Source organism: Mobula birostris, chromosome 1 (assembly GCF_030028105.1).
Source record: "Mobula birostris isolate sMobBir1 chromosome 1, sMobBir1.hap1, whole genome shotgun sequence".
Lineage (NCBI taxonomy): Eukaryota > Metazoa > Chordata > Chondrichthyes > Myliobatiformes > Myliobatidae > Mobula > Mobula birostris.
In genome coordinates, this window is record NC_092370.1 from 233,358,792 (window position 1) to 233,616,227 (window position 257,436).

Below are 257,436 nucleotides of genomic sequence, written 5' to 3' on the forward strand. Positions count from 1 at the left end.
TATTTTTCTTGTAGCTTTAACTTCACAATGCTTGCTTATACTCTTATATAATCGCCTGTTTATGTGTATTTTTCTAGAAGCTTCTTAGCTTTTCCTATAGCAGCTGCCATACCACTTGCATTTGGCTATTACACAGATTAATTGTTATCATTGGAACGTGGCTACCTTTTCAGTCGGAACTTGTTTTTCTGTATGAGATTGACCTGACTTCTTTGTTCTCGGCTTTTTTTTGTTCGATCTTTTGTTCTTGTAGCCCTTAATAAAATGGTTGAGAGCAACAAGCCTTATACCTGTATCCTTGACTTCCGAACCTCCGGATCAAAAACACCCATGTCCAGCAATAGCAACGATAGTGATGATGAATTGTCCACGTCGCAAACTGGAGAAACTCTGCAAATGCTGGAGATCCGCGCAACACACGCAAAATGCTGGAGGAACTCAGCAAGCCAGGCGGTATCTATGGAAAAGATTACAGTGGATGTTGTGGGTCTCTGCCCGAAACATCGACTGCAGTTTTTTCCATAGATGCTGCCTGACCTGCTGAATTGTCCACATCAATCTCTTCGGACAGCACAGTGGCACAAGCAGTACAGCTGCACTGTCCCAGGTTCGATACTAATGTTGGGTGTTGGCTCGGTGGATTTTGCACTTTCTCCCCGTGACTGCATGGGCTTCCTCCAGGTGCTCCCATTTCCTCCCACATCCCAGAGACATGTGGTTGATTGATTTAACTGGCCTCTGTAACTTGTTGCAGAATCACATGCACAAAAGTCACTGTTGATAACGTGGGATTGGGCAGAATTAGTGTAAAACAGATGGGTGCCAAGGTCAGCCTGGAATCACTTGGCTAAAGGGCCAGTAGCTATCCATGACTCGACGGAGAGGAACATGGACACTGATTGTCTTTGTTTTGTGTCTCCTGCCTTTTCATAAAGGCAGGGACTGGCCAAGCTTTGAAAGGGAAGGGATGGCGATTGGCAAACATTCAAACATAGTGCACATAGTGCTCCTGTCCCACATACACGTCACAAAATGGGTATTAGGTTTCTATGTCTAAATATTGTTTAGTGGAAAGAATGAGAGGGAGGGGGGAGATCAAGGGAGAAGGCAGAGACGGAGGAGGGGAGACTAGGGAGCAGAGAGGTTGGGAGAGGGGGGGATGGAGAGAGGAAGAGAAGGAGGGGAGAGACTGGGTGCAGAGAGGGAGAACAGGGCAGAGATGGAGGGGTAGATTGGGGCAGAGTTAGAGAGTGTGCAAGGGAGAAATAGAGGGAAGAGGAAAGAGTAAAGTGGAAAAAATAGAGGGAAAAGGGTAGAAAAAGTCAAGGAGAGGAGAAAAGATAGATGACAGCAGTCAAAAATAAAGAGGTGATTTTACTTGCCAAAGCAAACCCTTAGTCACAAATTCACACAAGTTACTTTAAGATACAGCTGAGATTAGAACTCTAATAAATGGAATTTGAAGCTCCTCACGAGCCATGAACTAAAACGAAAGGAAGAGCCTGCAACATTTTCCATAGAGTGTACTGTTAAGGTCCAGCAAACAGAACAAGCAGATGCTGTGTGTGACCAGAGTCACAAAGGAATAGTTTGTCTGAACCAAAGTCAGTGTCAGCAATTAGAAATAAATCCCAGCGGGGTGGGAGAACCATAAAACACTGAAAGCAGAGGACAGGGAGGACTCAAATTGTAGGGCTGAAAGAGAATCTGCCAGCAATCCCAATTGAAGGATATTATTGGGGAAAGAGGCAGAGATGTGAAAGGAAGCAAAGACGACAAATGGGAAAGGGCAGGGCAGGATCCATCACAATCAATTTCATTTCCCAAAGGACGGCTGCTTGTGGTTGGCCCACTCCACTGGCGTCCTTGCCGGGTGATACTGATACTGCTGTAGCTGTGACTCCAGCTGCCCTCCGCCCCTGTTCTCTGCCGCTCCCCATTCAGTGTCAGCTGCTCAGGGTCAGGAGGAAGGGCATCAACGTTGAACCCTCGGGCTCACCCCCTGACCCCTGTATCTCTCTGCTGGGGTAAGCGCATGACCACTGAAGCAAAGTGCCTGCTACTGTGGAGAGGGGAGGGGTGGGGTATGTGTCTACCAATCACCATGGCAACTTGACAAACGTCAGTGCTATGGCTTGGCCTGCAACAAAACCTATTTTCAAAAAATAAACTAATTATCTCCTAAACACGACCAAACAACAAACTGGAGTACTCAAAGGCCATTTGGCCCTTCAACTCTGTTCCATCATATGGCGGGATCATGACTGACATTGCACTTCAAAGCTATTTTACTTCACTGCTGCTATTCTCTTGATCTCCCAAATACCCAATCTCTGCTTTGAATGAACCCAATAACTCGATCTCCATAGCTCTCAGGAATAGAGAATTCCAGTAATTCAGCCTGGATTGAGAGGAGTACTTCCTCCTCATATCAATCTAAAATAGCTGAAGGCTTTTAGGTGTCGCTGCCAAGCTGTTGAGTTCCATCAGAAGGCTGCAAGTTTCAATGAAATCTCCTTCTTTCTCCTAGAGAATACAGGCCGAGCCATCCCCATCTCCCTGCACTCAGCGCCCCGCCTGCAGGGGTAAGGAAATCAAAGCAGTACACAATTCTCCAGGCATGGTCTCTCCAAAGCTGCATGTAATTGCAGCAAGAAATCTTTACTCTTGCAATCAAACCTTCTTGTAATAAAAAAAATGTACCATTTTTCATGATTGATAGTGGCAGAAATATAGAACATAGAATGGTACAGGCCATTCAGTCCACAATGTTGTGCTAACCTTTTAACCTACGCTAAGATATTTAAGATCATTTTTAAGCAGTTTTTTTGATAACAGCGCTCTGTTCAAAGAGTAATTGGGAATATGCTTAATATTAACTTTCACAGGTAAATGCATAGGTCCTTCAGTAGAGCTTTACATAGAACAATATAAAGCAAAGTGCTGGAGAGGAAGGAAGTTGATAGGAGTGGAGAGTGGACAATAGGAGAAAGGGTTGGAGGAGGGGACTGTGGTAAACCATGTATATAGGTTGTAACTGGGTTACCTGTCTGGACACGCCCCTCTGCTGACTGCTCCTGTGGCTCCTCCCATAGACCCCTGAATAAAGGCAATTGTGCCACTGCTCCTCCCTCAGTCCAGGGGCAGATACTCAGCATGGACGTGTGTCCATTTACTGCTAATAGAAGCCTTTCAATATTTACTCGACTTCCAGTCTCTTGGAGTGATTGATAGTGCATCAGGGACCCAGGGGGAAGTAATAGGCGGGTGAGAAGTAAAAGGTTAGAGTGAGGAATAGAGGATGGTGGGGTGGGGGGGGAGGAGAGGGGCAGGAGAAATTATAGCACAGGAACAGGCTGTTTGACCCTCAGTATCTGTGCGGACCATAATCCCGATTTAAACTACACCCATTTACCTGCACGCGGTCTCTATCCCTCTAAGTGTGTCAGACATTACTAACATTACTGCTTCCATCACTGGCCCCGGCAGTGTGTTCCAGGCACCTAGACCACTGTGCAAAAATACTTGCCTTGTAAATCTCTTTTCAGCCAGACGGTGGTGAATCTGTGGAATTCATTGCCACAGATGACTGTGGAGGCCAAGTCACTGGGTTGATAAGCACAGGTTGATTAGTTCTTGGTTAGAAAGGGCCAAATTGTGGCAGTGGGGTCCAAGCCCCAGAGCGAGCAGCGACCTGATGTTTGAACAATTTAAGCACCGGGCCAGATTGAAAAGGCCAGGGTGTCGGGACCAGAGGCAAGGCGAGGACAGCTCTATGCTGAACTGTAGTACTGGCTAGAGTGATGTCTGACTTCACACCTGTGGACTTATAACATTTGCTTGGATTTCCCGATGGATTGTGGCTGTTGGTCAGTGATGTCTGGCTTTTTGTCTTTCGCAAACGTTCAGTTCTGAAGCCATTTGCTTACTTCTATTGTTTGCACAATTTGTTCTTTTCCTCTCTCTCTGCGCATTGGATGTTTGATGGTCTTTTTGTTTTATGGGTTCTTTTGGGGTTTCTTTGTTCTGTGGCTGCCTGTAAGGAGATGAATCACAAGGTTGTTTAATGTATACATACTCGATAATAAATGCACTTTCAACTTTGAAGCGTTACAGGGAGGAGGCAGGAGAATGGGGTTGAGAGTTAAAGAAATCAGCCATGATGGAATGGCGGAACCACCTTGATGGGCCAAATGGCCTAATTCTTCTCCTATGCCTTATGGTTGAAACTTCCCTTTTCTCACCTTAAAGCTATACTCTTGAGGGAAAGAGGGGAAAGCATGAAGAAAGTGAGAGCTAGTACAGATAGGGTCAACTCTCCTGGGCCATACAACATTAATTTTAGGAAGGTCAAATCAGAAATTTGACCTTTTTCCTCATGGAAAGTTCATCCTTAAGAGATGTTGAATCAATTTCTCTCTTAATTGATCGAACATCTCCCAGCAATAGCAAAACACCAAAAATTTTGCAGGACATGAAATAGGAATATGTAATAGATTCCAAGAAACAGAATCAGAGATACAAAATGATAACAAATAGGTAATACAATTCGCTGCTACATCAACCTCTGTCTCAACATCTAGTCACATTCCACATAGAGTGAAATAAAAATCCTCAGCTCAAACTGTAATGGCAAAATTCTTGATTTCAGACAAGCCCCCGCCTCAGTTTAGAAGCTTTAGTCAAAAACAACTTCCTCTCCGAGCCCACCCTGCCAATTCCCTCAAGAGCTGGTTTCACAGTGGGGTTGTGCCTCATTCATCTACACTCAAGTATTCATTTATAGTTATTCATTATATGCTCTTGTCCTGATTGGTATTTCTTGTCCATGGCTTAGTGCCCTTGAACTGAAGGTATTTCCCATTTCAGAGGTGGCTCAGAGGAAGTCACATTAAACTGGGCCAGAGAAAAATGGCAGAAGAATATTCCTCATGTAGCTCCTGGTTCACCTTTAGTGAAGTTATAACTTAAACCAGAATACTTTTAATTAATTAGATCCAACTGTGCACAGCTAAAGACGATGGGATTTTAACTTGCATCTCTTACCTAAACTCTATTAAATCCTCTGAAGTCAATCCAGAGATTATGGGAATGCGGGAGCAGGAAATGCAGGGAATCCTGAAGACACATTGCAGAGATTAGGAAGAATTCTGCAAACCTACAAAGACCAGTAATGCAGCAAGGCTTTACATCGCCAATCAGGGTTCAATTCCCACAGCTGCCTGTAAAGTGTATATATGTTCTCCCCATGAGTGCGTGAGTTTCCTCCGGGTGCTCTGGTTCGCATGGTGACATTTGCACATCCTTGAATTGTGTTGGTCTTTGACACAAAAGGGATGCACTTCAATTGTATGTTTCGATGCATGTGACAAATAAAGCTAATCTCTGACCTCTTAATTACCTTAACCAAAATTGAGGGTGCAGTAGAGGTGATGAACAATCAATGTCAAATTGCCTCAACTGAACCTCGTTATCTCCAGGCACAAGATGTTTTATCCTCTCCATTTTTGTACTAAAATATCCAGGCAGTATGGTCTTCGAAATGGAAGCCAGGATTAGATTGCTGACGAGACTACAGAGCAGGTCACAATACTCAACTCCCATGTACTCCAGTAGGTAGAATGAGCACTACCAGAGGTTTTTGCTAATTCCAGGTTTGGGTGAGGCAGTGCCTGTGGCAGAATCTGGCCCGGCTTTGATCTCTTCAGACCGACAAGCCCTCTGAGACAGCACAGACTGTTCTAATTTAAGAGCATCAGAACAGTTCTGGTTCCCCCACCCCCTCCTTCCAGCACCATTGCTTGTCAGAGGAACAAACAATATCTGCTATAAGCAAAGTGCTGCTTTTTATTAGCACTGCATTGGCCCTCGGTGACCCTCGGCAGACTTCTATCCTCTCCAAGAAGAGAGCGTGCTTTTGATTAGGCTGTGGGTTGAAGTTCAAGGCAGGGTTTGCACACACATTCTCTAGGCAGACTGCTGACTACTACAGGTCTTGTCTCGTGGGATGAGACATTGCAAAAATTTTTCCCCAGCAGTTTGGTATTGTTGTCTGGTTGGGACATTAAAAACAAATTCCATCTGTTTGAGAGAATATTCATATGAAAGATAAGGATCCCATTACATATTTTGGAGAGGAGAGAGCTCTTACCTTACACAAAACATCTTCCTTGGTTTCAAACCAATTCACTTTATGATGTGATAAGGTCCAGCTGAAAGTATTGATATTTACAAGTGAAATCTTACGTGATCACTCTGAACATACAAATTTTATTCAGAGTTGCTATTAGAGAATTTTTAAAAAAGTTAAAGTCTGTCCCGAGCCTTGTGGCCCATCAGGCCAGTGCTTATGCCGGTTTCTGTGGCGTGAAGCGACTGAGAGTACGAGACTCCCCCCCCCCCCACCCCCCCCCCAGATAGGATGCCAGTCTGTCGCGAGGTTAACCCCCAGCATTTGCCAGTACCCATTTTCAGCTGGGTGGACTGGAGCAGCGTGTGGTTAAGTGCCTTGCTCAAAGACACAACACACTGCCTTGGCCGAGACTCGAACCCATGACCTTCAGATACGAGCCCAACGCCCTAACCACTTGGCCACGCACCACTCTATTAGAAAATGGAGGGGTGAAAATAAGAACGTGACTAAACCGCAATCAGCCAGCAGAAAAGGACTGTTGGTCAAATTTCTGGAACAAACTCTGCTCAGTTTTGTAGGTTGTCATCAGAGGTGATAGCATAAATGTAGGTATATGATAAAATGCAGCTTTATCGTTTGGGGAAGGGGCTCTAAAGTACAGGGCATCTTTGCTGGCCTGCTTGATTAGATCCTCCTCAAAGTTTGGCCTGTCTGGAACAAGTTTATTTTTATCCAGGAAGGCCATGGGGAAGGACTGTTAGGGCATATCCTGGAGTTACAGAAGACAGCAGATACTAATTTCAACAGCAACCAGGCTTCAGATCTGAATATGGACTGTAGATTGAGTTTAAAAAATGCAGCTCTGAAACATGGTGTTCCCAGAGCTGCAGACTGGGGTTGATTGTAAACCAGGAAACACATTATTCACCTGAGATATCTGCTTATGCATCAATGCAGCTCTGAGACAGCAGTGATTAACACTCATTTTGGGTGAGTTGGTGTGAAAACTGGGTGTTTAAAATTATGTGCGATTCAAAGGAAGCATCATGAATGCATTGTAACTATAGAAATTTACCTTTGTTCTTTAATATATACAATGAGAATTAATATTGCGATTTAAAAAAATTATTTGCTTTGCACCATTTTTAACTATTCAATATACATATTGTTGGCACGTGGCCAAGTAGTTAAGGCGTTGGTCTAGAGATCTGAAGGTCACTAGTTCGAGCCTCAGCTGAGGCAGCATGTGGTGTCCTTGAGCAAGGCACTTAACCACACATTGCTCTGCGATGACACCGGTGCCAAGCTGTATCAACTCTAGTGCCCTTCCCTTGGACAACATCGGTGGCGTGGAGAGGGGAGACTTGCAGCATGGGCAACTGCCGGTCTTCCATATAATTGCCCAGGCCTGCGCCCTGGAAACCTTCCAAAGCGCAAATCCATGGTCTCACGAGACTAATGGATACCTATAATATACATATATACCTACTGTAATTGACTTATTTTTTTTTCTGTATTATCATGACATATGCTGGTGATATTAAACCTGATTCTGATTCTAATATTGGGTCACGAGGCTACTTCTTCCAAGAGTGTCTCCAGTATGATGCCTGCTTGTTCTGCTCAATAGACTTCTATTATCCGCCAACTTCAGTGTCTTTCTGGTGACTTCGATCACAGTCACAACACTGAGAAACACACAAAGCATACTAATCCTACATTCACACCTTTCTCTCTAAGTTTTCTAAACCCCACCAGATTCATATCCTTGGACCAACTACAGTGGCTGATTAACCTATCCCCCCTCACAACTTTGCCATGTGGGAGGAAACCAGACAAAACAACAGTCATGGGGAGAATGTGCAAACTCCACACAGAAATCAGGTTCCAGCTTGTGTCTCTCGCTCTGTGAAGTGCAGCTCTTGCAAGTGCACCACTGTCTATTTCTTGCAATTATTTTGCTCTAGCTTTAAAGTGCAGGTGATCATTTCCTGTTCTATTCCCACCATCAGGGAATTTATCACCCACTTCACGGAACAATTCACCCTTACGCAGGATTACGTTCCCCATCAGATTTCCGGCACTGAAGGACTGCAGGGTGTCCTGATGAAAACACACTCCATGCACGTTTGGAACAGGAGGGAATTGGAATGCCACAACTGTACTGTTAACCTTCAATGTACCGAAACCCGCAGTAATCATCGTTGCACACATGAAATAAGTCTCCCTGAGAGTTAAAACCATGGAGGCAACTGGCCTGGATGGAGTTAGACTGTAAGACGTAGGAGCAGAATCAGACCATTCAACCCATCGAGTCTGCTCCGCTAATCCATCATGGCTGATCCCAGATCCCACTCAACTCCATAAAGGGCACCATATCCTTTGATGTCCTGACCAATCAGATCAACTTCCACCTTAACTATACCCACGGACTTTGCCTCCACCACAGTCTGTGGCAGAGCATCCAACAGATTCACCATTCTGGCTAAAACAAATTCTTCCTTACCTGTGTTCTAAAAGGCCATCCCTCAATTTTGAGGCCGTGGCCTCTAGTTCTGGATACCCCCACCATAGGAAACATACTTTCCACATTCAGTAGACTTCAATGAGATCCCCCCCCCCCAACATTCTTCTAAATTCCGGTGAGTACAGGCCCAAAGCTGCCAAACGCTCCGCATGTTAATCCCATCACTCGTGGAATCATCCTTGTGAACCTCCTCTGGACTCTCTCCAATGACAACAAATCCTTTCTGAGATATGAGGCCCAAAACTATTAACAACACTCCAAGTGTGGCCTGCCTGGTGTCTTATAAAGCCTCAGCAATATCCCCTTGCTTTCATATTCTATTCCCCTTGAAATAAATGCCAACATTGCATTTGCCTTCTTTACCACAGACTCGACCTGTAAATTAACCTTCTGGGAGTCTTGCATGAGGACTCCCAAGACCCTCTGGCACCTCTGATATTTGAACCTTCTCCCCATTTTTTGACCATTCTTCCAATTTGTCTACATCCTGCTGCAATTGCATTGCTTTTTCAGCACTACCTACCCCTCCAACTATCTTCATATCATCCACAAACGTTGCCACAAAGCCATTAACTCCATTATCCAAATCATTAACAAACAATATGAAAAGTAGTGGTCCCAATACTGACCCCTGAAGAACACCACTCGTCACAGGCAGCCAACCAGAAAAGGACCCCTTCATTCCCATTCACTGTCAGCTATTCCTCTATCCACACCAGTATCTTTCCTGTAACACCAGGATTTCATCTTGTTAGCACCCTCATGTGTGACATCTTATCAAACACCTTCTGAAATTCCAAGTAAATAACATCCACTGCCTCTCCTTTGTCTACCCTGCTTGTTGCTTCCTTGAAGAACTCTAACAGGTTTGTCAAGCAACATTTCCCTTGACAGAAACCATGCTGACTTTGACTTATTTTATCATTGGTGTCCATGTAACCCAAAGCTTCATCCTTAATAAAACTCCAAAACTTTCCCAACCACTGATGTTAACCTAACTGGCCTATAATTTCTTTTGCCTTCCTCCCTTCTCAAAGAGTGGAGTGACATTTGCAATCTTCCAGTCCTCCAGGACCATGCCAGAATCAAGTGATTCTTGAAAGATCACTGCCAATCCATCTGTTATCTCTTCAGCAACCTCTCTCAGAACTCTGGGATGTATTTCATTTGGTCCAGGTGACTTATCCACCTCAAAATCTTTGAGTTTGCCTGCACTTTTTCTTTTGTAATAGCAATGTCACTCATTCCTGCTCCTTGACACCCACAGATCTCTGGCACACTGCTGGTGTCTTCCACTGTGAAGACTGATGCAAAGTACCCATTAAGTTCATCTGCCATTTCTTTGTCCCCCCATTACTACCTCACCAGCACCATTTTCCAGGGGTCTAATATCAACTCTCACCTCACTATTACTCTATACAACTGAAAAAAAAAACTAGTATCCTGCTTTATATTATTGGCTAGTTTGCCTGCATATTTAATCTTTTCCCTTTTTATCACTTTTTTGCCTTTTAAAACCTTCCCAATCATCCAACTTCTCACACACCTTTGCTACCTTGTTTGCCCTTTCCTTGGCTTTTATACAGTCCTTAACTTTCTTTGTCAGCTACGGTTGCCCATGTCCTGCATTTGAGAACTACTACTTCTGTGGAACGTATCTAGCCTGCAACTTGTGAACTATTCCCAAAAACTTCAGCCATCTTTGCTCTGCTGTCATCCCTGCCAGTATCCTCCTCCAATCCACCTGGACACACTCCTCTCTCATGTCTCTGTAATTCCCTTTATTCCATTGCAATACTGATCATAGTCATGGACATACTTTATTGATCCCAGGGGAAATTGGTTTTCATACATGCCAGTTATGCTTCTCCCTTTCATATTATGATCACTGCCTCCTAAGGATTCTTTTACATTAAGCTCTCTAATAAGATCTGGGTTATAACACAAAACCCAGTCTAAGATAGCCTTTCCCCGAGTAGGCTCAAGCACAAGCTGCTCTAAACAGCCATCTCATAGGCATTCAACAAACTCCTTCTCTTGCGATCTGACACCAACCTGATTTTCCCAATCCCCTTGCATATTGAACTCCCCCATTACAATTGTGACATTACCCTTATTACATACCTTTTCTAGCTCCCTTTGCAATCTCAACCCCACATCCTGGCTATTATTTGCAGGCCTATATGTTTCCCAGAATGTTTTTATTTTACCCTTGCAGTTTTTTAACTCCTCCCACAAAGATTCAACATTCTCTGACCCTATGTCACCTCTTTCTAAAGATGTGATTCCATCTCTTACCAACAGAGCTACACCACCACTTATGCCTTCCTGCCTGTCCTTTTGATACAAAGTATATCCTTTGATGTTAAGCTCCCAATTATGGCCTTCTTTCAGCCACGACTGTGATGCCCACAATGTCATACTGACCAATCTCTAATTGCGCCATGATTTCGTCCACTTATATTCCAAATACTACGTGCATTTAAATACAGCCCCTTCAGTCCTCCATTCTTGGCCGTGTCCTCAGATCCTGCACGGGAGTATTTGCAGTTATTTTTAATCTCTACTTTGATCTGTGGTTCCCATCTGCTCCAAAATGACCATTATTCCAGTACCTAAAGTAATGTGCCTTAATGACTACTGTCCAATGGTTCTGACATCCACTTTCATGAAGTGCTTCAATAGGCTGGTTATGGCATATATCTCCAGTCTCCCAGATGTCAACCCATTGCTATTGGCCTACCACCCCAACAGGTTCCCAAGCTGACATCCAGCTCTATTGCCCTACACTCTGGACATCTGGTTGACAATAAACAATAGACAGGCATTGATGTCTTTACTAGAACTCCAAGAAAACTCATCTCCAAAATCCTAGACCTAGGCCTAGGGTTTAACACCAACCTTTGCAACTGAATCCTTGACTTCTTGACCATCAGACTGCAATCAGTAAGGATAAGTAGCTTCACTTCCACCACACACAATTGCACGGCCAGATTCTGCCCTAATGCCATCTAGAAATTTGCAGATGACACTGGATACTAAACTTAATTTTAAATAAGGAGACAAAGAGTACAGGAAGGAGATAAGGAGCCCAGTGACATGATGTCATGACAACAGCCCCACCCTCAATGTCAGCAAAAGACTTCATTGACTTCAGGTAGGGGATGGTGCACATGCTCCTGTTTACATCAGTGATGCTGAGGTCAAGAACTTCAAGTTTCTATAAGTGAATATACTAATAGCCTGTTCTGATCCAACTACACAGACACCATGGCCAAGAAAGTGTACCAGGGCCTCTACTCCTCAGGATGCTAAAGAAGTTTAGAAGAATGAGGGGAGACCTCATAGAAACATTTCGAATGTTAAAAGGCATGAACTGAGTGGATGTGGCAAAGTTGTTTCCCATGATGGGGGAGTCTAGTACGAGAGGGCATGACTTAAGGATTGAAGGGCGCCCATTCAGAACAGAAATGCGAAGAAATTTTTTTAGTCAGAGGGTGGTGAATCTATGGAATTTGTTGCCACGGGCAGCAGTGGAGGCCAAGTCATTGGGTGTATTTAAGGCAGAGATTGATGGGTATCTGAGCAGCCAGGGCGTCAAGGGTTACGGTGAGAAGGCGGGGGAGTGGGACTAAATAGGAGAATGGATCGGCTCATGATAAAATGGTGGAGCAGACTCAATGGGCCGAATGGCCTGCTTCTGCTCCTTTGTCTTATGGTCTAAGTTTGGCATGTCCCCTCGACTCTCATTTAATTTTTATCTTACCCCAGTATATGAAACAATAATAAACCAATATGTCAAAATCAACAGAACTGCTAGTTCCAATACATTGGCAATAACTCCTTGTCCATTGCAATATGTCAGGTAACTTGCCTGAAAAGTTGAGTTAGAGGAAGGGCACAAGAGATCATTATCATCTCCTGGTGCCATGCCCAGTTTGAGCTTTGACTGCCATGGCCCACCCACTCCTGTTTCGGGTCAAGTGGATCAATTGACTGGTATTCATTTCCAGTTCTCTGGCTGCTGTCTCCATCATCGTTTGTCTTTCCCATAATTACCGTGCATTCTAACTCATCTTTCCTAATCACATCCAATGAAGTCACGTTGCCTTTTCATGATCTTATACATTATTTCTTTTTGTGCTTGCTCTGTTCATGACATCCTTATTAGATATTCGTTTCATCCATGATATTCTTTGCATCCTCCTCAAAAACTACACCTCTGCTGCTTCCATCCATTTCCTCATGTTACTAGATATTGTCCAACATTCTGAGCCATATAACATTTCCGTGCTCTGAGGTGGTTTGTCATGCCTAGTTTAGTGTTGTTCATTATACTCTTCATTCTCGTAAGGTGACTTTTGCCATCCCTATTCTTCTTTTGATGTCCATGTTGCACTTGCCATCTGATGTCACCCAGCTTCCTAAGTAGCAAAAGTTCTGTACTTGTTTTATGTCTTCCCCGTTTATTCTCAGCCTGCAGATAGGATTCTCCTTCTTTTTGGATAGCACCATACATTCTGTCTTTTTGCAAATGATAGATAGACCCATTGTTGCACTTTCTTCAACAACTATATCAATGAAGTTTTGTAGTTCTTCCTCTGTACTTGCAATTAACACAGTGTCATCCACATATCTAAAATTATTGGTTTTCGCTGCCAACTTTGATTCCCAAGTTGTCTCTTATTTTTTGTAATATTGTTTCACTGTATGCATTAAACAAATCAGGGGAGAAAACACACCCTTGTCTAATGCTTCTTTTGATTTTCGTAAACTGACACTTCTCCATCTATTCTTACAGTGGCAATTTGTTCCCAGTGCAGATTTCTGTTTAGGCGGAGGTCTTTCAAATCTAGATCTAGAGTTTCTGTAATATTTTGAATAAATTATTGTGCTTCACTTTATCAAATGCTTTTGTGTAGTCGATAAAACAAATAAATCTTTTTGCACTTGAATAGCTCGTTCTGATAGCATCCTTAACATCAATATTGAGTTTCTTGTACCTTTGTCTTTCACAAAACCACATTGTTCTTTACCTATTTCAGCTTGTATCTTACTTTTAGCTTGTCATCAAAATTCTTATAAGTATCTTAGTGAAACGACTCATTAAACTTATTGTCCTATGTAATTCACATTCTATTGCTCCAGGTTTCTTAGGAAGTGATAAATACTGATTTTTTCATGTCTTCTGGTATTATTCCACAAGAGATGGTGAGATATAATTGGCTGATGTCCATGTTGTTGGTGGAGCTTGGACTTCATCTGGTGCACTTGTAATTAGCAAGTAAAGGGAAACACAGCTAAAATAATGTACCCAGAAAAGAAGACAGCTGGACTGGGGTCAGTGAAAAAGAAAGTTAAGAGTAAAGACTGGGTCAGGAACAGGCTGTCCCGATGACAAGATGGACAAATGCGATATGTTTTCAACTGTGAGCTCCAAAACAGAGAATGATCAGAGAACGTACTTGCAGAGGAACCTGTACAGTTCTGCAGTGACCTGAAGCACCATATAGTTATACTTCAAAACACATTTGAATTGTAGTGCGTACTGCAAAGAACATTGCACACCAAGTTCCATAGCACATTAGTTTAATATAGAAGACAGTTCATGGCACTGAAGCATCAGCCTACATTTGGAGCTACAAGGGTCTGCAAATGCTGCAATTTGCAGCAATGAACCAAAATGCTAGAGAAACCCAAGTAGTAAGGCAGCATCTATCGAAAGCAACAGCCAGTCAATGTTTCCAGTTAAGACCCTTCATCTGAACTTTTGTCCAGATGGAGTGGCGCAACAAGAAATGTCAGCTGACCATTTCCCCCCATGGAAGCTACCTGACCTGCTGAGTTCCTCCGGGGTTTAGTGTTTAACCTACATTTTGAGCATGATTCTGGAATAAATCTCAAACTCACATCCTGTAGACTTTTGAGTCACAGCCAAGCCAAAACCCGAGCACTTCACTCAAAGAACTCACACGTCACTTAATTCTGTGCTGCATTTTTATTTTTTATTTTAAATGAAGAAATACATCTCTATACAAAATAGCTTCTGAAAATTACTAGTGTACAGACACTATGAAAAAGAAACAGAACTCCATCTGTGAGCCGCAGAGTACAGCTTGCGAAAGCAACAGTTAAACTGTGAGGAAGGAAAAACTATGACAAGTTCACCAACAATGAAAAAAGTTAGTTTTAGCACTCTTCTTGGCAGAACACGAGGTGCATTCACATGAAAGCTTTTAAAGTTCTTGCTTGTCCACAAATAGCCCACCCAACCACAACCCAGTATTACTTCACATTCAGGCAGATGAACAGAAACATTCTGATTCCTGAAAATGACTGTTGCAACATGTTTTTTTTCCAATTCTGTAAAAGCCAGTTATCAATCACCCTGCTAAATGAGAACAGGTCAATACAGCACCATTTTATATTTGAATAAAAAAAAAATGCTGGCTTACAATTATCTTCAGCTGCAGTTAATGTGCTTTAACTGTCATGCATGCGCTCCCACAGGGAAAACCAGCAGCTTAGCACACAATGGCATTCAAAAAAGTAACACGGTTAAAGATCTTAATATAGATGGCTCAAACAGATTGAAAACAGAACACTGGTGAAAGGCCCAAGCAGATGTTGCACCTAACATCGAGCTGCTGCTGCCACCATGTTAAAATGACCAAGTCTTATTCAATTTCCCACCTGGTCACTGAAGGAAAGTCCAAAGATGGGGAAATGGGTCAACCATGATGGGTATGAACAACCTGTATGATTATCTTTCTAGGAATGTTTGGAATTATGGCAAAATTTGATTTCTGTATTGGTGGTGGTGGTGGTGGTTGTGGGCTGTTAGGAAGAGAATCTTATTTTGTTTATTGCAAATGCACCTGAATAGGAAGTAAGCTTAAGGGCTCATCAGCCCGGCATTCATCAATGCCATGCACTTGTGCGTATGAACCCTGACATTCCTGAGACCTTCACACAACCACTGCAAATCCACACTTATAAGTGCATCTCATATTGCAATTCAAATGGCACAATGGATATATGCCAAAAAGTCATCCCTGCTATACACTTCGGTTTTCTGCATGTCAAGATTTCTTCTCAATCCAATTTCTTAGGATATTAATAATAAAATTAAGAGGATCCCTGATGATGTTAGCTATAGGTCTCTTCAAAAAAACAACTGTCTTTTTGCACAAAAAAATTCCTCAGACATTACAATATGCAATAGGCTACAATGCAAGCACTTTCTTGGTTAGTCAGCATTCATTTCATTACTCCTACATAAAATTAATTGAGCAACTCTCTTCCTACTACGGACATGCAATTAGCCTGGGTAGCTCTTTGGCACGCAAAGATCAGGCTACCCAGGCTTTTTTTTCAATGCTCTGAATACAGAATCTGCTGCATTTAAAAGATGTGGCCCTTTATCAGCAATAGCTAATGTAGACCTTCATTCAGAAAATGCATGTTCCTAACCCATTTTCTTACATTCTTAATCAATTTTTTTTTTTCCTTTTCCTATAACTTTGAATCTCTCTGGCCCACCACAGTCCAGCACACTACAGGAAAGCAGAGGATGGAAGGAGCTGACTGCATGTCTGCCGGAGGAAATCACAATGAAGAACTCTTAATTCAATGGCTGTCTAGCTGTAAGAGCACAATCATAGCTGCTTCTATCTTCATTATACAACCACTTATTCTCACCAAAAGGAGCTGCCGTCAGACAGAAAGCAAACCTAAACAGATGTTTCTAAATACCACTAGAGTTGCTAGTGGCAGAAACACCGATTTCAGTATAAATCATTAACCACCATTTATTAAATAAACTGGTAGAGACGAGTCAGTCAGAATAAAAGGAAGGCTCTATTTCTTGCCGAGACTGCATTGGTCAATTACCAGAAGATTTCAAACGGCTCCTTTCATTGGAACAGCGTTCTCTCCCTACCACCCTTGTTTAAACAAAAATCTTGGCAGTCCACCATGCATATAAAAACATGGAATAATTTACAAAATATTACAGTTTAGTAAATTACCTGATGATTTTTTAAAGCCCATTTGAATTATCGTACATCCAAAGCTTAAAAAATTGGGAAAAAAACTAAAAAATTAATAAACTTGGAACATAGGCAACTGAGTTATATAATAAATAACTTTGCAAAGATAGATAACTCAGCTCTGCCAGAGTGAGTCAACCATTTCACAATCAGAGATTGCTCCAGTATCAGAAGCCAAGAGAGAAGTGCACGCATACATGTCCAACATCAGGAATACCAAGTTTCATTTCAGCTTGTTGCTCCTTTCCAATTCCAACTGATCACATGGAAGAACTCCAACTGCCCACACTTCAAGTTTAATGAGGTTTGCAAATATATTTCCTTTTTATTTAGCAGTAAAGTCTCACTCTTAGGGTCTCTGCATGGGATAGAGATATGATGCGAAAAGGGTGGTCCTCATGTTTATAAATTAAAATAGGATCAAAACTATAAAATGTTAGTACTTTCAAAAGCACTTCTCAGACAAAAGTTTACAATATTGCAACTCTCACTCTTGTTTTTAATAAACTGATGAATAATAGTTTCAAGTACTAAAGTCAATGAAAACACGAAGGATTCGATTCATGGAGGAAATCCTCCATCAACTCATTAAAAACTTGAGCACTGGAGTTTTACAATGGAGAACCAGAGGTAATGTCACCAAGCTGTCCGCAGATAATGTACCCAGGCTGACAATGAGTGAAATAGTTTAGACTGAGCTAACAACCAACCGGTTCATATCAAACAACTCAAATTCAGGCGTGGCTAAGCATGAATTGCATGCGCTATTATTTTGCAATTAAAAAAAATTAAATCCATGTGTGACTGGCTTACAGAATTCCCTTTTCTATAACTTTATTTTGCAAGTGCAAGCCAGTCACCAAAAAAAATGAATCTTAATAGTAGCTGTAACGTTACTGTGCTGTATTGATGCATTAAATTTGAGGAAGAGTCTGTTTTCCTGACATGCTGCCATACGTATCTGAATGCTGACATAATACATCCTGGATCATAGAAGTACAGACTTTGATTTACTTGACATCACATGCCTACAGAACATTCACCCCCACACACTTTGCCTTGGAGATTTTAAAAAAGTAAGCTTTGGAGGTCAAACAAGAATTTTTTTTTGTTGTACCAATCCAAAGAAAGTCTTAAAAAAATATAACATTTCTCATGGTAGTTTTAAGGAAAAGAAAGAATTGCTGGCACGCTAGGGATATGCATTGGAACTGTCCATGGTCAAATGGATCAAGGTAAACAACTCTATTTCAAAACAGCAGATTCCTAGCTGAAAAAGGTGAATCCTAAATCCAGTTTGGCATGCTTCATGGATGCATTTGGGCCATGCAGTTTGCAGAACCATGTACCATGCAGAAGCACAAAGTTTACTTTTTACAAGCAGGTAAATTTCACCCAAGAGTTTCAATGTCAAATATAACTGCATTCAATCAATGTCAAATATGGATGAGTTTTACACTAGATTGAAAATTGGCTGGGAAGTGATTTAATGTTGGTCAAGCGGTTATTCATCCTAGTGGCAGTAGATCTCAAATTCTATCCATTTAGGTATGATCTGAAACCAGCTTCAAATGGAAATGTTCAGTATCTTAACATGACACCTTCCAGTCACGAACCAACCAACAAGAATTTAATTTTGAGACAACCCATTCCTGACGGAGGCACAAACTAGAAGTCAAATCAATATCTAACTCCACAAAAATCAGCATACGAAGAATAAAAACAACTGAGGAATAGCAGCAGCCTTTGTCTCCTTTCCTGGTGCAAGGTGCACCAGGAACAAAGCTCTGATTTCAGGTTTTTGCTTGAATGAATCAACTGGATCAAAGAAGATTAGTGCTCTGATATCAATAATGGGATGTCCCAGTATAAGGGTCCTTCCATACTGAATCTCCCTCAACACCACCACTAACCTAAATTCACAAGTAATGCCCATATGATAAACAATTGGTCAACAAAAACAATTTTAAAAAACCTTTACACAATTGCAGGTAGTTTAAGAGCAAAAGTAATGGAAAGTGGGAGAGGGGGGAGAAGAGAGGGGGGAAAGGTTCTTGGAAAAAACTGTTTCAACTAACATAACTGTTGCCAACACATCAGCAGTACTCCGCCAAGATGCACTCGCTGCATGACCAGTCAGTCCGCAGTGCATCCTATCACTGGTCGAGTTCTACCAGACTCCAGATTCGACAATGATCAAGTCTTTGAGGACATGTTTTTAAAAAAAATCTACAGCCTTTATCGTCCAACTTCACCATTTACCACCATCACCTTTGTCCAAAGAACATTTTAAAAAGTTTCCATGGAGAAATCTGCAGCCAGCAAACAGATGATGACTCTTCCCATAGGTGTTTCATTCTGTGCACGTGCTTGCACGTCTTTCATGTTCTATGGCCCCAGGAGTGGTAACAATTTTACCGATTCAGCCTCAGCTTTATTGAATTTTTAACTACTGGAATAGGGTTTACAGGAAGGGAGGAGACATCAGAAAGTTCTGTGCTTGTTGGCTCCTGTGTACAAAAAGAAAATATGTAGTTCATACATCAGTGCAATAATGATGCTCTTAAGCTGAACATTTGAAAGTGTTCAATATAGACAACATATACTAAAACATGATTGATGTAGACCACATGACAGTCCCTATCAACAGATTTTATTGCAACTATCAAACACTTTACTAAAACTCTTTACACTATACATCTCCACCATGTTGCTGGACAGTGTATGCCATGCATTAAAAGGTAAAGCACCTATATTGCTGGTTCACTTTTTCTCTGATCTTGAAGGTGCTGGATTAATGCTTGTATAATTTATTAGGTATATTTAGAATATAAAACAGTATAGCAGAGCCTTCGGCCTATGATGTTGGGCATTGTAAACTTTAATAATAATAGGCATCCGTTAGTCTCATGAGACCATGGATTTGCGCCTTGGAAGGTTTCCAGGGCGCAGGCCTGGGTAAGGTTGTATGGAAGACCAGTAGTTGCCCATGCTGCAAGTCTCCCCTCTCCACGCCACCAATGTTCTCCAAGGGAAGGGCAGTAGGACCCATACAGCTTGGCACCAGTGTCGTTGCAGAGCAATGTGTGGTTAAGTGCCTTGTTCAAGGACACAACACGCTGCCTCACTTGATTTATCTGTAATCTCTATTCAACTTTCAAGCATAACATGAGGGAAACACAAGCCAGTATTGTGATCTGTTGTGTAGTGAAGCAAGGTGAATTAGCGGCCAAAAGCTGCCAGGTATCAGCAACTTGCTGGCAGCAGTTAGAATATCAAGATGAGAATGGCATATAGTTACTAAGGAAACAAAAAATAGCTTGGTTAGTTCAGACAAACAATGGTTAATTAGGAACTATACAGAGGCTACAGTTTTGATTTAGTATAATTTGTTTTAGGACTGCTAAAGGAAAGTAAATAATTAAGTCTGCTGTTTCCAATTGAGAGTGAAGAATTAAAAGAGTCATGGTTGCTAACTCTAGCCAATGTTTCTAGTTATAGTTATTGCATCATAGAGACGACAGCACAGAAGCAGCCCTCTTGGCTCATCTAGTCTGTGCTGAACTGTTATTCTTCCTAGTCCTATCGACCTGCACCTGGACTATATCCCTCCATGTCCTTATCCAAACTTCTCTTAAGTGTTGCAGGCGAATCCGCATCCACCACTTCACACTTGCATCACCCTCTGAAGGAAGAAGTTCCCTCAGGTTCCTCTTAAACATTTCACCTTTAATCCATGACCCCTAGTTCTAGTCTCAACCAACCTCAGTGGTTGGTTTTTCGCCTGCTTGCATTTACCCTCATCTGTACCCTTAATAATTGTGTTTACCTCTATCAAATTTCCCCTCACTCTCCAGCACTGCAGGGAATAAAGTCCTAACCTTCAACCTTGCCCAAAAACATAGTTAGGTTATGCATGTGCTTGTACTCTCCAGCACACGTCCTCATTGTTACAACGCCCACCAAAACCCATTGTGTTCACACAAATGAAAAACTGCCATTTAACCAATACTGGCCAAGCTTGCTTTGGGGAAATACAGTCCTAACAGGAATTGGTGCTTTCAGAAAGAACATCAACATTTGTCCCCATTTAGTTGCAAGGTTAGCAACGTTAGCAAAGTATCTAATAATTAAATTCCAATGAACATCCTTAATTACTTGCCTGTGAGACAGAAGCCTTGGATTGGGTTGGCAGCATCTTTTCTTCAGACTCAATATCCTGCACCAAATAAAATGCAAATTATGGATCACTCATCCAAAATATATGGATGCTTTCTCATAAGACTGCATTTCATTTGTTCTTTTCATAATTTGTGGAAAGTGGTTTCCTATCTAACTATCGCACAGTCAAGAAATTAAAATTCAACGATAAGCATTCTACTGGAAATTGCATCTTACCTTCACATTTTCATCAATTTTTTTCTCACGAATAGGACTTGTTGAACAGTCACCATACTCCTTCACAGAGACAGATCCCTAGCAAATATGAAACATCCATACAAAGATGACTGATTGTTTTTATAATTTGTATCTTAATTTAGACTAATTAAAAATGACTTCTCTGGAGACTAAAAAATTTCATGTCCGTTCTTTGACTAAAAAAATTTACATCTGTACCACCGTCTGCACAAAGACTGGTGAGCAAATCAAATGCATGACTGACAAGATAAAGACTCATTGCAAGGGACAAAGATAGCAAATGGGATTACTTAGACAGTATAAATAGATAGTTTTTCTCCTTGGAAAGACATGTCAGGAGGAATAAAGTATGAAGTTAGATAAAATAAAAGCAAATATTTAATAACCCACAGAGAATCAGTCACTTACATCCAACTTTTTTCTCTTTGGTGAGCCTTCAGTTATCTGTGTAGATGCTCTCTTCAAGCCTTTTGATAGATTCTGATCCACTGGTACCCCATTTGTTGCAGGTTCCTAAAGAATAAACGTAAGAGAGGTTAGTTGGCTGATCATTGCTTCTCCTTCAAGAGTCATCATTTGTAAAACTACTCTTTTAAAACAAATAAAACAACACACTGCCTGGAGTTAAAAAACCATATCTTCCTGGTCCATATATTTCTCTTGTGTCAGTTATCTATACATTTACATGGTGACATAAAATAAGAGAAATTAGGAACGTTACTAACATATGGTGGTTTTAAAATCTGCGTAATGGAAACAGTATTTGAAAAGATTCATTAAGGTAAAGTTAAAAATTGGAAGCTTCAATGTACAAAAGTATTTCTATCTTAACCATTGGACCAATCATATTTCCTAATTAACATTTATATAATTCTCAATTAATTAACCTTGAATTTATGTGCAACATCAATTTAGCAGATTTATACCATTTTATTGCCCTATTGTAAGTAAAAGTTAGTAGAAAATAACCTCCAACTTAAAACAAGTTATGATATTGAGGTAACAATAGCAGTGACAAATTGAGTCTATGATGAGAGCTCTAATACACTTTGGAGTTTTTATTCTGTTAACCTTGCACATTCATTGAAAATGTATGGTTTTATCAGTCTAATTGCATCTCCTTAGAAGTCTTTGTTTGAAAGTAATAATTTCAAATTCCTGTATTTGCTTTAGTAAATCAAGTGGTGCACTTTTAAATAAGCATTAATCATTTTCAATGAATGTGATGTAGTTTGGTCTGTGCAAGATGAAAATAAGCAGCTAGGTAACAGTTTAACAAGGAGCGAAACAATAACATTCTGTGAGGTATAAAGACATTACCATTTATAAATAAAAATCTTTATCACCCATTCCTCTCCCCCCAAAAATTCAGATATTGTCTTTCCCCCTGTGAAGGAAATTATAATACAAACTTTCTGATTACTGAGCAAAAGCACTAAGGAAATAATTGAAAAGTACTTTAGACTCTTAAACTGTGGTTGAAAATGAACACAACTACAAATGCAGAAACCTCAGTCTTTGCAGAATCATTTGCAGCAGGTGACGTTGGTCTCTTCCCTGCAGAGGTGGTGGGAATGAATGTCTTTGTCGTTGAACTTGCAGGCTGACTGCTGACATACGTGGATGAAATCAGGCTAACTGCTGATTTTGGCTGCTCAGCAGAAGCCGATACAGGAGAGGCATGAGGAATGTGGTCACTGGATGATGCAGCCGCGTCTAGAAGCCAGAAACAAAGTTATTTATCTATTCATTTAAAAATGATGACATTATTTATGCAGAAGCTGTATTCCAGAACTAAATTATTTTATTGTCAGCGCAACACACCAAATGCTGGAAGGTAATAGGTGAAGCCAGGTGAGCGGGGGAGGGAGGAATGAAGTAAGCTGACAGGTGATAGTACCATGGGAGAAAGGGAAGGATAAGGGGTATCATGGGGAGATGATAGGCAGGTGAGGAGAAAAGGAGAGGTAAAAGAGGAGCCAGAGCGGGGAATTGAAGATGGAAGTTGGTGGAGGGAAAAAAAAATCACCAGAAGTCAGTTAAATCAATGTTCATGCCATCAGGTTGGAGGTTATCTAGATGGAATACAAGGTGTTGTTTCTCTAACATGAGAATGGCCTCAGCGTGGCAGTTGAGGAGGCCGTGGACCGATATTTTGGAATAGGAATGGGGAATGGAATTAAAATGGTTGGCCACCAGGAAATCCAGCTTCTTGGTATGGAGCTTGACAAAGCAGTCCCCCCAGTCTACATCAGGTATCATCAATGTACAGGAAGCCACATCGGGAGCACTGGATATAATTGGCAACCCCAAAAGATTCACAGGTAAAGTGTTGCCTCACCTGGAAGGACTGTTTGGGACTGTAAGTGGAGGTGAGGGAAGAGATGAATGGGCAGACGCAGCTCTTCTTTCACTTGCAAGCGTAAGTGCCAGATGGGAGAATAGTGGTGAGGGACAAATGGGCAATAGTCACAAAGGTAGCAATCCTTGCAGAAAGCGGAGTGTAGGGTGGTGGTGGAGGGGGAAGGTAAAGATGTGTTGGCTGGTAGGATTCCAATGAAGATGGCTGACGTTGCGCAGAACCATGTGCTGGCTCATGGGGTGGGAGGTGAGGACAAGCGGAACTCTCTCCCTGTTAAGGTGGCGGGAAGATGGGGTGAGGGTGGATATTCAGAAAATGGGAAAGATGTGGGTGAGGGCAGCATCAACATTGGAGGCAAGAAAACATCACGCTTTATTGTCATATACAGCAGGATGCAAATACGCTCATTTGCACGAAGCTCACAGTATATATAGTAATAATAAATACAACAGGCATAAAAGATAAAAATGAGTAAAGATTGCAGTGCTAAAAGAAACACTGAAGTGGCAATGACCAAGTGAAACAGAATAAGGGTCAGAGATTGTGGCACCACCAGGGAAAGGGTGTGAAAGAGCCTGATAGCTGCTGCAAAGAGCTGTTGTTAACCCTGCACATCCAAGTTGGAGTAAAGCAGAAACTGTCATAACACCATAATGATAGTGTGAATTGGACAGCAACCTTAGCCAACTGCAAAGATGCAGTTAAACAAGGAAAATTAAAAATCATTGAGAACAATGCCATGTATTTTCTGTGCTATATGAAACATTTACTTTACTTTATTGTCGCCAAACAATTGAAACTAGAGCGTACAATCATCACAGCGATATTTGATTTTGCGCTTCGCACTCCCTGGAGTACAAATCAATAGTAAACAGTAAAAATTTAAATTATAATTCATAAATAGAAAATAGAAAAGGTAAAGTAAGGTAGTGCAAAAAACCGAGAGTCAGGTCCGGATATTTGGAGGGTACGGCCCAGATCCGGGTCAGGATCCGTTCAGCAGTCTTATCACAGTTGGAAAGAAGCTGTTCCCAAATCTGGCCGTACAAGTCTTCAAGCTCCTGAGCCTTCTCCCGGAAGGAAGAGGGACGAAAAGTGTGTTGGCTGGGTGGGTCGTGTCTTTGATTATCCGGGCAGCACTGCTCCGACAGTGTGCGGTGTAAAGTGAGTTCAAGGACGGAAGATTGGTTTGTGTGATGTGCTGCGCCATGTTCACGATCTTCTGCAGCTTCTTCCGGTCTTGGACAGGACAACTTCCATACCAGGTTCTGATGCACCCCAGAAGAAAGCTTTCTATGGTGCATGTATAAAAATTAGTGAGGGTTTTAGTCATAGTCATACTTTATTGATCCCGAGGGAAATTGGTTTTCGTTACAGTTGCACCATAAATGATTAAATAGTAATAAAACCATAAATAGTTAAATAGTAATATGTAAATTATGCCAGGAAATAAGTCCAGGACCAGCCTATTGGCTCAGGGTGTCTGACCCTCCAAGGGACGAGTTGTAAAGTTTGATGGCCACAGGCAGGAATGACTTCCTATGACGCTCTGTGTTTAGGAGACAGGCCAAATTTCTTTAGTTTTCTCAGGAAGTAAAAGCGCTGGTGGGCCTTCTTGGCAGTGGACTCTGCTTGGTTGGACCAAGTTAGGTCATTTGTGATACTGACCCCGAGAAACTTAAAGCTTTTGACCTGTTCCACTTGCGCACCATCGATGTAAATGGGGTCGTGCGGTCTGCTACTCCTTCTGAAGTCAACAACCAATTCCTTCGTCTTGCCGATGTTGAAGGATAGCTTATTGTCTTCGTACCATGCCACCAGGTTCTTAATTTCCTCTCTGTACTCAAACTCATCATTACTTGAGATACGCCTACAATTGTGGTGTCATCAGCAAACTTAAAAATATATTGAGTTCAGTGGAAACTTGGCTACACAATCATGGGTGTACAGAGAGTACAGCAGGGGGCTGAGTACACAGCCTTGTGGAGCACCGGTGCTCAGAGTGATTGTAGAGGAGAGCTTGTCCCCTATTTTTACAGCCTGGGTCCTGTCTGTGAGGAAGTTGAAGATCCAGCTGCAGATCTGAGTGCTAAGGCCCAGGTTCCGGAGCTTAGGAATCAATTTATTTGGAATGATGGTATTAAAGGCAGAGCTGTAGTTAATGAAAAGGAGCCTTACGTATGCGTCTTTATTCTTCAGGTGTTCTAAGGAGGAATGTAGGGCCAGAGAGATGGCATCTGCCGTTGACCTGTTGCTCCGGTAGGCGAATTGCAAAGCATCGAGGTTGACTGGTAGGCTGTGGTTGATGTGTGCCATAACCAATCGCTCGAAGCACTTCATAGCAATTGATGTCAGAGCCACAGGTTGATAGTCATTCAGGCATGCCACCTTGCTCTTCTTCGGCACCGGGATTATCGTTGACTTCTTAAAACACAAGGGGATCTTAGACTGAAGCAAGGAGCAGTTGAAGATGACAGCAAACACTCCAGCTAGCTAGCTTGCACAGGCCCGGAGAACCCGTCCCGGGACGCCACCCTGGGCCCGTCACCTTCCTTGGATTTATCTTCAGGAAGGCCCACCTAACATCCTCCTCGGTGACGATGAATTTCGGTGCCACCAGGACCAGTTCATCCCGAGGGAGCGGGATGCTCCTCTTCTTTTCGAATCTTGTGTACAATACGTTAAGTTCGTCAGGAAGAGAAGCGCCACAGTTATTGATATTCCCAGCCTTTTCTTTGTGCCCAGTGATCTCATTTAGACCCTGCCAGAGTCTACCGGCATCCCTCTGGTTAGCCTGGGCTTCCAACTTGGCTCCCTTAATGGCTTTCCGGAGTTCACGCCTGGATTCCGTGTAGTGACTGATATCCCCGGACCTAAAAGTCACAGCTCTAGCCTTCAAGAGGAACTTGACCTCATAATTCATCCAAGGTTTCCGGTTAGGGAATACCCAGATCGTCTTGCGAGACACACAGTCCTCTGTGCATTTCCAGATAAAGTCCATGACAGCTGAGGCATACTCGTCGAGGTTAGCTGCCGAGTCCTTGAATACTACAGTCCACTGATTCAAAGCAGTCACGGAGGACCTCATCCGTTTTCTCTGTCCAACGTGACACCACTTTTGACACCGTGACCTCCCGTTTCAGCTTCTGTTTGTAAGCCGGGAGGAGTACGGCCTGATGGTCCGATTTTCCAAAGTGAGGTCGTGGGACGGAACAGTAGGCATCCTTGACTGCTGTGCAGCAGTGGTCAAGTATATTCGGGCCTCTAGTGGGGCAGGAGACATGTTGGTATAACTTTGGCAGCGCCTTTCTGAGATTGGCCTGGTTAAAGTCCCTGGCTGTAATGAGCATGCCTCCGGATAGCTGGTCTCAAGTTCACTGATGTTGGCATACAGTATGTTCAGAGCACACTCCATGTCCGCCTGGGGGGGAATGTAGACCACTGTCAGTATGACTGAAGTGAATTCCCATGGCAGATAGTAGGGACGACACTTCACCGACAGGTGTTCCAGGTCCGGGCTGCAGGAGCTTGTCAGTGCCACTGTGTCTGAGCATCACGCAGTGTTGATCAGTAGGCAGACACCACCTCCCCTCATCTTGCCCGAAGACGCCGTGCGATCCATCCGATGGATCGAAAATCTCTCTGGTCGGATGGCACAGTCGGGGGTAGCAGGGGAGAGCCAGGTCTCAGTGAAACAGAATACACAGCAGTTCTGCATCTCCCTTTAAGCTCATCCACCTTGTTCTCTATGCTTTGCACATTAGCTAGTAGGATGGTGAGCACAGGGACCCTAAAGCCCCTCAAGCTTCAATCTGACCAGCAGCCCAGCTCTTTTCCCATGCTTCCTTAGTAAATAGTGCATCTTTCCAGGTTTCCATCGATGCAGTGTGTTGTTGGCAGCTCTTTGAGGTTGGTGGATGCGTCCCGCGGGAATTGATCGGCAGGTCACGTCGTCCGGCGCTCCGGGTCGGGCCAAGTGACGGGGGAGGCTCCGCTGCCACTTCCAGCTGCCAGGGGCCCGGGCTGTCGATTGGGTCAGGCCCCGAAGCTGACACTTAATCCCGGAGGGCGGGCTCCTGGCTGAAACAAGTCCGTGAGTTGAGTCACGGTTGCGGAGACCTCCGCTCCAGCCGGGCCTCGGGTTCAATTTCCAAGGTCGGCGGTGGAGGTCTCGCTTCCGGCAGTTGTGGATGGCCACCAACGGTGGTTGCTCCGGGGAAGCATCTGGGGCACCTTGAGGTCTCCGACGTCACTTCTGTGTGGTTGTCTGTTCCGGAGAGGTGCTGCTCCGAATGGGCCGCATCTCCAAGCGCTCCTGCACGGTAGCAGACTGCGGGTCTCCAGGAATGTGGTGGGCCTTGGACCAGGCCTCACTGGTCGGGTCCAGGTGCAGTCCGGAATTGAAGAAGCAAATCTGGCACGTCGGTAATCTCCAGCTGGGTCAGTAGCTTCGCCAGGGTGTCGTTGATCTTGCCAGATGTAGCAGATTGGAGGTTTAGAAGGGTTTCTCCGGTATAGGATAGTGTAGAGGGCAGTTTGCTTGGGAGAGCACGCGCAGAGTCACCAGATACTGGCGCCATCTTGAAACTTTTATGTAACGTGCTGTAAGGGTTCACTGCTATGTAATGGTTTTTTTGTAACGTTCATTGCTGAAGTAATGGCTTCTCTGTAGCAGCAATATTTGGGTTATGGGGGAGATAACCCGACTGTTGATGCATGTTAGCCAGTCAGGATTTTGTTGCCGTCTTGAGATTCTGGAAGCAGTTGTTTTCGCGGGCTTTTGCACAAAGGCAAAGGAGAGATGAAGAGAGAAGACACGAATGGAGAAATATGATAGATCGCCGGTTGGGGTGGACTCCAAGTGGGGGATCTGAAGGAGAAGATCGATGGGGGAAGACAGACTACTGAAACAGCATGAGCTTTCAGTAGTTTGATAACATTGGTGCCCTTTTCCTTTTATATTTTGTTTCTCTACTAACCATATAGTCAAAGTAAGAGTTATAAAGCTTAATCATTTAATCACATATTGTGTACTGTTTGTTATTTCGTGGTACTGATTTGTAACAGGGTACGGACACATCGCGCAGCATCCACCCAAATGAGATTTCTTAAGTTTGGCCAGGCTGGGGGGGGGGGTTATCACCCCCTAGATTAAGCCGCTAGAAGAAGCAAGTGTTACATTTGGTTCCCTCATGGTCTTCCAATATGACATTTCCTTTCTCCAAGACTGCTCATAAGCTAAAATGTTATTTCAGACAAAAGTCAAATTCTCCAGTGCAAGTGTAATTCCCCAACATAATCAAAGTAAACAGATTGATTGAATAACATTAGTTTCCAGACCGGAGATAAAGACTTGGCATTTTGTATTTAGGTTCATGGTTTGAAGTTATCCCAAATCCCCAAATAAATTCCTTCACTCAAATTGTTCCCATTAAATAAATTGAATGAGCTGCTGCTTACCCTCTGAGTTGGAAATGGAATTTCCTTTGGAAAAAATGGCTTCCAATTCCACTTGGGATACAAAATTCGGAACACTGATCACATTCACTGTTGATGCAGCAGTAACAGGACTGCTAAAGGTGAGAAGAGAGAAAAATTGAAGAACATTTAGTGTGGCTAAGAAGATAGGGAAAAACTCAGAAATTATCTTTGCAATTTTTCCTCCAATCCTCATCAGTTTTACTTTAAATTTTCAATACAAGCCAACCCTGGGTAAAAAAAAGGGCTCCAATTTCTTCAGACGGCCACAAGTCAACTTTGTCCTTAAGCCGAAAAGTACAGAAAAATCACTTCATATGTAACCATACCTCCAAAGTATTGTAATGAATGTCATTAAAACCCACAAAATTGATAGGAAAGTGGAGAGGGGAAAACTAGTCTTGCTGTTGTTCATAGGAAAGAACACACATATGCATGACAGATTTTTGAATACAATATTACGGGTGCTTGTTTATATGCAAAGATGTTCTTAAGTCAAGCATTTGAAACATGGGGACGTTCTAAATATCAATGTCCACAACACCAACAAGCAACTTTTAAGGCAGGGGTTCCCAACCTGGAGTCCATGGAACCCTCATTTAATTGTAGTAGTCCATGGCATAAAAAAGGTTGGGAACCCCTGCTTTAAGGACTAAAAATGGAAGTTTGCAACTTGTGCCTCAAACTTAAAATCACCCAGTGTTCTTTGAAAATTTCTGTTTCAAATGAATGATTTGAAATATTCTTCTATTAGTAAGAAGAATCCTCTCCTACCAGATCATGTCACCTTAGCCAACATGTCAGCAACTCTGCACAACTGTGCCCCTTCAATCCCAGTTAATTTGCATCAGTTTTGTAAATGGAGTTTGTATTAAATTTCCAAAATGATATTCTGGATGTATTTACAAAGAGAACATTACTAATTGTTTTGGGAAGAAAAAGTAACATCAGTGTTACCTCTGTGGACTGTTGGCATTCTGTAACGGACTAGAAGGCACTAGCAGGCTATGATCACTGTCCAGTGAGGCCTCCATGCTATTTTCATCTTCACAGTTGGCTTTGTTCCCCTCCAGTGAATGCTTAGGGTGAAAAATAAATTTAAAAATTAATTGTTCAATAGAGGATCTGAATTTGTTGATACATTCTCCATCAGCAGTTTGTATAGCAATAAATCAGAGCGGGATCCACTAACCATTTGACAAGGGTCATGGTAATTTTCCTCTCAGGATGTGGTCAAGAGTCTCCTCATTAGTATTTCCTCTGAGGACACAGGATAGTTACAAGTTTAGCCCCAAACATGACCAGAATTATTCTGAACACTAGGGACTCTCTAGATGCTGAAAATTCAGAGTAGCACACATAGAATGCTGGAGGGACTCAGTAGTCAGGCAGCATCTGTGGAGAGGAATAAGTAGCCGACATTTTGGGCTGAGACCCTTTATCAGAACTCATTCTGAAACACTCTTTCACTTCTCAACAAAAACTGCTGCATTGAAAAAGTATAAATTTCTGTTTCCCTAGAAATTTATTCAAATGACTATCAAAATACTTGCTGTCATCAGGTAGTCCCTTTGGGACAGAGGCTCATGCCACAATCTTTCACTTTGACCAGAGTTCTATAATGGGGGAGAAGAAATCAAACCCACACGTTCCACAGGGAGGACGTACACACTTTTTATAGATGGAGTAGGAAACGAACTCTGATACCCTGGGCTGTAATTGTGTCACGCTAACTGCTATAATTCTGCTCCTGTATCTTATGATCATTAATGGGACAACTGTCTACTAAACATCAGTTATAACAGAATATCCAAAGGTAGCAATTACCTTTGGGCATTACTAACCTGTAAGTATAACTTTTACAATCATTTTTATGAAGTAAAAGTTCTTCATATTTATAGTCTTGCAATGCAAACACTTCAGTTATGAGACAATAATAACTTTACCCAAAGATTTACATTGATCAGTTATATATTGCAAGTATGTGTACAAGCTTCTTGTAATATACCCAGCCAAAAGTTTTCTATTTTATTTACAAGTGTTCACTTGAAAACAAGATACCAGGAAGATATTATTCATGTTGCAGATCTGAATGTAATGCTAGATCACAAGACCAAGAGACGTAGGAGCAGAATTAGGTCATTCGGCCCAATGAGTCTGCTCTGCCAGTCCAATAATATTACCTTTTTCTTTTTTTGCTGAACATAACTAGGTAGGAGGAGATGGAGCTGTTTCCTTTTCACATGCATTGCTGCTATCCTCATATCCGTTTCAAACATTTTGCTGTTCATTGCTTGTCTGTAAACTGTAAAGGCAGGGAAGTTATTGCCACTCGTTTACATATCAATCAACTCTCCTTTCCTTCATCAAAGGCTTCCAATTTTTCTTTATACAAGCTTCCTGAACATGGAAGAAGTACCAAACCTTCAAACAGCAATAGCAAAGGTGTGGAAGTACATTACTGCAAAATGTTTCAGGTTCAAATGAGTTGAGATTGAAACCACAGTTACTCGCATGAAAATGAATCTTAAAGTAGTATGTGGTGACATATATATACTTTGATAATAAATCTACTTAGAACTTAGAAGGAAACATTCAAAAATCAAAAGGATCAGTGTCAAACCCAAAGGTTTGAGGATTCAGAAAGAGACACATCTGGTCCTGGTGAACAATAAATGCAACAAATCAACCATGGGCAAGCATGACCGTGAATATGACATTCAAAACCGGCTTTGCAGCATAACTATAAACCTTACCGTGAGACTTAAAAAACATGACAGTTTTTGGCAAGTGGGACAATAAACTTCTATTTTGACTGAAGCACAGCCAGATCAAAACACAGCCCAATGGAACAATGGCCCCTATTAAATGTAGACACCCTTGTCTCCAAAGTCAGTTTAATGCAGTAAGTTTTCGACAGGGCCATTATTTCATGCTAAAATGCATAGAATCTGCAGTTAAAGTACTGCAGGCAAACAAATAAAATTGTACTGAAGCATCAATGAAGCAAAGCAATTCTCGTACCTCTTCTCCAAAAACAATATTAAAAATACTGAATTCACTTTGTATCAGTAGTCAGAGTACTCTCCCAAAAAAGCAAACGTTCTTACCAGTATCTGTGAATGACTGAATGTCATATGTCAGGTCAACACTCAGGTTCTCACTGTTTTCCACTTTCTTAAAGACTATCCCAATGACCCACATGGTACTGAATTCATCTCTGAGGGAGAAAAAGGGTACACTGCAGTGGGATACATGAGCGTTTGTAAATAAAAGAGCAAAGATAATGAATTTTCCCCCTCAAACTTTTAGCACTGCTCGAGGCTCATTTTGCTTTTTTCTCTGGTTCATTGACCACTTGAAACAAAACCAAATTACAATCCTAAAAGTAAAATTGCAAACAGATGAAGTTACTCACTTCTCAGGGTTGTCCTTTGGAGCTGGGAATGATTGTGGATTAACATGAGCCAGAGTAATAAATTCATTCTTTTCTAAGCTGCTAATTAGAATTCGGATTTTAGACTCCACCAATCCCACCCTAAAATCAAGAAAAAGTTAATAAATGAAGATTTCCAGAAAACTATATAAGGTAGTACACTTCGGCAAGGTTTGAAAGAAGTAAAACCAGGCTGCTTACAAAGAGGGGACATCCATGGACTGAGACCTATACAGGAACTAAATATGAGAGGAATCAAATAAAAAGCTTGCATTTATGCTGCATAATACCATGCCTCAGAAGCTAAATATGTCTAAATAGAACCATGGGGCAGCACGGTAGAATCGGTTAGTTTAACACATTACAGTGCCAGCAACCCTGGTTCAATTCCCACCATCGTCTATAAGGTGTTTGTACACTCTCCCTATGACAAAGTGGGTTTCTTCTGGGTGCTCAGATTTCCTCCCAAATACCAAAGACATATGGGTTAGTAGCTTAATTGGTCACATGGTTGTAACTGAACAACGCAGGTGGGCTCATTGGGCTGGAAGAGCCTGTTATTGTGTGGTTTCTATAAAGAAATATGATATTGGCAATTTTAATACCACTGTTGTACCTAAACTCTGAAAGAAATGTAATGGAACAAAAAAATTGGCTAATGGTCCTCCACTCCCATCATAGAACGATAATACCCGACATCACTATACCCACAGTCTCCATGACTTACCATTCTAAGTGCTGTTTTTCCGTTGGGGCGCTCGCCAGTAGAACAATATAATGCCTTTGAAATGGAGAGGACAAAATTATTTTATGTATTTAATTTTTTTTTAATTAAGTATTTCAGCCATGGTGTGAAATACTCACCAATCTTCAATTTACTTTATGCATTTTATAGTTTATTTCAGCTCCATTTTGAATACCTTTGGTGGATTTATAGTAATACATGGTTGAAACATGTTTAATTCTGGGTTACACGTGGACTGCAGTTCCTTTGGGAACATCATGATTTTGTAATCTCTTGCATCTGAATTCCACTTACTATAGATAACTGTCAAGATACTAAAAGAACTAGTTTTGGTAAAAGGGACTTTACAGAAAGGGGGCTCAGAGCTCAGTGAAACCAGAGATTTCTTCAACAAGGACATCAAACAACCATGTTGATGGTGCTTCATCCTGATCCACTTGGCGGGATTGGCGCACCATTTACATCTCACATCACAGGAGGTCAAGTCTGTAGAAGAACTTTACATCTCATCACAATTTCTCATCATCCCCTCAAGGCACTAGCGTGGGGTCCCTCTAAACAATTTTGTCTGTTAATATATTTGTAAAATGAAAAGAAAATTAAAATAAGCTGCCTAAATCGTCTTTAACACAACTAGTTGCACAGGGTCATGCAACTTTTCTCTTATACCCATTAGTCAACAATTGTTTGTATAGAAAGTGTCCATCACCAGCAACAAAAATGAAATGTAGCAATGACAAACTGAATGAGTCACATCCAACAGTTAAAGACTAGTCATTTATTTTTAAAAGATAAGCCATATACAATGCATCATTACTGATCATCAAGCTAAGAAATTTAGGAAACATTATGAATCAAAATTAATGACCCTTCCACCTGTGAGTTCTTATCCTTCCAACAATATGTACACTGTTTAGCCTGTCACGTCTGGGTTTGATCATTTTTAGCTCGTTTATGGCAGGGATGGGAAAACATCTGAGGTTGACGCACCAGAAGCCGAAACCTTCAAGAAATTAGACCAACACAACTTTGTCCAAAAAAATTGCTAACTGGCTGCAAGCGTAACAGAAAGAACATCTTAGCAGCAAGCACCAGTTCAGCAGAACACATAGCGATCACCACCTAGTGCAAAGTTGTACAATCTTTCTTTCAGCAAAGTTCAGTTTTCCGCCATTAACTTATCTGACAACATCAAGTTTTGTGTCCAGTTATGAAAGGTGCTTTGACTTCAAAGGAATTGGAGAGAATGCATCCTTGTTTTCCACCCAAAGAATGGGCACCCAGTTGGAGCCACTTATGAGAGGCTGGGTATTTCTTTTGATTATTTTGATTGGTCAACCTCAACAAGACGGCAGTTGCCCCTTTCAGAAATTGTTGTTGCTGTTCTCGTAGTGCTGGTCTGTTATTTTCACTGTTATATATTAGATAACCAAACTGAGCAAAGCAATACAAAATAAACACCGATGCTCACACATTGACACTACAAGCAAACAGAAATTTTTAACTATATAGTCATAAGCTACTTTATTATAACTATTGACATCATAAATAGAATACTTGGTTCTGGCTATTAGCAGCAGTAAGTTTCAAATTTGAGACATGACACATGGACAACATTTTGGACCTTATAAAGCAAATAGTATTGTGGAGGATCCACTTAAGGAAAATACCCATACTCGCTCCAACGTGCAGATTATTTTCTCTGTCACGTTAAATGAACACAAAATAGGATCAATTTCACCAGTATTATTCTGTATTATGAATACTGCTACCAAAGTGAAAAAGAAATCCAACTAACTGAATTAAAATGGCTGAAATCAGTCCCAGCCTTCAACTTCAAAGCAGTAGTAGAGGTAAGACAGTTAAATCGTTTTTGCTGTTTCACTGGCATATAATCAAAGCTAACAAAATATCATTGGACACAACTGCCAAAAAATCAAAGTATGAAATAAACAAAACAGAGGATGAACATCTGTGAATAACTACTCTCACGTTATTGCTGCTGACTTTTTCCCCCCACATTGTTCCTAAAAAAATGTCATCTCCTCACACAAGTGTTGTTAATGATTAGTTTTCTATAAAAATGATGAAAAACATTTGGGTTTTTAAATGGTTAGATCCAGACACAGGTTGATTTGGAATTTCACTGTATTTCCAGTAGAAAAGATAGAGGGAAAATAAGTATACAAACCAATCTGGGAGTTAAATTAGAGAATTGTAGGATATAATACCAAGTAACCATATTTCAAAACACATTTCAGAGAACATTTCACTAATTGAGATACAAAACAAATAACCATAAAAAACTGTAATGACAGTTGTTCATAAAATTCAAAAGAAGCCATAACTAAAAATCAGGGAAACAAATATAAAAGTGATTCAATTCTGCCTTGTTTGGTTTTGCCATGGTAAATTCACTGCTCTAAAATACAAGCAGGATGGGTCCAAAGTCACTGCTCTTTAGAGAAGTGATATTATTGAAAAAGCTTCTGAGGGTAGATGCTGAATAACAACTTCATGTATCGCTGGGGCCATTTAAGGCTGAAATTTACTGAGAGTTGTGAATCATCCTCAGAATTGCAATGACCTCGTATAAACAAGGTTGACATCCAATAGATAGGGGACACTGAAAGGATCACAGTTGAGTCGCCATGATCTTACCAAATAGTGAGAAAGAGTTAATGGGGCCACCTGCCCTGGGTTCTTTCCTAAATTTTGACTGAAACCTACAGCAATTACATAAAATAGTGAAAAATAATGGAAGATTGATTAACTATCTTCATCTTACTTTCTTTATAGATGTTCCCCAGAGTGAATATACCCATTTTCCAATATTTCATTTTATTGTCCACTATAGAGAAAGAGATATAAAGATAACCATACCCTCTTAAATACTCCACAAGAACACATAGAAAGAAATCCAATTCTGAAAAGAGGCCTCAGTGACTGTGACAACAAACACAAAATGTGGAAACAGTGAACATCAGAAACAGGCTTGAGAAAATCTGCAGATGCTGGAAATCCAAAGCAACGGATACAAATGCTGGAGGAACTTAGCTGGCCAGGCAACATTTATGAAAAAGAGTAAACAGTTGACGTTTCAGTCAGAGACCATTCATCATGTGATCATGGCTGGTATGATTTTTTTTACCATTTCGCTTTATGTCCACTGATGTTGATTGATTTTGGCAGTTCACTGAATTTAGTACACTATTCATGTCAAATCTAACATTTAGAACAGTTACAAAGCTATTCTCAACACATTCAAGGTTTACTTGATTTTTTCTACATAACTTTGTCCACTTATCACAATCTGCATGCAAACTAGGGTCAATCATTTGTCTTGCCACACATGTTAAATTGAGGGCTATGGGTAACCTTAGGTAATTTCTAAGCAAGTACATGTTCGGCACGGCATTGTGGGCAGAAGGGCCTGTATCGTGCTGTAGGTTTTCTATGTTTCTACATTATACCGCATGGGCAAATGATACTGGTAGTCAACAGATAACCCATGCTAATGTCTTAACTCTGCCCATGATATTTTAATCTACTCACTTACCTCTCCTTGTAGGCTCTTAACTGATGTGATTCCATTTTAATCACCAGAATTTTCACATAGCCATCCCCACCACCAGATTCCCTTATTAAAAAGAAGGGAATCTTTAATCTCCATATATATAGTATATTGATCAAATTAAACTATTGAAGGCAGTTTTTGAGGATAAGTTCTTGGAATTAATTTGTTACAGTTGACTACTGTTTGTGTAAAAAGGCAGTTAATTAAGGAAAAATATAAAACTGATAGAGGCAAAGCCCAGTGTTACAACTGTTTGAGGTAGATATTTACCCTTACAGAATTCACAAATCACTACCCAAAGGTTTTAGATACAGAGTAAAATATTGTATGTAATGTGTGTGGAAAAAATAAAAATCACAATTTTTTTCAACTTGCATTTGTTGACATGGGCAGATGACATGGCTTCGTGATAAATGAAATCATGATATGACACATTTACTGGGAAAGAACCCCTCCCACCTTTCCCCATGACATGGAGATGTCCTGTATCAGGTTGGCGAGCAACAGCTGATGGATGTTACACTTTTAAATTTAAACTGTTTGGATATGAAGCTGGTCTGTCAGTAGTTATACAAAGGGAGGGCATTTAATATAATATTCCATAACTCAGCAAAATAAATTTCACTGAGAAATAAAATCTCCATTGGAAAATTAATCCATCCAAGACCAACTTACTTGATTTAGAATTATATTAAATAAGACAATGCTGACAAGAGTAAACCAAAAGACAGTGTTTCACAAATCTACAAATAAGGAAAAAGATAGAAAATGAGTAACATGGCAAGTAGATTGCAAGAGCCTATAAAATTGAAGACTTAACACAAGAAAGCAGAAGAAATGCTTACAGGGCACTTGGAAGTAATTGAAGCAATAAACTTTTTTATATACAAGACACAATAAACTTACCTGAAAAACACAGAGCATCTAATGAAAAGTGAATAATAGTAATAAATAGAAACTTGAGAAATTAGCGGACTTAAAGCTGACAGACCCCTGTGAACTACTGACATACAAATGTTGGTCCTAAAAGTGCTTGCTACAAAGGTTATGAATGCACTGGAGGTGATCTTGAAAAATTCCTGGTAAACTTGTATACTCTCAATGGATTGGAATGTGGCAAATGTCACACGCCTATTCAAGAAAGGAGTTGGAGAAAATAGTTAACTACTTGTCCACCCAAGTTGTCAGAAAAATTCCAAAATCTTCATTAAAGGGTATGGTAATGGGTATGTCACATGCCTGCAATTCAGTCCTCTTCTTGTACTCTACTTTCATGCATGTGCTTACTTTGGCTACATAACAACCACTCTTACATACTCGCTAATTTTTCCCTACAGATTTAATTATTTTATTTTTAGTTTACTGTTCAACTGCTCTAATTTCGCTTATTTTTCACAATGTTATTCATCTGGAATACATATTAACTCTTTATCTTAAGAGCTTCCACCCAGTCCAATTCGTAAAGAACCTGGGACAGATCCTTTTCTCAGCTCCCTACTATGTTCATCCCTATACCAGTGTGGACACGGTTCAAAAGATTATACCTTATTAGTATTTTATAAGAAGTTCCTAGCACACATTACACAGGATCAGTTGTCTAATGCTGTCAGCTCCAAACACAGAATGTTCCTGTTTCCTCCAACATCACTCTCAGTCTGCTTTGAGATCTTGTTTCTGCCACATCAGTAAGGATTCCTATTCAGGCTTTTTACCACGATTAAAAAGGTATTTCTCAAAGTGCAAATTCCCGTAACTTGTACGTAGCCTTCTTTCCTCCTCTTTTTTCAAGCAATCCATGCTCAAGGGATAGTCTTTACTCATATTCTCACCTCTAGCAAGTACATTATACTGGTCGGATCAGATTCTATGCATTCTCATTTTCTATGTTCATTTGGAGTCCTTTGCTTTACAAGAAGCCACAATGCCACATTGGAAGTGACACTAAGGCCTGCAGCAAACTATCCAGTGCAACACTAACTTGTACTCCAGCCTGACGATTCCAATCTGGAGATGTGTTTGGGAAATTTTCAGTGTGCAATACTCTCGCATACTGCAGTCTCATTTCAGCTTACTCTGTTGCACCTCAGAAATTAGGATGAAAATCGGCGTTAAAGACTAACTCGTTTGGAACTAAGAATGTACATGGAAAATTTAGAGTATCACTCGTTAAACCAAAGCCTACAATCACAGGTGTAAAATAGGAATTCATGGCACAGGAATATATACTGTGTGCGATATTAACAAAACCCATGACAGATGGCCCATCAAATTTTTTTTGCATTTTAAAGTGCCTTGAAAAAGTATTCAGCCCCAAATCCTTTGTTCACATGGAGTATTTCAACCAGGAATTTTGATTAATTTAACTGAGAATTTTAATTGGTGAATCACATGCTCCATTTTTCACTGTAGAGCCACAAAACAGGGAAAATTGCAAACTATGGAAAACTGAAATGTCAGCAGTTCAAGAGTATTCATCCCCCTTTGCTCAATACTTTGTTGAACCACCTCTCACAGCTATTAGTCAGAAGTCTTTTTGGATAAATCTGTATCAACTTTGCATAACATGATGGGGTAAGATTTGCTCATTCCTCCTTGCAAAACTGCTCAAGCTGTGGCAGGTTAGTTGGGGAGCTGTGGGTGGATGACAATCTTGAGGTCTTGTCAGAGACGTTCAGTCAGGTCAGGACTCAGACTGGACCACTCAAAGACATCACTTTCCTTCATTTGAAGCCTCTTCATAGTTGCTCTGGCAGTGTGCTTTGGGTCATTGCCTGCTGAAAGATGAATCTTTTCCCCCAGTTTAAGATTTCTGACAGAGGCTAGCAGGTGTTTTGTTTTAAATCCAGAATCTCGCTATACATATCAGCATTCATTTTCCCATCAATCCTGACCAGATTTCCAGTACCTGCTGCTGAAAAGCCATCCCCATAGCACGATTCTAACTCCACCATACTTTGCAGTAGGGATGGTGTTACCTGGCTAATGCACAGTATTAGATTTACGCCACACGTACCACTAAAAAAAGCATATCCTTACCTGTAAAGACTTTGCAATGCATCACTTAGAAGATACTATAAAGATGTGGAACAAGGTCTCATGGTTTGGATGAGACTAAAGTGGAACTTATTGGCCTCAACACTAAGTGGTATGTGTGGTGTAAATGTTTAATTTTTCATGCTTTACCATTTTCCTTGTTTTCTGGGCTCTAAAGTGAGAAAGGAGCACGTGATTTACAAATAAAAATTCTCAGTTAAATTGATCAAACTTTTTGGTTGCAATACTCATTTATGTGAACAAAGTGTTGGGGGTTGAATGCTTTTTTTCCAAGGCAAGTAATTATGGGAAGAATATCTCTAGTTCTAGCAAATCTGTTCAATGTTCCCCTCAGGCTTATTCCAAAGGGGACTGAATGACTGAAAGGAAACTTTATTTCTGGTAATTATGAAATTCACTAAATTACATCTAGTTTCAACACAGGTTGCATTATGTATTGGAAAAAGAGAAAAAAGTAACATTATTCACAAACTAAACTTAGTGCAAGTGATTTAACCTGACAAACATCCTCTAGCTGTGATTGGTGAATATTAAGCCTTTGGTGGTGGTACACATACAAAATGGTGGAGGAACTCAGGTCAGGTAACACCTATGGAAAGGAATTAACAGTCGACGTTTCAGGTTGAGAACATTCACTATCCTGATGAAAGGTCTCATCCCGAAATGTCAACTGTTTATTCCTTCCCATAGATGCTGCCTGACCCACTGAGTTCCTCCAGCATTTTATGTGTTACTCTGGATTTCCAGCATCTGCAGAGTCTCTTGTGTTTATGGCAGTGATACGGAGGGCTGGGCAGGGTGAAGCAGAAAGAAAGGGTCTGTGTTGGGTGGAAGATGATGGGTGCCTAGATCAATACCCTCATCTTATGACAATGCATAAGATTTGGATTCAGATCTACAGCATTTGCAGTATTTGGCTTTTAGGTAGCATTAACATCAAGTTATAATCATCCAGGGAATGAAAGCAAGGTACAAAATTAGAAGTTCATTATTTTGAGTAGCTTTAATTTCCTGTTTTCCATCATCTTTAATCTTACATTACTATAAATCTGAAATGAAAACAGACACCACATTGAATGACTCTATTTACTGTAATTCAATAAATATGATCCAAGACAACAAATCCACCCAAACCACTTAACTATATAGTTATTAAACAATCTCATGCAGGATTTACGTTTACCTCTGCTCCAATTTTAACTACAGTCCAAATATAATACCCTCAAGTCTGAACACATTTCCACTAGGGGTCATATGTCAGAGCTAGGCAAGTTAGGTTTATACCCTGAGAATGTAAAACTCATAACTTATTTTAGTAGTTAAGTTTCAAGCACTTTCTGCTAATAACATTCTGAATTTCTTGATTTCAGCTGTTAACAGACAGACATTCAACCATTTTGCTAGGAAAAGTGTCTTTATTAGGAAAATGGATACACTTAACACAATGTTAGCAATATTACAAATTAACCCACAGTTTATTGTTGGACTACATTTAGGATGTGCCAAATTATTTTGGAGAACATGTATTATTCAGATTCTAAACACCAAGTCTCACTTCGAATACAATATTCTGAAAGAAACCAATCTTAATATTGTATTTTTCAGTAAGCACATAATCTTTCAAGTCAATAATTGATTTATTATGGCACCAGTATTCTGTCAAATAATTTACCTATACAAATATAATGCTGTATATAGCTAAATCAAAAGTAAATTATATTATACGAGATTAAGCTCCCCATAATCTGTTGTTTCTGCTGTAAAAGCGATTTCCCATATAGTAAGGGCAAGCAACTTTTGGTTTTGATACAAGACTTTCTTCACTGATTACATCCCCAATCTACAAAGGGGCCAGAGACTGCCGAAGTCCTAAACCACGAACTATAACTGGTTAAGCATTTTAGTTGAAAAGATGCCGAAATTAACTAATAATTTGTTCAAAGCACCAACTATTTGTGTCACTTACATTGTTCAATGCTAATTATTGATAGTTTAAATTCAAAAGTGAATTGAAGTTATCAAAAAGATAAACTTTATATAGATGTATATTTTCATCATTCCAGTCAGCCAAAAGTCAAGTAATAAATCATACTGCATCTACCCCAGTGAAAGGACACGCTAGATTTATAAAGTCTGGTACCTTCCCTCTATTTATAAAGGCATCTATGTTTGTTAACTGAATGATAAAGCAGATTCACAATCTATTGATGTTCAAAATTAATTACTTCAGTCAGAAACACTGCAAATTTATTTTGTTGGCATTTAGCCTACTAAAAGTAGTATAATTTAAATATCTAAATCCCCGAATTGTGAAGCAAATATCTCAGTGTGAGGAATTCATTAAGTGCAAAATCAATAGTCAGTTTGTCTATGATTCCTTACTAATGTAGAGTTAAAGGGGGCTGCTACCTAAATAACACCTTAATAAAAGAAAGTAACCTAGTTTTACACTAGTATATGCATGCCATACTACATCAGATAACAAAGTAAAGCACAATTCTAGTCTCAAGTGCCCACCTGAAGCATTCAATGCACCTATTCTTCCTGAATAAGATGTACCAATTGGTAAGTTTATTGATCACTATATATTGTCCCCGATTAGACTAGGATTAAATCGGAGGATTTGCTGGGTGGCACGGCACGACTCGACTCAAAGGGCAGGAAGGGCCTATTTTGTGCTGTATCACAATAAGTAAACAAACAAACAAATAATGGCCAGGTTGGCCTTCCCTATTTAAGGTAAATGTAATATTTCTACACATTTTGAGATCAGATAAGACCTGAACAGAAATGAGATCACATTAAAAGCCTTCATTGCCCTGATGGCTCTGTGGGTGAAGAAAGTCATCCGGAGAAGAAAGTGTTCATTTCAAAGTTTATGACTCTTACCTACTGGGTCTTAAAATAGTTTGCTGTATTTCATGATTTTCAAAAAATATATAGATATAACTGATTCCTAGAATGACTGCAGTGTAGAAAAACTCAAAAAGACACAGTACATTAAAAATTAACATTTTTAATGCATTTAAAAATAGATAACAATCATGTAGAGTATGCATTACAAGCAGTCTCATGCAGCAGTTGGAAGGTGCAATACGCCATCCAGTGGCAAATTCAGAAAAAGGTCTTGATAAATAAATGTTTCCAGCTACTAAATTTTGGCATTAGATGTGAAAAATAAAATAAATATCTGGGGAGAAGTGAAAAGATATTCAAAATTTTCAATTAATTCACAAGTCAAGTGAACTTCCAGAGTTCAAGTACAATAATATCACAGTCTGTCACACTTCAAAGTTAGCATTCTTATTGTGATCATAGTGAACACAGGTCACTAATAACCCAGTTGAAAGGGAACATTTCGTAGCACAATCAACATTAGTCATTAACTGAAGATTGCTACTTATTTGAAATATTATTACTTGGCTGCTCTCAGCTTTGGATTGAATCACAAATGCTTGGAGCGTTTACTTCTTTTTTCCTCTTGGGAACAGGAAGAGAAGCTGCTTCAGGTTTCCTGAATTGCAAGCAAAATAGAAGCTACCCCTCACAATGTACTTCCTACTCAAAAAGGTAATTGAATACATACTTGTACTTTTGAAAGAAGTTTGGAGCTTCAAAGAGTTTGGACCATTCCATTTTACCCATTAAAATTTCATCTGTGATCGAAAGACCTATGGGGACAAAAGGGATTGCTTAACTGTATTTATAATCAATATGTCAGAACAATTGAGAGAAATCTCATGAAAACCTTAGGAAAATTTTAATACAGGATAAAACCTTCTAAAAAAAATTCAAATTACTTGCCTTGCTTGAACTCTTCCATCATTACAGCCCGGGTAGATGCAGAGACATTGTACGTTGAGTTTTGTTGTGGGTAGGCTGGTGTAATAATTGGCATGAGGTGGTATCTGTCACTTGGGTTAACCTACACACAAGATAATAATCCACTGCTGTTACACACGAGTATACAAAGACTAAATAGAATTCAAATATTATTTGTATTTAAGGTAATTTAAATGATTGAAGTAACCTTTAATATACATAGTAAATTTTAAAAATTTCTAGTGATGTCATTTTTGAATTCTGGAGGCATATTACATAATTTAAAGCAGACAGAACTGAACGAACTCTCTATAAGCCTCTCCCTCATACAGATCTAGGTTCTTTAAGTGCAACTGGGTCAAAGCATATTATTTAAAGCATCCAAGAATAATTATCATAAAAGTTAAATATGCTTTGAAAGTTATAACTGATGTAAAGATAGAAACTAACTCCTATCTGGAAAACAAAGATTTATCACAATATGTTAATAGTCAATACCCATATTTTTTATTTTCCTATCATATTTGTGTCTAGTTTCCATAAAACACATCCATCCTCAGAACAGATCTTATTATCTTATTGCCAGTCATTAAGTATGACACAGCATCTTCAACTGGAAAATATGAACCAATGCCACCATACTCAAAGCTGTTCGCACACTATAAACCTACCCGTGGATCCCATACTGGCAGATTGAGATTGCAGTCCTCAGGCTGTTTTAATAAAACAGGATTTGGCCATTCCCTGCCAAAAAAGAAACAACACTCATTGAATGTTCATGAATTCCATCCCAAGCTTCTAACTGACAAAAGCACATTTTTGGTAGTTTTCTTTCTCAGTAACTGACATTATGTTTTATATCAGTGCTTACATTAATTATATGTGTACGGATTAAATAGGTCTTTTCACAGATGCAGGCAATTGGGAGCATTAGCCTACCTAGTAGTAAAAATATTTCTTGTGCCTCGTATCAGACAGAAGAAATCTCAAAACCATATTAATAAGGAAAGCTTTTTCTATCCTCTTCGTCATTTTTGGTTCATCGTCTTGCCCAACCAAGGATTTGTTTTATATTATTGGCAAATGCAATATTTTAAGACTGATTAAATTTAATTCTATTCAGATTTGGGCACTTAATCTGTCTTCTGCATTGTACTAACTTGACAGTTAGTACAACAGTGCATGATGATGGCAACAAATATTTCAGCACAGTGAATAGAGATTTCATACTGCCAATTTTAACTGATTAAAAATAAGATCACAATCAGTTATAAAATAGAATAAACTATTTAAACTTGAAGAGCTTTTAGGAAAACTATTGCACTCCAGTCAATATTGAAGGGACTTTTCCCAATCAGAGGATTGAAAATCGAGATGTACTGTTGCAACTTTGGTAGAATACTTGAGATTTAGTAGATATTAACATAACATGCAAATTATTTACTGAATAAGGAATTACACAAAATGATAGAGGAATTACTGAATTTCTCTACCATTTTGTGTGCGCTGTTCTAGATTTCCAGCAGCTGCAGAATCTCTTGTACGTTGCCAAAATTTAGTTAGGATAGTTTACATTTAAACAAATATACATTAAGAAATTCTAAACTAGTAGAAACAAGACACTGATATACATCATGGTCAGTAGCTTTCACAAGGGCATCTACATTCCATAGGAAAGGCAGCAAGCTACAAATGTGGGATATCAGTTTGCACATGAACAATTAAAAATTATTTTTTCCATTAACTTTCATCCTTCTCCTTTAGTCCTTAAAGTATATGCTTATCAAGAATAATTTGCATCTCAACTCCATACACTAAACTCAATCCATTAAGTTAAAAATATATCAACCATTAGCATTACATTTTAATTTATACACATCTAGGCGAGATGGTTGCACATTTAATTTACCTTATTTGTGACAAACTGTTTTCTGATTTCAGCCGTGCATTAACTATCTCAATTTTTTTAAGATTTTGCCGCCTTGTTCTGAAAGGAAATAGTTTGTCAGCCACAAACCTGTCAGATCCCTTTATCATTTTAAACACCTTACTTACATCAATCATTTAAACAAAATGTTTACACATACAACCAAAAAAAAAATCAGTATAACAAGGGCTAACAAGTACATCTGGTGAAATCACTTTGCAATCAGATTCACTGAAATCAACACTCACCATTTTGAAAAAACCAAGAAGAACTTGTGTACTAGGGTTGATGCAACAGCATTGGGGTACAGTTGGCATGTCCTTGCCACCAACATGGCCCATGAAACACCACCCAGAAAGCCTAGTATGTTAGAATAAATGTTGTGACCTGTAAAAACAGATTTCTTTTAAACACTGGTGATGAAAGTGTTCTATATTCATTACAATATTTGTCACAATTTAAAATATTCCAGGCCACTACTCCAACTTCTTGAACCTATGTCAATGGTTTCCCAGCTACAGATTATACATTAAATGCAAGAGGGGCCCAAAGCAAGCTATGCAGAGGATGTGGAGATTCTGTAGAGAGAGAGAGATAGACTTAAGCTAGTAGGCAAGCATATGGCAAACGGAGTACAATGTTGGTAAATGTGAGGGCATACACTTTAGAAGTGAAAATAGAAGATCAGATTATTTAAATGGTAAAAGATTGCAACATGCTGTTGTGCAGAGGAACTCAGGAGATATCAGAAAAAGTTGGTTTACAAGTTCAAATGGTTATCAAGACGACAAATGAAATATTGGCCTTCACTGTTAAAAGAAACAATTTAAGTGCAGAGAGGTTATGCTGCAGATGTACAGAATACTGGTGAGGCTGGAGTACTATGTGCAGTTCTGGTCTGCCTTTTGAGATGGTGCAAAGGATGCTCACCAGATTAATTTTGGAGACAAGGGGATTAACCTATGAGAAGAGATCAAGTCATTGTAATTTAGCAGAGTGAGAGGGGATCATACAGAAACTTAAAATTATGAAAGGGAAAAGTAAGATAGACACAAAGAAGTTGCTTCTGGTGGTAAGTAAAATTAGAAGTAGGGGACATAGCCTCAAGATTCAGAGGAATACATTTAGGGCTGAGATTAGAAGAATTTGCTTTTCCCAGGAAGTAATGAATTTGCAAAACACTACCTAAGGAAGCAGTAGAGACTACCTCATAAGAATATTTAATATACAGATAAATTTTTGCATAGCAGGGGAATTAACATTAATGGGAGAGGGAAAGGCAGGTATGTGGAGCCTTATACACAGCTATGATTTTATTGAATGGCGAAGCAGACTCAATGGACCAGATCCTGCTCCTATTTCTTTTTCTTATGTGAGTACATATCCTGTCAAGCAGGATTCAGAAGACAACCCAACATTTGAACAGTCTTACCATGTGACAATCCATATAATGAAAACCAAAGTGGTCATGGAGGATGAAGTGATTGATCACAGAAAACAAGAGAGGAGACAGATGAAGATGATTCAAGCCTTTCAGGTATTTACAGTACGTGGATCTCAATGTAATATATATTGGGATCTCATTACTTGGCTGAAAAAGGGTCCAGCTACAGTCCTACACGAATCAAGGTTGAACAACGTGAACCAGGAACCAGTTTCCAACAAATAGTATTACTTTAAACCGCCACTAGGTAATTCACACTGGAGAAGGGACAAATTGCAGGTCAGAAAATTGAGTCAACGCTGTTCTGTTATTCCCAAGGAAAGGTTATGTGAAAAAAGTTGATGCCAATAATCTGTAAAAGTTTCATTTTGTTTGTTTTGAGGAGGCCCTCCACTGGCCGGGGTCAACCATGGATGTTGCATCATAACTGTCTACATTTATGCAACTCAGTGCACAGTCAGGACAGTATGATATAGAGAGCAGGCTGTTGCCCATGCAGCAGGCTCCCCTTCTCCAAGCAGCTGATGAATCCAAAGGAACTGCAGAGACCAATTCAGTTTTGCACCAGCAGTGTCGCAGGAGTTGGCAGTCAGTATTGAACTTAACTTAGGACTGCTTTAAGGACCCCAGCTCCAAATTTTTCCTTGAGTTTAATCCTGAAGCAGTCCCCCAAGAACTGGTACAGCCGCAAGACCGCAGAGATTTGAGATCAGAGTTTTCTTTCTCCTAGATGAGCTGCCAACCACAGATGAGAAGCCCACCTTCCTGAAGTGTCTGGTTTTAAGGCACCTGTAACCGATGTTTGCCCCTTCTCGTGCAGGTAAAAATGGTTCCACCTGGCTTAGTAGCTAAGACACACGTGAAGGCCAAAAGTTGGACTTGGTTGTCAGAAGCTATTTGAGACGCACATCATTGGGTGCATTTAATAGGCAATGGGAGCTTATCCCCACTACACCCCTCCCCTCACCCTGGCCATGCCAACCAGTTGTTTTTATATTTTATTTACTGTAAAAAAAAAATTATTTCACAGGTGATAAATTTACAATAAACACTCAAATAATCTACCCTGACTCATCCATGTTTACCTTGATTCTTGCTTTAGTCAAGGACAGCTGCCCTGTTGGCTGCTTCCTCTAAATGGTCAATGTTCTTCGTTGAAACGTTGCAAGCTTAAAATGATTTTATCTGACCAAAATAATCATATTATGTGTCCCCAGCTGCATGAATGATTCAAATAGCACTGTTTAGTCCAAGTTGTTTTTCCCTTTAATGCCTAGCGTCAATGAAGCATTCGACTGCTTGCATCACAGAAAAGTCCACAAAAACATTTTTGACAAGAATTGAGAATATATCACCAGAGGTGAGATCTGTGATTGGCTTCCATGACCTTTGGTGAACTTACTTCAGTACTGACTAAAGACTCTAATCTTAGCTCAATTCCACGTGGGGTAGTGCATTTACAGTGAGAAACTGGAGATTAAACCAATTACCAGCATCCTTAATAGACTAATCCATAGAAGTTGACAACAGTCCTATAAGAAACAGAATCTTAAGGGAAAAAGGCCACTTAGCCTGACATCAAAAAAGGTTTTCCGGGGTTTAGTCAAGATGGAAACTAGCCAAGAAAAATCATTACTTAGAAGTAAATAAAAATTTACTTACGCTTTGCCCATAATTTAATTGCTCTCAGTGTCAGCCTAAAATTTTCAATATTTGGTACTAAATGTAATATCTCATCAGTGACCCTGCAACCTGTCAACAGAAAAATAAAATAAAAAGGTTTGGCACAATTTACTTTGTTTTGATATCAAGGATTTAAAAAAAAAATAAAACCTTAACTACCCATCTTTCAGTAACGCAAAACAAAAAACAAGCTGCTAAAGGAAGTCGGCAGGTCAGGAAACATTTGATGTGGGAAATGGGGTAGTCAACGCTTGTTGATAGCCTTTACCTGGAGTCTAGATGAAGGTTAACTGTTAACTGTCCGTTTCCTTTCCACAGATGCTGCCCGACCCATCGACTACCCCAGCAGCTTGCGTTTTTTTGTTCCAATTTCCAGTATCTTCAGCCTATTGTGTCTCCCTCAGTGACTCAATCCAAAAGTTACAAAAATATTTTAAGCACTGCCAGCTTTAGAAACCCAAGTGCTACTTACACCATCTTACAGATCATGCCAAGAGGCGGAAAGTAATGAAATCAACTGCTTATTTTACATCCCTTAAGAAAAAGGACACTTTTCTTCAAATTGGCAGTTTCCATTTTACCAAAATGTTAATTTTTAAAATATAAATTCTTTATTAATAAATGTGAACAGACTGCAATCACACCCTTGTGAAAGACTTATTTTGCATGATTTTCTGCTTCTCTAACCCATTTTCACTCTCAGAGAATAGCAAGAGAACAGCCTCTTACCATTAAGACTTCTAATACACCTCAAGTCCAGGTTTTTAAGTAGCACATCATCTCTAAGATCCAGATCTTCAGGGATTGTCTGAAGAGCCAATCTTGCAAACAATATATCAATCTAAGACAGAAAAATGTATCATTTCCAACTGGCTGGTTGCCAAAATTAGAATATGATTTATATATTTAAAAATTGCCTCAAAATACATTTAACTAAAACACATGCATTCAATTAGATTTATATCACTCTTTAATAATGCAGGAAAACTCAATTGTACAAGGACAGAACATTTATCAAGCTTTCAAACATCTATTAACTTACACCAATATTTCAGTAACAATCACAAGTATGGAAGTTAAGCACCACAGAAGTGTATGAACTTATGACTATTAGAAGATTACTTCCAAAATGAATGACCTTAAATAAAATACCACAAATCTAACTGAAGCATGAAGTCAGTTATTATTTAATAAAATACCTCTATACCATCAAAGGATAGTTTAATGACTGGTACAAATGCCTCTTCAACAGCCTGCAAAATAAATAGACGGCTGTCAATAGTGACCCAATGCAACAATTATCAGACATACCATCAGCACAGTATTCACCGTACCCACCCGTAAATTTTTTACTTCATCTTGCTGCTTCAGCTTGTCACAGAAGGAGGAGAAGAAGTCAACTCTTTCAATATGACGAGGTGCAACGCATAATGCATCAATATCAGCACCTAAGAGAATAAAGATCCACGTTTTACTGTGTAGATCCAGTGTTAATTATCTAACTTCTCTTAAGCCATGCGTTTTCTGATACATCGATTTTGTCACTTAAGTAGTCCCTCTCCTTTCTCTTAAAGTCTGAACATGTATACTCTAACTAGTGTATAACTCCACAGGTATATAAAGATTTCCAGTAATTGCACTAAGTTTGGATAGCAAGACTCAAGTAAACTATGTAACCACAGAGGAAACACACAGGGGCCCAATCCTAATGTTCCAGCAGCAAAAACAGCAAAAGCAACTGCAGGCTAGAGACGATGGGGCTGAGCTATATTGGAAACAATATCTTTATCTCCTTAAAAATGAACTTGATCTAATCCACAGGGAAAATATACAAGTAAACAGATTAAGAAAAAGCAAACTTAAAACTGGTCCCAAAGGGAAACCAGGTGTTTTGAGTAAAAGAATGCCAACCACTACTTTGATCTACTTCTCTCATGAACACCCCTACACACACACACAGATTATGTTGCTTTAATGGGTAAAATGAATCTCTGCCATCCAGGAAAGTCACTCGTAGGTGAGGTCTTAAAACTATGGCTCATCAATAGGTGCAGAGATCATAAACATAACTGACTGATACTAGAAGGCCACCTACTGATTATATAGTTTATGAGAGAATAAAACACAATGCAGCTAGAGGGGATCAGAAACAAATCACGCTCAACTTAACTCTTCATAGGGCAGGGTATAAAATAATGCATGGTCATAAAGACTTTGGCAGATATATAAATCCACCAATCACATCCAACACAACCTCACAAAACTTCTAATTCTATCACTTTCACTATTGATGCTTCAACCATCAATATCATATTGGAATTACTACTACTGAATGATTTGTTTAATTGAAGCAGGCCACCACGGTTATTAGAGCAGGACAGAGTGGGCACTTAAACACCTCAAGTCTTTCTACTGTCTAAAATGGTTTAGGGAATGTGAGAGAATATACAACCACTCAACTGAAAGAACTGCAAAATAAAAAGTTAACATTCCTCCCACTGCTATCATTTGAATGTACTGCAAGGAAGCAATGCACAAAGCATCAGCTTTCTCAGCAAAACAATCCAGCAATATGGTCACAACCTCCAGGTTTTGCTTCAAAAAGCATAGTTTGTTACTACAGACTTATGTCACTGATCTATCGTAGTCATTGACTTAATATCCTGAAACTCCCTTTTGAATAGACCATTACGACCATGGAACCAAATCCCACGTGATCTTCCTTCTATTGTTACCTGAATTCAGAATAAACCAAACTACACTTTATAGGAGCAAAAGCGAGAAGGATTTAAAAGAGCAAGTCTGGTCACTGGTGAGTTTCACTTTACAGGATCGAGAGTGAGGACAGAAAAGATTTAATAGAGCAAGTCTCACTGATTAGCTAATTGGTTAATTACATAGCAGCTACATACTCAAAAAGGTAGGTCAAGTGGAACAGCCATTCTAAAGGCTTTGTTAAGAGTGGGACTTCGAGGTTTTAGCTCAAGAGGCTTTGGAGTGCAGAGCTACGTGCCTCTGGCAGCATGAGGGAAGCACGGAGTCCTCCAAAGTCCATGGTAACTAAAACTGCAAGAAGAGTGTCTGTAGGGCTGCAGTTCTTTACAGACCATGTTTGGGAGCTGGAGCTAGAGCTGAAAGAACTCCATATCGCTCAGGAGGCTGAAGGGTTGATAAACAGGAGTTATAGGAAGGCAGTCACACTCAGCATGTAACAGGTGAGGGAAAGGGAATAGGCAGTCAGCGCAGGATACTCCTGTGACTGCACCTGGATTTGAGAAGGATTAATGTCTATGTGGGCACCTTTACTGCAGCTGTTGGGGAAAGTTTACATTAGGTTGGCAGGGATGAACCAGTGTGTCAGGTCACATGTTGGAGCAGTTGGTGAAACGATAGCTGCAATGTGCAAAGTCTGTAAGGAAGAATAAGCAGTGGTAGGGCATAAATGCAGTCAGATGGATGGACTTGAACTTGTTTACGTTAATGAGAAAAGTATTTAGAACAAGAGCAGTAAACTCAAGAGCATGGATCAGTACATGGAATTATGATGCTGTGGCAAGAGCAGGATTGGTTGCTTGATGTTCCGAGGTTTAGATGTTTCAAAAGGGATGGGGAAGAAGATAAAAGAGTGGTGGGGGGGGTGGAGTGTCATTGTTAATGGCACAAGCTGCAGGAAGGAAAGACTGTGGAGGTATCATCTATTGAGTCAGTATGAGTGGAAGTCAAAAAACAAAAAGGAAGCAATCACTCTGTTGGGAGTATTCTGGAGACCCCCCCCCCCCCCCCCAATAGCAACATGGATGCTGAGGAGCAAAATTAGAAGGCAGATTTTGGAAAGGTGAAAGGCCGTTGTCATGGGTGACTTCAATTTCTGAAATACTGATTGGCATCTCCTTCATGCAAAAGTTTTAGATAGGGCAGAATCTGTTAGATGTATCTAGGCTGACTAGAGGAGAGGCCATACTAGATCTGGTACTAAGCAATGAACCTGCTCTTGGAACATTTTGGAGATAGCGACCACAAGTCCCTGCTCTTTAGCATGGCCACAGACTAATACAGGAGCAGATGGTATGGAAAGGTATTTAACTGGAGGACAGCTAATTACAATGGCATTAGGCAAGAACTTGGTAGCATAAAGTGGGAACAGATGCCTTCAACAAAATGCACATTAGAAACGTGAAGAATGTTTAGGGACAACTTGCACAGGGTTCTAGATATGTACATTCGTGCCATAGAGGCAGAAAAAGGATGTTAAGGTGAAAAAACCATGGTTGACAAAGAGGTGGAACACGAAGTCAAAAGGATGAAAGAGACATACTTAACAAAAGCAAAAATTATAAAGTATACAGGAAGGAGCTTAAGAAGAGACTTAGGAGAACTAGAAGACATGAGAAGGCCTTGGGGAGTAGGATTAAGGAAAACTTCAAGGTACTCTACACATATGTGAAGAACAGGAGAACAAGGATAGACCTGACATTTAATCCTAGAAAACATTCCCTGTCTTAGATCAGTTAGGATCACACTCTTTACACATGACTGCACCCCCATTTACACCGTCAACTCCATAATTTAATTTGCGGACGATACCACAGTGGTTGGCCTGACCTCGGACGAGGATGAAACAGCCTACAGGCTTGAGGTGGATCATCTGATGGAGTGGTGTAAGGACAACAACCTGGTCTTTAACACTTCTAAAACAAAAGAGATGATCATTGACTTCAGGAGATCAAAGGACAGAGTACATACCCCCCTCCATATACATGGAGAGGCAGTGGAAAGTGTGGAAAACCTAAAGTTCCTTGGAGTTATGTTGTCAAAACAGCTGACATGGACAACCAACACCTCGTTGCTTGTAAAAAAGGCACAACAAAGACTCTTCTTCCTCAGAAAGCTGGAACAGGCCAAACTCCCACAAAAGCTGTTGCTTAACTTCTACAGAAGCACAACTGAAACCACCCTGACCAACAGCACCACTGTGGTATGCCAGCTGCACAGCTGCTGAGCGACAAGACCTGCATTGCGTGGTGAAGGCGGCCCAGAGAATTGTCAGGATGGAGCTCCCAGGACTGAACACCATCTATTCCAGCAGACTCAGGAGGAAAGCAATCAGCACAATCAGAGACACCACACACCCCGGCCACTCCCTGTTTGACCCACTGCCGTCCAGCAAAAGGTTTAGGACACTAAAAGCCAGAACAAATAGACTGAGGATCAGCTTCTATCCCAGAGCTGTGGCCTCCATCACACCACTCCCACAGAACAATGACTGAAACTGTGAGCACACACATGGACTCAAATACTTGCACTGACGGCACTTTGTGCATTACTGTGATAATCTGGTGCTGCTGCAACTTATTTTCTGCTACTTATCTATTTAATACCGTTTTTCTATTACTGTCTTGTTTTTAATCTGCTACTTTATTTAATTGCCTAAGAGGAAGCCAAACAAGGGTTTCTTTATACCTATGTATAACGACAATAAAGATCATTCAAATGCAAGTTTATTTTAAGAATGTGAAATGTCAGAATAATAGTAGAGAGAATGATTTATTTCAGCTTTTATTTCTTTCATCACTTTCCCAGTGGCTCAGAAGTTTACATACACTTTGTTAGCATTTGGTAGCATTGCCTTTAAATTGTTTAACTTGGGTCAAACATTTTGGGTTGCCTTCCACAAGCTTCTCACAATAAGTTGCTGGAATTTTGTTCCATTCCTCCAGACAGAACTGGTGTAACTGAGTCAGGTTTGTAGGCCTCCTTGCTTGCACACGCTTTTTCAGTTCTGCCCTCATATTTTCTATCGGATTGAGGTCAGTACTTTGTGATGGCCACTCCAATTGTTGTCCTTAAGCAATTTTGCCACAACTTTGGAGGTATGCTTGGGGTCATCGTCCATTTGGAAGACCCATTTGCAACCAAGCTTTAACTTCCTGGCTGATATCTTGAGATGTTGCTTTAATATATCCACATAATTTTCCTTCCTCATGATGCCATCTATTTTGTGAAGTGCACCAGTCCCTCCTGCAGCAAAGCACCCCCACAACTGTGAGAAGCTTATGGAAGGCTACCCAAAACGTTTGACCTAAGTTAAACCAAAGGCAATGCTACCAAATACTAACAAAGTGTATGTAAACTTCTGACCCACTGGGAAAGTGAAAGAAATAAAAGCTGAAATAAATCATTCTCTCTATTATTATTCTGACATTTCACATTCGTAAAATAGTGACCCTAACTCACCTAAGACAGGGAATGTTTTCTAGGATTACATGTCAGGAATTGTGAAAAACTGAATTTAAATGTATTTGGCTAGGGTGTATGTAAACTTCTGACTCCAGCTGTATATAATGGGAACTAATCAACAGGTTGGATCTTTACTCAGTAGTAACACAGTGACTTTACCTGCAAAGAGTGACGATGACGCAGACTGGATTAGCAGTTCTACATAAATATATACATATACACACACACATAAGACTTTGGCACAGTACACTAGTAATTTTAAGTATTGCACTGTACTGCTGCTGCAAAAAAACAACAAATTTCATGACATACGTGAGTAATGATAAACCTGATTCTGATATGGGCAGAGTATGGGAAGGGGGAAGGGAGAGAGGAACCATGGTTGGGAAAAGGGGAAGGGAGAGCGAAGGGAGTGGTAAGCACCAGAGAGTCATTCTGCAGTGACCAATAAACCAATTGTTTGGAATCAAATTACCTTGCCTGGTGTCTCAGAGGTGGATGCTTTTGCATCCCCACCACCCCATCTCTCCTCTGCCACCTGTCCATACCCTATATACTTTTGCACAGTACTGTAAGGATAGGAATTCAAGAATATATTTTGTGCAACATACCTTTTGTATGCACTCCTAATCTGTATGAACCAAACGTAAATATTTTGCCACCAACATTGTCTATTACGGATGGAGGAAGGTTCTGTAAAAGAATTTAATTGATTTGGTAAAAGTATATTGATTTATATGTTCTTCCATCAAGGAAGAATCAGCATGTTTAAAGCTCCTTAACTTTCTCATAATATCTCAAATGTTCTGTATAGCTTCAAGCAAAGTGACCACCACAGCAAATGACAGAAGTTCAATCAGCTCATATTACGGAAACATACTGGTTAGGATGCCAAAACAAAATCTCAATGTTCTTCATTTAGTGCAAAGGAAATTATGAATCCTATCTTAACATGAAGACAGAGTCTGAAGTTAATGTCCCATATATTGTTGCATCACATGCTAGTTTAAATTAGGTGTTCGGTCCTGGAGGGCTACTGCTATGAGTGAACATATTCATTTCCCACTTTCTCTTGAAGAAAAAGTGGAAAATATATAAAGAAGTGATAAAGCTGGAGTTATTCGTCATTCTAAGGTTGAAGCCATACAATCTCAATATATCTCTGTTGATGTCCACTCAGATGCCACTTTATCAGGTACAGGAGTGGATCCAGGTGTGGTTTTCTGCTGCTGTAAGCCATCCCACTTCAAAGTTCAATGTGTTGTGCATTCAGAGATGCTCTTCTGCACACCGCTGTTACGCACAGTTACTTGAATTACTGTCATCTCCTTACAGCTTGGAGCAATCTGGTTATTCTCCAATGACCACTCATCAACAAGCCATTTTTGTTGACAGAACTACTGCTCACAGGATTTTTTTGCGTTTTTTTTTTTGCACCATTCTCTGTAAACTCTAGACAGAGATTGCTGTGCGTGAAAATCCCAAGAGGTCAGTAGTTTCTGAGATACTCAGACCACCCCGGCACCAACAACCATTCCACAGTCGAAGCCACTTAGATCACATTTCTTCCCCGTTATGATGTTTGGTCTGAACAACAAATGAACCTCCTGACCCTATCTGCATGCTTTTATGGATTGAATTATTTCATTTATTTAGAGATAGAGCGTGGAACAGGCCCTTCTGGTCCAAAGAGGCGCAATGCACAGCAACCCACCTATTTAACCTTAGCTGAATCACAGGTCAATTTACAATAACTAATTAATTGGATTGAGAGGGGAAACTGGAGCACCAGGAGGAAACCCATGCGATACGGGAAGAATGTACAAACTTTCTTATAGAGGATGCCAGAATTGCACTCTGTTGTCTCTAGCTGTTATAGCATCGCACTAACAGCTATGTTACCGTGGTGTGGTTACCACATAATTGGCTGTCTAGATATTTGCATTAATAAGGTGTACATGTGTAACTAATAAAGTGACCACTGGGTGTATATACTCTGCTTCTTTGCTGAATTGTAACTTAAGATAATGCATGCCATGTTGCTTGCAGCAGCACGTCATGCCAGCACACCACAGCAAATTCATAAAGTTGATCATCATATGGAAATCTTCTAAATCTATTCAGTTAAATGTATAATGGGCTTCAAATATCCTTGCAGCTATTAACAAGTTTTCCCAAACCCTTGCATGATTTTTTACTTTACAGAATGGTTATGCAGCCTCTACTTTCCATTAGGAAAGTTTCTTCTTGAAACATAGTAACAAGCCTACATTCTCCAGCACAGAAATGAATGCCCAAGGTGAGATATTAAGGCAGCTAAAAGTAGCATGCAAATATGTGTTCCCTTATTAGCTGGACAGTCATCAGGGAGATCATGCCATAACGAATACAACACCAATTAGACCATAACTCAACTCCTAAATATCATAGGAAAGATATGACTGTACTGAATTAAGTTTTACAAAGACATAACCAAATTTGAAATATTTTAGTTGAGGAATGGAATAAGCTAATGTGGAACAGATGTGACCAAGGGGAAAATCAATGTGACACTAGAGCTAAGGGGGACCTAGATAAGTGAACACAGAAAAGTTATTTTCCTTAGCAACAGGGTCAATAGCCAGGAGTTACAGATTTCACGTGATAGACAGTTTAGAAGAGAGATGGCAAAAAAATATTTTGGCCAGTAGTTGATAGGGGCTTGCAACTTCTTGCGAGAAAGACTACTGGAGACAAAATCTCTCATCACATTTGCAAAGTACTAGGGATACATTGTTGAAGAGCTATGACCAGCAGAAGACCAGAGCTGGAAGGTGGCATCAGACAGAGTGACATAGGCCATACGCTTTCTATATTCCAAATGGCAACTTAAAACATTCATTCAGAATTTCGATTGAGCATTACCTTAACTTCACTGATATCACGGATCCACTCTTTCACTAGGCTGTTTAGCTTTCCAAGAATTGCAATTCTGCAAGAGGAGGCAAATTAAAATATCATCACAGCAGGAAGTTAAAACTAGTATTCCTTTTCCTGTGGTTAGTGATTTATAACGTGTATAAATAAAGCTGAACCTACAGTGTGGTCAAGGGAGTTCCACAACTTAGAGCCTTGGCAGCTGAAGGTACTACCGCTAATGAAGCAATTAAATTCAGAGATTCAGAGGAGACCATAAGTAAAGGAGTGCAAATATTTTGGTGAGTTATAGAACTGCATAAAATACCAGCAAGAAGAGAGGGCATGAAATAAATGAGAACCCTGAAAGTGAGCACCAGAAAATATTGAACCTGTAGCTGGATACAGACTTTGCAAAAGGATGAAGACAATGGGCTTTGTCTTTCTCATATTTGCTTTAATTAAGTTTCTGACTATTCAGTACGGGATGCTGGACAGCCACTTTAAATTTAAAGGCAGTGTGAGGTTGGGTGATCAAAATCTGTAATCGTGCTTTTTGCTATCAGAAAACACATATCATACCAACTAAATTTCATGATCAAGTAGTTAAAATAATGGAGTATCAATCTAACTAGTGTGGGAGTTTTCAATGCACAGACTTTAAATAGTTCAAAAAAATTAGCTCATAACCATTTGAGACCATTGTCTTGTTAACAACATCAACTTCAAGATTAGAAAAATACATGCTAACCCAGTTATGAGAAATGTTTAACCTCATCAAACAATGACAAACATTTCCAGGGGATCAGAGATGACCTTAAGTTCACTATGTGTGCCAAGTGCACTCTAACACTGGGAACATAACACAATTTGCAAATGTAAACAAAAGGCAAATTTCACAGGTTTCACTTCAATGGAGGAGAATAGATGGAAAGACTTGGCAATTAGCTCATTCGGATTTTTCATTGATTTTAAGCACAAAAACTTTCATAGTTTAATCTTCTTTGGACTACACAAATAACATGACATGGCCAGTTGATGAATTCCTTTTACAGCTTTGTAACCAAGGCTTCTTCCTCATCACTCCATTCCTACATCATATCCTAGAATATCGAAAGTAGTAGAACTAGAAGACTCAACCACTTTAGCCAGCTTTGCCATTTGTTTACAACATGGTAGATCTGACAGTAACACTCCATAGTAACCTTTTTGTGCCCAGTTTATCAAGGTGAATTAATCTCTACCTTAAAATGACTCAACTGAGGAGAAAAGCTCCATAGACAGGTCTCATCTGGTCTTAAAATGGGTGATCCCCTTACTCTTAAACACTAATCCCTAGATCAAAATATCCCACAAAACATTTGCTCCATACCCAAGAGCTCTTGGGTCTAGTGTGCTCTAATTATCTTCTCGCTTTCTTCTAAGTTAAAGCCCAATCTTTTCCCTCAAGGTAATTCACACATTCCAGACATTAGCCTGGTAAACTTTCTCTGAAATACTTCAAGTCACAGTGCAAAAGGCTGTGTCACCACATGGGATAAATGCATGTTGATGGCCAAGTCAGTTAACACACAGGTTTCCAATCATTGTAACCCATCCTTAGACATAAGCCATGGATTCTACACATGAAGACATGTAGATGCTTCACAATGAATGTGCATCATTCTACTTCGTACAACCCAATAGATCTGGATACCTTACGTTAAGAAACAAAGCTTTAATTCACAAGTTAAAGGTTGCAGAAATCGAACATCCTTTTCCTGGCAAAGTCAAGCTATTAAAGCAATCCAAGTGGAGTTTCAAAAACCTGACAAGTGATCAAAACAACCAGTTCCCTTCCACAACAGAAGCCAAAGTAAATTAACCTTTAAAAAAAAACTTCTCATTTCAACATTTTAAATTCATTAGTAATTCCAATGTTTATTATCCACTCAGAACTAATCTCAGGAGTATTTTGAGGAACTGCACTCTTTATGGTGAAGATATCCCCTCTGTAATTTTTGACCCAATGAAGGAAAAGCAAATATCCAGGTCAGGACTATGTGTGACTTGGCAGCAGTGCTGCCTTCAGCCTTCCAGCTGATAAATTTAAAAAGTACATTTACAGACTTGGCAAGTTATGCAGTATATCATGTCTATAGTTAACATTCTAGTCACAATGTGTCTGTATTGGAATGAATGGTTAATGTTCTCCAAGATTTAGTTCTGGAAATACCAGGGAAGACCACTGACACAGTTTTGATGAACTATACAAAACTGGATGCGTTGTTCCAAGAAGAGATTGAGAATGCAACAGAGGATACATTGGACGAAACAGTTGTTATGCATGTGAAGAAAATAATAATTTGCTATGCAAAGATTCGCAGCTAGGGTAAATTCGTGCTCATGGCAGGAAAAAAAACATAATCAACACAGTATCTTCCAAATAAACAATTTGGGACAAAGCAGGAAATCCTCCAAGTAACTGTATGCAATTCAACTCTTCTCCACATAATGCCCAAATCTCAGAATAGATAATTATTATGCCTGTGAGCAGACATAAGATTACATAATCTGGCACATTTCTGGGAAGGAAGATTTGGATGTGATCTGTACAAAATAAAATATGTATCAGCAAAAACAATCTAATGATTAAATTAAATGAAAGCATCACTGATAATCAACACTTCTGGGAAAGTAAAGACTCCATGAAAAAGAAAAATGTGGATACGACTGCTTTAACTGAAGATAATACCTGTGCTGCAACTCTTCCTCCTCTTCAAAAACTCCATAAGGTTTTAGTGCCTCAATAAGTTTCTGGGTAAGCACATAATCATTTTCTTTTGGCAACGCCAAGCTAATTGAAGACGTAATACCATAGTGCTTTTGGGTTTGGGGCTGAAGAGATCCTTGATTTGCAGAAGGGCTGTGGAGCAAAACAATGCAAGTTAACAATTGATTACTTACTGCTTGCAGTTTCAGGTTGGAACAGCATACTATATTTAGACACAAGAAATTCTGTAGATGCTGCAGATCTTGAGCACATACTAAGTATTGGAGGAACTCAGCAGATCAGACAGAAGTGTCTCGGCCAGAAACTTCAACTGGTTATTCCCTTCCAAGTATGCTGCCTGACTTGCCGAGTTCCTCCAGCTCTGTGTGCATGTGTGTGCGCGCGCACGCGCGCTCATGTTATAAATACTCCATTGGAACATCAATACTACTTAATTTGTTCAATGAATGATAACTCTTATTTAAGCATTGAATGAGATCACTTCACAATTAAATTGACCCAAGAACATTCATCATCTGGTATGGATACTATTACCATGAAGAATAAAGCAAAATATCACTGCCTCCAGAGAGAAACACCTTACAAGGTGTTACATACCTCAAGGAGATCTGTGATTTTTTTTTCGGAGAATGATGTAATGGTCTTTTGGAGGTCACCTGATGTAATTTTCCCGCTGATGTGAGGTCACGTGATGACGTGCAGCGCGGGTATATAAGGGAAGACCCAGATGACACAGTTAGTTTTTAGTTTTTAGATTTCCAGCTAGAATGTACTGTGTCTCCGTTTCTGTTGTGTATTTGTTTTTATGATGCAACTTCATTTTTAAAACGGTTGTTACATTCTGTTGCAAGGTACAATAGTGCTGAATTGGCAATTTTTGCTAGATGTGTTGATGTACCTTATTCTAGCAGTAGTACGGGAGAGTGAAGACTTTATCGAAGTACAGAACCCAAAGGATTGAGAGGAGTCGGTATCGTTCGGCAGTTTAACAAAGGATCGACCTTATTGAGTCTTCGTTGAAGGAGTAGTGACCTGCATGGAAGATAACTCTTGCCAGAAGAGCAAAGAGTTCATGCAAGGTTTGCTCTCTAGAATTTAAGGTCAGTTGTTCTAAACTGTTTATTTCCTGCAACGTGAATCCTTTGAACAGAACCAATGGGAAAGTTGCGTCTATGAAGAAATCTTTCTCCAGAGAAGTCTCTCCCAATTGAACGTATAAATCTGTTGGACTTTCGAATTCACCATTTTAAGAACTTTATCTGACTTTACTGCTTTAAAAACTGTTTTCGCATTTAACGCTTTAGAACCAGTGTCGAGTGACGATTTGTTGAACGGCGGCATACTGGTTAACTTCCGGTTAAGGTTTTCTTTCTTTTTTTTATTAATAAATGTTTGGTTGTTTTTATATAACCTGTCTCAATTGATATTCATTGTTGCTGGTTATGTAACAAAGGCCATAGTCGCCGAGAATTGATGGTTAAAGGAGAGGATGCTGAAACTGCCTTGAATTATTTGAAGAACAAGGGTTTCTGAATTTTTACCTCAGCATACTCTCCAACCCACAAAACCATGTCACCTCCGTAATTCTGCCATTTCTGCATGCAGCTCTTTCACCATAAACTTCATGTGTGACTGAAATGATCTATCCGTCATGAGTTAAAAATACAGGTATGTTTTTTGGAGTCTATTACAGTCATTGTAGAACTGTATTTATGGGAAGCAACTTACAAATTTGTAAGACTAAAATGGTGGTTTGAAAAAAGTAACTTGCCCTAAAAAATTGGCTTAACTAAGTGTTCTGATAAGTGCAATAAGCACTGGAAGTTTCATGTGTAAGGCACGGTAAACAATGTCCAAAACATTGTTCTTAATCCTTTTTATGCTATAGACCCTCTTTGGAAGTCTGGTGGACCCCTTCTCAGAATAATTTAAATATACAAAATAAAGTACATAGGATTACAGAAGAAACCAACTATATTGAAATATAGTCATCAAAATATTAAAAAAAAACAAATTTGTGATATAGTAATATATATGCTTCATTATTACCACATTAAATCACAAGACTACATTTAATATATATGGAAGTTAAGTGAAGGCTACTGGTGCTTAGTTTGATAAGAACATTAAACTGTGGGGTGGTCTTTGACAAAGCAACACGTCATGTGGGTGGTCTTTGACAAAGCAACACGTCATGTTGGACATCTAATTGCAGGGCAGCCTGATAGCTGGACAGCTATCGCCTGAGCTTCACGAATGTCCGCATACAGGAAGACTGTGATCATATTTGATCCAGCAGCAGGTCTAATAACTACTGTAATTTTGAAAGTGATGTGGGCTGTAAATGACATTTTGAGATATTTGTAACAACTGTTATGTGAGATGAAAATATCTGTGATTTCTACTGGTGAAAGTCACAGGTACTGCTAATACTACCGTGGTTTGTTACCTACATTCATAATTGAAGGAAATGCTATATTTTAGTTCGAGGTTAGCAAAAATAAAGATGTAACTTCTTTTCCTCATCTGAGTTCACGGACTCCTGAGGGGTCCATGGACCCTAGGTTAAGAACCCCTGGTCTAAGAGTTTCAATACTTGCCTATTACAAAAAAGGGAGTACATTATCTAATGATCACTTTTGGTTAAAACACAAGTATGCCAACAACAATAGGAAACTTTGAGCAAAATATTGCAAATGCAGTGAATGATGCAAGTACAATTAGAAATGAGTTGTTGAATCGTCACAAACAGGGCTCAGACTACTGACTTGCAACATAAAATTAGTTATCTTTATTAAAGCTTGACTACATTTTAGCCACATTTTTAAAGGGATAGTATTTTAGCTGGAGTTAAACACACAGCTATACCTTTGTGGTGATCACATTCCAGCATTTGAAAAACTATTGAGACAGTTTCTATGTTACCTAGTCAACTCAGAATGAAATCAAAACCACACAAGGGAGAACAGCAGCACAATTATATGAAATAAAATCAGAAAAATAATGAAAATGCCGATTCTTGATGAAAGACTACAGAACTGAAACAAAGTTTCTCTTTCCAGAGATGTTGCCTGAGTATTTCTAGAACTCTGATTCCCAATAAATGCATTTAACAAAATCACAATAACTTCTAGCATTGTATATGAAAACAAAAGGTTAAGTTCTACCATGAACCACACAATATATAATGAATTTATCATTCATCTTCCTGATGAAGCATTCAGCACAGTCATTTTCTGATGACAAACTGAAGACTAAACACAGGAAAACATCATGTAGTCGTCTACAGAAAGTACAATTTTAATTTGTGTCACAGGACAACAGTGATTCATAGCTCAGACAGTAGCTAATCCCAACAAACTATAGTACTGTTCTTGGTTAGATTTTGCCACTGCTTCAAAAGTCCAATCAACACAGCATCAAAACTTATTTGGTAACAATATATTTAAATATCTGATTTCTTACTAAAATTTTTTGCCCAGATCCATCAGATTGTCATTGCTTTGGTCTAAAGAAAATTAAATTGACTCTGGTTTGTCTTTGTAAACTCACACAATTATCTTTCATCCTGGTTTTATTTCAGTTGAAGCGTATTAAATATTTGTGTACACTAATCACAAAAATGGAAACGATTCCTAAAATGTTAAATTATCTTTAGGTTTTACTTCACACTAGATTAGTGGTTTCACAATGACAGAAAACTCTCATTGAACAGTATATAAATTACACACCTATCATTGTCAGATCACTATGGGATACTCTGTTTTATTACTAGCTTTGAGATTCTGATATGTATTCTTCCAACTTTCTATTTTATTAGCAATTATTTTATCAATAAGGTTTCCATTCTTTCCACTTCAGAGTCTTCTTTCGCTTTCACCTCATCCAATCCAATGCCACCATGCCCACAAAAGATAAAAGGAGATAACTGCTAAAAAAACCTAAACAAAAACTAGAAATATTGAGGGGTTCTAATATTGCACAGCTAATTTAAAAGTTCTTTCACTAGTAATTTCATGCTACGTGTTACTTTCAGAGATCTCCATTTGTCCATTTTTAATATGCATGCCAACTCACACATTTTGAATGCTCAACCCATGGACACCCCACATACAAGCTCTCTTAGTATTAAGACAGAGACACAGGTGGTGCTGATATCAATGTTTTAGATTGAGACCCTTCATTGGAACCAATAATATTAAATTCAAAAGTCTAACATATGTACACACATTTGTTCCTACAGTCAGAACTAGATTCTCCTCTCTCCACTTTTAGTCATCAGTCTAATGTGCTTTTGATATACCATTTATTACAAAAGTGTGGAGCTGTGGTCACTGTATCAGTGCATTTTCTGATTGAAGGATAAAATATAGATGTGTGCAAGGACAGAACCCACTTATAACCCAGAGATGGCCTGCATCCTTTCTTCATTTGCTTTTTTTCTTTTGACCTCTCTTTTTAATCCAAGGTAACAAATTTTCCAACTTTAAATTCTTTTTTAAAAATCACCATTTCTTGGATTATATTCCTTCCCTCATTAAACCATGCACAAAGGCTCCAAGGTTTTAGATGAGACAAAATTATTCAGGTGCCTATTCATTTCCTATGCCACTCTTAATAGGCTTTAGCAACTAAAATTACTCCACAAGTCGTACTACAGTAATTTAATTCCACAAAATGAAAGTTACTTCTCTGAACCAAACAGCATAGAGTCAATCTGTACTGCAGGTCAATATCATATGCAGTAGTCACGCCTCAGTTAAATCATTCACCTAACCGTGTTAGACAACTCAGATTACAATTAACAGCTTCAACAGAGTAAGGTAAAAGCAGAAACATGCTAACACTTTACTATTTTAATCACACAAATAACACAGCTACCAGTGTGATAAGCTGCAAGAAAACACAACCTTTCCCTTAAAGCCATGTTTCATGCTTAGATGCTCACTATCATTATTCAAATGAAAACAGAAAGCAAGGACTCTCTAAGAACAAATACAATCTTTGGAGTTGGGGTGCAATCTTAGTTCCTTTAACGCAGAGTTGATATGTAAGAGAATCAGATGAGCAAAAATTATCTTCCAGATATTCCCTTGGCTAAAAATGTCAACATTTTCCATGTCTGCAGGGATTCTGCTCACTGATCCATACATGTGGCATTTCACGGAGAGCAAATTATAACTTTATTCCAAGACTAAAATATTCAGAAGTACAGATAGCCCTTGTTTAAAAGGCCAGAATTACTCCTTCATTCCATCTTTCATAACTATCACAATGCAATGTTTTCTGAAGCATAGCCACTATTTTGATGGAAAAGGAACTAATTTGAAAAAGAACAAACACCAAAAAAAACAGCACTAACAGCCCTGATAATTAATTTATTTACTAATTAGGATTCAAACCTGAAGCTTTCCTGGCATGGCTGAGCTATAAACTTTCATCAGGATATAACAAGCAATGTGTAACATAGGCTTTGACAGCTTTATATAAAGGACTTGGATGAAGGAATCAAGGGTACAGTTGCTAAATCTGCCAATGGCAAAAAAAACAGGAAGGAAAATTGTGAAGGCACAAAGAGATTACAAAGGGATGTAGATAGTTTAAGTCTATGAGAAAGGATCTGATAAATAGCATACAATTGGGAAACATTCCATTTTGGTCGAGAAACATAACACATTTAGACTTTTTCCACTGGACCTTCTCTCTTCTCCCCTCTCCCATTGGACAGAAGGTACAAAAGCCTGAAAGCATGTACCACCAGGCTCAAGGACAATTTGTATCCCATTTTTATCAAACTCGTGAATAGACCTCTTACACAATAAAATGGACTCTTGGCCACACAATCCACCAAATTATGATCTTACACTATCATTTACTTGTAACTTCCCTTTTTCGGAAGCCTTAACAATTTATTCTACATTGTTATTGTGTTACCTTATTCTAGCTCAATGCACTGTGTAATCATTTGATCCGTACAAACAGTATGCAATAAAAGTTTTTCATAGTCTCTTGGTACATGTCACACTAATAAACCAATACCAATATTGGTATAATCTCTAAATGGTGAGAACTTACAAAGCTAGGAATCTAGGCATCCATGTGAATGATTTGCAAAAGGCTAATGTGCAGGTACAGTTTATAATCAGGAAAGCTAAAGGAATTTTAAATTTTACTGCTAGAAGAATTGAACAGAAAAGGATGTTGATTCTTCAATTGTGTCAGGAATTGGTAAGATCACCACAGGGGTACAGGCCTCCATTCTCACGGAAGAATTCAAATGTAATTCAGAGGTTTACTAGACTAATCAAGAATGAAAGGGTTACCATATGAGGAATGTCTGGCAGCTCTTGGGTTGTATTCCCTGGAGTTCAGGAGAACGATGGGGGATCTCACAGAAACATTTCAAATGTTAAAAGGCCTGAACAGATTAGATATGACAAAGTTATTTCCCATGGTAGGGGAGTCTAGGACAAGAGGGCACAACTTCAGAATTGAAGGACGTCCATTTAGAACAGAGATGCGAAGAAATTACTTTAGTCAGAGGGTAGTAAATCTGTGGAATTTGTTGCCACGAAGGCCGTGGAGGCCAAGTCATTGGGTGTATTTAAGGCAGAGATAGATAGATTCTTGATTAGCTGGAGCATCAAAGGGTATGAGGAGTTGGGATGACTGGAAAAATTGGATCAGCCATGATTGAACGGCGGAGCAGACTCGATGGGCCGAATGGCCTACTTCTGCCCCCTATATCTTATGGTCTTATAATCACCAGTTATTGGACTGCTTTACAACATCTGCTAGTTTTCTTCATTTTCATTCACTAGATAAATACTTGAGAAGTGCATGTTGCCTTATGAGGAAATGTTGGACAGGCTAGGCTTATGAGAGGCGGCTTGAATGAAGCACTTTAGATCCTATGAGACATAATAGATATGGAAGGTGTTGGCTCTTGTGGAAAAATCTAAAATGGGGTCACTGTTTAAAAAAATAGGCAATTAAGATAAAAATGTAAAATTCCTTTTCAGTGAGTCATGAACCCTCAAAAGGCAGGGGAAAAAGTCTTTGACTATTTTTAAGGTAGAGGAAGTTAAATACTTGATAAGCAAGGTGCTGAAATATTACTGATTATGCAGTCATATCAGACATGATCTTATAAAAAATAAACAGCAAAGCAAACTTGAGTGGCTGAGTGGCAAACAACCAACTTTCATGCTTGTATGTCATTGAGCAATATGCTGATCCAGAATCAAATGTTATGAAAGGGCACTGTGACTTCTTTCTCTCTACCTGCTAGCAACCCACTTCATCACAAATGAAGCAGCCAATTTCCTGCTATTCCAGTATACACACACACACACACACACACACATATATATATAAAAATATTCTCCAAACCCTTTCCCTTCTCCCCTCTCTCACTGGGCAGAAGATACAAAAGCCTGAAACCACGTACCAGCAGGCTCAAGGCAAAGAGAATCAAAAGAAAACAAGATAGAACAGTGAATGTGGAACAAGAACTTCCCATTAAAGTGGTGCAGGCAGCAGTCTCTGTCGAGGTTGAGGTTGTGGTTCAAACTGTTGTTTTTTTATGTTCATCAGGATGATTCTGAGGGCAGCATGGGAAGTTAGGGGGGAGATTTGGATTTCAGGACAGGAATGAGGGAAGTTAGAGGTTAAGGGCAGTAAATAGAGCATCAAGGACAGGAGCTGGAATCAAAAGTCAGAGCACTCCAAGGTAGAAGCCCAGTGATCCCCATGGAATGATGACCAATGGGCATGTGCTGAGAATTTCAGTGAACTACGTGGTCAATGACTGAAGTCGGTGGGCCCCATAGACAAAGGCAGGTGACCCCTCAAGTTACTGAGTCCTGGAGTCAGAGGTCCGTGCAAGCCCAGAGTTCGAAGCCCAGAATTCAAATTTCTGTGATTGGTGAGTCCTCGGGTCAATACCAAGTTCAAAGACTTTAGCTTTTGAGTCCACAAGTCAAAGCCCTTGAGTTTCGGAAGTCAAAAACCAGATGTCTGTGAGTCTGGACCAGGAACTGGATGTTGGAGGCTCAAAGGCAACCTCTCCTGTGTTTGGAGGTGGGTAGGTAGGTGTGTGTGAATGCAAGAGTGAGATAAAGGGAGGAAGAGAGGGTGGGAGAAAAGGTTTGTTTTGTTGTTCTGCAAAACATTATATGCCTGCTATATTGACACCAGAATGAGCAGTGACATTTGCAACCTGCACCCCCCCCCCCCCAGCATATCCTTAGGTTGTGCTGGTCCTTACATAAACAACGTATTTCACTGCATGTTTCAATGTACGTGATGAATGAATCTGAACAATCAAGCTAACCTTTCTCAATGGCCAACATTAAGGTTGATAAATAGCCTTGATGAGCACAAAGCCATACACATTTCACATCATATGAAAGTGATAATAATTCTAATTCTGATTCCCAACCCATGGCCATGGTTACCTTTTCTTCCCTACAAAGTTGATTCAATCTAGATCAGAAATCAAATTTGGGTCCTTCTTATTTCTCAGAAATTTAGTGAAAAAACTATCCAGGACTTCAAAAATTACATGCATGCTTTCACCAACTTCAATAAGCTTCATCAAGAAAATCACCGACTACAAAGCCTTTCATCTAAGGCACTGAGTTTTGGATTCACAGAAAAGCCAAGTACTACTTTAAGAGGCAACTCAAAAAGATGTTTCTTGAGGGTTGCATATATCTAATTCAACAGCATCGCATCCCACAACATTTTAGAATATTAAAGAAAAATTATGTGATCTTCATTATAACTATATAATTCCCAACTGAAACCTCAAAACACAGCTTCAGGTAATGCTTTCTACCAAACAAATCACAACTTTCCTGCAAGAGACATGCAGAGCATAATCAGTTACTGGGAATGAATTAAGTGTCCTGGTCTGTTAAACAACTGTCCTACAAACAGTAGCACATTTAATGGGAAATGGCACATGAGAAAAGTCTGCTGGAAAAGGTAACAGATTAAAGTCATCTAGAAAACAATTCTGATGTACTTTTTGAGTTCACAGAAGCATTTCAGTTCACCAAATGCCTCTGGAATCAACAGATAGAAATTTGGAGTTTTTGAACAAAATATCCATTTTCCTCACCCAAAGAGATGAATTATAGGATGACTTACATGTTAAAACTTTAAATTTAAGCTGGCTACCACTGCAAGGATTGATAGTAAAGGTCTTACTCAAATAAAATTGACCCTTGTTAGACAACACCTGGCCTATTGTGCAAGTCTGATCACTTTACCCACAGGAAGATAAAATATTGATTGGGGGGTCGGGGGGAGGGAAGTACAACAAAGATTCACCAGATTGACTCGCAGAATCAGGCCGTCAACATGAGATCAAGTATACTGGGCCAATATTCTCAGTATATGAGAAATGAGGGGCAGTATATTTGAAAAAGAATTCTTACCAGCAAATTGCGGGGATAACTCTTCCCATTCCTGTGGTTTTCAAGAGGAGGCTGGGAAGTGGTTTTTCTTTATTTATTTATCGAGATACAGCGTGGAATAGGCCCTTCAAGCAATGCCCCTCAGCAATCCCCGATTTAATCCCAACCTAATCATGGTACAACTTACAATGATCAATCGGCCTACCAAATGGCATGTCTTTAGACTGTGGGAAGAAACCAGAGCACCCGAAGGAAATCCAGGCGGTCACAGGCTAGTAGCACAATCTCAAAATAATAGTCAGCCATTCAGGACTGAATTCCTTCATGCAAAGGATTCTGATTTTTTTGGAATTCTTTTGCCAGAAGGGTGCTCGATAATCACAATATTTTCAAGTATATGAATAAAGGTATCTAGAATAGGAAAGTGGTGCTGAGGTAAAAAGTCAGCCACAAACTTTTAACAGGGAGTTAATTTGGTGAATTCCAAATTGACTCAAGAGCTAGGTAGTAGAAATGCTGGTTGAAGGTTTTTGGAAATGGAGCCTGATGACTCAATTCATTATGTATGCAAATGGTTTGGATGTCAATGCATAAAGCCTGGTTTATACTTCTGTGTCAACTGGACGCCGTAACCTACGCAAGTGGCCTACGCACGTTGTGAGCATTTATACTTGTGTATTGGTGTGTCTGCATCGCTCGACAATTCGCGCACGTCACGCACGCGCACTCACCTGCCCGTGCAAGGCTTCATGGTCATGGTAGTCTCAGGGTAAACAAGACGCGAGTGTCTTTTTTCGTGTGAAATGTGTCCTCCATAATTTCGGAGGTCTGTAAAGCTTTTTGGAAAGCATTGCAGCCAGAGTTCCTTCCCTGTCCTTCAGTCACCCAATGGGAAGCGACTGCAGCATAGGATGACATGCGATGCTACCAAGCGGACCAATCACAGTTGTTGCGTTCTGCGTTGTCGCAACGCATGGTTACATTTTGGGAGAGGTGCATGTCACAGCAACGCAAGCTCTCGCGTAGGGTTCTGCATTGGCTTTGCGTAGGGTTTGCGGCGACGCAGACCTTACGGCCACGCGTTGACGCAGAAGTATAAACCAGGCTTAAGGCTTGATCAGTAAGTTTGCAACGACACAACATTAGGAATGTTGACAGTGAAGGATATCACAGATAATGAGAGATTTTGGAAGTGGGCTGGGGATGGGGGGAGGTGGTGCAAATAAATTCAATACAGATAACTGCGAGGTGATGCATTTTGGAAAGTCAAAACTATGACCGATTGGGCACCAGGGAATGTAACAGAACAGAGGGACCTAGCAGTACAAGTACATAGTTCATTGAAAGTGGCATCACAGTTAGATGGTGTAAAAGGTGCTCAGCATGCTGGGTAAACAGTCATCAGTGAGGGCACTGAGTTGAAACATTATGCTGCAGTTGTGCAAGTCGTTGGTGAGGCTGCACTTGAAGTACAGGTGTCCCCCGCTTTTTGAACGTTCGCTTTACCAAACATCACTGTTACGAAAGACCTACATTAGTATTCTGTTTTTGCTAACAGAAGGTTTTTTCACTGTTACGAAAAAAGCAACGTGCGAAAAAAATGGCGGCGTGCGAAAAAAAAAGCAGCGCGCGCCCCGGGCAGCCAAGCTCTTTCTCCAGAACTGCATTCTAGCCGCCACTGCTGAAACACGTGCTTTATCTGTTACTGTTGGTTCTGCTCGTAGCAAAGTGGTCTCTCTTAGTCGGCATCCAGTAATGGATAAAATGGAAAGTCTATTGCTTGAGTGGATTGATGGGTGTACAAAATGTGTTGTTCCTTTAAGTTATCTTATACTTAAGGAGAAATCAGTCAGTCTTTTTAATAAGCTGAAACAGAAAACACTGGCCGATGGTGTTGAAAGTATTGCGAAAGTGGAATTTAAAGGTAGTCACGGGTGGCTTGATCAGTTTCTGAGGCGAGGGCAGCTTCATAGTTTATCGTTTACTGGAGAGAGTGCTTCGGCTGATAACTGAAGCTGCTGAAAGATTCCCAGCAGAACTGAAGAAAATAATTACAGAAGGTGGTTATTCGTATAAGCAAGTGTTTAACTGTGACGAAACTGCAATTTATTGGAAAAAATTGCCGAGTAAGACATTTATTTCGAAAGAAGAAAAGCAGGCTAAGGGACACAAGGCATCGAAGGACAGGTTTACCCTAATGCCTATTATTAACGCCACTAAGCCTCTACTAGTGTACCATTCAGAAAATCCGAGGGCACTTAAAGGTGTTGATAAGAAAACACTTCCCGTTGTGTTCCGTTCACACCCAAGTGCTTTTTTCTGAGTACATGAGCAGATACGTTAGTCCTTTTGTTGAAAAATACTGTAGAGAAGATAACCTCGATAATAGGTGTCTTGTGATTGTCGATAATTGTGCTGCTCATCCGCTTGCCATTACCGAATATGGCAGTAACATTCGTGTTGTGTTCTTACCGCCGGATACGACATCATTGCTGCAGCCGTGTGACCAAGGCCTAATAGCCACAATTAAGGCTTACTATACGCAAAATGTGATGCGTTTTATTGTAAGTGCTATTGACAGAGAGGGCAACTCCAAAGCATCTTTGCGAGAGATCTCGAAAGACTACAATATAAAACTGGCAATCGCCAACATTGGAGATGCTCTCGATAGGCTAACAGTCTCGATGAGAAATGGCGTTTGGAGGAAACTATGTCCCGAAGCAGTGAACGATTTTAAAGGCTTCGAACCATCAACAATAAATACGACAGTAGTGAGCTTGGCTAAGGAGGCTGGGTTTGTGGAAGTTGACGAAGATGGTGTTGAAGAGGTTTTGGCATCCCATGACCAAGAATTGACAGATGAAGAGCTGATGCAATTGCAAGAGGAAAGGATAACAATCGAAACCGAACGCAGTAGCGAAAATGAAGTCGTCCAGGGACTGAACGTGAAGCAGTTGCATGAGATTTTCGCTGCGGTTGACAGTGCTGCAATGATTGCAGAAAAGTATGACTTTAATTTTGAAAGGGCACGTAGGTTTAGGGCAGGTTTGCAGGATGATTTGAGTGCTTACAAAGAACTCTATGATCTAAAAATGCGCGAGGCTCAGTCAAGTATACTGTTATTTTTCAAGCCTTGCACATCAGCCACAGCAGACGACGAACCTCGACCTTCGACATCGAGGCAGGCAGACATAGAAGATGATGACCTGGCTGCCCTATTGGAAACAGACTACGATGAGATGACACCCCAGTCTCCTCTACCTCCCACCATCCCAATTTCCAACGACTCAGCCTAACACACCATCCCGATTCCCGTAAGTGAAATTACACTGTACATACATTATTTCTGCTTTATATAAGTTGTGTATTTTTGTGTTATTTGGTATGATTTGTCAGCCTCATAGCTTAAAGGTTACTGGAGAGAGTGCTTCCACCGACAGTGCCTGCGCCGACAGTGCTTCCGCTGAGAGCGCATGCGTGAGATTTTCACTGCGCTAGACCGTGCTTCAATGATTGCAAAAAGTATTTCTACTTTATATGGGCTGTGTATTTTTGTGTTATTTAGTATGATTTGTTATTTGGTACGATTTGGCAGCCTCATAGCTTAAAGGTTACTGGAGAGAGTGCTTCTGCCAAGAGCACATGCGTGAGATTTTCGCTGCGCTAGACAGTAGTTCAATGATTGCAAAAAGTATTTCTACTTTATATAGGCTGTGTATTTATCATATCATTCCTGCTTTTACTATATGTTACTGTTATTTTAGGTTTTATGTGTTGTTTGGCATGATTTGGTAGGTTATTTTTTGGGTCTGGAAACGCTCAAAAATTTTTCCCATATAAATAAATGGTAATTGCTTCTTCACTTTACGACATTTCGGCTTACGAACCGTTTCATTGGAACGTTCTACCGTCGGATGGCAGGGGAAACCTGTACTATGTACAGTCTTGGTTGCTCTATTATAGAAAAGACATGGTTAATCCGAAACGAATGTATAGAACTTATCCAAAGTGTATGAGAGGTTGACCAGTCTAGGTCTTTATTTTTGGGAATATAAGAGAATGAGGGGCAACTTTATATAGAAATGCTTAACATTATAAAAGATATAGATAAGGTGGATGGTAACAGTCTCTCCCCCAAGATAGGGGCATAGGTTTAGGGTGAGACAGGAAAGATTTAAAGAGCGCCAACTTTTTCCAAGGAGAGGATGGTGAGAATATGGCATGAGGTGCTGGAGGAAGTGGTTGAGGCAGATACAACCGTATTGTTTAAGTAGTAGTTGGATAGGTACGTGGAAGGTCGGGGCTTGGAGGGATGTGGGCCAAATACAGGAAATTGGGAGTAGCTGGATCGGCACGGCAACTGGCGTGGAGTATTTGGGCCTGCATCTGTGCTATAAAGCTCTATGATTAATTTTGTATGGAATGGCCCATTCCTTCGACTTCATCAAGCACCTAACTTGATAATGAAAGTCATGGATAAAAATCATTGATTCTGGTACAGATAGCCTTGAAGATCTCATAACAATGTCAAGGAAGGAATGGCAATCTCCAACAAATGACCATCTTCCACTGAGTAATGCCAGTGGAATATTTTTCTATTTTATTTCCACTTTCTGTTCATCACAACTCATTAATTGCAGTTCTCCAAAATACACAATCTGGAAATAGAAGTAGGAATTCAGCCCCTCCAGCCTGCTCTGCCATTCAAAGTTGTGCTGATCTTTGCTCAGCATCAACTCTTCCTTTATGCTAAATCCCTATATAACCTGTCAAAAAAATTATCTTGCTTCACTTTAAATGCTACTAATGATCCAACCGCTGCATTTCTCTCAAGTACAAAATTCCAGAGATTCAGCTTGAAAAGAAACTTCTGCACACCAGGGTTTTAACCAATTGGCCACTTCTTCAAACTAAATCCCATCATCTGAGATTCTCCTACTAGTGAAAATATCTCAGCATCTACCCTATCACACTCTACTGGGTTCTTACAATTTCCTGTAACATCACCCTCATTTTTCTAAACTCCAAATACAAATCGACTCCTTTCCGCCTTGCTTGATAGAACAATCTTTTCCTGTAAGAATTCAGCCTGCTGAATCTTTCTTGGACTGCCTACAATGTTATTACTTATCTGCATACGTAAGGCTACTAAAATTACGTGCAGTACTCCAGGTTTTGTATCACAAATACCCTGTGCAGCCACAACAAAGCTATCCTATTCCCAGCCTCAAATCTCATCTAAAATTTTGATGCCTTTTTCAAAATCAATAACATAAGCTCGCCCAGATTTAAAATACAGTAACTTCACCTTATGTCAAAATACTTTCATGGCATTAACAGCAACAAATTCTGTAAGCTTCAAGACTAAGGTTTTCTTTAAAGTATAATACTTGTGATCAGGAACAATATACATTGTTTACTCAGTTTACTGTGGCTTTGAATAGGTAGACACAGCAGTGAAGTTACTATCAGAACTGCACCAACAGTGTCAGAGAATTATACAGGAGGGAGGGAGGCTATTCTGCTCATCATGCCTGGATGAGGCTCCAATGGGACAATACGACAGTGAATATCCACAGCAGAACAAATGTCTTTTCCAACGAATCCATTCCAAATCATCAAAAATTAGTATAGCATCTGCATCCAGCAACCTTTAAAACTCTGTACTTTAGAATATAATTTGCTTATAGAAATATTTCCTCATGTCACCTCTAGTTCTTCCAATTACCATTATCTGCATTAACATTTAATTGACCTCTGCCACGAGGTCAATTAAATCATCCTAGGTACTGTGTTAGTACCTCTACATGTTCTCACAGGCCTGATATTCTCCCTAACATGTGGTAATCACAACAATAATCAATACTCCAGCAGAAGCTTAACCACAGACTCAGCACAAATCTATCTACAGTTCCATTAATGAATTCAAAGATCCCAAGCCAAATTTAAAAAAGTAATCTTGCACTTTCCTATCCAGAAGATGTGTACATATTCCTCAGATGTTTCAATCCCCACCTCACTTTAAAACTATTTCCACCACATTCGTTTCCCCTGTCGAAGTGTACCACTTCACCCTACACTACGTGGACTGTCATTTGCCATTCCTGCCCATCTCAGCAGTCAGTTTCTGTCCACCTGAAGTCTGCAGTCACTCACCTATTTACTGCAATTTCCAAGCTTCCTGTCAATTTTTCAAAATTGAAAATAAAAAAAAATCAACCGCAAATGCTGGAAATCTGAAATAAGAGCAGAAAGTTCTGGAATGACTCACCAGATCAAATGATGAAATGATGTCTAGAGTTCCAAAGTCCAGCTTAATCATAGACCAATGAGAACAGTGTTCCCACTAACAATCCCCGAGAGCAACACTCCAGTCCAAAAAGCCACAGTTCACAACTGGTCTTGCTTTATTAGCCAATTTCTGATCTATGTTGTTACCTTAATCTTACCATCCTAATTTAATTGTAAATAGGATTTTACATTCAAAGAATGCTGAGCTGCATTTTCCTTTTATTGATGTAGACTGACCTGCTGTGCATTCTGCATATTTTTCCAGCATTTGCAGATGAAAGTGTATGCCTTCATAGTATACAATTACTTGAAGAGCTTCACTTGTTTCTTACAGGCCCTTCTGCCCACCATGTTGTACTGATCACTTAACCTATTCCAACCACAAAGCCGTCCATTTTTCTTTCATCCACATGTCTATCCAAGAGTCTCTAAAATGTCTCTCATCTACCATTACCCTGGTAGGGCATTCTAAGCACTCACCACTGTGTAAGAAGCTTACCGTAACAACCTTCCTATATCTTCCTTCAATCTCGCATTTGCCACTTCCACCCTAGAAAATATTCTCTGGCTGTCCATTCAAACCAATGCTTATCATGTAAACCTCTCGTCTTCTGCTTCAAAGAGAAAAGCTTGAGCTCGCTCAACCCATCTTCATAAGACACACTATCTAATTCAGGCACCATCCTGATAAATCTCCTCTGCACCCCCTCTAAAGCTTCCATATCCTTTCTATAGTGAGGCAACCAGAACTGAACACAATACTTCAAGAGTGGTCTAACTCGGGTTTTATAGAGCTGCAACATTACCTCACAGCTCATTCCCCCGACTAATGAAGACCAGCACAACATACACCACCTTCAAAACCCCATTAGCTTACACAGATCCCCAAAATCCCTCTGTTCCTCCACACTGATTAAGAATCCTGGCATTATCCCTGTACTCTGTATTCAAAAGCCAACCTTCCAAAGTGAATCACTTCAAAGTTGCTGGTAAATGCAGCAGGCCAGGCAGCATCTCTAGGAAGAGGTGCAGTCGACGTTTCAGGCCGAGACCCTTCGTCAGGACTAACTGAAGGAAGAGTGAGTAAGGGATTTGAAAGTTGGAGGGGGAGGGGGAGATCCAAAATGATAGGAGAAGACAGGAGGGGGAGGGATGGAGCCAAGAGCTGGACAGGTGATTGGCAAAAGGGGATACGAGAAGATCATGGGACAGGAGGTCCGGGAAGAAAGACAAGGGGGGGGGGACCCAGAGGATGGGCAAGAGGTATATTCAGAGGGACAGAGGGAGAAAAAGGAGAGTGAGAGAAAGAATGTGTGCATAAAAATAAGTAACAGATGGGGTACGAGGGGGAGGTGGGGCCTAGCGGAAGTTAGAGAAGTCGATGTTCATGCCATCAGGTTGGAGGCTACCCAGACGGAATATAAGGTGTTGTTCCTCCAACCTGAGTGTGGCTTCATCTTTACAGTAGAGGAGGCCGTGGATAGACATGTCAGAATGGGAATGGGATGTGGAATTAAAATGCGTGGCCACTGGGAGATCCTGCTTTCTCTGGTGGACAGAGCGTAGATGTTCAGCAAAGCAGTCTCCCAGTCTGCTTCGGGTCTCGCCAATATATAAAAGGCCACATCGGGAGCACCGGACGCAGTATATCACCCCAGTCGACTCACAGGTGAAGTGTTGCCTCACCTGGAAGGACTGTTTGGGGCCCTGAATGGTGGTAAGGGAGGAAGTGTAAGGGCATGTGTAGCACTTGTTCCACTTACACAGATAAGTGCCAGGAGGGAGATCAGTGGGGAGGGATGGGGGGGGACGAATGGACAAGGGAGTTGTGTAGGGAGCGATCCCTGCGGAATGCGGGGGGGGGGGGGGGAGGGAAAGATGTGCTTAGTGGTGGGATCCCGTTGGAGGTGGCGGAAGTTACAGAGAATAATATGTTGGACCCGGAGGCTGGTGGGGTGGTAGGTGAGGACCAGGGGAACCCTATTCCTAGTGGGGTGGCGGGAGGATGGAGTGAGAGCATATTATTCTCCGTAACTTCCGCCACCTCCAACGGGATCCCACCACTAAGCACATCTTTCCCTCCCCCCTCTCTCTGCATTCCGCAGGGATCGCTCCCTACACAACTCCCTTGTCCATTCGTCCCCCCCCATCCCTCCCCACTGATCTCCCTCCTGGCACTTATCCGTGTAAGCGGAACAAGTGCTACACATGCCCTTACACTTCCTCCCTTACCACCATTCAGGGCCCCAAACAGTCCTTCCAGGTGAGGCAACACTTCACCTGTGAGTCGACTGGGGTGATATACCTCGTCCGGTGCTCCCGATGTGGCCTTTTATATATTGGCGAGACCCAACGCAGACTGGGAGACCGCTTTGCTGAACATCTACGCTCTGTCCGCCAGAGAAAGCAGGATCTCCCAGTGGCCACACATTTTAATTCCACATCCCATTCCCATTCTGACATGTCTGTCCACGGCGTCCTCTACTGTAAAGATGAAGCCACACTCAGGTTGGAGGAACAACACCTTATATTCCGTCTGGGTAGCCTCCAACCTGATGGCACGAACATCGACTTCTCTAACTTCCGCTAGGCCCCACCTCCCCCTCGTACCCCATCTGTTACTTATTTTTATGCACACATTCTTTCTCTCACTCTCCTTTTTCTCCCTCTGTCCCTCTGAATATACCTCTTGCCCATCCTCTGGGTCCCCCCCCTTGTCTTTCTTCCCGGACCTCCTGTCCCATGATCCTCTCGTATCCCCTTTTGCCAATCACCTGTCCAGCTCTTGGCTCCATCCTTCCCCCTCCTGTCTTCTCCTATCATTTTGGATCTCCCTCTCCCCCTCCAACTTTCAAATCCCTTACTCACTCTTCCTTCAGTTAGTCCTGACGAAGGGTCTCGGCCTGAAACGTCGACTGCACCTCTTCCTAGAGATGCTGCCTGGCCTGCTGCGTTCACCAGCAACTTTGATGTGTGTTGCTTGAATTTCCAGCATCTGCAGAATTCTTGTTGTTTAAAGTGAATCACTTCACGCTTTTCCAGACTGAACTCCATCTGCCACTTCTCAGTCCAGCTTTGCAACCTATCAATGTCCTGTTGCAATCTACGACAAACTTCTAGCCTATCCAGCAACACCGACGTCAACTTAATGGAAAGTTAATGCTGCCTTTTCCCATACACCAAACTATGTTACAGCACATGGATGTTTAAGAACACAAATCTGTTGCTTTGCTACTTTTACTCACAGGGTGAAAGGTAACAGTTTACCACCCAGAAGCTAGTTTAAAAGAAGAGCTTTCACACCACCACCAAAAGGTGTGTTTTCAAAATGGTTTTAAGTTAGTTGCGTTCTGACAGCACCAGAAAGTGTGGTTTCAAATAAAGTTACTAGCCAAGGTCATTTGAGTTACAGTTAAGAACTCGCAATAACATCAACATTTCTCACATTTCATGAGGAAGACATTTTATTCTTTAAAGTATCAAAGTGAGTGTATCTGCATGAATGTGGAAGATAGATGGGATTTCAACAGGTATCATTTTGGATACAAATTTTTCAAGCGACATTTCAGGCTGGGTAGGATTCAAAACCACGGAAATAATAACAAAAAAAGACCTGTTAAGATTCCCCACAAGCCCAGATTCATTAAAAATAGCTTATATAATAGGAGGCCGCCGCCGCCGCCAGGGGTAGGCCACGGAACAGGAGGTTGTGCTCCTAAGCTGGTTCAGAAAATAAAACCCTGACAAAAATAAGAAACATTGTAAATAAATACATAAAGTGCATGCTGATGGGGCCGGAGGGAGGGGGTGGGCAGGAGGCCGAGTGGGCCAACCGGCCAGCATGGTGCCGACCTTGTACCAGCATCGGCCGCCAAGCCTGCGGCTGGAGTAGTAAACCCCCTCCACCCCCGCCCGTACTTACTATGGCATGGCTTGGCGCAGCTCCGGTCCACTCCCGGTCCCCTAACGGTCTCCCAGCTTCACTCTCATCTTGAGCCCGCCACCTGCTGTAATCGCTCTCTTTCCTTTTTTTTAATTCCCCCTGCCTCAGCGAACAGCTCCTACCGAGGTGCGCTACTCCGGCGCCCGCTCCCTCCCTCCGCCTCTACAACAAAGCGCACCGTCCCAACATGGCGGAGGCCCGGGCACAAACAACAACCCCGCCGCAGCCAGCGCAAGCCGGCTCGACGTTACGTCGGCCCTCCTCTCCTACGTCACCCCGGCGCGGGAACGTGGGCGCGAGCTCCCGTTCGTGCGTGCGTGCGTGCTCGCGCATGACCCCGCCGCCACCTTCAGCTCCGCCTGCGACCCCGTCTGCTGCTTAACGCCCGGCAACACGGTTAAACCTGCCTAACTCCGTGCATTTGCTGAGTTCGTGTGTTGGTTCCCGGAAAAGATCATCGGGATCTCCCTATCCATAAGCATACATTGTCAGTGATTCTTCCCCTCTGCCCAACAAGCTCTCTGACCCCCTATCATCAGGCAGGAGGTACCGTACCATTAGGACAAAAACTGTTTGGGATGGAAACAGCCTCCCCCCCGCCGGGCCGTGAGCCTACTGAACTCCTTCCACCACCCAGTCTCATCATGTATGGAGCGCCCGCCAGTAGCGTTATACTGTTTACTTTTTAACTTGGGTCGTAAATGCACTTCATGATTTCAAAGACAAAAGTTAATTTATAATCAAAGTACATATATGTCACCATATATAGGCATCCGTTAGTCCCATGAGACCATGGATTTGCGCCTTAGAAAGTTTCCAGGCACAGGCCTGGGCAAGTTTGTATGGAAGACCAGCAGTTGCCCATGCTGCAAGTCTCCCCTCTCCATGCCACCGATGTTGTCCAAGGGAGGGACACTAGGGCTGATACAGCTTGGCATCGGTGTCATCGCAGAGCAATGTGTGGTTAAGTGCCTTGCTCAAGGACACACACGCTGCCTCAGGCAAGGCTCGAATTAACAACCTTCAGATCACTAGACCAATGCCTTAACCACTTGGCCACGTGTCACCATATACAACTCTGGATTAATTTCCTTGCAGACGTACTCAATAAATCCAAATGACCTGATATAATGATACATCTTGCGATGCCCTCAGAGACAGCATCAGTGATGTAACCCAGGGTCAAACGGTGTTTCAGGTCCTTCAACATCAGCCTCACTCGCCCCGGTGATCCAGCCGGGGTTGATCAGAAGTATTGTGCCACGGATCACTCTTCCTCATCCACAGCCATCTCCAGGCTTGCTCTGCTGCCTCTATGATGTCTTTCCCCTTCTGGGCTCCCGCGGTGCTCATGCAGCTGTGGGCTCTGTAAGGGGGGGGGATTGACCAGCAAACTCTCTGCAGCCTGCCTCTGTGGGCATACAGTGTGCCCACCACCTCTCGCTTCTGCACTCCTCCAGTACTTTGTCTTTTTCCTTCCATGGGCCGCCTCTGTCCGATCTTCCCAGGAACCAGTCAGCTCCAACGTGACTGCCTGCCTGCTGACTCATGGTCCCGCCAGCACTATGTCTGGCCAAAGCATTGTCAAGAAGATGTGCTCAGGGATCTGAGGTTGGCTTTCGATTCCCAGTCCTTTGCTCTTCCGAAAAGGCCGGCATTCTCCTTGCACTGGGTTTGAGCCTTCTTCTCCTGCCTTGATAAAAGCAATTGCCTGCTTTGCTGGGCGATGGTGTTTGGCCTGGGTGACAGCTGTGCACAAGGTGTCGGCCACTATCTTCAGCACCTGGTCGTGGCGCCAACAATAACATCCCTCCCCCAGGGCTCACAGGCAGCAGCTGAGGATGCGCTCTCATGTCCCCTTCACCCGGCACAAGGAGCATGCTGGTATTTCAGCCTTGCCACAGCAGTAGAGGTTTGCTGCGTTTGGCAGGGCATCACAGACTGACTGGATCAGGAACTTGATGTGGTGGGGTCCAGCACGCCAAATTTCCCCCCACGAAATGTTACCTTGTCCCATCTTGTCCACGCGCCTTGTTGCCGCACTCCAACAGTCTTGCTGGCACATGGCTCCAACAGCACAACTCACACCTCCTCACAACACGCTGGAGGAACTCAGCAGGTCAGGCAGCATCCGTGGAAAAGATCGGTCGACGTTTTGGGCCAGAACCCTTCGTCAGGACTGTAGAGGGAAGGGCCAGAGGCCCTAAAAAAAGGTGGGGGGAGGGTGGGAAGGAGAAGGTTGGTAGGTTCCAGGTGAAAAACCAGTAAGGGGAAAGATAAAGTTGTGGGGGAGGGGAAGCAAAGAGGGGACAGGCAGGAAAGGTGAAGAAGGAATAGGGAAAAACACAATGGGTAGTAGAAGGAGGCGGAACCATGAGGGAGGTGATAGGCAGCTGGGGGAGGAGGCAGAGTGACATAGGGACAGGGGGAGGGAATTACCGGAAGTTGGAGAATTCTATGTTCATACCAAGGGGCTGGAGACTACCTAGACGGTATATGAGGTGTTGCTTCTCCAACCTGAGTTTAGCCTCATCATGGCAGTAGAGGAGGCCATGTATGGACATATCTGAATGGGAGTGGGAAGCAGAGTTGAAGTGGGTGGCTACTGGGAGATCCTGTCTGTTTTGGCGGACGGAGCAGAGGTGCTCGACAAAGCGGTCCCCCAATCTGCGTCAGGTTTCACCGATGTAGAGGAGGCCGCACCGGGAGCACCGGATGCAATAGATAACCCCAACAGACTCACAAGTGAAGTGTTGCCTCACCTGGAAGGACTGTTTGGGGCCCTGAATGGTGGCAAGAGAGGAGGTGTAGGGACAGGTGTAGCACTTGCGCTTACAGGGATAAGTGCCAGGTGGGAGATCCGTGGGGAGGGATGTGTGGACTAAGGAGTCGTGGAGGGACTGATCCCTGTGGAAAGCGGAGAGGGGTGGAGAGGGAAAGATGTGCTTAGTGGTGGGGTCCTGTTGAAGGTGGCGGAAGTTGCGGAGGATAATGTGCTGGATCCGGAGGCTGGTGGGGTGGTAGGTGAGGACAAGGGGAACTCTGTCCCTGTTGTGGTGGCAGGAGGATGGGGTGAGAGCCGAAGTGTGGGAAATGGAGGAAATGCGGGTGAGGGCATCATTGATGACAGCAGATGGGAAACCACAATCCTTAAAGAAAGAGGACATTTGAGATGTCCTGGAACGCAAAACCTCATCTTCGGAGCAGATGCGGCGTAGATGGAGGAACTGGGAATAGGGAATGGCATTTTTGCATGTGGCGGGGTGGGAAGAGGTATAGTTGAGGTAGTTATGAGAGTCAGTGGGATATGTCCATACATGGCCTCCTCTACTGCCATGATGAGGCTAAGCTCAGGTTGGAGGAGCAACACCTCATGTACCATCTAAGTAGTCTCCAGCCCCTTGGTATGAACGTTGAATTCTCCAACTTCCAGTAATTCCCTCCCCCTCCCTTCAACCATCCCAGTTTCACTCTGCCCCCTCCTCCAGCTACTTACTACCTCCCTCATGGTTCCGCCTTCTTCTACCCATTATGTTTTCCCCTATTCCTTCTTCATCTTTCCTGCCTATCCCCTCCCCCATCCCTTAATCTTTCCCCTTACTGGTTTTTCACCTGGAACCTACCAGCCTTCTCCTTCCCTCCCTCCCCCCACCTTCTTTATAGGGCCTCTGCCCCTTCCCTCTTCAGTCCTGTCGAAGGGTTCCGGCCCGAAACGTTGACTGTTCATTTCCACGGATGCTGCCCGACCTGCTGAGTTCCTCCAGCGCGTTGTGAGTGTTGCTTTGACCCCAGCATCTGCAGATTATTTTGTGTTTACAACTCACACTTCCTGCTGGACCAACTGGTGCCTCGCTCTTCCTTGCACCTTACTGTAGCGGACTGTTGGGAAGCAACCCAAGCCTGCCCTCCCCGATGCCATTGGGCCCACCAGCACCCTGTGGCACAGCCATGCTTCGACTTGTTCAACTGCATCCTGTGCCCTCCACCTCCTGCTCGTCCTCACCTCAATGCCAGCGTGTGGGACCTTCGGGTCGCTGGATTCTCTGAATTGCAACATTGTTCTTGCACGGTGACCACAAACTCCTCGCTCACACTGCCGATGGGGGACTTTGTCTGTTTTTCTTCCCATACAAGGCGATGCTGTTTAGGCTCCTGGGCAGGCCCTGCCACCTCCGTGGGTGCTGGTTGATTTCTCTCTCAAAGGTCTCAGCTGTTGGCAGTGGGACATCAGAGGCTAGCAGAGGCCACAGGATTCAGGGGAGAATTTACCCGGCAGCCCTGACTTGTCCACAGCTGTCAACCGTTGCTGCAATTCTATCCCGGCTGCTTTGGTGGATATTGTGTCCTTCAGTGAGCCAAGGCTCTTCTCCAGCTTCTCCAAGAGGCATGGAATTTGGGTGCCTTCCAGTTGAAAGAGGAATTTGTTCACCACCTTTCTTCTCTTAAGTACCAATGATCTGGATTTCTTAGCTCAAGCAGTGAGCTTCTCTGACCCTGGAAGATCCATCTGCATCCTGGCACTGACATTGTTACAGTCAGGTCATCCACTGACAAAGGGCCTCTGCACTCTACCTCTGCAGACTTTGCCAAGGAGAGGATGATCACAGACACTGTACATCCTGCTCCAATCCCCTTCTCAAGACGATGCAAATCAGATGTGACTGTCCCAAAGATGACTCAGACTGAAGTTACTGCAGTAGTCCAGAATGAGTTTCCTGGTCCTCATTGGGACATGGTGGCGCTTGAGGGCAACCTTAACAGAACCAATGAAAGACCACGTCATCGGGGCAGACAACCGGTGTGTAAAAGACAAAAAAAACTGTGCTAATACAATAAGAAAACTTTAAAGTAATAAATAAATAAGCAATAAATATTGCAAATATGAGATAAAGAGTCCTTGAAAGTGAGTCAACAGGTTGTGGGACTCCTGGGGCAAGCGAAGTTGAGTTGAGTTATCCCCCGTGGTTCAAGAACCTGATGGTTGAGGGGTAATAACTGTTCCTGAATCTGGTTAATTTACTTATGGCAGTATTACTGTGTGAGTTATATGTACTGTATTGTGCACCTTGGTCCAGAGGAACCTTGTTTCATTTGGCAGTATATGTGAGTATGGTTGAAAGCCAAAAAGCAGAACTTGAACTGTCCATGCCATTTGGTGGAAGTTGATGGGACAATACCAGATGTCAGGGTACTAAGAGCTATTTAAGTTGATTTCTTTGCTAAGTCATGGGGGAGTGGGGAATTACCACTGAACAGAACCTCAGCTGGATAAAATACATAAACACCACACAGTCACTGGAGTCTGGAATCTGGAGCAACACGCCGAATGCTGGAGGAACTCAGTGAGTAACATTTATGTTGCGAAATGTACGGCTGACAAACAACCAGTGTACAAAGAAAGACAAACTATGGAAATATAAAAAAAAATACTGAACTCAAAAGGTCAAATGCTTATTTCCCGCCATACATGCTGCTTGACTTGCTGAGTTCCGCCGGCACCTTCGTGGGTTTATCTGAGTATCGTGAAGACTTTTTTCAAAACTTTATTTTGGACTTTGTTCAAATTGTGTTATTTCATGGGAAAAATGATGCATAATTTATGTTTTTGATTTTCTTGGGAATGTTGCGATGCTGCCATAATTAAGTTTTTCATTGAACCTGTGCACACATTTATGTATGTATATGACAATAAACTCAACTTTGATTTAGACACAAAAGACTTAAGAAGCTGGAATCTGCAACAACACAGGAAATTCTGGAGAAACTCAGCAGGTCAGGCAGCATCTGTGGAGGAAAATGTAGAGTTGACATAATTGGGTTAAACGGCTTCAACTGGGTTCAAGGGGCTTGATCCACCCCCTTCCCTCCGTCTTTTCATACTGCCTATTTCCCCTCTGTCATTCAGTCCGTAAGAAAGGTCTGGACCCAAAACTCTGACTGTCCCTTTCTCTCTATAGATGCTCCCGGACCCACTGAGCTTTTCCAGCATCTTGTGTATTGCTACATAAGTATTATGACCACAAGAGCAGGTCAGATGCCGGGTATCCTATGGTGACCAACTACTGACATCCAAAGTTTCTCCACTACCTAAAAGACTGTAGCCAGGGACATGATGGAATATGCAAGACACTGCAGATGCTGGATTCTGGAGCCACATACAACCAGGTGGAGGAACTCAGTGAGAGGAAAAAGAACTGGTAACATTTCAGGGCAAAATGGACAGTCCGAATACCTGCTTGGCTGACTGCAGCTCTCACAATGCTCAAGAAGCACACATAAAGATGACGTAATGGAAGTGCAGCTGTCTCACAGCAACACAAGTCCAATCCTGCTGTCTGTGCAGGCTTTACACTTTCTACCTATGACTAGCTTTCCCCCAGGCCCTGTGTCCAAGAGAACACCAGCAAAAATTTTGTTGGCATGCAGCGTACAGTGCCACTCAATTCTTTAAACCCTACCCTTAATAAAAAGATACATAACCATCTTTCTTGCCAACTGAAGCAGCAAATGATTATTTCTACAAGCCGAAAGCAGTGAGATATTTTCACAGGAAACACCTCGCACCGGTTTGGTGCCAGCTAGATGGATATGAGAACACGTGTCATTGGATAATACAATTTGAAATCATCACAGACCTGAAGTTGACATCAGTATCTGGGTCACAAATGTTTGGGCCTGTTGGCATTGGCATGCTCTGCTTATATTCTTCACACAGGGAGTGGTGAATCTGTGGAATTCTCTGCCACAGGAAACAGTTGAGGCCAGTTCATTGGCTATATTTAAGAGGGAGTTAGATATGGCTCTTGTGGCTAAAGGGATCAGGGGGTATGGAGGGAAGGCTGGTACAGGGTTCTGAGTTGGATGATCAGCCATGATCATACTGAATGGCGGTGCAGGCTCGAAGGGCCAAATGGCCTACTCCTGCACCTATTTTCTATGTTTCTATGTTTCTATTTTTTCTTTTGTTGTTTATGAGTGAATACTGGATATTCACCGGCAATAACAGTAGATAATGTATTTACTTAGCACCTCAATGAATATTTTTCACAATAATCAAAATTATATTAGTAAAACTGTGTTATCTAAGTTAACAATGAGATATTTTTAAGTCAGCAAAGAAACAAAAATGTTCAAATGATGGGGGGAGAAGAAGCAGAGATTTTCAAGAGTAGTGAGGAGAAAGATTTGGCATGATTAAAAAGGATAATAAAGCTTTATGCATCTTATGGTAAAATACTAAATTAATACTAATGTTAATAGTAAAACAATGAATACATGTAAATAGGCAGCACAACTCATTCTTTTTATTTACCAACATTCATATTTTTTGTTACTAATTCATTAATCAATGATAAAAAGATTACCTTGGCATGTGAGAGAATTTTTTTCAGAGGATTTTTGCCAATTTGGGGGCACAGTCTCAAAAAGGCTTGCTAGCCCTGGTTAGAACTATGTGTGCCCCTCAGTTTCATATACTGTACATCACTATTGTCACATCTTAGCCTCCTTCACTCCAGGGAAAACAATCCCAGTTTATCCAATTCTCCAGTTCAGGCAATGTTCTGGTGAACCTTTTCGCATTCTTACTATTTTGATTACATCTTTCATATAGCATGACAACCATGATTGCAGACAATATTCTTAAATGCCACCTAACCAATGACTTATACACTTGCAACTTGAAGTCCCAACTCCAATACTCAACGCTGTTTGAGACTGCTCAGCTGGAGGAAACCTCCAGCCTGTTTATCCCCGTCTGTTTTCAACATTTCAATGAGTTCTCCTCTTATTCTTCCAAAGATGTATGGGTTAGTAGGTTAGTTGGTCACATGGGTGTAATTGTGCAGTATGGGCTTGTGGGCCTGAAGGGTGCTGTATCTCTAAATTAAAAACTAATTAAAATCTGCCGTCTCTTGCATCTCCACGTTTAGAAGGTCAGGTCTGCTTCTCTTGGAGTTGTGCCTGACATATTACGCTTTAACCAACAATCAAATATCATTATCACTTTGCTGTTTATAGGGGTTTGCTGTGCTAAATTTGGCTGTTCCTATTGCATAAGAGTGACTATTAAAAGTCCTCAAATTTCTGTGAAGTTCTGAAAGGTGCTGCTTCTTTTTTATAGAGTACAGGTTATCTACATAAATATTTACACATCTCCACAGAAAATTGCATTGTGAGCCTGGTTGATTGGATGAACAGAAGGAAATACAGGGTTTATATCACTTTCATATACATCCTTGAATAAAAAACAACTAGAGGTAAAGTTGCCAGTGCCACTTTTATCTTTTCCACCCAACACCTTCCAGCTTCTGACTTCATCCCTCTCCCCACCCCCACCCATCTTTGCCCTCACCTAGCTTTACCTATTACCTGCCAGTTTGTACTCCATCCCTCCTCCCTCCAGCCACCTTCTTATTTTGACTTCTTCCCCAACCCCTTTCTTTCCAGTCCTACCGAAGAGTCTCAGCCCAAAGAGTTGACTGTTTATTTCCCTTCTGGATGTTGACTGACCCGCTAAGTTCTTCCAGCAGGTGTGTGTGTTATCCTGGATTTCCAACATGTGCAAAATATCTTGTGTTTAAAAGTTGTTAGAAAGTAAAAAACTTTATGAAATGCCTGGCTATTTGAAACTTGATTTGGGAGAATGGGCAATACATGTGCTCCGAGGCATTGCAGCAATGATCTGACCCCTCTGCTTCCACCCAGATATCTGCATCCAGTTCTGTACTTATGGCAGATTAAACATCACCACAGACGAGGCCTTGGGAGTGGGTCTGAATCCTGGCACTTCAGACCTGGCTGCAGTTTCTCTCCATTATAAAGTACTTGTTCATGGTGTAATGAACTTTATCCTGATATTTTGGAAACTGGAAATAGTTTAAGAAAGAAGTAAGTGCACAAGCATAGCTTTTTTGACAAATAAATAAATCTGCCTAAACCACCTTCCTCATCTTGAAGTACCTAATGAAATATGAGAACAGAACCTTTTATCTACATGGGAATTGCAGAGTTGCAGTTCAGTTTATGTAGAATCATAATTTTCTCTGCCGGAGTTTCTGTTGGTTTGGGAAACATTTAAAAAAGCAGAAGTTGTTTCCCGAAACTGATATCCAGTGCCTTTAACTTAGTCTTTAATGTTTAACCTCGGGTATTTCAGTTGGTTTCAATTTTAACACATTCAGCACATTGCTAATGTTCTCTTGAAGCAAAGAAATTAAAAGGTGGACTTTTTATACAGGTATATTGTTGTAACAATGTGTGCTTTCTTTGTTAATGTTACTTTAAAACACATTTATTGCACACATATCTTAGTTAGGACTTAAATTTAGGTAAACATTTGTTGAGCTGGTGTTACGCATACAAGGATACTGTTGAATAACATATCATCAACAGTATGACTCCAAAATGTGTAGAGGCAAAAGCTGGTACACTGGCCAACCAGTGATCACTCCATTTATGTACTGCCTCCTCAAATCAAATTTCTAGCTGCTTTAATGTTGTCCAATATGGCACACTTAGGAATAGAAGAAATAGTTTCCAATTCTGTAGATCTGTTAACAAACTTAAACAAATGTATGAACAATACAAAACCTGAATGAAAAATTGCTGAGTTTGGTGTTTTATTTCTTTGGCTGAACACAAGCAGGGAATCAAAGTGGCAGAGGGTAGGGATTAACAGACTGATTGTTGTGAGAGTTTCTTTGTCACCTTTTCATCAAGTTGGATAGAAACATTTGCTATGTGCATTCTCTGCACTATAGCCACAAAACAACAAATTTCCCAAAATATGTCAGTGACAATAAACCTGAATGAGGAAGAATGTAACTTGTATTATAAAAATTACAAACAAATTGAATAATGAAAAATAACTGCTTGGGTTAACGCTGTAAAGTTCCTAAGCACTTTGAAAAAGACAAAATAGACATAAGTTGAATAAAGAAAAAATTGTTAGGATGAGGAACTACACAAACATTTCTTTTAAAAAGGTAACTTTTAAGCAGGAACGATGGAAGGAGAAATACTGAAATTTATGGAGGGAATACCAAAGTTTAGTTTGGTGAAGATGTGGCTGCTTTAGGAGTGCAGTTAACACATAGTTTAAAGTCTCACTCCTGTGAGGGGTGAGAAAGTCTCATAGTGCTGGTCTGAGGAGACAGATGACCTTCCACAGAACTTCTTTGAGTCAGCAGACTGGTTGATGTTCAAATCATCTTAGAATAAAAGCCACCATATCACTAATCTTCGTAATCCCTTGCTGTACCTACATGCTCATTTTCAGTGATTCATGTACATGGATGCACAGGTCCCTCTGAATTCCAGCATGTTCTAAGTTGTAGAAAAGGGGGATTGGGTGAAGAGAGAGTGAAGGAAATGTCTTAAATGTTCTTCTGCAGGGAAGAACAAATGAATGGGATATTATTTAAATGGTTTTGGGGTCCTTGCACATGAAACATAGAAAGCTGCTTGTAGCAGCCATGCATCTGTTCTCTATCTGCATTGCATTCTGTGTTCCGCATTTATTATGTTTATTATGGTAACTGGTCACATGAGTGGGGCCATGGTAAAAGCAAAGGGAATAAGTCACAAAGTCGTGCTTTGTTTGTCACAGTTTGTAGCTTGGGGGCTGGCAGATACCAGATCTTTTGATGACTGCTCAATTGCACTTAGCTTACACTTGGGTACGTTGAAGATTCATCACTTCAATATTTTATATTTGCTAATTGCTAATAAATGATTGAATACGTATCCTCGACATTTGGAGCAATCATTATTGGAACAGGGGCACGTCATGCAAGTATAAGAAATCGGTAGGGTCATCAGCAGCGGCAATTGTTTTGGTTTTGGTTTGGTTTAGCTACTACACTGGTACTCAAGTGCAGGCAGTAATAGGGAATGCTAATAGGATATTGGCTCTAACTTCAACGGAGCATAAAAGTACTGAAGTCTTATTCCAATCGTGTAAGGCTTTAGTGAAGCCAAACCTAATATAGTGTTGGTATTATTTTATTGAAGGTTTTTAAGAGTGATCACCAGGATGATCCCCTCCATGGAGGGATTGTCATATGAGGAAACGTTGGGATCTTACTCGCTGGAGATTAAAAGACTAGGAAGCTATCTTACTGAAACATATAAGATTACTAGGGAGTTAACCAGGTTGAATGTCAAGGGAAAGCATAGATAGTGGAGTTTAGGAAAGTCAGATCAGCTGTGATCTGAATGAGAGAGTAGGCTTGAATGCAGAATGCCCTACTCCTGCTTATACTTTTGGCCTGTGGTCCAATGGTCCCAGAACGGTCAGTACTGGAACCAGGCAGAAACTGTAGGATACAGAATACACCAGTCTGGAAATTTACAATAAATATGGATCAAGCAATATGTGTGGAGAGCAAAAACAATGAGTTTTTAACAGGTTGTTGACTTACTTAGAACTGTCCAGTTTTCACACCTACACAAAAAGGCTGGCTATCTGAAAGATTTCATTTATTAAACCTGACATTCTCCTGTTAAAGAGAATCCATTTACTTTAAAACTAAAAATACAATTGTTTCACATTACTTATTTGCTCTAAATTTCACATGAATCAAAGTCTAACGAACAAATGGTGTACTTTTTAGATTTTTTCCTAAATAGCAAAAGGACATTGCATTGTAGAAATACAAATAGATGAGTTCTCCATATTTGAATATATTAGAAGGATTTAATATCGCAGATAATATTTCTACTACAATTGATTTTACTAAAGTACAATTGATAAAGAAACATTGTTCCAACAATTGTGTTAAGTGAATTAACTCTATCAATTGTATTCCATCAAAGCTTATCTTCATGTTTGCTTGATGTCTTTCTTCATTCAATTTGTGGATTGTTCTTGAACAAGTACTCAGCCTTAAAAAAAAGTATACAAGTATAGTGGATGTTACAAAGGTTTGTCAATTCAGCTTGTGTCCATTAGAGGTGTTTTAAGGAGATGTAATTAAAGACAGCAATGATGTTTTAAACTCACCTAATCAGTGTTTTTGAGGAAACATTGAATTGAAAACTAAAGTTACTGTAACTAGCTGCTTTTTCTATGTCGGTAAACCATACTTTTAACAAGTAGGGAAAAAATGGAAGTAAACTTTAAAAACTGCAGATTTGTGAATCTGATATGCTATCTGAACTCAGTGATGGAGAAGAGAAACTGTAGTTTGCTTCAAATGTTGAATTACAATTTTTGCCAGTGGCCATTGCCTAAAGGTAGGAAACTTAACAGCTATCCAATGCATCTGCTTTAGTTTCCAAAATGTGGATTCTGAAAGATTCGTTGGATATGTACAAATTGTCTGCATTTTTTTTCCTGAGAAACATTAGAAGAATTCTGCAGGCATCTATGAAAAAGATCAAAATGCTCTCATGTTACAAGTTAAGTTTATGTTTTTTGGAGATATATTTGAAAATTAAAAGGTCATGACTGAAGATGCAGGAACATTGGTTCAATCCCCACCACAGCAGCTGTGGAATCTAAATGCAATTAAATAATTAAATCTTGAATAACGGCATAGAAAATAGAAAATAGCAGAAGAAGCCACTCCTCAAGCTTGACTAGTCTTCAGTCAATAAGATCATGAATAATCTGGTCTTTGGTTTCAATTCAATTTCCAGCCTGGTTCCCAACATCCTTTGGTTCCCCAGAAGTCCAAAAACTCACATCCACAACTCAGAGAATTACTAAACCATGAAGGTCAGCGATGAAACCATCAGATTGATATCAAAACCCATCAGGTGTAGTAATGTCCCTTAGGAAGTGAATTTCCCAGCAGGTCTGACCTAAGTGCTACACAACATGGCTGACTCTTAGTTCCACTTCAAGTTGACTTGCAAGCCATTTGATGCAAGGGGAATTACAGATGGGCAATATATGGTGGCAATCCCCACTTCTTATGAATGAATAAGAAACATAGAGGGAATAACAATGCTGGCAATAAATCAAAGCCTGGCTCATTTTGTGGAATCTATTCCCTCGACAGTGGGTGAGTCAATCATAGCTGTCAATGGACTATTCCCAAGAATGGGAATTTGGCTGCATCATCCCCACACAGACTGATCTGAACCTGTACTGATTCACACAATGTTCTCTTGCATAGAGAAGAGAACCTACTAGACAGATTCATTGGGACAGATGGAGCAAAGTCCTTACCAAAAAGTCCACTGGGTCTTCAGGTCTGATTTTGCAGCACTCAATCAGACCCTGGGTCAGGGTAGGCATAACATTCTGCATTAAATAATTTCGCAGTGGGATGGAATGTGCTTCAAGAAATTCCTGTTCTTGTTTCTTTACCTCTTCCAGTCGCTTATTCTACATAAAAGCAAACCGAAAGTTTTGCTATGAGTTTGAATCGCACTACAGCAGAAGGACAACTTAAGTTCAAGTAATTACATAATAGAGTGAGTAATGTAGAAACTCTGAAACTATTTGGATGGTGTAGAAATCCATCTGGTTCATGAAAACTTTACTGGAAAAGAAAAGTACTGTCCTTACATGGCCTGCTGTGTGACACCAGACTGAACAATGCCATTGATTCTTAACTGCCCACGGAAATGACCTCGCTAGCCACTAAACTCAAGCACAAATAGGGAGTAATAGTTAATGCTAGTGACCACTTTCTGTTTGTGAATATAAAAGTTCAAATACATTTATTTATAAATTCAGCTTGGTCATAAGTGTCAAATATACACGTGGCAATGGAATAGTGCAGCTCAACAATACTATTGTGTGTTGTAGACTAACAGACAAAGACAAATTTCTTCCTCCCCCAGTGCATGTTTGATCACAGATTGAAGATGTATAAAACTGGAATATTTAAAAATAAACTTAATTATGCAGAAAAGGCAAACAAAAGAGAAAATATCATGCACTGGAAATCCAGAAAAAAGCAAATAAGCAGCCTCAGTCCCTGTAATGAGTACAAACAGACCTTCATCTTCTGCCCCCTACTTTTCCCCAAAATAAATTACTTAAAAATATGGTCTACTTTAAATTAGGACCAATATCTTTGCTCTTATTAGTGAAGTACTGACATGGCAGATGCCCATATGGGCACTGAGTAGATGTGATCCAGTACTCATGTGTCAAGCAATAAATATATTGGGAAATTGTAGTGCGCAGATTATAAAAGAAATGAAATAATGTTTTCAGATCATGAAAACTGAGTTGAACTTTTCAAGGTAAAATCTGCAAGGAAATAATTGGTATATTTTTCATCAGGACCAGCTGAAGTAACAGAGCTGGTAATTTGAAGGTTGCTGATTATCCATGTTATTAACCAACAGGATTCTGATGGAAAGAGAACCACAAAAGGGAGAATCTTTATGAATTTTAGCTGGGGAGTTATTAGAAGATCAGAATAAAGACACAAAACCTTTACAGTAATATAACATCATCATCATGTACCATGTCGTATGACATGGTCACATGACAATGATTGTTCTTGGCAAATTTACAGAAGTCGTTTGCCATTGACTTCTACTGGTCGGTGTCTTTACAAGACAGGAGTCCCCAGACATTATCAATACTCTTCAGAGATTGCCTGCATGGTGTTAGTAGTTGCATAACCAGGACTTGTAATGTGCACCAGCTGCTCATACGACCATCCAACACATCATGGCCATGATCATGGGGCTAAGCAGGTGCTACACCTTACCAAAGGGTGACTTGCAGGCTAGCAGAGGGATGGATTGCCTGACTCCTCTTCTGGTGGAGACATACCTCCATCGCTAACTAACATGCACAGCATGTTGGAGGAACTCAGCAGGTCGGGCAGCATCCATGGAAACGAACAGTCAACGTTTCAGGCTGAGACCCTTCGTCAGGACTGAAGAGGGAGGGGGCAGGGGCCCTATAAAGAAGGTGGGGGGAGGGTGGGAAGGAGAAGGCTGGTAGGTTCCAGGTGATAAACCAGTAAGAGGAAAGATAAAGGAGTGGGGGAGGGGAAGCAAAGAGGGGACAGGCAGGAAAGGTGAAGAAGGAATAGGGGAAAGCACAATGAGTAGAAGGAGGTGGAACTATGAGGGAGGTGATGGGCAGCTGGGGGAGGGGGCAGAGTGAAACTGGGATGGGGGAAGGGAGGGGGAGGGAATTACTGGAAGTTGGAGAATTCAATGTTCATGCCAAGGGGCTGGAGACTACCTAGACGGTATATGAGGTGTTGCTCCTCCAACCTGAGTTTGGCCTCATCATGGCTAGAGGAGGCCATGTATGGACATATCCGAATGGGAATGTGAAGCAGAGTCGAAGTGGGTGGCAACCAGGAGATCCTGTCTGTTGTGGCGGACGGAGCAGAGGTGCTCGACAAAGCGGTCCCCCAATCTGCGTCGGGTTTCACCGATGTAGAGGAGGCCGCACCGGGAGCACCGGATGCAATAGATGACCCCAACAGACTCACAAGTGAAGTGTTGCCTCACCTGGAAGGACTGTTTGGGGCCCTGAATGGTGGCAAGAGAGGAGGTGTAGGGACAGGTGTAGCACTTACGCTTACAGGGATAAGTGCCGGGTGGGAGATTCGTGGGGAGGGACGTATGGACCAGGGAGTCGCGGAGGGAATGATCCCTGCGGAAAGCGGAGAGGGGTAGAGAGGGAAAGATGTGCTTAGTGGTGGGGTACATCAATGATGCCCTCACCCACATCTCCTCCATTTCCCGTACTTCGGCCCTCACCCCATCCTCCCATCACCACAACAGGGACAGAGTTCTCCTTGTCCTCACCTACCACCCCACCAGCCTCCGGATCCAGCACATTATCCTCCGCAACTTCCGCCACCTTCAACAGGACCCCACCACTAAGCATATCTTTCCCTCTCTACCCCTCTCCGCTTTCCACAGGGGTCATTGGAGAACCGCTTCGTCGAGCACCTCCGCTCCGTCCGCACAACAGACAGGATCTCCCGGTTGCCACCCACTTCAACTCTGCTTCACATTCCCATTAAGATATGTCCATACATAGCCTCCTCTACTGCCATGATGAGGCCAGACTCAGGTTGGAGGAGCAACACCTCATATACTGTCTGGGTAGTCTCCAGCCCCCTTGGCATGAATATTCAATTCTCCAACTTCCGGTAATTTCCTCCCCATCCCAGTTTCACTCTGTCCCCTCCCCCAGCTGCCTACTACTTCCCTCATGGTTCCGCCTCCTTCTACTACCCATTGTGCTTACCCCTGTTCCTTCTTCACCTTTCCTGCCTATCCCCTCCCCCACCCCTTAATCTTTACCCTTACTGGTTTTTCACCTGGCACCTACCAGCCTTCTCCTTCCCACCCTCCCCCCACCTTCTTTATAGGGCTCCTGACCCTTCCCTCTTCAGTCCTGACAAAGGGTCTCGGCCCGAAACGTTGACTGTTCGTTTCCACTGATGCTGCCCGACCTGCTGAGTTCCTCCAGCATGCTGAGCATGTTGCTTTGACCCCAGCATCTGCAGAGTATTTTGTGTTTCTATCCCTAACTAAGCCTGTCAAATATACAGGGAGACTCTGGTGTACCATACTTTATACTTTATTGTCGCCAAACAATTGATACTAGAACGTACAATCATCACAGCGATATTTGATTCTGCGCTTCCCTCTCCCTTGATTACAAATATTAAATATTAAAAATAGTAAAAATTAGTAAACATTAAAAATTTAAATTATAAATCATAAATAGAAAATAGAAAAATGGAAAGTAAGGCAGTGCAAAAAAACCGAGAGGCAGGTCTGGATATTTGGAGGGTACGGCCCAGGTCCAGGTCAGGATCCGTTCAGCAGTCTTATCACAGTTGGAAAGAAGCTGTTCCCAAATCTGGCTGTACGAGTCTTCAAGCTCCTGAGTCTTCTCCCGGAGGGAAGAGGGACGAAAAGTGTGTTGGCTGGGTGGGTCGTGTCCTTGATTATCCTGGCAGCACTGCTCTGACAGCGTGCGGTGTAAAGTGAGTCCACGGACGGAAGATTGGTTTGTGTGATGTTCTGCGCTGTGTTCACGACCTTCTGTTGCTTCTTTCAGTCTTGGACAGGACAACTTCCATACCAGGTTGTGATGCACCCTAGAAGAATGCTTTCTACTATGCATCTATAAAAATTAGTGAGGGTTTTAGGGGACAGGCCAAATTTCTTTAGTTTTCTCAGGAAGTAAAGGCGCTGGTGGGCTTTCTTGGCAGTGAACTCTGCTTGGTTGGACCAAGTCAGGTCATTTGTGATATTGACCCCGAGGAACTTAAAGCTTTTGACCTGTTCCACTTGCGCACCACTGATATAAATTGGGTTGTGCGGTCTGCTACTCCTTCTGAAGCCAACAACCAATTCCTTCGTCTTGCTGACGTTGAGGGATAGGTTATTGTCTTCGCACCATGCCACCAGGTTCTTAATTTCCTCTCTGCACTCAAACTCATCATTACCCGAGATATGGCCTACAATTGTTGTGTCATCAGCAAACTTAATATATTGAGTTTGATGGAAACTTTGCTAAACAATCATGGGTATATCAGTTCCACATCAATCACTTTATGGAGCAAAGAGCAAACTGCTGGACAACCTCAACAAGTTAGACAGCACCTGTGAAGGGAAATGTGCAGCTGACATTTCAGGTCCAGACCCTTCATCTGGAATCTAAGACCCACCCCAGATAAAGGGCCTCAACCCAAAATGTCAACAGTCCATTTTCTCCACAGATGCTGCCAAAGCCTCCGAGTTCCTCTAGCAGTTTGTTGCTTGCTCCAGGTTGCAGCATGTGCAGTCTTTTGTGCCTCCATGTTATATTTATGGTCAGATAAAGCAATTAATTAAAACAAGTTATTAAAGATTAGATTAGAAACAATCAACATATTTAGGGTTGCTAAAGTTGTTAGGAACAGGATCATCTATCATCTTCAATCATTTTTTCCACAAGTACTTTTTAGATACAACAGCATCTGGTAATTCAAAGATGGCCAAATATCCATGAAGGTTGTAAGTCACATGAGTGTAATATTTTACCTTCCTTCACTTACCCACTCCTCCCACCGTGCTAATTTTTCTGCAGCTTCCTCTGCCTCCTTGCATTCCTTCTCGGCTTGTTCTGCAGCTTCTTTAGCTAGACGCTCATCTGCTTCTTTGCGCTGCAGTTCTTTCAGTTCTTCAGGTGTGGGTCCATAGTTTTTGGGCTTTCCCACAACTTGAATAATATCTTGGACCACAGGGGTGTTTTCAGCATCATTGTCTTGTGAAACATCTGACAGCAACAGGTAGAAATAATAGATTTTCTTTCAAAGCTTAATTATGTAGCAGTTAACTCAACAGCGGACCAACATTAATGCCTTAGGAGACTGTTAGAGAGCTAGAAATTGATAGTCTTAGAAGAGGTTGTGAAAATCAGCTTAGTAAAGTATGATTCCAAAGTTGCTAGGTCTGGTTCAGATTCAGACCACTGCTAGATAAAATCAATGATAAAGTTCAAAGTAAGTTTATTACCGAAGTACATATATGCCAACGTATACAACACTGAGATTAACTTTCTTGCGGGCATACTAAATAAATCCATAACAGAATTAGATTAGATTATGAAGACACGCAGTCCTCTTTTATTGTCATTTAGTAATGCATGCATTAAGAAATGATACAATATTTCCTCCGGTGTGATATCACAAAACACAGGTCAGATCAAGACTGAAAAACAAACAAAAACCACATAATTATAACATATAGTTACAACAGTGCAACAATACCATAACTTGATGAAGAACAGTCCATGGCACAGTAAAAAGTTCAAAGTCTCTCAAATGTCCCACATCTCACGCAGACGGGAGAGGGAAGAAAAACCTGCCATGCCTGACCACAGTCCGACTCTGAGTTGTCCGAAAACTTCAAGCCTCTGATCAGCCTCCGACACCGAGTACCATGCAGCATCTCTATCCGAATGATTCAACCTCAATCTCGGTCACCAGCAGCAGGCAAAGCTGGGGATTTTGGGGCCTTCCCTCGGAAGATTCTTGATCGCCCAGTAACAGCGGCAGCGAACCTGCATTTCAGAAATTTCTCCAGATGTTCCTCTGTGCTTTCACGTCTGTCTCCATCAAATCAGAATTGTCCACGGCCCCTATTTAACGGATACGATATTATTTTCACTGGAGAGCTGCGCACGTGCGGCGTGCTGCTATCTCCTCCTCCCACTGATTACCATAATAGAATCAATGAAGGACTGCATCAACTTGGGCGTTCAACCAGTATGCAAAAGACAACAAACTATGCAAATACAAAAGAAATGATAATAGTTAATAAATAAGCAACAAATATTGAGAACATTAGATGAAGAGGCCTTGAAAGTGAGTCCAGAGGTTGTGGGAACATTTCAATGATGGGGCAAGAGAAGTTGAGTGAAGTTATCGCCTTTGGTTCAAGAGTCCGATTGTTGATGGGCAATAGCTGTTAAAATGCTTCGAGTAGACGTGCACAATGGTGGGGAGGGCTTTACCCATGATGGACTGGACCGTATCCACCAGTTTTTGTAGGATTTTTCATTCAAGGACATTGGTGTTTCCATACCAGGCTGTGATGCAGCCAGTCAATATACTCTCCACCACACATCAACAGAAGTTTGTCAATGCTTTAGATGTCATATCAAACCTCTGCATACTCCTAAGAAAGAAGAGGTGCTGCCATGCTTTCTTCATAGTTCCATTTATGTGCCGGGCCCAGGACAGGCCCTCCAAAATAATAACATTGAGGAATTTAAAGTTGCTGACACTCTCCACCTCTGATCCTCTGATGAGGACTGGCTCATGGATCTCTGGTTTCCTCCTTTGGAAGTCAATAATTACTGCTTTAGGTACTGTTGAAGGGGACAACCTACCAGAGAGAGACACAGTGACTGGATGTCTGGCACCGAGCCTGGTGCTGTGGCTCTGAGGAGCAGAGAGTTGAAGAGGACTGCAGTGTTGACAGGGGACTCTATAGTCAGAGTAACAGAGCTGGGATTCTGTGGGTGCAATAGGGTCAGCGATGTCTCAGATCGGGTACATGGCATTCTCAAGGGGTAAGATAAGCAGCTAGAAGTCTTGGTTCATATTGGCACCAGTGACTTAGGTAGACAAGGTGAGAAGGTCCTGAAGAGAGATTTTAGGGAGCTAGGTAGAAAGCTGAAAAAGAGGACCTCCAGGGAAGTAATCTCCAGACTGCTGCCTGTGCCATGCACCAGTGAGGGTAAGAATAGGATGATTGGGTAGGTGAATGCGTGGCTGCTGAACTGGTGCAGGGGGCAGGGGTTCAGATTTATGGATCATTGGGACCTCTGCTGGGGAAGGTATGACCTGTACAAAGGGGATAGTTTACACCTGAACACAAGGTGGGGGGGGGATCAATATCTTTGTGGACAGGGTTGCTAGAGTTGTTCGGGAAGGGGGATAGTGCTGAGGATGAAGTAGCTAGTTTACAGGCAGAGGCAGTGTGTAGTAAGACTCTGAACAAGGAGAGGTTGATGACAGGGCAAAATTGCAGTCAACAGGATGAGTTGCAATGTAAAAGGCAGCCAAAACCAAAAAGGGTGAAAAGAGGACTGAATTTCTTATATATGAACGCATGCAGTATACGGTAGATGAACTTGCAGGCAGTTACAGATTGGCATGTATGATGTTGAGGGCATCACTGGATCGTGGCTGAAAGATTATAGCTGGGAGCTTAATGTGCAAGGATACACATTGTATCAGAAGGACAGGCAGGTAGGCAGAGGGGGTGGCGTGGCTCTGTTAGTAAAAAATGAAATCAAATCTTTAGAAAGATGTGACGTAGGGTTGGAAGATGTTGATCATTGTGGGTAGAGCTAAGGAACCGCAAGGGTAAAAAGACCCTGATGAGAATCATATACAGACCCTCAAACTGTTGTAACGATGTGGTCTACAAATTACAATTGGAGATGAAAATGCATGCCAAAAGGGCAATGTTACAATAGTGATAGGGAATTTCAATATGCAGGTTGATTTCCCTAGAGGGGGAATTTCTAAAATGCCTACGAGATGGCTTTTTAGAGCAGTTCGTGATTGAGCCCACTAGGGGATCATCTATTCTGGATTGATGTTGTGCGATGAACCAGAATTGATTAGAGAGCTTAAGGTAAAAGAAAGTGATCATAATATGATTGAATTCACTCTGAAATTTGAGAAGGAGAAGTTAAAGTCAGATGTATCAGTATTACAGTGGAGTAAAAGGAACTACAGAGGCATGAGAGAGGAGTTAGGCAGACTTGACTGAAAAAGAACACTGGCAGGGATGATGGAAGACTAGCAATGGCTGGAACTCCTGGAAGCAATTCAGAAGGCACAGAATATATACATCCCAAAGGAGAACAAGTATTCTAAGGGCAAGATGACACGACCGTGGCTTTCAAGAGAAGTCGAAGCCAACATAAAAGCCAAAGAGAGGACATGTATCAGAGCAAAAAGTTAGAGGATCGGGAAGCTTTTAAAAACAAACAGGTCAACTAAAAAAGTCATTAAGGAAAAGATGGAATATGAAAGTAAGCTAGCCAATAATGTTAAAGAGGATACCAAAAGTTTCTTTAGATACATAAAGAGTAAAAGAGAGATGAGAGAGAGTATCAGACTGTTGGAAAATGACGCAGGAGAGGTAGTAATGGGGGGCCAAAGAAATAGTGGAAGAACTAACTAAGTATTTTGTATCAGCCATCACAGTGGAAGACACTAACAGTGTGCTGGAAGTTCCAGAATGTCAGGGATCAGAAGTGTGTGAAGTTGACGTAACTAGGGAGAAGGTTCTTGGGAAGCTGAAAGGTCTGAAGGTAGATAAGTCACCTGGATCAGATTGTGTACATCCCAGGGTTCTGAAAGAGGTGGCTGAAGAGATTGTGTAGCATTAGTAATGATCTTCCAAGAATCACTAGATTCTAGAATGGTTTCAGAAGATTGGAAAATTGCAAATGTCACTCCACTCTTCAAGAAGGGAGAGAGGCAGAAGAAAGGAAATCATAAGCCAGTTAGTCTGACCTCAGTGGTTGGGAAGATGTTGGAGTCAATTGTTAAGAATGTGGTTTTGGGGTACATGATAAAAAAAAAGGCTGTAGTCTGCATGGTTTCCTTAAGGGGAAATCTTGCCTGACAAATCTGTTGGAATTATTTGAAGAAATAACAAACAGGATGGACAAAGGAGCATCAGTGGATGTTGAATCCTTGGATTTTCAGAAGTCGTTTGACAAGGTGCAACAGATGAGGCTGCTTAGCAAGTTAAGATGGCATTACAGGAAAGATATTAGCATGGATAAAGCAGTGGCTGATTGGCAGGAGGCAAAGAATGGGAATAAAGGGAGCCTTTTTTGGTTAGCTGCCGGTGACTAATGGTTTTCCTCAGGGGCCTATGTTGGGACCGCTTCTTTTTACATAATATGTCAATGACTGGGATGACAGAATTGATGGCTTTGTTGCAAAGTTTGCAGACATTAGGAAGATAGGTGAAGGGGCAGGTAGTTTTGAGGAAGTAGAGAGGCTGCTGAAGGACTTATATTAGGAGGATGGGCAAAGTAGTGGCAGATGGAAGACAGCGTAAGGAAGTGTATCATCATGCACTTTGGTTGTAGAAATAAGAGGGTAGACTATTTTCCAAATGGAGAGAAATTTCAAAAGTCTGAGGCACAAAGGGACTTGGGAGTCCTTGTGCAGGATTCATAAAGGTTAATTTAAGGTGAGGAAGGTAAATGCAATGTTAGCATTCATTTCAAGAGGACTAGAATATAAAAGCAAGGATGTAATGCTGAGGCTTTATAAAGCACTGGTAAGGCCTCACTTGGAGTATTGTGAGCAGTTTTGAGTCCCTTATCTTAGAAAGGATGTGCTGACACTGGAGAGGGTTCAAAGGATGTTCACGAAAATAAATCTAGGATTGAATGGTCTGTCATACGAAGAGCATTTGATGACTCTAGGCCTCTACCCACCAGAATTCAGAAGAATGAGGGGTGACCTAATTGAAACTTAATGAATGCTGAAAGGCCGCAATAGAGTGGATGTGGTGAGAATGTTTCCAATGGTGGGAAAGACTAGGACCAGAGGACACAGCCTCAAAATGGAAATAAACAGAAATTTCTTTAGTCAAAGAGTGGTGAATCTGTGGAATTCATTGCCATAGGCAGCCGTGAGGCCAAGTCCCTTTCCGTTTATTTAAGGCAGAGGTTGATAGATTCTTGATTGGTCAGGGCATGAATGGATACAGGGAGAAGTCAGGATACTGGAGCTGAAAGGGAAAATGCTGAAATGGCGGAGTAGACTCAATGGGCCAAATGGCCTAATTCTGTTCCTACATCTTATGGTCTCCTTTGTCTTACTGATACCACTCAGCCGGATTTACAAGCTCCCTCCTATATGCTGATTTGGCACCACCGGTCTATGTCAGTGGTGTCGTCACCACACTTGAAAATGGCATTGGAGCTGTGCTTAGCTACACAGTCATAAGTGTAAAGCGAGTAGAGCAAGGAGCTAAGCACACGGCTTTTTGTGCTCCTGTGCTGACGGAGGTCATGGAGGAGGTGTTCAAATAACAAGATGTCGTCAGTTTCATCACAGGATCCAGTGACCTTGATAACCACGAAGCAACACTGGCCCACGAGACTTTTCTTTCTGGCTCACCCCATTGCCATTGGCACAGTCTTGAAGACCAGGTATATGCATGGCTTCCCATCAAGTTATTGCAGAATTTTGATCCTCCAGGCTAACTACCACTACATAGTTAGCCAACTCGATCCAATATAAAGACACAGCCTTCTTGCAATCACTGCAATGCCATTTGCAAGCTTCTGGAAAGATGGAGATGTGTTTGCAGTGGGCTCTCCAGGAGCAACCAAAGATGTTTTTGACTTTTCTAAAAAGTAACTTTTATGATCACAGACAATGCTGGACATTAAGAACCTACTGAAGGTCTACCCCATCAGCGAGCTGTTTGTTGGTGGACTTGGTGTGGACCGTGTTACTGCCTGCTGCAGAGAGGCAGCAGAGTTGGTGCGCAAAGGAGTGTTTAGTCTAAGAGTGAATGATTGTCTTGGATGTTTCTCTTGCGATGACAAGACCCGTTGGACATTGGTAATGTAAAACATTGAAAGTCCATTTCCCTTGTTTATTGAAGAGACAGATGGTGAGGGAGCTGCGTGGCCCTGGTTTTAGTGAGGACTATGCCTTAAGCCAAGGGCTTGCCTGTTGCTGCAGTCCCGGAGACAGTGTAGTGCAGCATCCTGTCTGGGTTAGAGGCTGGTCCCTCCCATCAGTGCTGCTCTCCAGTGTTCGCTCGGTGGAAGACAGGCGGGATTGCATGCGAGGGTTCGTCTGTGGAATGCTGAGAACTGTTTGCTCTTGCTGATAACGTCCATGCACCTTCAATTTACAGGCCATGCCATTCAGCGACTTGGACTATATATATATTTTTTGTGTAAATATTAGCATACTGCTACCTTATATGTGCTAAATGTGCCTTGCGCTGTGTATGACTGTTGGTACTGTTTTTTACACCTTGGTCCTGGAGGCACACTGTTTTGTTTGGCTGTATTCATGGGGAGTAAGCATGTACGGTTGAATGATAGTAAAACTTGAACTTGAAAATAAGGGTTCAGTGAATCATGCAAGTAGAAATATGATTTCTTTTAATCACTTGATTTGGAAACAGCAAAAATGATGATGTTCTTGATCTAGACCTAGATGTCATAGTGTTGGCTTTGGTGTTATTTTGGTCTGGGCTGGAGAGAAGGAAAGGTGTGGATAGTAGGGAAAAGGAACTGTTAGGAATTGAATCAGCCCACCAGAACTGTGCTGAAATCCCACAACTGGAACATAGTTCATTGGGTAGATTGGTTGCAATTACACTGAAGTTAACAGCTGTCATTTAGTTTGATCTCTAGGCAGCTCTGGGAGTGAATGGTATGAGTTGAGATATAATTACAACTTATAAGGCAAGGAGTATTTAACTTGAATTATGAGATGTAGTTGAATCAAAATTCAAAGATATTACTGGGACTCCAGAGTCTAAAGGTTTTAAAAACATTTCAAGTAAATTAAATTGTCAAGCGTACAATACATCAGGAATAATACCTTGCATTTTAAACAAGAAATACAATAGACAGAGGACGCTGAAACCTGGAGAAAGAAAGACAAACCACTGGAAGAACTCAGTGAGTCAGGCAGAAATGGGGAAATGGACAGTCACAATTCAACTGGACTTTAAACTCTTCCTTCACTATCACCACAAGTGACAAACAAGTGAAAAAGTAAAGGAGGAATATTCAGGCCGCACGACATTATTGAGCCTTCACCGAGCCTCAAAATTTTTCAGATAAACAAAAACAAAGGAGCGCCTAGTAAATTTCATGGGAATTCCTCTCTGACCCTCTGAATCAAATGAACAAAGTTATTGAAGGTGCATAATTAGGGTAATTAGCAGCTTCGACCCTACTCCAGGTTTAAAATTGAGAGGGCGCTGGGAAAAGGAATTGGCTGAGGCTTTGAGTCTGTTCAGCAAGATCACAGGTGCTCTGCCAAGTAATTCCCTATCCCTCATTTTTCCCATAATCCTTTATCTTATTTGGTTAACAACAATCCACCAATCTCGGACTTAATATTAATAGCCAATTATTTTTGTATTTAGTGATTTTTGTGCAAGTGAGCACCAAATCTGAGTTTGATAACTTCATGATTGAAAGGACTGGATTTAACTATTAATCTATCTAATAGTAGAATTCCAAACTAGCAGGAATAGTTTCTTCAGCAACAAATAATCTGCTGGAAGAACCCAGTCCAGATGTAGGGTTTCAACCCAAAATGTTGGCAATTCCTTGTCCCCTACAGATGCTGCATGATCCACTGAGTTCCTCCAGCAAATTGTTTGTTGCTCCATTTCACAGCATCTGCAGGCTGTTGTGTAATGGAAGCTGTTTCTCTGTCTTTGCTAATGGTTCCTGTCAATATCTTGAAACATTTGATCAAGTAATTTAAACATCTAGATTCCAGTGATTTAACCCAGTTTTTGTAACTCCTCCTCATAATATTATCGCTTGGAATCCAGAATTCACTCTACTAAACACACACTGCTGTTCTCCAATATAAACTCTCTTAAGTGTTTAGAACCATTCATGGCACTCCAAGTGGGACTAATAGTGACTTAGTATAACTGTAGCCTATCTTATGAGGATGATTCCAGAAATGAAAGGGTTAATATACAATGAGTGTTTAATGGCTAAGGTGGGGGAGGGGTGGTGGAAATGCATTGAAACTTACAGAATATTGAGAAGTATAGAAAGAGTGGGTGTGGAGTGGATGTTTCCTCGTGTGGCTGAATCTAGGACAAGAGGACAGAGCCTCAGAATAGAAGCATATCTCATTAGAACAGAGATGAAGAGGAATTCCTGTACTGGGTGTCAGATGTGGGAAGTCCGGGAGACTCCCAGCCTCCTGGAAGGCCACATCTGCACTAGGTGCGTCGAGCTGCAGGGACCTGGAGCTGCAGCTCAGTAACCTTTGTCTGGTCAGGGAAAGTGAGGAGCTATAGGCAAGTAGTCACACTGGGGCTTCGGGAGACAGATAAGTGGGTCACAGTCAGGAGACGGAAGGGCAGGAGTCAAATACTAGAGAGTACTTCTGTAGCTGTCCCTCTTAACAATAAGTACTCCTGTTTGAGTACTGTTGTGGGGGGGGGGGGGACAGCCTACCTGGGAGAAGCAACAGTGGCTGCGCCTCTGGCACAGAGTCTGGCCCTGTGGCTCAGGAGGGTAGGAAAAGGAAGAGGACAGCAGTAATAGGGAACTCTATAGTTAGGGGGGTCAGACAGACAATTCTGTGGACGCAGGAAAGAAATGCGGATGGTTGTTTGCCTCCCAGATGCCAGGGTCTGGGATGTTTCTGATCGCATCCACGATATCATGAAGTGGGAAGGTAAACAGCCAGAGGTTGAGGTACATATTGGTATCAATGACATATGGAGGAAAAGGGAGGAGGTCCTGAAACTAGACTACAGGGAGTGAGGAAGGAAGTTGAGAAGCAGGACCTCAAAGGTAGTAATCATGGGATTTCTGTCTGTGCCACGCAACAGTAAGTATAGGAATAGAGTGAGGTGGAGGATAAAAGTGTGGCTGAGGGATTGGAGCAGGGGGCAGGGATTCAGATTTCTGGATCATTGAAACCTCTTTTTGGGGCAGGCGTGACCTGTACAAAAAGGATGGGTTGCATTTGAATCCGAGGGGGACCAATATCCTGGCAGGGTGGTTTGCTAAGGTTATTGGCGAGAGCTTAAACTAGAATTTCTGTGGGGCGGGAACCGAGCTGAAGAGATGGAGGAAGGAGCTGTTGGCTCACAAATAGAGAGGGCTTGGAGACAGTGTGAGAGGGAGGATAGGCAGGTGATAGAGAAGGGACGCGCGCAGACTGATGGTTTGAGATGTGTCTATTTTGATGCAAGCAGTATCATGAACAAAGTGGATGAGGTTAGAGCGTGGATCAGTACTTGAAGCTACGTTGTTGTGGCCATTACAGAGACTTGGATGGCTCAGGGGCAGGAATGGTTACTTAGAGTGCCAGGCTTTAGATGTTTCAGAAGGGACCAGTGTGTTGTCAGGGGAGTCAGGATATCTGCTGTGGGCCTGAAGACCCGGGATCTTTGCGATCTTCGAGCACAAAGCACGAAAAAAGTGATGTAATGGACTTTTTAAACATTGTAAACCAGCAAGCTGTTTGTTATGTCTCCCCACTGACAGGGAAAATGGAGACACCCTTTTCCTCTCTTATTAGGGAGAGAGAGTATCTGCGGTATGTCGAATGCCGGGGGTAACTGCAAGTCTGTGCCTTTGCTGTTGCTTTACTCACGCTGAGTGCTTGGTGATGGTGCCAATGCTTGCTTTTTTTTGCTGATTAGGGGAGGGGTGAATTGTTGCTCGCTGCCGCTTACATGCAGGAGGGGGGAGCTCGGGGGGGGGACTTTGGGGCACTTCTCTGTTTTTGTGGATGTTTGCGAAGAAAAAGCATTTCAGGATGTATATTGTATACATTTCTCTGACATTAAATTGGACCTTTGAACCTTTGGACAGGAAGGGAGGCAAAAGAGGTGGGGACGTGGCACTGCTGATCAGAGATAGTGTCACGGCTGCAGAAAAGGAGGAAGTCATAGAGGGATTGTCTACGGAGTCTCTGTGGGTGGAAACTAGAAACAGGAAGGGGTCAATAACTCCTCTGGCTGTTTTTTTTTTATATATAGACCACCCAATAGTAACAGGGACATTGAGGAGCAGATAGGGAGACAGATTCTGGAAAGGTGAAATGATAACAGGATTGTCATGGTGGAAGATTTTAATTTCCCAAATATTGATTGGGATCTCCCTAGAGCAAGGAGTTTAGATGGGATGGAGTTTATTAGGTGTGTTCAGGAAGGTTTCCTGACACAATACGTAGATAAGCCTACAAGAGGAGAGGCTGTACTTGATCGGGTATTGGGAAATGAACCTAGTCAGGTGTCAGGTCTCTCAGTGGGAGAACACTTTGGAGATAGTGATCACAATTCTATCTCCTTTACCATAGCAATGAAGAGGGATAGGAACAGACAAGTTAGGAAATCATTTAATTGAAGTAAAGGGAAATATGAAGCTATTGGGCTAGAATTTGGAAGTGTAAACTGAGAACAGATGTTCTCAGGGTAATGTGCAGCAGAAATGTGGCAAAGGTTCAGGGGATATTTCTGTGGCGTTCTGCGTAGGTACATTCCAATGAGACAGGGAAAGGATGGTAGGGTACAGGGAGTGTGGTGTACAAAGGCTGTTGAAGATCTAGTCAAGAAGAAAAGCTTATGAAAGGTTCAAAAAGCTATGTAACGATAGAGATTTAGAAGATCATAAGGCTAGCAGGAAGGAGCTTAAGAATGAAATTAGGAGAGCCAGAAGGGGCCATTGAGAAGGCCTTGGCGAGTAGGATTAAGGAAAACCCCAAAGAATTCTACAAGTATGTGAAGAGCAAGAGGATAACACGTGAGAGAATAGGACCAATCAAGTGTGATAGTGGAAAAGTGTGTATGGAACCGGAGGAGATAGCGGAGATACTTAAATGAAAACTTTGCTTCAGTATTCACTACGGAAAAGGATCTTGGCGACTGTAGAGATGACGTACAGTGGATTGAAAAGCTTGAGCATATAGACATTAAGAAAGAGGATGTGCTGAAGCTTTTGGAAAGCATCAAGTTGGATAAGACTCCGGGACTGGATGAGATGTACCCCAGGCTACTGTGGGAGGCAAGGGAGGAGACTACCGATCCTTTGACAATGATCTTTGCATCATCAATGGGGACGGGAGAGGTTCTGGAGGATTGGAGGGTTGCAGATGTTGTTCCCTTATTCAAGAAAGGAGTAGAAATAGCCCAGGAAATTCTGGACCAGTGAATTTTACTTCAGTGGTTAGTAAGTTGGTAGAAAAGATCCTGAGAGGCAGGATTTATGAACATTTGGAGAGACATAATATGATTAGGAATAGTCAGCATGGCTTTGTCAGCAGGTCGTGCCTTATGAGCCTAATTGAATTTTTTGAGGATGTGACTAAACACATTGATGAAGATAGAGCAGTAGATGTAGTGTATATGGATTTCAGCAAGGCATTTGATAAGGTACCCCATGCAAGGCTTATTGAGAAAGTAAGGAGGCATGGGATCCAAGGGGACATTGCTTTGTGGATTGCTCACAGAAGGCAAAGAGTGGTTGTAGACAGGTCATATTCTGTATGGAGGTCGGTGCCTCAGGCATCTGTTCTAGGACCCCTTCTCTTCGTGATTTTTATAAGTGACTTGGATGAGGATGTGGAGGGATGGGTTAGTAAATTTGCTGATGACACAAAGGTTGGGGGTGTTGTGGATAGTGTCAGAGTTTACAGCAAGACATCGATAGGATGCAAAACTGGGCTGAGAAGTGGCAGATGGCGTTCAACCCAGATAAGTGTGAGGTGGTTCATTTTGGTAGATCAAATTTGATGGCAGAATATAGTATTAATGGTAAGACTCTTGGCAGTGTGGAGGATCAGCACTGGGGTCCAAGTCCATAGGACACTCAAAGCTGCTGAGCAGGTTGACTCTGTGATTAAGAAGGCATATGGTACATTGGCCTTCATCAACTGTGGGATTGAGTTGTTACAGCTATATAGACCCTGGTCAGACCCCACTTGGAGTACCGTGCTCAGTTCTGGTCACCTCACTACAGGAAGGATATGGAAACCATAGAAAGATTGCAGATGAGATTTACAAGGACGTTGCCTGGATTGGGGAGCATGCCTTACGAGAAAAGGTTGAGTGAACTTGGCCTTTTCTCCTTGAAGCGGCGGAGGTTGAAAAGTGACCTGATAGAGGTGTACAAGATAATGAGTGGCATTGATCGTGTGGATAATCAGAGGCTTTTTTCAAGAGCTGAAATGGCTAACATGAAAGGGTACAGTTTTAAAGTGCTTGGAAGCAGGTACAGAGGAGATGTCAGGGGTAAGTTTTTTTTTTACACAGAGAGTGGTGAGTGCATATGGAGTGCCAGTGACGGTGGTGGAGGTGGATACGATAGGGTCTTTTAAGATACTCTTGGATAGGTACATGGAGCTTAGAAAGGTAGAGGGCTATGGGTAATTTCTAAAGTAAGTACATGTTCTGCACAGCATTGTGTGCCGAAGGGCCTGTATTGTGCTGTAGGTTTTCTATGTTTTTCTATGAATTTCTTTAACCAGAGGATGGTGATTCTGTAGAATTCATTGTCACAGTCGGGTATAGTTAAAGCGGAGGTTTATAGATTCTTGATTAGTAAGGGCGTCAAAGGTACAGGGAGAAAGCTGGAGAATAGGGTTGAGAGGAAAAATAAATCAGGCAGGGTGGAATGGCAGAGCAGACTTGATGATAAAAATAGCCTGATTCCACTTCTACATTTTTTGGAAATTTGTTGCTATGTGGCAGCAATATAGTTGAAGCCATTAAAAATTACTTTAAGTTACAATACATAAGTAAATAGTGCAGAAGAATCCATTATATTGTAATGGTCACAGACCACTAAATATCTGCTATTTATTATTTAGATCTGCTATTTCTAGCTATCCAGCGTCAAGAAAATACTGGAAAAGGGCATTTTCTATAGCTCCTGTTATTGTAGCCCTGTGCTATACAGTACAAATATTCTCTCAAACTCAAAACTGAATAGGTAAAAACTGTAAATGCAATATTGATTATTCTCAGTTCAAGCAAGTGTAATAGTAAAGTAGTGCACGACTATCTTGAATACATCCATTTCATTCAAATTAACAAAGCTTACCTATATGAACTGGATGAATCTCAATCTCATCAAAGTAGTTCAGAAGAGTCTCATCTTCCGCGTTCTGTTCCCTATAATGGGCCAGATAACGCAAGAACCTTTCTTGTGTATAGTGAGTCCCAACAACATCACTCTCCGGCAGATTTAAGACACGTTGCTTCAGGAACTCATCAGGAGCTTCCAAAGCAAAGATGTATTCTACAGAGAAAAAGTATACAGGGTTTGAATTGTAAGCAGCGTTTGGGACAGGTGAAGGCTCAGTTGCATTTTAGAAATTAATTAGTGAGTTACTTTAAAAGGTTAGGTGATGTTGATGATAAGTGATGCACAGTATTGTTCGGAGGCACCTTCACCATCATCTCAAACAACAGGAATTCTGCAGATGCTGGAAATTCAAGCAACACACATCAAAGTTGCTAGTGAACGCAGCAGGCCAGGCAGCATCTCTAGGAAGAGGTACAGTTGACATTTCAGGCCGAGACCCTTTGTCAGGATGGCGAAGTCCTGACGAAGGGTCTCGGCCTGAAACGTCGACTGTACCTCTTCCTAGAGATGCTGCCTGGCCTGCTGCGTTCACCAGTAACTTTGATGTGTGTTGCTTCACCATCATCTGTAGCTCAACAGAAAGCATTACGTCAGAAGTCAGATTCAGATTCATTTATTTATCATATGTATAATGAAATGCATCATTTGCATTAACAACCAACAAAACCCAAGGATGTGCTGAGGGCAGCCCACAAGTGTCGCCACACATTCTATTGCCAACATATCATGTCCACAATGCTTGGTAGAATAACACAGAACACAACAGTCAACAAAACAACTACAGCAAAACAAACCTGTTTCCAAACACCCACCCACTTGGACAGTTCTCCAACCCTTTTCCAGTTTGTCTACTGCTCAAACCAGTCCACTGATGATGCCATAGTCTCGGCCCTCGACTCCATCCTGTCCCACCTCAAAAATGATGTATCATATGCCAGAATGTTGTTCATCAACTTCAGCTCAGTGCTTAACATGATCATCCCACAGGGGGGTGGCAAACAGTCCTCACTGGGACTCAACACCCTTCTCTATAACTGGATCTTGGACTTCTTGATGGAAAGACCCCAGTCAGTCCAATTCGGCAGCAAAATCTCAAGCTCCAACATGCTGAGCTTTGCTGTCCCCCCACCCTCACCACCGCCGCCCAGTGTTGTGTGCTCACCCTGCTGCTGTTCACACAGATGACTGGTGACTGTACCACCCGACTGAGCTCAATCTACATCATCAAATTCGCTGATGATACTACAGTGGGTGGTCTCATCAGCAACAATGATGAGTCGGCATACAGAGGAGTCTCCAACAATGTCTCAACTTGGACACGGCACATTTTGGTTTATGTGTTGCATCTGGTATGTTTTGTGGGTCCACCGTGGTCCGGAAAAACATTGTTTTGTTTTGTTATATCTGTATAGTATGATAATAATAAACTTGAACTTGAACTTGACAGACCTCCTGTATCCAGACTTCAGCTCTTGGGCTTCAACTTCCAATCGACCTTTGGGCTTTGAATTTTGGTATAGACCCCTGGACTAGTCAATGACAGGACTACAAACTCCAGGCTCTCTATCTCACTGGCAAAGTTGAAGATTCTAATCCCACATGAGAAGGCTGACCACAAAAAAACTAGGCTGACACTTCAGTGCAGTAGTTTCATGCTGAGATGCTACTTTTGGATAAACCAACATCTGCTCATGCTTGTGGACATAAAACATCCAGTGGCACAAGTTCAAAGACAACAGGATGAGTTATCCATGGAGTCCTGAGCTTTCTCCCTTAAATAACATCACCAAAACAGATCACCCTGACACTGCTCCAAATAAAGATTCATCCTGCTGCCAGTCCTGCTTATAGTTACCTGGGCTGGGCTGCTGCACTCAAGAGGCCTCATGGTAACTAGGCCACACGCTCTAACGGTTTGGAGCCCAACCCCAAAATATCTTGAAAGTCTTTAACAGCAAATGAAGCTGGCCAAGGAACCTCACCTCCTGTCAATGTTGGGAGGTACTTTGATCAGTTTCTATATTTACATGATGATCAGAGAAGTTTAAAAATTATTAACATCTCTGAAAATGACTCAATGACTACAGACTGGTGGCATTGACCTCCCACATAATGAAGACCCTGGAGAGACTTGTTCTGGAGCTGCTCCGGCCTATGGTCAGGCCACACTTAGATCCCCTCCAGTTCGCCTACCAGCCCCGACTAGGAGTTGAGGATGCCATCATCTACCTGCTGAACCGTCCCTACACCCACCTGGACAAGTCAGTGAGCACTGTGAGGGTCATGTTTTTTGACTTCTCCAGTGCGTTCAACACCATCCGCCCTGCTCTGCTGGGGAAGAAGCTGACAGCAATGCAGGTGGATGCTTTCCTGGTGTCATGGATTCTTGATTACCTGACTGGCAGACCACAGTACGTGTGCTTACAACACTGTGTGTCCGACAGAGTGATCAGCAGCACTGGGGCTCCACAGGGCACTGTCTTGTCTCCCTTTCTCTTCACCATTTACACCTCAGACTTCAACTACTGCACGGAGTCTTGTCATCTTCAGAAGTTTTCTAATGACTCTGCCATAGTTGTATGCATCAGCAAGGGAGATGAGGCTGAGCACAGGGCTACGGTAGGAAACTTTGTCACATGGTGTGAGCAGAATTATCTGCAGCTTAATGTGAAAAAGATTAAGGAACTAGTGGTGGACCTGAGGAGATCTGAGGTACCGGCGACCCCTGTTTCCATCCAGGGGGTCAGTGTGGACATGGTGGAGGATTACAAATACCTGGGGATACGAATTGACAATAAACTGGACTGGTCAAAGAACATTGAGGCTGTCTACAAGAAGGGTCAGAGCCGTCTCTACTTCCTGAGGAGACTGAGGTCCTTTAACATCTGCTGGACGACGCTGAGGATGTTCTACGAGTCTGTGGTGGCCAGTGCGATCATGTTTGCTGTTGTGTGCTGGGGCAGCAAGCTGAGGATAGCAGACACCAACAGAATCAACAAACTCATTCGTAAGGCCAGTGATGTTGTGGGGATGGAACTGGACTCTCTCACGGTGGTGTCTGAAAAGAGGATGCTGTCCAAGTTGCATGCCATCTTGGACGATGTCTCCCATCCACTACATAATGTGCTGGTTGGGCACAGGAGTACATTCAGCCAGAGACTCATTCCACCGAGATGCAGCACTGAGCGTCATAGGAAGTCATTCCTGCCTGTGGCCATCAAACCTTACAACTCCTCCCTTGGAGGGTCAGACACCCTGAGCCAATAGGCTGGTCCTGGACTTATTTCCTGGCATAATTTACATATTACTATTTAACTATTTTATGGTTTTATTACTATTTAATTATTTACTGTGCAACTGTAATGAAAACCAATTTCCCCCGGGAGCAATAAAGTATGATTATGACTATGACGATGACTAAGCACTGAGAATAATTTAAAACATTAAGTGAAACAAAGTAAGTAAAAGTAAATATTCCTCCTAAATCTCAGTTGTAAGCCCCCATTCAATTAATGAGAATTTTAATCCTACGTCAGATTTGTCTGGTGAAATCAGGTTCCCCAGTGTAGGACTGGAGAATCCCATCACTGTTGGGCTTCAAATGGTGTTCAGTAGGAGAGGTAGATACTTTATTGATCCCAGGGAAAGTTACAGTGTCACAGTATCATTACAAGTAAAGGCATCCATTAGTCTTGCGAGACCATGGATCTGTGCCTGGAAAGTCTTCACTCGCCAGGGCGCAAGCCTGGGCAAGGTTGTATGGAAGACCAGCAGTTGCCCATGCTGCAAGTCTCCCCCCTCTACGACACCAATGTTGTCCAAGGGAAGGCCATTAGGACCCATACAGCTTGGCACCAGTGTCATCGCAGAACAATGTGTGATTAAGTGCCTTGCTCAAGGACACAACACGTTCCCTCGGCTGGGGCTCGAACTCATGACCTTCAGGTTAAGTCCAATGCCTTAACCACTCACACCACAAGTGCACAGATATAAATATTAGAAGAGAAGCAGAAAGAATAAAAAATGATTTACCACAAACAGTCTAACAGGAGGAGGCCATCACTTCCCTGGCTATAGGTTGGCTCATTACTGAGTCTAATGGCCAAGTGGTAAGACATGACCCCATATATCGCTCTTTAAAGCAGTACAGTTGTCTCAGACTATTAGTAAAAGTGCTCCTCTGTTCAGCCAAGGTGGCATGCAGAGGGTGAGAAACATTGTCCAGAATTGCCCGGATTTTCCTTCGGGTCCTTTGCAGGGTCATATATGCATCAGCACATCTCAGATTCTTGGCCAGCTAGTGTACATGTGACGTTATGCTGGAGGTTGCCTTTGGAACTATTTGCAACAGTCAACATGGTCCGGATTATTATTTACAAAAAGTGATCGCAGAAGTTGACTGTGTTCTGATTAGCTGCTGTGGTTCCTACATCACAATGGTGATTACTCTTTTAAGGAACTTAATTGGCTGTGAGGCACATGATAACGTGAAAGGAGGTATATAAGTGAAGTATTGAGAGAACAAGATAATAAGGTGTGATATATAGGGGTTTAAGAGGCTTGAACAGTGGGTTAGATGACGACAGGTAGCTGGAGAAAAGGTGATAACAAAAGGAAATCCTAGTAATAGTCAATAGGTGCAGCAGTATCTGCAAGGAGGGAAAAAGCGATTACATTTAAGGTTGATGATCTTTGGGGGTATAAAAGAATAAAGTGTTTTTGACATTACTGAGATAATTTTACAAATTATAAATACAATAAAACATTACCAACCTGGAGTAATTGCTTTGTCATACTGTGGTAGCTTGTTCATGCCACCTTCTTCCTCCTCCTCCTCTTGAGCTGTATTGTAAGGCAAAGATAAAAGTGAAGGAGAGTCTAGACATGGATGTCTAAAGACCACTGCTGTGTCTCTGCTGCTTGGATCATATGTGAAAAACAACATTTTGGGATAAAATAAACAGGCACGTTAGATGAAAATAATATACAAGGCAATCCACATGATCTTATTTTGGTTTATTTTTAAGCTGCATGAGGAAGTTAAATATGTAAGACACTGTTAATCTTATCCTTGTGTGGAAATTCCAATGAGCTAGCGTCTAGTGACGCCAGAGTTCAAGCAAGATGTGTGATGGCATGAACTGTGAGCAACGTCCAGTCTGTGGGCCAGCATATAGGCTATGGGTCAGGAGTGCGATCAGGGCTGAAGTTTGGACTGTGAACCAAAGCCCAGATTGTGGGCTAAGTGTGTGGCTGCAGTAGGGGTCACAGTGGCAACACTGGAGCATGGCCAGGCCCGGGATGTTTTGATAAGTGGAAAGATATAACTTTAAGCAAACAACATGAAACATTTAAGGATAATTTTATGTACATGAAAGAACATACATATCACCAGAAACGTTACCCTTCTATATTCTATATTTCCAAAACACCTATCTCAGAATAAAATAGATAATTTATCTGTAACATCAGTCACAGTCATAAGTAAAGTTTGCATTTTCTTGTACTCCGTTTTCTCCAACTTTCTACTTCTTTATACTTTTGTTCCTGCATTTTTTCTTTTTATCACTAGTTGCTACTTCTCCCCATTTCTGTTTACTTTTTTTGCCACAAATTCTCTCCTTCTCCCATCCTTCATTATGGCCCCTCTCCTTCTCTCCTCTCCCTTGTTGACTGCCATGAATGAAAACCAGGGTAAGATGGTAAAATTGGCAGTCATTGTGGACAGTGCCAAGATACTTTGAAGCCATGGAGGAAAGGACATGACTCTATTGTACCTCAGTGAAAACTTTGGCCATTCTCACCATTACTGATTTAACCCCAATTTACTTGATCAACCAAATTCAAATTTTCCCACTGTCAAGGTGAGATATGAACTGCTAGCATGGGCTTCAGATCACAAATAGGATTAACAAAATCATTATAGTCTTGCTTCTAGTTGCATATCCTTCCCCAATTCTCATCAGACTCAGTCCTTTGGACAAGGCTATCAGAGTGCATGGAGGACAACATAACTTACCAGCAAAGATGATTTTCGTTTGTAAATAGGTCTTGGGAAATCCATCAAGAATAAAACCCTGGTTCTGACAAGGCATAGATAACAGTTTCTTCTTCATAAACCTGGTGACATAGGTGTCATCCAAGCGACCTACAGAATCCAAATTGTCCAACTGTTAGAATTCAGAAGGAAGCTTACTGACCTCTCAACATACATATTTAAGGTACCCAGAATTCTGCAAAGTGAGAGAATGTAAACCATAAGACGTAGTAGCAGAATTCAGCTCTTCAACCCATCAAGTATGATCATGGCTGATTTATTTTCCCTCTCAACCCCATTCTTCTGACTTCTCCTTTGATGCCCTCAGGAACCTAACAGCCTCTACTTTAAACATACCCAATGTCTTGGCTCGAAGGCCAATGAATTCCACAGATTCACCACCTTCTGGTTAAATAAATGCCTCCTTATCTCTGTTTGAAAGGGACATCCTTGTATTTTGAAGCTGCATTCTCTAGTCCTAGACTCTCCCACTGTTGGAAACATCCCTTCCACATTCACTCTATCTGGCCTTTCAATATTTGATCGGTTTCCATAAGATCCCTCTCACCACCCTCTCCCCCTTCATTCTAGTGAGTACAAGCTCAGAGCCATTAAACGCTTCTCATACGTTAAGCCTTTCTTTACCAAGGTCACCTTTATGAACCTCCTCTGGAATGGTGGCACACCCTTTCTTAGATAAGGCGCTCAAAACTACTGATAGTACTCCAACTGTGGTCTGATCTACAATTTTTTTTAAATAAAGATTAGCTTTACCACACGTACATCAAAATCTTGAAATTTACAGTGAAATATGTCATTTGTGTCAACAACCAATGCCTTCTGAGGATGTGCTAAGGGCAGCCTGCAAGCTTCTGATTCTAACATAGCATGTACACAATTTACTAATCCTAACTCATAAGTCTTTGGAATGTGGGAGGAAAGTGGAGCACCTAGAAGAAACCCACTTGGTCACAGGGAGAATGCACAAGCTCCTTATAGACCGCAGTGAGAACTGAACCCCGATTGCTGGTGTTGCAAAGCATTACACTAGCCGATGCACTACTGTGCCATCCTGAAGAACGCCTTGAAGATGGACTGCAGGTAATTGGGTCAGAGTTTATTCTAAAAATGGCAGTGGACTCTTGGCGGCCCTTGTTCAAGTATATCATTAGCTTCAGGAGAAAGATAAAATGTACAGCCAAGCTCAGATATCTAGTCTGTTGTTTCACTATTGAACTTATATTGAGTTCCATAAGCTTGCTCTATTTATGCAGTGAAGTCCAAATCAAATGAAAATAAAGCCCGGTTCACTTTGACCAAAGTTCCATCAATGGAGGGAAAAAGGGACTCAGTCTTAGGAGGGTTGGGTATTAAGAATGCCAAATAGGAGGGAAAATGAGGACAGAGTTTAGTGAGAAGGAAAACAGTAATTGGTAGGAAATGGAAGAGTGGATATTGATAATGGATGAAGTGAGAAACCAATGGAATGCACAGATAACACATATCAGAAAGTAAGCAAATGACCAAATCTTAGAGAACTTGAACATAAGAAATAGTTAATTTGACTTCCGTGTCTGCTCTACAATTCAATTGCTTATATTTTACTTTAGCATCACTTTCCTGCCTTGACTCTGTATCACTTGATTCTCCTCTCTGAAATATTATTGACTTGCTTTGAAATTCCGAGGTGATTTGAAGCGGTAGATGCTGAGGGAAAGTTTCCACTTGTGGGAAAATGTAGAATTAAAATGCATACTTTTAAAATAAGGGGTCATCCACAAAACTGAGATGAGTAGAAATTCATTCTACCCTTGCCAAGTGTCAGGCAGCTCTTACCGTCTTCTCATCGCTACCATCAGGGAGGAGGTACAGGAGCCTGAAGGCACACATTCAACGATTCAGCGGCAGCTCCTTCCCATGTACCATCAGATTTCTGAATGAATATTGAATCCATGAACATTACCTCACTACTTTTTTTTCCTCTCCTCTTTTGGCACTACATATTTAACTTGTATATATTATACTTTATACTGTAACTCACAGCTTTTGTTATGTATTGCAATGTACTGCTGCTGCATAACAACAAATTTCATGACATATGCCGGTGATATTAAACCTGATTCTGATTAAATCCTCTACCCCAGAGCACAGTGGAGTTTGCATCATAGAATGTATCAATGCTGAGACTAACAGATTTTTAGACTATGGCAGAATCAACACGAGAGGAAACAGACAAGAAAATGGAGTTGAAGTCAGATTAGCCATGAACCTGTTGAAAGACAGAGCAGACACATGGGACTATATGGCCAAGTCCTGCTTTTCATTTTGGTCTTATATTCTTATGAAAGGTCAGCCTAATTGGTGCAAGAACAGCTCCTTGTATTATGTCACCTCTGGCATTTTAACTATATCCCCACAGAACTCTTGAGCTGCAGAATAGAGAAGGAATTAAAGCAAACAAGGCAAATAATGTAACTGGAGTTCAGGACATTTGCGGATTTTGGGGAACCACTAAATTTCATACTTCCATGTGGTACATAAAGAGGTATTTGCTCCATTGAGCCTCTGCTAGTTGTCACAGCGATCTCATTTCCCCCATTTATTTCTTTGTAACTTATTCTCACACACGTCCAATTATTACTTCCTCCTTCTCTCATTAGCCACCTACACTAAGGGCAATTTAAGGTACCCAATTAACTTAACAACCGGCTCATCTATAGAGTGTGGGAGGGAACCAGAGCACTCAGGGGAAACCTTTCCTGTTGTAAGGAAAACATGAAAACTCTTGCACAATGTACCAGAGGTAACAGCCAAATGAAAGTACCTGGAACAGTGAGGCATCTGTTTTGAGGCAACTCTACTGTGTCTCACCCCATGCATTCCATTCATCTGGTCAGACTCTGGCCTTACGATTTGATGGAGGTAATTGTTACCTCTTACATTTACACTCTTGATACATTTTAATCATGAACAAAAATAAATGCTATTAAAATCTAACTATCGTTTACCACCAGACTGCTCCATATTTTCTCTGACTTGGTCGAGGAGTTCCTGGGGATCTTCACCATCAGCTCCTGCAGCTTCTTCTTCCTCACTTTCTTCAGCTGCCTCAGCTTCAGGCTGTGAGCTCCTTAATTCCTGTGGTGACAAACACACAGCATTATACAAAGCTGTAAAAATGAAACCATTCTAGTTTGGAAAAAAGAATTCAGCCTGTTCAAGGTGCTGATACTTCCAAGGATCAGTTTTGGGAAGGTTCCCTTAGTACAGAAGATGTTCTGTTATGATTGGAAACACATGATTCTAGATTATAGTGCTTGTAGCTTTTCCCACTTACCAGCCTCCAGGCACTATCTTCACCCTCTCCCTCTCCACCTGCCTATTTTTCCCTTTCCTGCCCCCACCTGTCATTCACCTACCTGTCTCCCAAGTCCAATCCACCCTCTCTATATGTCCATCATCCCTTACTCCTCCTCTGTTCACTAATCACCCTCAGCCTGTGTCGCACCCTCTCAGTTCTTAGTCATGATACAGAGTCTCAGCTCAAACCGCCCTTTCTCCTCCACACTTGTTGCTCAGCCTGATGAGTTCCTCCAGTACATTGCTTTCTGTATTCTGACATGATTGCCTGGCCGTACTTTGCCACAGGTTTCACAGTGGAGGAGGAACCTGTTGGGAATCTGCAGTATGTATGCTGGGGAATGAATCTACTCTTGGATTCAGCCCCAAGTTTAACCAGGTACAGGATTGTTTAACAGCCCATGAAGTATTTTCAGTAATATTTTTTAAACTTATTTTACAGATATGAAAACAGGCCCTTCGGCCCATCTTGTTCATGCTGAACTATGAATTTGCCTCGTTCCGTCAGCCTGCACATGGAACATAGCCTCCATACTCCTCCCATTCATGTACTTATCCAAATTTCTATTAAATGTTGAAATCGAACCCACATCCACCACTTCCACCAGCGGCTCATTCCACACTCACACCACCTGTTGAGAGAAGATGATCCCCCTCCTCATATTTCCTTTAAACATTTCACCTTTCACTCTTAGCCCATGACCTCTAGTTCTAGTCTCACCCAACCTCAGTGAAAAAGCCTGCTTACATTTAGCCCGCCTATACTCCTCATACTTTTGTATATCTCTATCAAATCTATCCTCAATCATCTACGCTCTAGGAAGTAAATTCCTAACCTAATCAACCTTTCCTTAAGACTCAAGTCCTCAAGTCCTGGCAACATTTTCTCTGTACTACTTCAATCTTACTTACATCTTTCCTGAAGGTAGACGACCAGAACTGCACACAATACTCCAAAATAGGCCTCACCAACGTCTTATACAACTTCAACATAACATCCCAACTCCTGTACTCAATACTTCAATTTATGAAGGTCAATGTGCTAAAAGCTCCCTTAATGACCCTTTCTACCTGATATGCAGGAGAAAAAATTACCAATGGAAAGTAATCTCATAAAGAGGTACTTTATGAGATTGTGAGATCTTCATGAGATCAGTCTACTTATAATAATAGCAGATAGAAAATGCAGGATATATGCAAAAGATCAGGCAGCATCTGTGGAAACACAAACAGAGTAAACATTTCAAGCAAAGATATTTGTTACCTCACTCAACTAACATATGTTGGATAAATGACCAAATTAATCTTAATTAATTCAAAAATACTTTATTGTATCAATGTAAATGTTCATGTAAAGTTGTTATAATCAATATTATATAGTATTAGTAATTCAAGTTCCTGATGCTATTGTTCCTCTTTATACCAGCAGTCACAATTATGTTGACTTCTGGTCAACTAACACATAACACCAAATTAGGGAATCTCCCAAAGGTCAAACGATTGATTCTTCTCTCTGCCCCAGGCATGGAGAGGGGATCTTCCTTACAATAGTTGGTTTCTGAATTTTTCCCTACTTTACCTCAGAAATCCTTCATACTTATTCTTTTTCCTCATCAGTTCTACCGTTAAACTTTGATTCTATTTGTTCTGACTTATCAAGCTAGTCTGTGTCGATCTTTCATTAGCTACAGGTCAAGGCTACAGGTCGCATTACCTCATTGCTCTTCTCCTAAATAAAGATACACATCTCCTGTTGTTCCTTTGCTTTCTCCCAAATCTGACTATTTCAAACCAGTTACAGCTGGTTCAAGTAAGACACTGGGCTCAAGTTATTTCAGTTCACAGACACAGACTCTTCTTATAACCATATAACAATTACAGCACGGAAACAGGCCATCTCGGCCCTTCTAGTCCGTGCTGAACTCTTACTCTCACCTAGTCCCACCGACCTGCACTCAACCCATAACCCTCAATTCCTTTCCTGTCCATATATCTATCCAATTTAACTTTAAATGACAACATTGAACCTGCCTCAACCACTTCTGCTGGAAGCTCGTTCCACACAGCTACCACTCTCTGAGTAAAGAAGTTCCCCCTCATGTTACCCCTAAACTTTTGTCCTTTAACTCTCAACTCATGTCCTCTTATTTGAATCTTCCCCACTCTCAATGGAAAAAGCCTATCCACATCAACTCTATCAATCCCCCTCATAATTTTAAACACCTCTATCAAGTCCCCCTCAACTTTCTACACTCCAAAAAATAAAGACCTAAAAAACATGCATTTAATCTCACTGGCCTAATTCTGCTCCTATGTCTTATGGTCTTCTTATCAAAGAGCATCCCATTAAAAAATCTTTTTATTTGGAAATGATTTCTTATTTAGCAGATTATCAATAGGACCTTCATCATATACTCTTTTGATTACTTTAATACATCTAATATTAGTCCAGAAAACTAGTTTATAAAATGAAGGTCACAAGATCAGTCTCACAATAGGCAACCTACAATTCTTCCACCACATGAGGTGTATAGATTGGGCAAATGCAAGCAGGTTTTTTTTCCATTGAGGTCAGGTGAGACTAGAACTGGAGGTCACAGGTTAACAGTGAAAGGTGAAATATTTAAGGACAGCCTGGGTGGGGTTGGGAACTTCTTCACTCAGCGTGTGAGTGTGGAAGTAGTGGACGTGGGTTCAATTGCAACAGTTAAGAGAAATTTGGGTTAAGTACATGGATGGAAGGGGTCCAGGTGTGGTTGATGGGACTAGGCAGAATAACAGTTCAGCATGGATTAGGTGGGCTGAACTCTATGAGCTATGCTCTTTCTCTGCTCTATGGCTCTATGACATGACACAAACAAAGACATTTCTTCTGTTTACTTGTCTATTGTCCTTGATGTGTTCTTGCTGGCTGTTCGGCAGATTTTTAATTTCTTGAGGCCAACACCTTTCATCAGAACTCTTGCCTCTCCTTCTATAGTTGAATCAGAATCAGGTTTTATTATCATTGCCACATATGATGTTTTATTTTTGTTTTATGGCAGCAGTTTAGTGCAAAGACATAAAATTACTATACATTGCAAAATTAAATAAATAGTACAATGAAAAGGGGAACGTGAGAGTGTTCATTCAGAAATACGATGAAAGAAGGGAAGAAGCTATTGTTAAATTGCTGAGTGTAGGTCTTGGGCTCCAATGCCTCTTTCCTTCCTGATTATCATAATAAGAAGAGGGAACTTCCCAGAGGGTGAGGGTTCTTAATGATGGGTTCCACCTTCTTGACAGACTGCCTCTTGAAGAGGTTGTCAATGGTTGGGAGGGTTGTGTCCGTAATGGAGCTGGCAGAGTCTACAACCCTTGCGATCTGTACAATGGAGATGAGAGACTCTGTACCAAGCTGTGAGGCAACCAGTCAGAAAGCTCTCCATCATACACCAGTAGAAATTTATGAGTCTTTTGTAAAATATCAAATCTCCTTCAACTTTTAATGAAATAGAGCCACTGGTGAGCCTTCTTCATGATTGCATCAATGTGTTGAGCCCAGGATAGATCATCTGAGATGTTCATACCCAGGAAGTTGAAGCTGCTCACCTTTCCACTGCTGGCCCCTCAGTGAGGACTGCTGTGTGTTCTCCTCACCTCCCCTTCCAGAAGTCCACAATCAATTCCTTGGTCTTGCTGACAATGAGTGTGTGATGGTTATTTCACTCAGTCAGTCTCACTCCTGTTGATGCTGCCCGCCCTGCTAAGTGTTTCTATTATTTTCTGTTCTTATTTCAGATCTCCAGCTTCTGCAGGTTTTTGATGTTCATTTCTACTTAGGATTCTTTGTCTGGCTTGCATTTATTTATAACTCTGACATCTTAGTAGACCATCCCAAAGCACTGCTTAACTAATGAAGGGTTTTCAAAATCATACATAGTGGTAATGAATGAAAATGTAACAGCTGGTGTGTGTCTAGCAAGTTGACAAAAGCGGTAATGTTAATAGCCAGTTAACCTGCTTTACTGATATCGATTAAGGGATAAATAGTAGACAGAGCAATCAAGTCCTTGTCAAATGCAGCAGAAGAAAGCAGCAATTGGATTTGGATTAAAAGGAAAGACAACAACTGGGCTGTAATGGAGGGTATGGAACTGAGGGGGGTGTATCTGGGACACCAGGTAGCACCGTTGAGCCCTCTGGAGACGTCGTGGGCTTATCAACGAAACGTCAAAGAAGGAGGGTGCCCACCTGATGACCCTGATGACGTACCTACCCTCCTTCCTTGTCACCACTCCAAACCCACCGCCAACATCGAGAGTGCCAATTTACCAAAGGGATTGAAACATCAAGTCCTAGTAGCTCTACACTGTTCTTGTTTAAATAAGTCCCATGGTATTATTTGCATTCACTTAGAAAAAAAAGGTTGGCATCTCATCTGAAAGCCAATGCTTCTGACATTACTTCAGTGGAATGTCAGATAAGATTTTCACGCTCAAAACTCTGGAGTGGGATTTGAACCCAGAATCTACTGATACAAGAGGCATAAGTGCAACTAAATGAGTCACAGGAAAAAAATGCAAAGCAGTGAAGTCTTCATAAAGGTACCTGACTGAAGGACCATAACACTGATCCCCGAGTGGAAGAGAACACACTATTGGGAAACACTGGAGAAACTTATTCTTTATAAACTTAGACAATTATTAAATTGGATCACATAGCAGCACATGAAGTTTTAAATACAACTGTAAATATTTAAAAGCACCTCAAAGTAACCAGGAAAACTGAAGAGATAATCAGAAATCAGTACGTTTTAAATCTAGTTCAAGAATAAAATTTTTTACTTGGCTCTGGAATAACCTGCCTAGCTGGACAGAAGAAGGAGAATTACTGGACAGAAGAAGAAGAATTACTGGGATTGGAAGATCAGATTTGAGGACTGGAGAAGGCTCGGGCAGTTCAAGTGGCCTTTCCTTCTTTGTGACTTCTTTCATGCTCAGTTGGTGTAAACGTACCAGATCTGCTATAGCCTCTGTAATGACATCTTTTATTTTGATGTGGTGCAGCTTGTAGTGCTTGGCCAACTTCTCCGCCACTGAGCTTTTCCCCACAGCTGGTGGTCCAAAAATGACAATTTTTAATGGCTGTGAAAAATAAAGTAATTCATTTGTCAAAACTACAAAATATTCCACATGGTTTTCAGCAAAATATCATTAATCTTTTGGATGGAATCAAAAACAACCATAGTTGCAGCAGGAAATGAAGGAGACAGCTCCCAGCCCCTAGCATGGAAAATGTGAGTAGAGGTCCTCGGGGTGGGGTGGAGTGTGGAGAGTGAGGGGCATTTCAAGTGGGCCTAGTTGGAAGGAAAGGCAGGAGGATACCATTAAGGGCAGGGAAGGTTATTGTTTCTTTGTAGGGCTAGTGTAGCCTTCTTGGATTTTTTTAAATTATCCATTTTTCTGGAGCTTGGGAATACCAAGGAAGGCCAGTGTTTATTGTCCATCCCAATTTGCCCTTGAGAATATGGCGGTGAGCAATCTTTTTGTAGATCTTTAGCGAAACAGTTAGAGTAATGCTATTCCAGCCCCAGCGATCCAGGTTCAATTCCCATCGTTGTCGGTAAGGAGTGGGTACATTCTCCCTATGATCACGTGGACTCCCTCCAGGTGCTCTGGTTTCCTCCCAGATTCCAAAGACATATGGGTTAGTAGATTAATTGGTCACACTGGACAATGTGGGCTTGTTGGGCTAGAAGGCCCTTGTTACCATGGTAGATCGATGGATAAATGGACAGATAGATAGCTCCACTGTATTGCTTTAGGATCTTTGAGTATGAAGGAATAGCAATAAATTTCCAAGGCAGGGTGGTGTATGACATGCTACTGATGTTCAAATTTGAGGTTATCTAACAAGAAGACAAACACTAATCCTAACCTTTTCAAACCTTCAGTTACACAATATTCAAACAGGGTAAACCAGAAATACGAAGTTAAATATGGTTTGAGTTACTCTGAAGATCAAGCTAGCGACACTTGGGATCTATGTGGAGCTCTCAATTTGGCTCACCTCATGAATAAAGGTCTTTGGGCAAGATAATAATAAAGCAAACCCACAACAGCACAGTCTGGATGGGGTCTTCAAAACATGGCATGGTAAAATGGGAGGGAGAAAGACTGTTAAATGTTCTTCCAATGTTCAATATGTACAGAAAAAAATCCAATAATCCACTATCTCATTGTTTGGAAATCCTGATGGTTTAGCTTCTGGATCACCAGATATTTATTGCCGTAGCCTTTGTAACAGATCAAGCACTTGTTGGCACACTCCCTTCGCTACGCTAGAGCCCCAGTTCTCACAATCTCTCCTATGGACTGGTTCCTGCAATTCCAATGACTAACCAGGGCCCCAGTTCTCATGTTCCCTTTAATTCACTGGAGCCCCGTTCCCCAGGCTCCATTTAACTCGTAGGAGCATTGAAATCTGTTTCTATTTCTCTTGCTCCTGTGAAACCTATTTGGGCTATTGTTACCCTGCATTCCCTTCAAACACGGTATGCCCTGTAACTTGTATTATTCCAATGTATAATATCAAAAAAGAGGTGAATTAAAGCATGTTTGAGTAGAACATCTAATTATCTGGAAAATCCGTTAATTCAGCACCTCCGAAGTACTGAGCATGTCAGATTAACAGAGCTTTACTGTAAAGTAAAAGTAAATTTGCACTGTCAACTATGGCGGGGGGGGGGGTGGGGGCGGGGGTGGAGGAATGAACACTCCAAAGGTCCACAATCCCATGCTCACCTCTTGGTTCATTCTGTCTCTATGTAAAGGAATAGAAAATGATATTTCTACAAGAAATTATCAGTTATTGAAATAATTAACAGCTGTACCACGAGTCCACGAGATTGCTTGAATTCTTGGAAAAGGTTCTGGATGTTTTCTACAATGCCAGCTTCAGCGACCCAGCGGATATTGAAGTTTTCCTTGATGAAGAAAGCCTCCATTGTCAGGTTCACCAGCAGGTGATCATAGTCTGATTGCTGTTAAAATAGAAAGCAAGTTCAAACATTGAAACTTGATATTCTGAAAGGTAAGATTTAATCAAGTAAACAGTTCATGGTGTGCCTTAAACCTGAAGCATCCCTTTATGCAGTCCTCTTCATGCTGAGTTGTTTCAAGAAGCTTAATAATATCGTCAAGGCTGCCCGCTACTCTGGCCATTCACTTTTTTTCTCTTCTACCTTTGGGAAAAGTTACAGGAGCTTGACAAGCCCAGATGACTAGACTCAAGAACAGCTTCTTCCACACAAGCCTGATTTTACTTATCATTTCAAAGTTGCTGGTGAACGCTGCAGGCCAGGCAGCATCTCTCAGCCCTGATGAAGGGTCTCGGCCCGAAACGTCGACTGTACCTCTTCCTAGAGATGCTGCCTGGCCTGTTGTGTTCACCAGCAACTTTGATGTGTGTTGCTTGAAATTCCAGCATCTGCAGAATTCCTCGTGTTTGCGTTTACTTATCATTAGCCAGCTTGTACTGCCTCCCCTCCCTCCAACTTCTCATTCTGAAATCTGCTCCTGTCCTTTCCAGTCCTGTTGAAGGGTCTCAGCCCAAAACGTTGACTGTTCATTTCCCTCCACAGATGCTCCAGCATTTTGTGTGAGCATTTGTAATGCATATTACTTGAAATAACTGTATAGAATATGATGCTTCCTCTTCATTTCCTCCCCAATCAATGTACACTACATGCTTGGCAGAAATTCCTGTTCCAAGCCTTCTCTTCCAATAACCTCAAACTAGTGTAACTTGTGTAGGACTCTAATTTTTCTCTGAATCTCCCTGAACATTTTCTTCAGCTTCATTTCCTAATTTCAGCCTACATTTTCATTCCAGCATTTTCACCTTCTTGCTCTCCTCCCTCCCACACTGTTTGCAGCCCAGTCCCTTCCCACTGGTGGTTTCTAATCAACCCGGTGCAGCATGCCAAGAATCTAAAGTTCAATGGAACAAAATCATCTTTTGGAAAGAAACACAAGTCAATCAAATAAGATCTGACAATTTGAATATTACAGAAAAAGGTACTCTCAACAACAACAATATTTGAGAACAAACAGTTTGCTTTTATTTTGGTTATCACATATGAGCAACATTGGCATTGTTGGGAGCTGGGTGCTAGGAGCAAGACATGGTATGCACTGGCCATATAAAACCACTTATTTTTAGACTGAATATTCTTCTGTTTAATGAAATGAAACATTATTAAAGCAGCTGAGTCACAACTCTTTTAAAAGAAGTGGCACCTGTAGCTGTCTATAAACAACAGCTGACATGGAGTACTTTCCTGGGAAAGTTCATAACTATATCCACATACACTACTCTGGCACAAGAACCAAATGATTTAAGCCAATTTGAATACATTTACAAGGGGCACTGCCACAGCAAAGCAGTATCCATCATCCAGGGCATGCTAGTAGGATGCACTAGTAGTGCCATCACTCAGGTTGAGTATGATGCTCTCTTATGTAGTTGTTAGTAGATTCCCTTAAAGGGGAATACCTGTACGTGACTTTGTTTAATGTGGGGAGGCTGAAGCATGGGCAGCCACCAGATAGATTGGGGTCAGTGTCTAGTGACACGGAATGCAAAATGACTGGAGACCCTTCACTGTTGCTGCTTTCCTCTGTCTTCACTGCCATTGTGATGTGTCATCATCCTCCGCTAGCTCCACCGTTGAGTTCTTGGTTGGCTTGTTCTTTGCCTGGAACCTCCCTGTTGACTTTACTGCCATGGGTGACCCTATCAGGAGCTAAACGCCAGATGGCTAAACTCCAAATGGCATCACTCTCCGGATCGCAGGAACTCACGAGCCTCTCCACCAGGACAAGGTGACGGTCCTCAAAGAAGCTTCTTCTCACTACTTTCATTGAGCAGGAGGTACAGAAGCCATAGGTCCCATACCACCAGATTCAGGAACAACTATCAGGCTCCTGAACTGGCATGAATGACTTAATTCACCACTACTATAATGCAGCAGAGAATTCTTTACTGATCAACACTGAGTTCACAACACATACGTGTAATGGCCATCACTGCCGCAGGTTGTAAATGCAGAGTATGAGAACACTTTATTGTTATGTGCCAATGCTAAACTGCTACTTACCCAAGTTACCAACTTTGGAGTGCACTCAAGAGCTTGAGTGAGCCTTGTCCAGGGCAATAACGACAAGATCTACATTAGTGAGACAATGCACAGACCAAGCAACCATCTTCTGGAGCACCTCTGGTCTGTCCTCAACAGCCTTCCTAAGCTTCCATTTCAAAGTTCAAAGTAAATTTAATATCAAAGTATATATACATCACCATATACAACCCTGGCATTTGTTTACTTGCAGACATACACAGTAAATCTGAGAAACGCAACAGAATCAATGAGAGACTGCACCCAACAGGATGGACAAATAACCAACATGCAAAAGACTACAAACCGTGCAAATAAAAAAGAGAGGAAAAATAATAAATAAATAAATAAATAAATAAATAGATAGATAGATAGATAGATAGATAAATAAGCAACATATATTGAGAACACAAGATGAAGAGTTGTTGAAAGTGAGTCCATAGGTTGTGGGAACAGTTCAGTGATATGGCGCGTGAAGTTATCTCCTCTGGTTCAACAGCTTGATGGTTGAGCGGTAATAACTATTCCTGAACCTGGTGGTGCGGGTTCTGAGGTTTTTGAACCTTCTTCCTGATGGCTTGGGTGGTGGGGGCCCTTTACGATGGATTCTGCCTTCCTGTGATGGCACTCTGTGTAGATGTGCTCAATGGTGAGGAATGCTATAGCCACAATGTCCATATCCATATCCAATGTCCAATGTGGGCCATATCCACTACTTTTTGTAGGATTTTCCATTCAAGGGCATTGGTGTTTCCACACCACGCGGTGATGCAACCCATCAATATACTCTCCACTACACATCTATAGAAGTTAGTCAAACTTTCAGATGTCATGCTGAATTTTTGCAAACTTCTAAGGAAATAGAGGTGCTGCCATGCTTCTTTCATAATTACACTTTTGTGCTGGGCCCAGGACAGATCCACTGAACAAAATAACACTGAGGAACTTAAAGTTGCTGACCTTCTCCACCTCTGTTCCCTAATAAGGACTGGCTCATGGAATGCTGGTATTCTCCTCCTGAAGTCAATAATCAGATTCTGACGATGAGTGAGAGATTGCTGTTGTGGCACCACTCAGCCATATTTTCAATCTCCCTCCTAAATATAGACAGTTGTGTCAATTGCCTTTCCCCATTCCCACACCAATGTGTCTGTCCTCAACATTCATCCCCTGCCATTCACAAACCAGAAGAACAACACTTCATATTTCACTGGAGTTGCTTATAAGCCAAAGGTACAAAAATACTGAATTTTTCAATTTCAGGTAATCCACCCACAGCATTTCTTTCTCATTTCCGGCAGTCCATCTAGCATCCCTCCCTTTGTTCACCTTTTCCATCTCTCCTCCATTCACCCCATACCTAGACTAACCACTCTCCCAAACCTGGTTCCATCTGCCCATCACCCACTTATCTACCTACCTGGGTTTATTATCCCTTTCCTAACCCCTCTCACATATGTTTCCATCTACAAATCGTCCCTTCATTATGTTGTTCCACTCAACACCAACCTTCTGCCCCCTTCTTTCCTACATGGCCCATCTGCCTGATTTTTTTTCCACTTCTTATATTCCGTCTGGGTACCCTCCAACCTGGCAGCATGAGTATCAAATTCTCCTTCCAGTAAACAAATTCCCCACCACTTCCTCTATCTGCACTCTGAACTTTTTCTCACCTGCCTATTTCTTCCCCCTGGGTCCCCACCTCCTTCCCTTTCTCCTATGGTCCACTCTCCTCTCCTATCAGGTTCTCTCTTCTCCAGCCCTTGACCTTTCCCACCAACTTGGCTTCTATCACCTTCCATCGAGCCTCTTTGCCCTCCCCTGCCTTTTTTTATTCAGGTATCATTCCCCTTCCTTCTCAGTCCTGAAGAATGGTCTCAGCCCAAAACGTCGACTGTTTGTTCTTTTCCATAGATGTTGCCTAACCTGCTGAGTTCCTCCAGTGTTTTGTGTGTATCTCTTCTTATACTTTCACCCACCAGCCTCTGTCTCAACACTTTCTTCTCCCCCTCCAGCAAATGGCTTCATTTGACCATCATGCTCCTCTTACCTGCTACAGGTCGACCTTCACTAATCCGGCACCACTGGGACCTGAGGAGTGCCGGATTAGTGAAAATGACGAATTACAGAAGGATCACATTAAGCACAATCACTGTCGGATTATCCAAGGAACCGGATTACAGGTAGTCAGATTAGTGAAGGTCGACCTGTACCAACTTTCACCTGCTAATCTCTGTCTCAGACCTCCCTTTCAATTCAATATTCTGATGATTCCCTCAACAACCCTTAGTCCTGCTGTAAAGTTTCAATCCAAAACATTAACATCCCTTGAGCTCCACAGATACTGCTTGAGCAGCTGAGTTCTTCCAAGTTTGTTTTATATCTCCAGATTCCAGCATCTGCTGTCTGTTATGTCTCCATAATGACTTGAATGATGTACAAAGCATCATTCCCATTGCCAAACAAGAACTGACTTTTTGATGAATGGGCAAATGGAAAAGGAATAATCTCCAGACAGCTATCTGATTGGAATACACTAGAAGTACCAGTTTCTAAAAAAAATGGCCAAAATTAGGGGGAAACCCAAGTCAGCAAAGGTAATTGAATTGAAATTCTGTCTATTTCCTACAGCATATGTCCTGCTGAATAAGACTTTACAGTAGTGAACATGGTCTGATCACCTGAAAAGTCTCCTCTCAGTGTTTCATCAATTAAGACCATTTCATTTGTGTGGAGGAAGTTCTGAAATTGACTACATACACCTCTAATGAGAAACCGTTGAAAGAGAAATGAACCTTATAAAAGCTTGCTTCAAAAGAAAACCACAATTCATAGAAAGCATTGCATAATGAGGTGAACCTCTCAAGAGCACTGGTTGCATAAATATATTTATTACCATATTTTGCTTTACTTATTAATGTTGTAAAGTATTGTAATAATTAGCGTAAAGAGATTCTGCAGTTGCCGGAAATCCAAAGTAACACACAAAATGCTGGAGAAACTCAACTGGTACATAGCATCTATGGAGAGGAATAAACAGTCGACAATTTAAGCCAAGACCCTTAATCTTTAGCAGAATTCTTTTTGTGTTGATGCTTTATTCTTGGATAAAAGGTTTGTATTTTACTGAAGGCAGACAGGGAGAGTGACACTGGAGGTTGAGTGTTCATATGGTGTACTCCTTCCCATTTGGAAGTTGGTGTCCCAAGTGAGAAAATGGCACTCTGCTTGTTTGATACTCAGCTGAATAACATCAAAACAATGGAAACCAAAGAAGAAGAGCTTACTGTCAATTCACTATACAGCAGGGCATCTTCTTGTGGGACATGCTGGATCTTGCCTGGTCCAAGTTTACTGATGGCCTGTAAGAATAATCACAATATCAACTATGCCTCTTATAACAATATTTTTAGATTCTAGGTTAACGTGTATGTTTTTTAGATCCTGCAAATGCTTTGTCATTGAAGGCACTGTCTAATGTAGAATTATGCACTAAAGAAATTATTGTGATTTCTACATTGATATAGTAATGCAAATTAAGAGGAAATATCTGTATAGCAAGATAAGTTTAAATTTCTCAAAGCCCTTTATTAAATTAATAAAGGAGGAATACATATATATTCCTGCTATTAAATGGTGACAGGCTTTGATAGAGTGGATGTGGAGAGGATGTTTCCTATGGTGGGAGTGTCAAAGACCAGAGGACACAACCTGAGAATGAGAGGAGTCCTTTCAGAATGGAGATGAGGAGGAATTTCTTTAGCCAGAGAGTGATGAATCTGTGGAACTCTTTGCCACAGGCAGCTGCGGAGGAATGGGCTGCCAGAGAAAGTGGTTGAAGTGGGTACAACTGTAACACTTAAGAGGGGATTTGGACATGGAGGATAGGAGCTTGGAGAGTTATGGGCTGAATGCACCCAAATGGACAAACTGGGGAAATGCTGTGGCTGCCATGAACCAGTGGGGCAGAAGGGCCTGCTTCTGTGCTATATTACCCTATGACTATAAACAGAAATTAAGTAAATGATCAGGTAATCTGGATTACAGGTTGTGGGACTATTGTAGATAAGAATATATTTTTATTCTTTGAAAGTTACTGAAAGAACCAGAAAATGGTGGCTGTTCGTCACACGATGAGCCAACAGTGCTTTAGTCTCTCATTTCATCATAAGGCAGCATTCTGAATTCAAATTTATTATCTCTCACTTGGTCTTGAATGTATTTCTTAAAACAAGCCAAGAAATAGGTTGGAATCATCTATAAAGGCTGCACAACTGCTTTAGCATCCAAGCATAACAAATTTTACTCTGAACTAGAATTTCCCCCTTAAATATACCCCGCCCTCTGTGATGACTAGTTTACTATCCCTGCCCAAAGTTTAATGAAAGTAGAAAGGGCAAATGGGGTTAGCATAGATAGTCATGACAGCATAGACAAGTTGGGCTGAATGGCCTGTTTCCATGCAGTATAACTTAATATGTGAAAATATAACCCAGGTTTGATGCACCACATTCCTTCATGGATCTCCCACACACCCGACATGCATTTTCACAGTATCTAGAATAATGTCACTTTTAAAAGCAAGAAACTGATGTCCAAAAGTTTTAAATTGGATCAAATTCTTAAAACTGCTATTACTACCAGAACGTTCTGATTATTAAATTTAGTTCTCAACATAGGGCTAATTTCACTTTACTTAAGAACATAGGAATAGAATGCCTTAGGGTTTTTTAAGCCTGTTGCACCATTGAATAATGACATTGTTCATTTTGTGCTTCAAGCCCAGTTTCCAAACCGATCCCCATCTAAATTCCTTTGGTGTCCACAAATATACCCATCTCAGCCTTGAAAAATCCACAGCCCTCCAAGGTAGAGAATTACATTCAGATAAAATCCCCTGCATAAAATATGTTCTCCTTATCACTCAAGCATTTACTGTGCAAACTGGCTCAAAGCACGTGAAAAACTATTTCAAGTTTAAAGCTGAGCAGCCTGGGCCTCCAGAACCAGGTAATGAACAATAGTCTCATAAGCATGTAGGATGTATAACTCTGTTTGGTCTAGTCCCAGCTATAGAATCAAATTTACACAGCCAACTAGTTTCCTTTCTTTTGATCTTAAGTCATTTGAAATTAAGCCTTTGGGTGCGATGCTTAGGCAAATAGCTATATATTAAATATATTTTTTAATAAAGTATAAAAATTGCCAACTTTGATGGTATCAGAAATGATCTGGCAAGTGTGGAATAGGATAGGTTGTTTTCTGGCAAAGGTGTACATGGTATGTGGGGTGCCTTCAAAAGTAAAATTTTGATAGCACAGAGTTTGTATGTTCCTATCAAAATAAAAGGCAATGATAACAGGTGTAGGAAACCTTGATTTTTGAGAGACATTGAGGCCCTGATTAAGAAAAGGAAGGAGGTACCTAACAGGTATAGTCAGACAGGAACAAATGTGGTACTTGAGGAGGAAAAGAAATGCAAGAGAACACTTAATGAAATCAGGAGTGCTAAAAGAAGGCATGAGGTTGCTCTGGCTGATAGGGTGAAAGAGAATCCTTGAGGCTTTTCTACAGATATATTAAGAGCAAGAGGATAGCAAGGGACAAAATTGGTCATCTGGAAGGTCAGAGTGGTAATCCATGTGTGGAGCTGAAAGAGATGGGGGGAGGTCTTAAATGAATTTTTGTATCTGTGTTTACCCAGGAGATGGACACAGAGTTTAGGCAATGTAGTAGCAAGGTCATGGACCCTATACAGATCACAGCAGAGGAGGTGTTTGCTAACTTGATGCAAATTAGTGCGGATAAATCCCCAGGACCTGATGATATGTCCTCTCGGACCTTGTGGGAGGCAAGTGCAGAAATTACAGGGACCCGAGCAGAGATATTCAAAACGTCCTTAGCGATGGGTGAAGTGCCAGAGGATTGAAGGATAAATAATGTTGTTCTGTAGCTTAAGAAAGGCTCGAAGAATAAGCCAGGAAATTATTGCCCAGTGTGCCTGACAACAGTCGTGGGAAAGTTATTGGAAGGAATCCTAAGGGGCTAGATGTATAAGTATTTGAATAGACAGGGACTGAGGATTGTCAATATGACTTTGTACATGGTAAGTCATGTCCAACCAATCTTAATACAGTTTTTTTGAGGAAGTTGCCAGGAAAATTGATGAAAGTAGGGTAGTGGATGTTGTCCAGGTGGACTGTAGCAAATACTTCAACAAGATCCCACATGGGAGGTTGGTCAAGGAGGTTCAGTTGCTTGGCATTCAAGATGAGGTAGTAAATTGAATTGGATATTGGCTTTGCATAAGAAGCCAGAGATTGGGTGTAGATGTTGTCTCTCTGCTTGGAGGCCTGTGACTAGTGCTGTTCCACATTGATCAGTGCTGAGTCCATTGTTGTTTGTCATCCATATCAACGATCTGGATGATAATATGGTAAACTGGATAAGCAAATTTGTGGATGACAACAAGATTGAAGAGTGTAGTGGACAGTGAGGAAGACTATCAAAGTTTGCAGTGGGATCTGGACCAGCTGGTAAAATGACTGAAAAATGGCAGATGGAATTTAATGCAGCCAGGTGAGAGGTGTTGCACTTTGGGAGGACCAACCAGAGTACATCTTACATGGGGACCAGTAGGGCACTGAGGAGTGCAGTGGGAATACAGACTCACAATTCCTTGAAAGTGGTGTCACAGTTAGATCGGATCATAAAGACAGCTTTTGGCATATTGCTCATCATAAATGTACTGGGTACATGAGTTGGAATATTATGTGAAATTGTATAAGACATTGGCGAGGCTTAATTTGGAGTATTGTGTCCAGTTCTGATAACCTACCTCAGGAAAGATGTCAAAAAGATTAAAAGAGTGCAGGGAAAATTTACAAGGATATTGCCAGCTCTTGACTACCTGAGTAACAGGGAAAGATTGAATAGGTTAGGAGTTTATTCCCCAGAATGTAGAAGATTGAGGGGAGATTTGATAGAGGTATCCAAAATTATGAAGGGTATAGAAAGGGTAAATGCAAACAGGCTTTTTCCACTGAGGTTGCGTGAGACTACAACTATATGTCATGGCTTAAGGGTGAAAGGTGAAATGTTTAAAGGGGAACATGAGGGGGAACTTCTTCACTCAGAGGTTTGTGAGAGCGTGTATCGAGATGCCAATGCTAGTGATTGGTGTGGGAGTCAATTTCAACACTTAACAGAAATTTTGATAGGTACATGGATGGGAAGGGTATGGAGGGCTCTGGCCCATGCATTCGATGAGACTAGGCAGATTAATGGACTAGATGAGCCAAAGGACTTGTTTTTGTGTTGCAGTTTTCCATGATTCTAAAATAAGCCATACCTCTCATAAGAAAAAAAGACTTGAGTGGAGATCTAAATTAGCCAAATATCCCTACCATATCCTAACAAACACCAGAGAAAACCATTGATACAGAAAGGTGAAGTTGACATAGGAATAAAATCTAAGGATTTCTTTGAAGAAAAAAAGTGAATGAGTTTAAGGCTGTTCATTGGCAATTTTCACCCAGCTTGCTTTTGGTGCAGATGGATGGAGATGTCGTTTAAACACTTCATAATACAGTGCCTATAAAAAGTATTCACCCACCTTGGAAATTTTTCATGTTTTATTGTTTTGCAATATTGAATCACAGTGGATTTAATTTAGCTTTTTTTTGACACTGATCAACAGAAAAAGACTTTTCGTGTCAAAGTGAAAACAGATCTCTACAAAGTGATCTAAATTAAATACAAATATAAAACACAAAATAATTAATTGTATAAGTATTCACTCCCCCCTTTAATATGACATACCAAATCATCACCGGTGCACCCAATTGGTTTTAGAAGTCACAGAATTAGTTAAATGGAGATCTGTTTATGGAGACCTGTGTGCAGTCAAGGTGCTTCTATTGATTGTAGTAGAAATATACCTGTATCTGCAAGATCCAACTGCTGGTGAGTCAGTATCCTGGCAAAAACTACACCACGAAGACAAAAGAACACTCCAAGCAACTCCATGAATTGAAAAACACAAGTCAGGAGATGGATACAAGACAATATCCAAGTCACTGAATATCCCTTGGAGTACAGTTAAGTCAATCAACAAAAAATGGAAAGCATTCGGCAGAGCTGTAAATCTGCCTACAGCAGGCTGTCCTCAAAAACTGAGTGACCGTGCAAGAAGGGGACTAGTGAGGGAGGCCACCAAGAGACTATGACATCGCTGGAGGAGTTACAAGCTTCAGTGGCTGAGATGAGAGAGACTGCGCACACTGTTGCCCAGGTGCTTCACCAGTCGCAACCTCATGGAAGAGTGGCAAAGAAAGAGCCACTGTTGAAAAAAACTCACATGAAGTATCGGCTAGAGGTTGCCAGAAGGCATGTGGGAGACTCTGAAGACAGCTGGAAGAAGTTTCTCTGGTCTGATGAAACCAAAATTGAGCTTTTTGGCCATCAAACTAAATGCTATGTTTGACGTAAGCCAAACACTGCACATCATCAAAAACACATCATCTGTACCATGAAGCATGGTGGTTGCATCATGCTGTGGGGATGCTTCACTGCAGCAGGCTCTGGAAGGCTTGTGAGGGTAGAGGGTAAAATGAATGCAGCAAAACACAGGGAAATCCTGAAGTAAACCCTGATGCAGTCTGCAAGAGAATTGTGACTTGGGGGAAGATTTATTTTCTAGTAAGACAATGACCCCAAGCATAAAGCCAAAACTACACAGGAATGGCTTAAAAACAACAAAGTTAGTGTCGTGGAGTGGCCAGTTCAGAGTCCAGACATCAATCCAATTGAAAATTTGTGGCTGGACTTGAAAATGGCTGTTCATCCACGATCCCCATATCATCTGACAGTGCTTGAGCATTTTTGTAAAGAAGAATGGGGACAAATTGCAGTGTCCAGATTGGCAAAGCTAATAGAGAACTATCCACACAGGTTCATGGCTGTAATTGCTGCCAAACATTATCTACTAAAAACTGACTTGAAGGAGGTGAGTAATTATGCAATCGATTATTTTGTGTTTAATAACTGCGATAAATTTAGACCTATTTGTAGAAATTTGTTTTCATTTTGACATGAAAGAGCCTTTTCTATTGATCAGTGTCAAAAAAGCCAGATTAAATCCACTGTGATTCAATGTTGTAAAACAATAAAACATGAAAACTTCCAAGGTAGATGAATACTTTTTATAGGCACTGTATCAAAATCAAGTCAAGAGGTCCCTCTCTGGAAGATCTGTATTTTAGATTTTGATTTTATATTACTTCATAAGATCACATCGCACTGTCAAAAAGCCATATGGAAATATTCTGAGCAACGATCTCTAGGCATTTACCTTAACCAACTCTTTCAATGTGTGCTTTGACTCATCCAACGCAAGTATGTAGTACGTTTTTGGTTTATGTTCCATTATATTTTGTAAAATTCTGCAAGATAAGGCCAAAAATATGTCATTCATTTTAAACCTTAAATGGTTTCCTAAACGGTCCGATCTACAACTTAGCTGTCACTGGTTCAGGTAGCAGGCAGTTCTAAAATCACAGAGTCATGGAATCACATAGGATAGACACAGGCGCTTCAGCTCATCACATCCTTCCCAACATTTTCCCCATCTATACTAATCCCATCTGCTGGCACAAGGGCTCTATTCTTCCATGGCTTGTCTATCTAAGCATCTGTTCTCCACCTCCAACTTGTCTAGAAGTTTGAGATAACTTACGAAATAAACATAGTTCAAAAGAATGTAACTTTTCAGCAAATCTAACACATGAATCAATGCTTCTGATTCCAGCAGGAAATGTCATACTTGAAATATTATAAGTGGAAGCCACTGTTCAGCTAGAACACAAAGTGTTAGTATCCCTTGCCTAACATTTCCATTCAACACAGCTTTGCACTGGGCATGGAGCATCATCTCAGCAATACTTACTGTAAGATGACTTCACCCTCTTATTTCCTGCATCACATGTTATTAAAACTAGCAGGAGCCCATTTCAAACTGAAAAGTAAATATCAGGTTGTAGTTCTATTTCCTTAGCTCTGGAATTTGAAACTGTACCAAGCTTCAAGAAGTATGCATTACAACAGGTAAAGGACATGAAGGGAAAGAAATACAGGCTCTGGAGGGTTCCTGTATTGTGGAAGACATCCTGCCACGTCCCTGTGCCGAAGACGCCGCGCCCCAGCGGCCTCAATGACTACAGACAGGTGGCATTGACCTCCCACATCATGAAGACCCTGGAGAGACTTGTTCTGGAGCTGCTCCAGCCTATGGTCAGGCCACACTTAGATCCCCTCCAGTTCGCCTACCAGCCTCGACTAGGAGTTGAGGATGCCATCATCTTCCTGCTGAACCGTGTCTACGCCCACCTGGACAAGCCAGCAAGCACTGTGAGGGTCATGTTTTTTGACTTCTCCAGTGTGTTCAACACCATCCACCCTGCTCTGCTGGGGAAGAAGCTGACAGCGATGCAGGTGGATGCTTCCCTGGTATCATGGATTCTTGATTACCTGACTGGCAGACCACAGTACGTGTGCGTGCAACAGTGTGTGTCCAACAGAGTGATCAGCAGCACTGGGGCTCCACAGGGGACTGTCTTGTCTCCCTTTCTCTTCACCATTTACACCTCGGACTTCAACTACTGCACAGAGTCTTGTCATCTTCAGAAGCTTTCGGATGAATCTGCCATAGTTGGACGCATCAGCAAGGGAGATGAGGCTGAGTACAGGGCTACGGTAGGAAACTTTGTCACATGGTGTGAGCAGAATTATCTGCAGCTTAATGTGAAAAAGACTAAGAAGCTGGTGGTAGACCTGAGGAGAGCTAAGGTACCGGTGACCCCTGTTTCCATCCAGGGGGTCAGTGTAGACATGGTGGAGGATTACAAATACCTGGGGATATGAATTGACAATAAACTAGACTGGTCAAAGAACACTGAGGCTGTCTACAAGAAGGGTCAGAGCTGTCTCTATTTCATGAGGAGACTGAGGTCCTTTAACATCTGCCGGATGATGCTGAGGATGTTCTATGAGCCTGTGGTGGCCAGTGCTATCATGTTTGCTGTTGTGTGCTGGGGCAGCAGGCTGAGGGTGGCAGACACCACCAGAATCAACAATCTCATTCGTAAGGCCAGTGATATTGTGGGGATGGAACTGGACTCTCTCACGGTGGTGTCTGAAAAGAGAATGCTGTCTAAGTTGCATGCCACCTTGGTCAATGTCTCCCATCCACTACATAATGTACTGGGTGGGCACAGGAGTACATTCAGCCAGAGACTCATTCCACCGAGATGCAGCACTGAGCATCATAGGAAGTCATTCCTGCCTGTGGCCATCAAACTTTACAACTCCTCCCTTGGAGGGTCAGACACCCTGAGCCAATAGGCTGGTCCTGGACTTATTTCATAATTTACTGGCATAATTTACATAATACTATTTAACTATTTATGGTTCTATTACTATTTATTATTTACGGTGCAACTGTAACGGAAACAAATTTCCCCCGGGATTAAAAAGTATGACTATGACTATGACTATTTTATTTTAATTGTCAACTTTATATTTTGCAACTACATTTGAATGCCAAGACAGTAACTTTTCAGTATGTACAATATCTAATACATTGTTTAACTCATCATTGTTAAAAAAGATTATCTAATTTTTTGCTAAAACTATATAACAGTATCCCATAATGTTTTAACCTGGCGTAACCATCGACCAGTTGGAGAGTTAGTTTGGCAAAAGCAACTTGCTCTTATTCTTCTGAATGCTCTTGTATGTGAGAAAACAAATTCTCTTTGTTAATAATATTGCTTTTGGTATTCAGTTGCGGTAAAGTTATGTCAAAAGTTAACTATTTTTTGGAGTAATCCTTTTTGTGATTTCATGTACACTCTGTTCTTTGACTTGGACATTTGTTTATCCCTCATTAACATTCTGGCATCACTGAAACACTAAAGACAAGTAAATTGAAGGATACATACTTAAATAGGTGTTTACTTAGTGAAGATCATTAGTATTCTTTAAAAAACATGATGGAGACTCTCACAATTGTATTTTTCCCTCTCAATGAAGTTCAAAGTAAAGAAATAAAAAGAAAGAAGTACAAGCTCTCTGAACAATTGAGCAATTTTCTGAGAATGAACATTTTCTGAGCCAATTAAGCCAGTGAAGCTCAAATTAATTTCTTTGTCTATAAGCAACGATATGGCTTATTGCTACCAGCTAAATTGCCAAGGGAAACCCCATTCCTGACCATTATCCAGTGAGTGCTGGATTATGAGGAAGAATTACGGGGCAGCATGGTAGCATAAAAGTTTGTGTTACACGATTACATTACCAATCACTCAGGTTCAATTCTGTCACCACCCGTAAGGAGCCTGTACATTCTCCCATGTCTGCATGGGTTTCCGCTGGGTGCTCCAGCTTCCTCCCATATGCCAAAGACTTATGGGTTAGTGGGTTGATTGGTCACATGGGTGTAGTTGGGCCAGAAGAACTTGTTACTGTGCTGTCTTGCCAATAAATAAAAACAAACTCAAACTTAGATGAGTGTGCTAAATGGACTTTTAAATATGTGTACCTCACTTGAAATTCAGTTCCATTTCCATTTAAGTATATGGAACTGAACAGTGTAGTAAATATGTTGGTGGGCAAAATGATACATCTCATTTTATGATAGTGTCTTAGACCAGTGGTCCCCAACCACCAGGCTGCAAAGCATTTGCTACCGGGCCGCCAGGAAATGATATGTCAGCTGCACCTTTCCTCATTCCCTGTCATGCACTGTTGAACTTGAACATAGGGTTGCCAATTGTCCCGTATTAGCCGGGACATCCCATATATTGGGCTAAATTGGTTTATCCCATACGGGACCGCCGTTGTCCCATATTTCCCCTGCTAAGGTAGAGCCTTCCTATGAAACCGTTCGCAACCTAAGCCGAAATGGCGTAAAGCGAACAACAATTACCACTAATTTATATGGAAAAAATTTTTGAGCGTTCCCAGACCTAAAAAATACCCTACCAAATCATACCAAATAACACATAAAACCAAAAATAACACTAACATATAGTAAAAGCAGGAATGATATGATAAATACACAGTCTATATAAAGTAGAAATAATGTATGTACAGTGTAGTTTCTCTTAACAGAATCGGGAAGATTAAGCCAAAACCTTCATGGTCATGGTAGTCTTTCTCGGGGTAAACACAGGTGTCTCGTGTTGACTGCTACTTTTGTCCCTTATTTGGGAGTGAGAAAGTTGGCAACCCTACTTATGTTTAGTTTTTCATAAATTCTTTTGTATTTCTTTGTTCTACTGTGAATGCCTGCATGAACATTAATTTCAAGGTTGTTATTGGTGGCACGTACAGTACGTACTTTGATAATAAATTTACCTTAACTTTGCATTCCAATCATTTACCAAAATTTTTTAAATGTTAAAAGAAAATTTGCCAATGTAATGTCCTCAGAGAACTCAGAACAAATCATTGGCAGCCCTAAATATATATAACCAATAGATTCAGGATTGACTTATTATCAAAGAATGTATAAATTATACAACCTTGAGATTTGCTTACTCACAGGTAGCCACAAAGCAAGAAACCCAAAAGAACACAATTAACGAAAAAAAAGAATAACAATTTAAAAAAAGGCCAACACTTGATGTGCAAGAGAAAGAAAAAAGTCATGCAAACAATTGAAGCAAACAACAACAGCATTCTGAATCAAAACTGAGTCCTCAAATCCAAACCACAGAGCAGCCCGGAGTAGGCCCAAAGCCTTGCTTATCAGTTCATCATATTAATGGGCACAGAGCACAGCAGCCAGGGCTGTCTTCCGAGCCTCAGCACCATGGAGAGTAGAGTGACCATTGTGGAGAACGAGTGAAATCAGCTCTCGTCCCAACTGACACCCTGTCTTTTCAGTCTTTCTGGGCCAACTTTTAAATTAACCCAACAACTGAACAACGAAAAGCTCCAGCGGCCTGGTGAGAGGACTGAAGATCATGGAGAGTGAGCGAAATTGGCTCTCCCCTCTTTTCTGGGCCAGTGTTTAAATTGTCTAAACAGGGAATCATACTTTGCACTAGGATCCAGCTGCAGTGAAAGGCTCCAGGCCTAGACCACACTGTCTAGCAACTCGCGCCAGGCCCAGACTGCACCACCCAACCTGAACTAATGATGCAACTTAAATTAATGCTGAATTTTACTAATTTAACTTCTGTACTTGTCGTAACTTACTAAACTGTCCTTCTTTAAAGGCAAAGTGAAAACTACAGTCGCTGATATTCTTTACTTGATTGGTAGTTTCTTCTTTTATTCTTCACTTACCCAGCTAAGTCATTCACATGAATGGTTGGAACAACATTTTTTCCATCTCCAAAGCATAGTATTGTTGGATTCAGCCCATGCCAGGCTTCCTGATCACATAAAGAAAGTCACATGAGGATATCCTGTTACACTGATATACGATAGAAAGTAATAGACAATGTGGGAATAATAGCATTGCATTAAGCACAATGACATAAGCCTTCAATTTTAGCAAATTAAGGTAACAACCATTCGTACAAACAACACCATATCCAAGGGTGTGGAACTATGTAATGATTTTTGCCAGACATCAGCTTCTGCAGTTCTTATTTCAGTAATTAACCAGTAACTGGCACCATAGTGGTTAGCACAATACTATTACAGTGGGAAGGAATTTGGAGTTCAATTCTGGCATTGTCTGTAAGGAGTTTGTATGCTCTCCCTGTGACCACAAGAGCTTCCTCCAGTTTCCTGCTACAATCCAAAGATATCAGTAGGTTAATTGGTCATTGTGAATTGTTCGTGATTAGGCTAGGGTTAAATAAGTGGGTTGCTGAGCTCATTGGGCTAAAGGGTTGTATCTCTAAATAAAATAAAATAAAATACAAATACAATATGATTTGTCAACAAGAAAGATCCAATTAGAGCAAAGACTATGGAAAGCTAAATGATAATCTTGGTACTTGTAGACACTCAAAAGGGAGTGTTTTGAAACTAATGAAATTAAAATCTCTGGTGACATATTTGACCATCTTCAAAGTGATTCTATGCTTCTGTTCTAAGACCAAGTGGCACTAGTGAAGGACTTAGATCCATGATTTGATTCATCATCAACCTGGATATATTACACTAGATTCCCCCCTCAGCTAATGCCCTTTGATCACTCAATTGTAGACACACTATCAGAAAGAAAGAGTGATGGAAAAGAGGATTCACTGAACATTTCTGACAAATCATCAGAATTAATGACTAATAAACAGAGCAGTTGGGATCACAACACAAAAGGTCATTCAGCCAACTACATTCTTACGAAAGTCAACAACAAGTTCTTGAAGATAGCATTCAGTAAAAACTATTGCTGTTGTTTGGCTTTACTGAAAACTGTAAGAAAGAAAATAAACTTTCTATATTCTGTACCTTGAAGAACAGATGAAACACACTTTCATCCATTCCATAAATGACTCCAGAAGCAACAACATAGGTAGAAAACTTCCGTTTTTTCTAAAACAAAAGAGAGATTGATTGTTTTACTTACTTAATTATGCATACAAAATGTTTTCTAAGCAAGTAAAAAGCTTTACCTGCACAGCACTAATAGAACTAATTTCTAAATAGGGATGGAATGTTTCATTTGGTGGTGGAGACTAGAACCAGAGGGCAAAGCCTCAAAATAGAGGTACGTCCACTTAGAACAGAGATGAGCAGGAATTTCTTGAGCCAGAGAGTGGTGATTCTGCGGAATTCATTCCCAAAGGTGGCTGTGGAGACCAGGTCACTGGGTGCATTTAAGGTGGAGGTTGTTAGGTTCTTGATAAGTCAGGGCATGAAAGGTTTCAGGGAGAAGGCAGGAGCGCAGGAGAATAAAGTTAAGAGAGAAATGGATCAGCCATGGTGAAATGGCAGAGCCTACTCAATGGGTTGAATGGCCTAATTCTGCTCCTATGTCTTATGATCAATGGACCAGGAAACAGAGTTCAGGAAATTCCCAGAAGCAGGAAATTGAGTTCCACCACAGCAAGTGGGGAATTTAAATTTTATAAATAAAATCTGGAAGTTGAAATACAGCTTGTCCCATTTACAGCAAAACATCAAAATACTGGATTGTCATAAAAGCATGCCAATTTCACCAATATCCTCCAGAGAAGGAAACCACATTGATTGACTCAATCTCCTCAGTTCAATAAACACTGGCAATGACAGCAGCGGCCATTATCACATGGATACATAAATTTAAACAAGTTACAGGTTACCATTACTTAAAAATGTTAAGCAAACCTTTCCAACCAGTAGCTATGAATAATAAACTTCTTTAAAACTATTATAGCCTGCATCAAGGTCCGTTTAAAAATCCAGTACGAGCAGTGAGATCCACAAAGATTATTTGATCATCCTCATGCTGTGGTTGACATTCGAGCTCTAATGTGACTCTACCAACCTGAGCTACAGCCTCCAACAACACACCCTTACTAAACAAGACATGTATAGCTTAGGAAGGGTCTTTTCCTGAAATTTGACTCTTTATTGCTCTCCATAGATGCTGACTGACCTACTGAGTTCCTTCAAAATGCAGCACAATACTTCCTTAAATCTGAATTACTGATTTCCACACTGTGCTGCTCCCTGAATTCCTGTTGCTACTAAATCTCCTCAAAATAAAAATTCTCAAAGCATATTTAAGTATAGTGAAATGGAACTTGCTCTTGATCTATAATATGTTAGCATTTATATTCTGACTATTCATTTCAAACTTGTGAACTAAAATGAGGGTTCTTTGTGACAGGGTTTATTTGGAGGTAATTCAAGCATTTGGAGAATCATAGTCTGACTCGAGATAGTCAACATGGCTTTGTGAATGGCAGGTCATGCCTCATGAAGCTGATTGAATTCTGTGAGTAAATGATAAAACAAGTTGATGAAGACAGAGTAATGGATGTGAAGAATATGGATTTTAGTAAGTCATTTGACAAGGCTCCCCATGGTAGTCAAGAAGAGATCCAAGGAAACATGGATTCAAAATTGGCTTGCCCACAGAAGGCAGAGGGTGGTAGCAGATGGAGCATATTCTGCCAAGAGGTTGGTGACCAATGGTGTTCTGCAGGGATCTTTTCTGGGACCCTTGCTCTTTCTGACTTTTATAAATTATTTAGGTGAGAAAATAGAAGGCTGGGTTACTAAGTTTGCAGATGACAAAAGGTTGGTGGTATTGTGGATAGTGCAGGTTGTCGTAGCTTACAATGGGACATTAATAGGATGCAGAGCTGGGCTGAGAAGTGGCAGATGGAATTCAATCAGGAAAAAATGTGAAGTGATTCACTTTGGAAGGTCAAATTTGAAGGCAGAGTACAGGGTTAATAGCAGGATTCTTAACAGTGTGAAGTAACATAGGGATCTTGAGCTCCACATCTATAAATGTAGTGCAAGTTGATAGGATTGTTAAGAAGGTGTATAGTGTATTGGTTTTCATTTGGGGATTGAACTCAAAAGCTGCAAGGCACATTGCAACTCTTAAAACTCTGGTTGGACCACACTTGGAGTATTGTGTTCAGTTCTGGTTGCTTCATTATAAGAAGGAAGTAGAAGATTTAGAGAGGATGCCAAGGAGATTTTTCCTGGATTAAAGAGCATGTCTTATGAGGACAGATTGAGTGACCAAGAGTTTTATTCTTTGGAGGAGAGGAGGTTGGCACAACGTTGTGGGCTGAAGGGCCTGTACTATGCTGTACTGTTCAATGTCCTAAAACACTCAATTAGACTTTCACCTTCAGCAAAGAAATCTCTAGAGAGATGAAGAAAAGGTGTCCCACCACCTGAAGATGCTCCCATCTTGGGCAGCCTTCCATTCATGATGAATGGTTTCCCGTTAGATGCATATCTGCCCCAATCCTTCCTCTGACAACAAAAACCATGCTCCTGGTTCTCTTTGAGTAGATATTTCTACAGAATACCCTAATGGATTTAATCTATGCCGATGTATGTTTGCCGTTGCCAACAGCAAAACTACTTCTCTAGAAGTTGTAATCATTTTCTGTGGTTACATACTGTCTTCCCAAATTTGATGACTAGTTTCTCAAGGCTGAGGTGATCCTTAAAGTTTGGATGACATTTTCTTTTGCGATAATCGTCCTCTGTGAATGCGGCTTCCGGATCCTCCTGATAAACAAAACTGCTGTTGACTTTTTGTTCTATGAGTGTACATTAAAATAGCATGATTAAATTATTTTACAAAAACTAGTTAATGTAACTGTTACATGAGATGTAGTGAATACATACAGAGATTTCAATGGTGAGATATGCAATGATAAATGGATTCATAGCAAATCCAATCCTGCCTTCACCATTATCTCTATGTTTCCACTCACCTCTGACACATCTTGCAACATAAATACAATCAAAATTGGTGTACTTGCATTGTGAGACTAGATCAGATCCAAAGGCACCCTTAAGATCCAGGAATTCCTTCCTAATTACAACATTAGATGCTTCCTCTGTAAGATCTGAATCATATTATACTCTCAGTGATGATAACCCTAATGTATAAAAAAGACAAAATTACTGGATTAAGCACCTCCTAATTGATAACAGCAGCCAAGAAGTTAGTAACAGCACCTGCAACACAGCTATATTGGCAAAGAATTGCCATTAATAAGACAAGAAACAGCACAGCGCCTGTCATCTGAGGCTTCACCTCATTACAGGGTTAACCACTGGTGTGAAAAATAGGGCTACCTTCCAGAGTGATCTCACACACCATTGCCTCAAGTCTGGCAGTTACCAGACAAGTGCAGGTTGCTGGATTGCACCAGAGTAATGCTCTGACCTTGGACTTTGTCTCTCCATATGATTGCCCTTGAATATCGCCCATGTGCTACTGTGAATAAGCAGCCCACCCCTGAATGTTGTCTATATTTTGCTACAGAGTCATAGAAAAGTACAGCACAGACAAAGGCCCTTTGGCCTATCTAGCCCATCTGTTTGTGAATCTGAACTGCTTTCTCCTCTGATGTGCTGCATGTGAGGACCTCTCTGCATAATCTGGTGAGGTGCTTCCGGAGTTGTCCAGACAGCGGGTTCTCTGGTTATTTGCTTCTATTAACATTTCACGTGGATCTCATTGCATGGATGTTTTCTTGTGAGTGGGCTGTCGATGAGCAAGACAAGCCTGATATTCAATGGAAATCCCTCATTCCTAAGGAGGCCCCCGCAGTGATTTAATCAAAGACGGAATAAAACAAATCATGCTTAGATATTGTTGTTGGACATTCACTATAATCACTTTGACCACAGAAATAGCAGCAGAATTAGGCCATTCAGCCCACAGTCAGCTCTGCTATTCGATCATGACTCCCCTAAGCCAGAGGTCCCCAACCACCGGGCCGCAAAGCGTGTGCTACTGGGCCGCGAGGAAACAATATGATTTGGCGATATGAAACGATCTGAGTCAGCTGCACCTTTCCTCATTCCCTGTCACGCACTGTTGAACTTGAAAGTTGAACACCCACCCCCCCCACCCCCGTCGGCCGGTCCGCAAGAGTATTGTCATTATTAAACCGGTCCGTGGTGCAAAAAAGGTTGGGGACCCCTGCCCTAAACAACCGGCTTCTACTCAATGATCAACATACAGATCCCTTTAAAATCCATAAGTACGATGCAGGGGGTGGTGGTAATGATGTTCTACCAACTGTACAGTGTCAGGTTGCTATTGCACAGCATGCTAGAGTAGTGGGGAGCACACGCTTTTCAGCATAGGCAACCCGGGTTCAATTCCCGTCACTGCATGTAAGGAGTTTGTACGTTCTCCCTGTGACCGAGTGTTTTCCTTTGGGTGCTCTGGTTTCCTCCCACAGGCCAGAGACATACTGGTTGGTAGGTTAGCTGATCATTGTAAATTGTCCCATGATTAGGCTAGGTTTAAATCAGGTGATTGCTAGGTGGCATGCCACACTGTACCTCAATAAAATGTGTGTAATATATGCCATCTGCTGCATTGTGCTGACTGAATTTGGTGGGACAGGAGTCAAATTGGCTGTGCACAAGAACTGATTCATAAAATACTGTTTCTGTGTCTCCATGTGGATCCAGTATGTACACAAATTTCAACAGCACAAATCTTTGTGAAAGTTTGCACTCCTGTAAGGGAGTGAAGACAGATTTGAAACATCAGCTGACAGGCACTGTGCTGTGGCTTTTCTTTTTGTCAATGTGAATTACGTGAAGATGCAATTGCAGCAGAAATAGTTGCTAACATTTTGGCAGCTGTCAGTTAGGAAGTGTTTAATCCAATAATTTGGCTTTTTCCATGCATTAACACTGAGAATACACCACAAGTCAAATTTGGCACTCAATATATTAAGAAATTATTTTGCTGCTCATTTCTTCAAATGCTCACCAGTGGGAGGTGGTGCTTTAGCACTGCTGGCCCACCACCTCGAGGGAGTCTTGATCATAAGCGGGCCGAAACTCCTGAAGACAGGTGGCAAATCAACTGATGATCCCACTGGTGATAGCACAGGACAGTTAACATCTTAGTCCATGTGTATTTTGTAACTCTTCAAATGCCCCTATTTCTCTATTGGTTCATGCAGAAATTTTATCAATTTGCTTTAAAACCATCATCCGTACCAAAATGTAAATTGCATCTATTATTTAACAACTAACAATTGTTTTAATTGTCTCAGAAATTTACTCAACTTTTGATCCAGGTCTGAGTCTATAGTATTTGTCAGTGTCTCTATAATAGGGCTTCCCAACCCTTTTTATGCCATGGACCCCTACTATTAACCAAGGGGTCCATGGACCCCAGTTTGGGAACCCCTATTCTAAAATGAGTGTCAAATTTGCTGGATTATCAGGAAACAATCTGCACCTTGAACTCTAGATCCTGCAATTGTGAATGAACTGTTTAATCATTCCCCACATCTGCAAAATCCTCAGAGGTACAAGATACAAATGATCCATTAGGTTTAAGCTCTAAATGTCAGCTCTATCTCAAGTGAATCAGAACCTCTGCAATGACTCTTAACTTTGTACCATATCTGGAACCATCTGAAATTCAATTAAATGGCAACAGGCAAAACACAACAAATATTTCTTACAGGATCAACAGGTTTAGTTTGGGCCCATGTCATTATTGTCGACAACAGAATAAATATTTTCGGACTCTCAAAATTTTCTAAATCTGAATGTAGCGCTGTGGATAGAGAAAGAAGATAAAGAACATTATCTTGTAGCATTCTTTCATTGTTCGTTTCACCAGTATAGAACAAGTCAAGGAAATATTACAACGTTTATAGAGAACTTTCATTTTAAGTACTCTTACATTCCCCTGCACTTATGAAGTCATACACAACCTGATCAGTTATTTTCTTTGCTATGCTTTCAAATACGGTTAAATGATAGCCACACCTACAGCTTCATTGTCTTAGTCCTACTTGGGAAATAGGCCAAGCTGCAGGTTAAGGGCAATACTTCACCCTACTTCACAAAATATCCGCCATTTTAGAATTACCTTTACAAAACTGAACAGCACAAATTCAGCCATTTGGCTCAAATGACCTCCACCTGGGGTTCTGATTTTCCCCTCAACTTTATCTAATCCTGTCACTATATCCTTCTTGTTCAGGTATTCATCAAACCTCACTTTACATGTGTCTAGGTTAAGGGAACAAGGTAACCCCTGGGACCACAAATTTCACATTCTGTTCACTATCTTGGTAAAGAAGTTTCTTCTGGTTCCTTGATGGATCAATTGTGAAACTTATCCATGACTACCAGAACAAACAAGGACAGTAGAAGTTGCAATATGGACAATAAGTATGGACAACTTGACTCACTGCAATACTGAACTGATCACTGAAACACAACCTATGAACTCACTTTCAAGGACTCTACAACTCATGTTCACAGTATTATCTATTTATTTATTTGTATATGTATAGTTTGCCCCTTTTGGACATTTTGTTGTTTGTCAGTCTTTGAGTGTAGTTTTATTATAATTCTTTGTTTTACTGTTAATACCCATAAGAAAATGAATCTCAGGGTGAGACATATATACTTAGACAATAAATTTACTTAGATCTTTGATTATTTTGGATAAGCCAAAAAGAGAGTGAAGGTTAGGATGGGGGAAATATTGATGAGGAGAACACAAGGAAGACGAGTAGAAGGAGATTGGAAGGAAAAGAACGAGATCAGTAAGCAAAGGATTGGCAAAATGGAAAAGAGACAAAAAAAAGGATGGAGTATGAGGGGTTTGAAAAACTGGATGAGAAAACAGAGAGGTAGGGGAACAGAAAATATTCTTTGAAACAGCATTAGCACATAAGTAACCTGAAGGGATATCATAATGTTACCAAATAAAATACACTGCAATGAACACACATCAAAACTGCTGGTGAACACAGCAGGCCAGGCAGCATCTTTAGGAAGAGGTACAGTCGACGGTTCAGGCCAAGACCCTTCGTCAGGACTAACTGAAAGAAGAGATAGTAAGAGATTTGAAAGTGGTAGAGGGAGGGGGAGATCCGAAATGATAAGAGAAGACAGGAGGGGGAGGGATGGAGCCAAAAGCTGGACAGGTGATTGGCAAAGGAGATATGAGAGGATCATGGGACAGGAGGCCAGGGGAGGAAGACAAGGCGGAGGGGGAACCCAGAGGATAGGCAAGGGGTATAGTCAGAGGGACAGAGGGAGAAAAAGGAGAATGAGAGAAAGAATGTGTGTATAAAAATAAATAACGGATGGGGTACGATGGGGAGGTGGGGCATTAGCGGAAGTTAGAGAAGTCGACGTTCATGCCATCAGGTTGGAGGCTACCCAGACGGAATATAAGGTGTTGTTCCTCCAACCTGAGTGTGGCTTCATCTTTACAGTAGGGAGGCCGTGGATAGACATATCAGAATGGGAATGGGATGTGGAATTAAAATGTGTGGCCACTGGGAGGTCCTGCTTTCTCTGGCGGACAGAGCGTAGATGTTCAGCAAAGCGGTCTCCCAGTCTGCGTCGGGTCTCGCCAATATATAGAAGGCCACATTGGGAGCACCGGACGCAGTATATCACCCCAGCCGACTCACAGGTGAAGTGTCGCCTCACCTGGAAGGACTGTCTGGGGCCCTGAATGGTGGTAAGGGAGGAAGTGTAAGGGCATGTGTAGCACTTGTTCCGTTTACAAGGATAAGTGCCAGGAGGGAGATCAGTGGGGAGGGATGGGGGGACAAAGGGACAAGGGAGTCGCGTAGGGAGCGATCCCTGCGGAATGCAGAGAGAGGGGGGGGAGGGAAAGATGTGCTTAGTGGTGGGATCCCGTTGGAGGTGGTGGAAGTTATGGAGAATAATATGTTGGACCCGGGGGCTGGTGGGGTGGTAGGTGAGGACCAGGGGAACCCTATTCCTAGTGGGGTGGCGGGAGGATGGAGCGAGAGCAGATGTGCGTGAAATGGGGGAGATGCATTTGAGAGCAGAGTTGATGGTGGAGGAAGGGAAGCCCCTTTCTTTAAAAAAGGAGAACATCTCCCTCGTCCTGGAATGAAAAGGCACATCCTGAGAGCAGATGCGGCGGAGACAGAAGAATTATGAGAAGGGGATGGCATTTTTGCAAGAGACAGGGTGAGAAGAGGAATAGTCCAGATAGCTGTGAGAGTCAGTAGGCTTATAGTGGACATCAGTGGATAAGCTGTCTCCAGAGGTAGAGACAGAAAGATCTAGAAAGGGTAGGGAGGTGTCGGAAATGGACCAGGTAAACTTGAGGGCAGGGTGAAAGTTGGAGGCAAAGTTAATGAAGTCAACAAGCTCAGCATGCGTGCAGGAAGCAGCGCCAATGCAGTCGTCGATGTAGCGAAGGAAAAGTGGGGACAGATACCAGAATAGGTATGGAACATAGATTGTTCCACAAAGCCAACAAAAAGGCAGGCATAGCTACGACCCATACGGGTGCCCATAGCTACACCTTTAGTTTGGAGGAAGTGGGAGGAGCCGAAGGAGAAATTATTAAGAGTGAGGACAAATTCCGCTAGACGGAGAAGAGTGGTGGTAGATGGGAACTGATTAGGTCTGGAATCCAAAAAGAAGCGGAGAGCTTTGAGACCTTCCTGATGGGGTATGGAAGTATATAGGGACTGGGCATCCATGGTGAAAATAAAGCGGTGGAGGCCAGGGAACTTAAAATCATCGAAAAGTTTAAGAGCGTGAGAAGTATCACGAACTTAGGTAGGAAGGGATTGAACAAGGGGGGATAAAACCGCGTCGAGGTATGCAGAAACGAGTTCGGTGGGGCAGGAGCAAGCTGAGACAATAGGTCGGCCAGGACAGGCAGGTTTGTGGATCTTGGGTAGGAAGTAGAAACGGGAAGTGCAAGGTGTGGGAACTATAAGATTGGTAGCGGTGGATGGGAGATCCCCTGAGTGGATAAAGTCGGTGATGGTGTGGGAGACCATGGCATGGTGCTCCTTAGTGGGGTCACGATCGAGGGGTAAATAAGAGGAGGTATCCGTGAGTTGTCGCTGTGCCTCGGCAAGGTAGAGGTCAGTACGCCAGACTACAACAGCACCCCCCTTATCGGCGGGTTTAATAATAAGGTTAGGATTAGTGCGGAGGGAGTGGAGAGCAGAGCGTTCTGTTGTTTGTGTTTTAAAATTATCTGTAGAATTCCTGTTGTTTGCGTTTTAAAATTACCTGCAGAATTCCTGTTGTTTGCGTTTTAAAATTCACTACTGCGAAGCCTCTTCCAGTGATGCCTACACCGAAGAAGTTTAGATCCTCTCTTCGACGGGAGTTCAGTGAAACCATCTCTCACTGCTCCCCATCTGTAATTTCTTCGGCTCTTCAACTTTCACCTGTCCAGCTCTTGGCTCCATCCCTCCCCCTCCTGTCTTCTCCTATCATTTTGGATCTCCCCCTCCCACTTTCAAATCTCTTACTCACTCTTCCTTCAGTTAGTCCTGACGAAGGGTCTCGGCCTGAAACGTCGACTGTACCTCTTCCCAGAGATGCTGCCTGGCCTGCTGCGTTCACCAGCAACTTTGATGTGCGTTGCTTGAATTTCCAGCATCTGCAGAATTCCTGTTGTTTGCGTTTTAAAATACACTGCAATGATATTTAATTCAAGGACACCTAACTTTGGCCGAATACTTAACAGTCCAGAATAAAGCATACTGGTATCAGACAGTCCATTCTGTTATTAAGACCACATTATTTAGCTTTCTGGGAGCCTTAAATAATGGGCAATAAATATGATTACTTCTGACTACTTTTTGTTTGCATTAGGATGACTGCTCTTGTTATTTTAATAAAGCAGACCTGTACAACTTCCTTGTATAAAAGTAAGTGAGGTTTTATTTTCCCCGTGATGAAGATGTTCATCAATCAATGGAACAGAATTATAGACATAAGCGAGTGACATATACTTATTGTGAGAGAGGTACACAGAAAAGCAAATAAAGTAAATGATAAATGAGAACCTGAAACAACCCACGAGGCTTCATCAATTTGCTGAGCAGCTTCCGTGATATTATAGACGATGATATCACAGTCCAGGAGATAGTTGAACAGTTCATCGCGTGTTTCAAACTGAAGATATATAAAAAAAATCCTCAAATAAATTAATGGATTAACTCCAGTGAAATGATTCATAATTTTAAACATAAATTTTTTCATATTTAAAATTAATTTTAAAGCACACAAGATGGAAACATTCAAATTAATTTGGTAATTGTGGTCTTGGGGGAAAACTTCTGGAGTACAGGTACTATACTTCTGCCTTACTTCAAGTTCAGGAACAGGCAAATAATTTGGAAATTATTTTCCTGTTTTTCCTTTAGATCTCAAGAGCACACTCCTGAAATCTATCACCCCTACCACAGAAAGCATCCTTTCCAGGTGTATCACAGCTTAAGTATGGCAACTGGCCTCTTAAGTTTTCTCACTTGCCTATCAACTCACCCTGGGTCACCTCATCCATCTCCTTCTCCTGTGGTCCACTCTCCTCTATCAGATTCCTTCCTCTCCAGCCCTTTACCTTTCCTATCCACCTGGCTTCACCTGTCACCTTTTGGCTATCCTCCTTCCCCTCCCCTCTCCTTTTTTATTCTGGCATCTTCCCCCTTCCTTTCCAATCCTGATGAAGGGCCTGGCCCAAAATGTCAACTATTTATTCATTTTCATAGATGCCGCCTGACCTGCTGAGTTCCTCCAGCATTTTGTGTGTGTTGCTTTGGTACAGTAACTGTTCTGCCCAGGACCAAAGAAGAATAGAAGCTTGCAATGTAGGCAAAAAGAGAGTACACCAGTTGAAAGACTGTCTCTGTGTTTTTAAAATGGAAGGACAAAGAAAATATGAATGTTTAGAATAGGAATCCAGTCAACTAGCCTCTGAAGTTGCTGCAGTTAATGTTGAGACCAAACATCTTCTTACCATTCAGTTGGTCTCTTTCGAATCCTGATTAGCCAATTTTTGTAGTTTATATATTAACACCTGCTGCTTTAACACACAGCTAAAGCTGTGGTAAGGTATTGAAGATAATGGTCAGACATTCGTTTTCAGTCTTCTTACCAAAATAAGGATATACTAGCTGTTGAGATAGTTTAATGAAGATTCATCAGAGTTATTCCAAGTTGGCATGTTTGGCACATGAAGTGTGACTGAGTATTACTGGACCTGTATTCTTTAGACTTCGGAAGAATGGGAGATGACTTCAAGGAAACATTCAAAATTCTGACGGAGAAGTCTACAAGTAGGGGCTGCAGACTCAAAATGAAATGGAGAAGGGTTGGTGGAAAAACTTCTTCACTGTAAAGGTGGTGAAAATTTGAAATTTGCTACCCAGGAGGGCTATGATGGTAAGTACATCAATTTAATTCAAAGCTGAGATGATCAGATTTTTTGAATATTAAGGGAATCAAATTATGTGGGCAAAGGGCAGGAAAATGGTGCTCATGTGGAAGATCAGCCATGATCTTCCTGAATAGCAGATAAGCTCAATTGTCTACTGCTAGTCATGGTGTCATATTCTTATGTGCCAAGCAATGAGTAATAGGGAAATAGTCAACACACATATTCTTCTGTCAAACTAAAAAAAGAACAGAGATGTTGTGAGAAATAGTCCTAGCAATACATTTTAAAATTATAACCTCAGAAAATTGTAAGATTCAAAAAAGTATATTGAGAGACTTACAGAGAAGGTTTCAAATGCAAAATCAGGCTTCTTGTCTTCAGGATTGCTCAATGTTCCCACTACTCGATATGTTCCTTGGGGTGGTGGAACACTTTTGGCAGACTCTGTCTCTTCCTCATTTTGCTCTTCATCATCATTCAGTTCCTCCAGGGATGATCCAACCACAGAGTTTGATAAGTACTGAGAAAGAAGCAGGCATCAGAATTTAACCTTTGGAAGTACTAATCTCTAAATCTCCTAGATGGAACCTTTGCAAAGACATTGAATGTTTTGCAATAGATCTCCAATGAAATCAATAAATGACATGCTGAAGATCTTTGTAGAATTCAGCATGATAGATGCTTCATGACAGAGATATACAGATGAAAAAATAGACATTATGTATTCCGAAGAATTCTGACAGTAAAACACTTCAGTCAAATTTTTCAACTTCAGAAAAAGATGAAAGCAAGATGATCTGGCTACCAGTTACCCTTACTTATGTTTATCTGATGTCATACTGCCAACTTTAGTTCTGAAAAACTGATGTTTTGCTGAATGCCTTGAATTATGTTATGTTCCAGACTATGAAATTATACTCCTAAGCTATGCTTAAGAATTTGATCTATTTCTTTCATGTATGGTCAGGTCAAAGTGAAAAAAGCCCCTATTAGCTGAGTACTGGTTTGGAGACTGTTCACCTTACAGATTTTTAAAGAATTTCTACAGTTCATGTTCATACAACTGTAACGTTGGATCAAATTTGCGAAGCGGTGGAACTGTTAATTCATAATAAATGAGGAAGAAGTCAGAAGATAGTTATGGAAAATTCCACATCTTAGAAATGCATTATAAACATTAAAAACATTGTAACATAACATCTATTTCCTTGCAAACCCGACTCTAGTAGTTTTGGCATCAATCAGAACTCCGAGCAGTCAGCAAAATATTTAACATCCTTACTAAATTTGATTTGAACCCTGTTATACTTGCAAATTCAACAAATTATTGCTCTAGATCCACTTTTCCCATGCTTATACTTCACCTCCCCATTGTGCTTTATGCATTATAAAATATCTCCATTTTCATCAGCCTTTCCTTTCAACACAGCTCTCCGGTGAGAGAAATTACTTTCTCATTAAAATTACACACACACACACACACACACACACACACACGTGCATTTACAAATTTATACAGAAATGTCACACATACTTAGTCTTGAAAATACAAACTGCACACAACTCTTGGGTTGTCTTGCATGTACGCATGTGCAATTACACATACATACATGCTCACTGACACACCTGCACTTACATTCAGCCAGTATATGTGCACATGCATGCTCACTCGCACTACTGTACAGATGTGCTGGAGGAATGCAAGTGTGCAATTGTACTTCCACTTTTTGCACAGGCATTTAGACCATAAGAGATGGGAGCAAAATTAGGTCATTCAGCCAATGAAGTCTGCTCCACTGTTCCCTTTCGAACAGAGCTGAGGAAGAATTTACTTAGCTAGAGGGCAGGGAATCTGTGAAATTTATTGTCACTGTCAGTTGTGGAGGCCAAGTCATTGGGTATATGTAAAGTGCAGGTTGATAGGCTCTCGATCAATAAGGGTGTTAAGGGTTACAGACAGAGGGCAGGAGAATAGGGTTGAGAGGGAAGATAAATCAGCCATGATGAAATGGTAGAGCAAATTCGATGGGCCAAACGGCCAAATTCTGCCCCAAAGTTTAATGGTCTTAATTCCATCATCGAAATCATTGACATATAAACTTTTCAATTTGGAAAGGCACTCTTTATTTCCACTCTTTGCCTGCTGCCAATCAGCTAAACATCTATCCATGGTAGTATTTTTCCTGTAATACCACGTGCTCTTATCTTGTTTAGCACCCACAGGTGCAGCAGCTTTTCAAAGGTTTTCTGAAAATCTTAGTAAACAGCATTCACTGACTTTCCTTTATCTATCCTGTTGGTTCTTTCTTCAAAGAATTCCAACAGATTTGTCAAGTCAGATTTCCCCTTAAGGAAACCATGCTAACTTTGGCCTATTTTATCATGAGCTCTCAAGTCCCCTGAAACCCTATCCTTAATAATGAACATCAACATTTTCCAACCACTGAAGTGAGGCTGACTGGCCTATAATTTCCTTTCTTTTGTCTCCCTCACTTCTTAAAAAGGTGGATTTTCCAGTCCTCCAGAACCATTCCAGAATCCAGTTAATCTTTAAAGATTACAACTAGTACCTCCACAATCGCTTCAACTACCACTTTCAGAACCCTGAAATGTAGTCCTTCTGATCCAAGTGAATTACTTACTTTCTGACTTTTCAGAGTCCCAAACACCTTCTCCTTGGTAATAGCAACTACACTCACTTCTGACCCCTGACCCTCTTGAATTTCTGGCAAGTTGCTGGTGTCTTCCATGCTGAAGACTGATGCAAAATTCTTAATAAGTTCATCTGCCATTTCTTTGTCCCCCATTACTACCTCTCCAGTGTCACTTTCCAGTGGTCCAATAACCACCCTTGACTCTCTTTTACTCCTTATATACTTTTATATTATTGGTTAGCTTAGCTTCATATTTAATCTTTTCTCTCCTGATTGATTTTTTAGGTTGCTTTCTGTTAGTTTTAAAAGCTTCCCAATCCTCTAACTTCCCATTAATTTTCCTTTATTTTATGCCCTCTCTTGATTTATGCTGACTTTGATTTACCTTGTCAGCCATGGTTGCCTCATCTTCCCTTTAGAATACTTCCTCTTCTCTGAAATCCCCCATGACTATTGTAACATTGCCCTTTTTACATGCCTGTTCTATCTCCCGTTGTAATTTGTACCCCACATCCAGGCTACTGTTCAGAGTCCTGTCAATAACTCTCATCAGGGTCTTTTTACCCTTGCAGTTTCTTAACTCTACACACAAAGATTCAATGTCTTCCAACTCTACGTTATCTCTTTCTAAGGATTTGATATCATATTTATTGCTAACAGAGCTACTCCATCCCACACCCTCTGCCCACCTGCCTGTCCTATCGATACAAAATGTATACTTGGATGTTAACCTCCCAACTATGATCTACTTTCAGCCACAACTCAAATCATATCTGCCAATCTCTAACTGTGTTACAAGATCACCTACCTTATTCCATATACTACGTGCATTCAAAGATAACACCTTCAGTCCTGTATTCATCACCCTTTCCAACTTTGCCCCACATGTTACACTTCAATTCATCCCACTCTCTGCAATATTGCTCTATCACCTGTCCATTCTCACAGTCCCATTACATCAACTTCTATGCAAACTGCCCCATTCTCATGTGGACATCTCCCTGTCAAATTAGTTTAAACCCTCCCTAACAGCTCTAGCAAACCTGTCCACAGGGATATTAGCCTCCCTCGAGTTCAGGTGTAACACGTCCTTTTTGTACAGATCATACCTTCTCCAGAAGAGATCCTAATGATCTAGAAATCTGAAACCCAATTCCCCTTGCACCAATTTCTCAACCATGCATTTATAAGCCAAATCATCCTAAGCTTACCCTTACTGGCACAGACAGTAATGCAGAAATTACTAACCTGGAGGTCCTGCTTTTCAGCTTTCAACCCAATTCCCTATATTCTCTCTTCAGGACCTCCTCCCTTTTCCTGCCTATGTCGTTGGTACCAAAATGTACCATCATATATCGCTGTTCATCCTCCTCCCCCTTTAGAAAGCTGCGGACCAAATCTGAAACATCCCTGACCCTGGCACCTGGGAGGCAACATAGCATTTGTGTATTTCTTTTACATCCACAAAATCTCCTGTCTGCTCCCCTATGGAATCCCCTATCACTACAGTACTCCTCTTCCTCCCCCCCCCCCTTCACTTCTGAGCCACAGAGCCAGACTCAGTGCTGGAGAACACCCCAATAGCTCGTCCCTCACATCAGTGGCCAAAGAGGTACGCTTATTAATGACCACAGGAGTTACTCTGCATTGACTGCCGAATTCCTCTCTCTCGCTCTCTCTCTCTCCTGACAGTCACTCAAGCACCTACCTTCGTCAACCGAGGGTAGCCACTTCTCTGTAACTCCTATCTATCACCTCCTTATCTACCATATGAGCCGAAATCATCCAGCTGCAGCTCCAGTTCTCTAACACGGTCTCTCAGGAGCTGCAGCTCGGTTCACCTTGGTCAGATGTAGTTATCAGAGAGACTGGAGGTCTCCCGGAGTTCCCACATCTCACATGAACATATCACTAACCCTGGAACTACTTCCCACACACTCACAACTTTTTACGCTCACACTTAGATACACTCGGCTGTCAGCACATATCACTGACTTTCCCCACGTAACGGCCAACGAACGAGTCCAGGTGGTTGAGGAAGATCCGCTTGCTCCGGATTTTCTTCGGCGCCCTGGTACCCTCTTCGTCCGCCATCACCGCGCCAACCGACCCTTGGAGACACGGCGCCGGGACGCGTTGCTAAGGGCGGGTCCTTCGACGCCTCAGAGCACTGAAACAAGCAGTGTAGTCAAAGACTCGGCCTTGCTACAACGTCGTTGAAGGTGAAACGAAGTAATTGGCAATGTGTTTGACTTCTCCAAACTGAGACAACGATGCTTCTATCGAAATGGAAATTAAGGCATTTGTTTAGCGGCCTGTAGCACGGGGTATTGTGGGAATTGTAGTCATTGGTCCGCTGGGTTTTGTATATTGGCTTGAATTGTTCTCAGCTTTCCACAATTGGAAGTCAACATCTTTTCATAGCGCCCATCACCACCCCAGAACTTTTTTTCAAATTAATAACAAGTTACGAGAAATCACCCCCAGCTTCTGATAAATGCAACCATCAACTTTCTCGTGTCAGCGGTAACTTTCTCGTGTCAGCGATAACTTTCTCTGCGCATCGGGTGCCGCTCTTTTTTTTTCAAGTGGGTTTTTTTCAAGTTTCTTGCTTTGTTGCTGCCTATAAGCAGACAAATCTCTAAGTTGTATAGTTTATATATACTTTGATAATAAATGTACCTTGAGTCTTGATCTCTGAATCTTTAAAAACAAGAGAAAATCTTCAGATGCGGGAAATCCAAGCAACAGACACAAAATGGTGGAGGAACTCAGCAGGCTAGGCAGCATCTATGGAAAAAAGTACAGTTGACGTTTCGGTCCGAGACCCTTTGGCGGGGTCTCAGCCAGAAATGTCGACAGTACTTTTTTCCTTTGAAGCTTTAATCCCATTCTGTATCCAAAGCTCTGCATTGTTCATTGACTTAGCTTGTGGACGTTTTGCTTCAATGCCTCTGGGATGTACAGTAGGTTCCTCTGGTGGGGTCAGCATTAATTGTCCTTGCCTGATTGGTCTTGTGGTGATCAGTGCCCTTTACGAACCACTGACAGCACAGTGGGTAACCTACAACTGTGATGTGAGATATACAAAGCAACCTTCCTGGGAGACTAATTTCCACCCTCCACCCTTACCCAAATGCTGCCACTGGCAAACTATAGAATATGAGACTGTTTCCCATGGCAGATATTGGTAATATGAGAGGGTATAACATTAAGGTGCTTGGAAGGAAGTATTGGGGGAATGTCAGAGGTGGTTTTTTTTGCACAGGGAATGATAGCTTCATGAACTCATTGCCGGGGTGGTGGTAGAGGCAGGTATGTAAGGGATATCTAAGAGATGCTTAGATATGCACATGGATGAAAGAAAAATGGAGGGCTTTGTCAGAGGAAATGCTTAGACTGATCTTGGAGTGGGTTAAGAGGTCAGCACAAGATCATGGGAAGAAGGGCCTGTACTATGCTGTACTGGTCTATGTTCCATGAGAAGTGAAGTGTTGTCTACACCTGTGTAGGTAGGACCATCACTGTGCGGTCTACACTGGTGCAGGTAGGACCATCACCGTACGGTCTGCGCTGGTGTAGGTAAGACCACCATTGTGTGGTCTATACTGGTGTAGGTAGGACCATCACCGTACGGTCTATACTGGTGTAGGTAAGACCACCACTGTGTGGTCTACACTGGTGTAGGTAGGACCATCACTGTACGGTCTACACTGGCATAGGTAGGACCACCATTGTGTGGTCTATACTGGTGTAGGTAGGACCATCACCGTACGGTCTACACTGGAGTAGGTAGGACTATCACCGTATGGTCTACACTGGTGTAGGTAGGGCTACCACTGTGTGGTCTACACTGGTGTAGGTAGGACCACCACTGTGTGGTCTGTACTGTTGTGTAATCAGCCATCATGTGTTTTAAGTAAATCAAATGCAAACATAGAAAGGTACTGGAGTTTGGCACTTTATTAAAAATGTATTCTTACTGTTTTCTGTACAAGTATCGTACCTCTCGTTAATGCTGGAATAATGGTAGAGAAATAGACTTTTGTAGATTACACAGCAGGGGGGAGGTTCAGGAGTACTGAAGAACTCACAGACACAGACAATAAATAGGCTATTTTTTTGTTCATCTTTCAAAGTCCTATCAGTGAGTTTGACCAGAAACTTGCAAAGGCTAAAACCAAACAGCTGTATCCCCAAACAATACGGTGATGTGCTCCATATATTCATACTTACGGCCGGGCGACCTACACTTCCTCCTTGAGTCTGACTTTGCTTCGACATCTCCCACATTCCTCCCCCCATTATTAAACGTCACAACCTTTGAAAAGGAACCACCGAATACACATGAAGTATACATGCATAGTACATGTAAGCTCCCAGAATTATCAATTATAAACACAAGGGAGAAGAAACCGGCAGTTCTCAGAAAGTGGGTGAAGATGATGCTTTCCCATCCTCATTACCAGGTTCTCCAACCCCTGCTCTCTTCAGCACTGGAGACAATCCGGCAATGAACCTGTCGCCATCAATTTTTCCATCTGATTTGCTGTAAAATAGAAAATTCAGATCTATCATCAAGCTCAAGTTCAAGTTTATTGTCAATCAACAGAGACACAGAGGGAGAGGGAGTTTGTACGTTCTCCCTGTGACTGCACGGGTTTTCTCCAGGTGCTCTGGTCCAAAGACGTACCAGTCTGTAGGTTAATTGGTCATTGTAAATTGTTCCGTGATTAGGCCAGGAGTAGGTTGGGTGATTGCTGAGCCGTGTGGCTCGAAGAGCCAGGTGGGCTTGCTCCGCACTGCATCTCCATAAATAAACAAACAAATGTTTACAGCTGAATGAAAATGAATGATTATGCAAGACAGTATAACGTTACTGTCACTATTATAATAAAACAAGTGCCATATAGAAATGTGAAACAGCAGCAATAAAAGTGACCAGTGCAGTATGAGATAGTGTCTGTGAGTTGGAGAGCTGGGGGGTGGGGAACAGGACATCCAGATAAGGTGCAGCAGGGTTTTCTGAAATCTAACATCCTGGGGAAAGGAGCTGTTACCCTGCTTTACAGTGCTGGTTTTTATGCTGTGGTACCTGACGGCTGGAGGGCAAAGAGATTGTGGGAAGGATGGGAGGGGTCCAATCACAAACAACAGAAAATCTACAGACCGGAGGGGTCTTTGACAATGCTGCAGGCACTGTTTATTTCCTACTTTTTTTGCTGGCCCTCACTCCCAACCACTCAAGTGTTTTAACAGGTTGTCTCTAATTCTCCAACGGACCATTGTTTTAAAGCATATCAGTTGGCTGTCTCATCAGCTCAAAACATTTCAGGCCTGTGCCACAGAAGAGACAAAATCAATGTCTCACTCACAGAATTGTTCAGGATGCAGTCTATCTTCAACTGCTCTTGGGAGTTTTTATCCATTTTGCTTCTGTACTGGATCAGCTGCTGGCGATCTTTAAGATCCCTGTATGTCTGAATCAAGGAAAGGAAAATCAAGAAAACTTTTGTATATCAGTGAATCATTTACATTTTTAATTTAAACATTTTAAACGTTTGTGGTAAGCTCATCCCATTTTGTTCCATTTTTCTTCTGTGTTTCTACTGTCCTTTTCCTCTACACCAACCATCATTTTCCAGCTAAACCATTCACAGGTCTCCTTTAACGAGGACTCCAATGAAGGTGGCTCAGAGGAGGTTTGCAGTCTCAGCTGACCAACCTATTTTGATGGACGGTACTGATGAAGGGTCTTGACCCGAAGCATGAACTATCCATTTCCCTCCAAAGATGTTGCCATTCCTGCTGAGTTCCTTCATCTTTTTGTTTCTTGTTCCAGATTCCTAGCATCTGGAGCAACAAACAAAAATTCATTTGATTTTGATGAATGCTTGGACCTCAATTCTTCAGACTGTGATTTTGTTGTCTTGAACAAGTTGTACAGGACAAAAAAGAATAAAAAGAAATCATCTTGTAGTTCCAATGATACTTTTTGACCTCTATGTGGCAATCACAAAAAGCTCTACGTACACTTGATATTAAGGTTTTCCAACTGTATTCTAACTTTAAAAGAATGTCAACCCTACAAAGTCATGAATCTGCACGACTAATATCCACAACATCTACACTTCTCACCTGTTCAGTAAACTAGACAAAATAATCAAAGACCCTACCCATCCTGGACATTCTCACTTCTCTCCCCTACCATCAGGCAGAAGACAAAAAAGTCTGCAAGCACATACCACCAACCTTAAGGACAGCTTCTATTGCACTGTTATAAAACTATTGAATGGTTTTCTGGTATGAGAAGCTGGACTCTTGACCTCACAATCTACCTTGTTATGGGCTTGCACATTATTGCCTTGCCTGCACTGCACTTTCTCTGTAACTGTGACACTTCATTCTGCATTCTGCTTTTGATTTCCCCGTTATGTTTTGTAGCCCCAGAAACCAAATGAAAGGAAAGAAGCGGGAGCCCAGAATACATGTGAACTTAACTTTATGTAATGAGGTGCTCACATATAACATGATGGCGTAATAACGTATGCCATTCAGGTACTTCTTACACATAACCCATGACGAATTGTTAAATAAAGAATGCCTAATCAAAAAATATTACTCAAATATTACTGAAATATTAAATACAACACTCCTCCCTGCTTTGCTATAAACTCCAACTTAATACAGAATGCATCTCAACTCAAACATGTAACATGCTGCTCTCTAGTCATCTTATATACGTGTATACTGCATGTTATAAAACTACCATATTGACATCCACAACATAGTAATTTTTTTAATTGTCCCATTCAGGCATAAAGATTTAAACGCTGTGGTGGATTTCTTACTCTTGTGGGATGATACCTTGACAAGGGGTGGTGGTGGGGAGGGTGGGGTCACTCTGTTTGGCAGATGTGGCTGTGAAACTATCTCAGGTTCTGGGGCCTCCTCCATGGTGGTTGTAAGAGTTGACTCTGCGACAATGGGAAATGTTTCTGACTGATCTGGACACCATTCTTCTCCTAACAATCGACTCAGCTCTCAAGTGATTGAAGTGACATCTCCAGATGATATCAGATACAATCTCCACTGTGTGGGACAGTGGTACAGTTCTGTCCTTAATTTTTCCAAATATCCATTTCTGATCACCTCTGTAGTCCCTTGCCAGGATTGCTTGTCCAGGAGTGAAACATCGAACCTCCTTGTTTGAGGAGCCCTCAATTTGTCTCAGCTGTTTGTCCTGTTTACTTCTCCTGAGATTGGGTTTGAGGAGATCCAAGCGTGAGCACACAGGACGGCCCAGGAGCAGCATAGCTGATGAGTTGCTGGTTGTGGAGTGTGTTGGAAGGAAACTGGCAAGCTTCTGATTCAGTGTCAGCATAGTGTATTCTGCTGACATTGCTCATAGTGCAGTCTGCTAATATTGCTCACAGCACATTCTTTAGATTATGGACAAATCATCCAAGCTATTTGGAGCTGGGTGGTACAGTGCAGGTGTAATGTGTCTTATTCCGTTCATTTTCAGGAATGACTGAAACTGTTTCGCAGCAGACTGTGGTCCATTGTCACTGACTGCTTTGTAGCTGCATCCACTGCTACCAAGAAATTTGTGCCCATGAGTGGTCTGGCACAATCCACATGAATCGCCTGCTAAGGCATTGCAGGTCATTCCTAGGGATGGAGAGGCGCTGCTCTTGACATCTCCTGGACATCTTAGCATCCTGAGAAGTGCATGGCAAGCTGTTTGATCTGCTGATCTATCCCAGTCCACCAGATGAAGCTTTGAGCCAATGCTTTCATTTTGGCCTTGCCTAGATGACCACCTTTTAGTTCCTCCAACACTTCAGTTCTCAGCTTGGACGGTACAACAACTCTCAATCCCCACACAAGGCAACCCCGGTCAAAGGCATGTTTGTCCTGGCGCTAGTAAAAATGGGGGAACTGGAATTTCTGCTGCAATTCCAGCCATTTTAGGTTGCCATGGAGACCTGAGGTAGTGTGGGGTATTTTCTGGATTCCCATCGGATCATCTCTGCCGTAAAAGGGAGACCTTCAATTTGCATTAGGGAGAATACATCACGAGGAGTGTCTTCTTTCATAAAATTTTCAGGTATTCCCTTTTCCAAAGGTAAACGGGACAGTCCATCTGCTTTTCCATGATTAGCCATCCTCTTGAATTCGATCTTGTATTGTGTCCTTCAAGAAACAGAGCCCATCTCTGCACACATTCCTGCTGCTGTTAGTGGATTGAAAATGGAACCAGAGGTTGATGATCAGTAATGAGGGTAAACTCCCCCGGTTTACACTCCAATTCAGACTCAAGGCTTCTCTGTCAATCTGTGCATCACTTTTCTCTGCAGCAGTAAGGTTACAGGGCACTCACTTCCATCACTCTTAACATGTGATGTGACTTCATGAGGTAAGGCGTCACAGGCAAGCTTCACTAGATGATATGGATCATAATGTCTGTGTTCACCATTTCCTTTGCCATTTGGAAAGCCACCTCACACTACTTTGTCCATTGCCATTTTTTCCCAACCTGTGAAATAAGTTCAAGGGATGGAGCACAGTAGCCAGGTTTGGCAGGAACTTTTGTAGTAACTGACAAATCCTAAAAGTGACCATAACTGTGACATGTCCTTTAGCCTTGGGACATCCACCACTGCTTGAATTTTCTCAACACACCAGTGTAATCCCTGTGTGTCAATAGTGTGACCTCATTAAGTGATGCTTGGTTTAAAGAATTCACACTTGCTGTGTCATGTTCTAAACCCCTAATCTTCTAATCTTTTTAACACTGTCTTGAGATTTTGGAAGTGTTCCTTGTCATCCTTACTGGTAACGATTATGTCATCTGGGTAACACTGAGAACCTGGTAGCTGATCCTTAGCTTTCCACCAGAGTGCAGGTGCAGATGCCACTCCAAAAATAAGCCCATTACAGCGATAAAGCCCTTTGTGAGTACTTATAATGAGAAACACTTTGAACCCATCAGTAGATAGGCCTCAGCCAAGTCCACTTTGCTGAAGTGTTTCCCTCCAGAAAGGCTTGCAAAGATGTCCTCTACCCCGGGCAGAGGGTATTGATATACTTTCAGACTGGATTGATGGCAACCTTAAAATCCCCACAGATCCTGACAGATTCATGCTTCTTAGCTACTCGGACCACTGGCATTGGCCATGGGCTCCACTCAACCTTGGAAAGAATTCCTTCGGCCTCCATGCAATCTAGCTGCTTTATCACGGATGGTATAAAGAACTGGATGGGCTTAGTAAAACTCCGGTGTAGCACTTCCATTTAACACTATTTTACCCTTGATATGTTTGAGTTTTCTAACGCCATCCTTGAACACTGCTGTGGTATCATCCAGTGCCTTTCTTAATTTGCTCTCAGTTGACTCCATTGCAGGAGATGTGGCATGCAAATGGGATAGATCTCCAACCAAGATGTAGATGTCCCAGACAATCATGGCCCCACAATGCTGTCCCCTCCTGTTTTTACCACTTACAAGCCCAATGTGACTTGCAGGTTGTTGTATTTCACTGTAATGAAGTCATTCCCACAGGAATGATCTTTTATCCAGTTTCAGTTCTTATTTGGATATCTGCAGGCTTCAGTTCAATATCTTTGAAATGCTGTTCAAACTCATTTTGTGGAAAAGCTGATCCAGTGTCCAATAACATTTTAATTAATTTGTTGTTCACTTCTGGTATAAGTCATATTGCTTGTCTCATAAACACAAGAAATTCTGCAGATGCTGGAAGTCCAGAGCAACACACACAAAAGATTGGAGAAACACAGCAGGTCAGGCAGCATCTATGGAAATGAATAAACAGTCGACGTTTCAAGCCGGGACACATCTTCAGTACTAGAAAGGAAGGGGGAAGGGAAGAAGGATAGCTAGAAGATGATAGATGAAGCCAGTGGGTAGGAAAGGTAAAGGACTGGAGAGGAAGGAACCTGATAGGAGAGAAGAGTGGCCCATAGGAGGAAGGGACCCAAGGGGAAGGTGATAGGCAGGTGAGAAGATGTAAGAGGCCAGAGTGGGGAATAGGAGAAGAGGGAAGGGAGAGGGAATTCTTTTTAACTGGAAGGAGACATGAATTTTTCACCTTCTGATAAAATAACAATTTCAATATTATACATAATATATTTATAATATTATACAATGATAAATAAAAATTCAATACCATACTTACATCAATCACAATGTTATGACACTTTAATTTTGTTGCAAGGTTTAACTTCAGTTCTGTGTTGTCCACTAAAGCTACGTATTCCTGAGTAACCTGAAGCAGAATGTAATAGTGTTGATGAAAATTGTTGTAATTTTTAATACTATAGGTGAGATAAAGTTGACCTGTTAGGGAATAGTTTTTAACAGAGCTATTTATCATTCACCCATGGTTAAGACTCCCATCTCCCAGGATATGCCCTCTTTTTTATTACCACCATCAGAGCAGAGGTTCAGGGACTTGAAGAGACACACTCAAATCTTTTCTACGCTTGGTTTGATATCGCAAACACTGAGCCCCTGAAGTGACCTGAACCTTGGTCATCTCTGAGGCTGAAGTACGCTGGTGTTTACAACGAGTGGACAGTCACAAGGCTGCAGGACCAACAGCATCCCAGGGTGGGTACTCAGGATGTGCGTGGCACAACTGGCAGGTGTGTTTACTGACTCTTTTAATCTCTCCCTCTCCCAGTGTAGAGTGCCCTCCTGCTTCAAAACATCCATCATCGTCCCTGTACTAAAAAGACCAAGGTTACATGACTAAACGATTGGTGCCCTGTCGCACTCACCTCAATAATAAGCAAATGCTTTGACAGGCTGGTCAAGGACTACATCTGCAGCTTGCTACCACCCATACTGGACCCCCTACAATTCACTACCGACACAACTGATCAATAGATGACGCAGTAGCCACTGCTCTACACACCATCCTTACACATCTGGAGAAGGAGGATGCTTATGTGAGAATGCTGTTCTTGGACTACAGTTCAGCATTCAATACCATAATTCCCTCCAGGCTTGACAAGAAGCTCAGAGACCTTGGCCTCCCCTGTCTTGTTCAGCTGGATCCTGGACTTCCTGTGGTAAGAGTGGACTCCCTCACTTCTGCCTCTCTGACCCTCAACACAGGTGCCCCTCAGGGCTGTGTCCTAAGCCCCATCCTTTACTCTCTGTATACCCACGATTGTGTCACCACCCACAGCTCAAATTTGCTAATTAAATTTGCTGACGATATTACATTGATTGGCCTTATCTCAAATAATAACAAGGCAGCTGACCGAGAAGAAGTCATCACCCTGCCCCAGTGGTGTCAAGAAAACAACCTCTCCCTCAATGTCACAAAAACAAAGGAGCTGGTTGTGGAGTACAGGAGGAATGGAGACAGGCTAGCCCCTATTGACATCAATGGATCTGGGGTAGAGAGGGTGAACAGCTTTAAGTTCCTCAGCATAAACATCACTGAGGATCCCATGTGGTCTGTACATACCAGCTGTGTGGTGAAAAAAGCACAAACAGCTCTTCTTTCACCTCAGATGGTTGAAGAAGTTTGGTAAGGATCCCCAAATCCTTTCTACAGGGGCACAACTGAGAGCATCCTGACTGGCTGCATCACTGCCTGGTATGGGAACTGTACTTCCCTCAATCACAGGATTCTGCAGAGAATGGTGCAGACAGCCCAGCGCATCTGTAGATGTGAACTTCCCACCATTCAGGACATTTACAAACACAGGTGCATAAAAAGGGCCCAACAGATCATTGGGGACCCAAGTCACCCCAACCACAAACTGTTCCAGCTGCTACCATCTGGGAAATGGTACTGCAGTATAAAAGCCAGGACCAACAGGCTCCAGGACAGCTTCTTCCACCAGGCCATCAGACTGATTAATTCACACTGATACAATTGTATTTCTATTCTATATTGACTGTCCTGTTGTACATAATTTATTACAAATTACTATAAATTGCACATTGCACATATACAAGGAGACCTAACATAAAGATTTTTACTCCTCACATATGTGAAGGATGCAAATAAAGTCAATTCAATTCAATGTCTTTGGAACAACTTCTTCCCCTCCACCATCAGATTTCTGAATAGACAATCAACCAATGAACCTCACTCTTTTTGCTTTCTTTTAGTACTACTTAATTAATTTAACTCTTATAAATATTTCTTATTGTGATTTATAGTGTTTTTAATGCATTGTACTTTTTGCTGCTGCAAAACAATAAATTCTGATTCTGTTCCAATCTGGGATGCCTGCAAGATTAGTCGAAGTAGATTAAATAATCACAGAAGAACTGAATAAATTTCTGGGAAAAAAATTACAGATCCATGAGGAAAGGAAGGAAAGATATCAATATGACTGACAGAGTGCAGAGAAAACTTACAAGGATGTTGCCGGGACTTGAGGTCCTGAGTTATAGGGAAAGGTCGAATAGGTTAGTACTTTATTCCCTGGAGCTTAGGAGGTTTGACAGAGGTACACAAAATTGTGAAGGATATAGATAGATAAATGAAAGCAGGCTTTTTCCACTGAAGTTGGGTGAGACTAGAACTAGAGGTCATAGGTTAAGGGTGAAAGGGAGCCTGAGGGGGAACGCCTTCACTCGGAGGGTGATGTGAGATGCGAGTGTGGATAAGCTTCCAGAGGAAGTGGTGGATGCAGGTTCAATTTCAACATTTAAGAGAAGTTTGGATGAGTACATGGATGGGAGGGGTATGGAGAGCCATGGTCCAGCTGCAGGTCGGTGGGGACTAAGCAGAGTAATAGTTTGGCACCAACTAGATGGGCTGAAGGGCCTGCTTCTGTGCTGTGGTGCTCTGTGATTCTATGACTGTAATTGGATAGTTTTACAAAAGAGCAGGCAGGTCTGTGATTGGCCTCTTTTGGTGCTGTACCATTCTAAGGAAGCATCCTTTCTACTAAGGATCCCATGTGTTACAGGAACCCCCACATCACACTCATGGGCTTCCTCTCAATCATCAGGTCACGGAAGGTGTCACCAACAGTCCAGTTATGCAGCAACTGTTGACCATGTAGTCAGGACCAGCTCTAGACGACATCATAACTTTATCCCTGACATGCACCCCAGAAGTGAGAGTGACTGCCCTTGATTCAAGGCACATTTGATCACAATCAGGTTTATCAGCATTGGTTTATCATCACTGTCTTACATGATGTGAAAATGTCATTTTTTGGGGGGTTTTTGTGGCATCAAGGAGACCTGGTAAAAATAAACTCAGTGGACACAAGGGGAAAATGATTGATGTCAAATCTCGCACAGAAATGGATGGTTGTGGCAACGGAGCTCAAATATCACTGCAGGAGTTCCCCAGGGCAGTCTCAGAGCCAACCGTCAGAGGTCCGATGTCTGAGATTCCGGCCAGGGACTGGAGGCTGGAGTCCTGACGTCTGAGAATCCAGGGCCCGGTGGCGGCTTGTCATGGGGTTTGTGTTTTTATGTGTGGTGTGGTGTGGTGTGAGAGAGAGGAGAGAAGAGAGGAGAGAGGAGAGGAGAGGTGGGAAAGGGGCTTGTTTTGCTGTTATTGTTGCTGCTGCTTGTGTTGTCCTGCTGAACATCGTGGGTTGCTATGTTGGTACCAGAATGTCAGGTGGCACTGCACTCGTGGGCTGCTCCTACACCATCCTTAGATGTGCTGGTTGTTAACGCAAATGACGCGTTTCATTGTACGTTTCCATGCACGTGATCAATAAATCTGAATCAGAATCTTCAGCCACTTCATCAATGATCTTTCTTCCACCATAATGTAACCCAGGATAATTAAACCCAAAGATGTAATGTTAGAAAGCTCCACCTGTGGAGGGATGAAAACGAGGTTTACCAATTTTTTTAAAAAAAGAACTTGAGGAAAAAAAAGCTTTGCAAGAACCAGGTGTGGCTGACACAGTGCGGGAAAGCGAGAGAAACGCAGCAAACTATCAGAAACTAAAGGTATAAATTGTTAAATGTGGAATTAGCAGTGAGTATCTCTACTTACTTGAAAACTTCAGGGTGAAACCCCTGGAGGAGAGATGATGGTGATAAAAGATCTATTGAAGCTACGGCTATAACAAACAGCAGCTGTAACTAGACAATATCGGCACCTGGAAGTAGTTCTATTAAATCATACCAAGGGATCTAGTCGAGTGTATAAATTTGTGTGTGAAGTACATTCAGTAGTGTTGTAACGGAGAAATGTTTGGAAATGACAATGTGATATTGAGTTATTTTGAAGTAGAAAATAGAATGTGTATAAAAACTTACAGATTGTAATCCTGTTGTATACAGGTCAGGTTTTTTTTTGTGTAACTATTGTGAATTGACTCCATGGATGATCAATTATTTCATCCAACAAAACAAGAAACAAGATGGTATACCACTCAGGATCAAAGAACCAGTGGGGGAACAAAATGTTTAATGATGTAGAAGATTTAATACAGTTGGATGTACAAGTTTAATTTCACTTGATGGATCTGAACTTGATTTTCTACAAGAACTGATGATTTTTGTAAAGACTGATAAGTTACTGAATGAGATTTACTTTGTTTAAAAGTTATGATGTTGGAGAATTGTTGTGAAAGGAATTAAGCTGGATAGATATATAATTTTTTAAAAGTAAAGGCATCCGTTAGTCTTGCGAGACCATGGATCTGCACCTGGAAAGTCTTCACTCTCTAGGGCGCAGGCCTGGGCAAGGTTGTATGGAAGACCAGCAGTTGCCCATGCTGCAAGTTTCCCCTCTCCACGACACCAATGTTGTCCAAGGGAAGAGCATTAGGACCCATACAGCTTGGCACCAGTGTCGTCGCAGAGGAATGTGTGATTAAGTGCCTTGCTCAAGGACACAACACACGTTGCCTAGTCCAATGCCTTAACCACTTGGCCACGTGCCCACCTAATTTTTTAATTTGAATTAGAATTAGTAGGCATACTGGCTTGAACTGAAACTGAAATTAATCATAATACTTAAGAATAGGAATTCAATGAGTTTTCCAACTAACTAGGGATAACTAAAAAGGAAAGGTTAGTCTGTAAATCTTCAAATTAGATCTAGAATAACACTAGATCTAATGAGTTAGGGAAATTGGAGTAATAAAGGTTATTCTAATGAATCTCACTGATTCTAACTATCAAGGAATTTGGTTTTTGTTGATATCTGAGATTTGAAACCTAAACAGAATGTTGGAATTTTGAATTATTCTTACTCATGTAAATATTTTGTATAACATCCAGAAGTGTGTGTTTTCTATTCACGGCCTCCTTCTGATATCTAGAGCTTCTGATGACCTACTAGCACCGAGTGTAGTACTATGTAATTTGATTTTTCTCATAAAGAGTGCGACAACCAGTCACATGAGATAAGACGAGCACCACACAGCTGTTGCAATAAGGTGGCGAGTGGGATCACATTCCTTGATGAGTAAACAACAATAAATCTCATTCCTAACCCTCAGCAAAAGCACCAGTCCACACCTGCACGCAGCAGAGCTGGGTCAATAAGCAGCAACTAACATTCACGTCACAGAAGTTTTAAGCAGTGAGTATTCCCGACAAGGGAGAATTCAATCTCTTACTCTTGACAATCAATGGGATTGCCATCACCAAGTCCTCTATCATCTGCATCCTGATGCCATCATTGGCCAGAATCCCAAATGGGCCACCCACATCAATACCAAGATGACAAGCCATGGGCTTGGCATTCTGATGAAAGCAACTCACCTCATGACATTTACTTCAACATCAAGTTTAAGTTTAATTGTCATTTAACCATACATATGAATACAGCCAAATGAAACACGGTTCCTCTGGGGCCAAGATGCAAAACGCAGTACTAGCTGTCATACACAGCACAAGGCACATAGAATTCTGAAAACAGTAAACATACAGTCACAAAAATAATAATAATATAGCCCAAATCTCTGAGAGTTGTGTCCTGTAAGTTGTTGTCAGCAAGAACAAGGCCACAGCAGCCCAATCATGCATTAGTGCAGCCGCAGACAAACGCAATTCAGCTTGATACTGGAGGGTAAAAGGATCTCTTGGCCTAACGTGCCCTCACTACCCAATTACACACATGTCCCTTTCCATTGCCTACAAGGCACAATTCAGAACTGATGGAACTGTCCTCACTTTTCACAATGAACACGGCTCCAACAACATTCAATACCATTCAGCACAAGGCCTTGCTTCGCTGGCGAGCAGCTGCAGTGTGCACCACCCACTAGGGTGGCATGGTCGTGTGGTGGTTAGCACAACGCTTCATAGTACAGGGACTCATTTCAGTTCCTGCCACTGCCTGTAAGGAGTTTGTATGTTCTCCCGTGACCACATGGGTTTCCTCCGGGTGCTCCTGGTTCCACCCACAGTCCGAAGGCGTACTGGTTAGCAGGTTAATTGGTCATGGTAAATTGTCCTGTGATTAGGCTCAAATTAAATCAGGGATTGCTAGGTAGCACAGCTCAAAGGGCTGGAGGCTTCTGTGCTGTATCTCAATAAATAAATTCACTGCAGTTGCTTGCTTAGGTTACTCCAACAGCACCTTTCAAACACCAAACTTCTACCACAAAGGAGGACAACATGTTAACGTGTCGTAATAACACCACCACCACCTGCAGGTTCCTCTCCAGGTTGCACAGTGTCCTTACTTGAATATGTATCGCTAGTCCCTCATCATCTTGCTGCGTAAGTTGATCAGGTGGTTAAGAAGATGTACGGTGTGTAACCCTTCATTAGTCAGGGAATCGAGTTCAAGAGCCATGAGGTAATGCTGTAGCCTTATAAAACTCTGGTTTTGACCACACAGAGTATGGTGTTCCGTTCCGGTCATCTCATTATAGGAAAGATTTGGGCGCTTTAGAGAGGGTACAGAGAAGATTTACCCGGATGGTGCCTGGATTAGAGAGCATAGTTTATGAGGAAAGTTTGAGTGATCTACTGCTTTTCTCTTCAGAGCAAAGGAAGATGAGAGAAAACAGAGGTGTATAAGATGATAAGAGGCATAGATAAGAGACAGTCAGCACCTTTCTCCCAGGGCAGAAATCGCTAGGTGAATTTTAAGGTGATTGGAAGAAAGTAGTGGGGGATCTCAGAGGTAGGTTTTTTTTAAACACAGAGAGAACTAAGTGTATGGCACACACTGCCAGGGGTGGTGGTAGAGGGAGATGTAAGAGACTCTTAGATGAGGCACATGGATGAAAAAAAAATGGAGAGCTTTGTGGGCCAATGGGTCTGTACTGCACTGCTCTATGTTCTATATTCTGTCACTGGATCTCAATCCCAGAACTTCATACCACTAATATTGTATAAATAAATAGCTTCACTAGAAGGACTGCAGGAGTTCAAGGCCATATCTCAGCTCCTTCTCAAGGCCCAATAAGAATGGGCATTATCTATTTTCTAAGAAAGCTGAGATCCTTCAATGTGTGTAGCAGGATGTTGGGAATCTTTTACCATTCCTTTGTAGCGAGTGCAGTCTTCTTTGCAGCTTTATGTTGGAGGAGCAGCATTGGTGCTGGTGATGCAAAAAGACTAAATAAGCCCATCAAAAAGGCTGGATCCGTCCTTGGCTACAACCCGGACTCTTTTCAGTTAGTGGCAGAGAGGAGGTCACTATACAAACTGTCATCCGCTATGGACAATCTGGCACATCCTCTCCATGACCTATTGAATAAGCAGTGGAGCACCTTTTCGAACAAACTCATTCAGCTTCGCTGTCACAAGGATCGTAACAGAAAATCTTTCCTCCCAAATGCAATAAGCATGAACAACAGTTCATCTCTGTGCAACAGGAGAACACACATCATAGCACAATAGTCTCTGTTTTATTATTTCATACATTATTACTGTATGTTATTGCACATAGGTACAATATTATTGTGTATATTATTATTCTGTACTTTATTATTAAAGTCTTCACACTGCTAAGTTGTGTTTTTAATTGTTGCTGCTGTAATGAAAGAATTTTTCACTTGGGATCAATAAAGTATTATCATCATTATTATTATTATTATTAAATGCAAGCCTTCTGTACCAATGCGAGGTAGGAACACGAGAATGCTTGAAGTTGGTACAAAAGGAACTGTAAAATGCGACACCACCTGGTCATTGTAAAACAGTGAATGCAGAAACCCTCTTATATTTGGTGCTGAGATCATCACATAGACACCAAAAGAGGGAAGACTCATTGCTGCCTCTCAGAGATCATGACCTGTTTTATTTTCAGTATTCAACAAGAAAGCACAGAGTAAAATGAACCTCTCTATGTAGTTTTGGTAGCTGGGGTCTTACCTCAACCGGGGCATTGTTCTTGTCCAAGATGTCAACAACTCGATGAAATCCAATTGGTGCTTTCTTCTTGGTATATCCTAACCAGTTCTGAAACAAGACAGACACAGTTGTACACAGCTGTTGCATAGGGAGAAAGGTAGTTTTAATGGAATTGTGTTGGCTGGAAACTAATCAAAGCATCAAAGCAAAAAAGAAAGAAAATACAGGAAATTCTCAGAAGATCCGATAGAAGTTGTGGAGAGAAAAACAGTTAATGCTTCAGGCTGATGACCTTTTATCAGAATTGGGAAAGGTTAATTGTAAACTAAGGTTTAAAATGTAAGGAAAGAGGGAATGCAAGGAGAGAACAAAAATGACGACTATTATTAGGATGAAGCAAAGATTAAAGTCAAATGTGACAACAACATGAAACAAAAACAGACTTCATCAACTTTGCTGCCAACTTCTACCTGCCTTCAAATTTACCTGGTCCATTTCTGACACCTTCTTCCATTTTCTCGATCTCTCTCTCTCTATCTCTGGAGACAGCTTATGTACTGATATCCACTATAAACCCACTGATTCCCACAGCTACGTAGACTATACCTCTTCCCACCCTGTCACTTGTAAAAATGCCATCCCCTTCTCTCAATTCCTCTGTCTCCACCTCATCTGCTTTCAGGATTAGCCTTTTCATTCCAGAACTAAGGAGATATCCACCTTATTCAAAGAAAGGGGCTTCCTTTCCTCCACCATCAACGCTCGCCTCACCTACATCTTTTCCATTTCACGCATGTCACCCCTCACCCCATCCTCCTGCCACCCCATCAAAGATAGGGTTCCTAGTCTTCATCTACCACCCCACCAGCCTCCGCATCCAGCACATAATTCTCCATAACTTCTGCCATCTCCAATGGATCCCACCACCAAGCACATCTTTCCCTCCCACTCTCCTTCTGTTTTCCACAGAGATCGCTCCCAACGTGACTCTCTTGTCCATTCGTCTTTCCCCACTGATCTCCCTCCTGGCACTTATCCTTGCAAGTAGAACAAGTCCTACATCTGCCCTTATATTTCCTCCCTCACTACCATTCAGGGCCTCAAACAGTCCTTCCAGGTGAGGCAACACTTCACTTATGAGTCTGTTGGTGTCATCTACTGTATCTGGTGCTCCCAGTGTGGCCTCCTGTATATCGGTGAGACCCAACGTAGATTGGGAGACCACTTCGCCAAGCAGCTATGCTCTGTCCACCAGAAAAAGTGGGTTCTCCCAGTGGCCAGCCATTTTAATTCCACTTCCCATTCCGACAAGACAGTCCATGGCTTCCTCTACTGCCGCAATGAGGCCACCCTCAGATTGGAGGAGCAACACCTTATATTCCATCTGGGTAGCCTCCAACCTGATGGCATGAACATCGATTTCTCAAACTTCTGGTGATGACCCCCAACTCTCCTTCACCATTCCCCATCCCATTTCCCTGTCTCATCTTCTCTCCTTACCTGCCCATCACCTCCCTCTGATGCTCCTCCCCCTTCCCTTTTTCCCATGGCCTTCTGTCCTCTCCTATCAGATTCCCCCTTCTCCAGCCATTTATCTCTTTCATCAATCAACTAACGAGCTCTTTACTTCACCCCTCCCCCCTCCTGGTTTCACCTATCACCTACCACCTTGCATTTCTTCCTCCCCTCCACTCTCCCCCACTTCTTACCCTGACCACTTATCTTTTTTCTCCAGTCCTGATGAAGGGTCTCAGCCCGAAACGTCGACAAGTTTAATCTTTTCCATAGATGCTCCCTGGCCTGCTGAGCTCCTCCAGCATCTTGTGTTTTGCTTAAAATATTAACTTCCAGTTGTGTTATGTAATCATCTGTTCTTTATTTTTAGAAATACTCTCTCCCTGTCACATTTTGTGGAGAATTGGTGATCTCCTTACACGTCTGCAATGTGAACTGTTTCTCCATTGTCATAATGCAAATTGCCCTCATTGAATGATTCATATAGCTGTCGTAATAACCCTGAGTTGGTACCAGTAGAAGTGCGATCACTCGAGTTGAGTAAGATGTTCTCCTATGGGGTGGGTCCTCAGGTGGAAGTAGAGGCCAATCGAGGAATGACATATTCTTTTTTTGTTTGTCGTGTGCGTGCGTGCGTGCATGCATCCGTGCGTGTGCGATATTGGCGGGACGATGTCTTTTTCATGCCTTTACCAGGTGCAGAGCTAGAGAGAGAGACTGTGTGGCACACCACTCCTCACACAGAGATTTCGCAGTATTTTTCCCTATATATTACGAGGTCGAGTTGCGATCTCGACACTCAACCCGGCACGGACGAAAATTGTACTCGGGAGCAGACCCGGCTGGGTTCGAACCCGGGAATCTCCGTTCCAGAGTCCGGCGCTGATGTCACTGCGTCACCAGCCAGCCCCAGGATCAACATATTCTGGTGCAGTGTGGGCACGAATATGTCATGGCTGTGGTTTGGGTGGTTGGGTTTTTTGGTAGTTCATTCTCTCCTTTCACATCTGCCACTTGTTCTTTGTGGCACAATAAAGGTCACTTTCATGTAGCACAGCTCCCTCTTGAACAGATTTCCTCCAGCTGCATCTATTGCCTTCCCCGCTTTTAGATGTCATGTTGAATTTCCTCAGGGCAATTTTGATGTTATCATTGGCACTACATTGGTGCTATACTTCCTATTTCTTGGCAAATGTTCCCAGAAGTGGAATGAGCCAAGCTAGGTATAATCACTAAAACCACCTCACCAACTTTGCAATTTAAATCAACCGAAACGTTATCTGTTTTTTTTTATAATTGTAGTTCTGCATAGTTAGTATATTATGCAGTAAATAGTGATTATGAATCCTTATTTTCTTTTACTTAGCAAAGATTATGGAACCGATAATGTTCAGCTCATACAATTTCAGACAGCCATCATTCAAAAACAAAAGCTGACAATCTGAAAGAAGCAGATGAATGTGAGCTAGGTGGAAAAATACAGAGTAAATAAAATCGAGCAAATTTAACACATCAAATGATTCAGCCCCTCATTTAAAGGGGTGAGGAAGTTTTAGTACATAGTCCCGTTGAAGAGCCTCGGTCTGAAACATTGACTCTATTTCTTTCCATAGATGCTGCCTGACCTGATGAGGTACTCCAACATTGCGTTTGTGTTACTTTGGATATCCAGCATCTGCAGAACTTCTTGTAGCATACATAAAAGTTGCTGGTGAACACAGCAGGCCAGGCAGCATCTATAGGAAGAGGTACAGTCGACGTTTTGGGCCGAGACCCTTCATCAGGACTAACTGAAAGAAGAGCTATTAAGCGATTTGAAAGTGGGAGAGGGGGGAAGATCCAAAATGATAGGAGAAGACAGGAGGGGGAGGGATAGAGCCAAGAGCTGGACAGGTGATTGGCAAAAGGGATATGAGAGGATCATGGGATGGGAGGCCTAGGGAGAAAGAAAAGGGGGAGGGGGGAAGCCCAGAGGATGGGCAAGGAGTATGGTGAGAGGGACAGAGGGAGAGAAAAAGAATATATATGTATGTATGTATATATAATAATAAATACGTAAATAAATAACGGATGTGGTACGAGGGAGAGGTGGGGCATTAACGGAAGTTAGAGAAGTCAATGTTCATGCCATCGGCATTGCAGATGCTGCCTGGCCTGCTGCATTCACCTGCAACTTTTATGTGTGTTGCTTGAAACTCCAGCATCTGCAGATTTCCTCGTGTCTGCAGAATTTCTTGTGGTTGTTTTCATGTGATTTTGAGTTAACAGTTACTGTCTCTGGGGTACTGAAAACAGAATCAATTGGGGCATTAATAAAGGAAACTGCAGAGGTAGAAGGGGAAATAATTTACAGAGCTACATGCAGAGTGCAAAGAGCTATTACGAATATGATGGACCAAATGGCTTCATTTTCTGAGTTGTAACAGTTCTGTGATTCTACAAATTGTGATTAATTTAAATGATACCTTTGTAATAAATAGGCTATCAACGTCTTTCCAAGCCTTCAGTTTGGCACGGGCTGCCAGTGCAGTAAGTAAGTACTGTTTGTCTGAAATCTAAAACAAAAACAGAAACAATATACAGTATTCCTATTATCATAATGAAAATAGAAATTTAAACATATGACATAAGTGTATAATCCACCTTTCAGAGTGTATTTTGGAGGTGCAATATAGCACCTATTAATTTCAAAAGCCACCAGTCTTCAGATCTGAATATCAATTGTAGATTGAACTTAAAATGCAGATTGGAACAATGGTCTTCCTGAAGCCGCATTTTAGAGTAAATTGCAGACCAGGAAACATCCAACTGACTTGATATGTCTGCATATGCATGAATGCAATTAAAACCCCACTGCATGAATATGACTCAGAGACATAGAAACATAGAAAACATACAGCACAATACAGGGCCTTCAGCCCACAAAGCTGTGCTGAACATGTCCCTACCTTAGAACTACCTAGACTTTACACATAGCCCTCTATTTTTCTTAGCTCCATGTAGCCATCCAGGAGTCTCTTAAAAGACCCTATCGTTTCCGCCTCCACCACCGCCGCCAGCAGCCCATTCCATGCACTCACCACTTCCTGCGTGAAAAACTTACCCCTGACATCTCCTCTGTACCTTCTTCCAGGCATCTTAAAACTATGCCCTCTTGTGCTAGCCAATTCAGCCCTGGGAAAAAGCCTCTGACTATCCACACGATCAATGCCTCTCATTATCTTGTACACCTCTATCAAGTCACTTCTCATCCCCCATTGCTCCAAGGAGAAAAGACATAGTAATTAACTCTTATTTTGGGTGTATTGGTGGGAAAATCCAGGCATTTGAAAAATTACATGCAACTCAAAAGAAACATCTTGCGGTCATTGTAACTATAGAAATTATCCTGTTACTTTTGTTCTTTAACTTTAAAAGAGTGCTGTAACGTTGGATTGGGGAGCCTCTCTCTTGAGTGACTCCAAAGGCTGTCAGTTTTTGTGTGTCCCAAATAAAGACTTATACATCTACCAGCTGCGTCTCTCCAGCAACTACATTCACAGTCAAGACACCGCCTACACTGAACAGGACTCTCTCACATTTTTACTTTAATGGTCCTCATAGAAACACAAGTTGTTTTTAGTCCTCTCTGATTCCAGCTGCAACCTTTCATTCTTACATGCCCAACTACATCATGCAGCTGTTGGAATTCTGAAATAAAAACAAAACCTGCTGAAAACTACTCAGCAGAACAGGCAGCACCCATGGAGAGAGAAACAGCATTAAGTCTTTAAACTTTCATCATTCAAGATGTGATTGGTAGGTGGGAAGCCTTCAAAGGGGAAATTTTGAGAGTGCAGAGTTTGTATGTTCCTGTCAGGATTAAAGGCAAATTGAATAGGAATAAGGAACCTTGGTTCTCAAGGGATATTGCAACTCTGATAAAGAAGAAGAGGGAGTTGTATGAAATGTATAGGAAACAGGGGGTAAATCAGGTGCTTGAGGAGTACAAGAAGTGCAAGAAAATACTTAAGAAAGAAATCAGGAGAGCTAAAAGAAGACATGAGGTTGCCTTGGCAGTCGAAGTGAAGGATAATCCAAAGAGCTTTTACAAGTATGTTAAGAGCAAAAGGATTGTAAGGGATAAAATTGGTCCTCTTGAAGATCAGAGTGGTCGGCTTTGTGCGGAACCAAAGGAAATGGGGGAGATCTTAAATAGATTTTTTGCGTCTGTATTTACTAAGGAAGCTGGCATGAAATCTATGGAATTGAGGGAATCAAGTAGTGAGACCATGGGAATCAAGTAGTGAGACCACGGAAAGTGTACAGATTGAAAAGGAGGAGGTGCTTGCTGTCTTGCGGAAAATTAAAGTGGATAAATCCCCAGGACCTGACAGAGTGTTCCCTCGGACCTTGAAGGAGACTAGTGTTGAAATTGCGGGGGCCCTGGCAGAAATATTTAAAATGTCGCTGTCTACGGGTGAAGTGCCAGAGGATTGGAGAGTGGCTCATGTTGTTCCGTTGTTTAAAAAAGGATCGAAAAGTAATCCGGGAAATTATAGGCCGGTGAGTTTAACGTCAGTAGTAGGTAAATTATTGGAGGGAGTACTAAGAGACAGAATCTACAAGCATTTGGATAGGCAGGGACTTATTAGGGAGAGTCAACATGGCTTTGTGCGTGGTAGGTCATGTTTGACCAATCTGTTGGAGTTTTTCGAGGAGGTTACCAGGAAAGTGGATGAAGGGAAGGCAGTGGATATTGTCTACATGAACTTCAGTAAGGCCTTTGACAAGGTCCCGCATGGAAGGTTAGTTAGGAAAATTCAGTCGCTAGGTATACATGGAGAGGTGGTAAATTGGATTAGACATTGGCTCGATGGAAGAAGCCAGAGAGTGGTGGTAGAGAATTGCTTCTCTGAGTGGAGGCCTGTGACTAGTGGTGTGCCACAGGGATCAGTGCTGGGTCCATTGTTATTTGTCATCTACATCAATGATCTGGATCATAATGTGGTAAACTGGATCAGCAAATTTGCTGATGATACAAAGATTGGAGGTGTAGTAGACAGTGAGGAAGGTTTTCAGAGCCTGCAGAGGGACTTGGACCAGCTGGAAAAATGGGCTGAAAGACGGCAGATGGAGTTTAATACAGACAAGTGTGAGGTATTGCATGTTGGAAGGACAAACCAACGTAGAACATACAGGGTTAATGGTAAGGCACTGAGGAGTGCAGTGGAACAGAGGGATCTGGGAATACAGATACAAAATTCCCTAAAAGTGTCGTCACAGGTAGATAGGGTCGTAAAAAGAGAGCTTTTGGTACATTGGCCTTTATTAATCGAAGTAATGAGTATAAGAGCTGGAATGTTATGATGAGGTTGTATAAGGCATTGGTGAGGCCGAATCTGGAGTATTGTGTTCAGTTTTGGTCACCAAATTACAGGAAGAATATAAATAAAGTTGAAAGAGTGCAGAGAAGGTTTACAAGTATGTTGCCGGGACTTGAGAAACTCAGTTACAGAGAAAGGTTGAATAGGTTAGGACTTTATTCCCCGGAGCGTAGAAGAATGAGGGGAGATTTGATAGAGGTATATAAAATTATGATGGGTATAGATAGAGTGAATGCAAGCAGGCTTTTTCCACTGAGGCAAGGGGAGAAAAAAAACAGAGGACATGGGTTAAGGGTGAGGGGGGAAAAGTTTAAAGGGAACATTAGGGGGGGCTTCTTCACACAGAGAGTGGTGGGAGTATGGAATGAGCTGCCAGACGAGGTGGTAAATGCGGGTTCTTTTTTAACATTTAAGAATAAATTGGACAGATACATGGATGGGAGGTGTATGGAGGGATATGGTCCGTGTGCAGGTCAGTGGGGCTAGGCAGAAAATGGTTCGGCACAGCCAAGAAGGGCCAAAAGGCCTGTTTCTGTGCTGTAGTTTCTATGGTTTCTATTTGTATTCAACATAATAACCATCCTTCATTTGCTTTCTCAATTTTCCAGTTCCGATGGAAGGTCAATGACCAGAAATATCAACTGTTTCTCTCTCCACAGCTGCTGCTTGATCTGCAGAGTATTTACTATTTTTATTTCAGATTTCCAGCATCTGCAGTTTATGTTCATTGTTTTTCTTTGTATATCTCAGGTGTTCTATCTGTATTTATTTCATTTATAATATGAAATAAATTCTAACTTGAGAATTCATAAATTCGAAAATGAATTCTAACTGAGTCTTGAAGTGTTGTGTTGGTTTCTGGACAGATTACCTTTCTATTAGATGACCATGTTTTAGCTGCTCCATGCTGGGGTGACAGGAGGAATACATCAGTTGCAGGTATAGTACTAGCAAAGAACTAAAAGACACAGGCAAGGTCGCCGTTACTGACTGCAATTGGTATCCTCTTCTAGGAAGGCACCTGAAGCATGCACATGGCAGTCAGCACACCTGTGGTTTCACAGTTCCAGAGACCCAGGTTCCATCCTGACTTCCGGTGCTGACTATGTGGAGTTTGGATGTACCCCTGTGACTAAGTGGAACTGAAGATCTGAGGGCAAGACTGCTGAATCAGAGGCAGATGAGAAACATCTCAATTGTTTGCTGCATCAAAACTTGGTTATCTACAGACACACTGGATGCTGCAGTCAGACTGGAAGGACTCACAATTTACAGAATAGACTGAACTGCGGACTCGGGTAAGACAAAGGGAGGAGGTGTGTGTTTTATGGTTAACTCTCGTAGGTACGCCGAAGTGGCGGCTCTGTCGAACTCATGTTCCCCTGACTTGGAACACTTAATGGTCAAATGCAGATCATTCTCTTTACTTCTGGAGTTCCCATCCGTGATCCTGACGGCAGCTTATACACTGCCAGCGGCCAACTATAATCAAGCACTCACGACACTGCATGATGTCGTCTGCAGATAAGAAATAGACCATTCCGATGCATTTCAAATTATATTCAGAGACTTCAACCAGGCCTGTTTGTAGAATCCCTGCCTAATAACCACCAGCATATAACCTGTAGCACCAGAGGTCCCAACATACAAGACCACTGTTACACTAAGTTAAGCAATGCCATCTGTTCCTTGCCCAGACCGTGTTTTGGTAAGTCGGATCATTTGGCTGTCCTCCTCTTTCCTGCCTAAAAAGCAAAGGTCCAGAAATTAGACAACTAAGAGATGGCTGTGGGAGACAGAGGAACAATTATGGGATTGCTTTGAGTCAGTGGATTGAGCTGTGTCAGGCACTCGTCTAGAGATCTGAATGAATACCCCATGGTTACAACGGATTTTAGATGAGTGTGTACTCAGCCCCCTGCTGTACTCACTGTACACCCATGATTGTGTAACCAGGTTTCCATTGAACTCAATATAGAAGTTTGCTGATGACACAACAATTGTAGGCCGTATCTCGGGTAATGGTGAGTTTGAGTACAGAGAGGAAATTAAGAACCTGGTGGCATGGTGCGAAGACAATAACCTATCCCTCAACGTCAGCAAGACGAAGGAATTGGTTGTTGACTTCAGAAGGAGTAGCAGACCGCACGACCCAATTTAAATCGGTGGTGCGCAAGTGGAACAGGTCAAAAGCTTTAAGTTCCCCAGGGTCAATATCACAAATGACCTGACTTGGTCCCACCAAGCAGAGTTCACTGCCAAGAAGGCCCAACAGTGCCTTTACTTCCTGAGAAAACTAAAGAAATTTGGCCTGTCCCCTAAAACCCTCACTAATTTTTATAGATGCACCATAGAAAGCATTCTTCTAGGGTGCATCACAACCTAGTATGGAAGTTGTCCTGTCCAAGACCGAAAGAAACTGCAGAAGGTCGTGAACACGGCGCAGCACATCACACAAACCAATCTTCCGTCCTTGAACTCACTTTACACCGCACGCTGTCGGAGCAGTGCTGCCAGGATAATCAAGGACACGACGCACTCAGCCAACACACTTTTCATCCATCTTCTCTCTGGGAGAAGGTTCAGGAGCTTGAAGACTCGTACGGCCAGATTTGGGAACAGCTTCTTTCCAATTGTGATAAGACTGCTGAATGGATCCTGACCTAGATCTGGGCCGTACCCTCCAAGTATCCAGACCTGCCTCTCGGACTTTTTGCACTACCTTACTTTCCGTTTTCTATTTTCTATTTATGATTTATAATTTAAATTTTTAATATTTACTATCAATTTGTACTCCAGGAAGCGGGAAGTGCAGAATCAAATATCGCTGTGATGATTGTATGTTCTTGTATCAATTGTTTGGTGACAATAAAATATAAAGTATAAGGTGTCCCAACTAAATCATTCAGATCTTTCCCAAACAGGAGCTCTGGATGAACCATGAGAACTGAAATTTGCTGAAGGTCAGATCAGAGGTGTTCAAGTCTGGAGACCAAGAAAGCTACAAAAGGTGCAGGTATGACCTCTGGGAAGCCACCTCATGGGCGAAGTGGAGATTCCAGACCAAAATGAATCAACAAGGGATGCTCAACAGCTGTGGCCGAGCTTGAAAGCTACCACCTCCGATAAAGCTAAAACAAGCGACATGGGAGGCATCAGGGCTTCGCCTCCAAATGAGCTCAATGCCTTCTATACTCGCTTTGACTGTCAGAACATGGAGGAACCACTGCAAACCCCCACATCTCCTGATGATCCTCTGATCTCAGTCTCTGAAGCTGATGTGTGGACTGCCTTCAGGAGGATGAATCCATGGACAGCATCTGGACTGGATGGAGTACCTGGCCATGTACTAAAGAGCTGCCCAACTGGCTGGTGTGTTCACTGAGATCTTTAACCTCTCACTTCAGCACTGTGTGGTACCTACTTGCTTCAAGCAGGCTTCAATTATACTGGTGCCCAAGAAAAGTGCGGTGACCTGCCTCAATGACTATCACCCAGTTGTACCTACATCCACAGGGATTAAGTGTTTTGAGAGGCTAGTGATGAAAGATATCAACTCCTGTCTGAGAGGTGACTTGGATCCACTCCAATTTGTCTACTGGAGCAACAGGTCCACAGCAGATCATTGGCTTTTCACTCAATCTTGGAACACATGTACAGCAAAGATACATACATTAGGATGCTCTTTATTGACTATAGCTCAGCATTCAAGACCATCATCCCCTTAAACGTAATCAATAAGCTCCAAGGATCCTTGTGTAATTGGATCCTGGATTTCCTCACTCGTAGACCCCAGTCAGTCCAGACTGGGAAAAGACCTCCTCCACAATCTCTATCAGCACAAGTGCACCACAAGGCTGTGTGCTTAACCCCCAGCTCTACTCACTTTCAACTTATGACTGTGTGGCTAAGCACAGCTCCAAACCATATTCAAGTTGGCTAATGACACCACTGTTGTGGGCCGAATCAAAGGCAGTGATGAATCAGCATACAGGAGGGAGATTGAAAATTTGGCTGAGCGATGTCATAACAGCAGACCAAGGAACTGGTTGCAGACTTCAGGGGAGGGAAACTAGAGGTCCATGAGCTCGTCCTCATCGGAGGATCAGAGGTGGAGAGAGGGTTAGCAACTTTAAAATCCTGTGGGTGTTACTACTTCAGAGAATCTGTCCTGGACCCAGCACGTAAGTGCAATTGCAAAGAAAGCACGGCAGCGCCTCTACTTCCTTGCAAAGATTCCACATGACTTCGAAAACTTTGACAAATTTCTACAAATGTGTAGTGCAGAGTGTACCGACTGGCTGCATCACAGCCTGATATGGAAACAGCAATGCCTTTGAATGGAAAATCTAACAAAAGGTAGTGGATTTGACCAAGTACATCACAGGTAAAGCCCACCCAGCCATTGAGCACATCTACATGAAATGCTGTCGAAGGAAAGCAGCATTCATCATCAGAGATCACCACCACCCAGGCCATGCTCTTTTCTTGCAGCTGCCATCAGGTAGAAGGTACAAGAACCTCAGGACCCTCACCACCAGGTTCCTCATGAACCTGGTCTGGACTCTCTCCAATGACAACGCATCCTTTCTGAGTTATGGGGTCCAAAATTGTTGACAATACTTCAAGTGTGGCCTGACTAGCATCTTATAAAACCTCAGCATTACCTCCTTGCTTTTATATTCTAGTCCTCTTGAAATAAATGCAAACATTGCATTTGCCTTCTTTACCATAGATTCAACTGCAAATTAACCTTCTGGGAGTCTTGCACAAGGACTCCCAAGTCCCTCCGCACTTCTAACGTTTGAATCTTCTCCCCATTTAGATAATACTCAGCACTATTCTTCCTTTTACCAAAATGCATTATCATAATTTCCCAACACTGTACTCCATCTGACAGTTTTTTGCCCATTCTTCCAATTTGTCTAAGTCCTGCTGCAATTACATTGCTTCTTCAACACGACCTGCCCCTCCACCTATCTTCGTATCATCCGCAAACTTTGCCACAAAGCCATCAATGCCATTATCCAAATCGCTGACAAACAATGTGAAAAGTAGACGTTCCAATACTGACCCCTGAGGAACACCACTAGTCACTGGCAGCCAACCAGAAAAGTCCCCCTTTATTCCCACTCGCTACCTCCTGCCTGTCAGCCATTCCTCTATCCATGCCAATATCTTTCTTGTAAAGACAAAGGATTTTATCTTGTTAAGCAACCTTATATGAGGCACCTTATCAAATGCTTTCTGAAATCCAAATAAATGGCATCCACTGCCCATCCTTTGTCCATTCTACTTGTTACTTCCATGAAGAACTCTAACAGATTTGTCAGGCAAAATTCCCCTTGACACAAACCATGCCGACTTTCACTTATTTTATCATGAGTCTCCAAGTACCACGAAGCCTCATCCTTATCCAACACTTTCCCAACCACTTGGGATATTTGGCCTTTAATTTCCTTTCTTTTGCCTTCCTCCCTTCCTACTGAGTAGATTGACATCTGCAATCTTCCAGTCCTCCACACCAAGCCAGAATCAAATGATTCTTGAAAGATCATGACCAATGCATTCGCTATCTATTCAGCAACCTCTCCTAGGTCTCTGGGATGTAGTCCATCTGGTCCAGGTGATTTATCCACTTTTGAGGTTGCCTTTAGTCCTGCATTCTTCGCTCTTTTAAATTTTGCCCATATAGCACAATTTAACTCTTTGCTCTGTCTGCATTTGTACCCAATCATTGGTTTGTCCATCCTTACGTTCATGTTACACCCACTGTCTACTTGTAAAGCTGCTGGCTCATCCTCAGCTCTATCATATTGGTTAGAGCACAGTGAATCCGCAAGGGTGGGAGGGAGGAATGGGGCCTGATTGGCTGCTGTTGCATGTTCTCTTCTGCGTTGTTCTGCTGAGCATTGTGTGCTTGCTACGTTGGCGCATTTATGGGCTGCCCCAGCACAGTCTTGGGTGTGATGGTTTTTAACGCAAACTTTCAATGTAAGTTTTAACATGTGATAAATAAACTAGAATCTTGAATCTTGAATCTTGAAGTGCTACTGGATCAATAGTGATTACACCTTAGAGGCTAACATCAAGATGCAGAACCTACCTTGAAGTTTTTTTTCAAATTTGCTGGGCTACTGAATGTTCCCTATGAAGAAGCAAAAAGGGAACACTGTTATCATCTCGAAGTATTTCAGTTGCAAGCAAGGTTAGACATTTCCCACCTCAGCCACCTTGATGACAGTCATGTCTCACCTACTTTGCTCTCATCCCTGAACCATACTAATTTATATAATCTGAATTGTGACTTCATTTGTGGTTAGTTGTAACGTTTATGGAATCTACCACAGTACAACATTAAAGCTCCCTGAAACCAGCAGGGTGATCTGGCCCTCAGCAACCCTCAAGCTCGCTCCAGATGCAGCTTACTTTGTTTTACACAGGATTGCCATGAAAATCCTTGGCAGCTCTGTCATGTTTGGGGTGGAGAGGAGCCTCAGACCAAACCTCTAATGCCCAGCTGCAGGACACAGCGAAGAAATACCACCAGGAATTCAACGTCAATCAACTGGAGTGTGAAACACTGCTGTATTTAAATAAAAGGACCAGTTCTTGTCAACATTTAATTTAACCTTATTGCCTGATAATGCCTCGACCTTCTGAGGAGGTTCAAGTCAAGAAAGCTGGACTAAGCACATCAATACTCATGACCTTCTGCAGATGCGCAGTTGAGAGTGTCCTGACATGCTGCGTCTCTGCGTTGTATGGTAACCACACTGCGGCAGACAAGAGGGCTCTACAATGCTCAACTGCCTGATGCATCACCAGCACCAGCCTACCTGCCATCAAGGACATGTACATAGAAAGGTGCCGGCAAAAGGCCAGAAATTTCATGAAGGATGCATCCCCCCCGCATCCTTCTCATGGACTGTTGGTTTCATTCCCATCAGAAAAGAGGGTATGCAGCATCCACGCTAAGATTTCCAGACTCTAAAACTGTTACTTCCCCCAAGCCATCAGGCTGATCAACACCACCACACATTAACCCATGCCACCACACAACCACCCATCAGTACTACTTTATCATTTCTTGTCACAGTCACCTTATGTACAGATACTCCTGTATTGAGCATCTCATTACATACACACAATCAGTCTAGGTATATGAGCTAATCTTATGCATTTTTATTTATTTTGTTATTCACTCTGCTGTTTATTCTTATTATGCTTGCATTGAATCTGGAGTAACAATCACATAGTTCTCCTTTACACTTGTTTACTGAAAATAACAATAAACAATCTGGATAAACATTGTTCTCAAAATACACTACCTTTTCATCCCCATCACCCATTAGCTGCCAGAAGAAGTGGTAAAGGTGGGTACTATTGCAATGTATAAAATACATTTGGACAGGTAGATGGATAGGAAAGATTTGGAGGGATAAGGGCCAAATGCAGGCAAATGGAACTAGGTCAGGCCGACATCTTCAACGTCATGGGAAGTTGGGCTATTGGGTCTGTTTCTGTGCCATATGACTCCATGATTTACAGCAGTGAAGTTATCAAGCAATATTGATGTGGTAATTATCCACTCATTTCCCACTCTATTTGTGTGCTGGTGTATATGTGTAGGGGGTGGGGTGGGTGGATGCTTATGAGTATGTTGAGCTGTACTCCCATCCAGAAGGAATGCCCTATCAACAATGGAGAAAGAAATACATTGTCATCCCCAACACACGCATGATAAGAGTTGAAAATATTAGCTCTTCCTTAAGGTAATTGGGCATCTCACTAATAAAACCACATAGCAAAATCCATTTAGGTGAATGGAGGTAGGTCTTATTTACACAGAGAGCGGTAGCTGCCGGGGGTAGTGGGAGAGGCAGATACGTTTGGAACATTTAAGAGACTCTTGGATAGCCATATGCATGATAGAAAAATGGAAGGCTATAGGAGAGGGATGGGTCAAATAGATCTTAGAACAGGTTAGAAGGTTGGCACAACACCATGGACCAAAGGGCCTGTACTGTGCTATGTTCTAAAGCAGTTGTGCTCCACTCTCAGCCCTGATGCAGCTAGCACATGTGCAGGACTGCAATCAGAAACAGTGGCTCACCTCCATTTCTCCGTAATGATAAAAGCAGGAGTAGTAGAGTGTTGTCACGAGTGGCATGCACAGGATGGAAGCCTTCCTGGGGTGCTCAATGAACACCTTCATCTGTTTGGATGCCTCAACACGTTTATCGTTCTCCTGAAAACCCAGAAACAACAATGGTCACCTCTGAAGCCAGGGCAGTCTCAGTGAAATGGACAGTCCTTTTCACAAGTACCACCCAGAGTTCATTCCCAGTAAACCCTAAATTTGTCTCTCTTTACAGTTTCTTACTCAGTTAAAGATACCACATAAGTTCACTGGGCACTCTCAGAAGGACATAAAATATGCATTAAAACAAGAACAACTTGGAGTGGATAAAGCCTCATTTGGACTATGGTGTATCGTTCTGGTTACCCTGTTATAGGAAAGACTTTAAACTAGAAATAATGCATAAAAGATTTATCAGGATGTTGCTTGGACTAGGGGCCTTAGTTATGAGGAAAGTTGCATTTACTAGAACCTTTTTACCTCATTAGGGGGAGGACCTGACAGTGGTGAATAAACAGCACACACAAAATGCTGAAGGATCTCAGCAGGCCAGGCAGCATCTATGGAAAAAAATTCAACAATCGACGTTTTGGCTGAAGCCCTTGATCAGGACTGGAAAAGGAGATGAGAAGTCAGAGTAAGAAGGTGGAGGAAGGGGAGGAAGAAGTAAAAGGTAGCAGATGATAAGAAAAAACAGGAGTGGGGTGAAGTAAAGAGCTGGGAAGTTGATAGGAGAAAGAGATAAAGGGCTAGAGAAAAGGGAATCTGATAAGAGAGGACGGAAGGCCGTGGAAGAAAGGGAAGGGGGAGGAGAACCAGAGGAAGGTGATGGGCAGGTAAGGAGATAAGGTGAGAGAGGGAAATAGGATTGGGGAATGATGAAGTGGGGGGGGACAACTACCTGAGGTTCGAGAAATCGATGATCATTGCATCAGGTTGGAGGCTACCCAGATGAAATATTAGGTGTTGCTCCTCCAAACTGAGCGTGGCCTCATCGCGACAGTAGAGGAGGCCATGGACTGTCATGCCAGAATGGGAATGGGAATGGGAAGCAGAATTGAAATGGATGGCCACCAGGAGATCTTGCTTTTCTGGCAGATGGAGTGAAGATGCTCAGCAAACAGTCTACCAATCTGCGTCGGGTCTCGCCAATATACAGGACGCCACTCCAGGAGCACCGGATATAGTAGATAAGCCCAACAGACTCACAAATGAAGAGTCACCTCCAGTGGAAGGACTGTTTGGGGCCCTGGGGTGTTTAGGGGCAGGTGTGGCACTTGTTCCGTTTGCAAGGCTAAGTGCCAGGAGGGAGATCAGTGATCAGGAGCGGTGAATAAGATCAGGCAGGGCACAGACACGGTGAAAGCACAGAGTATTTATCCCAGGGAGGTGGTCCATAAAAAAACAAGAGGGCATAGGTTTAAGATCAGAGGTGAGAGATTTAAAAGGGACATCAGGGGCAGCTGCTTCACAAAAGGGTGATGTGTACTTAAAAATGAGCTACCAGAAATAATAGTTGAGGTGGGTACATTAAGCCATTTAGATAAGTACATGGATAAGGGAGGTTGAGGAGGCTGTGGGCCAAACACGGGCAACACAGTTGGCACGGATGAGTTGGGGCAAGGGACCTGCTTCCATGCTGTATGACACTATGTCTCATACAAAACTGGCTATAACGTACAGAGTGTGATACTAACACGAAATGCTGGGAATTAGTAATTGGCATATTATTGATCCATGTTCTAAGGTACAGTGAAAGGCTTTTGATTACATGGCATCCAGCTAGATCACACCATACATAAATGCATCAGTAGTACCAAAGTAAAAATAATGAATGCAGAATATATTGTGTTGCAGATACCAAGAAAATATAGCACATTAATTTAGTTACTTAGAAATACAGCATGGAACAGGCCCCTCCGGGCCAGTTAGCCACACCACCCAGCAACACAACTATTTAACCCTCGCCTCTGCACAGGGCAATTTACAATGACCAATTAACCTACTAACTCGTACGTCTTTGGGCTGTGGGAGGAAACAGTATAGTGGACAAATAAAGCGCAAGGGTCACAACAAGACAGATTAAGAGAGAAAGATTTCAGTTTTAGTATATATTAGGTCCATACAAGATTCTATAATAGCAGGACAGAAGCTGCCCTTGAGTCTGCTGGTAAATGTTCTCATGCTTTTACCCCTTCTGCCCAAAGGGAGAGGGGAGAAGAGAGAATTCTCAGCAGGAGAGGGGTCCTTGGATGTGGTATGACAGTCAGTGGAGGGCAAGCTGGTTCAGATAATAGATTAAGCTGCATCTACAACAAGCTGCAGTTTGTTGTGGACTTGGGCAGAGAGTTGTCATACCAAGCTGTATTGCATGCAGACAGTAGGCTTTCTATTGTGTACCCGTGGGGGAAAAAAAAGTGCTGACTATGTCTTTTTGAATTTGAGCAAAAACAAAGCAGTTCTTTCCAATGTGGAAATCTGGCTGGAAATCAAGGTAGATATGGGATAAACCTTCAGTAGGAAGGGGAGAAGACCATTAGTGGGTGTCGAAGGAACGAGCTGATGGTGGGTTCTGAGGTGGACCAATGATAATGGAAAGGTAAACTATAGACCAAGTTGTTCCTCACATCGATAATAATCTGTCTCTCCAGCAGTGTATAGTGATCTTCAACAAAGGCACTATCATCAGTCGCAAACGGGAGCCTAAAGACAAAAACAGAGACAGAGAAAATCATAAACACAAGAGACTCAGCAGGTACTGGAAATCTCAGGTATCACACAAAAAACACTGGAGGAACTCAGCAGGTCACGCAGCACCCATGGAGGGGAATGAACAGTCGACGTTTCGGGTCATGACCCTTCCTCAGGACTGAAAGGAAGGAGTAGAAGCCAGAACAAGAAGGTGAGGAGAGGGGAAAGATACAAGATGGGAAGTGATAGGTGAGACCAGGTGAAGGGGAAGCTGTCTCTTCTGCCTGTCACTTCCCAGTTTCTTAGTTCATTTCTGCTTCCCCACCACCCACCTTCCCCTCTGTGGGATTAGTATGGTGGCAAGACAGTGACTATACTTCATTAGGAGTGTGAAGAGATTCGGTATGTCAACAAATACACTCAAAAACTTCTGTAGGTGTACCGTGGAGAGCATTCTGACAGGCTGCATCACTGTCTGGTATGGGGGGGTGGGGGTGGCTACTGCACAGGACCGAAAGAAGCTGCAGAGGGTTGTAAATCTAGTCAGCTCCATCTTGGGTACTAGCCTGCAAAGTACCCAGGACATCTTCAGGGAGCAGTGTCTCAGAAAGGCAGCATCCATTATTAAGGACCTCTAGCACCCAGGGCATGCCCGTTTCTCATTGTTACCATCAGGTAGGAGATACAGAAGCCTGAAGGCACACACTCAGCGATTCAGCAACAGCTTCTTCCTCTCTGCCATCAGATTCCTAAATGGACATTGAACCTTGGACACTACCTCACTTTTTTAATCTATACAGTATTTCCATTTTTGCACTATTTTAATCTATTCAATATATTTATTTGTTTTTTTATTTTATTTTGTTTTTTTTCTCTTCTATATTATGTATTGCATTGAACTGCTAAGTTAACAAATTTCACGACAAATGCCGGTGAAAATAAACCTGATTTTGATTCTGACATAGACTTACTGGGCTGAAGGGCCTGTTTCTGTACTGTATAGCCCTCTGTTTCTAATACAAAGTGAGGGATGGCAGGATTGTGTTTGGACCTGATCACAGTGTGCAGGGATTTCAACATTCACTGCTTCAACTAACATAGTACCTGGATGAACACTTGAATGCCCTGTACCCACAGCACTGTGGCCCAACAAGGGGAGCGCATCAAGTGGGAAAGGAGGAGAGAAATTAGAAACTTAGAGCCCTTGGGTGGAAATAAACAAAATTATCAACCCTGTTAGCTTGCCTTCTCTCAGCTGCTTGCTTACACAGTATCTCTATTCAACACTTACCCAATACAGCTTTTCAAATATTCCTTCATCTCACTATGCCTTTTGATATTTAAATGTTCCTTGTAGCGCAAGAGCTGAAATAAGAAATTAAAATATTAAAACAAATTAACCTGACTGCAATGGCATTTATTGAATTTGAAAACGAGTTAATATCTCCTGCAAATTTGCTTCAGACATCAACAGAAAATCCTTAACAACAATTTAGAAACTGGAAGCTTGGGAACAGACCATCCTCAAGCATCCATCGTTAAGGATCCCCACTATCCAGACCATGCTCATTTCTCGCTGCTGCTATTGGGAAGGAGCTATAAGACCACCAGGTTCAGGAACAGTCAACCATCATGGCTCCTAAAACTATCATGGATAATTTCATTCATCTCTGCTCTGAACTGATGCCACAACCTACGGACTCACTTTCAAGGACTCTACAACTCATGTTCTCAGTACTATTTATTTATTTACACAGTTTGTCTTCCTTTGCACATTGGCTGTCAACATTTTGTGTGTAGTTTTTCATTGATTCTATTGTATTTCTTCGCTTTTACTGTGAATGTCTACAAGAAAATGAATCTCTAGGTATTATACAGTGACCTATCTAAACATAGAAACATAGAAATCTACAGTACATTACAGGCCCTTTGGCCCGCAATGTTGTGACAAACATACTCTAGAAACTTCCCAGAATTTCCCTATCGCATAGCCCTCTATTTTTCTAAGCACCACGTACCTAACAGGCTCTTAAAAGACCCTATTGTATCCGACTCCACCACCTTCGCTGGCAGTGCATTCCACACACCCACCACTCTCTGCGTGAAAAACTTACCTCTGACATCCCTCTGTACCTACTTCCAAGCACCTTAAAACTATGCCCCTTTGTATTAGCCGCACGACCAATGCCTCTCATCATCTTATACACCTCTGTCAGGTCACCTCTCATTCTGTACCGTGCCAAGGAGAAAAGGCCAAGTTCACTCAACCTAGTCTCAAAAGGTACGCTCTCCAATCCAGGTAACGTCCTTGTAAATTTCCTCTGCACTGTCTCTATATTATCCACATCCTTCCTGTAGTGTGGTGACCAGAACTGAAAACAGTACTCCAAGTGGGGTCCAACAAAGGTCTTATATAGCTGTAACATTACCTCACGGCTCCTGAACACAATCCCATGGTTGAAGGCCAACACACCATACGCCTTCTTAACAACACTGTCAACCTGCGCAGCAGCTTTAAGTGTCCTATGGATGTGGATCCCAAGATCTTGCTGATCCTCCAAAATGCCAAGAGGCTTACCATTAGTATTATATTCTGTCTCCAAATTTGACCTACTGAACTGACCCATTTCACACTTATCTGGATTGAACCCAATCTGCCACTTCTCAGCCCAGTTCTGCATCCTATAGTTGTCACGCTGTAACCTCTGACAACCCTCCAGACTATCCACAACACCCTTCAACTTTTGCGTCAACAGTAAACTTACTAACCCATCCTTCTACTTCCTTATCCAGGTCATTTATAAAAATCACAAAGAGAAGGGGTCCCAGAACAGATCCCTGCAGAATACCACTGGCCACCGTCCTCCATGCAGAATACAAACCATCTACAACTACCCTTTGCCTTCTGCGGGCAAGTCAATTCTGGATCCACAAAGCAAGGATCCCATGCCTCATTTCTTTCTGATTGAGCCTCACATGGGGAACCTTATCATATGTCTTACTAAAATCCATATACAGTACATCCACTGCTCTATCTTCATCAATGTGTTTTATTACATCCTTAAAGAATTCAATCAGGCTCATAAGACATGACCTGCCCTTGACAAAGCCATGCTGACTATGTGGACATGGTGGAGGATTACAAATACTTGGGGATACGAATTGACAATAAACTGGACTGGTCAAAGAACACTGAAGCTGTCTACAAGAAGGGTCAGAGCCGTCTCTATTTCCTGAGGAGACTGAGGTCCTTTAACATCTGTCGGACGATGCTGAGGATGTTCTACGAGTCTGTGGTGGCCAGTGTTATCATGTTTGCTGTTGTGTGCTGGGGCAGCAGGCGGAGGGTAGCAGACACCAACAGAGTCAACAAACTCATTGGTAAGGCCAGTGATGTTGTGGGGATGGAACTGGACTCTCTGACGGTGGTGTATGAAAAGAGGATGCTGTCTAAGTTGCATGCCATCTTGGACAATGTCTCCCATCACTACATAATGTACTGGGTGGGCACAGGAGTACACTCAGCCAGAGACTCATTCCACTGAGATGCAACACTGAGCGTCATAGGAAGTCATTCCTGCCTGTGGCCATCAAACTTTACAACTCCTCCCTTGGAGGGTCAGACACTCTGAGCTAATGGATTGGTCCTGGACTTATTTCCTGGCATAATTTACATATTACTATTTAATTATTTATGGTTTTATTACTATTTAATTATTTATGGTGCAAATGTAACGAAAACCAATTTCCCTCGGGATCAGTAAAGTATGACTATGACTATGACTATGACTAATCAGATTAAATCTGTTTAAATGCTCATAAATCCTACCTCTCAGGAAGTTCTCCAACAACTTGCCCTCCACAGAAGTAAGACTCACTGGTCTATAATTTCCTGGGTTATCTCTACTCCCTTTCTTGAACAAGGGAACAATGTTTTCAACCTTCCAATCTTCCTTGGCAAAGATCACCACCTAAGGCTCAGCAATCTCCTCCCTCACTTCCCACAGGAGCCTGGGGTATATCTCATCCAGTCCCGGCAACTTATCTAAATTAATACCTTTCAAAAGCTCCAGGGCATCCTCTTTCTTAATGTCTATACACTCAAGTCTGCTGTAAGTCATCCCCACAATTGCCAAGGTCCTTTTCACTGGTGAATGCTGAAGCAAAGTATTCATTAAGTACCTCCGCTACCTCATCCAGCTCCATACCCAGGTTTCCAATCTCACTCCTGATTGGTCCCATTTTCACGTGGCACATCCTCTTGCGCTTCACATACTTGTAAAATGCCTTGGGGTTTTCCTTATTCCTGGTCGCCAAGGTCTTCTCAAGGCCCCTTCTAACTCTCCTAACTTCATTCTTGAGCTCCTTCCTGACAACATTGTAATTTTCTAGAGCTCTAACAGTACCTAGTTTCTTGAACCTTCCATAAGCTTTTCTTTTTTTCTTAACTGGATTTTCTATATCCTTTGTACACCATGGTTCTTTTACCCTACCATCCTTTCCCTGCCTCAATGGAACATACCTATGCAGAACTCCATGAACTTCGATAATAAATTTATTTTGAACTCAAGGTGCAGTAATGAAGCCATTACAAGTTGCAGAATTCTGGGATAAAATCAGAAAATCCTATAAAATTTGATAGGCAGCAGAAGAGAGATAAATTAAAGTCCTCTCATAGATAGAAACAGACATTAACTGAGATTCCCCCTCTTTTGCAGTGATGGATCTATTGTGTCCCCAAAAGATTTTGTCCTTATCTCACGGCTTTTCAGATGCGCACAACTTTGTGGTGCCAGGTGCCAGGTATCAGGACCTTAATGAATGGCATCCAGGTAACAATTGTACGGGAGGGATTCAGGATGGGATGAAGGCATTGAATGGCCGAGTACATTGGGCCTGTACACAACACAGTATAGGAAAATGAGAAAATGCCTTATTAAAATGTTTTAAGATTCTGATGGACATTGAAGGGGATTGGAAGGAGCAAGGCAGGGGAATGTTTCTCTTAATAGGGTTACCTTAAACGAGTGGGTATAGATTCAGAATAAGGCATTGCCGACTTAAGACAAATGAGGAGGAACAGTGATGCAAATAGATAGCGCTGTTGCTTCACAGTTCCAGGAACCCAGGCTACAGACTGATGTCTGTTACTGACCGTGTGCAGTCTGCATGTTCTCTATGACCACACAGACTTACCCCAGGGTCCCTGATTTCCTCCCATATGCTGCGGTGGAGGTTAATTGAGCACTGTAAATTGGCCGCAGTGCAGGCGATGCCAGGGGAACTGGAGGAGTTGATGGGTTAAGAGACAAGACCTTACAGGGAGTCAAATGGTGGCATGGTATCACTGATGGGCGTGCTTCTGAGAGCTAACATAAGAGTCACTGAGCCAAATGGTCTCCTATGTCCCAAGATAATGCATGGGAATACATATATGGGAATTTCTCTTTTCATAGGGGTATGGCTATTCTCCTCCAGAGAGCTGCCGAGGCAGTGTCATCTAATATATTCAAAACAGAGATTGCCAGACTCATGAACCATAAGATGAGAGAGGAGGAAAAGAAGCATTGAGGCCTTTCCTATAACATACATATATAAATGAGATCAAGGTTGGATCAGCCATGATCTCAGTTATATTTATGTCACCCTGTTATAGGTAAGAGGCAGCTAAACTGGAAATGGGAGGGGCAACCTTATAAAGGTGTTTATAATTATGAGAGCCATACATAGGATGGAAGGTAACAAAGTTAAAAGTTTGAAGTATATATATGTCACCATATACAACTCAGGAATGAAAGGGTTACCATATGAGGAACACTTCATGGCTCTGGGCCTGTACTTCCTGGAATTTAGAAGGATGAGGGGGATCTCATTGAAACCTTTTAAATGTTGAAAGGCGTCAGCAGAGTAGATGCGGAAAGGATGTTTCTCATGGTGGGGGAGTCTAGGACAAGAGGGCACAGCCTCAGGATAGAGGGGCAACCATTTAAAACAGAGATGTGGAGAAATTTCTTTAGCCAGAGGGTGGTGAATTTGTGGAATCTGTTACTACAGGCAGCTGTGGAGGCCAGGTCATTCAGTAGATTTAAGGCACAGCTTGATTGGACACAACATCAGAGGTTACGGGGAGAAGACTGGGATGTGGGGCTGAGGAGGGGAAAAAAGGATCAGCCGTGATTGAATGGTGGAGCAGACTCCATGGGCCAAAGGGCCTAATTCTGCTCCTATGTCTTACGGTCTTATAAATACAAAAAAATAATAGAATCAATGAAAGACCGCCTCTAACAAAGTGTGCGAATACAAAAAGACAAGAGAAAATTAATAATAAATAAATAGATAAGCAATAAGTATCGAGAACATGAAATGAAGAATCCTTGAAAGTCAGTCCATAGGATGGAGTGAGTGAAGTTATCCCCTCCACTTCAAGAGACCAATGATTGTAGGGTAGTAACTGTTCCTGAACTTGGTGGTGTGCATCCTGAGGCTCCTATGGAAGCAATGAGAAGAAAGCATGGCCCGGATGGTGGGGATTCTTAATGGTGGATGCTGCCTTCCAGTGTCTTCGTTCAGTGTAGATGTGCTTAATGGTGGGGCGGGCTTTACCCGTCATGGATTGGGCCATATCCACTACTTTTTGGAGGCTCTTCCATTCAAAGGAATTGGTGTTTCCATGCAAGGCCGTGATGCATCCAGTCAATATACTCTTCACCACACATCTGTAGAAGTTTGTGAAAGGTTTTAGATGACATGCTGAAACTTCGCAAACTTTTAAGAAAGTAGAGGTGCTGCAATGCTTTCTTTGTAATGGCACTTATGTGCTGGGCCAAGTGTCAATCCTCTGAAATGATAACGCCTGGGAATTCAAATTTGCTGACCCACTCCACCTCTGATCCCCCAACGAGGATTGGCTCAAAGACTTCCAGTTTCCTCCTCTTGAAGTCAATAATCAGCTCCTTGGTCTTGCTGACGTTGAGTGAGAGGTTGTTGCTGTGGCACCACTCAGTCAGATTTTCAATCTCTCCTCCTATCTGCCGACTTGTCACCACCTTTGATTCGGCCAATGACAGTTGTGTCGTCAGCAAGCTTTAATCTGGCATTGGAGCTGGGCTTACCCACACAGTCATAAGTATAAAGCAAGAAGAGCACAGGGTCTAAGTACAGAGCCTTGTGGTGCATCAGTGCTAATGGAGATTGTAGAAAAGATGCGATTGCCTGTATGAACTTTTCCCCAGGACAGGTGAGTCCAAAACTAGGAGGCACAGGGCTGCAAGAGGGTGCAGAGGGTAGTGGACACAGCCCTCCCCACCCTCAAACATCTGCAGGGTGCTGCTTCAAGGTGGCATCTATCATCACTGACCCTCACCACCGAGGTTCGGCAGAAAGTACAGAAGCCTGAATCCCCACACCACCAGGTTCAAGAACAACTACTTTGCTACAACCATCAGGATCTTGAAACGACCTGCACAGCTCCAACCCAACCTCAGCAATGGAAGACTATGGCCCACCTCCTCCATGGGCTTGTCATTGTTTATTTTTTACACTAACGTCTTGCCTTGCACAGTCCTTTTCACAGGAGTACATTCAGCCAGAGACTCATTGCACCGAGATGCAACACAGAGCGTCATAGGAAGTCATTCCTGCCTGTGGCCATCAAACTTTACAATTCCTCCCTTGGAGGGTCAGACACCCTGAGCCAATAGGCTGGCCCTGGACTTATTTCCTGGCATTTACATATTACTATCTAACTATTTATGGTTTTATTACTATTTATTATCTATGGTGCAACTGTAACAAAAACCAATTTCCCCCGGGATCAATAAAGTATGACTATGACTATTTATGTACATGCCTGTGAAGCTGCTGCAAGCAGGGAAATGATACAGGAGACTGAAGACCCACACTCCAACTTTTAGGAATGGCTTCTTCCAGTCTGCTATCAGATACCTGAACAGTCCATGAAACCATGAACACTACCTCACGATTCCTCTTTTGCATTCTGGTAATTTTCATATCCTGCTCTGCTATACTGCCACAAATTTTCCAATGATGTGAATGATAATAAAACTGATCCTGATTTTTCATTGTACCTGCTTACCGTACTGGTGCACGTGACAATAAATTTGACTTGACTACTGAATTGAGAATTTTAAAATATCTTGTTAATTAACTGAACTTAGGACCCATTCTGTTGTGGTACAGGCTCTGTCCAAGCACCTGGATTAAAAAGTTCTGTACCATGATTCTGATGCTAATAATTATGGAATTCAGCCTGTGTGTTGACAACTGTATAGGATTTAGATGGGTTCTGTACCCAGCCAGGGGATACTTACTGCAAACTCTTCTGTCCTCCCCAGGGTTCTGTATTGAAAGAAATAAAGGATAATGTCACTATGCATGCTAAATTCATAGGATACATATTGATTTTTGGAATAACTATGACTAAAGCCCAACTCATCCATATCTGGTATAACTTTATCTCTTTGAAACTGCCCTCTGCTGGATTTGATGCTACAGACGCTTCATGTTAAAATCTAATTCCACACTTCTGTTACAATGGTAATTAGTCACCGCCAAATTCACTCAGAAATTCCAAGTTGACTAAAAATTCCAGAGATGACGGGTGGGGGACTGTGGGGCTAGGGAAAATGTCAGCACAAGCAGGATATAACATCAATGTTTGCTTGGATAACCAGGGCATTCACTTCATGTTTCAACACTCCTGTGTGAATTTAATTAGTTAATTTACTAGTTATGAATGACCTAACCTGTCCTGACCTAAGGAAATCCACCTTTTGCAAATTCTCCCATACATTAGGAAAGCACTTCTCAAGGTAGCAATAATACTATTACTAATAATAATATTTCATGATATTCATGTATAATTATGTTTATACACTCAGTGGCCTTGTAACTCCTGTACCTAATAAAGTGGCAATTGAGTGTATTTTTTGTGGTCTTCTGCTTCTACGGAAGCCCATCCACTTCAAGATTCAATGTGTTCTTTTGCACATCACTGTTCAGAGATGCTCCTTTTCACACTATCGTTGTAATTTGTGGTTATTTGAGGGTAACAGTTGCCTTCCTGTTAATTTGAACCAGTCTCCTCTCTCATTAACAAGGCATTTTCACATACAGAACTGCCACTCGCTGGATGTTTTTTTTTGTTTTATGCATAACTCTCTGTAAACTCTAGAAGACTGCTATGCATGAAAATCCCAGGAGATCAGCAGTTTCTGAGATGCTCAAACCACCCTAACTGGCACCGACAATTGTTCCATGGTCAAAGTCACTTAGATCACATTTCTTCCCCCATTCTGATGTTTGGTCTGAACAACTGAATCTCTTGACCATACCTGAATGCTGTTATGTATTGTGTTGCCCCCCCCCCCACATGATTGGCTGAATAGATATTTGCATTAACTAGCTGGTGTACAGCTTTACTTAATAAAATGGCCACTGAGTATATATATATATATATATATATATTTCCCATTAGTTTATCATGGGTAGAGTTAGGATGATTGTTCAATGAAATTAAATAATTATAGTGTGTGTCCGACGATACGATATGGAAACCGACAATTTAGATTTACAGAAAAATCAGCCTATGGACAATTATTAGAAATGGAGCCCTTACGCAACCCAGGGACTGCCAACTGCTTCCTCGTCCTGCACTCCAAAATCCAAACAAAATGCCAACAGGAAGTATGGAATACAAGATCAGCCGTCTTACCTGAGCATCTCCATCAGTAGTTTCTGTTCTCCCGTCTCCTTCAGATAGTGGACAAATTGCTGCAGAGCAACCTGCTTGTACTGCAGCTCTCGAAACAGAACCTCTGTAAAACACAAACGTGCATGTGCAATCAGTGGGACAGAATCGGAATGATACCTGCAAGTCAAGTCAACTGCTACGTAGGCATCAAGGGCTTCGACAAACGAGAGACTTTTAAAAAGCAGTCTATCATTCTCTATTGCAATAGTCAGAACCATGAAATGTTCCAGAAGGTGGCTATTTTGCCATTTCTATTTCCAAACTCTTTAGACATTTATTCAGCTCCATTTTATAAAATTATGTAAGATAAGGTTAGCTTTACTTGTCACAAGTATGTCAAAGCAAATTAGCAAGGTTTGTGCAAATGTTGCCACCAACTCACTAACCCTAACCTGTACATTTTTGGAAGGAAACCAGAGCACCTGGACGAACCCTACACAGTCATGGGCAGAACGTTCAAACTCTGTACTGACAGCGGCAGGGATCAAACTCCGCTGCAAACCAACTGCGCCAACCGCTACACTACTGTGTCACCCTATAGTTAATCCACTCTCCTTATTTTCGGAGGATGACACCGACAATGTTAACTCTTGTAGCCAATCCCTGTTGCCTGACGTGTGTTGCTTGCTAGGCCACTTCTACAAGTCAACTGTACTGTGGGTCTGGAGTCACAGATGATCCAGAGAGGATAACAGAATTCCTTTAGAGGACATCAGTCTACCAACTGGGTTTTAAACAGTGAAACAAATAGGGTCATGGTTGTAATTATTGACACTGGCTATTATTTTACATTTACTTATTGTTTGTAGGAGGAGGACATTTTATCCCATAGAATACCAGCGTAACAATCCTGTCAGTACCATTGCTCCTCTCCTTATTTCCCAACAAATTATTCCCTCTCATGCACCACCCTTCAACTCTGCTTAATTTCTATCACCCCTTACCCGCACTAAGAAGTAAGTTACAGGGGACAATATCCTACCAGCACACCTTTGGTGCGTGGGAGGACACTGGGGGAAAAAAGCACGATTGCAGGAAAAACATGCAAACTTCTCATAGCGTAGTGGTTAGCGTAACACTTTACAGCACCAGCAATCAGAAGAGTGAGGATTCAATTCCCAACTCAGTCTATAAGGAGCCTGAACGTTTTTCCCATGGTCTCGTGTGTTGGCATGACATGCAACACAAAACAGCAAAACCAAACAATTACAAAGGACAAAGAATCACCCAAAAATAATTTAGAAGTTAAAGTTCGGATTTAGAATAAATACCAGCATGTATCTACAATGTAAGCAGCATTATAAGAAGTGGTTTAAAGAGCTTACAGTGCAGTGCAGTGAGTGAGGTAGTAGAGGGGGGTAATAGATAGAGCTGGTAAGCAAATATTTGGCAAGACGAAAGGGAGAAACCAAAGGTCCGTGCGCGGAGAGGTGAGCTAAGCAGTCAAGGGACTCGACTGGCAATGACACTTCCCCGCCTTGGACATCTCAAAATAAGATGTCGGGTTTTCCACAGAGAGACAAGAAAATATTTCTTCACCTAGGGTATGACTAAGATTGTCCATAAGGCATAGGAGCAGAATTAGGCCACTCAGCCCATCATGTCTGCTCTGCCATTCCATCATGGGTGATCCCAGATCCCACTCAACCCCATACACCTGCCTTCTCGCCATATCCTTTGATGCCCCGACCGATCAGGAAATGATCAACTTCCGCTTTAAACATACCCACGGACTCGGCCTCCACTGCAGTCTTTGGCAGAGCATTTCACAGATTCACTACTCTCTGGCTAAAAAAACTCCTCCTTACCTCTGTTCTAAATGGTCACCCCTCAATTTTGAGGCTGCGCCCTCTGGTTCTGGATACCCCCACCATGGGAAACATCCTCCCCACATCCACCCTATCTAGTCCTCTCAACACGTCAGTAGGTTTCAATGAGATTCCACCCCCCACAGCATTCTTCTAAATTCCAGTGAGCACAGATCCAAAGCTGCCAAACGTTCCTCATACATTAACCCCTTCATTCCCAGAATCATCCTCGTGAACCTCTTCTGGACTCTCTCCAATGACAACATATGCTTTCTGAGATATGGCTAATGATTGATAATTGGAATTATCTACATAAGAGAACTGTTCAGGTTCAGGCACTGAATACTGTGGTCAGTAGACTTTCAGATGAATTAAGGATTATGTGGTTAGAACAGGAAAGAGGCCCCATGATAAGAGTTCAGCCATGATGGAGCAAGTAGAAGCATTTGAATGGCCCCACCTCTGCCTCTGTCTCTTACATCCTTATTTTCATCTGCTGAGAGAGGAGCAGAGGTAATGTTCTAGGCTTGTGATCTTACATCAATATTTAGTGACATGAGGTTAAAGGGAAGCATATTTATTCATTGAGATACAGCACAGCGCAGGCCCTTTGAGCCATGTTGTCCAACCTCTCCAACTTAACACTAGCCTAATCACGGGACAATTTACAATGACCAATTAACTCACACACCATTGGACTGTGGGTGGAAACCAGAGCACCCAGAGGAAATCAGCGTGGTCTCAGGGAGAAAGTACAAACTCCTTCCAGGCAGTGGTAGGAATTGAACACGGGCCGCTGGGGACTGTGAAGCATTGTGCTAACTACTACACTACCGTGTCACCCTGAGTAACCCAACCCTCCCCTGTACAAAAGGTTCTCCACTGCTCCATTAACATTTTGAGAGTGCACAGGCTTCATTAACTCCACAGCATGCAACAGCGCTGTTGTGTGGCCACACAAGAGTATCAAGCTTCATCATTACTGTCTGACTTATTCAAAACCAGGACAAGGTTACTGCCCTCAAAAGGTAATTCTGCAAGAGAAAGCTGGTGAGAAATTGTCTTCATGTAGTATACCATTAATCCTTTTCTCAGGTATCTCAGAACTGCTAATCTCCTGAGATTTTCATGCGCAACAGTTTCTAGGGTTTACAGAGAATGGTATGAAAAACAATAAGTATCTAGCAAGCAGCTGTTCTGTGGGCAAAAGCACCTTGTTAATAAGAGAAGTTAGAGGAGAATGGCCAGACTGGCTCAAACTGACAAGAAAGTGACAGTAACTCAAATCACCACACATTACAATGCTGGTCTTCAGTCTATGTCTACAATGATACCAATCTAGACTAATCCCAAACACAAGAGATTCTGCAAATGCTGTAAATCAAGAGTAACACACACAAAATGCTGGAAGAACTCAGCAGGTCAGGCGGCTTCAATGGAGACGAATAAACAGTCGATGTTTCGGACCGAGACCCTTCGTCAGTACTCATCCCATCCCATCAGAACTCATCCCATCTGCCTGCACAGAGTCTATATCCCCCCTTCTCAGCCTGTTCATGTGCTGATCAAAATGCTACTCATCGTATCTGCTTCCACTTCCATTCTTAACACCATGTTCCAGGTATTAGCTACCTGGAACTTGGAGCTGAATGCCCTCAAAATGGCAGAGATGCATATTGAGTTCAGGAGAAATATGCCTCCTCTCCAAACACTTACCATCAACAACTCTACAGTTCCAAGGAAATTTATTGTCAGGGTATATAAATGTCACCATATAAAAACCTGAGATTCACTTTCTTGCGGACAATCACAGTAGATACCAGAAACACAACAGAATCAATGAAAGACTGCACCCTACAGGGTGAACCAACAACCAATGTGCAAGAAACAATAAACTGTGCAAATACAAAAAGAAATAAATAATAATAATAATCAATAAATAAGCAATAAATATCGAGAACATGAGACAAAGAGACCTTGAAAGTGAGTCCATAGGTTGAGGGAACATTTTAATGATGGGGCAAGTGAATTTGAGTGAAATGACGTTCCTACATGATGGCAACAGTGAGGAGAGATCCTGGCAAGGATGGTGGGGGTCCCTAATGATGGACGCTGCTTTCTTACGACAGATGTGCTCAATGGTGGGGAGATAGCATAATTTCAACATTCAGGCTTCTCGACATTATTATTTCACAAGACTTTGTGGGAGAACAAATCTCCATTAGCAAAAAGGCTCGGCAGAGATGTACTTCTTGCGGCAGCTGGTATAAATCATCTTTCCCAGAATGTACTATTGCAATTCTACACTGCCATCATAGAGAGCATTCTGACATCATCCATTCCTGTCTGGTTTGATGCAGCATCATCTCAGAATATTGAAAACTGCAGAAAACTGATTGGCTGCAGTCTACCATGACTGCAAGTCATGCATGTGTCCAGGACAAAGAAGTGGGCAGGAAAACAAAATCACTGTGTACACTAAGCACCCTGGAAACTGCCTTTTCCAAAAGCTCCCTACTGGAAAGCACTATAGACTAGTAAGACAAAAAACAAACTTCATGCCGTCTTAATAGTTAATCTGATCAACCATTCTAGTTAGCCCCCTCTCCCCTGTCTATATAATGCCTCAGTCACTGTACTGCACTGTAAACACTTTCAACCACTTTTTATAGAGCTGTGTACATTATAAATATATACATGCTGGTATTTATGCATGTTTCAATCCATATCCATACTTTAACCTCTAAGCAACACACATCAAAGTTGCTGGTGAACGCAGCAGGCCGGGCAGCATCTCTAGGAAGAGGTACAGTCGACGTTTCAGGCCGAGACCCTTCGTCAGGACTAACTGTTGTTTGCGTTTTAACCTCTAACATTATTTTTTTAAATTCTTTATAACTGTTGAACGTTGATTTTTTTTGTTGCATGTGGCGCTAACATAGCACAGCATTTTCCTAATACTTGTAAATGTATATGGTGAATAAAGTTGATCCTTGATCTACCTCCTTCCCTGATGCATGCAGAAACTTAAATCCACCAACAGTTCTGAGGCTGAGACTGAATTACTCAGTAAAACAACTGGTATCAGTAAATTCATCTTACCCATTTGGAGAACAAGCTAACTCATAGATAAGCCTTCATATTCATCTCAATGCTGATGTCTAAACATCACAAGCACAAATGGGTGAAGACCAAATTACCTTTGCTTAATGTTTTCTTCAGGAAGATCAAAATCTGCAAGGAAAAAAAAGTTTTTGCACACATTGACTCCAATACCATAAGATATAGGAGCAGAATTAAGCCACTTGGCCCATCGAGTCTGCTCCGCCATTCAATCATGGCTGGTCCTTTTTACCCCTCCTCAACCTCATTTGTCGGCTTTCTCCCCGTAACCTTTGCTGCTATGTCCAATCAAGAATCTATCAATCTCTGCCTTAAATACACCCAATGACCTGGCCTCCACAAATACAAGTATTAGACAGGTAATTTGCCCTTCTTAATTAACATAAGTAGTTCAAGCATAGTTATAATCCAGAGGTAAGCCACTGACAGAAGTATGGTAAGTCAGAAAATGACTACTCCTTCACCATGCCATACGTTCAGCTGGGAGGATCAAGTATGTTGCAAGTTATAAAGCATTTTAAATACCAACCAATGGAAAAATCATCCCCACAGGTACATTGCAGAGACCTGAAGAGTTTTGTATATTTTGATGAAAACATCTCTAAGCTCAAGGGGATACAGCGTGTGTGGAGAAGTGAGGCATTGAGATAAAATCTCCTGGTACATAATGTTGCAACATGTTCTAACCACCTCCAGCTTTTCACAGTGATGATCCTTTCTCACATCTTCAACACTCTTCTAGCTCTTGGATAACCCCTTCTGATTTGTTCCCCTCTCTCGATCTTTGTCTTCCAGTCAAGATGACGTCAGCGCATAAGTCCTCAGGCGACATCTTTCAGATAGCTAATCTCTTCAATTATTTCACTTTTTCTATGCCTTCTGCTCATTCTTTTTGTCTTGTTTCTGTTACGGAAACTGTTGAAGCCTGTGACGTGTGGTTTGGAACTCGATCAAATAATCTAGTGCTCTGCTGTGTCCGGAGAGCTGCTTTAAGGAGAAGATCAGAGAAGGGGACCTGACAAGGACCGAGAACACAAGCTGACTCGTGGGAAAGACCAGAGACAGAGCGCGGGGTCATGAATGACTCTCTCTTGATATGGCAAGGAAGATTGAAGCATCAAGGTGAATGCGGAGGGGATCAGCTATCGCTCCCAATAGAGGCCACCGCGGCGACAATGGTCAGCAGCCAGATTGGCAGTGTTTGGACCTGGCATGGCGGTCACTCTTCATGGAAGGAATGAGTTCGTACGGCTGCTCTCCTCATATGCTGACGGACAGACATTTTCAATAGTCTGAGAGTTATGTGATTATTGGACTGTACTTTATATTGGTCTCCTTCAGTTTCTCAGTGTTTTCTTTCTAGTGGCCGATTTGATTTGACTCCAACTATACCCTTGGTTTAATACTCAGACATAATGGTTGCTGGACCAAGGAGAAGGCAAGTGTCCGGTGCCTTTGGAAAGGAGGCAAGGCCTTCAGGAAAAGAGAGGGAGAAAAAGAAACATCTGATGGGGGAAGAGAAGAATATCTACAATAATTTCACCATACTCCTTTGTGTGGGGAGGGAGGGCTGGGGACTTTGATGCTATTGTCGATGTTCTTTTCTGTGAGTGACCAGGACAGGGATTGTTATTGTCACTGTTTTTTCTCTGGGGAGGGTGATTTGAAGCTACTCTCACTGTTTTTCTGCTGTGGGGAGGGGTGGGGGATTTTGGGTCTACAAGTTTTGTTTCTTTTCCATTCTTATGCCGGGGGGGTGCGGGGGAGTTGATGGCTTTTTTTACACAACTCCCGTGGTCTTTCGGCATTTCATGACTATCTGGAAAAGATGAATGCCAGAGTGTATTATGCGTGCATAGAATAAAATGAACCTTTGATCCCTTTTCATTTCCAACTGCTCTCACAACATCAACTTCTCTATTCCCCTTACCCATTCCAACATCGTTCCTCCAGCAGCTCGTTTTTTTTGTTGTTCTGCTTTTCCTACTCTAAGCCAGATGATGTTGCCTCTCCACTGTACCTTCACTGGGATGTATATAACAGCACAGAAACCGATAATTCAACACGACACTTCTATCTTCCAGTCCAGCTCCACTCACTCTGCTGGATTTTAGACTATTTGGGAGGCTAAGCTAACCATGAATAGAGACACAAACTCTGGAGAAATTTGTCAACACAACAATTATAAACTGAGATTTGTAAATATCTACAGTACTGTACCTCTAGCTTTAACAATATACCAAAACTGAGTATCAACATCCCTCTATGTACAGAGAATTCTGAAGGCTCATAAAGAAGTTTCTCTTCTTGTTAGTTTAATGGCCAATTGCTCATCTGCTTTCTAAACAGATCAAATGGAATCTAAGACCCTGCCTGAAGAAACACGAACAGAATCATGCTTTGGATATTATATAAGTATGTGTGCAGTGATCCTGTTCAGCTTCTCCAAAAGAATAATATTCATTCCCAGAAAAGTGTCCATAAAATTTATGGTATATTACACATGGACTGTTCACGATTTCTTTCACACGTTGACAAAGAGCAATAAATTTCAAATGAAGTTCCTGGCGAACACTTACAGCAGTGATGACATTTCCATCATGTGTTTGCACAGCTTCATCTACAAGAAGCAGTTTGTCTTTCAGAGAACGAAACCTCTCTAAGGAGTACATCTGAAAACAAAATCAGTACAGGAGTCAGGTAGGACAAGGTGCAGAGTTCATGTGTCTGTTCTGAAAATACTTTCAGTTTGAAGCTGTCTTTCCACTTCCACTCCAGAAACATCTTACAGCAAGGGCTGAGTCAACCACGGCCACTGGCTCATCACCACTGGACCTTGGGCACTGACTCGCTGCAGCTGACCATGCCCAATGGACCTTGGCTACTAGATTAACACCATGGGATATGGCCAATGGACCCCTGCAACTAGCCCCGACCTCTGGTTCATTGTAACTGGCCATGGCTACTGGTTCTCAGCAAGGGGCTTATTACAAATTACTACGGCGCCTTGCCGCAATCAGGCAAAGACTGGTATTTTCATGGATGTCATGTTACTCTCTTTAGGATGGCTTTTGGCCTCTACAACTGGTGACAGCCTCTGGAACTGAAGAGAGAGACTAAACTTGTGATCTAACAATCCCAGAAAGCAATCATAGATGTATAACAAGCAAGGATCAGAATCCGATTTGATTTGACTCCAACTATACCCTTGGTTTAATACTCAGACATAATGGTTGCTGGACCAAGGAGAAGGCAAGTGTCCGGTGCCTTTGGAAAGGAGGCAAGGCCTTCAGGAAAAGAGAGGGAGAAAAAGAAACATCTGATGGGGGAAGAGAAGAATATCTACAATAATTTCACCATACTCGTCCTTTCTGCATTTGTCTAACTGTCTGCTCTGGACTCCAGTCCATCGAAAAGTCCTGTGGAAAGGCAACGGGAAATGCACAGTGAATCTCCACAATCATAATCGTACAAGCTCCACAATAATTTTCACACAACCAACCCATTAGTATTAAATGGCAGTGTAATTTTTGTTTAAATTATCAAGATCTTAAAGGAGAAGAAATGTGAAATAAGGAACCAATTGTCTATTATTATTAGACAGTATTTTCAATAATCAAAAACGATAAGCATATATCCAAATGTTATTACTTTTAATGTCTGAATCTGTTTTCTAATTACAATGAAATGAATAGAAAAACCTCATGCGTTAGACCTTTCCAGGGGTGAGGAAAGTCGTGGCACAGGTGGTGAAGAAGCTGTGTGGCATGCTTGTCTTCATTGTTCAGGATACTGAGTACAGGATTGGGATATCAGGTTACAGATATACAAGATATTGGTAAGGCCGCAATTGGAGCAATGCGTACTGTTCTGATCACTGTACCGTGGGAGCTATAGAGTAACACATCACTACAGAACAGAAGCAGGCCCTTTATTCTGCCCAGTCCCATCAAACTGCACCAGGACATAGTCCTCCATCACCATCCACGTACTTATCCAAACTTCACTTAAATGTTGCAGTTGAACCTTCATCCCACTTTTGCTGCCAGCTCATCCCACACTCATATCACCCCCTTAGTGAAGAAATTCCCCCTCAGATTTCCCTTAAATGTTTCACTTTTCACCCTTAACCTATGACCTCTAGTTCTGATCACACCCAACCTCAGTGGAAAAAGCTTGCTTCCCCGAGCTCTTCCCCCTCCCTTCCCTCCGTCTTGCTCTACCCTCTCCCTTTTTGTCCTGAGTAAAGAGAAGAAGTGAGTCACAAATAAAAGGGTTGAACACTTGGGAGTGAAATAAAGAAAAGCATTTTCACAGATTCTTCAAAATTCTCAAACCTGGACAGCCAAATTGTTAAGAATATATGAGACTGATAGGGATAGATTATTGGACAGCCAGGAAACTGTGGGACAGAGCAACTGGGTAGGAAAATGGGTTTGATGTGATCCATGGAATAGTGAATCAGACTCGAAGGACTAGATAGATGGCTCCTGTTTCCAATTCTCAAGATTATAAGTACTAAAACCATAAAACAGGACTAGTTTGTAACTTGAGTAGTGGACAGATTAAATGTACCTACCTTATAATCCGTCTTTGATTTACGTAGATCAGGTGCATATCTGGTGGGTATGCCTGTGGCAGCTGGGCAGAGAAATATTGGAGAGTGACCAAAACTTTGCATACAATGAAGCAAAATTCTTTTTTTGTTAAATCCCTTTCACCTTTTGCTCTGTTAATCATGAAAGTGATCAGCTCCACGTTTCCTCCACTGGACAAGAACATACAGCTTCTTGTGAAGGACCCAATAGAGAGCTTCCTCCAGCCACTTACTGACTAAATGTGCAGCAACCCTCCCTATATTGAAATGCCTAGAGAGAGTGGATATGGAGAGGATGTTTCCTATAGTTGGTGAGTTGAAGAGCAGAGGGCACAGCATCAGAACAGAAGGACTATCCTTTAGAACTGAGAAGAGGACGAATTTCTCCAGCCAGAGGCTGGTGAATTTGTGGAATTCTTACCAAAGACGACAGTGGAAGCCAAGTCATTGGGTATACAGGTTTCCCCCGCCATCCGACGGTAGAGCATTCCTATGAAACGGTTTGTAAGCCGAAATATCGTAAAGCGAAGAAGCAATTACCATTTATTTATATGGGAAAATTTTGTGAGCGTTCACAGGCCTAAACCTACCAAATCATCCCAAATGACACATAAAACCTAAAATAACAGTAACATATAGTAAAAGCAGGAATGATATGATAAATTCATAGCCTATATAAAGTAGAAATACTTTTCCACAATCATTGCCGGCACAGATCTCTGTAGCGAAAATCTCATGCAAGCGTCGTCGGCAGAAAATCTCACCCAAGCGCTGTTGGCAAAAACACGGCGCAAGCGCTCTCCAGTAACCTTTAAACTATGAAGCTGCCAAATCATACCAAATAACACGTAAAAATACACAGCCGATATAAGGTAGAAATAATGTATGTACAGTGTAGTACCACTTACGGGAATCGGGAAGACAGCGAGCACACTGATGATGGTGTGTTAGACTGAGTTGTCGCAGGCTGGGGTGGTGCAGTGGCCCCCACCCTCCAGGCCGCTGAGCGATACATTGCCGTGAAGAACACAGGGGTCCAGCGGTAGCTGGGAGGTACACAGCACATCTTTAAGAAAAAAGCCAAAACAAACATGCTAATTAATTAGGTGCCGCGCGTAATTGTCTGCCCAGGTCAGTGCTGATTTCCAATTGCATTGTCTCTGATCTGGGCCGACAATTACTTGTCGGCGGCACCTAATTAATTAGCATGTTTATTTTGGCTTTTTTCTTAAAGACGTGCTGTGTGCCTCCCGGCTACCTTTGCATTCTCCGCGGATCGGTATCTGTCTGTGGCCTGGGGGTTGGGGTGGTGGGACACTGGGGTGTCATCTCGTCGCCTGTTTCTATTAGAGCAGGCAGCTCATCTTCTCCTATGACTGCCTGCCTCAATGTCGAAGGTCGAGGTTCGTCGTCTGCTGTGGCTGATGCGGAAGGCTTGCTTGACTGCTGAGCCTCGCACATTATTCTATCACACAGTTCTTTAATAAGGACTCAAACCACCCTGCAAATATCCCCTAAACCGATGTACCCTTTCAAAATTAAAGTCGTACTTTATCATTACTCATTCAGTTTCGATTGTTATCCTTTTTTCTTCCAATTGCATCAGTTCTTCACCTGTCAGTTCTTGGTGATGGGATGCCAAAACCTCTTCAACATCATCTTCGTCAACTTCCACAAGCCAAACTCGCATTGTCCTTACTTCGTTCACCATGATCAAAACGCTTAATTATGTCTAGTTTTACCATAAATGTAACACCCTTACGAGCTCTTTCAGGCTTTTCCAATACCATAGAACTCATCTTGCAAATGACTGCTCAATGCAACGTGTTAAAGCAAAGCAGTTCCGAATCCGGGGGAGAGTGGCTGCTCGGGGCGCGCTGCCTTTTATCGTGCGCTGAATTTTTTTTCGTAACAGTGAAAACACCTTCTGAAAGTGAAAATAGGGTACTAATGTAGGTCTTTCATAACAGTGAGGTTTCCTAAAGCGAACGTTTGAAAAGCGGGGGACACCTGTATAAAAAGTGGAGGTTGATAGGCTCTTGATTAATAAGAGCATCAAAGTTAACGGGGAGAATGGAGTTGAGAAGTACAATGAACAGCCATGATGGAATGACAGAAAGCATAAATAGTTGATTGTATAAGTATTCACCCCCTTTAATATGTCACACCAAATCATCACTGGCGCAGCCAACTGGTTTTAGAAGTCTCATAATTGAGATCTGTTTTTGGAGACCAATGTGCAGTCAAGGTGTTTCAACTGTTGTAGTAAAAATACACCCAAATCTGGAATGTCCAAATGTTGGTGAGTCAGTATCCTGGCAAAAACTACACCATGAAGACAAAAGAACACTCCAAGCAACTCCATGAAAGGGTTATTGAAAAGCACGTCAGGAGATGGATACAAGAAAATTTCCAAGTCACTGAAAATCCCTTGGAGTGCAGGTAAGTCAATCATCAAGAAATGGAAAGAATATAGCACAGCTGTAAATCTGGCTATGCAAGAAGGGGACTCGTGAGGGAGGCCACCAAGAGACCTATGACAACTCTGGAGGAGTTACAAGCTTTAGTGGCTGAGATGAGAGAGACTGTGCAATCAGCAACTGTTGCCCAGATGGTTCACCAGTTGCAGCTTTATGAGAGAGTGGCAAAGAGAAAACCATTGCTGAATAAAAACTGACATGAAATCTCGGCTAGAGTTTGCCAGAAGGCATGTGGGAGACTCTGAAATCAGCTGGAAAAAGATTCTATGGTTTGATAAAACCAAAATTGAGCTTTCTGGCTATCAGACTAAATGCTACGTTTGCCGTAAGCCGAATACCGCACGTCATCAAAAACACACCATCCCTACAGTGAAGCATGGTGGTGGCTGCATCATGCTGTGGGGATGCTTCACTGCAGCAGGCCCTGGAAGGCTTGTGAAGGAAGAGAGTAAAATGAATGCAGCAAAATACGGGGAAATCCTGGAGGAAAACCTGATGCAGTCTGCAAGAGAACTGCGACTTGGGAGATGTGTTTTCCAGCAAGACCATGACCCCAAGCATTAAGCCAAAGCTACACAGGAATGGCTTAAAAACAACAAGTTAATGTCCTGGAGTGGCCAAGTCAGAGTCCAGACTTCAAACCAACTGAGAATTTGTGGCTGGACTTGAAAAGGTCTGTTCACTCACAATCCCCATGCAACCTGACAGATCCCCCTAACTTGCTGAAGTAGTGAAATTGTTTCATTTTCACTCCCAGCCATATCTGATATCTTCAAGCCAGAATGCCTGAAACCACAGTGAGCAAAACGGTTCTGAATTGTCTTACTCTGTATTACTCGCCAACCATCAGTGACAAAAATCACTGTTTTTATTAACACAAATACGCAAGTAACGCTATTTAACAACTATTTGCTCTAAGCCACATGACATGCATGTGACTAACGCTATTTCTTTGAATTGTTTTTGTTCTTTGTGTTATCCCAAATGAGTGGCTGCCCCGATTAACCGATGGCCCAAATAACTGTAAAGCCAAAAAAAAGTACTTACAATCAGAAAGTGTCTGGAAACTCCCAGGCCGGCTGATCCCAAATAAACCACTTGAAGAATCCCTTTTACCTGCAGGACAAAACAATCCAAAGGTTAGGCAAGTACAGAGAAGAGACCAAAAGGTGGTGTTTCCCTTTACCATAACTGTATTTACCCAGTTTCAGAATACACTGACTTTACCACAGCCCTCTTCTCATTACTACCATCAGGAGCCTGAAAGCACAGACTCAAAGATTCAGGAATAGCTTCTTACCCTCTGCTATCTGGTTTCTGAATGGACATTGAGCCTCACTACTTTCTTTTTCTCTTTTTGCACTACATATTGAACTCTTTTTATACATAGTTCTCACTCTAATTTACTACTACATACTGCTATTGCATAACAACAAATTTCACAACATATGCCAATGATATTAAACCTGATCCTGAGTATTTCCCATCTCATATTTAACTGGACCCACAGTTACAGTTATGAACATGAGTCCCAGTACTTCATGGAGACACTTGCCTTTAAATACCCACCTGGGGAAACTATTTGGACGCATGTTGAGAATAGATCTGGTGAGTTACATCTGGGACTTTAACTCGTACATCATGGAGCTAATGAAGGCCTTCTTAACCACACTATCAACTTGCACAGCAACTTTGAAGGACCTATGGATGTGGACCCCAAGATCCCTCTGTTGCTCTACACTGTTAACAATCCTGTCATTAATTCTGTAGCCTGCCTTCTAGTTCAACCTTCCAAAGTGAATCACTTCACACTTTTCCAAATTGAACTCCAACTGCCATTGCTCGGCCCACTTCTGTTATAATGTCCAGTTATAACATATGATATGAAGACAGGAAGGGTGTTTCAGTGTAGGTGAGAACTGGAGGAGCATAGGCTGTAAACACACAATAGTTACAGCACAGAAAGAGGCCATGGGCCAGAGTCACTCCAGCTCCTTGTCAAAGGAAAATAAAATCAGAATACCTGCAGCTATTGAAAATCCGAGATAAAAAACAGAAAAACACTCAGCAGGCCAGACAGCAGTTGTGGAAAGAGAACTCTTAAAGATGCTTTCTTGCCTTCACAACCTACAATGTCATGGCTCTTGCAATTTATTGTCTGCCTGCACTATATCTGTAAAAGTTAGTAAATTGGTTTATTATTCTCACATGTACAAGGGCACAGTGAAAACCCTGTCTTATATACCGTCCTTATAGATCATTGATTCCCAAAGTGGGTGATACTACCTGTCTGGGATATTGGGAGTTCCAAAGGGGACAAAAAAGATAAGGGAGCAGTGGGGGGGGGGGAACGGTCAATAGCAAGGGGGGGGCAGCTGAGGGTTTATAGGCTTAATTAATTACGATAATCAGCACCCTATTCCTTGCTAACTCACCGTTCTCTTAGATTTTGCTCGAAGCACATTATAGTGGTCGAAAAGCAATGTAACACTTCTGTATTTAGCATAACATAAGATATTGAAGAAATTGTATTCCTTGGCTCAGCCTGTGCATTATTGCCATTCTCTACTGTAGTATAATTCCCATGCTCTAACCATGCAGTGACACAATTCCTGTGAATTATGATATGGCGTTCAATGGGGTAAAGTTCAAAACTACCCTTTTGAATTGGCTTGACTGCATTTCCCTAGCACATGGCTCAACCGAGATATCGCTGCCCCACTTTAAACCTTCAGTTGATTGATCATGGTCATTAAACCATAACGAAAATGGAAGATGCAGACCAAATGAAAAAGAAGTGTAGACGATAAATACAGATTTATACTAGTAACAAGTGAACAACAGCAGCCGGTATATCTGATGTGTGAAAAGCTTTTTTCAAATGAGACAATGAAACCATCCAGGCTCCTTCATCATTTGAAAGAATACACTCTGATAAAGGAAACAAGAACTTGGCTTATTTTCAGTCATTTTGTGAAAACTTTGAGAAACATAAAACACTTCAAAACATGTTTGCCAGCACTCTGCAACCAAACAGTGATGATTTGAGTGTTTCATACAAATTTCATTGCTTATTGCTAAATCTGGAAAGCCCAATACAGTTGGAGAAGAACTGATTGTGTCAGCAGTACTTACCACTTATTTCTTTATTATTATTATTATTATTATTATTATTTTAGTTTTTTCTATATTATGTACTGTGTCATGTGATCGGCAACAATGAATATATCAAGTCAGAATTTAGAAACAAACAAGCATTTATTAAACCCTGATAAACAATGAACAAAAAACGAAAACTCTAACTGGAAGTAAACTGCTATGCAGCCATTCATTAAACCGCTACTCAGTACTAGCTCTTAAAAGTGATAAATGCGAAACCAGTTCTTGAAGCGATAAGTTCAAACACAGTTCTTCGAATGGTAAATGTTAAAGTCCAATAGATTTATATAGTCAATTAGGAGAGACTTTCATAAAGTAACGAATTCCTCGAAGACACGATGTCGCTGCCACTCCCAGCCGGATCCTGCCTTGTCCGCAGGATTCACGACGACGGAAATAAAATGGTTTTAAAGGCACTGACCGCTTCTTCCCGTAGAATAGATCCTGCACAGCCTTTTCTGCCACTTTTAGCAGAGGCTATCTCATGCAGATCACTCTCTCTTGAACGAATTCAATAATGGTCGATCCTTTCCAAACCCGTCAAACGTCTCCTCAGGCTCCCGGCTTCACTCTCCAATGTTACTGAAAAGATACATTAACAAACCTGGCAGCAATTGGTCAAACTGCCGGCCCAGTATTTCTGTACCTTACAATAGAACATAAAACTCCATTTAAAAATCAAAACTGCGTCATAATGCAAATACGCAGCGGAGCGGAGTATCTCATTGACATTCTAACTGGAAAACTAACTGCGTCACCAGGGGTCTTCCCTTTTATACCCGTGGTGAACATGTCATCACATGACCTCACATCGGCGGGAAAATTACATCAGGTGACCTCCAAAAGACCATTACATCATTCTCACAAGAAAGTCACAAGATCTCCATGAGGTATGTAACAACTGTATTGAACTATTGTTGCTAAGTTAACAAATTTTACAACACATGCTGGTGATAATAAACCTGATAGAAACATAGAAAACCTACAGCACAATACAGGCCCTTCGGCCCACAAGGCTGTGCTCAACAAGTCCTTACCTTAGAAATTACCTAGGGTTACCCACAGCCCACTATTTTTCTGAGCTCCACGTACCTGTTCAGAGGTCTCTTAAAAGACCCTACTATATCTGCCTCCACCACCGTCGGCGGCAGCCCATTCCACACACTCACCATCTCTGCATAAAAAACTTACCCCTGACGTCTCCTCTGTACCAACTTCCAAGCACCTTAAACTGTGTCCTCTAGTGCTAGCCATTCCAGCCCTGGGAAAAAGCCTCTGACTATCCACACGATCAATGCATTTCATCATCTTATATACTTCTATCATGTCACCTCTCACCCTCTGATTCTGATGCTGGGTAAGGGAGGTTCTGAGTATGGTTTTGCATAAGTCACCAGACCAAATAATTAAATCGATTCCACTCAGCGACAACTCTGTTCAAAAAATAGATGAAGTGCCCCAGAAGTTGGAAGACACACTGTGCAACACACTTAGGACAAAATAATTTGCTTTGCAGTTGAATGAGTCAACTTTGCCAGGCAACAAATCTTTACTTCTTGATTATGTTCGCTTCATAACAGATGAAAGCATGGTTCACGAGTTGTTATTTGCAAGAGGACTAGAAACAGATACGAATGAAGAGTCAATATTTTGGGTTGTTGATCAGTTTTTCAAAGAGAAGGACATTCTACTCACTAATGCTGCACACATGCATGTAAACTCAGTCCCAGTCACTTAAAGCAGTGCAATATTCTTGCTTGTGCAACAGAAGGGGCACTATTAATGACAGGACGCCGGCATATATTATTACTTTCTTGAAAAAAGCTGAACCTAACAGATTTACCATTTACTGTGTAATTCAGACAAGATCTGGTCACAAAAAAACTGTACTCAGCCACAAAAATCATTAAATACTATTATCACAGTGGTAAAAAAAATCCAGTTCGATGCTCTCAAATCTCATCTATTTTGAGAGCTTTGTATTGAGAATGGTGAACAGCCTGAATGCTTGCTGCTGCACACAGAAGTCAGATGTCTCTCAGGCTACGTCCACACTAGACCGGATAATTTTGAAAATGCTGGTTTTGCATAAAAACGATAGGCGTCCACACCAAGAGTTTTTGAAAATACCTCTGTCCACATTAAAACGGGTATTTGGGCGAATCTCCTCTTACTGGGCATGTGCAGGACACATCTACAGAAAACAAGCGACATGTTTGGTGTCGAATCTCGCTGTGAAAATGCGCGTTTATGCAGCTACAGACTAGAAAAATTTAAAAGGAAATTGCCAAACAAGGGACAGCTGTTGGTCTCGCGCAGGAGGACTTAAAACTAAAAAAAAAATACTGGAGTGTATGGAGGCAACCGACAGGAAGTTCACGGATAGTATGACCCGGCTGACGACAAATACTGAAAAACTGACTAACTCTGTTGCATTAATAAAACACCTTGTTAAATGTATAAAACATGTCTGCATCAGTATTTCCATACAATGTTACATGAGGCTGTTACACATCTATTGTCAGAGAAGTACTTGCATAAATAGGTAAACCACCTTCATACAAGCAAGGACAGAAAACAGGGCAAAGTGAGTACACTTATTTATTCAACACACATCAAAGTTGCTGGTGAACGCAGCAGGCCAGGCAGCATCTGTAGGAAGAGGTGCAGTCGACGTTTCAGGCCGAGACCCTTCGTCAGGACTAACTGAAGGAAGAGTGAGTAAGGGATTTGAAAGTTGGAGAGGGAGGGGGAGATCCAAAATGATAGGAGAAGACAGGAGGGGGAGGGATAGAGCCAAGAGCTGGACAGGTGATAGGCAAAAGGGGTTACGAGAGGATCATGGGACAGGAGGTCCGGGAAGAAAGACGGGGAGGGGGGACCCAGAGGATGGGCAAGAGGTATATTCAGAGGGACAGAGGGAGAAAAAGGAGAGTGAGAGAAAGAATGTGTGCATAAAAATGAGTAACAGATGGGATACGAGGGGGAGGTGGAGCTCTTAAACGCATCTCCCCCATTTCACATACATCTGCTCTCACTCCATCCTCTCGCCACCCCACTAGGAATAGGGTTCCCCTGGTCCTCACCTACCACCCCACCAGCCTCTGGGTCCAACATATTATTCTCCGTAACTTCCGCCACCTCCAACGGGATCCCACCACTAAGCACATCTTTCCCTCCCCCCCTCTCTCTGCATTCCGCAGGGATCACTCCCTACACAACTCCTTTGTCCATTCGTCCCCCCCTTCCCTCCTCACTGATCTCCCTCCTGGCACTTATCCGTGTAAGCGGAACAAGTACTACACATGCCCTTACACTTCCTCCCTTACCACCATTCAGGGCCCCAAACAGTCCTTCCAGGTGAGGCAACACTTCACCTGTGAGTCGACTGGGGTGATATACTGCGTCCATTGCTCCCGATGTGGCCTTTTATATATTGGCGAGACCCGACGCAGACTGGGAGACCGCTTTGCTGAACATCTACGCTCTGTCCGCCAGAGAAAGCAGGATCTCCCAGTGGCCACACATTTTAATTCCACATCCCATTCTCATTCTGACATGTCCATCCACGGCCTCCTCTACTATAAAGATGAAGCCACACTCAGGTTGGAGGAACAACACCTTATATTCCGTCTGGGTAGCCTCCAACCTGATGGCATGAACATCGACTTCTCTAACTTCCGCTAATGCCCCACCTCCCCCTCGTATCCCATCTGTTACTCATTTTTATGCACACATTCTTTCTCTCACTCTCCTTTTTCTCCCTCTGTCCCTTTGAATATACCTCTTGTCCATCCTCTGGGTGCCCCCCCCCCGTCTTTCTTCCCGGACCTCCTGTCCCATGATCCTCTTGTATCCCCTTTTGCCTATCACCTGTCCAGCTCTTGGCTCTATCCCTCCCCCTCCTGTCTTCTCCTATCATTTTGGATCTCCCCCTCCCCCTCCAACTTTCAAATCCCTTACTCACTCTTCGGTTAGTCCTGACGAAGGGTCTCGGCCTGAAACGTCGACTGCACCTCTTCCTAGAGATGCTGCCTGGCCTGCTGCGTTCGCCAGCAACTTTGATGTGTGTTGCTTGAATTTCCAGCATCTGCAGAATTCCTGTTGTTTACACTTATTTATTCAGTAAGTTATGGGTCAAAGTATCTGGAGAGTACATTTCTAACTCTTCTGGCTTCAGTCTCGTTGCCGTCTGTTCTGAAATTGTTAGGTTGTGTGGGGAGTTGTGTTCAAGAAAACAATGAAATGCCGCGCTGCCACCGCCACCTATTCCGGCACGTCATGACAGTGTTTTTAGAAATCTCTGGTTACCCCGTCCACACTGCTCTGCACAACTGGCGTTTTCAAATTTACACACTCTGGAGGGCGTTTTAGAAAAGCTCCGTTTTCGGGGGAGGAAAATGCCGTTCCAGCGTGGAAGAAGGGTCAGAACGAAGAGAAAAAGCTTCGGTTACAGATTTATCTGGTCTAGTGTGGATGTACCCTCAGAAGAAAACTGCCTGAGACACTTTTATGCATATTTTGAAACTGTGATAAAATTCTTTGAAGACTTCCAATGCTTCATTCGGTAATCAACTCAAGAATATTAGGCGGGATATTGCCTATTTGTCAGAAACTATTGCAAAGTTTAATTAAATCAATCTTCAATTCCAAGGAAATAATGTGAATTTTATCAAAGTCAAATCAGTCGCCTTCACATTTCTGTTCTAAGTTAACCCTACATAAGTGCAATACTGGTCGTCACCACCTTTTTCAATTTCCAAGCCTCTCTGAGTTGAAAGAGAAAGAAAGAACACCAGATGATGATTTTCAAATATACTGTGCAAACCTGGGTGAGTTGCATAAAGATATGTCGGAGAGATTTCAGGATCTTCTCTCAATCCAAATTCCAGATTGGGTAATAACACTTGTATTGAGGAATTAACAGGAAGGATGGAGAAAGAACTGATCTTGCTACAAAATGACCTTGAGCTGAAGCTGAGGTTCAAAAATTCACATTAACAAATGCGATTGCAGAAAGAAATCTCTGAATGCTATCCTGCACTGTGGGAAAAGGTGAAAATATTCTTTATTGCCTTTCCAATATCATATTTAGTGAGCGTGGTTTCAGTGCAATCATCCAACTTCTTTCAAAACAACAAAACAGACTGCAAATTACTGAACGTGGGGATCTGACTAAAGTATTAACTAAAGAAATACCTTTATTTGTAGTTTTAAATATATTTGAATAATTTTTGCAATTATTTGTCACTCTTTTGAACTTGAAGTTCCTATCTTCTTTCACTGTGCATCATGAATCAAAATTCTTTATAATTTTTATGTAATGACCGAAAAAGGAAAAGGGGTCACCGGGAATGTGGTCTGGGAGCCAAAGGGTAGGTAACCCGAAAAAGTTTGGGAACCACTGATACAGGTCAATGCACTACAATTGTGTAGTGAAGTAGATAAGAATGCAGAATAAAGTGCAGTATATTTTAAGATCACAATGAGATAGATAATGAAGTCAAAAGTCCATCGTAACGTACGAGGGAACATTCTATAGAAGCTGTCCTAGAGCCTGATGCTTTCGGGCTTTTGTACCTTCTGCCCAATGGGTGCTGTCTACGAGGAGACTTACACATTCTCCCTATGACAACTTCTGTATACTCCAGTTTCCTCCCATGTCCCAAAGATACGAGGGTTGGGAAGTCACTTGGTCAATGTAAGTTGCCCCTAGTATGTTGGTGAGAGCTAGAATCTGAGGGAAGTTGAAGGAAATGTTCTCCAAGATGCTTCACTACCAGCCAATTTTCTTATGAAATTGGATGACAACATAACTTAGAGAATTGATGCAGTGTTAAAGGCAAGGGCTGGTCACATCAAATATTAATTTCATTTTAGTTTTTTACTTCATTTAGCTCTTTATTGTAAGTTTTTTGATACTTAGAAACTTTTCAATTCATTATTTTTGAATGCATCTTTGCTTTACAGAATTTTTTACATGTGCCGAGGACAATTACAACCACCTTGCAGTCGATGTCAGTATGACCAAGGAATTGATTGTGGACTTCTGGAAGGGGAAGTCAGGAGAACACATACCAGTCCTCAGTGAGGGGCCAGCAGCAGAAAAGTGAACAGCTTCAAACTCTGGGAGTCAGCATCTCAGAGAATCTATCCTGGGCCTAACACATTGATGCAATCATGAAGAAAGTGTGCCGGTGTCTGAACTTCATTAAGAGTTTTGGAGATTTGATATGTCACCAAAGATTAGAAAACAGCTACAAATGTCCCGAGGAGACTATTCTGACTGCTTGCATCACTGCCTGGTATGGAGACACCAAGGCACAGTATGGGAAACAGCTGCAAAGGGTTGTAAACTCAGACAGCTCCATCATAGGCACTAGTCTCCCCACCATCAAAGACATCTTCAAAAGATGGCACCTCAAGAAGGTATCATTCCCTGTTAAACACCCTCACTATCCAGGAGATGCTCTCTTCTTATTACTACCATCAGGGAGGAGGTACAGGAGCCTGTGAATGGACACTCAATGTTTTAGAGACAGCTTCTTCCCTGTTGCCATCAGGTTTCCGAACAGCCCATGAACCCAGTCTTGCTATTTTGCACTTTATTGTACTATTTATTTATTTTGTATGTATTTCTTATTATAACTCACAATATATATCAGAGGTAATAAACTTGATTGTGATTTTATGAAATAGAACCGGAATGTCCCTCTGTACATCAAGCACAGTGACAGCATAGTAGCAAATCAGTCAGTGCAATTGCTTTACAGTGCCATCTGTAAGATCAGAGTTCAATTTCCACTACTGTCTGAAAAGAGTTTATACGTTCTCCCTATGACCTGTGCATTACTTAAGGGTGTCCCAGTTTCTTCCCCCACTCCAAAGACATATGGTTACAAGTAATAAGCTATGAACATGGTATATTGGCTGTGGAAGCATGACAACATTTGTGGGCTTCCCAGCACAATCTTCATTGATTTGATTTGACACAAACATTTCTCTATATGTTTTGATGTACATGTGACAAATAAATCTTTATCTGATCTTATTTCTATTTACAACATTCCAGAGGTATGTTCCATCTTTTGCATTTATCGTCTCAAAGTGCATTATCTCACACTTGTCTGAATTAAACTCCATCTGCCACTGCTCCTCCCAATTTTCCAAATGATCCATGTCCCTCAGTATCTTTTCACAATCTTCCACCTTATCGACTACTCCACCGATCATTCTTGTGTCCTTCTCTTCCAGAAGGTAACTTGAGAGTGGAACAAATTGTCCCCAGTTACAAAGCTCTGGCCACCACAAATAAGGGAGAACCTAGAGGACTAACTGATTTTTTTCCTACCAGCATTCACACAAGACCTCAAACCAAAGTCGTTTACCTTTGAAAAAGCTGCTTAGAGAATAAGAGGAGGCAGGCTTGGAAGTAGTCTGTTGCACTGTGTCCGAGCTAGACCTTGAGGCAGACAACTGCCTGAGATCTCCCGATCGGCCCCCTGTTGCATTTTCTTTGATTGACCAGGAAATACCTGAGGAAAGAAATACACAATCTGGAAGCTCCTTAGATACAAGCAGCGTCCTTCCTTGGATTTACAACGCAGATTCTTTCAACATTCTTGCTGCCAAGTCTGCTCAGATGTTACTTCCTAAACACTCCACAGTGAGAAGGGGTGAAGAGCACCTACAATTGTGCTTTTATTGTACTACCTAGGTTCCAAGATCATAAGACATTGCAGCAGAATTAGGCTATTTGGCCCATCAAGTCTACTCCACCATTCAATCATGTTTGATTTATTATCCCTCTCAATCTCATTCTCCTACCTTCTTCCCATAACCTTTGACAGCCTTACTAATCAACAAAATACATCCACAGCTGTCTGTGGCAATGAATTCCACAAGTTTAGCACCTTATGGTTAAAGAGGGACCCCTCATCTCCGTTCTAAAGGAATGTTCTTCTATTCTGCGGCTCTGCCCTCTGGTCTCAGAATCTCCCACCATTGGAAACACCCTCTCCATGTCCACTCTATCTAGGCCTTTTAATAGACAGTAGGTTTCAATGAGATTCCACACCCCCACCATTCTTCTAAACTCCAGCAAGCACAGGCCCAGAGCCATCAAATATTCCTCATACATTTACCCTTTCATTCTCAGGATCATTCTCGTGAACGTCCTCTGGACTCTCTCAAGCGCCAGCACATCCTTTCTTAGGTATGGGGCCCAAGAGCAGCTACTATTCAATAAGTCTTAACCTACTTATGAGGTGCTTTGAAACAGTGCAGGGCTGCGATGATTCATTCCTACATAAATTTTTCCATAAAGGGACTCAGAATCGGGCAAAGAGACAGATACTGAAGAGAAATTACCTCATCACTCTGTGGGAGAGGAGAGAACCGAGGATGGAAGGAGTGTCTGTGTGGGTGAGTGGGGGAGATAGGTGAAAGTGGGGTGGGGGGGGGAATAAGGGGGTTGAGTGAGGAAGAATAGGCGAGGGGGTGTGAGCAAAGGGGTTGAAAGAGCAAAGGGGTAGAGCGAGGCAGAGTAAGTGAGGGGGATGCGCTACTGTGTGGACAGGAGCATGAGGGAGGTTTGTGAGCGATTGAGCTGTGCAGTAGGCAAGTAGTTGCGAGTGACAGGTGGTTGTAGATCCTGCCTGGGGAGAGTATGGGCAAGCATGCATGGCAAAAGGAGTGCAGAGAAAGAGTAGGTCAGGAAGAGGGAGAGAGACTGGTGGTAGAGCTCAAAGTGTGGGGTCAGGTGAGAGAGAGGCAGGAGTCATTGATAGCCACAATCCTTACTTCCAACAGGCTCTCCGCTCCAGCTGACCTTCTCCACATCGTCATCATCATCAGTCACGATGTCATGGAGGCTATTCACTGCTCGCTTGGACTCTTTCAGCTGAAGGAACAACGCAGTGAAATATCATCGCACCAGACAGCAAAGGCACATACACACGCAGGTTGATAGGTTTGTTAAGAAGGCGTATGGTGTATTGGCCTTCACTGGTCGGGGAAATGAGCTCAAGAGTCACACGGAAATGTTGCAGTTCTATCAAGGAGTTTGTACATTCTCCCCGTGACTATGTGGGTTTCTTCCAGTGCTCTGGATTCCTCCCACATTTCAAAGACTTACAGGTTATGTCTTTTCACAGGTAAAAACCTTCACATTACATCTCTGTCTATATGTACAGTGTGCAATTTATAGTAATTTGGAAAAAATAATATGTACAACAGGACAGTCAATATAACATAGAAATATAATTGTGTCAGCATGAATTAATCAGTCTGATGGCCTGGTGGAAGAAGCTGTCCTGGAGACTGTTGGTCCTGGCTTTAATGCTGCAGTACCATTTCCTGGATGGTACCAGCTGGAACAGTTTGTGGTTGGGATGACTTGGGTCCCCAATGATCCTTCAGGCCTTTTTTACACACCTGTCTCTGTAAGTGCCCTGAATAGTGGGAAGTTCACATCTACAGATGCGCCAGGCTGTCTGCACCACTCTCTGCAGTGTCCTGCAATTGAGGGAAGTACAGTTCCCATATCAGGCAGTGATGCAGCCAGTCAGGATGCTCTCAATTGTACCTCTATAGAAAGTTCTTAGGATTTGGCGACCCGTACCAAACTTCTTCAACTATCTGAGGTGAAGGAGGCGCTGTTGTGCCTTTTTCACCCCACAGCTGGTCTATAGAGACCACATGAGATCCTCGGTGATGTTTATGCCAAGGAACTTAAAATTGTTTACCCTCTCAACCCCAGATCCATTGATGTCAATAGGGTTAGCCTGTCTCCATTCCTCCTGTAGTTCACAACCATCTCCTTTGTTTTTGCGACATGGAGGGAGAGGTTGTTTTCTTGACACCACTGTGTCAGGTTGGTGACTTCCTCTCTGTAAGCTGCCCAATTATTATTTTGAGATTAGGCCAAGCAGTATTGTGTGGTCAGCAAATTTAATTAGCAGATTGGAGCTGTGGGTAGCAACACAGTCATGGGTATACAGTAAGTAAAGCAGGGGGCTTAGGACACAGCCCTGAGGGGCACCTGTGTTGAGGGTCAGGGGGGCAGAGGTGAGGGAGCCCACTCTTACCACCTGGTCAGCACAACAACATGGGCCGAGGGACCTGTACCGAGATGTACAGTTCTATGTTCCATTTCCTAAAACACTCTAATAGAACTTCGTAGAAATAGGCATCTCAAACCTACAATCAACTGATCATGCAAGAGCCACACGCACATGCTCATCAGCAGGGATCGCTGGTTTGCAACGATCCCTTGGTTGTATGGTAAGGTAGAAATTAGGGGTTGGGCTGATGGCTCTGATGCCATTTCTGTAGTTTTGTTTATAGCCCTATTCCTATCAGAGCACTGCAACACAATTAGTCTCACATCAGTGATGATACACACTTCCAATTAAAACACTTATTAATAAAGGCTAAATGTTTACTTAAAATAACAAACTGGAAAATGGATGGAACCCCTATTCTGAAATTAGCTTTAATTGTCAAATGTACATCGACACACACAGTGAAAAGCATCATTTTGCGTCAATAACCAACAGTCTGAGGCCTGTGCTGGGGGGGAACCAGCAAGTGTCACCATATTCCTGCACCAGCGTAGCATGCCCACAACTCACTAACCCTATTCTGTATGTCTTTGGAATGTGGGATGAAACTGGAGCATCTGGAGGGAACCCATGTAGTCATGGGAAGAACGTACAAACTCCTTATAGACAGCAGCAGGAATTGAACCATGATCGGTGATCACTGGTGCTGTAAAGCGATTGCGCTAACTGCTACACTACCGTACCGCCCCATTGGATTCCACCGGATTATTCTCTGCATTTTGATTTACTACCTTTGCATGAATGGATTCTAATTATCTAATCATATCATAATTATGTACTAACATAATTAGATATTAGATAATGCTATCTAATAATATCAAAGTGGATAGTAAAAGATTTTTCAAGTATGTTAAAAATAAAAGAGAAATAAGTGGATATAGGACTGCTAGAAAATGAGGCAGAAGAAATAATAATGGGGAGGAGGAGATGGCAGATGAACTACATGAGTTAGAGATTGTGGTGGCATTAGAAATCTTCCAAAAATCATTGGACTCTGTCATGGTGCCAGAGACCATAATAAGACCATAGTACATGGGAGCAGAATTAGGCCATTCAGCCCATCGAGTCTGCTCCAGGGACTGGAAAGTTGCAAATGTTACTCCACTCTTTAAGAAAGGAGGAAGGCAGCAGAAAGGAAATTATAGACCAGTTAGCCTGACCTCAGTGGTTGGGAAGATGTTAAGAGTCAATTGTTAAGGATGAGGTGATAAGAGTACTTGGTGACACAGGACAAGATAGTACAAAGTTAGCATGGTTTTCTTCAGGGAAAATCCAGCCTGATGAACCTGTTGGAATTCTTTGAGGAGATTACAAGTAGGATAAAGGGGATGCAGTGGATGTTGTAAATCTGGACTTTCAGAAGGCATTTGACAAGGAGCCACACAGGAGGCTGCTTACCAAGTTAAGAGCCCATTATATTACAGGAAAGTTACTAACATGGTCAGAGCATTGGCTGATTGGTAGGAGGCAGTGAGTGGGAATAAAAGGATCCCTTTCTGGTTGGCTGCCAGTAACTAATGGTGTTCTGCAGGGGTTGGTGTTGGGACCACTTCTTTTTATACTGTATATAAGTGATTTAGATAATGGAATAAATGGCTTTGTTGCCAAGTTTGCAGATGATAAAAAGATTGGTGGAGCGGCAGGTAGTGTTGAGGAAACAGGAAGGATGCAGATTAGGAGAATGGGCAAGAAAGTGGCAAATGAAATACAATGTTGGAAAATGCATGGTCATGCACTTTCCTAGTAGAAATAAATGAAAAGACTATTTTCTAAATGGGGAGAAAATCCAGGAATCTGAGATGCAGAGGGACTTGGGAGTCCTTGTGCAGAACACCCTGAAGGTTGAGTCGGTGGTGAAGAAGGCAAATGCCATGTTAGCATTCATTTCAAGAGGTCTAGAATACAAGAGCAAGGATATGATGCTGAGGCTTTATAAGGCACTGGTGAGGCCTCACCTCGAGTACTGTTAACGGTTTTGGGCCCCTCATCTTAGAAAAGGCATTGGAGAGAGTCCAGAGGAGGTTCACAAGGATGATTCCAGGAATTAAAGGGTTATCATATGAGGAACATTTGATGGCTCTGGGTCTGTACTTGTTTGAATTCAGAAGGATGAGGGGGGGATCTCATTGAAACCTTTCGAATGTTGAAAAGCTTAGACAGAGATGTAGAAAGGAAGTTTCCCATAGTGGGAGAGTCTAGAACAAGAGGACACAGCCTCAGGATAGAGGGGCGCCCTTTCAAAATGGAGCTGCAGAAAAATTTCTTTAGCCAAAGGGTGGTGAATTTGGGGAATTTGTTACCACATGCAGCTGTGAAGGCCAGGTCGTCGGGTGTATTTAAGGCAGAGATTGATAGGTTCTTGAGTGGACATGGCATCAAAGGTTACGGGAAGAAGGCCGGGAACTGGGGTTGAGGAGGAGATTAAAAAAAAAGGATCAGCCATGATTGAATGGTGGAGCAGACTCGATGGGCCAGATGGCCTAATTCTGGTCTTATGGTCCCTATATTGTGCTACTCACTTAACCTAATCTCTCAATGTATTTTACCACTAACGTCCACCCAATGAGGCAGTAGACAGAACTACTTATGTAATTTATGTATCATTTATAAGAACTACTCATATATCATTTCGTAGCCAACATATCTATGTTGAGATACTTCCATCAATCACACACCATTGCAAGTGACTGGGATTGATTTTACGCACAGAATTTGCAATATGTAATTATTCTCAAACCATTTCAATAGAAGAATAATTTTGCTTTTGTCAGTAATTCTGGATGCTGCTGAGTAGTTTAATCGGGGCGCTTTGGTGAAGAGTGACTCTGGTCTGTCATCAGCTAGCACTGTGGCGCTGAACTGAACTGATTTGAACTAAAGTGAATACTCCTGGTTTGACGTTTGACATTCTTTGTGTTATTTGCTCGCTTTTTGTCATTTGTGCAATTTGGTCTTTTTTTGGGGTTTGATGTTTTATTTGAACAGGCTCCATGGTGTTTCTGTGCTTCGTGGCCGCCTACGGCAAGACGAATCTGTATTCTGTGTACATACTTTGATAATAAATGTACTTTGAACCTTTAATCACTCTGCAGTTTCCAGCCTGAGATTTGTCGACTACAGTTCTGAGGTAGGGTTATTTTTTTCCCTCCATGTCTGAAACACACCGCCCAAATAGGATAACGTCAACAGACTCAGGATTGGGCAGGCCTAACTGGCTAAATTGCCTGCTTCTGTTTCTACGTCAGACCCAAGGAAAAGTAAATGATCAACAAACACAAAATGCTGGAGGAACTCAGCAGATCAGGCTGCATCTATGAAGAGAAATAAATAGTTGATATTTCGGGCTGAGACCCTACATCAGGACATTGATCAGTAAATGATCACTGATCCTAATCTGCAGTTGTGAAAAAAGCAAGATTCACACAGGTGACAGAAAGGCCAGGGAGTAATAAGGAGGGGTGAGGGTGGGGTCAATGAGTGTCTTTTACTGATTTCTGGCTGCATCACCATCAGGTATGGTGGGGGTGGGGGGGCTACTGCACATGATCAAAGTAAGCAGAAGAAAGGTGTCCATTTAGTCAGCTCCATCACGGACACTAGTCTCCGTAGTATCCAGGACATCTTCAAGAAGCAGTGCCTCAAAAAGGCAGCATCCGTCATTAAGGACCCCCACCACCTAGGACATGCCCTAGGAGGTACAGGAACTCAACGATTCAGTACAGCTTTTTCCCCATCTGCCAACCAATCTCTGAATGGACATTAAAACTATTTTTTTATTTCTGTTTTTGTTATTTAATTTAACTATTTGATGTACATACATACATATATACATATTGAAATTCATGGTTTTTTCTATTTTATTATGTTTTTCATTGCACTGCTGCTGCAAAGTTAACAAATTTCACGAGATCTGCCAGTGATTAAACCTGTTTCTGATTAATTCCAAGAAGACATAAGATGGATTGCCAGAAATGTGGGTGTGGAAAAGGGAGATCTCAGGATGCAACAAAAGAGAACATCGAAACATTAAACATTCCCTTCAAATCCCTTCCTCAAAAGTCTTTTCACTCAAATCACCTCTGCCTCTTCCACTGAGAATAGAAAATTCTCTGATTGCCTACATTCTTATCTGAACAAATTCTCAAGCAACAAGATTAAAGGCTGATTTATACCTCTGCGTCAAATCAACTCTGTAGGTACGGCATAGCTGCAAAGCCTACGCAGTGCCTACGCGAATCCCTACGCCGTAGCCTGATGCGCACCTCTCCCAGATTGTAACTATGCGTCGCGGCAACGCAGACCGTAACAACTGTGATTGGTCCGCTTGGTAGCATCGCATTTCCTCCTACGCTGCAATAGCTTCCTATTGGGCGACTGAAGGGCAGGGAAGGAACTCTGGCTGCAATGCTTTCCGTAAAGCTTTACAGACCTCCAAAATTACGGAGGACACATTTCGCTTTTACGAAAAAAGATGTTCATTTTAAACTTGTTTACCCAAGAAAGACTACCATGACCATGAAGCCTTGCACGGGCAGGTGTGCGCACATGCGTGACATGCCCGAATTGCAGAGCGATGCAGACACACCAACGCACAAGTATAAATGCTCACAACGCCCTTAGGCCACTTGCGTAGGTTATGGTGTCCATTTGACACAGAAGTATAAATCAGCCTTAATTGTCCAAACATTGAGCTCCTGATGCTGAGAGCTTGCTGTGCATAAGACTACCGTGCAAGTGTCCAAAATAACATTCTAATGGCTGCCAGCAGTTTGTGGTGCCTCAGATAAGACATCCCTCCCCGTGGAATGCGCGGGTTCTCCAGTTTCCTCACACAGCCCAAAGATGTATCAGGTAGGTTAACTGGTCCTTGTAAGTTGTCCCATGATTAGGGTAGGGTTGAAAGTGGAGATGTTGGTGGGTGCTGGGGCAACAGGGCTCAAAGGGCTGGAAGGGACTACTCTGCACTTTATCTCTGAATAAGTAAATAATGACACTCCTTTCTTCCCCTCCCCACCACCACCAAAAAGGATCATTATCAACAGGAAATTTAAATACAGGCAATTTACTTGCCTCTGCAAAATCATCGTCATCATTTTCAAACATGAAGCCTTTGTTCCATGTGCTGTTCCAATATTCATCATCTTCATTTTTATTTCTGCTCATCTGCAAACGTAAAAGAAACAGCAAACACCATTTTAAATGATCACATTTATAAACTGCAAGTCCATTCCTTAAACATTAACAAGTTTTGAGTTACCCATCATAGTCAATGTCAAAGCAATTTTATTATCAAATTACATTCAGAGGTTCCAGTTAAATAGGACACATTTTGGCCCAATTATGCGACTGCCCCAGCCGGCTGGTGGCGTAGTGGCATCGGTGCCGGACGTTGGAGTGAAGGCTCCCGAGTTCGAATCCAGCCGGCTCCCTTGGACACTTTCCATCCGTGCTGGGTTGAGCGTCGAGCTAGCAACTCGGCCTCATAAAAATAAGAAAGCCTGCTAAAAAAACGCCGTCATGACGGCATCCCGATGACTCCACTCAGAGTTTTTCATCTTCTCTTCTATGCGACTGCCCCAATTAGCCAAAATTTTACGGAAATAGTTCAAAGAGTATAAAAATGCCATTTAACTGAGTAACAAATTATGTATTTAAATAAAACACAGAACAAATTAGAACATTACCAACACTACTACAGTACTATAAAACTGTGTATTAATTCCTATTAGTTATCAACAGAGGAATTCATCGAGTGTACGCTGCTGTGTTCTTTTGATGCAACCAGTCAATATACTCTCCACCAGACATCAATTGAAGTTCATTGATTGATTCATTCATGGCTCAGAGGATCAATGCCTGAGGTGGAGTAATGCTGATCCAAAAAGAAAATCAAAGAAGATGTAATTCAGTCACTGACTTTAAAAAAAAATTAGCTAACAGAAGAGGCACCAAAATTACTCTCACCGTCTTTCATAAAAGAGTGAAACAGAATAGGATCATAGTAAGTAACTGTTTGTGTAAAGAGAGTCAATTAATTTATATTTACTCATGGAATGGTGGGGATTAGAACTCACGGCATTAAAAAAGGCTAAAGATTATAGACTGACAACAGAGGACTGAGAAAGAACATAGTACATTAGTCTTTTGTCTGGCAAGGACACAAAGGGCTGAAGATATTCTCCCCTGCCATGAATTTATACGATTCTATTTTATTGAGTGCCACTATAAATCTGCAGCTGCAAAAGATGCACATTTGCTAGCATAAGACATAGGAGTAGAATTAGGCCATTTGGCCCATCGAGACTGCTCCACCATTTCATCATGACTGATTTGTTACCCCTCTCAACCCCATTCTCCTGCTTTCTCTCCATATCCTTTGACACCCTTACTAATCAAGAACCTATCAAACTCCACTTCAGTTACACCCAATGACTTGCCTCCACAGCTGTTTATGGCAATGAATTCCATTGTATGCTGAGGCTGTGTCATCTGCTCCCAGACACCTCACTATAGGAAACATCCTCTCCACTTCCACTCTGGGACTTTCAATATTTAATGAGATCCCCCCCCCATTCTTTTAGCCTCCAGCGAGCACAGGCCTAGAGCCATCAAACACTCCTCATACGTTAACCTTTTCGTTCCTGGGATAACTCTCGTGAGCCTCCTCTGGATCCTCTCCAACGCTGGCACATCCTTTCTTTGATAAGAGGCCCTCCACAAGTAAGTAATGTAATGATCCTGGATGCTTTGACTAACTCGGTACTCAGTACATCAGCATATCTAGCCCACTTGTGAGTGAAACTGGATATGCCAGTGCCATGGGGAAAAAGGGCTATGGGCATTCATCCAATTTCATCAGCTAATAAAGATAGCAACTAAAGGCACTTGTTGACATGGACATTGTGACTTTAACATCAGAATGTTTAGCTGATTGATGCAAAGAAAATCTCAGAGAAACAGACTTTCAAATCATTCTAAAGTATTCAGAACGCATCAACTTTTTGAATTCAATCATCATTGTGATGTAAGAAAAGTGACAGTCGATTTCTGCACAACAAACTCACATACAGGGAAAATGATAACATCCAAATAAAGATCACAGGCCAGCCCTTCCACAAGTATATAAAGATCTTACACATCCATTGAATTGGAATCAGAATTAGTTTATTATTGTCACATGTACCAAGGGGCAATGAATAGCTTGTCTCGCATAAATGTTAATCCTGATCAATTCATTACACGGTGCATTGAGGTAGTACAAGGTAAAATAATAACAGAATGCAGATTAAAGTGTAACTGTGTCAAAGAAAGTGAGCGCAGGTAGACAATAAAATGCAAGGTCACGTGGTAGTTTGTGAGGCAGCTCGGTTTAAATATCATCTGATTGATGACACCTCAGACAACGCCCCACTCACTGTGGAATGAGTGATCTTCGATTGCTGAGCTCTAGCTTTAGTCTTGAGCCCACAATGCCCACTCTGGCAGAAAGTGTAAGCATCTGACCACATCTGAGAGCTAACAGGAAGTCACACACCCACGACTACTGACAATCTTCTAAACATGGTGAAAATACAATAAAACCTCCAATATAACTGAGTGTTTGCTTATCTAATTTTGTGTTTACATATAGTTAGTTACTGGCGTCGGCTCCCTGGCCCCAACCACTCACTCACCCCTGAACTCATGCATCAACCCTGCATCAGCCTCTCAGGATCAGGTAACAGGCTGGGTCCACGCATGCGCGGAACGCAAGGCCTGTCGGGTTTGTAGTCAATTAGGCGATTTAGACTACAAATCCCAGTGGTGCCTTCGGCCGCAGACTGCCGGCACGTGGACGGATCGCCGCTGTTGCACTATAGGAGCTCAAAACGAAGCCGTAGTTAAACTACCCCATCAACGAAACATATTTTAAATGATTTTAAATGTTTTTCTTCTATTGCCAGACTCGTGATCTCATATTTCGGTATGCGTATTACAGCGGCACACTGCGTGCACCCATAAAATAGTGCCGTGAGACATCCGATCACTTGTTGGTATGGACCTGGTTCTCCACAATTGTTCACTTTGAATTTCAGTCAAAGCAGAAAATCAATGCTCTTCGAAACAGATCGGATTTTCCAATATCAGCCCTGTGTTACTTTCGTCGTACTAAAAGACGTACGCTAAATGCATTTTCTTCGCTTACGAAAGCTTAAAAGTTAGACAAATAGAACAAAAAAAACCTGCAGAATGGTTCAAAAAGACTTTCAGGTAAGGAAGGGGTAAGGAATTTATAACCCCAGTCGGAGGATCAGAAGCAGAGAGGTCAGCAACTTTAAGTTCCTCAGTGTTATTATTTCGGAGGACCTGTCCTGGCCCGGCAACTAAATGTAATTTTGAAAATAAGCACGGCAGCGTCTCTACTGGTCTAATGAGTTTGCGAAGATCAGAATCAGGTTTGTTATCAACGGCATATGACCTGAAATTTGTTAACTTAGCAGCAGCAGTGCAATGCAATACATAATGTAGAAGACAAAATAATAGTAATAAATAATAATCTTATTAAGTATACTTTATACAGTATACGTATATTGAATCGATTAAAATTATGCAAAAAAACATATTTTTATATATTTTTTATATATACATATATATTTTTTATATATATTTTTTAAAAAGTGAGGTGGTGTCCAAGTGTTCAATGTCCATTTAGGAATTGGATGACAGAGGGGAAGAAGCTGTTTCTGAATTGCTGAGTGTGTGCCTTCAGGCTTCTGTATCTCCTACTTGATGAATCACACATTGCTCTAGTCTGTGCGAGGAGTGATGCCCCACAGATTTCCAATCTGCACCTTGTAAGGCATGAAAATGCCCGACGCAGGCCTCTCATGGTCAGAGTTGATGTTCCCCCGCTACCTGAGGGTAACAGTGAGAAAAAGGCATGCCCTGGGTGCTGGAGGTCTTTAATAATGGATGCTGCCTTTCTGAGACACCACTTCCTGAAGATGTCCTGGGTACTTTGTAGGCTAGTGCCCAAGATGGAGCTGACTAGATTTACGACCCTCTGCAGCTTCTTTCGGTCCTGTGCAGTAGCCCACCCACCCCCACCCCCATACCAGACAGTGATGCAGCCTGTCAGAATGCTCTCCGCAGTACATCTATAGATGTTTTTGAGTGTATTTGTTGACATACCAAATCTCTTCAAACTCCTAATTAAGTATAGCCGCTGACTTGCCTTCTTTATAACTGCTTCAATATGTTGAAACCAGGTTAGATCCTCAAAGATCTTGACACCCAGGAACTGTAACTGCTCACTCTCTCCACTTCTGATCCCTCATTTGAGGATTGGTATGTGTTCCTTCGTCTTACCCTTCCTGAAGTCCACAATCAGCTCTTTCATCTTACTGCCGTTGAGTGCCACGTTGTTGCTGTGGCACCACTCCACTAGATGGCATATCTTAGTCCTTTTCTCCATCTGAGATTTCACCAACAATAGTTGTATCATCAGCAATTTACAGATGGTATTTGAGCTATGTCTAGCCATGCAGTCTTGGGATATAGAGAGTAGAGCAGTGGGCTAAGCACTCATCCCTGAGGTGCACCAGTGTTAATCGTCAGTGAGGAGGATATGTTATTACCAATCCACACAGATTGTGGTCTTCTGGTTAGGAAGTCGAGGATTGCAGAGGGTGGTACAGAGGCCCAGGTTCTGCAACTTCTCAATCAGAATTGTGGGAATGATGGTATTAAATGCTGAGCTACAGTCGATGAACAGCATCCTGACATAGATGTTTGTGTTGTCCAGGTGGTCTAAAGCCGTGTGAAGAGCCATTGAGATTGCATCTGCTGTTGATCTATTGTGGTGATAGGCAAATTGCAATGGGTCCAGGTCCTTGCGGAGGCAGGAGTTCAGTCTAGTCATGACCAACCTCTCAAAGCATTTCATCACTGCAGATGTGAGTGCTACCAGGTAATAGTCATTAAAGCAGCTCTCATTATTCTTCTTAGGCACTGGTATAATTGTTACCTTTTTGAAGCAAATGGGAACTTCTGTCCGTAGCAGTGAGAGGTTGAAAATGTCCTTGAATACTCCTGCTAGTTGGTTGGCACAGGTTTTTAGAGCCTTACCAGGTACTCCATTGGGACCTTCCGCCTTGCGAGGGTTCACTCTCTTTAAAGACAGCCTAACATTGGCCTCTGAGACAGAGATCACAGGGTCATCAGGTGCAGCAGGGATCTTCACAGCTGTAGTTGTGTTCTCCCTTTCAAAGCGGGCATGGAAGGCATCGAGTTCATCTGGTAGTGAAGTATTGCTGCCATTCATGCTGTTGGGTTTCACTTTGTAGGAAGTAGCAAGCCCTGCCAGAGTTGTACATCTAATGTCACCTCCAACCTCGTTCAAAATTGTCTCTTCAGCCCTTGAAATAGCCCTCTGCAGATCATGCCTGAGTTGCCAGACTTAAATGCCACAGATCTAGCCTTCAGCAGATGATGTACCTCCTGGTTCATCCACAGCTTTTGGTTTGGGAATGTACAGCAAGTCTATGTGGGCACACACTCATCCACACAGGTTTAATGAAGTCGGTAACAACTGCAGCATACTGATCCAGGTTCAAAGATGAATCCTTGAAAACAGTCCAGTCCACTGATTCAAAGCAGTCCTGTAGGCGCTCCTGTGCTTCACCTGTCCATGCCTTCTTGGTCCTCACTGCTGGTGCTGCAGTCTTCAGTCTCTGCCTATACTCAGGGAGTAGAAGTACAGCCAGGTGATCAGACTTCCCGAAGTGAGAGCGTGGAATAGCACAGTAGGCATCCTTGATGGTGGTGTAGCAATGGTCCAGTGTGTTGTTTCATCTAGTATTGCAAGTGATCTGTTGATGGTAATTGCTTAGTGATTATACAGTAACTTTTAAATTATTAACATCAAACTTTCTGCATAATCACTCAAAGAGTTGAACTGCATGTGCATGTAACGAGAGCCGTATAACTCATCTCCCATGAACTTATCCTTCACCCCTGCTGTGGACACTTTCTGGAGCTCCAAGATCCGTATGCTCCACGACTGCTGGACTAAGGTGTAAATGGAGGAAGGGACTATGTTGAAAAATAAATGTGCTAGGTTTTCTAAAATTGACTCTGTCTACCTTAGGCCACGAACTTATCAGTCACCCCTCGTATTACCCCTCAACCATCAGGCTCTTGAACCAAAGGGAATATGTAAGCTCAGTTTAACTTCGCCCATCATTTAAATGTTCCCACAACCTATGGACTCACTTCCAAGGACTCTTCATCTCATGGTCTTGATATTTATTGCTTATTTATTTATTATTATTATTATTATTTCTTTTTGTATTAACACAGCTTGCTGTCTTTTGCACACTGGTCGAATACCCAATTAGGTGCAATGTTTCACTGAGTCTATTATGGTTATAATTCTATTCAGGTTTAATATCACCAACATGTCCATTCGTTGCAGCAATAAAATGCAATACATAAATATTTAGAACAAAAACTGTGAATTACAGTAAGTATATAAATGTATATGTATATCATATAGTTAAATTAAATAAGTAGTGCAAAAATATAAATAATAAAGTAGCGAGGTAATGTCCAAGGGTTCAATGTCCATTTAGGAATCAGATGGCAAAAGGGAGGAAGCTGTTCCTGAATCACTGAGTGTGTGCCTTCAGGCTTCTGTACCTCCTCCCTGATGGTAACAATGAGAAGGAAAATGCCCTGGGTGATGGGGGTCCTTAATAATGGATGCCACCCTTTTGAAGCACCACTCCTTGAAGATGTCCTGGATACTACAGAGGCTGGTACCCATGATGAAGCTGATTCATTTTACAACTCTGCAGCTTGCTACGATCTGTGCCGCCCACCACCACCACACCAGATGATGATGCAGCCAGTCAGAATGTTCTCCACAGTACATCTGCATTAATTTTCAAGTGTTTTGGGTGACAAACCAAATCTCCTCAAACTCCTAATGAAATATAGCTGCTGTCTTGCCTTTTTTATAGCTGCATCAATATGTTGGGACTGGATTCAGTCCTCAGAGATATTAACACTCAGGAACTCGAAATTGCTCACTCCCTCCACTTGATGAGGAATGGTACGTGTTTCCTCATCTTACCCTTTCTGAAGTCCACAATCTGCTCTTTGGTCTTACTGACATTGAGTGCAAGGTAGTTGCTGCGACACCACTCAACTAGCTGGTATATCTCACTCCTATACACCCTCTTGGCTCCAGCTGAGATTGTGCCAATAATGATTGTATTGTCAGCAAATTTATAGATGGCATTTGTGCTGTTCCTAGCCATACAGTCATGGGTGTAGAGTAGAGCAGTGGGCTAAGAACATATCCTTGAAGTGCACTAGTGTTGATTGTCAGTGAGGTGGCGATGTTATCATAAATCCGCACAGATTGTGGTCTTCCAGTTCGGAAATTGAGGATCCAATTGCAGAGGGAGGAACAGAGGCCCAAGTTCTTTAGCTTTTCAATCAGGGCTATATGAATCATGTTGTTAAACACTGACATAGGTATGTGTATTGTCCAGGTGATTCAAGGCCACGTGGAGTTTTATAGATTTTATAAGATCTATTATGGATTTATTGAGTATGCCTGCAAGAAAATTAATCTGGTGGTTGTATGTGGTGACATTCATGTAGTTTGATAATAAAATTACTTTGAACAATGAACTCTCTAGTTATCTCACTACATCTCCTACAATGTTCTTCGTCATGGAACTCTCTCTCAGACATATCCGCTCTGATGATGAGACTTTCTGGTGTTTTTAAAATGTCTTCCTTTTTTTTTCTGACCTGGCTTCAACGGTTGACAGAGCGGTTGCGTATTTAATATGTCAGTAATAATTGGGTAATATTGTAAATATAATGTTTAAGCATTCGTTGCTGTTTACATAATGTATTGAGGGTTATATGTAAAAGCTCGTGAATAGCAAATGTCATTACACCACCATATCAGAGTGCACACCTTGCTTAAAATAAAATGGAATGTACATGAGGTATCTCCCAGCTTTGTGTTTTTCTTGCAATTAGTTTAAAGTGTTGGAGTTATAAAACATAACAAGGGCTCTCACTATTTGACCTTTCTATTTCCTGCATTGCTGCACACACCTCTGTCTCCCCAACCCATACAAGTATAACGTTCTGCCCCACCAGCCACTGGACTCGTCTTCCCCTCCCCTGCTCCCACTTCATTATTCCAAAGGGATAGTTTCTTACACAACTTTCTAGAACATAGGACAGTATGGAATGAAACAGACCATTCGGCCCACAATCTTGCACCGAACCAGCTAAAAAGCAAATCAAAAATACCCAAACACTAATCCCACGAACCTGTACAATGTCCACAACCCTCTCTTCCTAACATCCATGTGCCTATTGAAATGTCCCTGCAAAGCCTTTAATGTCTTTGCCTCTACCACCATACCAAGCAGTGCATTTCAGGCATCCACGACTCTCTGAGTAAAAAAAAACTTACCCCTCACATCTCCTTTGAATCTACCCCTTGCATCCCCTTTGAACCTACCCCTCTCACCTTCAATGCATGCCCTTTGGTATTAGACATTTCAATACTGTGAAACAGATACTCCCTGTCTACTGTATCTACTATATGCCTCTCATAATCTTATAAACTTCTGTCAGATCTCCCCTCAGCCTCCACCTCTCCAGAGAAAACAACCCAAGTTTATCGAGCCTGTCACAATAGCACATGCCCTCTAAACCAGGCAGCGTCCTGGTAAACCTCTTCTGCACCCTTTCCAGAGCCTCAACATCCTTCCCATAGTGGGGTGACCAGAAGAGTACGCAATACTCCAGTTGTGGCCTAACCAGAGTTTTACACTCTACCACTTCTTGTCATCTTGTATGCAGTTATAGAAAAAGAAAAGCTTGTTCCAAAAAGCCAAACAGTTCTTCCAGGTGAAGCAGCAATTCATTTACAGTTCTTCCAATTTATTAAGTTTTGTATGGTGTTCAAAATGTGGTCTCAGTATCAAAGAAACTAAATTCAGCTTGGGTAACTATTTATCTCAGGGGTCCCCAACCTTTTTTGCACTGCGGACCGGTTTAATATTGACAGTATTGCAGACCGGCCGACGGGGGGGTGGGGGGGGTGTTCAAGTAGGATTAAACTCACCTCAACATGTCTTTTACAGTTAGGGTTGCCAACTTTCTCACTCCCAAGTAAGGGACAGAAGTAGCAGTCAAATCCCGGGACACTTTACCCCAGGAAAGACCACTATGATCATGAAGCCTTGCACGAGCACCTGTGTGCACATGCGCGTACGTGCCGATTTTTTCCCCCACATATCAGTTTTGCGTTCACCTTCCCGACTAGACTACATACATTATTTCTACTTTATATAGGCTGTGTATTTATCATATCATTCCTGCTTTTACTATATGTTAGTGTTACTGATTTTCAGTTTTATGTGTTATTTGGTATGATTTGTTAGGTTATTTTTTGGGTCTGAGAACGCTCACAAATTTTTCCCATATAAATTAATAGTAATTGCTTCTTCGCTTCACACCATTTCGGCACAAAAGGTTTCATAGGAACGCTCTACCTTAGCAGGGGAAATACGGGACAAACCAATTTAGCCCAATATACGGGACGTCCCGGCATGTACGGGACAGTTGGCAACCCTATGTTCAAGTTCAACAGTGCGTGACAGGGAATGAGGAAAGGTGCAGCTGACTCATATCGTTTCCTCGCGGCCCGGTAGCACATGCTGTGCGGCCCAGTACCGGTCCGCGGCCCGGTGGTTGGGGACCGCTGGTTTAGCTCAATAACTCTGTTCAGTTCACAAGATCAGCCCTTTGAAATTGTGGAGTAGATGTTGTAAATCCAAACTGACTGAGGTCCGCAAGTGAGGAAATCGAGGATACAATTGCACAAGGAAGGAATGAGACCAAGATCTTGAAGCTTATTAATTAGTTCTGAGGGGATGATGGTATTGAATGCCGAGCTGTAATGGACAAAGAGCATCCTGATGTATGCATTTTTGCTGTCCAGATGTTCCAGGGTTAAGTGAAGAGCCAATGCATCTGCTGTGACGTTAGGCAAATTGAAGCAGATCAAAGTCACGTCTCAGGAAGGAGTTGATATATTTCGTCAGCAACCTGAAGTTTGAGAAAGAGAAGCTAAATCGGTTTTTCAGTATTACAATGGAGTAAAGGGTATTACAGAGGCATGAGAGCGAAGCTGGCCAAAGTTAATCAGAAGGGGTGACTAGCAGGGATGGCAGAACAAGAATGGCTGGTGTTTCTGGGGAAATTTGGAAGGCACAGGAAAGATATTTTGCAAAGATAAATAAGTATTCTAAACAGAAGATGAGGCAATTGTGGCTGACAAGGGAAGTCAAAGATAGCATAGAAGTAAAACAGAGGGCATATGATATTGCAGAAATTAGTGGGAAATTAGAGGATTGGGAAGCTATTAAAAAACAAAAGAAGTCAACTAAAAATGCTCTAAGGAGAGAAAAGATGAAATATGAAGGTAAGCTACCCAATAATATAAAAGAGAATAATGAAAGTTTTTTCAGATATATAAAGAGTGAAAGACAGGCAAGAGTGATTATTGGACTGCTGCAAAATGATGTTAGGGAGGTAATATTGGGAGACAAAGAAATGGTGCATGAACCTAATAAGTATTTTTGTGTCAGTCTTTACTGCAAAAGATATTAACAGTATGCCAGAAATGCAAGAGTGAAAGGGGGCAGAAGTGAGTGTCATTGCTATTACTAAGGAGAAAGTGCTTGGGAAGCTTGCTTTTATTGTTTGCACAACTTGTGGTTTTTTTTGCATTGGGTGTTTGATGGTCTTTTTTTAATGGGTTCTTTTGAGTTTCTTCTTTTGTGGCTGCCTGTAAGGAGACAAGTAATAATATATACATACTCTGTACTTTGAACTTTGAAGGTAGATAAGTCACCTGGAACCATATGGACTACACCCCAGGGTTCTGAAAGAGGTAGATAGAGAGATTGTAGAGTTATTAGTAATGATCTTTCAAGACTCCGGCTGAAAGATCATTAATCCTAGCCAAATCATGGGACAATTTACTATGACCAATTAACCTACCAACCAGTATGTCTTTGGACTGTGGGAAGAAACTGGAGCACCCACACAGTCATGGGGAGAACATACAAACTCCTTACAGGTATTCTATAGATTTGCTGAGTACGCCCACAAGAAGATGAATCTCAGGGTAATTTATGGTGACATACGAGGGGTGATGGATAAGTTCGTAGCCTAAGGTAGAAGGAGTCAATTTTAGAAAACCTAGCACATTTATTTTTCCTACATTTACACACTTAGTGTAGTAGTCGTGGAGCATACGGATTACTTCTTTGTAGAGGTCGGCGACTTGGACCTCCAGATTGATAAGTTCATGGCCTAAAGTAGGCGATGAGGAGAAACTTCAAACTTTCTGCATTTTCACTCAGAGTTGAACTGCACGTGCATGTAACGAGAGCTGTATAACTCATCCCCCTTCTACCTTAGGCTATGAACTTATCAATCACCCCTCGTATATGTACTTTGAACTTTGAAATTAGACTGGCATCTTGCTTGGCAGGGACATCGTGGGCTGATGAGTCCTTTTCAGTGCTGTGTTTGGTCTCTGTTCCTTTTACAATTTCTCCACAAACAAAAATATAAAATTCTGGAAGATATCAGTCAATCAAGCAGGAGTGGTAGAAAGCGGTTATCTAATTTAGTGGATCCAAAGGAAATAATTTCCTTGTACTAACTTGTACTTAGTATTACTGACGAAGGGGGTCTCGGCCCGAAACATCGACTGTATCTCTTCCTATAGATGCTGCCTGGCCTGCTGCATTCACCAGCAATTTTTATGTGTGTTGCTTGAAATTCCAGCATCTGCAGATTTCCTCGTGTTTGCGTGCCTAGTATTATTATCTGGTTATTTATCACATTTACTTTTCTGGGTCTTGCTGCATAGAAATTAGCTGACTGCAGTTCAAAGAGATAAAATATTTTGGTGTTTCCTGAGGATTCAAAATATAATTCTTTCCTTTTCTCTTAAAATATAATTAATATAAAATTAATTGGCCATGAAGCTGTTTGGAATAAGGCAGCACGGTAGCATAGGGGTTAGCACAATGCTCTACCGTACAGCCAATGTGGGTTCAATTCCCAATGCTACCTTTAGGGAGTTTGTAAGTTCTCCCTGTGACAACGTGGGTTTCCTCTGGGTGCTCCGGTTTCCTCCCACAGTCTAATGAGATACCGGTTGATAGGTTAATTGGTCAGTGTAAATTGTCCCATGATTAGGTTAGGATTAAATCAGGGGATTGCTGGGCAGTGTGGCTCGAAGGGCAGGACGGGCCCACACCATGCTGTGTCTCAATAAATAAATAAATACCCTGAGTATCAGAGGAACATAAATTTTCTGGTCAGAATCAGAATGACAAAATCAATTTTTTAAATCAGTGACATATGTAAAATGAAATGTGTTATTTTGCGGCAGCTGTATTGTGCAAAGGCATAAAGTTACTATAAATGACAAATAAATAGTGCAAAATAAAATGAGAGTGTTCATGGACCATTGATGGAGGAGCAAAGAAATTGTTTATGAATCACTGACTGTAGGCTTCAGGCTCCCGTACCTCCTCCCTGATGGTAGTAATGAGAAGAGGGCGTGTCCTTGCTGTCGATGTGGCTTCGTGAGGGATGATTGCCTCTTGATGACATCCTTGATGGTGGGGTGGGGAGTGCCTGGGATTAGCTGGCTGAGTCTACAGCCCTCTGCAGCCTCTTGCAATCCTGCACATTGTAGACTCCATTCCAGGCAGAAATGCAACCAGAGCTGCTGCTGCAAAACAACAAATTTAATGTCATCTATGAGTGATAAACCTCCAGGAGGACCATAACCTTACTGTAGGGTTTGGAGGCTTGCGTGCCTCAATGACCTGGAGAGCTATGTTGGCTCTAATCAGGGCCTTGTGCTTTGGCTCTTGGTCAGTCACCCAAGCCAAACAGGTCAAAGGGTAGAGGCCAGACGAAGAGTGGTCCACTGGTCCTCCAGGTCTGGGGGTTCAGCTCAGGGTTAACAACCCTGACTGGTCAAAAAATTGTTATGGAAACAGCAATGAAGTATCCTTCTACATCTGAGTGCAATGGTATTCCTGAATCTCCTTCCAGGACTTGAATGACTGACAGTAGTGAAAACCAAGAGGAAGCTACTGACATAAGGAAGGAAGCTCTGAACACCACTGGAGATGGAGGACCTTCACTGCTGCCCGAAACACCAGCAGCACAACGGGCAGTAAGTAAGTAAAGTGTGAGTGATAAGAAATCTGATTCTGACTTCTCAATCTGTGTAAATTTCAGTCTACAATACTGTATATGATTAAACATCAAGATTTCACCCACAATCTCCAGATTATGTTGTGTGTCTAAAAATAAATGTAGGAGGTTTAGAAACATCACAAGAAACATTTTAAATCAATGCTTGGCAAGTATGATGCAGCATGGAACATGCAATCACTGATCTTCCCAATAAACAGTCTTGATCTGCAAACCTCCTGTCATTTGGACTGCTAAATCATCCATGTCTCCCTTTGCTGAAAGCTTGTTTCTCAAATATGGCTAATGGACAATATTTTCTAGGGCTGTGCCCTGGCCCTACATTCAAAGAGGCTGTAGTGGCAAAACCAAACCAAAACCAAAAAATTGCTTCTGCCTGCAACCTCACGGACTTGTTATTCTTGCTTGAAGCGCCCCCAGCTCCAACGATTGCTCCAAAAGTCAAACCCTTTATTCAATTCTTTATTAGCAATTAGCAAACATACAATCTTGAAAGCAAGAAACTTAAAAGTACCTGTGAAAGCGTAAACAAGCATTATTGAGCGGTCAGCAAAAGATACAACATCCACCAGTCCCAAGCTGTGTAGACGTAACATATTTCCTTCTCCCCCACTCGTGATTAGTTACCATAATAAACACACAACACAGAATGCAATGCAGATAGAGAACAGATGCATGGCTCCTACAGAAGCTATATTAAACAGGAAGGGGGTTATTTATAAGGAGTGATTGGAGAGGCTGAGGCTGTACTTATTTTCCCTGGACTGAAAGAGGTTGAGAGTTGAACTGATAGAGGGATACAAAATTATGAGAGGCATAGATTATGTCAGAGTCTGTTACCCATGGTGGGGTTGCCTCGAATCAGAGTCAATAAGTTTAGGGTGATGGAGATTTAAGGAGATCAGGAGTAAATCTTTCACACACAGGGTGATGGGGTTGTGGAGTCGGAGAAAGTGACAGAGCAGATAGAACTACAAAGTTTAAAAGATATTTTGAGAGGTACATAGATAGGAAAAGTTTAGAAAGACAAGGGCAAAACAGGCAAATGGGATTAGCATAGGTGAGCATGATGGTCGGTAAGGACAAGTTGGGCTGCTTCCATGCCATAGAACTCTAAGCAGTGCAGGGTTTCCCTACGCCCACTGCACTCAGCAACAAATGTACCCCTTTGGATACAGCTGTGGAGATGACCTATCAGGGCACAGCAGCAGCAGCCAGGCTGGTGGCACTGTGGCCCGCTCTGAGGCTCAGCAGGGAAGGGTAAAGTCAGGCACAGCAGAGCGTTAGTGATGGAGATTTGATAGTTCGGGCCAGGATGTTGTATTTTGCCTCCTAGCTACCAGGCTCAAGGATTTCTCGGAGCAGCTGCAGAAGATTCTCAAGAGGGAGGGTGAGCAGCCAGAGGTCATGGTGCACATTGGACAAATGACATGGACAGAAAGGGAGAAGAGGTCCTGCACGATGAGTATAGGGAGTTAGGGAAAGCCACTCATCCTCCCAGGGTGTAATCACTGGATTACTCAGAGTACCATGTGGTAGTCAAGGCAGGAATAGGATGACAGTAATGAGTGACTGAGGAAGTGGTACAGGGAGCAGGATTCCAGATTTCTGGATCACTGAGATCTCCCCTGGGTAAGGTACAAACGGGATGGGCTACATCTGAACCCAAGGGGAACCAACATCCTTGTCAGCAGTTTTGCTAGAGCTGTTGGGGAGGGTTTAAAATAAGTTGGCAGGGGCAATGGGAACTGGAGTGATAGGGCTGAGGATGGGGAGTTGGTATACAAGTCAATACAGTGAGACACTGAGAATGCACTGGCAGATGATACGACAAAATAGCAGAGGGAAGAGTTGAAGTGTAACATGTGGGGCAAAATTGAAAATGAGTGATGAATACAGAACTGAAGGTGTTATCTTTGAATGCACGCAGTATATGAAATAAGGTAGATAACCTTGTTGCGCAGTTAAAAGATTGGCAAGTATGATGTTTTGGGCATCACTGACATGGCTAAGACATGGTTGGGAGCTTAACATCCAAGATACACTTTGTATTGAATGGACAGGCAGGATGGGAGGCAGAGGGGTTGGGTTGGCTCTGTTGGTAAAAAGTGAAATCAATGCCTTAGAAAGAACTGACTTGGAATCGGTTGATATAGAAACCTTGTGGGTACAGTTAAGAAACTTCAAGGATGGGAGTTAGATACAGGCACCCAAACAGTAGCCAGGATGTGGGGTACAAGTCACAACAATTAATAGAAAAGACATGTAATAAGGGTAATGTTACGATACTCATGGGGGGGTGGGTTCACTGTGGAGGAAGATTGTGAAAATTAGGTTGGTTCTGGATCCCAAGAGAGGGAATTTGTAAAATGTCTTTGAGATGGCTTTTTCGAGCATCTTGTGGTTCAACCCACTAGGGGAAAGACAATTTGAAAATGGCTATTGGGTTTGATTAGGGAGCTTAAGATTAACGAACACTTGGGAGACAGTTATCATAATATCATAGAATTCACCCTGCAGTTTGCGAGGGAGAAGATAAAGTCAGATGTATCAGTGTTACAATGGAGTAAAGAGAATTACAGAGGCATGAGAGAGGGTGGCCAAAGTTGAATGGTAGGGGACACTAGCAGGGATGATGGCAGAACAGTAATGGCTAGAGTTTCTGGGGGTAATTCAGAATTTGTAGGATACATAAATCACAAAGACAGGAGGGCAGAGCTTAGGATGATGGCGCCTAATGGCATCTCTTTGCTTGCATCTTCGAAAACAGCTCTATTTTTATCTTTAATATCTCTTTTTTTCCCTTTTCAGGGTTCTTTTAAAGACCCTGACCTGAAGTTACATGCTGACTTCAGTTCTTTGCGAAAATGGAACCTGCTGTCAGGGCCTCACAACCGGCCGCGTTTCAATATGCCAAGGATGCAGCCTGGGAGACTAGTGTGCCTTCAGGATGCCGGATTTTCATGGATCTGGAGGCGGGTGGATTCGAGGTCGGTGCCGCCGCTTGATATGTCATGGGTGTACATGGAAGATCGAAAGCAGAGAGCTGGCTGCTGGCTGTGTGCCCAGAGATCTGAGATTGGAAAAAGCGATGTAACAGACTTTTAACACCGTAAACCAGCGAGTTGTTTTGTTATGTCTCCTCTCTCGCTGTGAAATGGGGACATCTCTTTTCCCCTTATTAGGGAGAGAGAGACCCTCTGGTATGTCGAATACTGGGTAAACGAGTAGTCTTTGGGGTACTGCGTCTGTGTCTTTATTGATGCTTTGCTACACACTTGAGTGCTCGGTCGGAGGTGTAGATCTTTTTTGCTGTTGGGGAAGCGGGGGTCGTTGCCTTGCTGCTGCTTGTGCGTGGGAGGGAGAGCAGCTGGGGGGAGCTTTGGGGTTCTAACATTTAACTGTCATTCATTCTTTGGGGCACGCCTCTGTTTTTGTGGATGTTTGTGAAGAAAAAGAATTTCGGGATGTATATTGTATATATTTCTCTGACATAAAATGTATCTATTGAAACCTATTGAAAGATGAAATATTCTAAAGGGAGAATGAGACAATTGTGGCTGGCAAGGTAAGTCAAACACAGCATAAAAGCAACACAGAGGGCATACAATAAAGCAAAAAATAGTGGGAAGTTAGAGAATTGGGAAGCTTTTAAAAACAAATAGAAGACAACTGAACGAAAAAAACAAGGAGAGAAATATGAAGATAAGCTAGTCAAAGATATCAGAGAGGATACCAAGTTTTTTCAGATATAAAGAGTAAAAGTGAGGCAAGAGTGGATATCACTGGAAAATGATACTGGAGAGGTAGCAATGGGGATGAGGACATGACAGATGGACTTAATAAGTATTTTGTATTGTACTGTGGAACACACTAGTAGTATGTTAGAAATTTGACTGTGTTGGGGGCAGATGTTTAGTGAAGTTGCTATTACTAAGAAGAAGGTGCTTGGGAAGCTGAAAAGTCTAAAGGTAGATAAGTCATCTGGACCAGATGGATTACACCCCAGCATTCTGAGAGAGGTAGCTGAAGAGATTGTGGAGACATTAGTAATGATCTTTTAAGAATCATTAGATTCTGGAATGGTTCCAGAGGACTGGAAAATTGCAAATGTCACTCCACTCTTTAAGGAGGGAGGAAAGCAGAAGAAAGGAAATTATAGGTCAGTTAGCCTGACTTCAGTGGTTGGGAAGATGTTGGTGTCCATTATTAAGGATGAGGTTTTGGGGTAGTTGGTAAAATAGGCCAAAGTCAGCATGGTTTCTTTAAGGTGAAGTCCAGCCTGACAAATCTGTTGGAATTCTTTGAGGAAATAACAGGCAGAATAGACAAAGAAGAGCCAGGGATGTTGTTTACTTGGATTTTCAGAAGACCTTTGACAAGGTGCCGCACATGAGGTTGCTTCACAAGATAAGAGCCCTGGTATTGTAGGAAAGAATCTAGCATGGATAGAAAATTGGCTGATTGGCAGGAGACAAAGAATCGGAATAAAGCGGGCCTATTCCGGTTGGCTGCCAGTGACAAGTGGTGTTCTGCAGGGGTGGGTAGTGTTGAGGAAGCAGGGAGTCTGCAGAAGGACTTGGTCCGATTGGGAAAATGGGCAAAATAGTGGCGGATGGAATGTAGTTTTGGGGAGAGGACGGTCATGTACTTTGGTAGAAGGAATAAAGGCGTAGACTATTTTCTAAAAGGAGAGAAAACTCAAAAATCAGAGGTGCAAAGGGAACTTGCGAGTCCTCATACACTAAAGGTTAACTTGCAGGTGAGTTGGTAGTAAGGAAGGCAAATGCAATGTTAGCATTCATTTTGAGAGGACGTGAATATAAGGCCAAGATGTTGAGGTTTTATAAGAACAAAAGAAATAGGAGCAGAATTAGGCCATCCGGCCCATCGAGTCTGCTTTGCCATTCATGGCTGATCCTTTTTTTCCCTCCTCAACGTCAGTTCCTGGCCTTCTCCCTGTAACTTTTGATGCCATGTCCAATCAAGAACCTATCAATCTCCGCTTTAAATACACCAAACGACCTGGTCTCCACTGCAGCAGTGGCAACAAATTCACCACCCTTTGGCTAAAGAAATCCTCCACATCTCTGTCCTGAGGCTGTGCCCTCTTGTCCTAGACCCTCCCACCATGGGAAACACCCTTTCCACATCTACTCTGTCTAGGCCTTTCAACATTCGAAAGGTTTCATTGAGATCCCCCCTCATACTTATGAATTCCAGTGAGTACAGACCCAGAGCCATCAAATGTTTCTTGTAAAGTAAAGCCTTTCATTCCTGGAATCATCCTTGGGAATCTCCTCAGGACCCTCTCCAATACCAGCACATCTTCTCTAAGATGAGGGGCCCAAAACTGTTCACAATACTCAAGGTGGGGCCTCACCAGTGTGTTATAAAACCTCAGCATCACATCCTTGCTCTTGTATTCTAGACCTCTTGAAATGAATGCTAACATGACATTTGCCTTCCTCACCACTGACTCAACCTGCAAGTTAACCTTCAGGGTGTTCTGCACAAGGACTCCCAAGTCCCTCTGCATCTCAGATTCCTGGATTTTCTTCCCATTTAGAAAATAGTCCGCAATTTATTTCTACTACCAAACTGCATGACCATTCACTTTCCAACACTGTATTTCATTTGTCACTTTCTTGCCCATTCTCCTAATCTGTCTAAGTCCGCCTGCATCCTACCTGTTTCCTCAACACTACCTGCACCTCCACCAATCTTCGTATCATCTGCAACCTTGGCAACAAAGCCATCTATTCCATCATCTAAGTCATTGATATACAGCATAAAAAGAAGTGGTTACAACACCAATCCCTGCGGAACGCCAGTAGTCACTGGCAGCCAACCAGAAAAGGATCCTTTTATTCCCACTCACTGCCTCCTACCAATCAGCCAATGCTCTAACCCTTCCCTGTCATACCATGGGCTCTTTACTTGGTAAGCAGCCTCATGTGTAGCACCTTGTCAAAGGCCTTCTGAAAGTCCAAATATACAACATCCACTTCATCCCCTTTATAAGGCATTATCAGACCACACTTGGACTATTGTGAGCAGTTTTGGGCCACTTATCTAATAAAGATGTGCTGGCATTGGAGAGGATCCAGAGTAGGTTCACGAGACTGATCCTGGGAATGACAGGGTCAACGTATGAGGAGCATTTGATGGCTCAGGGCCTGTACCCGCTGGAGTTCAGAAGAATGAGAGGACATCTCATTGAAACCTATCTAATATTTAAAGCCTAGACAAGAGTGGATGTGGAGTGGTTATTTCCTGTAGTGGTGAGTCTAGGACCAGAGCGCACAGTCTCAGAATAGAGGGATATCCATTTAGAACAGAAATGAGAAGAAATTAATTTCTTGTGCACATGCAGAAGTCATTGCCAGGGACGGCTGTGGAGGCCAAGCCACTGAGTATATTGAAAGCAGCAGTTGATAGGTTTTTGGTTAGTCATGGCGTCAAAGGTCATGGGCTCAGGCAAGAGAATGGGATTGAGAGGGCTAATAAATCAGCCATGTTGGAATGATGGAGCAGACTTGATGGGCTGAGTGGCCTAATTCTGCTCTGATGTCTTATGAATCTGTGACTCGGGTGACAGCAAGGCTGAGTAAAAGGCATTCATATCAAGAACAGTTAAGGTTTATAAATTTTTCCTGAAGTTCTCTTTTCAATATGCACTATCTGCCTCTACGTAGACAGAGGTAGAGTCATGATGGCGCTAAATTGTGACTCCATGTTAATCTATGAAAATAACTCAATTTCTACCTTTGACGTCTCTCCTTTTCCTTTTCAGGGTGGATGGGGTTCTGTTGAAGACGCTGACCTGGAGTTACGCTCAGACTTCGGTTCTTTGCAGTGATGGGACCCATTCCCGACCAGCCAGTTTTCAATATCTCAAAGATGTGGCCTAGAAGACGAGAGTGCCTTCGGGGATCTGAGGTCTCGCAGCCCTGTGGACAGGCTGAATCTAAGCCGGTACCACTGACTGAAGTGTCACGGGAGAGAATGGAGATCGGGGACAGCAGATCAGCTGTTGGAGGCATTGTAGTCAGCGAGTTGTGTTCTCTCTGTCTCCCTCATTGGTGGATGAGAGATTGTTGCCGATTTTTGGGTCACAGAACTCGGGGGGGGGGGCGGGGGAGAAAAGGCAGTGCAACGGACTTTTAACATCATAAATCAGCCAGTTGTTTTGTTATGTGTCCCCTCTCGCTGTGCAACGGGGACATCTCTTTTTCCCTTTATCAGGGAGGGAGAAAGCCTGTGGCATGTCAAATTGTTGGTTGAATAATTAGTTTTTGTTGTACTACAGATTGTGATCTTTATTGGGGGCTTTGCTATTGCATGCTTGGAGGGTGGAGGGTGGAGGGTGCTGATGCTTTTTTGAGGAAGTGGGTGGAGGGAGGTTCATTGCTTTGCTGCTGCTTGTACATGGGAGAGGGAGTAGGGGGGCTTTTGGGTTTTAACATTTTAACTGTCACTCATTCTTTGGGGCACTCCTCTGTTTTCATGGGTGTCTGCTGAACAAGAATTTCAGGATGTATATTGCATACATTTCTCTGATATTAAATGGAAGTATTGAACTATTTGTCCCAGTTCTCAGCCTTAAGCAAGCCAAGTCATTGAGTGTTTGCATCACAATGATTCTGACAACACATCATTATCATGTGCTGCTACTCCACTTTCCACTCTACATTAGTTCATGTATTTTCTTTTCCACCTTCATTTTCAGGTTCCTGAAGAAATAAATTTTACTTTAAAGGATATGTGCACTTATACATGGACAAGCGTGTACTTAGTGTCTGGCACCCACAAGCATTGTGTCCCTTGGCCTCCACTTGAGCACAAACATCCTCTTTAATTTTCTCTACCCCTTTCGTCATCTATAACTTAGGAGTTGCTTGATTCTTAACTTTTTAAAAAAGTTGTTCTGTTAAAACATCATTTCGAAATTTTTTTTTCAGATTTCATTGCAATTCCAGAGGAAACTATGAAGGGGAACCCTCGTTGCAGGTCTTATTGCCGGGGGGACTCTGTCGTAATTACACTCGGAAATTTAGCGTTCGGAAATTTCTAGGCAACCGGTGCCGTCTTTCTGGAACTTTCTAAAAGGACGAAGCCTTTAGGAACGGAAGGAAAGTTTACCTGTCCCGTCTATCATAGACTAGCCGATACCAACTAAGTTAAAATGAAAACTTAAATCCAGTAGCTATCGAGCTAAGGAACAAAAGCAGATAAAATTTGTAGTGAACAATTTGATATCTATCTAGTTTTGGCACCAGAAAGGCGGCAGTGGAAGGGGCGGGGTTTGTGTCCTCCAATCAGGGATTGCGAAGGCTCTGTTGCGTCACAACTACCGGCGGTTGCGGTGTGAAGTGCTGGCGAGCGGCAAGCGTTCTGCTGGAGGAACTCGGCG

The 257,436-nt window shown here is 42.0% G+C and overlaps 3 protein-coding genes and 1 long non-coding RNA gene across 12 annotated transcripts; 1 reads left to right on the plus strand and 3 right to left on the minus strand.

The window, feature by feature from the left end:
- Positions 1–14,650: 14,650 nt before the first annotated feature.
- LOC140205740 (poly(A) polymerase type 3-like) lies at positions 14,651–80,486 on the minus strand. Of its 5 annotated transcripts, XM_072273306.1 has the most exons (23): positions 80,202–80,486; positions 60,525–60,695; positions 57,800–57,866; positions 55,507–55,588; positions 49,997–50,106; positions 49,858–49,911; positions 49,388–49,499; positions 48,638–48,727; positions 45,780–45,918; positions 44,276–44,348; positions 43,587–43,707; positions 43,369–43,453; positions 33,134–33,187; positions 32,389–32,508; positions 32,081–32,190; positions 31,154–31,275; positions 29,928–30,049; positions 28,953–29,065; positions 22,641–22,846; positions 21,539–21,643; positions 21,110–21,187; positions 20,874–20,930; positions 14,651–19,221 (listed from the first exon to the last, which is right to left on the minus strand). In XM_072273306.1, exons 1-23 carry the CDS (start codon positions 80,207–80,209, stop codon positions 19,126–19,128), a joined length of 2,295 nt encoding a protein of 764 aa, XP_072129407.1. In that variant the 5' UTR covers positions 80,210–80,486; the 3' UTR covers positions 14,651–19,125. The 5 variants fall into 5 exon arrangements, with proteins under 5 accessions (XP_072129407.1, XP_072129417.1, XP_072129426.1 ...); XM_072273316.1 differs by lacking the exon at positions 20,874–20,930; XM_072273325.1 differs by lacking the exons at positions 14,651–19,221; positions 20,874–20,930; positions 21,110–21,187; ... (6 more) ...; positions 32,389–32,508; positions 33,134–33,187 and adding exons at positions 33,222–34,562; positions 36,711–36,791.
- Positions 80,487–88,666: 8,180 nt separating this feature from the next.
- Positions 88,667–161,778, minus strand: ak7b (adenylate kinase 7b). Of its 4 annotated transcripts, XM_072273479.1 has the most exons (18): positions 161,616–161,777; positions 157,307–157,486; positions 155,594–155,702; positions 151,235–151,329; positions 148,182–148,292; positions 145,560–145,643; positions 144,444–144,532; positions 139,444–139,534; positions 133,379–133,453; positions 127,806–127,955; positions 125,929–126,057; positions 120,580–120,709; positions 117,554–117,682; positions 116,308–116,376; positions 111,490–111,687; positions 98,216–98,436; positions 93,400–93,558; positions 88,667–92,108 (listed from the first exon to the last, which is right to left on the minus strand). In XM_072273479.1, exons 1-18 carry the CDS (start codon positions 161,712–161,714, stop codon positions 92,070–92,072), a joined length of 2,157 nt encoding a protein of 718 aa, XP_072129580.1. In that variant the 5' UTR covers positions 161,715–161,777; the 3' UTR covers positions 88,667–92,069. The 4 variants fall into 4 exon arrangements, with proteins under 4 accessions (XP_072129580.1, XP_072129606.1, XP_072129597.1 ...); XM_072273505.1 differs by lacking the exons at positions 88,667–92,108; positions 98,216–98,436 and having other exon boundaries at positions 93,485–93,558; XM_072273496.1 differs by lacking the exons at positions 88,667–92,108; positions 93,400–93,558; positions 98,216–98,436 and adding an exon at positions 98,715–99,446 and having other exon boundaries at positions 161,616–161,778.
- A 1,787-nt stretch (positions 161,779–163,565) lies between these two features.
- On the minus strand, positions 163,566–238,425 carry vipas39 (VPS33B interacting protein, apical-basolateral polarity regulator, spe-39 homolog). Of its 2 annotated transcripts, XM_072273381.1 has the most exons (20): positions 238,361–238,425; positions 235,758–235,850; positions 229,366–229,465; positions 227,952–228,098; positions 218,452–218,520; positions 214,907–214,968; positions 213,690–213,746; positions 212,907–212,999; positions 210,405–210,438; positions 205,358–205,460; positions 203,955–203,982; positions 196,916–196,989; positions 195,561–195,636; positions 192,907–193,041; positions 190,897–190,938; positions 181,890–181,979; positions 177,931–178,017; positions 169,823–169,912; positions 164,996–165,100; positions 163,566–164,169 (listed from the first exon to the last, which is right to left on the minus strand). In XM_072273381.1, exons 1-20 carry the CDS (start codon positions 238,370–238,372, stop codon positions 164,149–164,151), a joined length of 1,518 nt encoding a protein of 505 aa, XP_072129482.1. In that variant the 5' UTR covers positions 238,373–238,425; the 3' UTR covers positions 163,566–164,148. The 2 variants fall into 2 exon arrangements, with proteins under 2 accessions (XP_072129482.1, XP_072129492.1); XM_072273391.1 differs by lacking the exon at positions 213,690–213,746.
- A 7,573-nt stretch (positions 238,426–245,998) lies between these two features.
- Positions 245,999–256,391, plus strand: LOC140186396 (uncharacterized). The gene is made up of 4 exons (XR_011882862.1): positions 245,999–246,192; positions 248,856–248,983; positions 251,832–252,223; positions 255,817–256,391. It is a non-coding gene; the product is annotated as an uncharacterized lncRNA (long non-coding RNA).
- Positions 256,392–257,436: the final 1,045 nt, after the last annotated feature.

Bases quoted from the DNA above. Each gene is read 5' to 3' on its own strand.
- LOC140205740 (XM_072273306.1), bottom strand. The intron at 21,188-21,538 runs GTAAGTGACTGA...CATATTTGCTAG, and splicing joins CAAAGAGAAAAAAGTTGGAT to GGATCTGTCTCTGTGAAGGA. The intron at 19,222-20,873 runs GCAAGTAATTAA...TTTTGTACACAG, and splicing joins CCAAGGCTTCTGTCTCACAG to GAGCCAACAAGCACAGAACT.
- ak7b (XM_072273479.1), bottom strand. From the start codon at position 161,714: ATGGCGGACGAAGAGGGTACCAGGGCGCCGAAGAAAATCCGGAGCAAG. The intron at 139,535-144,443 runs GTAAGTGAAGAA...CTTATCTTGCAG, and splicing joins CATGTGAATGACTTAGCTGG to AATTTTACAAAATATAATGG. The intron at 126,058-127,805 runs GTACAGCTGTTA...TATTTTTCACAG, and splicing joins AGCAATCTCGTGGACTCGTG to CCATTAAAAATTGTCATTTT.
- vipas39 (XM_072273381.1), bottom strand. The intron at 203,983-205,357 runs GTAAGACGGCTG...CTTTCAATACAG, and splicing joins CTACTGATGGAGATGCTCAG to AACCCTGGGGAGGACAGAAG. The intron at 164,170-164,995 runs GTGAGTGAGACA...TCTATTTTACAG, and splicing joins ACTGCATCCTGAACAATTCT to CAAATCAGATGGAAAAATTG.